At 37.7% G+C, this 288,358-nt stretch overlaps 1 protein-coding gene across 1 annotated transcript; it reads right to left on the bottom strand.

Annotated features, from left to right (window-relative positions):
• Positions 1 to 151,466: 151,466 nt before the first annotated feature.
• Positions 151,467 to 277,721, bottom strand: LOC131074961 (chloroplast stem-loop binding protein of 41 kDa a, chloroplastic). The gene is made up of 6 exons (XM_058011716.2): positions 277,288 to 277,721; positions 260,145 to 260,266; positions 200,075 to 200,177; positions 176,922 to 177,063; positions 151,993 to 152,270; positions 151,467 to 151,836 (listed from the first exon to the last, which is right to left on the bottom strand). The coding sequence occupies exons 1-6, from the start codon at positions 277,585 to 277,587 to the stop codon at positions 151,654 to 151,656; spliced, it is 1,128 nt and encodes a 375-aa protein (XP_057867699.1). The 5' UTR covers positions 277,588 to 277,721; the 3' UTR covers positions 151,467 to 151,653.
• Between the last annotated feature and the right edge of the window lie 10,637 nt (positions 277,722 to 288,358).

Here is a 288,358-nt window from a genome sequence, read left to right as displayed (position 1 = left end):
GTGGGCACCCTTTGGTTCTTTCCTTTTATCCCATAATAGCACTTCATCTCCTTTAAGGAAACCTCTTGGCTAAGCTCTCATGTCAAAGATCTTCTTCACTCTATTCTGATGCTCAGTAATTCTATCCACTAACATTTCTCTTTCTTCTTCCAACTTCATCAAATACATAACCCTCTTCTCTAGAGCATTTTGGAAAAAGGAATCTTCGATTACTGTTTGAAGTTTGGTTGTCGATAATTCCAAGGGTAAAGAAATTTTTGTGCCAATCCCATACACAAGCTCAAAAGGTGCCATTCCGATGGCTCTTTTAGGCATAATTTTGTTTGCCCATAAGGCTTCATATACCTTCTTATGCCAGTTTCGAGCATTTTCATCAACCAACTTCTTCATAATTGCTACCAGGTTCTTGTTGCTTGATTCTGCCAATCCATTACCTTGTGGAAAGTAATCAAAGGAATGTGAGTGAGTAATTTGATGTTCATAGAAAAACATAGTTAGTTCTTCAAAGGAGAAATACGATGCATTATCTGCAACAATCTTCTGAGGGACCCCAAAATGGACCAAAATGCAATCCTTGAGAAAGTTACATACGACCTTTGAATTTTCCTTCTTAGTGGGAACAACCTCCACCCACTTAGTAAAATAATCCGTTGCTATCAAAATGTACATATGAACAGCACTGGAATGAGGATTTATTGGCCCAATGAAATCAATACCCCATTGTTTGAAGGGTTCATCTATTACCACAGGCCTTAAAGGTAGAGCTGCTAAATGTGGTTTCTCGGAGAAGAGGTGGCCTTTTTCACATCCCTTAACATAAACATTTGCATCCCGAAACATACTAGGCCAATAAAAGGAATTTCTTAAAATCTTAAAAGCAGTCACAGAGGATGAGAAATTCCCTCCACAGGCTTCATCATGATAAACTTCCAAAAGATTTTGTTGTTGAGGCTTATCCACACACCTTAAATAAGTACCATCCAAAACTTTTTTGTATAGAACATCTTGCCAAATAACATACTTAGCTGCTTTTAACTTGAGATTCCTTTGCTCCTTAGCTAACAAATGACTTTGGCAGGTGTTGTAAGTCAAATAGTAGGCTACATTAGAAAACCATGTATCTTGCAATCCAATAAAAATAGGGTCAATGGTAACTCTTTTTCTATTTCCATCTTATTTTCTGCTATGAATTTGCATAAGCCTTGTCCTTTAACCGTCTTTGTAGGGTGAATGTCTAGATCATGTTCCTGAATTTTTGTTACCCATGTCGCTCTTTTATTGAGTCCAACTTCTTGTTGAGTTAAAATGATTTTCACTACGGAATCTAGAACAAAAACCACAGAAAGAGAATGCAAAATGTAATACTGAAATTGTTTTACAACTTTAACCATAGCGAAGGCTTGTTTCTCTGAGAGCGAATACTTAAGCTCATGCTTCTTGAGAGGAACACTCATGAATTCTATAGGTGCTTCAATCCCAGATTCATCTACTTGTAATAATATTCTTGACATTATATGTTCTGAGGCATAGCAGTATATAATGAAATCCTTTTTGAAATTCGGGTTGATGAGAGTTGGTGCATTAGCAACTGAACTCTTGATTCTTTCAAAAGCTTCTTTGGCTTCTTTAGTCCATTTGAAAGGATGCCTTTCGCTCAACAAGCTGATGATATGCTTGGTAGTTTCTGCAAATTCAGGTACAAACCATCTTAGGAAATTCACCTGGCCAAAGAAAGACCTTACTCCAGTCTGATTTGAAGGTAAGCTGAGATGTTGAATTACATTTACTCTCTCAGGATCAATCTTGACACCTTCTTTTGAAATGACATGCCCCAACAATTTTACCTCAGTTGCACAGAAAACTAACTTCTTTGGGTTCAAGGAGATTTCATGCTCTTGACAACATTGCAGAACTGCCCTCAGATCTTTGAGATGTTTCTTCCTATCTTTAGAAAACACTGTCAAGTCATCTAGGTAAACAACAATAATTTTGTCACTAAAATCCCTAAAAGAAGAATCCATGGCCCTTTGAAAAGTTGCTCCGACATTTATCAAACCAAATGGCATATGATTATATGCAAATGTTCCCCATGGAGTGATGAATGTTGTCTTGTGATGTTCATTCTCTACAACACTAATTTGATTGTAACCACAAAAACCATCTAACATTGACATCATTTTTTACCTAGATATTGTCTGCAAAATATGATCCATATTGGGTAAAGCATAGTTATCCTTAAGACTTGCCTGATTCAAATTGTGAAAATCTAAACAAATCTAAATTTCCCCATTCTTCTTCCTCACAAGCACAATATTGGCTACCCAAGTAGAGTGATTAATTGGATATATAATTCTGGCTTTAAGCATTTTATCTACCTCTTTAAAAATTGCATCTGCCATCATGGGATTGAAATTTCTCAATTTTTGTCTGAAAGGAGAAACACCAGGCTTCAACAGAATTTGATGTTGAAACTGCCCATTCCTAAACTCCTTCAAATCATCATAGGACCAAGTGAATACACCAATGTATTCCTTTAGTAGCCCACTAAGTATTTGTTTTTCCTTAGAAGAGCAACATTTGCCAATTGTTACCATTTTAGGATTAGATTCATCACCAAGATTAACCTTTTCACAACTTCCTTTCCTGTCATCCTCAGGAGCTTTCTTGCCTATGAACACATCATTTTGGGTGAAAAACCTCTCCAGAGTCACTATCCCTTTCGGAATTTTATTCCCTTTAAGCTAAATGAAATTCTTTTCAGAATCAATACCTGGATCCAGACTAAATTCCTTGCAACTATCTTCGGAACCTTCGAAATATGATTGGGAAAATGAACGAGTGCACTCCAAAAAGTCTTTAATCTGATCATCTATATCAAATACTTGCCAATGATTTATATTATCAGGGACACTATGCCTATAAATCATTTCAATCCTATAAGAATCATCCTTAAAGTCTAGATGTGGTAACAAAAGAGAAGCTGAAACGGCCAACAAATCGGCCCTAGTGTTTTGATCCCTTGGTATAGCTTCAATTGAGAAAGCATAAAAAAAATCTATCTCATCCCAAACCCTGTTTCTATAATGTTTCAATCTATCATTCTTAACTGAATAGACATTTCTTACCTGTCTGACAATCAGCTCCACATCCCCTTTAACCTTGAGCAGTTTAATACCCTTACACTTGGCTTCATTTAATCCTAACAGTAATGCCTCATACTCCATAGTTTTATTAGTATTCTTGAAATCCAACTTGAAAGAAAAATGAAAAATGTTACCATTAGGGGATAGCAAAATTACCCCTGCTCCAGAGCCAAAGTTGGTGCAACTTCCATCAAATTCCATCTGCCACAATCCGCCATGTTCATCAACTGCTTCTTCAAATTCTTTTTTATCAGGTGCAAGGATGAGATAGTTTCCAAATTCACATTCTTGGAACAGAATCAGGGCTTTGGGATTATCAGAGGGAAAGACTATGTATTTATTTTTTGGTTCAGGTTCAAGTTTGATTTTCTATTTTCCAAGTGGAATGATAGCTTCTGACCAGTCCATCTTAATTTCACCTCCAAGTTCTTTATAGAAAGTTCTACTTAAGAGCATCCCATAACTTGCAGGAATGTCAGCAACCAAAATAGTCAATTTTACCCTTTTATCAGGACATGCTGCTAGCACTACCTGAGCATCCTTTACCTGTCCAATAAGAGGGACCTGATTCCCATCCATTGAATAACATCTCCCAAATGTCTTAGTGAGTGTTAAACCTAAAGACCTAGCAATAGATGAAGGCATTATGTTATATGATGCTTCTGAATCTATTCTGCAATTGCTAAGCCACTAACCATTTAAGAGAAGAGATATGTAAAAAGGTTTGGGTTTCTAAACTTCAATGTCAAGCCTATCTTTAGCATTATGAAAAGCATAGGGATTAATCAAATCAGAAGAAGGGCACGGAATAGATGCAGGTTTTTCAGCAGTAAACAAATCACTATCTACCACACATTTATACACTAAGGACTCTGAAGAAGAATCTCCTTTTACATACTTGACCAGTTTGTCTAGTTCCTTCGGATTCAGTTTCAAATATTCAGCAGTAGAAAGTTGAACAGTTGAAGCTTTAAAAAATTCAATTATGTCAAAGGAGGAGAAAGAAGAAGAAGAATTTTTACTTTCAAGATTTCTTTGTAAAATCTTAACTTCAAGAGTCTTTGCATGAGAGGAAAAATCATTACTTGTGGGGTCCTTACCTTTGAAATTAGCTCCAGAAGAGCTCGTAAAAGGAGCAGGTTGGGAGGTTCATTGATTCCTTCTAAGGATTGCACATGCAAGATCTTCAAGAGTTACCAAAATATTACCACCTCTTTCTGAATCTGACTCATATTCAAGGTAGAATAATCTAGAGTCGCCAAGTACTTCTTGAATTTTCTCTGCTTCAGTGAACTCACCTAGTTCATCCTTTGTGTTTTTCATTTGAATATGCCTTATCATATCAGGACAAGAACTCCCATCATGATCTATAGTGAGGTGAAAAGAGCACATAGCACCCTTATCAGGGGGGGGCCTCTATTTGTAATCTTTGCGGGGTAGCGGGAATTGCAAAGATCGCCCATAATTATACTAGTTTTGTTTTTTTCTGCTTATATCTTGGTAGGGCTGTGGGTAGGAAACTCTAGGTTTTGGTATCTGCCTCTTCAAAGAAATCATATCATTGACTATCCTTTGAACAACTGGATCAGTTGAAGAGGTGGAAGCTTGAGGTTGACCTTGAGGAATTTGCACATCCTTTCTCCATTTCCTAGCTATTATTAGATCATCTTCGTGTTCAATAGCCTAATTTTGTGCAGTATCAAGATCCGTTGGCCTATTTCTTCTAAGATGGAAACCAACATCGAGAGGCATAGAGTTTATAAAGAAGCATTGTTGATTATCAGCAGTTGGTCTTTTAACCTGGGGAATTTTATGGATAATCTTATTATACCTGGCTACATAATCCCTCATTGGCTCATGAATCTCATTTTTCATTTGTGTGATCTGAGCCAATAGTGAGTGCTCATCATCAGCGCTCTTGAACCATTTCTCAAAAGAAGTTTTCATTGTTTGCTAATCAGTTATAGATCCCACTTGCCGATGACTGAACCAATCTACTGCTCCCCCAGTAAGAGTTTGAGCAAAAAGCCTAATAGCCACATCCTCATGTTGTACTGCCAGTATCCTAGTAGCTACATTAAAAGAATTGAAGTGTTCTTCAACCAAGACTTTTCCATCCCCATTAAACTTAGGTAAAACATGCCTCGCCCCTTTTGGAAGTGGATTATGGGCTCCGAGGGCAAGAGGTCCAACTGCAGCACCCCATGGTTGGGCCATAATGAAAATAGGGTAAATAGTTACAAGGGGAGGGGCTTGAACTCCAGTAAGCATTGGTGCTTGCCAATGGCTAGAAGACGAAGGTATAGAAGTGGTTCTGGTAGGGGAGGAAGGCCTACTTTTAGCATTCCTCTTGGGAGTGAAATTTGTGGCAAATGATAACCCTTGCAATTCTTCAAAATAATTATCAATTACTCCCTCTCTCCTTTGTGATCTGGTATAAGGACGAGAATCCAGCGTTGTTGACTCCAGGGTTTCTAAGGTCTTTAAACAATTCTTTTGACCTCAGCAATATTCTTGAGTTATGGAAATTTGTCTCAGACAAAGCAAACCTGTTCATACTGTTGATTATGAGTTCAATTCTAACATACTCGTAGCACGCTGATCTATTGAATGTTTGATGTCTCCCTAGCAGAGTTGCCAAAAATCTATTAGTGAACGGATTTTTGCCTTCATTCAAATTAATTAATTCCAAACTGTGTCGCCTTCTTTAAAAGACAAAAGTTCAACTAAACAGTTGGGTAAGTGTAGCATATACTACTTCCCTCTGAATTTTTGATAGGTACAGCTCCCTCCATTACTTATTCAGGGAATAATCTAATTAAATTTAGTTGGTATGCTTTTAACCTAAAAGCACGTAAGGCTACCTACTTCATTCTTAGATGAGAGGCTAATGATTTACACATATTTCAGAGAAAATTTATTCTTCAACATGAGAAATGGAAGTGATCGAAACAAAGTTCGAAACACCAGTTTAACAGTTCATAAAAAATAGATAAGTGAAATAAAATCTCTTTTCAAGCACATATCTTTTAAAATCTCATAGGAAGGAGTCCCAAAATAATAATAACATTCTGCATTAGAAAGGCGATCACTGTCATTTGATTAGATCAATATATGCAAAGATATATCACTACACAGATTCAAAACTCAAAGGTTTTCCTTCTCCCAAAAAACAATATGATCTTTTATATATATATATATCTTATGTGACAAAGACACAACAATACATGCATAAATCCTTTTCAATTCCATATTTTTAAAGTCTGATGACTTCCTTCAACAAACCAAAACTTCTGAACCTAGAAAAACTAAGTAAAAGCTAACAAAATTCTAACCAAAATCTAACCCCTTTTCAGTCTATCTTAATCTAATTTATAGTCTTTAGAATAGAGGAGGTCTCCCTGAAAACTTGACCTCCTCTGAATCAATTACAAAAAACCAACAGAGTATATTTGGGACAGATGTCCCGAAGTCATTTGCACAATCATGAAAAATACACAAAATTAAAAGAAAGCATTAATAACACATTATGTTCCTCTTCCAACGTCATCTTCTCCTTCGCATTCCTAGGCGTCATGGGCATTTGCAAGTTCCTGGATTATAGATTGGTTCGAATTCTTCATAGCATTGATTTTTGCCTTTGCAGCTTCTTTATTCCATCTGTGCTTCACCATTTTCCCGACATGCTTTGATAACTGATCGTTACCGATAAACGTCATGGACTCGATCTGGACAACTTGTGTTATATCTTCAGGGGTGAAATTGCCCTTAGCTTTAATTTTCTCCATGTATAGCCTGAAAGCCTTTATCGCATCCTGCGTGTTCAGCCCACAAATCCCCAGCTGCCAATCATGGTCCAGATTAACCACTTTGTTGTCATTAACTAAACTACATTGGAGGTCCTGAAGTTCATAAATAGAAGTCTTGGCATCGGAAATCACAAACTTGCAGGTGAGTACCCGCCATATTATGGTCTTTTTCAATATGAAGAGTTGGCATTCATCGGTTACCAGCTTGATTGAATGCTCTGTCAGGAATCTGATGGCTTCCTACTCTTCTATTTTGGTGAGCATAGGCAAAACATTTTCCCATTTATGTTCCTCTTTCTCCAATGGCGAATTTTGGTTTTGAATTTCTGCAATGAGACTCTACATCTCATCACACAACTTCTGGGAGCTTGTGATAGACTTTTCTCTGTCTTTAATTACTCCTTCAATCCATCTCTCCACCGCCTCTGCAATGCTTTTAGCTCATTGAACCTGACTCATTAGCTTTTTATTCTCTGGTGAAGTAGGATCAAATCTCTTTGTAGCATGGGATATGGGAAGTGCTCCAAAGCAACCGATGCTATCAATGAATTGAGCAAGATTGTTTATATGCCGCTTTAGCTCTCTCTTCTCCCGCCCATCTTTTTCTGACCTGGTGAGCATTTTCTTAGCCGATACCTAGAAGAAATGATTATCTGAATCCCTACTCATGTTCCCGAGCTCCACCTTGGTGATCTCAAAATCCTCTGCACTGACTTCCTTATCTTCGTCTTTGGGTTTGTAAGAGGCAATCTCGGCAACCCACTTTTCGGTTCCTTCATCATTATCTAGTCGGGCAGTTGTTTTGAACTTCTTTGGCTTGGGGCCCTTCTCTGTGTACTTAACTACCATGTCCTGAATTGGAATGGTCACAGGAATGAAACTCCATTTTTTGCTTACTGAAGTGGTTAGCCACTTAGGAGTTGTACTCGAACTAAATGTTCCTCCGATCACTTTAGAGGGTGGCGTCATGGCTACGGTAACCGCATGGGAATCAATGGTGTTGACAATGTCACTATCAAGATCTTCAACTTCAAATATCTGAGCATCAAGAATTTTATCTTTCACCTCTGTATCTTTGGTTTGGTCCATTCTTTTCTGTGCAGCACTTCATGACCTGGTATGTCGAGGAGCAAAGAAGTCCAGAGGTGGATTAGGCTTGTGCCTAATGTGAGATGGCTTTTTATCCTTACCTGCATGAACAGGCATAGAAGTGTGATTATAAAAATGCTTTGTTGAACGTAGAGTAACCTCACTATTTCTCGCAGAGTTAGACTTGGCGCCTAATTTCACTGCTCTCTTCCTACCAACCCATTATGCGGTTCTCTCCAAAACCCGTTTTGTTTTTAGCTGTACATCATCCTCTTCTTCCACATCCCAGTTGATGCAGGACACATCGGTTTCAGGTTGGACTAATTACCTAGGTTCAAATAGCTCCAGATAATCTTCTTCAAGCCCATTTATGTCAACCTTCACCTATAGTGAAATTACTTGCTCCAACACCATTCTCATGTTTCCCCTCTTGAACACCTTGATCTCATCACTGCAATCTTCCCAGAAGTCCTCTAGATGTGGAATTGAGAGGTAAGGCATCAGACCAAGACTTTGTGAGAAACCTTTATTGTCAAAGCCTTTTGTTTCATGGTACAGTGGAAAATTGAAGTTTTTAAAGTCCGCTACAATGCTCAAAGCATCTAACATTGAACTGCAAGATAAAATAGCCAAGTGAATAGGAAAATGATCTTCCCATTTATCCTTGGGTTGAGCCTTCTTAATCACGGTAGCCAACTGCCTACAAATCTCTGCCAAAACAAAACAATTTGAACAAAAATGATGAAGCTTGAAGGGCTCTTCCTCAAAACCGCCTACTCTTATGTAGCAAAAGTGAGGGAACTGGATAAAGAAACTACCAAATCTCTTCACTAATGCATGTGCATCCTCAGACATCCTCTTGGTTTTCATGTTATTTAATTCATAACACAAATCTCCTAGGAAGGCATTATTAACCCTCCTAAAGTCTTGCAAAGAATTATCCTTTTGTAACATAGGGTAAAAATCATATACAGAGACCTCTCCCTCAGTGAGCTTCCTAGGTATTCCCACTATCTCCTTAACACACGCCAAGAAATATATTAGATATGAGGACATGAAGAAATTCTACTTGAACTATTTGGCCATACTCAGCTACTCCCTCATGGAATCGACAATCAACTCTACCCAATCGAGGTATTTCTTTCCTTCTAATGACAATTGTACATAGCAATAAATCCAGTTGTCAAAATTGTAGGCCTCTATTGAGCCTCTGACTTGGTGCAATAGTAACATGACATCATGAATGTGGGGAGGAATATGGTTCTTGTTGGGATTCTTGGGCAACCTGGAGCCACCCCTTTGGGGAACCTTCAACCAATATTTTACTATATTATTCTAGTGCCTAGTTATATCTGCGTTGAACTCAATAATGTATTGGGTGGGAGAAAAGTTTGAGAACTGGTAATCAGGTAGTCTGAAAATAGAGGAAATAAGTTCGCGGTTAATGGCAAGGAGGGTTTCACCATTATCTATTCTGATGGTTTCAGAAATTGGATCATACCTAGCAATACATTCTCTAACCAGTTCTAGGCAAGGGATAGCTAGGGGGAAGGTTGCCGCTTCTATGAGACCACTACTCAGAATGTCCACGCCAAAGGAACCATCAATTCCCTTGAACACTCTTTCCTTTAAAACTTCAAGATTTTCCCCTTTTAAGTCTGTATCACTGACTATGGGCTCTGTACATGCTAGACTAAAAATGTTCCCCGAAAGGTGCAATGTGGACTTCATAATTCATAAATGACAAGCCTTATTTTCTCAGTAAATCTTATTATGAGAGAGGAAAAGAAGGTAAAAATCACTAGAGAGAACAGGAAACAAACTCACCTTCACAGTTGAGAGCAATCGGATGACTACCAGCAAACAAACCTTCTATCCAAGAAAAGTAACTCCGCAACAATGAGGAACAAATTTTCAGGGAATTAATCCCTTCATACCTTATAGAAAAAGAAATGATACATACTTATTAAGTGCATTAAATCCAATCATCAGTTTAAATGTGCTGAGCTTTTGGATTGAACATCGCACACACGCATTGAATCCATGGCGGTGTTTTTGAAATAACCGCTAGTTCCTGAAATGATTACTTGCCTCGAAAACCTAAACAGTTGACATCACCCGAGATATGGTTCAATCTTCATCATACTTAGCAATAAGTGCACCATCATGTCTTTTATCTCATGGGACCCACCTAATTTGAACACGCATGAACAATCTAAACTGACTTCATCGAAGTTCAAGTAGTTCAAGGCGTACACCGCGCCAAGAAAAATCTCTTCTAAAAGGATTAACTATGTTAAGTGTTGTTGACCCTTTGAACCGTGTTGAACATGTTGAACACCCCCAAACCATTTGAACTAGGTTCAAAGAGTTCACAGCCTGGAGAGAGATGATATAACACATCACCGAACACGGCCATTAAAAGAACCGCTGCAAAACACTTTGAGTGAATGTTAGTATGAAAACCTCCTGGACACCTAAGAACCTATGAAACCTAAATGAACATTATGAACCTGCTTCAAAAAGGTTCAATGAGTTCACGGGGTTCAAACCGATCATTAAAACTTGACGTTTCAGATTAAAAGACAATCTACAAACGGATTAAGGATTGGACCGAGGAATTCCGAGAAAGATGAGGACTTCAAATAAAATTTTATAGAGTGATTTACTCTTGTTATGAAAGATGAATGATGAGATAACATAGTATTAAACATTTTAAACATTTTTTCGGAACCTAATTCCTCAATATGGCAATGAATATATATTCTAGGGTCTTCAGCATATGCAACACCTTTTGGAATTTTTGAAAAAGCACCTAGTGAATCATCTTGTTTTGCTATTTTGGGAATGATCTTAAAAATGGGTCTAGGGCATTTCACAACTTCTACAATAGTAGGGTTTGCAATAAATTCTGGAGAAGAGGAGGAAGCCATTAATAAATACGTTAATTTGTCTGATAATGGTTTGAGTGCTTGGAAGAACTTGCTTCACTTCTTCACCTTGGATGCCTTTTCTCATATTTTCGCGCTCTCTGAAAGTTTGAATGCTCGGTGAATTGAAAAAGAGGGAAAATAATTGATTTATAATGTCTTTTCCTCCAACAACTGCATTAAATGCTTTCCGGTTAAGTCAAACTTAACACATCATCCGGTAGAGAAGAAGTTTGTCTTCTCACCATCAACTGAGGGTAAACTTGCATGATTTTAAACTTGTTGCAATACCCCCAAAGGGTTAGCTCTCAGTTGAATGAAGAGTCTCTTGCCAGTGGAGTAATACTTTGTTCTACCGGTGAAGGAATAGTCTCATCAACATTCTGATCTGTCTTTCTAATCCATTGTCTTGAAAATTATTGCTTTACCTCATCAACCTTCTCTTTGCATTTAAAACTAGGTCCTTTATTGTTTTCCGGTGATGTCTTGCTTCTACAAAATTTTGCAATATGTCTAATCTTGTTACAAGCATAACAAGTCACATTGTTTTTCTGAATAGCCTTTCCATATCCTATGTCAGTTTGTGTTCTGCATTGATTAGATAAGTGCCCAAATCTTCCACAAACATAACATCTTACATTCATTTTGCAGTTTTTTGAATTGTGTCCAATTTTGTTGCATTTGGAATATTGACCAGTGGGTGCATTAATGTTCTGATTGTTTCTAGATCTACACTGATTTTCTCTATGACCATACTTGTTACAGTTAAAGCATTTCCCATTAAATTTGTAAGCATTAGGTTGTCTTACCGGTTTACTATGATCATGATTGTTTGCAGTACTAAAACTTTCTCCAACTTCAAATCCAAGTCCATTAGTATCTCCATTAGGTTTCTGACTTTTCAGCATACCATCAAGTTCTTCTGAACTTTTCTTGAATTTCTCTTTGTGTTGATTTGCAGTAGCCAACTCATCTTCCAAAATTCCCTTTTGTCTCATAAGTTCATTTTTATCATGTTCCATGTGAATCAAATCTATCTTCGACATATCATTTTCATGACTGATTCTTAGATTTTCATTTCCAGCATCATTGAGTCTTCTATTCAAGTCATCCTCATTCTTCTTTCTGTCTTCAATGTCTTTACAAAATCTCATAGTCATGTCTTGCATTTCATTCCTCATAGTCATGTTTTCTTGCCTCATCTTGCTTACAAGCTCATTAAGAGTTTCCTTTTCTTCATCATCACTCTGCATCTTCTCATGAAGTTCTTTTCTCTTATTTCTAGCAATAGTGAGATTCTCCTGAAGTCCTTGAATGAATTCATGTACAGTCCTTAGATCATCTTCAAGTTTGATATTATTCAATTTATCTGCATCATAATCCACAAGAGCTCCTTCTAATTTATTTCTTAAGTTCTCCATCTGTACCGGTGTCAGAATCTTTCTCAAGTTATTAGACTTTTGAAAATAGAGGACCAGTCTCTAATACCAATTGTTAGGATTGATGATAGTCCCGAAGATACTAAGAGGGGGGGAGGTGAATCAGTATCTAACTGGTTAACAAAATATTTAACCTTATTAAGTATTTTGCATTCCAAAACAGTGTACTGGTAAACAAGAATTAATGCAGTAAATAGGAACAGTAAAGATAGCATAGAAAACACACCATAACACAAGATGTTTAATGAAGAAACCCAGTGTGGGAAAAACCTCAGTGGGATTTGTGACCCACAATATTCACTCACTGGCCAATGAATGGATATTACTTACAAGAGGGGCCTGCACATGTAGGAAGGCCAACTACCTAGAGCTCACTGCTCAATCATAAAAAGAAAGTCTCACTGACTTACAAAATGGATTATGAAAATCCAATATAATGTACTGCTACAATTCAGCATATGCTATGCCAGGTTTAGTACCGATTTAAGCTCATACAATAACCATAAACCTTATACAAAATCTACCTTAATATTCGCTCATCACTTCTACCATATTCACACCCTTACAAAATGATTTACAAGATCTCATACATATATGAGTCTACAATATGCCATATCGGCTTTACAAAAGATATTTACAATTAAATACAATAAACAAAAACTTGTTGGCTGGGGTGTTGGTATACATTGTTGTCGCTGTCAGTGAAGTGTCTACCGATGTCGGTGCCTGCCGGTGATTTACCAGATGAATGTCAGGTGGCTTCTTGTAGGTTGCTGGTAGGTTGCCATCAATGACAACACCATCATTTCTCACTAGAGTGTAGAATGCCAACACATACAAGGTTTCTATTGAATGTTTGTGTCAAAATATTAGATCCACTAATTAGAATTGGTTAAAGTGAACAACAAATTGCATCTCATCTAATTAGCGGTTTTAAATAATTCACAACTCTCACATAGCCTAATTAGGGGATCAATTCACAACAACTTCTCATTTCATTTGGCAAAGTGTTTAAAATGAATGATCACATAGTTTAACTAGGGGATCAATTCACAACAAGTTCTCATTTCATTTTGCAAAGTGTTTAGAATGAATCATCACCTTGCCTAATTAGGGTTTCAATTTGGAATTATTTTCCCATTTTAGTTAGCTAAGTGGTTAAAAGGAATCTCATATAGCCTAATTATGGTTTCAATTTGGTTTTAATTTCCCATTTCATTTCACAAATAGGTTAAAATGAACCCTACAATTGATGTTATTGATGTTTTGTTTGGCCTTGTGGTGATCATGGGATGAAGGTTTTATGATAAAACTACTAATGAATTGATGTAGGATTTTTGATGAAGACATTTGATTTCCAAACAATTGTGTGTCTTTTTTCATAGTTAGAACACACTTATTTTCTTAAAGGTTAATCAACAAATGTAGGTTTGCTACATGTTGTGCCCTTGCACTGGGTAGGGTGGACCTACTATTGCACTGAGTATCCTCTCCCCTTTGTTGGGTGTAAGAGAAAAGTATCAACGGTGCCTAATTTTTTCATTTTTAGAAAAGAGTCTGCCTTGGGGGGGAAAGTACTCACCCTAAGGGACAAATCTAAGTGGTACTTTCCTTTGGTCTTCTATATAAATGGCGTAGGATAAAGTCAAAGTTACCTTTATGAATGAAATGTGCACCCTTGTCAAACTAGGTTCAACCATCAACTGAAACATGGGAATGATCTCTAGAGTGTGGGCTCTTATGATTGAGATTAGACCTCCAATTGAAGAGTTGGGACTCTATGCTAATCACCTAATAAAATAAACTATACATCTAGATACTTTCTGGGGAAAAGAGGAGGAAACTAAAAAATGATCTTTCACTTGAAAAGTAACCTATTACTAACTAGGTGATTCACCAAAATGGATTTCCAGTCCTATACCTTGTTGTCTAAAGCTTACAATGACTCAATTTGATCACCTAGTTACACAAACTATGTTTTATAATACTCCATACATCAAAATTTCATAAAAATGATACTTTGCAATGTTGGTTTTGAAGGAAATGTTGAGTTTTTCACTACTAAAACAACTATACAAGATTATTCACAAGTTAGAACCTATATACAAGCACTAAAATCTATGCAAATGTTTGAATTTCGAACATATTTAGAGGCTTTAGAACTAAAACATAGAAAAGTATGCTCTTAAATTAGTTTAAACATATGAGAACAACCACATATAAAGCATAAAAATTATTCAAATTAACACAAATAAGTGACACTCAAGTATAAGAACTAGATGAAGTTGTCTTCTATTTCTTAAAAACTCTATTACAATGTTAAAATAATCATATGAATAACAGATTTTTTGAGTTACAACTGTTCTTTTTGCTTCCAATTAAGTATTGAAGAATGCAACAATGCTTACAAAAATGAAGAAGAACTAGAGAAAGAAGGTTACAGTTGAGTACTTAAATACAAATAATAACATCATATGTGATGAGCTTGCCGTAAATGATTGAAAAAGTCTTCAAATGTTGTTGGGTCAAATATAACTGAAAATGGTCCATTAATACCCTCCATACTACCTCAAACTATGAAATAAATGAAAGAAAGACTTCTCCTTTAATTGGTCTATATGAGTAAGGCTTTAATTTCTACTCCTAGATGCATGGAAGTAACTGAAAAAGTCTTCAAATTGCCTCTATATCTACTCCATTAGCTGGATATCTCACCAAACTCCTCCTAAATACCCTCTTTATGCTTCAATAAATGTCCTTTTTGTCCTCAACCTCCTAGGGTCAAACAGGACTAATTTTAGGTCATAAAGACCCCTCAAACTACTTGAAACGGAGAATTTATGGCTTCAAACAAGCTCTTGAATGCTAATATTGTTGGAATCCAAGAACACTGAGAGGGAGGGGTGAATCAATGTTTTGTCAATATAATCAATTTTAACCTTATTAACAATGCAATTCAGTAACCGATAACCATAAAAGAATATAACAACAAATAGAAATGAAACAACCACAAGAGCATACACCATAACACAAAGATTTATACGTGGAAAACCACAAAGAGGAAAAACCATGGTGGGATTGGGGACCCACAATATCTATCCACTGGCCAAATGAATAAATATTACAAGAGGGAATTGCACATGCGGGAAGGACAACAACCTAGAGCATGTTGGCATTGACAAAATCGATTAATCCAAAGAACCAATATATTTGTTGAGACTTGCCATTGATGTCTAACACTGATTGGTGGAGTGGTACCGGTGGAGTGTTATATCTCAATAGAAAAGGTGATGACTTGTAAACAACATGGAAGCAGCATAAGAGACAAGTGGTCAAGGTTCAATCAGCTCAAGGGAAGACAGACTAAGCTAACTGGTTTGTCACTCAAGAAAGTCGGTGTTGAGGTCAGATCTTCAAGTTGGTCATTATGATGATAATGAAGTCACCAAAGGTGACTTGGGGAAGAAGGCTTGAGGTTGTATGCAAATCATAACCTCATTAGCAAAAAATAGAGTTGATAGAAGCACTACAAACTAGCATCAAAGGATGAACCGGCAATGAAAAGCGTAGTGGTATATCGGTAGATCGATGAAGCAGAAGGAAGATAAGTGTTTGCCTAAAATCTTGGAGTGATGATCAGTTATTCAGTTGCGGTGGCAAAAGGTGAGTTGGTGAGTTTGTGTCTATGCCAAACTAGAGGTTGGTGAAGTCAACTTCAGTCATCATGCAGTTAGGCCATGATTACTTGTAGATTTTAAGGTTTGCATTTAAAAGTCTGGACTCAACTAGAAGTCACTATTTTTGGGGGATGCGGTGACAAATTTGGTTGAGAAGTTAGTGGATTTATTGGAGGGCGAGCCCTAAAAGAGTGGGATATTTTGAATCCTAAATCCTTTGAAATCTATGATTACTTTGATTGAGGAAACACCTAAAGGTGATGACAGAAAGTGTATAAAATATTTTTGAGTTCATTCAAAAATTCTTGATCAGAAAATTTGCAAAGAGCAGATCCCGTGAAAAGAGATCAAAAGTGCAGAGTAGAGTGAGAGGAAGTGCTAAAAGATTTAGCATAGCAAAGAGTGTAGGAAGTAGACTGACAAAGTACAGAGCTGAGGGTCAGAGGACCGACAGAGTGTAGAGTTGAGGGTCAGAGGACCGACAGAGTGAAGAGTCAAGGATCAGAGGACTGACAGAGTGCAGAGCTGAAGGTATAAGAAAAAAATTAGTGTTGTGCAGAGCAGACACAACAGGTGCATATAGAGTATGATTTTCATTGTGATCTGATCAAGCTATCAGTAGCTACTCCAGGATATCATTTTTTTGTTTCTTTCTAACCATTGCAACTCAAATCCCTTAACCAAGTGGATTTTAATAGGTCCCTTTGTAAAATCCCTTAACTGGGTGGCATCTTACTTGATGTTCCTAAGTCCTTTAACGAGGCTACCTTAAACAGGGTAAAGGCAACTATAGGCCTTAAATAAAATCCCTTAACTTGTGGCACCTAACAATGTCTTTGTAATCTACTAACAAGGATGGCTCTTCACCGGACATACTTCAGAAGAGTACAAATTTTGTGAGTTCCTACTCACACAGTGGTTTTCTCCCATTTGGGTTTCCACGAGATAAATCTTGGTGTCACTGTGTATCTTTTCATGCATACATATTCTTCTGCAGTAATTGTTTGTATTGATGAATATTAAGTTAGTGCAAACTTGAGTTAAAAGTTATAATTATGTAAAACTGGTAAAGTGTTGATTCACCCCTCCCCTCTCAACACTGGTTGGGACTAACAATTAGTATTAGAGATTTGGTCATTAGATTCAGAAGACACTTAACATCTCAAGGAAAGATCCAAGATGATGTGAAAGGAGGGTCCTAAGTTCTCTAAGGATAATTACAACTTATGGTGTGGTAGAATGAAGCTCTATCTAATAACCCTAGGAGAACAATACTGGAACCATGTAATCATAGAGTACAATGAACCTACAGGGGTTCTCACTGCGTATCAGATCAAAGAAAGGCAAGACAACACCGCTACTATGGATTTGATTACTAGTACTTTATCTGATAATGAGTATGTTGAGGTTGAAGATTTGAAAACAACCTTTCAGATGTGAAATAAGTTAAAGACTATTTATGGAGGAGATCCTCATGTTCAAAAGGCTAAAGTGGATAGCTTGAGAGGAAAATTTGACGAGATGAGGATGCAAGAAGGAGAAAATATAGAACAATATAGTAAAATAATAAAGGATGTAGTAAATTCCATCAGAAGTGTTGGAGGAAAGCTTGAAGAAGATGATGTGGTTAGTAAAATCTTGAGAACCTTTCTATCACAATATGCCATAAGGGTTTCCGCAATTTAGGAACTCAGATCCCTGGGAACAGTTAATGTTTCGCTTGACTCACTAATCGGTAAGTCGACTACCTTTGAACTGATAAACTATGATAACATTGTACCAAATATTTCATGTTGCATGCACCAACAAGGAGAAGAAAAGAAACCGGAAGTAGTTCTACTACAAAAACCTGTCATTCTCATGAAAGTGACAACTTGTTATCTGAAGAATAGGAACTAGATGAGATTGAAGCTCTATTGGCAAGAAGACTACCAAGAGTAAAAGGAAAGTATAAAGGTAAACTTCCCTTGAAGTGCTTCTCCTGTAATAAAATAGGTCATATTGCATCCAGATGTCCTGACAATGATGGAGATAGGAAGGATAATTTTAGAAGCTACAAGGACAAGAGCAAGAAGGAGTTATATCTTGCAGAAGAAGGAGTTACCGATGAAGAATCAAAAGGATCTGATGGAGATGGAATTGCATTTGTAGTAGTAAAGGAAGATAACACAGAGGAAAGTGACATGGCACTAATCTCTAGTTCAAGCCAGTGTGGAGACTAGGTAATTGACAGTGGTTGCACCCACCACATGACTGGTAAACAAATTCCTCGGCATGGAGGACTGTAATGGAGGAATGGTGAGATTCAGCAATGATGTTCCTTGTTCAGTAAAAGGTAAGGGATCTATAGCCCTAAATGATAAAACAAATTGTGAAGATGTTTATTGGGTAGAAGGGCTAAAATATAGTCTTTTAAGTGTTGCACAACTTAACAATAAGGATTACTGGTTAGAATTCAATGAAGGAATATGCAAAATAAAAGACAAATCAGGAAGTATGATTCTATCGGTAAACAATCTAGAGGTAATTTGTTTCACCTAGACACCACCGTCGGTAGTTGTCTAATGGAAAAGGTAGAAGATAGTTGGTTGTGGCACAAAAGACTGTGTCATGTTAACTTTGATAGCATAACAAAAGTCAATAAAATGAAGTTTGTCAGAGGTATGCCTGATATTATGAAACCCAAAAATGTTGTGTAAAGAATGCCAACTAGGAAAGTTAATCGGGTCTAGTTTTAGCAGTAAATCTTATTCATGTGAGAATGTTCTACACTTAGTTCATACAGATTTGTGTGGTCCTATGAGGACCAAGAGTTTCTATGGAGATTGGTATTTCTTGTTGTTTGTAGATGACTTCTCAAGAACGATGTGGGTTGTATTCTTGAAAGAAAAATCTGAAGCCTTTCACATGTTTAAAGTCTTCAAGGCTTGAGTAGAGAGAGGAACTAGTAAGAATCTGAAATGTCTAAGATCAGATAGAGGAGGAGAGTTCACCTCTCAAGATTTCATGAATTACTGTGAAGAACAGGGGATTATGAGACAGATGTCTACACCTAGAACACCTCAGTAGAATGGGGTTGTTGAAAGAAGGAACAAAACTCTTATTGATTGTGCAAGGACTCTAATGATACAAAAGGATATTCCACATATCTTCTGGAGAGAAGTAGTAAGCATTGTTGTGTACACCTTGAATCGTATACAGGTGAAGAAAGGGACGAATAAAAATCCCTATGAATTATGGTGTGGATACTCACCCAATGTCTGTTATTTCAAAGTATTTGGAAGCAGGTGCTATATCAAGAGAGATGAGTACTCTGGAAAGTTTGATCCCAAGAGTGATGAAGGAACCTTCTTAGGTTACTCCAATAAGATTAAATCATACCGGTATTTCAACAAAAGGACCGGTAAGATTGTGGAAAGTGAAAATGTCAGAGTAGATGAGTTCTCTGAGAAAAATGAATAGGATAGCAAGAGTGAACGAGAGGATTATCAAGGATTCGAGTACACTGTACTGGTCGAACCTGCTGAAGAGAATCTTGTTGTAGTGGAAAATGAAGAAGCATGTGAAGTAGAACCTACACAACCGGTAGAAGAAGATCCAATAAATGAACAGGTACTAGCAAGGTATGTCAGAAATAATCACTCCACTGAAAATATCATTGGTGACAAAGACGTAGGAGTATTGACTAGAAGAAGAGGAAGAGAGAATGCATGTCTGTTCTCCAAAATTGAGCCCAAAATAGCAAAGGAGGCTTTAAGAGATGAAGACTGGATCAAAGCCATGGAGGAGGAACTAGAGAAAATTGAGAAAAATGAAACTTGGACTCTAGTGCCCAAATCAAAAAACAAAAATGTGATAGGCACCAAATGGGTGTTTAGAAACAAAATGGATGAAACCGGTCAAATAGTAAGAAACAAAGCAAGGCTAGTCTACAAAGGCTATGCTCAGGAAGAAGGTTTGGATTATGGAGAAACCTTTACACCAGTGGATAGGATGGAAGGGGTAAGAATTTTGCTTGCCTATGTTGCTTACAAGAAATTCAAAGTTTACCAAATAGATGTCAAATTGGCATTCTTGAATGGTGTTTTAGAGGAAGAAGTATACTATAGAAACCAGAAGGGTTTGCATCAGAAGATGGAAGGGATATGGTATGAAGGCTGATGAAGGCTCTATATGGGTTAAAACAAGCACCAAGATCTTGGTATGAGAGGTTGCACTCATATTTATTAAGCATAGAGTTCAAGAGAACCAGTGATAACAGTAACCTGTATCTAAAGACCGGAGAAGAAAGAAAACATCTGATTATTGAAATCTTTGTAGATGACATCATCTTTGGAGGAGATGATGAGATGAGTAGAGGTTTTGTAGAAAAAATGAAGAAATAATTTGAAATGACCATGATTGGTGAGATAAAATTGTTCATTGGCCTGCAAGTATCTCAGCTAAAGAATGGCATATTCATTAGCCAGACCAAGTACATAAGGGAAATTTTGAATACTTTTGGAATGGAAGATTGCAAACCTGTTGGAACTCCAATGGTTACACCTTGCAAGCTCTCCAAAAATGATGAGGCTCATGAAGTGAATGAGACACTTTACCGATCCATGATCGGTAAGTTGCAGTATGTAGTACACATCAGATCGAATATAGCACAAGTTGTTGGCTTGGTAGCCAGATTTGCTGCAAATCCAAAAGAGACTCATCTGGTGGTAGTCAAGAGAATATTTAGATACTTGAAGGGGACTGATGAGTATGGCCTTTCGTATCCACATAAGGGTGATTTCAACCTAAGTGTCTTCACCAATGCTAACTAGGCAGGAAACATTGATGACAGAAAGAGCACCAATGGAGGTGCATTCTTTCTTGGAGAAAGAATTGTGTCATGGACAAGCAAGAAACATAACTCCATCTCTCAATCCACAACTGAGGCAGAGTATATGGCAGCTGCAATCAACTACAAACTGAGAGTATGGATCAAGCAATTATTGGAAGGTATCCAAGAAAAGGTGATTGAACCGGTAGTGATTCATTGTGACAACACCAATGCTATTGACATATCCAAGAATCTGGTGATGCATTCCAAGACAAAGCATATAACTATCAAATATCACTACCTCAGGTTGTTGGCATTTGCATGAAGATTGCATTAATGATATGTTATATTGTCATTGATGTCAATTGAACTGGTAATAGTATCTATGATATTGCTAATATTGTTGTTGTTATTGATATTGGCTTGTAACCAGTAGGAAGATCTTTGAGGAAGATATGGTAAACCGGTATGTTAGTTTGTGAGTTAAATTGGTAAACTGGTGTATAAGGTTAAAACCTTTCTATGCATTGTAACCAGTAAACCCTACCAGTTGTTTTTGTTAAAAGCTAACCGATCAAGATTTGTTGGTTTAAGATCTAATGATGAGCGGTCATGATAGTGACACGTGTGATCATTGTATGAGGATAAGTTCATATTATTTTGGCGCATTTGTTTGTTTGTTTGATTATCTAGGGAATGAGAAAAATGGATTGCATCTAATGCATAGCGCACGATGAGTTACAAATTCCAATGAAGCGGTGATCATGGAGTGGTTGGAATTTTCTTGAAGAATGTGTATTGATTGCTATGTAAATCCAACAGTCACACTTGAACCGATTTGTTTGTAATCTCTATGAGAGATAGTTTTTGTTGTGTTACCGACCTAATTCATTTGTATTTAGGGTCGATGAAGTTGTTTGTAAAAGTGTTGGCTGAAATCAGTTGAGTGTGTGGTTGCCTAACTAGTGAATGGATCTGGAGTTTGTGTAAAGGAAAATTGAAGCTTAAGAAGGATCTGATCAAGCAAATGTAGTGCTATTTAGACAGATCAAGAAAACCTGTTATTTTCGAACAATTATAGCAGAATTGAAATCCCCTAATTGGGAAAGCTCTAACAAGCTTGGTTACTGTTTAAATCCTCTAACAAGGTGGTCCATTATCTTGGATTCTCAAACCCTCTACCAAGGTTACTCCTAACAGGGTATTTTTCTTTTCATCAAGGCATTTTTGTAAATCCCTTAACCGGATGATTCCAAGTAGAATCAATTCTTAACAGGACTTATTGTAAAAGCTTTAATAGGCTTGGCTCCTAATAGGGCAAACTTCAGAAGATTTTAGATAGCTATCCTTGTGAGTCTCATCTCACCATGTTTTTACCTATTTGGGTTTTCCACATATAAATATTTGTGTCAAGTGGTGAATGTTTTTGTGGTTATGATCTTATTTGTTGATTTGATTAACTACTTAACTATTCTGATAAGGCATGATAATTGGAATCATTGAGAGATGAAGTATGTTGATGTTTACAAGTTGAATTATGTTTACCATTAAGTTGATATAACAGTTAACTGGTTGATGTTGAGTATTCTTATAAGTATTGATCTTGTCAAGTGGAAGTTTACTTTGTGAGTTTGATTTTTGAGTTTCGGAAGTTTGTATCAGTTTTTTCAATTTACTGATTCACCCCCCCCCCCCTCTCAGTAATCTACCGATACTTGTTCTTTCATCATACAATCAATTGGTATCAGAGCATCTCAGGTCCTCTTTAACCTAAAAGTCTAACAGCTTGAGGAAAAGATCTTGTAGATCGTGATGAAGAAGGAAGGTTTGAAGTTCAATAAAGATAACTATAGGATATGGAGCGACAGAATGAAGATTTACATTAAGAATATTGGAAGTCAGTATTAGGATCATGTAGAAACTCAGTATGTTGCACCTACTAGAACCATGACTGATGATCAGAAGAAAGAACAACAAGAAAATCATCAAGCATTGGAGGCTATTATCAGTTCCCTGTCTGATGCTGAATATGTAGATGTTCATGCTCTTGAAACTACATATGAAGTATGGAAAAAACTTGAAGAGATTTATAGTGGTGATGAACATGTTAAGATTGCTAAAGAGGAGAGCCTAAGAGGAAAATTTTATGACATGAGAATGTCTGAAGATGGTAATATCCAGCAGTACAGTCAAAGGATAAAAGAGATAGTTGGTGAAATTAAGAGTGCAGGAGGGAAAGTGGAAGATGCCATAGTAATTAGTAAGGTACTGAGAACCTTGCTACCGGTCTATGGTATCTGAGTTGCAGCTATTTAGGAGTTGAAGTCCATTGACAAAACTAAGGTAACTCTTGACTTTATCATTGGAAAGCTTACTCTTTTGAATTAAATGGCTATGATGGTAGTGTACAAAAATCAGAATCTGCATTCAGAGATTTTGTCTCTAACCCATCTATGAGAAAATTTAGAGATACCGGCCATAGCTATGAATCTAGATCCAGCAGAGATGTTGATGATGAAGACAACTTAGTGGAACTTGAAGCATTGTTGGCAAAATGACTGCCTAGAGGCACTAGGAAATACAGAGGTAAGCTACCTTTAAAATGTTTTGCATGCAACAAGATTGGTCATATAGCAGCTAATTATCCTAATAGTGAAAATGAATACAAGAGAGACAAATTCAAGAAGTATAAGGGAAAAGCCAAGAGAGATTATCTTATAGTGGTTGACAGTGGTATTACTGATGAAGAATCTGATGATGATACTATTGAAGACATTGTGTTTGTAGCAATTAAGGAAGAGATATCAGATCAAAAGGAACTAGTGTCCAGGATGGATAACTTTGATAATTGGATCATTGATAGTGGTTGTTCACATCACATGACCGGTGATCATAGAAAATTTCTTTCCTTGAAGGAATTTGATGGCGGTGTTATCAGATTTGGCAATAAATCACCCTATGTGGTCAAAGGTAAGGGAGTTATTTCTCTTAATGGGAAGAGCAGTGTTGATGATGTTTATTGGGTTGAAGGTCTAAAGCACAATCTTATGAGTGTGGCACAACTTAATGATAGAGGATACCCATTGGAGTTTAGAAATGGTATGTGTAGAATATTTGACAACAAAGGTGACTTGATTGCAACCAGGAAACAAACTAGAGGCAATCTATTTCATCTTAATCCTAAAGTTAGAAATTGTTTAATTGCAAAGATAGATGATAGTTGGCTTTGGCATAGGACATTTTGTCATATAAACTTTGATAACATTGTTAAAGTGAGCAAGTCTAAGACAGTAAGAGGTCTACCTCAGCTAGACAAACTGGTTAATGCTCTTTGCAAAGAATGTCAGTTAGGAAATATGACTTCTTCAACTTTCAAGAGCAAGTCCTTCTCAGCATAGCACTTGTTAGATTTGGTTCATACAGATCTATGTGGACCAATAAGAACAAGAAGCATTCAAGGTGATAGATATTTCATGATCTCCACTAATGATTGTTCAAGGATGATGTGGGTCACATTCTTGAAGGATAAGAATGAATCTTTTGGTAAGTTCAAGGCATTCAGGGCCTTAGCTGAGAAAGAGAGTGGCAAAAAGATAAAATGTTTGAGAACAGATCAAGGCAGTGAATTTACTTTTGTTGAATTCACTAAGTATTGTGATGAGAATAGTATCAAGCGGTAGCTTTCTGCACCAAAGACACCATAGCAAAATGGTATAGAAGAGAGGAACAACTGGTCAGTGGTTTAATCTACTAGGACAATGTTGATACAAGGAGGTGTAACGAAAACATTTTGGAAAGAAGCTGTAAGTACAGTTGTCTACACAATGAACCGATTTCTGATGAAAAGAGGTAAGGACAAGACCCCTTATGAATATTGGTATGGGAGATCATCTGATGTTAGCTATTTTAAGATATTTGGTAGCAAATGTTTTATTAAAAGAGGTGATCACATAAGCAAGTTTGAAGCTAAGAATGATGAAGGCATATTTCTTGGCTATTCCACGAAGAGTAAGGCCTACAAATGCTTCAACAATCGGACACATAGAATTATTGAGAGTGTTGATGTTTGAGTAGATGAATGTCCTGAAGTCTCAGAGGAAACCAGTTCAGAGAAAAAGGATGAAGATCCTTGCATTTTACTTTTGGAACCTGAAACTGTTAAATCAGAAACCGGTAAAGCAAATTTTGATGCACTTGTTCAAGTGAAACAAATAAATTCAGAAGAAGATGATAATGAAGAAGCTGAACCTGAAGAGAATGATCATGTTATTCCTAGATATGTGAGACTGAATCACAATCCTAAGCAAATTATTGGGGATAAGGATGTTGGAGTACTTACTAGAAGAAAAATAAGAGAGAACTCTTGTATGATTTCCACAATTGAACCAAGAAGTGCTAAGGAGGAATTTGGTGATGATCATTGGGTTAAAGCTATGGAGGAGGAATTGGATCAAATTGAGAAGAAGGACACTTGGACCTTGGTACCCTAACTGATAAATAAGAATGTTATAGGTAATAAATGGGTTTTCAAAAACAATTTAAATGAAGATGGTGTTGTAGTTTGCAACAAGGCAAGATTAGTTTGCAAAGTTTATGCACAAGAAGAAGGAGAAGATTATGGCAAAACTTTTGCACCAGTAGCAAGATTGTAAGGTGTCAGAACATTACTTGCATTTGCAGCTCATAAGAAGTTCAAGGTATACTAGATGTATGTTAAGTCTACATTTTTTAATGGGATATTCGAAGAAGAGATTTACATAGAGCAGCCTGATGGCTATGCTTTGATAGATGAGAAAGACATGGTATGCAAATTGCATAAATCTTTGTATGGATTAAAGCAGGCACCCAGAGCATGGTATGAAAGGCTTCATACACATCTGATGAAGATAGGCTTTGCAAGAACCAGTAATGATAGCAATATTTATCTCAAAACTGAAGGAGATGAAATATTGATCAGTAAAGTATTTGTTGATGATATTATTTTTGGAGGTAATGATGTCATGAGCAACAATTTTGTAGATGAAATGAAGAATGAGTTTGAAATGTCTTTAGTAGGGGAAATAAAAAAATTTATAGGCTTGCAGATATAGCAAATGAAGAATGGTATTTTCATTACTCAATCTAAGTATGTGAAGGAGATTTTGAAGACTTTTGGCATCAGTGACTGTGAACCAGTTGGAACTCCAATGGTTATAGGTTGTAAGCTATCCAAGGAAGATGAATCTAAGTCTATTGATGAAAAGGAATATAGGTCAATGATTGGCAAATTACACTATGTTGTTCACAGCAGACTGGATATTGCCCATGCGATTGGTATAGTTGATAGATTTCAAAAGAATCCAAAGGAAGCACACCTGATAGCAACCAAGAGAATTTTTAGGTATCTAAAAGGTACAGTTGACTATGGATTATGGTATCCATAGGGAGGAAATTTTGATTTGAAAGTGTATACAGATGCTGATACGGCAGGAAATGTTGACAACCGGAAAAGTACTACCAGTGGAGCATTCTTTCTAGGAGGAAGGCTAGTTTTGTGGAGTAGTAAGAAGCAGAGTTGTACTTCACAATCTACTATTGAAGCTGAGTATGTTGTAACTTATATGAATTGCACACAAGCTATTTGGATGAGGCACATTTTGGAAGGTTTCAAGATGAAAATCTCAGAACCTATAAATATTTTATGTGATAACACAAGTGCCATAAATATTTCTAAGAATCCTATTTTGCACGCTTGCACCAAACACATTGAATTGAAGTATCACTTTTTCAGGGAAAAAGTTCAAAGTAAAGATGTTATCTTAGAGCATGTTTCTACCAAGGAGCATCTTGCAGATATCTTTACCAAACCTCTGCCTAAGACCACTTTTGAGTGTCTTAGAAGACAACTAGGGGTTGTACCCCTTCATGAAGTTAGTTTAGCATGATGCTAATTGCATCAGTCCCTAAATCACTTGCATAATTTTACATGGATTGATGTAGGGGTGGATGTATTCCACAGGGGGAGCATCTAGTTGCAATATGTTGTTGATACACAGTGTTAATTACATGTTTTACTTTCAATTTGGCATTGTTTTCAAAGGGGGAGAAGAAATATATGATTGAGGAGAAGATTTATGTTATTGGCAAAGGGAAACCAGCAACAGGCTAAAGACAGATAGAGCATGGTGAATACTTGATAATGTAAACCAGGATTCCTATTCACCAATCATAGCAGCAATTAGAGGCATTGATATTTTTATTGACATCAATGCCAAAGGGGGAGATTGTTGGCATTTGCATGAAGATTGCATTAAGGATATGTTATGTTGTCATTGATGTCAATTGAACCGGTAATGGTATTTATGATATTGCTAATATTGTTGTTATTATTGATATTGGCTTGTAACCGGTAGGAAGAGCTTTGAGGAAAATATGGTAAACCAGTATGTTAGTTTGTGAGTTAAACCGGTAAACTGGTGTATAAGGTTAAAACCTTTCTATGCATTGTAACCGGTAAACCCTACCAGTTGTTTTTGTTAAAACCTAACCGATCAAGATTTGTTGGTTTTAGATCTAATGATGAGCGGTAATGATAGTGACACGTGTGATCATTATATGAGGATAAGTTCATATTGTTTTGGAATGTTTGTTTGTTTGTTTGATTATCTAGGGAATGATCAAAGTGGATTGTATCTAATGCATAGCGTGTGATGAGTTACAAAGTCCAATGAAGTGGTGATCATGGAGCAGTTGGAATTTTCTTGAAGAATGTGTATTGATTGCTATGTAAATCCAACGGTCACACTTGAATTGATTTATTTGTAATCTCTATGAGAGAGTTAGTTTTTGTTGTGTTACCAACCTAATTGATTTGTATTTAAGGTTGATGAAGTTGTTTGTAAAAGTGTTGGCAAAGTGTTGGCTGATATCAGTTGAGTGTGTAGTTGCCTAACTGGTGAATGGATCTGCAGTTTGTGTAAAAGCAGATTGAAGCTTAAGAAGGGTCTGATCAAGAAAACCTGTTGTTTTCTAATAATTATAACTGAAGTGAAATCCCCTAACCAGGTAATCTCTAATAAGCTTGGTTACTATTTAAATCCTCTAACAAGGTGGTCCACTAGCTTGGATTCTGAAACCCTCTACCGAGGTTACTCCTAATAGGGTATTTTGCTTTTCATCAAGGCATTTTTGTAAATCCCTTAATCGGGTGATTCCTAATAGAATCAGTTCTTAACATGACTTATTGTAAAATCTTTAACAAGCTTGGCTCCTAACAGTGCAAACTTCAGAAGAGTTCAAATAGCTATCCTTGTGAGTCTCATCTCACTGTGGTTTTTACCTATTTGGGTTTTCCATGTATAAATATTTGTTTCAAGTGGTGAATGTTTTTGTGGTTATGATCTTAGTTGTTGATTTGATTAACTACTTAACTATTTTGATAAGGCATGATAACTTGAAACATTGAGAGATGAAGTATGTTGATGTTTACAAGTTGAACGATGTTTACTGTTAAGTTGATATAACAATTAACTAGTTGATGTTGAGTATTCTTATAAGTATTGATCTTGACAAGTGGAAGTTTACTTTGTGAGTTTGATTTTTGAGTTTGGGAAGTTTGTATCAATTTTTTCAGTTTACTGATTCACCCCCCCCCCCCCCTCTCAGTAATCTACTAGATACTTATTCTTTCATCATACCATCACAGGGAACAAGTTCAAGAAAAGGAATTGATATTGGAGTATATACCAACAAAAGAGTAGGTCGCTAATATCTTCACCAAGCCAATATAGAAGAATAGCTTTGAATACCTCAAGCTAGGGGTGATGCGCCTACCTGCATTAAACTAAGTAAAAGGGGCTCTATATCAATCTGGTATGATTTCTTTATGAAAAACTTCTAGGAATGGATTGATAAGTGTGGACTACTCCAGTTAGGGGGAGCAGTCTTGTAAGTGTACCAAAATACATCTTTGGCATTGTTGCCAAAGGGGGATATATGATTATAGTATTTAAATATTGGTAAGTAGTGTTGAGTTGAAGATGTTGAAATAGAGTATTGCTAGTTTTAGGGGGAGATATTCATTACTCTGAGTAGAAGTATATGCAGGAGCAACTGATAAGACAGATTTCAAAGTGTTGCCATCAATGCCAAAGGGGGAGATATTTGGCATTGACAAAACTAGTTAATCTAGAGAACCGATGTATTTGCTGAGATTTGTCATTGATGTCTAACACTGACCGGTGCAGTGGTACCAGTGGAGTGGTGTATCTCAGTAGAAAATGTGATTACTTGTAAACAACATGGAAGAAACATAAGAGACAAGTGATCAAGGTTCAATCAGCTCAAGGGAAGACAAATTAAGCTAACCAGTCTATCACTCAATAAGGTTGATGTTGAGGTCAGATCTTCAGGTTGGTCATTATGATGATAATGAAGTCACCAAAGGTGACTTAGGCAAGAAGGCTTGAGGTTGTATACAAACTAGAACCTCATTGGAAAACAGAAGAAGAGACTTGATAGAAGCATTGCAAACTGACATCATAGGATAAAACAGCAATAAAAAGTGTAGTGGTATACCGGTGGACCGATGAAGTAGAAGGAAGATAAGTGTTTGGCTAAAATCTCAGAGTGATGATCATTTATTCAGTTGTGGTGGCAAAAGGTGAGTCGGTGAGTTTATGTCTACGCCAAACTAAAGGTTGGTGAAGTCAACTTAATTCATCATGCAGTTAGGCCATGATTACTTGTGGATTTTTTAGGTTCACATTTAAAAGAGTGGACTCAAATAGAAGTCACTATTTTGGGGGGAAGCGATGGCAAATCTGGTCGAGCAGTTAGTGGATTTGTTGCAGGGCGCGCAGAGAAAGAGTGAGAGATTTCTTATTTTAAATCCTCTAAAATCTATAATTGCTTTGATTGAGGAAACACCTAAAGGTGATGACAGAAAGTGTATAAAGTATTTTTGAGTTCATTCAAAAATTCTTGATCATAAAATTTGCAAAGAGCAAATCTTGTGAAAAGCGATCCAAAGTGCAGAGTAGAGTGAGAGGAAGTGATAAAAGATTTAGTAGAGTAGAGAGTGTAGGAAGTAGACCGACAAAGTGCAGAGCCGAGGGTCAGAGGACCAGCAGAGTGCAGAGCCAAGGGTCAGAGGACCAGCAGAGTGAAGAGTTGAGGATCAGAGGACTGATAGAGTGCAAAGCTGAAGGTATAAACGGAAAATAGGTGTTGTGCAGAGAAGTCACAACCAGTGCAGATAGAGTGTGATACAAGTGTGATCTGATCAAGATATTAGTAGCTACTCCAACAGATCATCTTTTTGTTTCTTTCTAACCATTGTAACTGAAATCCCTTAACCTAGTGGACTTTAACAGGTCCCTTTGTAAAATCCCTTAACCGGGTGACATCTTAATTGATGTTCATAAGTCCTTTAACCAAGCTACCTTTAATAGGGTACTGACAATGACAGGCCTTAAATAAAATCCCTTAACTGAGTGGCACCTAACAGTGTCTTGTAATCTCCTAATAGGGATGGCTATTCACCTGGTGTACTCCAGAAAAGTACAAATTTTGTGAGTTCCTACTCACACCGTAGTTTTCTCCCATTTGGGTTTCCACGAGATAAATCTTGGTGTCACTGTGTATCTTTTCATGCATGCATATTCTTCTACAATAATTGTTTGTATTGATGAATATTAAGATAGTGCAGACTTGAGTTAAAAGTTTTAATTGTGTCAAACTAGTGAAGTGTTGATTCACCCCTCCCCTCTCAGCACCGGTTGGGACTAAATAAGCTTACTTCTTATAAAAAAAGGAGCCTCATTGACTAAAAACACCACATATGGAGTTACAAACAAAATTCTAAACTCTGGCAGTGCATCTGCTATGTTGGATGAGTTTCGGTTAAAGCATAGTCTATATCGGTTTACACGGTGTCCTTCCTTACTGGTATCTTGCTTCGCTTCCCAAACCTCTAAACCAATATCCAAGACCAACTATATAATATTACATCCACATTTTTTCAATTAAGATTGCTCGCACAACATCACATCATCATATCCCATTACATTCTTTCTCATTACCAAAATAACCTAACCAGACTGACTTAAATACCCTTCCTAAACACAAATGCCTTATGTCGACTTACAATGATATTAAAATTTATGTACATGTCATCCTAAGAAAAATTAAATTCATTAAACTTCAAGATCGATGCCTTGTACACCAACCGGATCAATCTCCCATGTCGGCCTTATATACCGTTTCCTAGATTGTCGATTTCCCTTTCCTGTCGATGTTGGTTGACAAACAATGTATATCAATGAGTACCGGTTAAGTGACCAACCCAAAATAGTGTGTGTTTTCATCAATGACAACACAACTAATCCGGATGAGTGTCAATTGCCAACAATCTCCCCCTTTAGCATTGATGGCACCAATCATGTCTAAAAAGGATCGCTCAAGTGTTGTTTCGGTTCCTTGCCAAAAAATCCAAAACTAATCTCAAAAATTGTTGGAAGACTACCTCCTCTGAGCTATACATTACTTCTTATGTCCCTAGACATTTTTCACATCAACCTCTCCCCCTTTGATAGCAATGCCAAAGACTGATGCAAAAAAAAAGAGTAAGAAATGAAATTTTGTACAAACCAAAATGTGATTACCAGATCTAGATATACTTGAAAATATTTGGGTAAGAATTCTTTAAAAATCCTAAATATGTATCCCAACCTATCTTCAATGTGCTCAAAATGGATACAAAACCATTGAGAATATATGCATGAAGCTCTTCTTCTAATAGATTTGTTGGAGTAGGTTTATTCATTAACTCTATGATTTCCCTCTTGTGAAGTAATAGGGTGTTTAATCGGGGACTCACCAAACCTCTTAATTCCCTTGCATGTCAGATTAGCCCATCCATTCCCTTCTCTAATCTATAAATCTCAGACTCTGTAATCAAAATCTGACCATCAATGGTATTGGTCAGTGTTTGAGTACCATCAAAACTGCTAGCCAAATATTCAAACCGGACCTTTGCTGCAATCAATTTCACCTCAAGGTTCGTTGTTAGTTTGTTGGTGTTAGTACAAGACCTATATATGCTGCTACATTCATTTAGAGCCACATCAATATTTGATATCTCATTTGTCATCTTATCATTGTCAAATGAAATCATGTTGTCACAAGTCACCTTTCGGGCTGCATTATACCGCTCAATCAATTATTGGTTTGATACCTGTTGAAGATTTTTAAACTCTTTGGAAATATGCTATGTCAAACCTTTTAGTTTTCCGGATGGACTTCCAATCTAATCTACCTTATATTCCAGTGCAAGTTGTTATAAAATCGGAATGGCCTGCACAATAATCTTCTTATCTTCAGTCCCTTCCTTAACTTATGAGCTGCAACATACATCAATTCAAAATTGCTTAGTTGCTCAATATTCTTCTGTCCAAAATCAACTTGATCGGATGAGTCAAGTGCCAACAATGAATGACTATCCAAAATCTTATGTGAAGATTCAACCTCGTGACTTACATCAGTGGCTTCACCACTTGGTGTAGTAACCTTTTCAACTTTAACCTCTTCAATATGTATATTTGGTGTCAGAGGTTCAATATCCTCAACCTACTTATTTTATGTATCCACATCAATAACCTCTATATCTGGAATGTTCTGTTTCGATGTATCTAGCTTATCCTGTACAGTTTCAATGTTATCTACCAATATCTCTATATTAGGTGTATGCTGAAAAAGTGGTGTCAGCCTGCAATAGGAGGAAACATCTCAAACACACACATGAAACATTGCATTAGAGGTTAGAAATAAATCAAAACAAGTTAATAGATCTAAACTCTTAAAATCATTCCATGTTCCTCTATCTCCAAGGATCTTCAAGATTCAAGGTGGCTCTCAGCTTGGAAGAGCACTTGATTCTTTAAGATGGCAACCTAAAGAACGAGATTTAAATGATTCTAAGATCTAAATGGAATGCAACCAAGATCCTAGTGATTATTTAGATATGAAACTAGATGATAATAGGATGCAAGATATTGATATGAAGCTTAAACTAGTATGAAAATGATACTAAGATGAAGCTAACATGATATGAGATTAACATGATATATCTAAGATTATAATGCTATCAAAATAATCTAAAATGTTATTCTATCAAAAAGAGATAATATGATTAATGTTATGAGACTATAAGTTTGATGCACAAAGACTTCATTTTTTTGAAGAAGGAATGGGCTCTATTTATATGGAAAATAGGGCAATGGATGGTAAAGATTGGATAATCTTATCAAGGGTCAGGATTGAAAGTTAATCAATCCATGTTTACAATTCCCACCAATGAAATAGTGACAATTGTCAACAAGAGACTGCTTGAGAGGATATGTAAGAAGCATTAAATGCTTTAGAGGACATGAAGGTTACCTTAGGAGGTAATGTTAAGGTTAGGCTAGAATCATCCATTGGATAAAGCTTTTACCCAAGGGGTACACTCTTGTGCAAGGGTTAAAGGGATAACCAAGGGTAAAGCCATGAGTGTCTAATGAGATCCCTAGGTTAGATGAAGGTTGAGTTAGGCAAAAAGTCTTTAACCATGTAAGAAGGTTGAGTTAACCATTAATGGTTTGGAAGACTTTCAAGGGTAACTTGTTGAAGACATAAAGCCTTTAATGGTTTTCAAAGACTTTGAGGGTTTGAGAAGTGACTTCCCTTTACTTAGGGATGTGACAATATTTAGGAGATGGGTTAGGCTAATTTAGAAGTGATTAGAAGAATCCAGAAGGGGGTTTAGGGAGGCAAGTGGGAGATGTAGGATTTTGCAAGTGGGTGGGAAAATAGAATTTAATTAAAATAAAATTTATTTATTTCAATTGTGGTTGCAACTTGCATTTGTAGGATTTTGAAAGTGGGGGGATTTAATTAAATGGGCTAGAAGGGGGATTTAATTAAATGGGCTTGAAGGAAGATTTAATTAAATGTAAATTTAATTAAATCGATTAGATAGAAGAAGGGTATATTAATTAAATCTTAATTTAATTAATAGGTGATTAGAAGAATAGGGATATTAATTAAATCTTCATTTAAATAATTGGAAGAATTAAGGATAATTAAATGAATAAAATTCACTTAATTAATTGTGCAACTTTTAGGTGTCTACATTTTGCCCCTCTTTGAGTTAACATGTGACCACATGTTGATTCAAAGAAATTTTTTTGGATATGATGCTTGTGTTGAAATGTTGATATGATGCCCCAGATTTGATGAACGATATTGATGATGCCCTAGATATGAAGAATTGATTTGATATAAAAATTTGATATGAAACTGATATCGATATGAAACTGATATGAAATTGATGTCAAGATTTGATATGATAATGCCCCCTCTGGAGATCGTTCATGCACAAAAGGCATGAATGATCTCTTGAAAGAAGAAGAATGTTGTTTGAAAGATATAAGAGTGGATAGTGATGGCATGCATTGGTTTGATAAGATTAATTAGATTGATTGGATTGAGATCAAGTCTGGTTTCAGGTATGACGCCTCCTGTATAAGACATGGATGATCGAGCGTCTAGTTTCAGGAATGATACCGCTTGTATAAGACATGGATGATCGAGCATCTAGTTTCAGGAATGATACCGCTTGTATAAGACATGGATGATCGAGTGTATGGTTTCAGGAATGATATATCCTATATAAGAGCTGATCAAAACATCTAGTTTCAGGAACGATATATCCTGTATAAAAGCTGATCAAAACATCTGGTTTCAAGAACGATATATCATGTATAAGAGCTGATCAAAACATCTGGTTTCAGAAAAGATACATCATGTATAAGACATGAGAGAAGATAGTATGGAAGAATGATAGAAGATAGTTTGGAAGAATGATGAAGATAGTTTGGAAGAATGATGAAGATATGAAAGTGAAGAAAGATTCCATGATGATGCGATAGATATGCATGTGAGGGATGCAATGATGAATGACATGCATTATGTTTCGATATGAGATTATATGAGGGTGATGTGATGCTTCAATAAATTCTCTTGATCTTGATTATGACACGAATGTATGATTCATGATGAGATGAACAAAAATGTGATGATACATTGCTTTGATTTATGAGATGTGAGATGTATCTTGAAAATGAGATGTATGATAATGATAATGATGTGTAACTAAATGAAAGATAAATGATGTGCAACCTAATGCAAGAATAAGATGATAATGATGCACCCACTTTTTGACCAACTTTGACACTTAGATGAACATTTTGTAAAAAACCTTCACTTTCCGACACCTATAACTTTTAAATCGTTAAGAATTTGAAGATGATGTAAACTAGTGATTTGTAACATCCTTTTTGTAGATTCTAAATATATTTTTTTCAAATTTTTTTGAATAAAATTTTATTGATTTTTCCATCTCCCTCAAAAGTAGTTTTTTACAGGAAACAACATTTTTTAAGAGTGATGTGCATCCCGAAACATATAAATTTTTTTCTATAAATGATAAAAACTTATCTCTTTTAAATTTTGGTTTGTAACATCAATACCTAGGGCATGTAGTTGGTTTGATAGTGATATGCTGAATATTTTTTATTTTATTAAGTTTTGAAGTCCGACTAATTATAATTTAGATATAGGTGTACGTTTGAACACATAACTTGCTCTATATATATCGAAATTAAGTTTTATTTTTTTTGTTAGAAAGAAGACATCAATACCTAGGGCATATATATTTTTCAGAATTTTTTTGAATTAGTTTGGTATTTTTCCCAATTCATTGAACAAAGAAGTTCATGTTTGGTGAAAAACCTACATTCATAAAAAATAAAATAAAAATATATTAATAAACTTAAATATATTAAAAACTATACTATTTGGAAAGCTTATAATAAGGACTAAATCCTTAAGAAAACAAAACTTCTAAATGAATTCGTTTGACCCCTCAAAAGCTAATGTAAAATTGGTTTTTTATCAGCATTTGATAGATGCAAAGGAGACTCCATTGCAAGTATGATTTAGAAGTAGAGAGGTTCTATCCAAGAAATTTTGATCTAAGAGCCTTTGATCTAACTCTCTTAAATTAATTACTTCAAATGGGACCTCTTAAAGCTTAAATAATTATATTTTCCAAAAAATGTATGATTTCAGCAAAAATTAGGATGTACCAAAAAGTGGGAACCAGCTTTGTGAGTTCACATGCAGCTAATACAAAGCTTAATATGCATTCTCGTTCTTAATGTTGCCATCTATTGTGATCAAAGTGCCAGTGCTTCCTTTGTTTTCATCATCGAGCCTTGATTTTTTGAAAGTTGATACAAGCATCATGGTATAATTGAACCATAATGACCTGGGTATAACTTACATAGATTTTGATATTGCAAGATGACACAAGTGTCAAGGTATAATTGAACCAAGATGACTTGAGTGTTGCTTGCGTATAAATAGACAAGAGTTAACCTTTTCCCCACACAAATCCGAAATGTCTTCAGCGATATGTTACATGATCACATCGTAAGACAAATTTGCATAATAGAAGGCCTCACTCCCAAACAATAGACAAAGAAAACATCACATTCCTTCCTTGCTTCTCTAGTCATTGAGACATCCTTGAGTTACTTAGGAGATATGATAAGCAAAAATTAACAACCATAAGTAAGCATGCATTGTATTTGGAATGTATTCTTGTCAATTAAAACATCTTGCAAATAGATCTTTGTTTAGTTGAAATCAGTTCAAGTCCGTGATGTCTAGCCTTCTTGCATTGGCATTTGTCATTTGTTGGTTGTTCTGATCCTTGTTGTCTTGCTACGTGTTTGATCTGATGTTGAAAATCTTGAAGGCGAAATGCCCCCAGTGAGGTCAGGATTTTTCCCCTTGTTTTTTTATACTACTTTGATATGGATATGTACACTAATCACCAAGCTAGGTGGGATATGATTTGGATAACTGATTCAGATAAACCAAGGATAGTTTCTACACTAAGTATGTCCAAGATTGATAAGAATTTGTGAATTTAAGGTGATGTCTGAGATGGGTGGATATGATATGTACAATATGACTTGTGAAACATGTGCTGCCATCAATTGATAAAGATAAGGCTAACTAGAACAAAATCTAGCAGTCATACTGATCTATGTCATTGTTTTGATTGGTTTGATGATTGATAAGAATATCTAATTTCAAAGAGTGAGTACCCCGTACAAGACCGATCTATCTAGTTTCGAGTGTACATATCCTTGCATAAGACATGTTGATGTTGATTTTGATAGATGGATTGATTATCAAGACTCGATGATTAATAGGAATGTCTAGTTTCAAAGAGTGAGTACCCCGTATAAGACTGATCTGTCTGGTTTCGAGTGTACCTATCCCTGTATAAGATATGTTTGATGTTGATGTTGATTTCGAGTAATGAATTTATTAACAAGACATGTGATCAGTTTGATGGTAGACTTTGAGAGTTTTTTCTTTTGTTGAATTGATTTGATGGATGGTCCATGTGTTCATGCTTTGATTTTGTCGATTTTTTTATTTTTAGTTTTTGGATATTTTGATTTTTTTGAGTTTTTGGATATTTTGAATTTTTTGAGTTTTTTTTTTTGGATTAGAAGAAAGATGTATTTAGTTGCCCTAATGTATAGCAAGACAAGGAATGTTATGAATGGATGACTGAACCATTGAGGTGGAAATGGATTTTTTGTCCATAGTTTTGATCAAGATCAAGGATGGAAAAGGGGATTGGATAGAGATAGGATATGGATAGGAGAAACAAGATCATAGATAATGATAAATGATGGAAGAAATGAATAGATAGGATAAGGGATATGGATAAGAGGATATGGATTAGAGGATATGGATAAGGTGAAGCAAGATTATAGATAGCACTAGATGATAGAAGCAATGAACAAATAGGATAAGGGATATGGATTAGAGGATATGGATGAGGTGAAGCAAGATTGTAGATAGCACTGGATGATAGAAGTAATGAATCGATAGGAGAAGGGATATGGATGAGAGGATATGGATGAGGTGAAGCAAGATTGTAGATAACATTAGATGATAGAAGCACTGAATAGATAAAATAAGGGATATGGATGAGAGGATATGAATGAGGTGAAGTAAGATCATAGATAGTGATGATAGAAGCAATGAATAGATAGGATAAGGGATATGGATTAGAGGATATGGATGAGGTGAAGCAATATCGTAGATAATGATGATAGAAGAAATGAATAGATAGGATAAGGGATATGGATTAGAGGATATGAATGAGGTGAAGCAAGATCGTAGATAGTGATGATAGAAGCAATGAATAGATAGGATAGATGGTATGGATAAAGAAAAGAAAGATCATAGATAGCACTGGATGATAGAAGCAATGAATAGATAGGATAGATGGTATGGATTAGAGGATATTGATAAAGTGAAGCAATATCGTAGATAGCACTAGATGATAGAAGCAATGAACAGAAGGGATAAGGGATATGGATTAGAGGATATGGATAAAGTGAAGCAAGATTATAGATAGCACTGGATGATAGAAGCAATGAACAGATAGGATAAGGGATGTGGATTAGAGGATATGGATAAGGTGAAGCAAGATTATAGATAGCATTGGAGGATAGAAGCAATGAACAGATAGGATAAGGGATATGGATTAGAGGATATTGATAATATGGTAGAAAGAATAGAGTGGATTAACTTTACCCCCAAGCATAGAGCTTTCTATTTGAAAAGAGGTGATATGTAATATTGTCACAACATTTAGCACCATCTGAATAAGTGTTCTTGAACTTTTCAAAGATAGAGACCCAACCCTCACTTGGAACCTCTGGAAAATTCAATTGAATATTTCTAGCAACTAGGAAGTAGACTCAAAAGGGAAGAAGAATCCCAAACTAGATCAAGGTACTTAGTCTTTGATTACCCATCTGTGTGCAAGTGGGTTCATTCTAGCTCATATGATCATTGTAATCTTCAGAATCCAACATGGCTAGCTACATGAGTTACCTTGACTTCAAAAGCATCCTGGATAGAGCCTCACTACCAGCGAGCATCCATAACCCTGATGAGGTTATCATTGTAATCTCACAAATATTGCTCCATTGCTAGCTAGGCATCCATATCCCCGATCAAGTTACTTGCATGTTCCCATAGCCAAACATTTTGATATTGCATTTCATTGCATTTTGCTTTTCTTGATATTCATTTTCTTGCTCATGCTTTTGATATTTCTTTTTGCTCTTTATTTTTCTTGCATTGGCTTGTAAGTGATGAAACTTACATGGGTCTGATAATTACAATGGCGCTGAAGAAATATTTTAGATTTTTCACTAGCCATGTCTTCAATTTAAGAGATCACAATGATTTAGAGCAATCGACTAAGTGTATGAGATATAGTAATCAAAAGATGTCGGTGCCAAGATACGATAAGTGGTTCTTTTCTGGATTGAGTGTGTATCCCAACCATAAGAAAATGTCAAAGAGGAACAACCTTAGATTCGGAAGCATTTCATGAATAGATATCTAAGAAAAAGGACTGAACATTAGATTCAAGCATGGGCAAGTATGTGACAAAATGACACAAACACCTATCTCACAGATGAAGGATTTATGCAAAGGATTGCATGAAAGGGATGGAAGGATAGAAAAGAGGTGTTGGATAAAAGATATAATGTTTGAGGATTTGTGCGAGGATAGATGGAAATGTATTCAAGATGAGTGTTGGTACACAAATTGAGAAGTGATGAAGAGATAGAGGAAAATTGAATTTTTGGGACATAAGGACCCAAAATAGATAGAGGAAATGATGGAAGAATAGTTTTGGAAAGATGCTTAGATAGAGGATTGAAAGAAGTTCAAAGATGTGTGCCTTTGTTGATCTTTCTTATGGATCATTTGAGGTGATGGATTAGTGATGGAGGGAGGTAAGGACCCAAGATGGATGGAAGGGATGAAGACTTTGATTGTGGAATGAAAGGACCTAAGACAGATTTGGAGGATGAAGAGATTGAACTTTGGAATGAAAGGACCTAAGATAGATTTGGAGGATGAAGAGATTGACTTTAGAATGAAATTACCTAAGATATATTTGGAGGATGAAGAGATTCCTTGATCTTGATCTTCACTTGGAGTAGGATCATTTGTGCTTTTTTCTTGATTTTCAATTAGTTCAGTGAAGGAGATGGAAGGGATATCATGATTTTGCTTAGAAGATGGATGTTGAATGGGACTCTTCTCTTGAGATGAAAGGGGATCATCATGGATGGAATACCAAAATATTAGGGGATAATCATAAGATTATTGACAGGTGGGATCTTGATCAAAGATGGGATCAGATTGGGAAGCCATGATATCTTGATCTTGATTTACGCTAGGAGCCATTTCCTTTTTCTTGGTTTGATAATGAATGGTCATATGAATGATCAAAGTTGATGTTTTTGATAGGTTGATGTAGAGAAATTTACTCCTTTTGATAAGGGCCCTAAGACTAGGTTGTCTCTTCTCTAACTTAGTTTTGTGATGAAGACTTGTTTTTCTCAAAATATGATGAGTGGTCACACACAAATGATCAATGGTTTCCTTCGATGTTTGGATTAAGATACTTCACTTGAAAAAATCAAGCTTACTTTATCAAGCAGAGGCTTAGATTTTCCCCCATGACAAAGTGTGTCAAATAATATAGATAAAGTCTCTCAATATGGAAACTTGATTTGACAACTTAAGGTTTAAACTCGGTATGTTGTTTGTTTGATAGAATCTCTTTAGATGGCGTGCCTTTTGATCAATGTGATGGTACTACCTGATTTTGGTTGGATGAAGTCTTACCTCTAGCTAGTTTAAGATTGACAAATTCATTCCAAGGATGCTTGCTTGATTTGGAATTGTTTTCTCTGTTGATTGGATTCGAATTCTAACTGTTGAGTTTGACAAAATACCTAAAAGGGGACTCAAGACTATTGATGAAAAATTCCTTAAAGACCTGATTTGCTCTTTGTTTTTCTTGGTTTTTACCATGCACTAAAATAGAGACTAGATGTGCTAACGAATGTTCTAGATGCACCAAAGAAGGCTCTTTATGTGCTAAGTTGCCTCTCCTATGCACTGACTCAGATTATTTGAAAATGACTGCTCTGGATGGTTTATGAGCTAATATGTCCCAATTACGCGCTTTTGTTTAGACTGAAAGCGCTATGATATGTCTCGAATGCACTACACTGATTTCTAAATGCGCTAGACTAATGCTAACAAGTGCTACCTAAAATTTCACCAGTATGATACTGGTTCTGCACTATTTTGACTAATGAAAGCAATAAGATTTAGCTCATATGTGCTAGAGAATGTTCCAGATGCGCTAGGAAGTTGTTCCTACGCACTAAACTGCCATGATTGCTCTATTTTTTCTATTTTTGAATTTTAACACTTGTGATTTTGATGGATGATCTTGTTTTGGATACTCAAGCTTACTAAGTCGAATAGATAAACTCTTGATCACTTGGTTTGATATTCCCCTAATCTTGTTGGATGAAAGTCTTTCTTAAGGATAGTTGAAATGTTGAATACCATCTCAAAAGATACTTTGTTGGATTTGGAAATCTTCTCCACTTTATGATTTTTCCTTGTTTGAACTGACTTTTGAGTTTGATTGTTGGATACTTTGCAAGATATTTTAACATTTGTGACAAGAATACATAGCACACATGAAGACAATGGTCATCCTAATGCTAAACATTGAGTGTATGTTCTTTTGAGAATGTGTTCAAATCCCCGATGTTATCACTGGTTTGATTTACAACAAAAGACACATCAGATAGACTCTTTATTCAAAGGTCATTGACAATATCATAGCCCACTAGTCTTGATACTCCATCAGCTCAAACAGCCTTGTCACCCCCTAGGGGGCGCCCATTTTTTTGCCTTTTACCAGAAATTAACTCAAAGTGAATTGCTTCACAATTGAGTAGTTATCCTGGGAGATATATGATGAGTAATCTTGGGGGTGGATTCTTCCCCACCCTTGCACTATGATATTGCCAATGTTTGGCGACTGACTCGGTTCAAAGTTTTTAATGCTAAGGTTCTTAATCAGGCTTCCATTCGGTCTTCAGTGATAAACTCGCTCAGGAGGCTTCCCAACCTTTAGAACAAAGGCTTTACGCATCGTAAAGATACTAGGGGAAGGCTAATTCTTGAGCAAAACCGTTGAAAGGGACTTTCATCACCATCCACTTTTGATTATAGTGGGTTGGAACACTTGGTGATAAAGTCATTTCCCACTTAGGTCATTCCCTTCACACCGACCAAAAATGGCTTTAAGAGTTTTAAGCTCCTTGGGAGGGAAGGTATGCTAAAGGATTTAAATTGCTTGAAGTAAAGAAATATTAAGAGTGGTTTGGTTTTTTGATCACCCAGTTAAGGGGAGAGCATATACCTTCCACTTTCGAGACAAGGAAAACAAGGTTCTTTTTAGCCTTCAAAACAATGATTTGCTAACTTCTACAGTAATTGTTTGTATTGATGAATATTAAGTTAGTGTAGACTTGAGTTAAAAGTTTTAATTATGTCAAACTGGTAAAGTGTTGATTCACCCCTCCCCTCTCAGCACCGGTTGGGACTAACTAAGCTTACTTCTTATCAAAAAATGAGCCTCAATGATTACAAACACCACATATGGAGTTACAAACAAAATTCTAAACTCTGAGAGTGCATATGCTATGTTGGATGAGTTTCGGTTAAAGCATAGTCTATACCCGTTTACACCATGTCCTTCCTTACCGGTATCTTGCTTCGCTTCCCAAACCTCTAAACCAATATCCAAGACTGACTATAGAATATTTCATCCACATTTTTTCAATCAAGATTGCTCACACAACATCACATCACCATATCCCATTACATTCTTTCTCATTACCAAAATAACCTAACTAGACTGACTTAAATACCCTTCCTAAATACAAATGCCTTATGTCGACTTACAATGATATTAAAATTTATGTACATGTCATCCTTGTTGGCAAATGCACACTCCAATGAGAAATTGTAGGTGATTGAAGGTTTTGTCATTGATGGCAACCTTGCAATCATATGACATCAGCAAGACAAAGATACCGGCACTGGCACCGATAGACTCTACATCGGCATACAGAACACCGGTAGTGAAAGGAAGGATACTGGCACCTTGGCCAATTTCAATTTTGTTTAAAATGTATTTTGTAATTAATTTTAAAATCATTGTAATCCGACATGGCGAGTTGTAATATGACTCATATATGTATGAGATCATTGTAGATCATTTGTAATAGAAAATAGGCAAAATTATGCAGATCTAATATGCGAATTATTGGTTAAGGGTTTATGTTGTAGCAGAGCTTAGACTGGTACTGAATCTGGCATAGCAGATGCTAATCTGAAGTAGTACAAGTCATTGGATTAGTATAATCCATTTTTCTAAGTCAATGTGACTTCTTTTGTAATTGAGCAATGAGCTCTAGGCACTTGGCCTTTCTGCATGTGCGGGCCCCTATTGTAAGAGTAATATTCCCTTATTGGTCAGTAAGCGAATATTGTGGGTCACAAATCCCACCGAGGTTTTTCCCACACCCAGTTTCCTCATTAAAATACTATGTTATGGTGTGTTTCTCATGTTGTTGTTATTGTTCTTATTTACTAAATTATTTCTGGTTTACCGCTACTCAGTTTTAATATGCTTTTCATGTTTTAAATCAAGTAATTTGATATACCGGTTAGATATTGATTCACCCCCCCCCCCCTCTCAGTATCTTTGGGAATCCTAACAATTGGTATCAGAGCTTGGTCCTCTATTTTCAAAAGCCTAATAGCTTGAGGAAGATCTTGTCACCGGTAGAGATGGAAAACTTGAGAAAACAATTGGAAACTGCTCTTATAGACTATGATGCAAAAAAAGTGAATAATATCAAACTTGAGGATGATCTAAAGGCTACTCAAGATATTATTCAAGCACTCCAAGAGAATTTTACTATTGCAAGGAACAAGAGGAGAGAACTTTGTGAAAAGATGTAGAGTGAGGAAAATGAAAAGGAAACTCTTAATGATTTGGTAAATAAGCTAAGACAAGAAATCAATACAACAAAGAATGAGATGCAGGATATGACTATGAGATTCTGTAAAGAAATTGAAGACAGAAAGAAGAATGAAGAAGACTTGGTTAGAAGACTAAATGATGCTGGAAATGAAAACACGGGACTCGGTCATAAAAATGATATGTTAAAGACAGATCTTATGCACACACAAAATGACAGAACTAAACTCATGAGACAGAAAGGAATCTTGGAGAATGAACTAACTGCTGCAAATCAACACATGGAGAAATTCAAGAAAAGTTCAGAAGAACTTGGTGACATGCTAAAGAATCATAAACCTAATGGTGATACAAATGGCCTTGGCTTTGAAGCTGGTGAAAGTTGTGGTACTGCAAACAATCATGATCACAGCAAACTGGTAAGACAACCTACTGCTTACAAATTTAATGACAAATGCTTTAACTGTAACAATTATGGTCATAGAGAAAATCAGTGTAGATTTAGAAATCATCAGAATATTCATACACCCACCGATCAATGTTCTAAATACAACAAAGTTGGTCATAATTCAGAGAATTGTAGAATGAATGTAAGATGTTATATTTGTGAAAGATTTGGACACTTATCTAATTAATGCAGAACACATATCGGCATAGGATATGAAAAAGTTATTCAGAAAAACAATGTGACTTATTATGCATGTAATAAAATTGGACATGTTGCTAGTTTCTGTAGAAGTAAGACATCACCGGTAAACAATAAAGGTCTGAGTTTGAAAGGTAAAGAAAAAGTTGAAGAGGTAAAGCAAGAATTCTCAAAATAATGGATCAAAAAGTCGGATCAGAATGTTGATGGGAATACTCCTCCACCAGCAGAATAGAGTAACACTCCACTAGTAGGAGACTCTTCATCTAGCTAAAGAAAAATCCTTTGGGGGTTTAGCAACAAAATGAAAAACATGCTATTATTCCCTTGGTTGATGGTGAGAAGTTGAAATTACTTCTATACCGGTAGATGAGTTAAGTTGTGACTTAACCGGCAAGCATTAAATATGGTAGTTGGAGAAAATAACATTATAAAGTAAATGTTTTGGCTCCTTTTTCATTCACCGAGCATTCAAATCTTTGAGAGCACAAAAAATCCCGAGCAAAGAAGTGAAGCAATCCATCAAAGCATTCATCCCTAAGGCAGATTGAGGTATTTATAGCTATGGAATCTTCATCCACTCCTGAATTTATTGCAAACCCTACTGTTGTTGAAGTTGTTACGCGCCCTAGACCCGTATTCCAGCTAGTTCCTGAAATTGCAAAGAAAGATGATAGCATAGGTGCATTTTCTCAAATTCCTAAGGGAGTAGTATATGCTGAAGACCCTAGGATGTATATACACTATCATATTGAGGAATTAGGTGATGATGAGATTAAAAACAAGTATAAAACCATGATTTGTGATGAATCTGGAAATGTCAAGCCTGAACATAAGATAGTAGAAACCCTAGGTTTTATTGAAATTCTTAGTATCCTAGATTTTCCCAAGGATATCATAAGGATTGTGTTAAGCAGAGTACATGGTGAACTTTTTTGGCTGGACTCAATTCATAAAATCACAAAAGGAGCCATAAAAGTTGTAACAGGGTTACCCTCCACCAGTAGACACTACTAACAGACAACCAGCCACAGAGAGTATGGAAACTTCGGTAGAGGATACTAATCCTGAATCTGAAATTTTGTATATGGTAAATGTAGACACATGGGAAGTTAATGTTGTGGTTGACAGAGAAACCACTAAGGATAAGGATAAAAATGTGACTACTGAGTCACCGGCTACAGAGGTTGAGATGAACATAGAAAAACCTAGACAAGCAGAGCAACCGGCAGGGGATACCACTAAGAAACTAGTAGAAACAACTGGAAAACCATCTGAAGAACTGACAAAAGAGAGCTCAGAGGTACAAACTGAGATTACATCTAAGAAACTGGTAGTTAAAATCTCAGAGAAACCCTCTGAGACACAGATAGAGAAACCAAAATAGGTACAGGTTGAAACACAGGTTCAGATAGAGACAGTGCCACCGGCCCAAACTGAAAAGCAAAAACCTTTGTTTGCAGAAATGCAAACACAAACTGACCTACTAGAGGTCGAATAAAGCAAGGTAATTACCACAATAGGTAGCATGGCTATTATAAATACTATTGGACAAACATCTGGTACATCCATGGCAGAATTCAGACCTACAAATGTAACAGAGGTCCTATTAGATTCAATAAAGAAGATCACAGAATGCAATGCACAAGCCTATAAGGCTAATGATGATATAATTCCAATTCTTAAATTGATTGCACCAAAGTGCATAGTTGATAATAAGGATTCTTTAGGACAACTAGACACATTGTCTAAGTTCATCACCGGTAACTTATTAACTATTGATCAAATAAATGAGGATACATTTAAGGAAAGGATGATAAAAGAAAAAGAGAAATTCTTTGAGGATATTGTAAATAAGAACAAGGAGAAAATGGATACCCTTTTACCGGAACTTGGAGAAATAATTCTTGACTCCAAGAAACTGTACAGGGAAACTTGTAAAACAAATATTTTGATAGAGGATCTTGACAAGGAGATAAGCAAAGCAAAAGATAAGATAAACAATATTGCTGACAATCTGATAGGTGCATCGGACTCATTTTTGGAGTTAGAGAAGAAGATTGCAGAGCAAGAAGAGAAAATCAAGAAGTTAGAAAATGACAAATAGGGAATAAAGGATAAAGAAAAGGACTTGAAATGCAGACTTAGTCCAAGACTAGAATACCTTATTTCTTTGAGAAAAGAAATATTTGAGGCTCTGGTTCCCAGACTAAAAACACCGGAAGAGAAAATGCACATACTCACCGGTACAGTGCAGAGAACTCAAGAGGCAATAAATGATAGCAAAACATTCAGTAACGGTATAAACTTAATTTTGACATATATTTTTCAGATTGTAACCCACCGGTTAAGAGAATCCAGGTAGGACTCCACTGACACTAAATGACAACCTTTGTCATTGATGTCAAAGGGGGAGTAGTGGGATGAGAAAAATGGTCAGAAGAAATGACATCTTCTACTCAGGGGGAGCATACATATTTTGGCACACAGTTTTGGTACGACAATTTTGGCAGACTATTTTTGGATATCACTTTGGACACTTTTGATTTTTCTCATGAGTGTTGCCATCAATGCCAAAGGGGGAGATTGTTGGAAAATGCACACTCCAATGAGAAATTGTAGGTGATTGAAGGTTTTATCATTGATGGCAACCTTGCAATAATATGACACTAGCAAGACAAAGATACCAGCACCGGCACCGACAGACTCTACACCGGCATACAGAACACCGGCAGTGAAAGGAAGGATACCAACACCTTGGCCAACTTCAATTTTGTTTAAAATTTATTTTATAATTCATTGTAAAATCATTGTAAGCCAACATGGTGAGTTGTAATATGACTCATATATGTATGAGATCATTGTAGATCATTTGTAATAGAAAATAAGTGAAATTATGCAGACCTAATATGTGAATTATTGGTTAAGGGTTAATGTTGTAGCAGAGCTTAAACCAGTACTGAATCTAGCATACCAGATGTTGATCTAAAGCAGTACAAGTCATTGGATTAGTATAATCCATTTTTGTAAGTCAGTGTGACTTCTTTTGTAATTGAGCAGTGAGCTCTAGACACTTGGCCTTCTTGCATGTGCAGGCCCCTATTGTAAGAGTAATATTCTCTTATTGGCCAGTAAGCGAATATTGTGCGTCACAAATCCCAGTGAGGTTTTTCCCACATTGGGTTTCCTCATTAAAATACTCTGTTATGGTATGCTTCTCATGTTTTTGTTATTGTTCTCATTTACTGCATTGTTTTTGGTTTATCGGTACTCGGTTTTAATATTCTTTTCATGTTTTAAATCAAGTAATTTGATATACCGGTTAGATACTGATTCACCCCCCCTCTCAGTATCTTTGGGAAGCCTAACAATCCTAAGCTAAAATAAATTCATTAAACTTCAAGATCGATGCCTCATACACCAACCGGATCAATCTCCCATGTCGGCCTTATATACCGGTTCCTAGATTGTCAGTTTCCCTTTCCTGTCGGTGTTGGTTGACAAACAATGTATATCAGTGAGTATCGGTTAAGTGAGCAACCCAAAATGGTGTGTGTTGTCATCAATGACAACACAACTAATCTGGATGAGTGTCAATTGCCAACAATCTCCCCCTTTAGCATTGATGGCAACACTCATGTGAAAAATGGATCACTCAAGTGTTGTTTCGGTTCCCTGCCAAAAAATCCAAAACTGATCTCAAAAATTGTTGGAAGACTGCCTCCCCTGAGCTATACATTACTTATTATGTCCCTAGACATTTTTCACATCAACCTCTTCCCCTTTGATAGCAATGCCAAAGACCGAGGCAAAAAAAAAAGTAAGAAATGAAATTTTGTACAAACCAAAATGTGATTACCGGATCTAGATATACTTGAAAATATCCGGGTAACCATTCTTAAAAAATCCTAAATATGCATCCCAATCTATCTTAAATGTTCTCAAAATGGATACAAATCTATTGAGACTATATGCATGAAGCTCTTCTTCTGATAGATCTGTCGGAGTAGGTTTACTCATTAACTCTATAATTTCCCTCTTGTGAAGTAACAGGGTGTTTAATCAGGGACTCACCAAACCTCTTAATTCCCTTGCACATTGGATTAGCCTATCCATGCCTTTCTCTAATCTATAAATCTCAGACTCTGTAATCAAAATTTGACCATCAATGGTACTGGTCAGTGCTTGAGTACCATCAAAATTGTTAGCCAAATGTTCAAACCGAACCTTTGATGTATTCAATTTCACCTCAAGGTCTGTTGTTAGTTTGTCGGTGTTAGTACAAGACCTATATATACTGCTACACTCATTTAGAGCCACATCAATATTTGATATCTCATATGTCATCTTAGCCTTGTCAGATGAAATCATGTTGTCACAAGTCACCTTTCAGGTTGCATTATACTGCTCAATCAATTCTCGGTTTGATATCTGTTGAAGATTTTTAAACTCTTTGGAAATATGCTATGTCAAACCTTTTAGTTTTTCAGATGGGCTTCCAATCTAATCTACCTTATATTCCTGTGCAAGTTGTTGTAAAATCCAAATGGCCTGCACAATAATTTGCTTATCTTCAGTCCCTTTCTTAACTTCTGAGCAACAACATACATCAATTCAAAACTGCTCAATTGCTCAATATTATTCTATGCAAAATAAACTTGACTGGATGAGTCAAGTGCCAACAATGAATGACTATCCAAAATCTTATGTGAAGATTCAACCTCGTGACTTGCACCAGTGGCTTTGCCACTTGGTGCAGTAACCTTTTCAACCTTAACCTCTTCAATATGTACATTTGGTGTCAGAGGTTCAATATCCTCAACCTACTTATTTTTTGTATCCACATCAATAACCTCTATATCCGGAATGTTCTGTTTCGGTGTATCTAGCTTATCATGTACAGTTTCAATGTTATCTACCAGTGTCTCTATATTAGGTGTATGCTGAAAAAGTGGTGTCAGCCTACAATAGGAGGAAACATCTCAAACACACACATGAAACATTGCATTAGAGGTTAAAAATCAATCAAAACAAGTTAATAGATCTAAACTCTTAAAATCGTTCCATGTTCCTCTATCTCCAAGGATCTTCAAGATTCAAGGTGGCTCTCAGCTTGGAAGAGCACTTGATTCTTTAAGATGACAACCTAAAGAACAAGATTTAAATGATTCTAAGATCTAAATGGAATGCAACCAAGATCCTAGTGATGATTTAGATATGAAACTAGATGATGATAGGATGCAAGATATTGATATGAAGCTTAAACTAGTATGAAAATGATACTAAGATGAAGCTAGCAAGATATGAGATTAACATGATATATCTAAGATTATAATGCTATCAAAATGATCTAAAATCTTATTCTATCAAAGAGAGATAATATGATTAATGTTATGAGACTATAAGTTTGATGCACAAAGACTTCATTGTTTTAAGAAGAAATGGGCTCTATTTATAGGGAAAATAGGGAAATGGACGGAAAAGATTGGATAATCTTATCAAGGGTCAGGATTGAAAGTTAATCAATCCATGTTTACAATTCTCACCAATGAAATGGTGACAATTGTCAACAAGAGACTGCTTGAGAGGAGATGTAGGAAGCATTAAATGCTTTAGAGGACATGAAGGTTACCTTAGGAGGTAAGGTTAATGTTAGGCTAGAGTCATCCAATTGGATAAAGCTTTTACCCAAGGGGTAAACTCTTGTGCAAGGGTTAAAGGGATAACCAAGGGTAAAGCCATGAGTGTCTAATGAGATCCCTAGATTAGATGAAGGTTGAGTTAGGAAAAAAGTCTCGAACCATGTAAGAAGGTTGAGTTAACCATTAATGGTTTGGAAGACTTTCAAGGTTAACTTATTGAAGACATAAACCCTTTAATGGTTTTCAAAGACTTTGAGGGCTTGAGAAGTGACTTCCCTTTGCTTAGGGATGTGACAATATTTAGGAGATGGGTTAGGCTAATTTAGAAGTGATTAGAAGAATCTAGAAGGGGGTTTAGGGAGGCAAGTGGGAGATGTAGGATTTTGCAAGTGGGTGGGGAAAATAGAATTTAATTAAAATAAAATTAATTTATTTCAATTGTGGTTGCAACTTGCATTTGTAGGATTTTGCAAGTGGGGGAATTTAATTAAATGGGATAGAAGGGGGATTTAATTAAATGGGCTAGAAGGGGGATTTAATTAAATGGGCTAGAAGGAAGATTTAATTAAATGGCCTAGATAGAAGAAGGGTATATTAATTAAATCTTAATTTAATTAATAGGTGATTAGAAGAATGGGGATATTAATTAAATCTTAATTTAATTAATTAGAAGAATTAAGAATAATTAAATGAATAAAATTCACTTAATTCATTGTGCAACTTTTAGGTGTCTACATTAGGTACAAGTGGTTCTGTCGGAGGAATGTCCTCTATTATTTTTTGATCCAAAACTGGTGTATCCATTCCCAATATACCTTTCCCCTTATCATCTATCGGGATGTCTGGAGTGTTAGACTTTTGAGGGACTTCCGGTGATATAAAAAAACTTATTTTATCTACAAATAATTTTACCCAAGCCTCATGTGTCTCCTTAACTATCTCATTTACTCTATCTACCATGAGACTCATATGCCAGTGTTTGCTTTGGAAAATTGATTTATTTGCAAACTCTAAACACTGTTGCATCTCTTCATCAATTATAGAACCACAAACAGTTAACAATTCTTGTACCTTTATGTGTCTATCTTCTTCAATCAGAGATAACCTTCTAGTTTTTAATACAAATCTCTCAATATTTGTTTTTCAATCTCTAAAAGTGCTTTCTTATATATTTCTAAGTACAACAAAATTGATTCATATATCTCCATTTTCTCCTTATCATCCATATGTACATAGTAATGTTGTATATTACTCAAAATTCCATCTTTAGTGATTTGATCAATCAACTCAGCAACTGAAAGAGGAAGAATGACTGCAATACTCTTACCGGATTCGCCAACCAAATCTACATCCGATTTCTTCTTCTTGTTGGGAATAGAAGTAGACTCCTTAACTGGTTTCTTCTTCTTTGTGGGCTTCCTCTCCTTCATAATTTTCTTTGGTGTTGTCGGAGGGGTAACCTTCACTTTTTGCTTCTTTACTTCCTCAGCCTTCTTCCTTGATATCTTGATGAAATTTTTGGGAATCTGTGAGGGCACAACATCAATATCAAAACCGGATGTAACAGGGGCAGTATAAGTCTCTAGTTTCTTCCTCTTTACTACACCCTTGTCGGTTGTTATTGTCGGTGAGCCTCCAAACAGACTTCTCCAAGATCTGAAATAGGCTTCTAGACCTCTACCAGGAGCATTGCAAGATCTATCATTAATTTGCTTCCCCCTAAGGCTAATGCCTTAGTTTTTGGATAAGTTTCCTACCAGTGTAGGAATTTTTTTCTCTGACGGTTGAGTAACCGGGTTGATTGTCTCTACTGGTTGATCTTCATATTTCCTAACCCATTTCCTCTCATGCTCCTTCTAGATATCTTCAAACTATTTTTTTCCTTTTTCATCATTTCCTACTGGATTGTTCTTGCTTGTCTAATATTTGGCAATATGTCCTATTTTGTTGCATGCATAGCAAGTGACATTATTTTTATGAATTTCCTTGTTGAGTCCTTGACCATTCTTCTACCTACATTGATTAGCCATATGTCCAAACTTTCCACATGCATGACATCTGATATTTATTCTACAATCTTCTATCCTATGACCATACTTATTACATTTTGAACACTGACCAGGAACAGCATTATTAATCTGATTTTCTCTATTGCTGCATTAACTTTCTCTATGACCAAACTTATTATAAACAAAGCATCTACCATTAAACTTATGTGCATTTGGTTGCCTTACTAGTGATTTCTGATTCTGATTGTCTGGTGGATTCCCTTGATTTTTAGTACCAGAGCTTTCTCCATGCTCAAATCCAAGACCTCTAGTGTCTCCAGTATCTCTTTGATCCTTCAATAATTCATTAAGCCTTGCAAAACTGACCCTGAACTTTTATTTGCATTCATTTGCAGCATCCAGATCACTTCTTAGGATTGACATCATTCTTTCCAACTCTTGCTTATTGTTTTCTGATTGCACCAACTTAGTTCTCAGCACATCATTCTCATGCACCAGCCTAATGCACTCCTCAGATCTGTCTTTCAGAGATCTACCAAGATTTTCTTCATTCTTCTTCTGGTCTTCAATCTCCTTGGAGATCCTCATAGTCATGGCTTGCATTTCATTCTTCATCACACCATTCTCCTGACTTAGCTTTCGACATTTTTCCTTAAGGGCATCCTTCTCTTGGAGATCCTCATAGTCATGGCTTGCATTTCATTCTTCATCACACCATTCTCCTGACCTAGCTTTTGACATTGTTCCTTAAGGGCATCCTTCTCTTCATCATTCGTATTTTACAAAAGTTCCTTCCTTTTAGCTTGAACAGATGATAGCCTCTCCTGCAAGGTAAGAATGAATTCCTTTGCAGAGTTCAATTAATCTTGCAACTTCAAGTTCTTCATCCTTTCAACATCATAGTCCTCAAGTGCTACTTCAATTTGTTTCTGTAGACTCATCTCCATGGATTCTGGATCTTCCTCAAGTTATTAGACTTACTCCAAGGCACCAGGATCTGATACCAATTATTGGAATCCAAGAAGACTAAGAGGGGGCTGAATCAGTGTTTGTCGGTATAATCAATTTTAACCTTATTAACAATGCACTTCAGTAATCAGTAATCATAAAATAATATAACAACAAATAGAAATAAAACAACCACAAGAGCATACACCATAACACCGAGATTTATACGTGGAAAATATCAAAGAGGAAAAACCATGGTGGGATTGGAGACCCAAAATATCTATCCACTGGCCAAATGAATAAATATTACAATAGGGGCCTACACATGCAGGAAAGCCAACAGCCGAGAGCATACTACTCATCACAAAAGGAGCCTCACTAACTACAAACACCACATATGGAGTTACAAACAAAATTCTGAACTCTGAGAGTGCATTTGTTATTTTGGATGAGTTTCAGTTAAAGCACATTCTGTACTGGTTTGCATTGTGTCCTTCCTTACCGATATCTTGCTTCACTTCCCAAACCTCTAAACCAATATCCAAAACCGGCTATAAAATACTACATTCGCATTCTATTGATCAAGATTTCTTGCACAACATCACATCACTATATCCCATTACATTCTTTCTCATTACCAAAATAACCTAACTGGACTGACTTGAATACCCTTCCCAACCATAAATGCCTTATGTTGGCTTACAATGATATTACAATTTATTTACATGTCAGCCTAAGAAAAAATAAATTCGTTAAACTTCAAGATCGATGCCTTGTAGACCTGTCAGATCAATCTCCCATGTCAGCCTCATATAACGGTTCCTAGATTATCGGTTTCCCTTTCCTGGCGGTGTCGGTTGACAAAAAATATATATCAATGAGTACCGGTTAAGTGACCAACCCAAAATGGTGTGTGTTGCCATCATTGACAACACAACTAAGCCGGATGAGTATCAGCTGCCAACAAATATATCTACTGGGTATCTTTTACACATGTCAAAATGACACATAAGAACCCAAAATTTCCCTCTTTTATATCCATTGTCATTTTTTATCTCTCAGACTCGTACCAAGGCCTCTTCATAGTAGCTAAGTCACCTTACATCCTTTGAAATACTTTTGAAACTCCTCCTATGCACATAAACTACTGCATATTCCAACTTAATAACACTTCTAACTTCCAAATGATCTTTTATATCACATTTTGTTGTTTTCTTGGATTGCCTTTAACATATTTTCCCCTAACTACCACTATGTTGTTTTCCATTTTTCATCATGACTGTAAAAAAAATGAAGAATGGTACCTTTCACTAATCTTAATGTTCAAAACTTGTCAAATAAACTTCTATCATTTTTCCATGGAACTTGAGGCCTTCTCTATAAAAGTTGTGACAGTCCTACATGGATGGTCTTTTGAGTTTACCAAAAAACCTGACCCCTATCATTGACCTTTACAACATGTTGTCATGACACTTCTCACTATTAAAAAATAAAATGACTAATCACCTCCTTTTGACTATATGATTCACTTCATTGTGACTTATGATCATTATACATTATTGCTACATAATGACAAAAGGCTAAGCTATCAAGTAAACCTTTTGCAATCATACCATGCTCTATTATTACAGACCTACTTATTTATTCCTCAAAGAAATTATTTGATTTGAAACTTATTGCATAGAACTTGGCAATCATATGATACTACCTTCTTTATATTGGTTGACATTTGTTGCCCACAATATGCACATATGTTCCAGCTCTGTCATAGCAATGTAATCTTGAAGTTGTATTGTTTGCTCTTGTTTTGTTTTAGACCTTTGCCTTTGTCTTAGGATTATGCATGTCTGCTACTCACTATAAAACATGATTGAGTTGTTTTATAATTTCTACTATTGAGGAAATCACTATCTTAGATATGTGACTTAAGGTTTGTTTATTGCTCTTGACAGCCATTAAATTATCAGATTAATTGCTTCTCTATTATGGAAATCTTTGATACAAGCTATCACATGATAAACTCATGTCTTCCTCCAAAAGTTTGTCATTCACTAGACCATCCTTGATTAAAAAACTAGTGCCATTACTGTACTAATTTCTCTAACATCCTCATTGTCATACTTGTATGATTTTCATTCGAATTTTTTTTTGCATCATTGTTAGATTGTATACACCAATTATAAAAACTATCCTTCATCACATGACTGCATCTCATTTCCACTGAACTCTCATATATTTTGGTTTCTCCATTGCTTTGCTAATGGACTTTAAGGATGCCTTAACCATCACTGTTCATTCAGTTTTAGACTGTGTGTGTATAGCTTCATGACTACATATTGTTAGGGGGTACTGTTGACGGGCATTTTGACACACCCACCAACAGTCAGGTAGTTTATGCAAACACTCACCACCTCTCCTGAAAAGTAACGAGTTCGGAAGAACTCACTACCCCAAGGTCTCTGTAGTCAGGTCTCGACGGTGATGGATAACTCAATGGCTGATGTGGTTATACCTGTAAAGGGGGCTGCTGGTTAGAACTAAATCTCATTGGTTTATGAACAATGATACTTCCTTTTTTTTTGTATTTTATGATTTAAAACTCTCTGGGGAAATAAAATGCGAAGCGTAAGGGAAACAAGAAAATAACAATGAAAATCAATACAATGACAACTCAATAAACTATTCAATTAGTTCCCTGCAATTTGAGCAATTATCAAATATTATCCAAGTTAGCAATCAACAACGGACTTCCATAAAACCTACAAAATCACCAATTTCACAAATCTGTGGACATAGAATCACCAACAATATGGCCTATCATAGTAATTCCCATACACCACTGACGTGCGCAATAGGGTTCATATCATAATAGACAAAAATGTTACCACGTTGCTAACTCAAAATAATAGACATTACCAATTATACAGAACAATTTGGTAGAATATAGATGTAAATCAGGCAATTTACAAGCTACTTTTCATATTAATCTCCATGACTGTATAGCAAAAATAACTCAAACTTCTTAACAATCTGCAAAAATCTCTAAAATCTCTAAGTGGGCCACAAATCATCAATTTGGGGACCTTTACAAATGAATTCAACTTCTCAATTTATAGAATTTTTTCACCCAATTATTTAGGAAATAATCCTACCCTAAATTAAGAACTAAAAATTAGGAGTCGCAGCTAACTTGCAACTTTCTGCCTGGACACTCCACTTAACAACTACGAATCGAACGCTGCATGAGCACTACAAAGACCATGCTGGGTGAGCCACGTTTTCCTAGTCATGCAGGATTTTCAAAATTGGAACTTTGAGTAAGAAGAGAAGTTTCAAAATCAAGAAAAAAAAGCTTTGTTGTCTTTAGCAATTGTGTGCCTAGCTTTTTTTTTTATTTCTTGGTAAATGCCTTATAATTTTCAATTATGTATGCAACTGCTTGAACTGGTGGATTAGCTACATGCTTAATTCTAAATTTATACTTCTTCAAAGTCTCCAATGCATGTACTCCTTGTTCCTCTAATTCCTTTACCATATCTGCCACCTCCTGCCACTGAGTAATCAGGTGTGTGTATCTATCCATAAGGGCAGCATCGAACTGGGTAGCAGGTCCTAAGTATTGTGCCTCATATGCATTCCATTGATTCAAAACTTGTTGCTGGTCCATTATTCCAGTATTAGCCATTCCGAGGCCAAAAGGCCCTAGTATATTCATTACAAAATCTTCATATGACAAAATCTCTCTAAGAAGAGGGTCCTGAATATTAGTCATCTCCTTGACATATTGCTGATACATCTCTACCTTCATCTCCAAAATGTATATATAGGACTGTAAATTCTCACAACTATCTCCTCCTAAGAGGTCTTCTTCTAATATTATCTCCTCTCCTAACTGTAATATCTTTTTCAATATCTGGAGCTGTTTATTAAAGGTGTTTTCCTTCCATTCCCAGTGTGTGGAACAAGTTGCCATATCTCCACCTGCCTATACTACTTTACGGTATATTTCCATTGTGTCCTGTAGAAATAACCTAATTTTGGCTGCTTTCATTTGAGTCCAAGACTTGGCGGTCGCAGCTACTCGTCTCACCTCTAATAGTGCCTTTACATCTCCTTCTGGCAAGGATGAGGTTGAAGGCAGGTCATCTATCCTACAGGAGTCCAAAGGTTTGCACATTTCTACCAAGAGATGTTTATACTACCCAAGCTGCGCTTTAAGTTCTACATTTGAACTATGTTCCTTTTCCACGCACCCTCTGACAATGCTTGTGGCCAGCTCCAAGGTATCTAACTCTCCCCACTTGGTCTGCTTACCTAGGTTTACCTGTGATACTTGGTATTTGGGAGAAGCTTGTCCTTTAGCCTGTGATGGAACCGCCACATCTGCAATCACTTTATCAGAACTAGTTTTCAATAGGTGGTGAACCGTCTTCAATTTCTTAATCTTTGGTGGTTCCTCGGTGATTGCTTGTTGTAGAGTAACCTTGGGAAGCTCTTCTTTTCTCTTTTTCTTCTCAAAGGTAAACTCTAACCATTCTGGCATATCTTCAGCTTTATCATCTTGATGTGATACAATCTCAGCAGTTATAACATGTACCTTCGCTTGCTCCTCTACCTACTCCTCTGCTTCAACTCCCATTTGGCCAAGAAACTGGAATGATGAAATTTGGCGAGCTAAGTTAGATTAGAGAGCTTGTTGTTTGTGTAACTCTCCTAGCCTACCACTAACTTCCTCATTGAATGCCATTTCTTCATTCCCTAGGTCCATCTCTATTTGCCCAACTTCTATATCCTTAAGCAAGTCTTCTTGGTCTTGAGTAGTTAGAATCAACCATTCATTAAGGATATCCTCTGCTTCACCTCCTTCTTGCTCACTACCTAGAGGTTGTTGTTGGTCAAGATTCTCTTCCTCTTGGTCAGATTCAGACTCGACATTTCTAATTTTCAATTTTTCAGCATTGGATATAAAAGCTTGCACTCCAGGCTGCCCTGTGGATACATTAACACATGGTGGTGCGGGAGCAGCAGTGCCTGAAGGACTCATTGTACCTATGGAGGGTGCCTGAGAATGTACCTCCTTGGTGACTTCTGGGTTCTCTTCTTGTTTTTGAGTATCTTCTCCTCTAGTGTGGCCTATAGAAGTCCTTGGTGGGAGAACTCTAGCAAGTGAAACAACGCCTAGCCCATCAGTCACCCCTAGGTCTGTAGCCTTCTTTAGTAGTTCAAACTCCTTCATCTTTTCTTGGAGTTTCTTTAGCAATTCGTCAGTGCTTTCCTGAGGCTTGTCCTCCTCACCTGGGTCAGTAGAGGTATTATGTCTTGAAGCTGACCTCATTTTTCAAGCATACTCTTTATGGCCTCTTGACTGTGGCACCCCTGAGGTGGATTCTTTTTGTTTTGTTTTTGATGCACTGGGTCTGACCCTCTAGATAAAACCATTGCTTAGTCCTATTGATGACTACTTGGGAGACCTTCTCCATATCTGTATCTTCACTTGCAGACCATTTCAATGTGGAGAGGGTACTCTTGTCTATTCCTAATTCTTTATAAATTGCATCAAGTAACTCTCCATCATCCCTCAGGTCTTTAGGGAGGTTAGTCTTGATACCAAAGTCTTTAACCTGCGGCATGAACAACCTATTATAATTCTTCTCCCTGACTTCAAATTTGTCCTGCAAGTTGGCCCAAAAGTCTTCCAAGTTTGGCCTATGCCCCTCATATGCCTTGGGCATAGCTTGCTTAAGTTTCTCGTAGGGATCATAAAATTCCCTAATATGATTATATTCTTTCAGGTTCAAATCCTGAAGCTCTTGCTCAGCCAATTTTGCCACTTGTAATTTAGAATAGGCGAAGTAGCCAATGGACACCAAGAAGTCAATACCTATTTTATGTTTAGAAGATAGCAGTGATTGGAGACCAAGAAGTTGTCTTACATACTCAAGCAAGATTACCCTATCATTGCAATAAGGCGGCAGCAGCATTGGATTTCCTATGAATCCACTAACTCTGATGTAAGTGGAACGTGGGTTTTGGATGAACCAACACGCCCACTCCCGAATAATAGCCATGGCTTCTGGGCTTATCCGATATCCTACGTCTCCAGTCAACTTAATTATAGGGAAGATGAAGGCATCATTAACCCTCTTAAAGTGTGTCTTTGCATTTGTTAGAGTGAGCTGGGAATAATATTCCCATATCTTCTTTTGTCCCTCCTTCTCTCCTAGCTGCCCCTCTACCTGTAGGCCTGGAAACTTTCCAGCTCTGGCAGCTACCCAAATGACATAGGATGTGAAAAAGAACTTCTAGGTGTGTTGCACCTCCTTCATCTACTTACAAATGTTGTCGGAAAGAATTTGTGGCCAATCAAAATATTGCTTTCCTATCAATATGGTACTCATAAATTGGACCATCCAAGGGTGGAAATGCTTGCAGTTAGGCTTGTCGAAGGCCCTGCTAAGCATGATAATTAAGTCCCTCTGAGGCTCTTTGAAGTTTGCCCTCAAGATCTCTGTAGCCTTAAGCCCTATTTTCCTCTCCTCTTCCAACCAGTTGGTATTCATGTGTCTTTTGCTAGCTAACACCTTCCCGTTCCATGTTTTCAAGGCCTCTTCTTATGTTAATAAGAATTCCTCTTCCCTAGTTGGGATTTCAAAGATGAACCCTAGCATATCTGGTGACAAGTCGATAATAGTATTTCCATGTGCATCCATACACTTTCTTGTCTCTGGATTGTAGAATGGAGCGATGGTCATTATAAACTTAGGTGCTTGAAGGGACTGCGGAAATACAGTAGCTTCCACAAGACCCGACCTCTTTATTCTTCAGTGGAGAGTATCTAGGTTAGGTTTATCTAATTGGGTTGCAATATCCCCAATCTCTATGTGTCCCACTTTGGTGTCCGTGACCCATCTAATTTGATCATCCAGCTTCGAAACATGGACCTATCCTTGATATTGGTACTTCATGGTGGTTGGAAGTCTGTCAATTTATTTACCTCTCTTGTTGGTAGATGAGTCCATCTAATCACTGTAACCTGCGGGCAAAACACAAATCTTACTCCTTAATATTAAACATATTTCTTGACCCACTTCGGGACTTCGGGGTCCCAGGGTCCCGAGGTAGGCAAAAAGGAAAAGGGCTCAGAACTCTAGGGTTCCAGGGTTCCGGGCTCCAGATTTGGGATGACCCAGAACTCTGGGGATCCGGGGTTCCGGGGTGGGATGGAAGGCAAAACCTAGAACTCTGAAGATCCAGGGTTTCGAGGTGGATGGAACAAGAAACCCGGAACTCCAGGGATCTGGGGTTCCAGGGTGGGATGGAAGGCAAAACCTGGAACTCTGGGGATCTGGGGTTCCGGGGTGGGTGGAAGGCAAAACCCGAAACTCTAGGGATCCGGGGTTCTGGGGTGGATTGCAACATGAAACCCGAAACTCTGGGAATCCAGGGTTCCGGGCTGGAAAGCTAGGGCATGCGCTTAAAACAACAAAAACAAAAAGAACAAAAAGAACAAAAATAGAAAAAGACATCTAATCTAGAAAAACACAAGGAGAGAAAACAAATTCACCAACCTGGTGAATCGAAAAAAATCAAACGGACACCAAGAAAAAGAGCTCGGTAGTCCGAAGGTTTGTGACTTGGAGCTATGGAGGAGAAACTCCGAATGCACAAAATGAACTAAAAAAGTTCAATACCTCCTATATATAGCCTCACAAAACCCTTCCATACGAAAACCATAAACACAACCTCGCGACTCCGGCGTTCCAGGGTTTCAGGGTGGAACAAAGGAAAAACAAAGCCACCTCGGGACTCCAGAACTATGGGGTTCCGAGGTTGAAAGACCCAGGACCTCAGGACTCCAGGACTCCAAAGTTCCAAGGTTGGAACAACACGGAACCTCAGGACTCCGAGATTCTGGAGTTCCGAGGCAAAACCAAAATGAACCTCGGGACTTTGGGACTCTAGAGTTCCGAGGTAAAACCAAAAAGAAACCTCAGGACTCTGGGAATCTGGGGTTCCGATGTAAAAACTAAAAGGGACCTCAGGACTCCAGGATTCGGGAGTTCCGAGGTTGACACCAAAAAGAGAAGAAAGAAACTAAAAAAAAGGGGGTCCATATTTTGACTCAAGGAAACCAAAATGGGGAAATAGATATACTAGGCATAACAAATGGTGACTATCTGGGAAAAATGACTATAAGCAATTTAGAATTTCAGAATCTCTGGTCAACCCGATACGTAAGGCTATTATCACTCAAAAGGATGTATAAGAATTTTAAGATGAATAAGTGATTTGAACAAATAGCCAAGATGAGAAATAAACATGATCAACTCTTAAGTGTGTGCGTATGACTTATTACTCCATCATTTCAATAATGTAGATAGGCAGAGAAAACTAGGCACAAGTTACATAGGTAAAGTCTTTAATCATGTTTCATGCAAGGTTATCCTGGGCATAGCTCTGCTGCCAGCTAGGCATCTATAGCCCCGATAGAGATACCTCTAGCCTCCGTTAAGCAGTGCTCCACTGCCAGCCAGGCGTCCATAGCCCCGGTGGAGGTTACTTGAAACACCCATTTGAGTTGCTTAAGAAGATCATTTATCTTATTAGTATTTGTTTTTCTTCTCTCTTTTTTTTGATAGAGATTTATAGGATAAAGAGAATGACTTCTTTCTTCAATAATCTCTCAAGCAACTTCCAAACATTGAAGTTTGATGACTGGGTTGGAAGCCATGGTGGATAACATGAAACGCCTTTGGCTTTGGATTTTTCACTTGAGACCCAGTTTATCTATTATCTCACAAAACCTTTCTGATGTATCTTAATATGACGTTAGTGCTGAGTTTATCAAGCTAGCCTTTTCCAAATTGAAATTCAAAAACTCGTATCATAATTAAATGATTATATACCACTTTGAATGAGTATAGACAAAGGTTTCGAACTCAACCAAATCATAATGAAAATATAAATAGTAGAGAGTCGAAGTCTCTTAGAATCTGGCAAGATGTTATATAAAGGATACCTACTCCCCTTCAGAATCTTCAAGAACAAAACATATACCCTGACTCAACAAACAAAAGAACAAACAAGCAAGGAAAACAAAAACAAAAGGGAAAACACACAACAAGGCCCAACGAAGCACAACCAAAAAGAAAAACAACTAACTACTATATACAATAGGTCAAGCTTTATTAAGGATTTAATCAAAGTAGTGCTTGAGGAACTGACCATTGACGGGCAATGGTACCAGTTCTCCAGTCAATGAACTCAACCTAAAAGTGTTCTCGCCTAGGATTTCAGCTATTTGGTAAGGACCTAACCACAACCTTTCAAACTTGTGATGATCACCTTTCTTTTCCTTGGCCTTGTCCCATAACAAGACTAGGTCAAAAATCCGAAAAGCTTTCACCTTGGCTCTTTTATCAAACCATCACTTAACAACAGCTTGGTGCTTGGCAAAGTGTTGTAGTGTATTAATTCTTTTTTCATCAAGTCTTAACAAGTTTAAGAGGTGAACCTCTACCTGATCCTCAATATCAGGTTCTTTCATTAATTGGAGGACCGGTATTTGCAAATTAATTTGGAAAACAGGGGTTTGGCCATAAACAAGGTAGTATGGAGAAGTTCCCAGGGTGGCTTTTATTCTGGTTTGATCATCCCATAGGGAATATCTCAATTGATTATGCCAATCCCTAGATTTTTTCTCAAGTAGCTTCTTGACGACATCTAGGATGTTCTTGTTCATGGATTCAGCTACCCCATTACCTTGCGGGTAATAGTTGGATGAAAATTTCAATATCACTTTATATTGGTATGACCATTGCATCAACTATGCGGAATTAAAAGTAGGACCATTATCACATACCAGAGCGAACGGCATACCAAACCTGGTGACGATATGCTCTTCAATGAATTTCAGGACTACATCAGCAGTAGCATTGCGGCAGGCTATGGCTTCCGTCCACCGGGTACAATAATCTATTGTTGTAAGAATAAACTTATGACCTGCAGATGAATTAGGGTTAATAACTCCTACAAAATCCAAGGCCCATTGAGCAAAAGGTCTTACCTCAAACACTGGTTGGAGAGGCATAGCAAGATTTCTTTCTCTGGAGGTTGCAGTTTGACACGTATGGCAATGTCAGACATGTTCATGAGTATCCTTAAATATGCTAGGCCAATAATATCCAACCTTCAAAATTTGATGTGCAGTGGCATCAGCTGACCCATGACCTGTACCATATTTCCCATGAAATTCCTCAATCATATTATGAGCTTCTTGATGATCAAGACACCGAAGGTAAATACCCTCATAATTTTTTCTATAGAGTGTTGAATCCTTGATCTTATAATTAGCACTCTTGAGCCTTAATGCTCGTCTTTGTGTAGTTGTCAATCCCTCAGGACACCTATTATTTAATAATACAAATACCAAATCTATGTACCAAGGGTCCTAAGTAAATGACTTCAATGTATATTGTTGGCACTGGATTTGATGGATGTCAGTCGCCATGGCCTGAGATAATCCTTGGCCTCAGACTAATTTCATTGGATGCATCTCTAAGTCAAATTCTTGTAATATTGCCATCCATTTCCCTCGTCATTCTCCAAGTTCAAACTGCATGAGTAGTGACTTTACTTCTTGGTCAGGAATGATCGCATAGATTTTACTCCTCAGGATGTAATGTCTAAACTTCTTGACCGCTCTTACTAATGCAAAGGCCTATTTTTCAAGAGCAGAATATCTAACCTCAGCACTTTTGAAAGGAGAACTCATAAATGCAATAGGCTTCTCATCTCCTGCTTGCCTCTATGTCAAAACAGCTACTCCTGAGTGTAGCAAAGCAAAAGAATATATGTAAAATGGCAATGTGTAATCTAGGCTAGTTAGTACAGGGGCTTCAGCAATGGATTTCTTGATCTGGGTGAAAGCCTCTTTTGCTTCAATTGTCCACTCAACTTTAGCATCCTTCTTCATCATTTCATTCAAAGGCTTGACTATCTCTGCAAACCCAGTAATGAATTTCCTCACAAAATTGATCTTTTCGAAGAAAGATCTCATCTCTTTTTTACTACCAGGCATTTGTATTTTTAATAATGCTTCTACCCAATCTGGGTCTATAGAGATCCCCCTCTCAAAAATTACATGGCCAAGTAACTTTCCTTCAGCCACTCCAAATACACATTTCTTGGGATTAAGGGAAATCCCATATCTCCTACACCTCTCTAACACATTTATGAGGTGGTCTGGGTGATCTTCCCTGATCTTAGAAAATATCGTTAAATCATCCATATAAATAATAATGCATTTTCCAATCAGTTCTTTGAATGTTGTGTCCATCGCTTGCTGGAAGGTTTCCCCAGCATTAATTAATCCAAATGGCATTCTTTTATACGCATACGTTCCCCACTTCATTGTAAATGTTCACTTCATTGTAAACGATCTTCATCATTTACCAATACCTGGTTATATCCTGAATAACCGTCTAAAAACAACATCATTTGTGAACCATTCACAATTTGTAATACTTCATCCAAAGAAGGGAGTGGGTACTTGTCTTTCTCAGAAGCTTTGTTGAGATTGCGAAAATCCACGCAAATCCATATTTCTCCATTCTTTTTCTGTACCGATACCAAATTAGCAACCCAAGTAGAATGTCGAACTAGAAAAATTATCTTAGCGGAAAGTAACTTTTGCACTTCCTTGAAGATCAAAGGTTCTATCAGTGCATTGACCGGACATTGTTTTTGCCTAAAGGGTTTTATGTTTGGCTTTAGGGGAATCACATGGGTGATAATTGTTGTATCAAATGTCTTTAAATCTTCATACCCCCATGCTATTACATCGATGAATTCTTTCAAGATCTATATCAGCTTTTCTCTTTCGCCTTGAGTGTAAATCTTCCCAATATAAACAATTTTCTCTTGTCCTTCAGGACCAATATTATGAGGCTCGTATTTCCTAGCATCCAAGTCAGTTGTTAATCTCTCTTTTACTCTTGGTTTTGAATCAAAAAGTCTCTCCAAGGTGACCATCCCTTTAGGAATAACATTGGTTGGCAAATCCACAATATCCATGTTACCTTTGTTATTGAAATCATCTGCTTTATCTTCCTCATCAATAATTTGATCTTCAAAATCCCCCGAATTGGCGAGAAAAGCTAAGATATGGGCATCGTCTAGGAAAACTTGGAAATGTTTGATATTATCAGGCACCACAGGTGCAGAGATTAATTCCACCGAAAACTTCTTTAAAGGGGATTGGCTTACTGGTTCTAATGTACTAGCAGCTACAGCTAGCGCATCAGATATTCCATTTACTTTCTTAGGTACCAGTTGAATGTCAAAAGCCTTGAAATCTTCAATCAGATCCCACACTCTATTCTGATATGCCACTAATCTCTTGTCATGGCACGTGTATTGGCTTCGCACTTATTTAACCACCAACTCTAAATCTCCTTGCACCTTTAAACACTTTGCTCCTTTCTTATGAGCAAAATTAATCCTCTAATTAAAGCTTTGTACTCTGTTACATTATTAGTACAAGGGAATTGAAGTCGATAAGAAGCTAAAAGGTTTTCCCTTTTGGGCTGGTTAACTCTACGCCTGCTCCACTACCTTGTTTAGATCTTGATCCATCAAACTTTAAAAACCATATTTCATCTTTTGGTTTCTTCATATTTTTCACCTTTGGGTCAATGCTGAGGTCAGATCTCAGAGAGGATTGTTGCTTCTCAAGCTCAAGACTTTGTGACAATTGATTTTGTTCAATCCCTGGTTGTATAAGCACTTCAATTGTATTCGAAACAACCTCCTGTTCAGGTTGAGGTTGAAATTTGGATTGTGTTTCTTCCTTCTTAAGCTCCAGAGGAACATCTCCCTCTTCCTTTCTAACAACCTTAACCGCAAGAACCTCATGGTTGTATTCTTTAAGTACAGTAATCTTGTCTATGGGCTTGATTGTTTGAGACTCTAATTTGACACCTTGAACTTCCCTCGTATTGTTGGTATGGTCATCCTCTTCGAAGGGAACTGGATTCATCAACTTTGTGATCTCATTCTGACATGGGATACATGAAACTTCTGAGTGTTCCTCATGGTGTATCTGACACCACTTCGGTAGCAGCAACTCTTGTATCTTCATAGTATTTCCTAATAAGCACATTCCTTGTTGTACTGCTGTAATGAACTCTTTCACCCGCCCTCTATATGCGGTCTTGTCAGTTTGAGATGGTTGAAGTGGGGTTGGTGCAGAAAAAATCAGAATCTCATTGACTCTGTAAACCCCTGGGCTTACCTCAGCAAATGCCACTTCATTAAGAGTACCATAATCCGTGACCAATTTCTTCAATTTAGGCTCACTATCAATTCGGATCTAGTTGATCACCCCTTTCCAAGGAAGCCATAAATATGTAAAACAAGTTGAGAAATATCCTCCCAATGTCTTGGACCAATCTCTACTGAGAAGCATCCCATATACTTCTGGAATATCCACCACTTGAATGTCAATATAACGAGATATTTGAGGATCAGTGCCTAACTGGATATATACATCTTTCAATTCTCCAATGACATTAACTTTTGTTTTGTCTAATTGTACTACCTTACTATTTTCACATACTGGTTGAAGTCCAAGTTGTTGGCATATAGAGTAAGGCATCACATTTTCTGAAGCTCCTGAGTCCACAAAACAGTTATGTAAATTCTTGCCACATATCTTCAAACTTAGTAAAAATGGTGGATTTTTTATTGCATCATTACTAACGTTAGCATTAACTTCATTAAAATCCACCATCTTAACCTCATTACTCTGTGATTCTAACATCTCCAACTTCCTAAGGAGAGCCTTCTTCTGTTCGAGGCAATATCTCAATACTTCCATTAAGGACATAGTAGTGGCAGTCCTTTCCATCTCTTTAGTAACATAAAATTATCCTTTTAGAACATAATCTTGCCCTTGAACTTGCTTAGGGTGTGTTCCTTGGAAAGCTTGAGGTGGACGAGGATTGTTGCTCACATTAGCGTCCGGGGGTACAAACCCTCCCGTCGGGGGAGGTGGCTCTGTTAACGGAGCCTTGCCTTGACTTCTAAGATTATAGTTGTTTCCAGTCTGAAAGGCCTGAGCATTGTATATGCATGGTTCACCATCGGCTTCAGCTTGAAACTCTTTACACAGGAAAGTATCAACCAGCATAGCAGTATTAACCTTATCCAGTTCGTCATTAGAACAATCTTTAAGCTGAGAGTCAGCTTGAGCAATTCTTATGATTTTTTCGAACTGTGCACAATTAACCTCAGAATGGGAAGCCATATCATGCAACCTGCACCAATTTGTTAGTAGATTCATATCAGCAAGGTTAACACTTTGTGTGTGGCTTGGGTTATCCCATGCATCTGGGTGATCATGGTTCACCCCACCGTTATTCGGACCCATATTCCATTGCCTATTATAAGGTTTATTATTGTACCTTTGATTTTGGTTCTGGTTACTGTAGTTTCATTGATTATTATAAGATTGAGATTGATTATACCCTCCTGGAGGATTCATCTTTAGCTAGCTCAAGTCTGAAGTAACCTGCGAGATCATTTTCTTCAAGGCCTCTACTTCTGTAGATATATGGGATCTTTGATTCTCAGGTGCCATAGTTGGAAGTTGGTTTGTCGAATGCATATTGTCAAATTGTTGATTTCCGGCTTGCGGCTGACCAGCGTACTGTGTTTGAGTGCGAATGGTATTAGTACCATTTTGCCAAGTCGATGCTTGAGCTGTGAACTGTTGACTTGCTTGTGGTTGGGGTGCATAAATTGGCACGGGGTTCATCATTGGGGCACCGACGGGTAGAGACGAGGGTATACCTGGGAGTTTATTGTAATTTCCTTGATTCACCCCTGTGGGTAGATTATATCCAATCCCTCTTGGGGTTTGATTCAACTCCTGGTTCATGCTAATTGTTAATGTGAAGACTTTCGCTAAGGTATCCCTTTGATCTTGAGGAACACTTTTTAATGAACATAGCAGTCCAAGGGTCAATAGCTCTCAGATATGAGTCGATGGCTATGTTAGGTGCTACCTAGTAAGGGGCTTGCAGCCTCTTGAATGCCCTTTGGAAGTTAGTATTAAAAGTCATTAATGGCTCATTTGGAAATTTCTTAAGAGAAGCAAACTGATGGTATAATGACCCAGGGTCTACATACACTCGAAATTGATCAATGAAGGCCTTCTCCAAAAGATCCCAACCTGTGATGGAGTTTGTAGGTAGGGTTAAGTACCAATTGTATTCATTCTCCCCAAGTGAATATGGGAAGAGTCTACATACTACATCTTGGTGTTCAATATGATTACGAACAACCACATCTTTGAATGCTTCAATATGTTCATCAGCCGTTCATCCACCTAGATAGTAAAATTTGCTACAAAATTTATCAGGGTTTCTAGGTAGGTCATGTATACCCCCTGGTATGGTTCCTAGCGGTGTAGTGTCTTGGTTGAAGTAAGTCATCGAAGGTAATAATGGTGAACGTTGGGTTACGAAAGGTGCAGTGATAGGCTAAGGACTAGGGATCAGTTGGTCTCTTACGTTAGGTATGGATGACTGTATTGGTGAGGATGTTGAGGGTTGTTTCTTAGATTTGTCCTTCTTCCTCCTGGTGGCAGGTGCTAATTCAACTAATTCAGATGGTGAAGAAACATTCCTCAAGACTCGATGGAATCTCTCAGGTGAAAAAGATGATATATGATCCAGCTTAGTAACTCAATTACCTGGAAATACCAAATGTGGTTCACCTACGAGGGGTTTAGTCTATGGCCCTCCTTCTAGCGCTAGTTTCTATTGACGGGCGTTTTGACACACCCACCAACAGTCAGGTAGTTTATGTAAACACTCACCAACTCTCCTGAAAAGTAACGGGTTTGGAAGAACTCACTACCCTAAGGTCTTTGTAGTCGGGTCTCAACGGTGATGGATAACTCAATGGCTGATGTGGTTATACCTGTAAAGGAGCCTACTGGTTAGAACTAAATCTCGCTAGTTTACGAATGATGGTACTTCCTTTTTTTTTGTATTTTATGACTTAAAACTCTCTGGGGAAATAAAATGTGAAGCGTAAGGGAAATAAGAAAATAACAATGAAAATCAATACAATGACAACTCAATAAACTATTCAATTAGTTCCTTGCAATTTAAGCAATTATCAAATATTATCCAAGTTAGCATTCAACAACGGACTTCCATAAAACCTGCAAAATCACCAATTTCACAAATCTGTGGACATAGAATCACCAACAATATGGCCTATCATAGTAATTCCCATACACCACTGATGTGCACAATATCATTCACATCATAATAGACAAAAAGATTACCAGGTTGCTAACTCAAAATAATAGATGTTACCAATTACACAGAACAATTTGGTAGAATATAGACGTAAATCAGGCAATTTACAAGCTTCTTTTCATATTAATCTCCATGAATGTATAGCAAAAATAACTCAAACTTCTTAACAATCTGCAAAAATCTCTAAAATCTCTAAGTGGGCCACAAATCATCAATTTGGGGACCTTTACAAATGAATTCAACATCTCAATTTATAGAAGTTTTTCACCCAATTATTTAGGAAATAATCCTACCCTAAATTAATAACTAAAAATTGGAGTCGCAGCTAACTTGCAAGTTTCTGCTTAGACACTCCACTTAACAACTACGAATCGGATGTTGCATGAGCACTACGAAGACCATGCTGGGTAAGCCATGTTTTCGTAGTCATGCAGGATTTTCAAAATTGGAACTTTGAGTAAGAAGAGAAGTTTCAAAATCAAGAAAAAAAACTTTGCTATCTTTAGCAATTGTGTGCCTAGCTTTTTTTTTTATTTCTTGGTAAATGCCTTATAATTTTCAATTATGCATGCAACTGCTTGAACTGGAAGATTAGCAACATACTTAATTCTAAATTTATACTTCTTCAAAGTCTCCTCTGCATGTACTCCTTGTTCCTCTAATTCCTTTACCGTACCCGCCACCTCCTGACACTGAGTAATCAGGTGTGTGTATCTATCCATAAGGGTAGCATCGAACTAGGAAGCAGGTCCTAAGTTTTGTGCCTCATATGCATCCCAATGATTCAAAACTTGTTGCTGGTCCATTATTCTAGTATCAGCCATTCTGAGGCCAAAAGGCCCTAGTATATTTGTTACAAAATCTTCATATGACAAAATCTCTCTGAGAAGAGGGTCCCGAATATTAGTCATCTCCTTGACATATTGTTGATACATCTCTACCTTCATCTCCAAAAGGTATATATAGCACTGTAAATTCTCACAACTATCTCCTCCTAAGAGGTCTTCTTTTATTATTATCTCCTCTCCTAACCGTAATATCTTTTTCAATATTCGGAGCTGTTTATTAAAGGTGTTTTCCTTCCATTCCCAGTGTGTGGAACAGGTTGCCAAATCTCCACCTGCCTGTACCACTTTAAGGTATATTTCCATCGTGTCCTGTAGAAACAACCTAATTTTGGTTGCGTTCATTTGAGTCCAAGACTTAGCGGCCGTAGCGACTCGTCTCACCTCTAATAGTGCCTTTACATCTCCTTCTGGCAAGGATGAGGTTGAAGGCAGGTCATATGTCCTATAGAAGTCCAAAGATTTGCACATTTCTACCAACAGATGTTTATACTACCCAAGCTACACTTTAAGTTCTACATTTGAACTATGTTCCTTTTCCACACGCCCTCTGACAATGCTTGTGGCTAGCTCCAAGGTATCTAACTCTCCCCACTTGGTCTGCTTACCTAGGTTTACCTGTGATACTTGGTATTTGGGAGAATCTTGTCCTTTGGCTTGCAATGGAACCACCACATCTACAATCACTTCACCGGAACTAGTTTTCAACAGGTGGTGAACCAGCTTCAACTTCTTAATCTTTGGTGGTTCCTCGGTGATTGCTTGTTGTAGAGTAACCTTGGGAAGCTCTTCTTTTCTCTTTTTCTTCTCAAAGGTAAACTCTAACCATTCTGGTATATCTTTAGCTTCGTTATCTTGATGTGATACAATCTCAGCAGTTATACCATGCACCTCCACCTGCTCCTCTACCTGCTCCTCTGCTTCAGCTCCCGTTTGGCCAGGAACCTGGAATGATGAAATTTGGTGGGATAATTTATCTTGGAGAGCTTGTTGTTTGTGTAACTCTCCTAGCCTACCACTAACTTCCTCATTGAATGCCATTTCTTCATTCCCTAGGTCCATCTCTATTTCCCCGGCTTTTATATCCTTAAGCAAGTCTTCTTGGTCTTGAGGAGTTAGAATCAACCTTTCATTCAGGATATCCTCTACTTCACCTCCGTCTTGCTCACTACCTAGAGGCTATTGTTGGTCGAGAATCTCTTCCTCCTAGTCAGATTCAGACTCGACGTTTCTAATTTTCACTTTTTCAGTAGTGGATGTAAAAGCTTGCACTCCAGGCTGCCCTGTGGATACATTAACACATGGTGGTGCGGGAGAAGCGATGCCTGAAGGATTCATTGTACCTATGGAGGGTGGCTGAGCAGGTACCTCCTTGGTGACTTCTAGGTTCTCTTCTTGTTTTTGAGTATCTTCTCCTCTAGTGTGGCCGATAGCAGTCCTTGGTGGGAGAACTCTAGCAAGTGGAACAGCACCTAGCCCATCAGTCACCCCTAGGTCTGCTGCCTTCTTTAGTAGTTCAGACTCCTTCATCTTTTCTTGGAATTTCTTTAGCAAGTCGTCAGTGCTTTCCTGAGGCTTGTCCTCCTCACCTAGATCAGTAGAGGTATTATTTCTTGAAGCTGACCTCATTTTTCAAGCATACTCTTTATGGCCTCTTGACTGCGGCACCCCTGAGGTGGATTCTTTTTGTTTTGTTTTTGATGCACTAGGTCTAACCCTCTAGCTTAACCATTGCTTAGTCCTATTGATGACTACTTGGGAGACCTTCTCCATATTTGTATCTTCACTTGCAGACCATTTCAGTGTGGAGAGGGGACTCTTGTCTATTCCTGATTCTTTATAAATTGGATCAAGTAACTCTCCATCATCCCTCAGGTCTTTAGGGAGGTTAGTCTTGATACCAAAGTCTTTAACCTGCGGCACGGACAACCTGTTATAATTCTTCTCCCTGACTTCAAATTTGTCCTACAAGTTGGCCCAGAAGTCTTCCAAGCTGGGCCTATGCCCTCATATGCCTTAGGCATAGCTCGCTTAAGTTTCCCATAGGGATCATAAAATTCCCTAATATGATTATATTCTTTCAAGTTCAAATCCTGAAGCTCTTGCTCGGCCAATTTCGCTACTTGTATTTTAGAACAGGCAAAGTACCCAATGGACACCGAGAAGTCAATACCTATTTTATGTTTAGAAGATAGCAGTGATTGGAGACCAAGAAGTTGTCTTACATACTCAAGCAGGATTACCCTATCATTGCAATAAGGAGGCAGCAGCATTGGATTTCCTATGAATCCACTAACTCTGATGTAAGTGGAACGTGGATTTTGGATGAACCAACATGCCCACTCCCGGATAATAGCCATGGCTTTTGGGCCTATCCGATATCCTACGTCTCCAATCAACTTAATGATTATAGGGAAGATGAAGGCATCATTAACCCTCTTAAAGTGTGTCTTTGCATTTGTTAGAGTGAGCTGGGAATAATATTCCCATATCTTCTTCTGTCCCTCATTCTCTCCTAGCTGCCCCTCTACCTGTAGGTCTGGAAACTTTCCGGCTTTGGCAGCTACCCAAATGATATAGGACGTGAAAAAGAACTTCTGGGTGTGTTGCACCTCCTTCATCTGCTTACAAATGTTGTTGGAAAGAATTTGTGGCCAATCAAAGTATTGCTTTCCTATCAATATGGTACTCATAAATTGGAACATCCAAGTGTGGAAATGCTTGCAGTCAGGCTTGCTGAAGGCCCTACTAAGCATGATAATTAAGTCCCTCTGAGGCTCTTTGAAGTCTGCCCTCAGGATCTCTATAGCCTTAAGCCCTGTTTTCCTGTCCTCTTCCAACCAGTTGGTATTCATGTGTCTTTTGCTAGCTAACACCTTCTCGTTCCATGTTTTCAAGGCCTCTTCTTCTATTAATAAGAATGCCTCTTCCCTAGTTGGGATTTCAAAGATGAACCCTAGCATATCTGGTGACAAGTCAATAACAGTCTTTCTATGTGCATCCATACACTTTCTTGTCTTTGGATTGTAGAATGGAGCGATGGTCATTATAAACTCAGGTGCTTGAAGGGACTGCGGGAATACAGTAGCTTCCACAAGACCCGACCTCTTTATTCTTCAGTGGAGAGCATCTAGGTTAGGTTTATCTAATTGGGTTGTAATATCCCCAATCTCTATGTGTCCCACTTCGATGTCCGTGACCCATCTAATTTGATCGTCCAGCTTCGAAACATGGACCTATCCTTGATATCGGTACTTCATGGTGGCTGGAAGTCTTTCAATTTCTTTACCTCTCTTGTTGGTGGATGAGTCCATCTAATCACTATAACCTGTAGGCAAAACACAAATCTTAGTCCTTAATATTAAACATAATTCTTGATCCACTTCAGGACTTCAGGGTCCCGGGGTCCAGAGGTAGGCAAAAAGGAAAAGGGCTCGGAACTATGGGGTTCCGGCGTTCTGGGCTCCAGATTTGGGACGACCCAGAACTCTGGGGATCCGGGGTTCTAGGGTGGGATGGAAGGCAAAACCCAAAACTCCGGGGATCCGGGGTTCCAGGGTGGGATGGAAGGAAAATCCCGGAACTCCAAGGATCCGGGGTTCCGAGGTTGGTGGAAGGCAAAACCCAAAACTCTGGGGATCCGGGGTTTCAAGGTGGATTGCAACATGAAACCCGGATCTCCAGGGATCCGGGGTTCTTGGGTGGAAAGCTAGGGCACACGCTTAAAACAATAAAAACAAAAAGAACAAAAACACAAAAAGACATCTAATCCAGAAAAACACAAGGAGAGAAAACAAATTCACCAACCTGGTGAATCGAAAAAAATCAAATGGAGGCCAAGAAAAAGAGCTCGGGAGTCCGGAGGTTCGCGACTTGGAGCTGTGGAAGAGAAACTCTGAATGCACAAAATGAACTAAAAAAGTTCATTATCTCCTATATATAGCCTCCCAAAACCCTTTCGTAGGAAAACCATAAACACGACCTCAGGACTCCGGGGTTCCGAGGTGGAATGAAGGAAAAACAAAGCCACCTCGGGACTCCAGAACTCCAGGGTTTCGAGGTTGAAAGACCCAAGACGTCGGGACTCCAGAGTTCCGAGGTCGGAACAACATGGAACCTCGGGACTCTGGGATTCCAGAGTTTCGAGGCGAAACCAAAACAAACCTCAGGACTCTGGGACTCCCGATTTCCAAGGTAAAGCCAAATAGAAACCTCGAGACTCTGGGAATCCGGGGTTCCGAGGTAAAAACAAAAAGGGACCTCAGGACTCCGAGATTCGGGAGTTCTGAGGTCGACACCAAAAAGAGAAGAAAGAAACTAAAAAAAAGGGGGTCCATATTTTGACTCAAGGAAACCAAAATGGGGAAATAGATATACTAGGCATAATAGGTACCTTTCCCTTGTGATTGGAAGATCACTATCAAACATTTGGAGAATGGTGTGATTTTGGTTTTAAAACCTTTAATACCTTATCCTTCACCTTTTCATATGAAGAGGTACCCTGACATTTTGAACATTGCTTTCTCTATGTATATGATCTTCATTCCAAGTTTCATATACCTTGTTCTATCTTTGATGTTTCTCTCATGTATCCATGATTTCTTAATCTGTATCCATTATGGTAGTCACTTGTACCGGTATTTCCACTGTCTTAACAATCATTGGCTCTTCTGAGCAGCAATTTGTCTTGAAATGGACCCATCAACCTTTTTTATGGTTTTCTTCTTTACTATTACTTGTGTGATTTACTTTTATGATAATGATGGCTCCATTAAAGCTTTAGAGATTTTTAATAAACTGATACAAATCTATAAAACCCCTTAGATCTTAAAGAGTCTCAGCAAACCTCAAACATTTAACAATGCCAAGTATATAAGATGGAATGGTACATTTGGAAGAATACCTAGTAGAAGATACAAAAGAGTGAATATAACTTGAAATATGGACAAGGCCCTTGAAACTTCTTCTCATTACTCTAAAATGTGCCATCAACTTCCGCCATTACCTGGAATCATTTAGCCCATTCTCTACAAGTTTTGAATCCTCTTCATAAATTTTGAAATGCGTCATGGAATTCCTTAAATTTTCTGCAACATCGAGCTCAAAAGAAATGCTATCTATTATTATTGTGCCTAAAATGGAGCCTCCTTACCAACAGAAAAACCCTAAATATTTGCATGCCATGTGAGTGAAATTTGAAGTACGTGACCTATACTTAGAATTTCTATCTCAAACATCTACAACATGCTGAAGGAGGAAATCAAGGAAAATGAGAACTTACCTCACTTGTAGCACCTAAATCTTTTTTCACATGTTATTTTCTATACAATGAAGAATGGATAAAAAACTTAAAACCAAAAAGACACCTTGGTTTAACTCCATGACACCTAAGACCCAAAAAGCTTATTAAGAAAGAAGACTTTTTCTTTTGGATGATGAATGAGGTATGAAATTAGCTAATAGCTACCTCATGATGTACATCTACACAAACAATTCCCTAGTAACCACATTTGTGTGAGGTATATCAACCCTTTCTTATAGGTTTGGGATAGGCTCTTAAGTGGGTCACTATCGCATAGGTATATATCAGGCCTCCAAAGTTCCCCCACTGTGAACCAAAGTGTTTTAGCTACCGCAATCCCATATTTGTTGGTTTAAGGAGTGTGCATCATACCCCAAAGATACCCTTCATGTACCCTGCATTGTGGGAAAAAAAATCCTCAATTCATAAAGTTTTCAAACCTTCAAGGTAAGAGATAAGGTGTGCTAGTGTCGTATTGGGGCTGGAGCAAGCACCACCTAATCTCTATCTTTCTATAGTGTTTGTGGTATTCTATTGTGAGGTCCTCAACAAATATCAACCTTTTTCCAAGCCAAGGTTGTATGTTTTCAAAATTTCAAGACCAGTAAATTTTACAACGGGTTAATCTAGGTCCTTCAGGTGTCACTCTGATTTTTCAAAGTTGAAACAACCATTCTTCTTGGCGTGTCTTATGTGATTGTTAAAACAATTTTCTTGATCAAAAATGCAATTCAACCAAAATAAATCATCAAAAAAATTGGTCTCAAGCTTGTCCCAAAACTTGTCTCAAAAATTGGTCTCAATGTTGGTTTCAAAGTTGTCAAAACTATCTCAATTTGGTCTCAAACTCCATTGTCTCAAAATAATCTCATTTTGGTCCCAAAAACTTGTCTCAAAGTTGGTTTGAAATTTTTCTCAAAACAATCTCAGATTGATCCCAAAATTTGTCTCAAAACTTGATCTTAAAATTGGTTTCAAAGTTGTCAAAACTATCTCAAAATTTAGTCTCACTTTGGTCTCCAAAATTATCTCACATTGGTCTTAAAAATTGGCACACATTGGTCCCAAAATTATCCCAAAATTGATCTCAAAATTTGGTCTCACATTAGTCTCAAAATTTGGTCTGGCATTGATTTCAAAAACTAGTCTTCAAGTTGGTATCAAAATTGTCTCAAAAACACTAGAATTTTAATTAACACGGGAGGTCAAAATATCAAAAACTTTGGAATATCATTTCAACCTTGCAGTTTAAAACCTAGGCCTCATCTTAGGATAAGTCTTGCATAATCAAAATCTTGCATTATTGTCTTGTCTCAACCTAGGTCTTTGCATAGCCCAAAGTCACAATCCTTAATTGCATTTCCTAAGTGTCAAGCTTGTATTTAGATTCTCAAAATTAGGTTTTGGAAACTCAAAAAAAATCAAATCTTAGATCGAATGCTAAGTTATTGTTAAAGAGTTAGACCTTGCCCTAGTTTTTCCTTTATCAACATTATAAAGTCAAACCCTAACTCACAGGTCTAGTGACGAGTGGGACTTTATCCTTTGTCCATTATTTTTTCCTTTTTGATCCCTTTAAGGTCTTAGCTTCATTTCACTCTCTTAGTGTTATGTCCCTAGATTTGTATTTATAAGGTCTTCAAAGTCTCAAAATCCCAAAAACATAGATTACTTTAGGCATCCCATTTTACATCTTCAAAAACAACGAAAATATAGGTCGCACATTTTAGTTTGTTTTGCCCTTCATCTTTTAGAGCCACATTCATCCTCTTACTTGCATTTCATTGCATCCATAAACTTCAAAAATTAAAAATCATCGCATAGTACAATGGTTGAAATGAGATCTCAAGCTTCTAAAAATTAACAAGATTCATCAAATCAACCCATGTTTGTTCCCATGAATGATGCACAATCAGGTTTTTATCCAAGACAATCATAATTCCATCTGATACAACAAGTAAATACCATGCAACCAAGATTTAATCTAAATGTAGGTCCACCTACAAACATACAACAAGAATATGGTATGATTTAATTAGGGCCTCCACCACATTTCAAGCCAATTTTCATGCCAATGAAACTAGGATTTGGTAGTGTTCCACCAACACCACCAACAAATATGCCACCAATTTTTAATCTGAATCAATCAAGTCAAAATTACCTTCAACAGGCATCATAATCAAATGTTCAACTAGTCTTTAATCTAGGTTTTGGTTATGTTCAACCTAGGTCACCCTTAAACTTTCAACAAGAGGCACAATAAACATATAATTTCATATGAAAAAGAAATATTAATTTTAAACTTTCAACAAGAGGCACATTAAATGTACAATTGGACTTAGAATTTGAAAATGAGAGCCATCTCTCTTTGACAAAAATTTCTCAAGAACAAATTAATAAGACAATAAATAATCCTATGGTTGTGAAAACTATGAACCAAATGATCTTTAAGAATCCTCTAAGATTCTTCAAGTGCATTATACAAAAAATGAAATCAAGTCCTAAGTACCAATCTATGTTGAGTGACTTAGACCTACAATTTATTTTAGCACATGAGCAAATTAATTTGCTAGAAAATCATAAACCCATGTCTAGTGATGGCTCATCCTCCCACCAAGAAACTGCTCCTCAAGTAACCTCTATGTCTCCCACCATTCCTTCACCTCCCAAAGTTTCACAAGAGAAATATATACCATCTCCATCAAATAATACATCTAATGATTCAACCTCCCAAGGGCTATCCACAATATATTTCCAAGCTAATAAAATTCATGACGTAGGACATTTCCATGCTACAAAAATTCAAAATCCAATGCCACTATATGCTCCCATTCCAGAGAGTCCCATGATAAGGCCATCCCCTATGTGTCAAAACATTGAATCATTTTCAGAATCCATCATACATATGCAAAATAATATCCATGTCAAGAGGATGATCCAAAGAATGGAGAAATAAGTCCTAAAATAGATCGATATCGAGATCCAAAAGCATTTCCATAACATGCACCATTTGACAAATCCCACTATCCCTATCCATCATATTCAAGATGATCCTTTTCCATCTCAAGAACAAAGTGTCCTTCCAATTCATGTGAACACTCCCATCCTTGAGTAAGATTACATTATCCCTATTATATTTTCTAATGATCTCATTGAAAGTCAAGAACAAACCATCCTTAAAATGGAATACGATGATCATCCCCTTGTCAAGATCAAAATATCCTTTCATCCCAATGTCATAATCATCCATATCCACTTAAATATCTTATAATTCTTCTATATCCACTTAAAGATTACATCATACCTCTAGATCCCCATCAAGATCCATCCATCCCTTCATCTCCATATCTTAATTCTCCATGTCCCCCATGAGATTCCATCTTCCTATATGAACCTATCATTCCTCCATATCCACCTAAATATCCCATCAATCCTCCTAGTCCACTATATGACCCCAACATCTCTATTCAAATTGTTAATGAACCTCTTACATGTCAAATGGGTTCCTCCGCTTTCATTGGGTCTGGTCTACCTTGCAATCCTATCACTTCTTTCATATCAAATTCATCTTAAAATGGACTCGCATCTTCTTCCCGAAGCAACGAGTATCCCATTAGTAAAAATATTTATCAAGGCAAAGGGTTAGGACTATAAGAACAATGCACATTATAAACCCTCCATATTAAAGAAAATCCTAATGGTCATGGTCCCAACAACATATTTCATGCTCAATATTTTGGTAACCCTACAAAATCTAAGTCCAAATATACACCTTTTGCTTCATCAATTCCATACATCTTAGGTCTATATATCCCTCCACCCACTAGCTAACAATCCAAATATCCTATCATAAATCAAGATTAGAAAAGGAACACATATTTGAGAACCCTCCACCCATCCAAAATACCTCCATATCATTCCTATCCACACATGAATCACATTCTTCTTTTACTCAATGTGGATACCAAGCATAAAATCCATAAGTCCAACAATCCACATGCATTTAAGGATCAACATGTCCCATCTAATCGACTTCTAAAAAACAAAGAAAAAAGTGATCCAAAAAGAAAAAGAAAGATCCAAAAGCCCATAAAGGCCCATTGAGAAAAAGAAAGAAAATTCAAAAGCCATATGGGTTCCTAAGTCATATTTTAGAAGCAATGCATTCCAAGGAACTCCAAAAGAAAGAAAATTCCAAAACCTTTTGGATTCCCAAGTGGCTCCTCGAAGCACAACATCCCAAAGAAAAAAAAATTGGCATCCAAAATTGCTATCCCTCCTTCTAAATGTCTTCAACCTTTCAAATCCATTTTGGGGTCTGATGTCCCAAAATTTTCATCCATTCCTCCAATTCAACTCCAAAATGCAAAAAAAAAAAATTTGTCCAATACTACACCACCCCTCAAGGTGTGTGCCAATGTTGATTTTATTGACATTTCCATCTACTCATGCACAAGTCTTCTGATATCCCATCCATTATCCAACACCTATCTTCCATCCTTCCTTCCCTCTTATCCAATAAGTTGCATATATCCTTAACCTAATTTCATCCAATTAATCATCTTATTTCCATTTCACTATCCTACCAATGTTTTTTATCATGCCTTCAATAGTCATGGTCCATTGTAATATGTGTACCAAGGGTACCATAAAAACAACGACATGCTTGAGTCCTTCCTCACTCTTATATCATGCATCCATTTGCATGCAAAAATTTTAAAAAACTTCCAAAAAATAAAAATAAAAGAAATTTTCCTTGATGAAAACCTAGAAAACAGGCATATTGTACGACAAAAATAAAATTAATAAATAGTAAAGAGAAATAGTGAAAACCTGAAAAGAAGACGCCTTGGGCAAGTACCATGATGAAAACTTGGAAAACAGGCATCATGTGTAATCCTTCATCTTCTTGCATTCCACACTTGGAGGCAAGTTTCTTTCATGATGTCCTATCATAGCCTATCATCCTTCATCACTTCTATTCATTTTTATCTATATCCATATCCTATTTTACATCTTTGATCTTGACAAGGCTAGGGATCTTTTTTAGCATCACAGGTCCTATCTATTTCACCTTGTCCACATCCCTTTTGTCCATATTTCTTCCCTTACCACTCCCTTATCCATTTTTTATCTTGCTTGTCATATCTATGACCTATTATTATCTCCCTAATCTAACCTTGACCTTGATATTAAATAAGGATGTAAATTGCAAAACATGTTTTCAAGAAAAACTTCTTGACATGTCCATTCCAATGGACCATGCAGTGTCCCTTCTTGATTCACTTTATTTTTTGCAGTGATAGACTTGTTTATACCTCTTGATGGTGTTTTAGATTATAAATGAATTTATTTATATCTTAGATGCTATTTGGGGATGCCAAACATTTATATACACATTTGATAAATAATTATTTACGTGGATGATGGTTTATTTGGCATTATTATGATGGATGGACTTACATTTGTTGATCTATATGCACTCATTATTCCTGGATGAATTATATTGCTTATGAGGATATGATGGTATCTTGCTAGTGCTAACCCCACTTCATGATTATATTGGATATGTTGATGTTATGATGGTCGTGATTGTATTACTACTATATTTGTGATGGATACAATGTCATACCATTCACTACGAGCATGATATGATGTTGTGACTCTTCACTTTTTTGATTATTTATGATATATGCTATCGTATATGTTGTCATGTGGTTATTGGTGGATGTAGGGTTGTAGGTACTAGACATCAACTCTACCTAGTCTCACAAGTCTGAGTGTGTCTTTATCCCAATGGCAAGTTGATCGGAGCCCGAAGGTGACATGAGTTCCTTCTAAACACTCTAGGATTAAGTTAATGCCCTTGTCAATTAGTGTCTTGGCTTGAGTCATTGGTTTAGCATCATGTGGTATGTTGTTCAACCCTACGTCGGGTTGCCTTGTGAATTGTGATTATTTCTTAAATTAATAATTAATTGGTTCATATATTTTATTAAAGTATTAAATTAAATTAATGGATGCCATTAATATTTAATATTAATGTGACTATTTTTTTTGTTCAATCACAGCCGAAGCGGTATTCACTTTTGACTGGAGCTATGAACCAATGAGACCACATTTTTGAGGGGCCTCATCCTCATGTTTGTTTGGCAATACACCCTTATATCTCCTCGTGTCATCCTATCTATATCTTCATCTCCACACCCAGGAATCGCCTTATCTCTCCATTGCATAAGTGTGGAATTGTCTGGTGTGGGACTACCTTAACTCCTTATCTCTCCAATGGCACTCCTTGTGTTGCTCTGTAGTTTTTACCTTATTCATCCAATCATGTGAGTGATATTGTTAATTTGGAGGTTCTCAACCTCCATGTTGTCCATCTTTGTCCGCCTAAATCCATCCACATTTTTTGTATGTATTGGAGGTTCCTCCTTATCGCTCCAAACACTGTGCTTCATCTTATTTCCTTCCTCTTACACAAGCATATTGGGAGGCATCACTACCTTAGCACGGGCACCAATCACTAGCTAGGAGATAGGGCAATACCATGGGCACAATCACCAATACAATCTCCACCATGATAGCTTAAGGCATGAAACATGCCAGGAAGGGACCGCTGGTAGGGAGCCTGGTATGGCATAATTATGGAACATAGGGGTTCGAAGTAGCATGAGCCTGCTAAGTTTTGAACCCAAGACCTTGCATGAGAAAGGCTCACAACATACGGTTACGTTGCAGGGTCATCCCCATATTAATGTGTGATTATTATTATTTGGGAATTTATTATTCATTAATGTTATTTTATGGATTTATATTTTATTGGTGCTTTTATATGTTTGTTTTTTTTACTTATTTTGATGGTTAAGGTTTATTTAAATATTTATTATCTGAGCTTTTGATTTATTTATTTATTTATTATTGTTTAATTTTTATTGATTTTATATTATTGAGCTTTGTAATTTAGTATTTAATTGAGGATTTATATTATTACCCATTTGATCATTTAATTATTGGGCTATTCTTATTCATTTAATTATCCTTTTATCCCTTTTGGTTATTTAATTATTATTTACCCTACCTACCCTATTTTATGATTGGTGGAGAGTTTTGGGTAATTTAAATAATATTATTTTATATTATTTTCACCTTGATTTTGGCTATGGTAGGTGTGAAATATTATATTTTAATTATTTTTTATTAGCTGGCATATTTCATAGTTTTGAATAAAGTTATATTTATATGGCTTTCTGAGCATTGTTGTGGGTTGGCTTGCTGGAGATTATTTTCATTATTGCAAAAAAAATTATTTTGGCTTGGATTTGAATTATGGAATTGGAGCTTGGATTTGGGATTGCACTTCATCTAATTTCATTGTCCACTTGATGTTATTACCAGGTTGGAGGTTTTATCCTTCTTTGTATTTATTTTCGAAAAGATTGTTTGGAAAAGATTGTCTGTGGGAAATCTTTGGTTGCTGAGGAATTAAATAAATCAATTTTAAATGTAATGTTTGGGACTATTGTATTCTTTGGTTAATTTTTTTGGAAATGCTTGTTGTGATTTTTTGGGAGTTTGGAGTTTCTAGTGTCGCTTTGGTTTTGCATAGTTTCATGAATGCATTGTTTAGTCTATTAGATGTTCTACAGTAATTGTTGTATGTGCAACAAAACCCTATGTATGCACTGCAAAGTGTCGTGAATGCATTGTTTAGTCTGTTAGATGTTCTGTAGTAATTGTTGTATGTACGGTAGAACCTTGTGCATGCGCCATAGAGTATCATGAATGTGTCGTTCATTATGTTAGATGTTCTATAGTAATTGTTATATGTGCGGTAGAACCCTGTGTATGCACCGCAGAGTGTCATGAATGTGTTGTTCATTATGTTAGATGTTCTACAGTAATTATTTTATGTGTTTTAGAACCCTATGTATGTGTCACAGAGTGTTGTGAATGTGTTTTTCATTCTATTAAATGTTCTATAGTAATTGTTGTATGTGCGGAAGAACCCTGCGTATGCATTTCATAGTGTCATGAATGTGTTGTTCAGTCTGTTAGATTTTCTGCAGTAATTGTTGTCTGTGTGACAAAACCTTGTGTATGCACCGCAGAGTGTCGTGAATGTGTTTCTCAGTCAGTTAGATGTTTTGCACTAATTATTGTATGCACAATAGAATCCCATGTATGTGTTGCAAAGTGTCATGAATGCATTGCTTAGCTTGTTAGATATTCTGCAGTAACTGTTGTATGCAGCAGAACCATGTGTATGCATTGTAGAGTGTTGTGAATGCGATGTTGATTTTTTATTGTTGTTTTGGCCTTTCCGAGTCTTTTTCTATTTTTTTTGTTTTTCAAATTTGTGTTTTACTCCAGAGGTTGTTTTTGGAATTCTTTGTTATTTCAGATTTGTATTTATGATCAATGTGGATTATCGATACTCTATGATTGAGCAAGATGTATTTGCCTTGCTTAAGTATTTGTGTTTTCATATGATTCTAGCAAGATGATGTTGCCTTGTTGAGGATGTTGTGTTATTTGTTGGCTAAGAAAGAAGGTTTTTACCCTTCTCATGATTACAGATTTTCTATGAGGCTCCTGGTTACCTTTATTATGATTTGGCTTAATGGCATTTTGGTTATTGGATTATTTGTGAATAGTTTATGTGATTATTGCTATATGGATTTTTTGAGCCTCCTTATTGTTGTTATTGTAATGTTATCACCCTATGGCCTAGGAGCATGACTAGGGAGAGTGGGCTTCCATGAGTGTGCTAAGATCATGAGGAATAGACTACTAGGATTCCTTGTGTTAGGAGTCGGGTCTAGACCTTTGGGATAACTCATTGGAAGTTTGTTGTTAATCAAATGATAATATAATAAAATAATCTTATGTGGGATGGGTAGTATTAATTCATCTTAATAAGATAAGTAATGTGATGATGGTACCCCTCTAATGGCTTGGAGTGCTACTACAAACTCGAAATGAGGTATGGGAAGATCTAGTAACCAAATAAACTGAACTCCCTTGATTTCCTCAAAGGTTGAGATCGTTCCACATGTGTATCACAAATCTTAGGACTGAGTTATATGATATCCTTTATTGTTGTGGTGATAGCATGTGATGACAATGGTTTTGACTTAGCCTTGTGATGTGATTTGGCTTATTGTATTTGTAGTTTCTTTTTCAGTTGTAGTGTTGTATTGTTGAGGTCTCTTTGGTTGTTAGGTGTCAGCCAAGGTCTAGAGTGTGTGTGGGACCTTGTGTCACCTCCTAGCATGGGGAGTAGTTCCTTTTGGTTCCACATGGTTTGGTGGTTTGATACCTTCTTCCATTAGGATGTTCTCTTCATTGGTTGTTCATGCATGGATGTGGATTCTCTATCTCTTCAGTTCATGAATGTTTTTATGGAGCATATTGTTGCATATCTATGAGATTTTCTAGATAAATTTTGTATCATGTATTATGAATTATGTATACTTGTAGATTAGAGACTATGTATCTTTATGTAAGACAATATTGTAATCATTATAATTCGAAAATGTTCTAGTAGGTTTTTGGTTATTATTCTTGTAGATGAATTGTATTGTATTCCATATTTGGATATATGATGTATTTTAGATTTTTATTATTCATGTAATTAAAAGTTGAATTATTGATAGAATAGATGATATTATTGGGATTAGTATTATGAGTGTCTTGTAATTTGAATTCAGGGTTAAACTAGTGATTTATGGAATAAAGTAAGGAAAAGATTATGCTTAAGGATTGATACCATGTACATTGGAATAGTTCCTATTTGGTTTGAATTAAGTGTTAGGAACATTTGGATTTGGTGTATTCAAAATGAATCTAGATTTAGGAGTAATGTATATGCAATTAAGGCAATACAAATGGATATTCTTCTATGATCTTAGATGATGTGGTTGTAGGATAATTGTTGGATGGTCATGATGTGGTTATATTTATGATGTTGTTACTTAAGTTACATAATGGCATTGAGATACCCTAGGGAATGCTAGATGTTGAGTTGTTATTTCTGCTTGTGTGCTTATGTTCTATAAACATGTTACTAGAATTTTATTATTATGCATAATTAGATAATGATAGATTATTGTTATGTGTTTATTTGAGCTTCATATGTGATGCATTAGAGTACTTTAAAAAATTGCCTCTATTTGTATATTAGTTGGTTTATTTCTCTAGGGTATTTTGGCGGGCATTACAACACGCTATCTGGTGCACCATGCTATCACCTTGTCTTATCATGTCCAATCCCTTAGCTGGGAAAAATCATGTTATCCCATTGTCAGATAGTCCTTGGCAACCAAATCAACTTTGATGTCATTATAAACTCCCATTATCTTTCCTCTATTTATTTCCATTCCTTCGGCCCATTCCTTCGGTCCATTCATTCACCCATAACAGTCGTGCCTTGCTAAATAGTGGGGGTAAATAATGCATCTTTCTTGTCGTCCAAAAATCCTAAAAGTTGCAAAAAGTCTTGAAAAAAATCCTAAAAATTAAGAATTTAGTCTTCAAAAAAACCTAAAAATGACATAAAGTCTTGAAAAAACCTTTAAAAAGGTAAAAAGTCCTAAAAAAACCAAAAAACGGTTTGAAAAAAAAAACCTAAAAATTGTGTTGTCCTAAAAAACCCTAAAAAGGGTAAAAAGTTTTGAAAAAACCCTAAAATAGTATAATGTCTTGAAAAAAAACTCTAAAATTTGGAAAATGTCCTAAAAAAATCTCTAAAAATTGTAAAATGTCTTGAAAAAATTCACAAAAAAATTGAATAACCCCAAAAACCCTAAAAAATAGAAAACCAAAAAAATAACACTTGTTTCATTTCATTTCAATAAATTGTCACTTGCAAAGACATACACTTGAGAAAACACAAATAGGAAACACATAAAAGAACTGCACTTAATGAATCATGCACATCAATAACTAAACTATCCAATCTAGTCAGCAATTAAACCGATCAACTTGTCCTATCAAACAACATCAACAATACCAATCCTTTGTCAATTATCGTGTGTGTTATACAGGGTGTGGTATACTCAAAACCAGACAATGTCCATCTTAAATGGGGTACTTCATTTCTGAAACCAAATATCATGATCATCCTATCAAACACAAATTATCAACTTGACAATGAGATTAGAATGGTTATTGACTCGCTTGGTCTAGTAAGTCTTATCTTTCATTGATTTATCTTTGATCATGTTCCTATGCTACTCGAGGATGTCACCAAGTGATGAGAGTGGTCAGGATGGTTCGTGGTCTTTTTTTTTGTTTTCTACTTATGGGATGGTTGTAATGACATTCTGTAACATGTATGACTTGAAATTTTTGTGTTCGCATGTTCACTTTTTGGTCACCACACATACCTCAACCTTTGAAATACACTTGTTTCAAGATGAATTGGAGCATTCCTTATTTGTAATGTGTTTGTTTTTTGAAAAGGGATCACATTATCACTCTAGCTTTATATGTCATCACGTGACACATCCATTTGCTAGATCAAATAAAGCTCTCAAGATAGAGTGAACTTATGAAAGTAAGGTTTTACCATTTACTAAGTCTTCTCCATTAAATTTTCACTTCCTACTAACATTTCTTCCATCGGTCCTTATGGTCCTCTTGGTTCTGTGCTTTGATACGTAAAAAATTATACATCTTGCAACCACAACATGTTAGGGCATAAACATATCATAATCATGAATCTAATATAGTCATATCATATAATGCATACATATGTTAGTATCATAATTCATATAGTATTGTATCACATGACATCATTGCATCGAATCATAATATCATAACATCATGAAATCATAAACATCATATCATATAGAAATAATGCATCCATCTCATAATATAAGAATAACATGAGCATCTCATATAGTCTCCAATAATATCCACATCATATATATCATAAAATATATCAGAGTATAAAAATTAGAGTATTCATATCAAATAGACCTTGCGGGCTTGGTACAAAACAAAAAAGTGTCTACAACAAGAACCAAATGTATCACTATTGCTAAAAGTATCACTAGGTGCTCCCTCGATCCTCCTAGCCCCTATCTTGTCCAAAGGATGAAGCTCCTCTTGTTGCTAAACCTACCTGTCTTGACCCAAATGGTCTCAATGGTCCTATTACTCTTGCATTGCTCTGTGTCCTCCAGGAATGTCCTACTGTGTGACCTACTATGTTCTTGATATGATGGTGCCCTCTACTCTAGTTTGCCACACCCTTGTACAAATCCCTCCAATATATGGCCTCCTTCCCCATCTCTCCTGGTTCCCATTCTACCTCACGCATGATGCCATCTATGAGGCCCTGGATGAACTCCTAGACAACCTCATCTTCTCTTTATGCCCTAGACAATGTTGTGTCTTGAGAGGCTATAAGTGTAGCTCTATCTATTATAAACCAATCCCTCTCTATAACCAAAGATGCTCACTTCGTCTCCTAAGTTGTCCCATTTTTTGTATCTTGAGAGGCTATCAAAGTATCCCTCTCTACTATCAATTGATCCCTCTATGCCAATAGTGATGCTTTCTTTGTTGTTCACTAATCCCTCTCTACTATTATTCTCTCCATATCTACAATCAAAGATGCTTACTTTGTGGCCCAAGCTATCCTGTATGCCCAAAACATTGCTACCTATCTTTGTAGCATTGTAAAGTGCTCTCTCTAAGAATTCACTATACCCCTCATAGTCCTATCATCTAGAATATCCTCAACCTTTTTTCCCACAATTGCATCCTGCATAGGCTCATCCCATGGTACATGCACATCATCTACCTGATCCATCAACATAGGGATGGCACCATGATCTCCTCCATCCTCATCATAATATTGACCATCCAACTCATCCTTATCATCCTTGACTATCTCATCCTCTATCTCCTCCTCATCTCCCTCCTCAGCCTCATTCCATCATCTCCTTTGACCTCGTCATGGTGCCACTCTAAGAATGGGTATCTCTAGATATATCAAAGGTATCAATCTCATGGAAGCTTCAGTAGCTAGGAAATATTATATCATGTGCATTCATATTGTGGGGTTTAACATCCCAAAAATTGAAAATAATATATTGCCTATCTAGTGAAAATAGGGGGTTTTTAATTCAAGCTATGTATTGGGAGGGGGTGACAAAAAATGAGTTGGGGCAATATTTTTTAAAATAGGGGGATTCTTTAGTATGCCATGAATACACATGATATAACCCAGGTTCACTAAGTGAAGCCCTTGTGATCAGTCTATGCATTACGAACCATCTATCATACTCTATTGTGGTGTCTGTATCTATCACATTTGGTTCTACTCCCCACTATCTTGATTGGAGCTAATCAAACTCTATATATGTAACCTGAGGTCTAATGAGTAGTTCCCAATCTCAAACCTCTTTGTTGGAATGCACATAATATCTTGTACCTATGGGGACATTTTGTCGCTCTCCTAACCCGCTTTGGCAACTACACTTTGAAGATCCTCTATCTACCCATGCTTCACCCCATAGACACCAAAAATTGTCATGTCATAATTAAATAAATATTTTATGTATTTAATTATTTTATCCTAATTCTTCTATTAATTAAATAGATTTGTATTTATTTAATTAATTCATTTATCATTTTCTAGCTTTTCCCAATTTAAATAAATATTTTTATTTATTTAAATTATCATTTCCCTAAATTAAATAAATATTTATTTATTTATCGGTCCCACTTATTCTATTAATTAAATAGATCTTTATTTATTTAATTAATTCATTTTCTTTTTTCCATCCATGACACTTGTCATTCATCTCTTCATTTTATATATCCTTAACTACCCCCTTCATATTTTATTATTTTCTCTACCTACCCTTTAATCCTAGCCTACCATTTATCCTTTCATCTTTTAATCCTATTCCTCCATTTTATAAGGTGTCTTCTATATAAGAGGATTCCTTCATCCTTATCAACCCTAATCCAACAAGCTAACCAATACAATCAATCAACTTTCAAGCAATCAAGCAATCAATCATCTACACAACCACAATCTGTTCTTTGTTGAGCTCTTGTGCACACATAAAATCTGAGAGCAGCCATATCAAATAAGATAAATGGATATCAAACCTTACTAAGAATGTAATCTTTATATTTTGTTGATGATTTGCATGTTTTAGGTTCTTCATTGGTGTATGGTGGATTTTTAATTGTAGAATTAGGGTTCTATGTGGTTGGATCTTTGTTGGCTTTACAATAATTTGTCATTTCATTTTTACTGCATACATTTTGGCACACTTGGTGGGACCTTAGTCTATTTTTCTAACATCAGTTTTCATTTTTTAAGCTTTTTTTTTGAGTTACAGATCATATCAGCGATGATTACTGGTTTAAATCACGTATACGAAATCCTTTATCATGTCTGTATTTTGTCTAATTTTCTATATTGCAAGTTTGCCAGAATCGCGTTTGCACATCATATCAACGCGTTTATGTTTATTATTGACACGTATTTGCATCTTTTGGCACATCTATGCTTTAAAATCGGACATTTTTTTACTTTTTTAATCTTATAGGGTATGCGTCATTTCTTATAGCATATGCATTATTTCTTATACCATATGCATCATTTCTTATAGTGTATGTGTCATTTCTTATTGTATATACATGATTTCTTATTGCAAATGCATCATTTCTTATTTTGTATGCATCATTTCTTATAGTGTATGCGTCATTTCTTATAGCATATGCATCATTTCTTATTCATTTGTGTCATTTCTTATTTTGTATGCATCATTTCTTATAGTGTATGTGTCATTTCTTATTGCGTATGTGTCATTTCTTATTGCGTATGTGTCATTTCTTATTGCGTATGTGTCATTCCTTATAGCGTATGTGTTTTGTTCTATCATGTATATATTTTCTTTGCTTTTTGCAAATTGTAGGTTTTTTACAGGTCTCAATTTAGGTCTTTCCCCGTCTACGTCAATAATTTTTGTCCCATGAAAAAAGGGCTAAAAAATTATTGAATCAAATTAAGCAATACACAGAACAGGGCCACAACCAAGCGATAAGAAGCAGAGGACTTGGCATAAGCCTCCAACCAAACAACAACTAAACTGTTAAATCCTCCTTGACCAAACCCTCAACAACATGAATATACTCCAAGGGAAGATGAGCCCATTCTTCAACTCTCCACCCATCCAGGTGATTTGAGGCCCACTTTTCCAAACAATCAGCAACTCTATTCCACTCACGAGGCACATAACAAAAAGAAACTATTTCCAAGGCAGCACTCAAAGAAAGGATTTGTCTACCCACCACAACCAAATGCCACTCAACATCCTCCATATGCTGACAATTTAAATATCAACCATAACTTGGGAATCAAACTCACAAATAATATTACTCCACCCAAGAGAACAAACTCTCTTAAGGGCCATCAGAATAGCAAAGGCCTTCATATAATTATTAGTTTGGAAACCCTTATAGACAGAAAAGAGAAAAACAACATTACTAGAACTATCTCTGCCAATTCCACCAACCCCATCATACCCAAGATTACCTCTAGAAGATCCGTCAGTATTAATCTTAAGATATCCCAAAGGAGGAGGGGTCCACTTACCTTCCCGGCAAGCCCTCCTTTTAACATATTTGCTCCTGACCTGAATTTTCTTACATAAGGCATCATGAAGGCCTATCCCTAAAATATTCAAACTTTGAACCACATGCATGTCACTAGGATCAACATCTCCTGAAAGGTCACACTTCGCCATTAGGGTCTCCCAAATCATATTTAAAACTTTCAGCCACACTTGTTGCACCATTTTTATCCTATCCTGGAAAATCCTATGATTCCTTTCCAACCAAACCTGCCAGATAATAAAACATGGACCAATGTCCCAAGCTACATCCAGAAAGGGAGTCTTGGTAGAAGGTCTACCAAGGCTATTCCAAAGCTCCCCCAAAGTGCTCACATGAACACTAGCGTGTTTCCAAACCCCCCACCGTCAATGCCAAATATCTCTTGCAAAGGAGCACTGGAAGAAAAGGTGAGATTTTTTCTCCTCACTCTCATAGCATAAAACACATATAGAGGGCCCATGAAAGCCCCTCTTCTAAAGATTTTCCCATGTAAGACACCTATTTTGTACCACAAGCCACAAGAAAAATTTACACTTGGGCCAAGCCAGCCTATTCCAAACTTGTTTCCACTAGGGAACATCCACCTTCGCAAAGGACAACGTTCCAACTCTTGATAGCTAGAAGCCACAGAAAACTTGCCCTTTGGATTAGGGCCCCAAGCAAGGGTGACAACACCTCTAAGAGAATTACATCGCCTCCTAGCTAGAATTTCAGTCAGGGCTTCCCTCTCTTCCACAAAACCCCCAAGAGGTCATTCATGAGGTTCCTTCCAATGAGCTACCTCACCACAGCCCACCCTTGAAATGAATTTAAAGTCCTCAACTTTACTCCATCCTGCTGCCATAAAGATGTCACCGAGAGATTGGAGATAAGGAAATTGAGACAAAATAGGAGGATATCCATCCCAGGAGTCCTTCCAAAACAAAGCTTCAGATCCTCTATTACAAATCCAAAGAGACCCTTCTTGACTAGATGAGATCCTATCTTCAAGGTGTCCCAAATCATTGACCCATTTCCTGTTAAGCTATATCGGGGGACATCCTTCCCTTCCACATCACCAAGATATTTAATCCTAAGGATACTATCCCACCCTTGATCTTGATTTACACACCATCTCCAAAATAGCTTAGTGTTAGGATTAATGATAGTTCCAAAGATACTACGAGGGGGGGTGAATCAGTATCTAACCGGTTAACAAAATATTTAAACTTATTAAGAACTTTGCATCCCAAAACAGTGTACTGGTAAATAAGAATTAATGCAATAAACAAGAACAATAAAGACAACATAGAAAACACACCATAACACAAGATGTTTAACAAGGAAACCCGGTGTGGGAAAAACCTTGGTGGGATTTGTGACCCACAATATTCACTCACTGGCCAATGAATAAATATTACTTACAATGAGGGGCCTGCATATGTAGAAAGGCCAACTGCCTAGAGCTCGCTACTCAATAAGAGTCACACTGACTACAAGAGTGGATTATGAAATCCAATACAATATACTACTTCAAATCAGCATCAACTATGCCAGGTTCAGTACCGGTTTAAGCTCATTCTATAACCAAAACCTTCACTGTCAACTATATCTCCTTATAAAAAATATCATCTATATATTCTCTCCATGCATACTACCTTACTTCTACAAAATGATCTATAAGATCTCATACATATATATGAGTGTTTTACAATATGCCATACCGGCTTTTACAAAAGATAATTACAATTAAATACAATAAACAAAAGTTTATTCCCTGTCGGTTGGGGTGCCGGTATGCATTGTTGCCATTGTCGGTGAAGTTCTTGTTGATATATGTAGATGTCTATGCTAGTGTCAGTAATCATCGATGTCTTACCAGATGAATGCCAGAAGGTTGCTAGATGGTTGCCATCAATGACAACACCAACTATTCTCATAAGAGTGTAGAATGCCAACAATCTCCCCCTTTGGCATTGATGGCAACACTCATGAGAAAAATCCAAAAACTGTTCCAAAACTGAAGTCCAAAAAGTTACCAAAAAGATGTGCTCCCCCTAAGCAAGTGATCTCCTCGGAATAATCATTTTTCTCTCCACTACTCCCCCTTTGACATCAATGACAAAGGTTGTCAAAAATTGTCAAACGAGTGCAAAAATTTCACCTCAAAGTTTTTAACCGGTTGGTTACAATCTGAAATATGTCTGCCAAAACCAAATTTAGACTCTGCATGAACCTATTGTTGTCATTTAAGGTTGCCTCAGTTTGTTGGATCGTGTCAGTGAGATGATGCATGTGCTCTTCAGATGATCATTCTCCTTGAAGTAATGCCTTAGAGATTTTATTTCTCAGAGAGATAAGGTTGTCCAATTTGGGACCAAGTTTATACTTAAGTTCTCTGGCATTAGCCTTAATCCTTGCCTTCTCTTTCTCAAATTACTCCAATTTCTCCTCAAAACCTGCTATTTCCTGCTCAATAACTGATATAGGTTTGGATGAACCAATTATGTTATCAGCTATTTCATCTATTTCTTTCTGTAATCAGCTTATCTCCTTTTCTATGTCCTTTGTCAAAAGATGTGGTTTGCATGTTTCTCTGTACAGCTCTTTATATTCCAAAATTGTAGTGTTCAGTGTCAGGAATTGTGTATTCATGTGTTTTGTGCACTTCTTTATTGTATCCTCAAATAATTTATCCTTCTCCTTTTCATTTTTCTCTTTGAAGGTGTCCTCATTCACCTTATCAATCATTATTACATTGTCAATAATGAATTTGGACAATGCGTCCAATTTACCTAAAGAATCCTTTACATGATCTATGTTACATTTTGGTGCAATCAATTTAATAATTGGTATGGTGTCATCAATTGCTTTGTAAGCCAATGCATTACTGTCAGTTATCTTCTTGATTGAGTCTAGGGGTACCTTTGTTACATTAGTAGGTCTGAATTCACTTGATGAAGTGCAGGATGTCTGACCTATTACCTTAATTACCTTTGTACTTCCAACATTTGTAACCATTTTTCTTGTGTTAACCTCTGGTGGATCAGTCTGAGTTTGCATTTCAAACAGTAAAGGTTTGTCTGATTGTTTAGGTATCTAAGTGATTACCGGTTTCACTACCTCAATATGTACCTCTGCCTCTGTAGGTTTCTCTGTGTGCTCAACTGTCAGTGTCTCAATCTCAGTAGGTTTCTCTGTGTCAGCATCTATACCTTCAGTATACTTTCCAGTATCCAATGGTTTCTCTGTTTGTAATGATTTCTCTATTGGGATCTCAACCTCAACAGTCTCTACTGGTTTTTCATCAATGTTGCCATTGTCAGTAATATCATCCTTAACCTCTGTACTATCCTTATCCACAACAATATTCACTTCCTAAGTATCCACATTCATGGTGAATAGTATTTCAGATTTAGGATTAGCGTTATCATGTGTGATACCTTCAGTGTCAATAACTGGTGGATCATCAGTATGTACCGGTGCAGTATCCAAAGGTGGTGGAAAATTATCAGTTATCTTGATGTTCAATATTCCACCAACTTTCCCTTTGTCCTTATCCTTCTGATAAACTTTGAATGTTTTCTTTGGCCTGTTCATTTACTCTTATTTTTCTTTTTTCCACAAAGAAGATATCCCATTTATCAGCAATTTCCTCTGCAATCTCATTTACTCTACCTGCCATCAAACTTACTTGTCGGTGACCACTAGCAAAAATGGATCTGTTAGCCTCACAAATCAAATCATCAATTTCCTCTTTTGAGTTAATTGGATGTATAGCTAGAAGTTTTTCAGCTTTGAGTTTCTTGTCCAATTCCATCACTATTATCCTCTTTGCATCTAATCTTCTATACAGTTCATTAGGAAAGTCATCCACAACTTCAATTAAAACTTTCTTGTATATATCCAGATGTAATATTATACTATTTTCAATGCTTTCCTTGTCTAAATCATTGAATGTGTTATAGAATTTACTCACATTAGCTAAATTACCATCATCAGTTATTTCATTCAACAAATTATCTAATGAAGGTATAACCGGTTTTTGTTTCTTCTTGGGAGTTAGTTTCTTAGTCGGTTGCCTTACTGCCTGTTGTTTCTTCCTTAAAGTCCTTGTTCTTTTGGGTGGAGGAGAGGGTACCGGTGAAGTTTTTCTCTTCCTTTCAACTCTTTTGAATTCAGCTAGTATCTCACTGTCAGAAGATGTGCCAATCGATGAAATGTGTGCCTTTGGTTGCAGTCCTTCCAGCTCACTAGCCATTATACCAGTAATGTTCATAACATTTTCTTTAATTTCCTTTACCTTCTTTGATGCATCCCTAATATATTTTTCTCTTCTCTTCCTTTTCTTCATTGTTTTCACATCACTTTCAATAGTTTTTGCACTCCAAAAACTTCTTCTGTTGGTTCTCTTGGTGCATCTAACAAAACTTTTGCATAAGTCTCAATAATGTTGAGATCTACCTCATAACCCATTTCAGTTACCTAGATAGTTCGAGGAAGTACAACTTCCATCCATGTCTCATCCTTCTTGATTACAAAGCAGATGTCTTTGTCATATTTGTCCACTACACTCTGTGGTAGTCTTTATCTAGTTTTCATTTTAGCTTGAAAAGCTTTAAAGTATTTAGTTACATTGTTGTTCTTTGCAGTTCCCATGCGGTAAAAGCTTCCTGTAATTGTTTTCCTACCGGTATGTCATATCCAGTCTTTCTATCCTATACCGGAGATTTCCTTTGTGAAATACAACATTAAGCATACTAAAAGATTACCAAAGTGAAATGTCCCTTTCTTATCTCCTTTAATCATTTTCAAATTATCAATGAGTTCATCTTTCAGCCATTCACACACATCAATCATTGCATTTTTGTTGACCATCTCATAAGTACTATTAATGCAAAGACTAGAAACTAAATTAAGTTTGTTTGCATGTGTATTCTTGTAACCTAAAACCATACTTATGAATCTCACATTGATGTCTTTGATGTCATTCACTCTTAGTGGTCTACTATCAAATGTTGCTCCAGCTAGGGTCGTTACTTTGTTGTTAGGAAATTTCTTTGTTTTGTCTGGTCTACTGTCAGTTGAGGGTAAACCAGTTACTACCCTAATTGCTTGCACGATAAATTTGCAGACAGAATCCAACCATAGAAATTCTCCATGTGCCCTACTTAGGACAATTCTCGCTACTTCTTCCAGAAATTCAGGGATATTCAATATCTCAACAAAGCCTAAAGTCTCCACAATCTTGTACTCGGGTTTAATAGTGCCATTTTCATCACAAATTATGGTTCTAAACATTTTCAACAATTCCTCATAACCTAATTCTTCAATTTTGCAATGTATATATATCATAGGGTCTTCAGCATAAGCTACACCTTTAGGAATATTCAAAAATGCTCCTATGGAATCATCATGCTTAGCTACTTTGGGAATTATTTTAAACACGGGCCTAGGGCATTTTACGTTTTCCATGATAGTAGGGTTTGCAATAAACTCAGGAGCAGAAGAAGAAGCCATTGAAAAATACCTTTAGCTGCCTGATATTATTTGAAATAAATTGCTTCACACCTTCGCCTTGAATGCCTTAGCTCATATTTTGCGCTCTCTGCTAATTTGAATGCTCGGTGAATCAAAAATGAGAGAAACCCGATGATTTATAATGATTTTTCTCTCAACAACCGCATTGAATGCTCATCGGTTAAGTGAAAACTTAATACATCTACCGGTAAAGAAGAAATCTATCTTCTCACCATCAACCAAGGGTAATCTGCATGATATTCAATTTGCTGCAATACCCCCAAAGGGTTACTTCTTAGTTGGATGAAGAATCTCCTACCGGTGGAGTAATACTCTGTTCTACCAGTATAGAGATAGTCTCATCAACATTATGATCTGTCTTCCTAATCCATTGTTTTGAAAATTCTTGCTTTACCTCATCTACCTTTTCTTTGCCTTTCAAACTGGATCCTTTATTATTTTTCGGTGAAGTCTTGCTTCTACAAAATTTTGCAATATGTCCAATCTTGTTACAAGCATAACAAGTCACATTATTCTTCTCAATAGATTTTCCATATCCTATGCCAGTTTGTGTTCTGCATTCATTAGATAAGTGCCCAAATCTTCCACAAACATAACATTTCACATTCATTCTACAGTTTTTTGAATTATGACCAACTTTGTTGCATTTGGAACATTGATCGGTGGGTGAATTAATGTTCTGATTGTTTCTGAATCTACACTGATTTGCTTTATGACCATACTTGTTACAGTTAAATCATTTCCCATTAGATTTATAAGCACTAGGTTGTCTTACCAGTTTACTGTGATCATGATTGTTTGCAGTACCGAAACTTTCTCCAACTTCAAATCCAAGTCCATTAGTATCTCCATTTGGTTTCTAACTTTTTAGCATATCATCAAGTTCCTCTGAACTTTTCTTGAATTTCTCTTTGTGTTGATTTGTAGTAGCCAACTCATTTTCCACAATTCCTTTTTGTCTCGTAAGCTCAATTTTATCATGTTGCATGTGAATCAGATCCATTTTCAACATATCATTTTCATGACTGAGTCTTAGATTTTCATTTCCAGCATCATTGAGTCTCCTAGTCAAGTCTTCTTCATTCTTCTTCCTGTCTTCAATGTCTTTACATAACCTCATACTCATATCTTGCATTTCATTCTTCATAGTACTGTTTTCTTGTCTCAACTTGTTCACAAGTTCATTAAGAGTTTCCTTTTCATCATTATCATTCTGCATCTTCTCATGAAGTTCTTTTCTTTTATTTCGAGATATAGTAAGATTCTCCTGAAGTCCTTGAATGATTTTTGTGCAGTCCTTAGATCATCTTCAAGTTTGATATTCTTCAATTTCTCTGCATCATAGTCTACAAGAGCTCCTTCCAATTGTTTTCTTAAGTTCTCCATCTGTACCGGTGTCAGAATCTTCCTCAAGTTGTTAGGCTTTTGAAAATAGAGGACCAGGCTCTGATACCAATTGTTAGGGTTAATGACAGTCCCAAAGATGCTGAGAGGGGGGGTGAATCAGTACCTAACCAGTTAGTAGAATATTTAAACTTATTAAGAACTTTGCATCCCAAAACAGTGTATTGGTAAATAAGAATTAATGCAGTAAACAAGAACAATAAAGACAACATAGAAAACACACCATAACACAAGATGTTTAACGAGGAAACCAGGTGTGGGAAAAACCTCAATGGGATTTGTGACCCACAATATTCATTCACTGGCCAATAAATAAATATTAATTACAATGAGGGGCTTGCACATGCAGGAAAGCCAACTACCTAGAGCTCACTACTCAATAAGAGTCACACTGACTACAAGAGTGGATTATGAAATCCAATACAATGTACTACTTCAAATTATCATCAACTATGCCAGGTTCAGTACCGGTTTAAGCTCATTATATAACCAAAACCTTCTTTGTCAACTATATCTCCTTATACAAAATATCATCCATATATTATCTCCATGCATACTACCTTACTTCTACAAAATGACCTATAAGATCTCATACATATATATGAGTGTTTTACAATATGCCATGTCGGCTTTTACAAAAGATAATTACAATTAAATACAATAAACAAAAGTTTATTCACTGTCGGCTGGGGTGTCGGTATGCATTGTTGCCACTGCTGGTGAAGTGCCTGTCAGTGTATGTAGATGTCTATGCCCATGTTGGTAACTATCGGTGGCTTACCAGATGAATGCCAGAAGGTTGCTAGATGGTTGTCATCAATGACAACACCAACTATTCTCATAAGAGTGTAGAATGCCAACACTTAGTAGCAAGAGCGCAATCGTTCAAGATAGTTTTCTGCAAACCAAGGTCACCCTCCTATTTTTATTTACACACATTATCCCACTTAACCAAACTCCACTTGGAGGAAAGAAAATGGTCAGTCCATAAGAATTGTCTAGAGAGGGCTTCAAATTTCTTTCATAAAGCTGACTGGGGCTGACTGCACAAAGCACCTATAAATAGGAAGTGCCTAAACAACTAACTTTAAAAGAGTAACTCTACCAATAGTCGAGAGCCACCTATTAGTCCACTAACACACCTTGGTTCGAAACTTATCCAAAATTTCCTTCCAAAAAACTCCAGGCAATCTACGAACCGAAAGAGGAATTCCAAGGTAAACAAAAGGAAGGGTACCAATTTGAAACCACAAAATCCACGCTATCCTTGCCTGAATGGAAGCAGAAGTATTAAAGAAAAAAATATGATATTTTCCTCATTAATCAGCTATCCAAAGGCCTTCACATGAATATCCAGAGCTCTTCTGAAATTGGTTACTTCATTGATTCTAGCATCCCCCATTAATGCAGTGTCATCCACAAATTGAAGATGAGAATAAGGAGGAATACCAAGACCCCACCTCCAACCCTTAATCAAACCTTTCCTGACTTGAGACTTGATAAACCTTCACAAACCATCAGCAATCAGAATAAATAGATAGGATGAGAGAGGATAACCTTTCCTTAGGCCTCTAGTAGCACCAAACAACTCAGTTGGCTCACCATTAATAAGAACAACAAAGGAAGAAGAGGTGATGCAGCTCATAACCCAACTAAACCATTCCCTTCCAAATCCAAAAGCTAAGAGAACTTTTTGTAGAAAACTCCATCTAACCCTATCGTAGGATTTGGCCATATCAAGCTTTATAAACATAGCCTTCTCCTTAGAAACAGCCATGGAATGCATTGCTTCAATAGCAATAATGACACCATCCAAAATCTGTCTCCCAGACACAAAACCCCTTCGCTCTTCGGAAATTAATCAACTAAGCCAAGGCTTCAACATTTCAGCAATCAATTTAGTGATAATTTTGTAGATCACATTACACAAAGCAATGGGCCTAAAGGAGTTAGGATAATTAGAACCTTCCTTCTTAGGAATGAGAGAAAGAAAATTGGCATTTAGGACCTTAAGCATCTACTTGTTACCATAAGATTCCTGCACAACTACCAAGAGATCTGGCTTGGCAATATCCCAAAAAGTTTGAAAGAACTCAATAGGGAAACCATCAGGCCCAGGATATTTGCCTTTCTTCATATCGAAGACCACTGCTTCAATCTCAAAAATACAAATCGGTTTAATGAGAGCCTCATTCATTTCCAGAGTAACTATGGAAGGAATGCAATCAAGCACCAATCTTTCTCCAGCACAAGAAGGCACCAAATCTTCTTTGAACAGGTTCCCAAATAATCTATTGGCTTCCTAGGAAATCTCCCTATGAGAGGAAACCTAATTCCCTTCCGAAGTAATGAGAGAATTGAGAGTACTACCATACCTTTTGTCCTTTACTAAGTTGTGAAATAATCATGTGTTTCTATCCCCTTCCTGAAGCCAATCAATCTGAGATTTTTGCTTCCAATAAATCTATTCCCAAAGCTCTCATTCCTCTATCTCTTTCAAAGCAATAGCCTCTTCTCTTTATAAAGCATCAGACATCCCCTGGTCTCTAATTTGATGGGTAATGATGTCCACCCTCTGCTGAGCATTCCTTTTGGCAAAGAAAAGATTACCAAAGCTCACCTTGTTCCACTTTTTCAGCCTATACTTATTATGTTGCAACTGCTTGACAAAGGAATACATAGCAATACCAAAATTCGGCTTGTCTTCCCTCCACCATTCAAGCGTATGATCCTGAAGAGAAGCATCCCTCAGCCACAAAAGATAAAAATTAAATGAGGGATTCATAGTCCTCCTAAACTTAGTGGCTGAAAAAAGGATAGGCCACTGATCCGAGCCTCTCTAATCCAAAATCTCTAAACAAGTAGTCCAACTATTCTCCAACCAGTAGCTAGAAACTAGGAACCTATCTAATCTTTCTAATATAGCCTCAGCCCCATGTCTCCTATTATTCTAGGTAAATAAACCATTGGAAGGTTGGACATCCACAACCCTCAAAGTCTCAATGTTACTCCTCAAGAGCCCCGTAGAAGGGTCCAACCTAGAAATACCTCCACGCTTCTCTTCGAAACATAATATAGCATTAAAATCACCTACCAGAATCCAGGGAAACAAAGGCGCAAGAGAGCGGATAACACCTATATGTGACCAAAGAAAGAATTTTCCAACATAATCAATTGGAGCATACACATTAGTGAGAAGGAGAGTCTCACCAGTCTCGTAGCAAGTGGCCACCAAGAAGATAGAGAACTTGTTAGAGATCCACCAAAGTGGGACAAGCTTCTGAGGATCCCATAACAAAGCCAAGCCTCCTGAACTACCCTAAGCCCCAATACATTGACAAAGACACCTTGACCAAATTTTAGTAGCCATGTTGAACATACCATCAACGGAAAGATTTGTTTCCTGAATGAAAACCACATCAGGCGAATAAGACCGAATCAACTCTTGAATAGCCTTTTGTCTATGGATGTTATTGAACCCCCTTACATTCTATGAGAGAACAATCATTTATGAGGTTGAGAGAAAAGAGAATCAATGGTCTTCATAGCACCAGATTCCACTAAAGTCTCATCAGCAAGTTTAACCTTCTCCTGGTCTTTCTTCCTACCCACCTTAAGGGACTTTTCCGAAGTTCCTTTCTTAAAAGTTTTTTGTTGAATACCTAAGACATGGGAATTTTATGTACCTTTGATCCCACTCTTAAGATCCTTTCCAACACAAGTCTCTAAGAAGATATAATTTTAGGTCACTTGTGCTTTCATACCTCCACCGCCTATATACCAACTCTCTGATGGGTCTCAGGGAAGTATCTGTATCCATCTGCACCCCAACTGCTTCCTCAAGTGATTCAACTTGAATATCATTGATCTCTTCCCCACCTATTACCCCTACTTCCGAAAGACCCTAGCTGGTTGGCATATTAGCAATAGCTCCATCAAACTATTATAGGTCCTCAAGGGCATAAAATATATTGAAGACCTCATCCACCTACATGTTCATAAGAGTCCTCTTTAAACCCTGACCTTTATTTTGAGTTTTAACCGGGGAAAACCCCTCTTTTCGTGGGGTTCACCTAGTTTGCTTAACACTTCACCTAGTTGGTGTTGCTCAGTGACACCAACTCACTAGGCCTAGTTTCTCTCTAGACCTACAAGTCCTTCTTAGTCTCTTCTAGGGATTGACTCTTGACCATTCCAAGTTGTTTTCTTCAAGTGTTTTGCCTAGGAACCCGACCAATTCTCAGTGCTTCCCATGTGCTCAATTATGGCTTCTTGGCTTCAACTTGTCAAATTGACCTCCTACTGTCATGAGTTGATGCAGAGGTGTGGAGGTGTCTTCTAACATGTTTTTAATGCATTTAGGGTCCATTTGAGTTTTTCAACCATTAGCTTTCTTACCAATTTCAATATTTTGCCTAGAAAAAGGCTACAAGGAATTAGCCCTACTAGGCCTCCAAAATCCGGTTTTCTAGGGCTTGAGTGAAAACGGTCCAAAAGACCCCCTAGCAAGTTTGTATATTCTTCAATTTTCCACCTAACCTCAAGATATTTTTGTGGTTTTGGCTTCTTGTTTCACCGTACAATATGCTAACCCCAAAATAAGGGTTTTGAAGGATTTCTAGGCCTTCTAGGCGGCAATGACTAGTCAAGTTGGGTTTTGGGCATCAAATGAATTTTTCAAGGATTCTCCTTGCATTGGAAACTTTTTCCCAACTTCATGGACCCATCCAAAATCTTATATGGTGGTTTGGCATTCACCCCTGCACTTAGCACTTCAATTTCACCTTATTTCCTCTAGTCGGGTTGCTCATGGACTCGCCTAGAACAAGGTTATAGTCATATTGAAACTCATCTCCAGAACTTGTCCCTACATATGTACACTTTACAAGTGGTTTCCCCTCATTTACCAATAGGTCGTGATGGTAGCACGTGTGGAATTCATGGGGCAACCATTTTTACATAAACTACTATATACAAGCCAAAATTGGTTGTTTACAAACCAAAGCAAGAAAACTCCAAAGTAAACTATCTACAAAGCTTGAAATGGAACCAACAATATTTTAAAATACTAGAGAAAATCAATCCATTTCTGGTTCAATGGATTCAATCCATTTTCAATTACAAAATGAGTAAAATCAAGCCAAAATGTTGCCAACTAGTCTGAAAATGAGTAGTTTCAGATTGTTGAACTCCAAACATGGTAAAAGATATAAGTACTCTCTCTTTCATGGTAAAATCAAGCCAAAATGTTGCCAACTAGTCTGAAAATGAGTACTTATATCTTTTACCATGTTTGGAGTCATCCTAGGGCATTGTAAAATCCCTAACTCCATCGCTAACCAATTCAGGACAAAAGTTGTCATGACAACTTTTTGCAATTTTGCACTTTTTCACTTTTTGGTCTTCCCAACCTATGAGACCTATTATAAGTCATCACACATGATTTTTAAAACATTTATAAGACTAATTTAACCTTCCCTAATTCCTATACCAATTTTTAAGACTTTTGACCATCAAGAAGGTCAACTACCTGCTCAAACCCACTATTTACACAAAAATGCAAACCAAAGAAGAATGAACTCAACCTAAGCCTACATTGACTCAAAAAACTAACTCTTGGACCCTCCTAGAGTCCTTATTCACTACTAACTTGGCTAGGGTCAGTACAAGCCAAAATTGAGAAAACTAGATAGCCTAAGTCCTAGGTGCTCCTGCACCATTCTCCCAAACAAAAGAAGATCAACCTCTTTGGGAATCAGATTCTAATCAATTCCTAGCTTATTAAACTCTGTCTCAAGAACCCATGTAGCTTCAGCATCATCCATACCCTACCATTTGATTAGGTGCTCCCAATAGGCTTGATCCCTTGTCCTCTTGGGGATCCTTGAACTCAACACCTTCTCGGCCTTTGGATTTGGTTTGGCTGGTAACTGAAGGTTGTTTACATCATCTAATACCTTTGAGTGACTACAATCTAAACCTTGAATTGGTCCCTTGTATGCAACTAAGTCTGCTATGTTGAAAACCAGTGACAATCCTATGTCACTAGGTAGATCCACCTTGTATGCATTTTCTCCATACTTGGCTAGAATGGCACGTGGACCTATCCTCCTCATTTGCAACTTGTTAGGCACTCCTTTTTTTAGCCTTTCTTTGTTTAGGTGTACCATGACAAGATCTCCCACTTGAAATTGGAGGTTCTTCATTCTTTCATCAACTTTTTGTTTGATTTTGCTTGTGTTATCCATCAATGCTTGCTTGACTGATTCATGGACCTCCTTCATGGATTGAGCAAAGTCTTCTGCATATCCACTTCTTGTTGCTGCACTTCCTAAGTCTCTCAACTCCAAAATACCTCTTGGGTGCACACCATAGACCACTTCAAAAGGTCTCTTCCCGATAGTCCTATTCATGGTGTCATAAAATGCATATTCAGCTTGTGAGAGTACTTGTTCCCATGTCTAACCATATTCCTTAGTAAGGCACCTTAATAAGTTTCCCAAGCTTCTATTCACCACTTCCATCTGCCCATCTGTTTGAGGATGGTAGGTTGATCCAAAAGAGAGGTCGGTGTCAATATTTTGCCAAAGTGTCTTCCAAAAATGACTCATGAACATTGAGTCCCTATCTGGAACAATGCTCATGGGTAAACCATGTATCCTCACTACCTCTTTGAAGAACAAATGAGCTATTTGGCATGCATCATGAGTAGTCTTGCAAGGCACAAAGTGAGCCATTTTGCTAAATCTTTCCACAATGACATAAACAATGTCATATCCCTTCTTTGTCCTTGGTAAACCTACTACAAAGTCCATACTAATGCATTCCCAAGGTCTATTTGGTATGGGAATAGGTTGGTATAAACCGGCATTTGTAGAAGTACCTTTGTCCTTTTGGAAAACTATGTAAGTCTCCACATACTTCTTCACATCTTGATTCATCCTTGGCCAATATTAATACCTTTGAACCAACTCTTGAATCTTATTGACTCCAAAATGTCCACTAAGGCTGCCATTATGCTTCTCTTGAATGAGATTTTCTCTCATTGAGCCTCTAGGCACACAAAGCTTCCCACCTTTAAACAATAGTCCATTTTGCAAAGTAAAATCAGAATACTCACTATGGAAGTGATTTTAATACTCCTTACACACCTTTTAGGCATTTGAGAAGTCTTCATCCTCTAGGTACAAGTCTCTAAAACTGTCAACACCTATGCTTCTCAATTGGATTTCTTGGACTATCAAAAGTATCCTACTTAATGCATCAACTACCCGGTTTAACTGCCCTTTCTTATGCTTAATTGTGAATGTATAGGCCTGCATGTACTCCACCCATTTCATATGTTTATGACTGAGTTTGTCTTGTGAGTTTAGGAAACTCAATGCTTGGTTGTCCATGTAGACTACAAATTCCTTAGGAAGGAGATAGTGTCTCCACTTCCTCAAATCCTGCACTAAAGCGTATAACTCAAGATCATAAGAGGAGTATTTCCTCTTGGCATGACTTATCTTCTCACTATGGAAAGCTACTGGTCTTTCTTCTTGGCTTAGGACAGCACCTACTACAACATTGCTTGCATCACATTCCACTATGAAAAGTTTCTCAAAACTAGGCAACACTAGCACCGGTTGAGTAGCTATCTTCTCCTTCAAGGTTTTAAAACCTTTGTTTGCTTCTTCACCCCACTGAAACTTTGCTTTCATTCCACCTCTAATGGTGTCTAACATTGGTGCACATATAGCACTGAATTGCCTAATGAACTTCCTATAGTACTGAACTAGTCCATGGAAGCTTCTCACCTTTGTTGCTGACTTAGGAGTAGGCCAATTTACAATAGCTTCAACCTTGTTGGGATCCATCTTGAGGTTTCCTTGAGACAAAACAAACCCAAGGCAAACCAACTCCTACTTAACAAACTCACACTTATCCAAGTTCATGGTTAGCTTTTCATCATACAATCTTTGTAATACATCTTGCAAGTGATTAATATGATATGCCTTATCCATACTAAAAATGAGAATATCATCTAGGTATACCACCACAAATTTACCTATGAAGTCCTTCATCACCTCATTCATGAGTCTCATGAAGGTTCTCAGAGCATTAGATAAGCCAAATAGCATTACAAGCCACTCAAAAAGACCTTCTGTATTCTTGAATGTAGTTTTCCATTCATCACCCTCCTTAATCCTAATTTGGTGATATCCACTTTTAAGGTCAATCTTGGTAAAGTACTTGGCTTCTCCTAAAAAATCCATGAGGTCTTCTATTCTAGAAATAGGGAACCTATATCTGATGGTGATCCTATTTATAGCTCTAGATTCAGTACACAATCTCCAAGTACCACCTTTCTTTGGGGCTAACACGGTAGGGACAACACAAGGGCTAATGCTTTTCCTAATTAGGCCTTGGTCTAAGAGCTCTTGGATTTGCTTGGCAATCTCAACATTTTGTTGGGGAGTCATTTTATAAGCTTCCTTATTATACAAGGATGCTCTAGGAATGAAATCTATTTGATGGCTTATGGTTCTTTTAGGAGGTAAGGTGCCTGGTTGTCCATCACTTACTATGCCTTTGAATTTCTTCAATAAATCTTGCACCTCTATTGGCAAATCTGGCTGCTCTTTCTCATCTTCCTCTTTGGGCTTAATTACTAGTGCAAACCCTATACCTTCACCTTCCTCAAGTGTCTTCAAGAATTGCTTTTCACTTACCAAAAGAACATTAGGACCTGCTGCCCTCTTTTCACTTTCCTCAAGGATAGACTGAATCTTGAATGTGACTCCATCTTTCTTGAATGAGTATTCATTCTTGGCTCCATCATGGATAGCTTGTCTATCAAATTGACATGGTCTTCCTAATAGAAGATGTTATGCATCCATGGGTAGGACACCACACAACACCTTGTCCTTATACCTCCCAATGGTAAAATCCACCCATGCTTGCTCATTGACTAGGATATGCTGGCCTTTGTTCAACCAAGTGACTCTATAAGGGTTGTTATGAGGTATCCTTTGCAATTTGAGCTTACTCACTACCTCTTCTGACACAATATTGTTTGTAGACCCTGAATCAATGATCACTTTGCACACTTTGCCCATAATCTTGCATTTGATCCGAAATAAGGACCTTCTTTGGCTTGGCTCTTCTCTGACCGGTTCTTTGATCAAAGTTCTCCTTATCATCAAGTTGTCACCTACCTCTGACTCTAAGGCAACCTCTGAAGTCTTGCTGCTTGAATACTCTTCTTGAAAATAGTTCACTATTCTTTTACTACCATGTGATGGTGTTCCCTTCTCTGGACACCTATATGCTGGATGACCAAGTTTGTTGCAATGGTAACACTTCATTGTTGCAAAATATGAGGAACCTCTACCTTGGCCAATAGATCTTCCTCTAAAACCACTGTTGGATCCCTTTCCTCTATTGAATCCTCCTCTATTAGTGTCACTATCTTGTTGCTCAGTGAGTTTAGACTCTCCTTATGTTCTTTGTTCAGAAATTCTTCCTCCAAAGCCTCCCCTATGGCCTCTATTGTCTTTTCCTCTACCCCTACCCCTATTGCTTCTTGAGTCATGTCTTCTTTTCAATTTTTCCTCCACCTTAAGGGAAATTTGATAGGTTTGATGGACTATTTTTGGGCTCATTAGACTGATTTATTCTTGGATGTTCCACTGTAGGCCATTTAGGTACCTAGCAACCTTGAGACTCTCTTCTTCCACCGCATGAGATATGAGGCTAAGTTTGTGAAACTCCTCTGTATAGCTACTGACATCAAGGTCTTTTTGTCTTAAGTTTTGCCTCTTCCTATGAATTTGCACTTCATAGTCATCAGGGAGATAAACTTCTTTGATTTTGACTAACATCCCTTTCCAAGAAGAGATGGGTGCTTTGCCCATTTTCTTCCTCTCATCTTGCACTAATTTCCACCATGTGAGAGTAGCTCCTCTCATCCTTGACTTGACTACCTTGACTCTCTGGGCTTCAGTTATGCCTTCACATTCAAAATGGTTCTCCATGCCTTCTATCCACTCTAGGACCACTTCTGCCTCCATCTTACCTGTGAACAATGGCAATCTTTCCAGTGATTTACCACTCAATGCCTTCAATGCCTTCAGGAAAGGTTCTTTCTCTAGGATAGGATTAGGTTCAGGTATTTTTTCTATCTCTGATACTTCTTTACCCTTCCCTTACGTTCCTTCTACATTTACCAACACTTCATCTGCCTTGGTTTCTACCTCACCAAGTTTACTCTCCAATTCTAGCAACTTCTCCTTTAGGAGTCTATTCTCTTCCTCCTCATCATCCACTTTCTTTTCCAACTCTGCATTGGTCACCATTTTGTTGTCTCCTACATATTCCACTGAGTACATCTACTCACCTATCCCAAATCTTATAGGCTCTAATACCAATTTGGTGGGGTTCACCTAGTTTGCTTAACACTTCACCTAGTTGGTGTTGCTCAGTTCCACCAACTCACCAAGCCTATTTTCTCTCTAGATCTCCAATTCCTTCTCATTCTCTTCTAGGTCTTGACTCTTGACCACTCCAAGGTGTTTTCTTCAAGTTTTTTGGCTAGGAACCCTACCAATTCTTAGTGATTCCCATGTGCTCAATTATGGCTTCTTGGCTTCAACTTGTCAAATTGACCTCCTACTATCATGAGTTGATGCAGAGGTGTGGAGGTGTCTTCTAACATGTTTTTAATGCATTTAGGGTCCATTTGAGGTTTGCAATCATTAGCTTTCTTACCGATTTCAATATTTTGCCTAGAAAAAGGCTACAAGGAATTAGCCCTATAAGGCCTCCAAAATCCGATTTTCTAGGGCTTGAGTGAAAATGGTCCAAAAGACCCCCTAGAAAGTTTGGATTTTCTTCAATTTTCCACCTAACCTAAATATATTTTTGTGGTTTTGGCTTCTTGTTTCACCGTACAACATGCTAACCCCAAAATGAGGGTTTTGAAGGGTTTCTAGGCCTTCTAGGCGGCAGTGACTAGTCAAGTTGGGGTTTGGGTATCAAATGAATTTTTCAAGGCTTCTCCTTGCATTGGAAACTCTATCCAAACTTCATGGACCCATCCAAAATCTTAGATGGTGGTTTGGCATTCACCCCTGCACTTAGCACTTCAATTTCACCTTATTTCCTCTAGCCGGGTTGCTCCTGGACTCGCCTAGAACAAGGTGACAGCCATATTGAAACTCATCTCCAGCACTTGTACCTACATATTTACACTATAAAATTGGTTCCCTTTATGTCCCAATAGGCAGTGATGGTAGCACGTGTGGAATTCATGGGGCAACCATTTTTACATAAACTGATATATACAAGTTGGTTGTTTACAAACCAAAGCAAGAAAACACCAAAGTAAACTATCTACAAAGCTTGAAATGGAACCAAAAATGCTGTAACACACTAGAGAAACTCAATCCATTTTCAATTACAAAATGAGTAAAATCAAGCCAAAATGTTGCCAACCATTCTAAAAATGAGTAGTTTCGGATTGTTGAACTTACAAAACACATTCTCCAACCTTGGTAACCAAGCAAGAGAGGGTACTTATATCTTTTCCCACATGTGGAGTCATCCTAGGGCATTGGACAATCCCTAACTCCATCGCTAACCAATTCAGGACAAAAGTTGTCATGACAACTTTTTGCAATTTTGCACTTTCACTCTTTGGTCTTCCCAATCTATGAGACCTATTATAAGTCATCACACATGACATTTAAAACATTTATAAGACTAATTTAACCCTCCCTAATGCCTATACCAATTTTTGACACTTTTGACCATCAAGAAGGTCAACTACCTACTCAAACCCACTATTTACACAAAAATGCAAACCTAAGAAGAATGAACTCAACCTAGGCCTACATTGACTCAAAACACTAACTCTTGGACCCTCCTAGAGTCCTTATTTACTACTGACTTGGCTAGGGTCAGTACAAGCCAAAATTGAGAAAACTAGATAGCCTAAGTCTTAGGTGCTCCTGCGCCATCTTTATCCTCCCTCATAGGAGCTTTCCCCTTATCTTGTTTAGAGGCAGCATTGGTTTTCTTAGATTTAAAATTCCCTGCCAATTTAGACTTGGGGCACATCTTCTACAAATGTCCATATTCATGACAAATTTGGCAACGAAACAACAGTGTTTCATAATCATGTTGTTGAATCCATGAGCCTGATCCCAATCAGAGTTTCATGGAATCATGCAAAGGATTGTTCAAATCAATTTCTGCAAAGACACGGGCATAGGTAATTACCTTATTTTCCATAGTCTGACTTGAGGGGCCAATTGGCTTTCCCAGTTGAGCTGCAACCAGATTGAAAATGTCCTCTCTCCAAAATTCCAAGGGAAACCAAGGAAGCCTTATCCAAACAAGAACCCTCGAAGGAAGCTCCTCTGTGAGATTAAATCCAACATGCCAAGGTTTGATAAAGAGGCCAATCTGATTATAGAAATAAGGTCCCCCTTCAAACACCTTATTTTTGTCAGTCAATCATGAAAATACTATCAAAAAATAGCCATTAGTAGCTAACATCACATCCATTTCCCCCTCTGGATTCCATGTCCTTCGAGCCCAAGATTCCAAGAAAGGAAAGGACACATTGATCCCCATAAACTTACAAATCAAAGCATGCCTAGATAGATATTCAATGTCCTCCTCAATAGAGCTGGAGGAATCACAACAACCGGCCTACTGTCACTCTTAGCCAAACACCCATTAACCTTCGTTGGTCTGAAACCTCCAGCATGAGAAGATTGTTCCCCCATATCTGAACCAGCTAAACCAAACATCAAATTCTCCCACATGCAGGAGGAAGAAATATTACCTGTCAAAATATCACAAAATGATGTGTCTGAAGCACCCACGGGTCCTTTTTGGGCAGCCATACAAGGCCCCCACACAAAGAAGAAGAACCCACGAAACCCCTAAAAAACCATAACACAAATCGAATAACAAAGTGACACAGAAACCAAGACACGACACCACCACCCCCTACAAAATTCAAAGAAAAGAGAAAGAAGGTAGGGAAGGGCAGCCCCATAGTACTCCTACGCCACCACACCCCGACCCACAAAAATGCCCCCTGAATCACACCACTAAAGCCCCCAACCCAACACATAAAAACCCCACACACCAAAAATAAGGAAAAAGGCCACCGATCAGCGAACCACAAAGATCAAATAGAGAATCAAAAGTCGGCCTCAAACCCCAATCGGCACCCCGAACGTTTCCCCAACACCTCAAAACTCCAACTCCCCACACAAATACTCAACCTATGCATCGATCCAACACACTCTGTATTAATTGCATTTGTGTTTTCTGTATTTATTTTTTTGCATTAGGATTACATTTTAGATTTGATTTTTTTTTTTTTTCCTAACCCCTTGTGGCCTAATGAAGTGGTGCAGTTGTCTATATTTTCTTGTCAAAGGCCCCTTTACACATTTGTTTTGGATTTTCTAAAATTAACCTAACAAGTGTGCTTGCATGTTGGGGCGATCATTGAAACTACTAATCATTTGCTTGCAGGGGTAATTTAGGTGTGTGTCTTCATTTTTCTAGTTTAATTAGGGTCACATCATTTTTCATTTGGGGTTAATTAACTTGTTTGAATTGTCTTGTGCTTTTGGCATGCTTTGTGTTTTTAGATCCCTAAGGTGATAACAAAAGTATCCTCTCCCCTCGCCTTCCATTAGACCTTGGGTGTAAGAGAAATTGTTATTATTTTCTTTTAGGTAGAAGGGTCTGCCTCCCAAGTAGCCCATAAGGCCAAGTGAGAGGGAACAACCCAAGCGGTACTTCTTTAGCCCACTATATAAATTTAAAAGTTAGGCAAAAGTCATGACTGCTTGGTCAAGTTGGGCTACTTGACAGGTTTCCTTAGTATCCACACGTGTGTGAGATGCATAAAAAACATCTTATGAGGACTGGGATAGGCTCTTAAGTGAGTCATCACCACATGGTAGACACCAAGTTTTGTTGAAGTTCGCGCACTAGACACCTTAGATTAGTGACCCGCCCTTATTTTTGTTTGAACATCATGATAGCTTCAGTGCAATGGGATAGTTGGTTTTTACCCCAGGATACTCACCATAAGGATCCCATGAGATGAGACAGTGTAAGAATTTGTTGAAAATAGCCAAGATCAAGAGCACATTGAATAGCACCAAAGAGAGACAAAATATTTGATAAGAATAAATTATATTCTAATCAAGAGAAAAATAAGATCAACTGGATCATTACAAATTGTATACAATTTAGATGAGCCTACTTATAAAGGCAAGACTAAGAGACAAGGGAGCACATAATGATGACATGTGGCTCAATGAGATGCAAGGGTAGGTAGGGGTAGGTAGGAGAAATGGTAAAATATTCCACATGAGGTGGTTCACCCACCAAAGATGGAATTATCACTCCACAATAAAAGGATATGATAAAGTAATAACAATATCACACCATAAAAGGTGGAATTTCTCCTACATACACACTCCCAATGTATGCACATCTCCCTAAGTGTCTCATATGCAAACTACAATGTAAAGTATGTACCTAAGTAAACTTAAGTAAAGTGTAATTATATCCAACATGAATAAAGAATTACACCAACAAATAGGAATCCTCGACTTAGTATAGGCTAATTGTAGCTTTCCGATGAGAGGGTGATTTGGGTCATCCTTCCACTCATGGAGGCCCCTAGTTGTCCTCTCATGCAAAGACACCCCTTAAGGTGTCCCTACACTTGATTCAATGGATATTCTAGATTGTAGGCTGAGGTTATTGCCATGAGAACATTGACCTTAGGCTAAGAAGTGTTTGATCTATCTTCGATTGTGCTAGACACATAGAAATTGGGTTGATTTGGCCTACTAAAAATACACATAACATTTACATTTTGACAAAACACCTTTGAACATTGTGTCTTCTTGTTTGTTGTGTTTTTCTTGCCACAAGACAATCAACATTAAGATCTGGTCACTTTCAACAATTTGCAAAACTGATAGAATTTCACAAATTGCCAGAAACACATCTATGTTTGATATCAGTCCGTATATGATCTGTCTAGCCACATTTGTGCACACCATTACCGCATTTATGACTGATCTTTTCACATCTATGAACTGTTCTAATGCGTATCTGAGCAAAAACTGAAAGAAAATTGTCAACCGGGAAATCATGTCTATGTTTGATAGTGTTGCGTCTATGTCACATTTTCTCATATTTGTATCAAAATTGAGATCTAAATCTCAAATGGGAAATCACATATGTGTTTTATATCACTACGTTTGTGTCACAGTTTAACACATATCTGTATCAAAACTAAGATCTACATATCAACTAGGAAATCGCGTCTGTGTCTGATATCATTGCATATGTGTCACATTTTAACATGAATCTGTATCAAAACTGAGATCTACATATCAACTAGGAAAATGCATCTCTAGGTTGTAAAACTGCATATAAGTGGATTATTGACGTGTTTGTGAAATCATAGTGCATCTGTATTCAAATATCAAAAGAGTTTCTAAGGCTACTTCCCTAGGGCTTCATTTTTAGTCAACTAGTCTTTATCACGGCTTTGTCATACATTTTTTGTCCATTTTCAATCATTCCTTGCAATCTTCCATATACACTTTCCAACTACAACCGAAAGGTTGTTTAGTAATCCACATCCTATCTTGCAAACAAATTACATTATATCACAAGGTGGTTCCTATAGCAGGTCTATCATCTTGGGTACCATCTGGCTATCTTTAGTTAGGGTCAACTTACCTCATCAAAGAGTCTATCATCTCTTTGGAAGCCACACCTTTCTTTAGATTATCACATTTATCTTGGACTTACACTTTTGGACATTGCAAGACAACCCTAGATTCTTTTTCCATTCAACCTTCTTGGTCTTCCATAGTCTTCGCATTTTCTTTCATCCTTCATTTTTAGCCAAGGTTTAGTTCATGGTTGAAACCTGTTCATAAAAGTCTAGAAGAGAATTCGATGAAGCTATAAGATCTCTCAACATGAGTACATATGAGTTTGATGCAGATGAGTTACAACTCACAACCTTTTGAAAATTATATTAATCCACCAGAGAATAACAATGACAATGAAAATGAGTCCATGAATTGCATAGATATTCGAGATACTCTATTGAACCCACAATTTAATGGGATGGTTGAGGAAATTATGAGAAGGGATTGCCAAATACTTCTTAAAGTGTTTGCACAAAGTGGAGCAAGACTATTCCATGACTTTAATGTGTCACAAATTTTGGAAAAGGATCCCAATCAAGTTAATCAAGCTAATGCAAATCCTAGTGGTAATTATGGTGGTAATATGAGAGAACGTCTCATGCCTAAGTCACCCTCATCCTTGTTTCAAAGACCCAACGTAACTAATACTCATGCTTATGCCAATTTTGCTAGAAATCCTTATGAACAACCTTGTGGTCATCCTTTCCCATGGCAAAGGAATACTAATACACATACTCAATGAAAAGGGAACATTCAAGATCATGATACTCAAAGACCCCATGTTCAATTTGGGGGCACCAACCAAGATCCTACTTGTTGGCGTGGCTAAAGTCGGATTACCAACTCCATATGATCAACATAGAATAGAATTTGTTCAGTATCTTATCCTCTGTTGTATAAGGAATCCCTAATGTTGTTTTAGTTGATCAAAGGGGACAACCTCAAGGTTCCAAATGTTAGGTCATGACTACGGGATAACTCAGCGGTTTGATGTGTTTTGTTGGAAACACAAGGTACCTTACGTTTGCAACAAGATGGTTCACATCTAGTGATGTTGTGATTCTTAGATTGCAGAAAATAAAATCAAAAGGGAAGGGTTTACGAGACCTAAGGACAGTGACAATAACAGGTAATGCAGCGGATAGACAGATTTTGATAAACCAGTTCTTGTTTCACCAAAGACACCCTCACAACTCGACAAGAACGATGCAAGCTCCAAAGGATAAATAGATTTTCAAACCATGGGGATTCATCTAGGCACCCAATTCTAGCAGAACCTGAGGCAAATACTCACAGTTGAACTAGACACAATTTTGGGTTCAGACTAACCATACACAGTGACCTACAATCAGCAAGTCCTGAATGGTATGAACCTGAAATGCATCAAATACCCACCCATATTTCACCATCAGAATCATTAAACTCTAATTCTAACCAATTGAAGGAAACCATGCAAATAGAATAAAACCAAAATAACAAACACCAAATTAAAGTTCATATATTGATTTTAGCTGCTATTACAACAATTTCTAAAGCAATTATACTCTATTTTTAATCTACAAACTGCATCCAACTCCTAAAATCTAAATAATTCTAACCTCCAAGAGTCTAAAAATCTAACCAGAATCTAACAATCTACCATCTAATTCTTTACAAGAGAAAGGCTCCTGCCTTTGATAGATTTTACAAATTGAATCAAAGGCCAGGATTGACTGCATCCAAGGGCCTTGATCTGCCTTCTAGAAACTTGGCAAGTTTAACCCATGCCTATTAACTCCTAAGTTGTTCTCCCAACCACTTTTCCAGCTACCGACCACTATTTGACATTAATCTAGTTGATCAGGTAGTTGGGGCATAACTGACCTGTGTCCCCTCATTTTGAATACATTAGATGGGTACCACAAGTAGTTCTTCACATTAAACAATTTAGTTTTGCAACTGATTTTTTAGAATTAATTCCAGTTGTGCATTTCTGAGAATGCATACACTTGTTGCATTTTGAGTTCTCTTTTGTCTTCAGTCTTGTCGATGAACTTCAATTTGTGATTCAGTGGTGGTGTTTCCCCGTGCTTCATTTTACGCTCTTTGGTGTGTTCTTCATTGGCATCTTTAATCATGATCAGGTCCTCAATCTGAGCTTTAGGGTGATGTCAATCTGCAAACAATTAACTTCCATCCTAAATTAATAAAAAAAAAAGATGTTTGCACTCAAAACAACATAAAACCCCTTTGCAAAATTTAAGATTAAAATGAGACCTTTTAAACATATAATCCCAGATTTTTTAAGCGTCCCTTTGTTTTATAATAAAATTCAGCCATTTCAAATGTTTTGAGCAGTTTTATAATAAGTGCCCTTATTTCATTTCTTGCAAAATTAAAAAAAAGTGTTGAATTTTAACTTTAATTTGATTTTAATATAACAAAGGAGAAATTTGTGCATTTGAAGAAAAATGTGAACTTCATTTAAACACCCCCTTCTTTCTATTATTTATCACTTTGGAAAATTCGGGCCTTGAGGAGGAAATGTGCGATTTTGGTCAACTTGGCCCTAGCTCGGCATTTCATTTTCTCTAAAAGGAAATGTGTGAATTTTCATTTTATTGGGTATTTCTCAACTTTGATAACCACATCATCAATTCCTAGCGTTTGAAGGCATTTTGAATGGGTTGAATCTTGGTATTTTGGCAAACTTTGGCCCTTTGAGTCTTTTTGGGCAAACTCAACCCTTTGAAGAAAAAGTGTGAGATTTCCTCCTTTTGCAAAATTGGCCTATGGGAGGAAAAAGCAAGCTCGAAAAGAAATGTTCTTTTCACAAAGCTCATCCCATTCTAAGGGTTGGCAAACTCGGATTATTTGCACAATTTGTAAACTTGTGCTTTATCTTGGTTTGGAAAGGTCGGGCCTTTAGGGAAAATTGCACAACTTTGCTCTTTGAGCTTCAAACGCCTATATCCCTAGTTACAAACTCAGCATCAGGTGGTGGTTTGAGCGATCCTTTATCTCCCATGATTTTCCTTCTTTCAAAGAAACCAAAATCACCGAACTCTATTTCACCCTTGGTTGCCTAAATAAAAATTGTGACTTTTGCTAAAAAAGTGTGAAATCTCCCTTTATAACTTGCAAACTCGGTCATTTTTACAAAAATGTGTGATTTTTGTCTTTGTCTTTCGGCATTTGCAGGGCATTCAGGGTTTTGGTCGATGAAAGTGGGGAAAACCATGATTTTCCCTTAACGTTTTGATGCCTTAATGATTTTGTGTGTGATCATTCTGCAAGGGGACTTTATCAACATTTCTTTGGCATTCGCAAGGAGTATTAATCTTGGAATTGTCTTCAAAATGTCGAACCCTAAAAATATCTAATGGGATGGAAGCTATGGCTTGATGGTTCAACTTCGAGATTATTCTCAGGTTTGCAAGGGAATACAAAAGGCTCAGACTTCCTCTAGAGCCCTCTCTCATTCTTGAGCAAACTGCAACTACGGGGTCCCTTGTCTCAGATGGGGTGTGTGTGCAATGAGCACAACACTTCTTATATTACCCCTTATCCTCATGGTCATGACACATACAATTATCCTAAGCCAAGTGCTCCTCATTAGAACATTATACCAAGTGGCCCATACAATAGCTACAATTGTGTTTCGCCTTCATATGAGCATATCTATTACCAATATCATCCTTACATGCATTATATCCCTCTTCCTCCACTCGGTGGACCTCAAAGAGATAAAACACCACCTAGTAATGACTTTCAACAACAAATTAAGGATTTGCAAAAGCAGATGGTGGACATGCATGCACCAACAAAGGACTCACAATGAAATACATATGTCCTTATCCATTTGATAAAAGCATACCAATTCCTCTATTTCCTCCTCATTTTGTGACACCAAAGTTTGACAATTATAGAGGAAAAGGAGATCCCAAGGCACAAATTAGAGAGTTTTTCATGGCATGCATAGAAGTAGCAAGAGAGGAGTCGTATATGATGAGATTATTTCCACAAAGCTTAGGAGGAAAAGGCATGGAATGGTTTTCACAGCTTCCACCTGGGATCAAATCATGGGGTGAATTAGCAAAAGATTTTATACAACACTTCTCATACAATATTGAAATAGATGTATCAGTGACTACCTTATATAATACCAAGCAAAAAATGGGGAATCATTTGCATCATTATTCCAGTGATGGAGAAGTTTAGCTAGTCATTGCTCTTGTGATATTCCACAAAAAAAATGGTTGAAATGTTCACTCAAAATGTCAACAAGGATATTGGATATGAACTTAAGAAATGTTGTTTATCTACTTTCAAAGTAATTATTGAGAAAGGTTTAGCAATTGAAAAAGTCATCATTGAACAAGGTACCATCAAACTATTTAAGGACAATAAAGATGACTCTAATGGGAAAGATAAGCCTCACTTTTGGAACAAAAATAAGAATATCGTTAATGATGAGTTAGTAGATGCAAATGTGGTAAAACCGAAGATAAATTTCCCTGGTGCAAGATCATCTAATTCCAATAATCAAGCGAATGCTCAAAAGTCATCAAGACCTCCAAGAAAATATACTCCATTGGGAGAATCAATTGAAACCACATTGAAGAAGTTGGTTTCAAACAAGCTTATTACATTGCCAGAAAATCAACCATTTCAACCTAAGGTGAAGCCACCATGGTGGGATGACATTGAGTTTTGTGACTATCACAAGAGAAAGGGGCATAAGACTAGCAATTGTCATAGATTGAAGAACATCATCCACGATCATATTGATAATGGTGCATTAGAAATTGAAGGTCACACTTCCAATGATGAGCATGTGATGTTTAAGAAACCATTCCCAAAGCATGATAATGAAAAAGGCCCTAAGATAGATAACACTACCAGTTATACTATTGCGTCCTATGATTATACCATCAACCATATTTTGGAAATGGAAAATAATGTGTCTACCATAATTATCGAGGAAAAAAACCCCAAAGGTTCTACTCGAAGGGGTTAAGTTATTTTTCAAGGCATTGGACCATCATCTTCATCCTCTAACAAAAAAACCCCCAAATTTCATGTCACAACTCGAAGGGGTAAAGTTGCCTTGCAAGGTGTTCAATCCAAGACAACAACTTCATCATGTACCAAGAATGAGTATGACCTTATAAACCAATTAGGGAAGACACATACCCTTATCTCCATCCTTGAGCTTTTGCGCATTTCACCCTCACGTAAGGCTATTCTTGACAAGATCTTGAGAGAGACATATGTTCCTACTGATCTAAACATGGACCAATTTCAAGCCATGGTGGGATACCTTTCCACTCCTCATTGCCTTATGTTTACAGAAACCAATGATGCATCTCCATGTAAACCACACAATGCACCACTCCACATTGAATCATTTCTCCACCATAAAAGCATATGATGATGAAGAACACTCATCTAAAGGAATAATCACCCTACCTTTAAGTGTTGGGCTAGTTACAAAGGATGCGGTTTGCCAAGTCCTTGATCTTGATCTCACCTACAACATACTTTTGGGACATCCATAGATACATGAAATGAGAGTGGTACCATTGAAATATAACCAATGTATTAAGTTCCCACATAATGGAGTTGAAATAACAGTCAACGGTGATCCAAACTCATACATATAAAGCAACAATATTCGATCAAGACCAAAAACAATAGTCCCAATCAATCAAGAGGCTATTCCATCTAAAGCTTACATTGATCTAGAATCGTTAAAAGCCTCCACTTCTAAGCAAATAGATATCAAAAGGAAATTCAAGATTAAAGACATGGGATGTGGTGAGTATATCTTTCATGTTTATCAACTCCCACTATCTCCTAAGGCATTTGGTCGACAAGATAGGGGCATTGTGTATAACAATGTCATAGATGAAGATATCAAGTATGAGAATGGTGAACACAAGCACAAGTTACAAATTATGGGCTATCAAGGAATAGATCTTGGTATACATGAGTAAGGAATGCTAAAGCTATTACATCCTACAAATAATTTGCAATGTCAAGGAATTGGGTATGAACCACCTAGTGTTATGGCTGCTAAGTCTGAATGCAAATCTCCTATAGTGGTGCAAGCAACTCTTGATATCAATAGTCTTAAGAGTGGTTCTAACAAAGAATATATTGAATATATCACCAACCCTTTTGAGAGCTTGTATATCCTTACTATTTCATCTGCTCATTCCATTTCCACTCCTCTCCTAGACTTAGATCAAGAAGAATCACAAAATCCCTTACTCATTGGGGATCAAAAATCAAGCTTTGAAAAAAAATCTAAAAATAAAAAATAAAGAGAATTCCTTTAGTCCAAATCAAAATCAAAAGCTATTGGACTCTACAAAAATAGAAGTCAAGGATAAAAACCCTATGAAGAAAAAAGAACAAGAGTTGATCTCCCTTGGGGGCATAAAATTCAAAAGTCAAAAGGAATACTTGTTGATCCTAAGTCCCCATCAATTCATCCTACTTTCACTTCTTCCCACACTTATAAGATTTCACCTCACAAGCATTCATTCCATACATCCATCTCCCTTGGTGGTATATCACATCGATGGACCTTTAATGGAACTTCCTTGAGGGGCTTTATTATAAGGGATGCCCAAACTTCTGTAGGTGACACACATATGGGCCAACATAGTCCACATATTAGTAATTCTACCTTAGTTCCTTCATTAGGGAAGACAATAAACGAAGCTATACATCATTAAGTCAATAAATAGGTCTCTTTGCATGATCTTATCAACAACAAAGACTACATAGTCTCCCGCTTGCAAGATTTGGAATTGTTAGATGAGCATCTTCAAATTGCATTCAATCATCTCAAAGCATATTATCAACGTATGAGTCGCAATTAAAAACACAAGGAAAAGCCTTGCACATTTGAGGTGGGTGACTTTTTATTGAGAGAAAACCCTAAAAATAAGCAAGACAGAGAAAAAAGGCAAGTTTGAACCAAATTGGCTTGGGCCTTATGTCATCACAACAATCTATGGATTAGGTGCATATCAGTTATCAGTAGCAGAAGGAGAACCAGTGGATGATCCTATTAATAGCATGCACCTTTACAGATTTTATACATAACTTTTCAGAGTATCCCAATCAAAAATACAAAATATCAAAAAGTATCAAAAAAAATTGTCACTTTGTTGAAAACCTGGCAAACAAGGGCCTTGTGACACAAAAAAAAAATTGAAAAAAATCAAAGTAAAGAGAAATAAATTCAAAGTAAAGAGAAATAAATTCATCCAACGGTTAAAACCACTTCGGTGGCACCCTAGGCAAGTACCATGGTGAAAATCGGGTTATCGACACCATGTGTAGAGACTTTTTCTCCTCCTTCCTCCAGGATTCAGTTTCACAATTTCACTTTGCACACACTCACTGCCTATCATTCCATAATTAAACTTGCCCATTCCCATCATGGCTTGTTATTGATCTACCTAATATTGGTTCGTCATTCCATAATAAACATTTCCACCCTTTCCTTCACCTATAATAAATCAAGTCCTATTTGTAACTAGGGGTAGATCCTAAACCTAGTGATAGGAGTGGAACCTTGGCATCGCATGTTTGGAGGAGCATTTTGTTTCCATTCCTTTCTTATTTTTGTGCACAATTTGTAATAGAAGATAATTTGCATGGCCGATCCACAATAAAGTTTTCTCTTCTCCAAAATAAAGTATCTATTTCATGGAATAGGTTATTCTCAAATGAGACAAAAGCAACGGTGATCTTTCAATAAATCAATCTTTTAACAAACTTTGACTACAACAAGGTTTTTTAGCATTATATGTCCTTTATCGGGATAAAAACATTGTGACCAAATCAAACATGTTAACATATGAGGCAATATACACTTATAATTTAAGGATTTCAATTTATGTTGATGTCAAGTCTTTGATTTTCTTTTGATTTGATCTTTTATGGTGACATGTCTTTTAGCTTTTCTAGGATGTATCTAACTAGAAATTTTATCTCCAAGATGTCTTTGACTAGAAAGGTGAGGATGGGGTATATTTACATATGTGTTGTTTGTTCATTGTCTCTTATTAATACTATGGCTCCTCCAAGCATATGAGGACATTATGGTCTAGTGTGAATTGGGGCATTCCTTGTTTGCAACTATTTGATCTCCATGCAAATGATACAATGACTATCTAGGTCAAACCTATATTTAGATGGTCACAATGCATTTGTCATAATAAACCTCAATGATGATAATAGCACAAGAAGCTCATCCACATTCATATCTTCTACCTTACATCCCCTTTTTCTCTTTGTCCTCCATCATACTTCACTGAGTCCTTGCAGTTTGGAATTACATGACTGAGTATAATGACAGACCAAAAATATCATTTCATGTCAGATTCATCTAAATCATCACATGTTAGTTCACATCATACATATTATATATATGTCATATTTGCATCACTATTGCATATTCTTATATTAGTTTGCATGTGATCATATCCATGTACATATCACATCACATCCTGCACACACCACTTGTTAGCACATCATAAACACATAATTATCATATTGCATCCATCACATATCAATATAAGCATATAATATTACATCATCATCATGCATAACATAAACATATAAAAAACAAAAATCTTTTCATCTCATAAGTATTGCATTACATCATAAAAATCATCAACATCACATGTATCATAGATCATATACGCATATCATATAGAATAAACTACATCATCATCATAGAAAATCTCATCGACATCATAAGCACATATAATCATACATCATAAATGTGTCACATAGAATCAACGCATGAATATAGTCGTTGCCATAATAAGTTATATCTTACATATATATATATCAAAAAATAATGTGTCATATACAATGATGTCCAAAAATCATATGACTATAAAATCACTCGAAGGTGTCTACATTGTTATAAAAAATTAATACAAAAATGGACCAAAGAGAGCTATGATGAACTTCCTCCCTCAGACACAATAGGCCTTGATAGAATCTAAGCTCCTAAAGGTCCAACCTCTGGATCTTGTCTCTGACCTCCTCTTGTTGATCCTATCGGTGGTGCAGGTGGCCCCATCACTCCACCACTAGATGCCCTTTGTTTGTCCTTCCTTGTGATTGTAGACTAAGAAGAACGTTTGTAACTACCTGCCCTCAAGTGAGGTGGAACTTTTGCCTCATAGAAGCTCTACCGTTAGATAATCTCCTCTCCAGCCCTGATGTAGTAGGTGTACCTTGATCCATTGTCTCCCTCTTGTGTCACCCTAGCCACCCTGATGGTCTCCTCAGTGGTTGTCTACCACTCGATGTCTCTATCCCTCTCATCTTGGATCTCCTATAACTGCCTCCATTGCTAGGTAACCTCTCTCTCAAGATCCTCAATATTGTTGGCATGTCCCTGCATGAGCTCTCTCAGCATGATCAGCTCATCCTCCTCCTCATCCCCTCTACTAGTTTCACCCTCTTCCATCTCCTCATCCCTCCTCTCCTATCCTAGGTTATTCTGTATTCATTCTTGTCTTTGTGGAGCAGCCTATACTGTTTATCCTCCTCTACCCCTGATTGGCCTCAGTGGTCTGTCTACTTTGTCCTATCCACCCTCAACCCGACCTCCATCTCCTCCCCGACCTCCATATCCTCATCGACCTCCATCATGCCCTCCTCTCCCTTTCACTCAGACTATCCTCCTAGCTCCCCTTTGCCATCTCCTTCATCTACCCCTTCTATCCCCATCATCATCATCCTCATCAATCCCTAGTGTTGGCTCCCCCAGTGTTGTAAGTCATAGAAAGGGATGTGCTTTGAAATAAGTATCATACTCAGGTGTCACACCCACATCTACTATATCTTGCATAAGATCCCATGTCATAGGTACCATCACTTGTAATGTAGCCATTGCAGTATCATATATGACAAAATCAATCCCCAATATATCTACTCCTAAACTGTTCGAGAAATATCTCCAAAGCCCTATGGAATCTATTATATCCTCCCAAACTGCTAGGATACCTTGTCTGTAGAGCGTCTTTCCAATCAAGTACCTAAATCTGAACCAAAATGGTAATCCAGTGTCATCCTCTGGCCATGCCTCATAGTCCAAGTAAGGTCCCCATATAACTATATCAATGTCATATATGACTCTGCACCAATACTCTAACTTCCCTAGTCATGGTTGAGAAGTGATCATACCATATATATGTACATAACACTATCTGTGACCTCTGAATTTGAAAAGTATTGGTCTTGTCACAACTATATATATGCTCATAAGCCCACACCTGCAGTAATGTAAACACACAACCAAGACCACAACCACTAAGGTAAACAAACTGATGCAGCTCATGATGCAAATGTGTCAGTACACACAGTCCCCATGCAAACTGAGTCCTCTGAGTTAGGAGTATCTCAAGTGCTCTCCCCCACCCAGTAGCCAATTTGTGAGTCACTCTATCTAGACATAGGAATCCATTGATAAACCATCCCACCACTACAGCCAATGTATGCATGTTGGTGTACATGACCTCCTAGCTCACATGTCCTCATCTGATCTTAAGCTCGAGATCTCCAAATTCCCATTACAAAGCATCTGCATCCACCTCACGATTATAGATCACCATCTCACTTGTGATCAATATCCTCAAGATCCTATACACATCCTCCAAAGTGATTGACATCTCATCGATCGGCAAATGAAACCTCCATGTCTCGGAGTACCATCTCTCTACAAGAGAATTCAGAAATCATTTGTTTTCCTAGATCTCAGGCATGAACATAATATGTCTCAAACCCATGGCCTCAATCGTCGTATACTCCTCAACAATCGGGTTCGGTCATAGTTGTTGCATCATAGGGAATCTCTCTCATGACTCCAACTATGCTAGATACTCCTACAATCAACCAAACCAATCACATTAGTCCTAGTAGCACTCATGTCTACCACAATGTTGCTTATACTAATCCTAGCCTAGTAGTACTCATGTCTGTCACATAGTGCTTCTTGATTCTCTACAAAAAGGATTAGAAAATCTATTTGATGGCAACACACACAAGAGCACAAGAAACAAATGTTAGTGTTAGCAACAAAAGATTATCCTAAATAGGCATATCAAGAGAGATATTAAGCATGAAATAGAAAGCATACAAACATAGAATAGATAAACTATACTCCTCCAAATGCTAATCAAGATGCTCAAAGTTGCTCCTCCCTTGTTCCTCTCCTCTCCAAGTTCCACATGAGTGTAGCTCTCAGCTTTTAGCACTAGTGATGGATGCCATATGGAGATTCAAGATGGTTGAATATGATAAAAAAATGCTATGCAAGTGTAGATAGTGATGCTATGAAAAAGCTCTATGCTAATACCAATATAACAACAATACTCTAATGCTTTCTTCTTTGCTTGAGGAGAAGGGTTCTATTTATAGAAGAAATGGGGAAATGAAGGGTTAAGATTGAGCAATCTTAACAAGGGTTAGGATTGAAAGATATTCAATCCATGTGAGACTTTCAACCCAATCCCATGTTGACAAGTGTCACCATGAGGAGGCTTGAGAGGAGAGATAAGGGACATTAAATGCTCGAGGGGACATGATGGTTACCCTGGGGGGTTGGGTTAGGGTTAGGTTAATGGATATTCCTTTTATCCAAGGGATAAATGAATGTGCAAGGGTTAAATGGTTACCTTAGTCAAAGAAATAAATGATTTGAAGAGACCCATGAGTCAAAAGGATGGCTAAGTTAGAGAAAAGTCTCTAACCAAAGGTAAAAGGTGAATTAACCATAAATGGTTATGTAAGAGCCTTTAATGGTTTGGAAGACTTTAGAGGTTAACCATTTGAAGACTTAAAGCCTTAAATGGCTTTCAAAGACTTTGAGGGCTTTGAGAAGTGACTCCAAGTTGCTTAGGAATGTGACAATATTTAGGGGATGAATTAGGCTAATTAGGAAGGGGTTAGAAGAATCTAGAAGGGGGTTAGGATTGCAAGTGGGTTTTGTAGGAGAATGCAAGTGGGAGGAATTTTGGGATTTTCAATTAAAATAAAATCATTTATTTCAATTAAATGTTGTAATTTGCATTTGGATAGATATTTAAATAAATATTAATTTATTTAAATGTGAATGTGAATTTAATTTATTTACATGAGAAAAAAGAAGATAAAGCATTTAAATGCTTGAAGACTTTGAGGGAAACCATTAAAGGCTTAAGAAGACTCTAGAAATAAGCCATTAAGCTTGAAGACTTTAAGGGAAACCATTAAAGGTTTCAAGTGGGTGAGGATAAATAAGATTTTAAATAAATAATTTATCTAAAATAGTTGTGCAACTTGCATTTGTAGTAAAATACAAGTGGGTGGAGGATAAAGGTGATTTAAATAAATGTTAATTTATTTAAATGTGAGAGGTGGGATTTTGGGGGATTTAAATAAATATTAATTTATTTAAATGTGAGAGAAGGTTTAATTAAACAGATATGATTTATTTATTTAATTAATGGTCTGAATTTGGCTAAGTGAATTAAATCAAATAAATTGAATAATTTATTTAATTAATAGGAGAAGAGGATTAAGATGAATTAATTAAATATTAATTTAATTAATTATTGATTGATGGTTAAATAATCAAATAAATACTAAATATTCATTTAATTAAGTGGACAAATTTATGTGACTACACTTCTTATCATATCCTATCCTAGTGGTGCCTATGTTTATCACATGGTACTACTCATTAGGCTCTATCTGAGTTCTTATGTCTATCACATGGCACTCATCCTATCAGTGTAAATGTTTATCACATTGCACTTAATTTCTAATTCTTATCATACCTGAATCACCTGTTTGAGTGTATCCTCTTGACTGTTTATCCAATCGGCAACGTATGTCTATCACACAATTGTTGATTTTAGCCTTTCTAGACGTATATGCGACTAGGCCCTGCCTATACGCATTTTTACTACACAAATGTAGTTTCATCTAGCATAGGAGCGGTTTTAAAAAAGACGCAATGTTGTTCTACAAATACACAACAATCCAACATAGATGCACTTTCATGCATATACACAACGCTACTCTGCATATACGTGCCTGATTAACCTAAACATGCCAATATAACATAAATGTGCATTCACATGACATAAACGTGATTACAAACATAGTCGCACACATAATCTAACTATACGCACACTTGCATCAAAGATGCACTTAACCAAACCTAAACTCATCCAACCACCTAAAGACCACTTCCATGTTTTTCTCCAACCCTACTTCCTAGACTAATAATTGCATCATAAATGCTAAATGATTGAGCAAGTTTGAGGTATACACTAGCTTGCCCATGTCTACAAGCCACTCGAACCGTCAGACCCAATCAAATCAATGCAACCTGATTGCCATGATCTCCTGACCACTAACTACTCTCCTAAGCTCTATGAGTGCTCTACTCTCTGATCTCTCAAGTGTTGTGGATGCAAATGATTATGTTTTCCCCCTTGGATTTTATATATAGGTTCTACAACCCTAAATTCTTGTGCTCACCTCCCTTGTTGTTTTCCTTCTCGTTGATCCCTTTTGAGTCTAGTTTTCACCTGCATAACTTTGTCATCCTATCCTTATCCCTTTTAGCCTTTCTTTTTTTTGAGAGATTGTCTGTACTTTCTCAAAAAAAAATCATCCAATCTCTCAAGGGAGCATACTACTCCCATCCTGGGGCAACTTTGTATTAGTTAATCTTATCTTCTTTGAGCCAACGCGACAAGTTGTATTGTCTCAAAGGGGTAAAATGTAGACACCTAAAATTGTTCTGTCATAATTATATAAATATTTTATTTATTTAATTATTTTATCCTAAGCCTTCTATCAGTTAAATAGATTTTTCATTTATTTAATTCATTCATTCATCCTTTTCTAGCTTTTCCCAATTTAAATAAATATTTTTTATTTATTTAAATTATCCTTTCCCTAAATTAATTATATATTTTATTTATTTAATTGGTCTCACTTCTTCTATTAATTAAATAGATATTTATTTATTTAATTAATTACTTATATGTTTTCTCTCCATGGCACTTGTCATTCATCTCTTCATTTTATCCTTAACTACCCCCTTCATATTTTATTGTTTCATCTACCTACCCTTTAATCCTAACCAACCAGTTTTTCTTTCACCTTTTAATCCTATTCCTCCATTTTCTAAGGTGTTCAATATAAGAGGATTCCTTCATCCTTATCAACCCTAATCCAGAAAGCTAACCAACATGATCAACCAACTTTCTGTTAGGGCCAATATGGAAAGCTAATGTACTGAGAGGGGAGGGGTGAATCAGTACTCCAAAATTTTTCTTTTGTAATAACCTTACTGTTATACATAAACAGAATAGTGCAGTAACATAAAACAAAACTATAATCAACTGATAACATTCATACATGGTTCCAATGGTGAGAGCAGCCAAATCAATGGTGCTGGTCCTATGGACGATAAGGACAAGCCCCCGAACCTCCTAGTTCTGGTTGCTGACTCACAGTCCAGTGGTACTCTGTTTGTCGTGATAGCGGATTCTTCAGGACATCTGAGGGTAGGGTCCAATGGGGGGCCTATGCCACTTGTAGACTCCGTGGATAACGGGAGGGAGGGAAAAAAATGGTCTTCCCTTTTTGGATCTAGACCAACTAGTAAATCCTCCCTTCCTCCTGTTAAGAACATTTCTGACCCTTTTGGTGGTAAGTTTGCTATCTCCATCCTTGACCAGGTTCTAGATCATAATATCAACAGTATGTCAAACTCCTTGGTAGGGAAGTTTATGGGTCCGCGCCCAAATATTGAAGTTGTTAGGGCCTTTGTTAATCAAAAATGGGCACTAAAAGGAAATGTAGAGGTCTCGGCTCTTCCCAAAGGTCTTCTGTCTTTCTCTTTTTCGTGTGAAGAAGATAAGGTTAAGATCTTGTGTGGGAGTCCCTGGATGGTGGGAAAGACAGCCCTGGTTCTAAGAAAATGGCATCCGAAATTAAATGTGAATGATTCTATTCTGGTGCAGGTTCCAGTATGGATAAAACTCCCAGGATTGCCTCTCGAGTATTGGGTAGAAAGCATCTTCTCTGGAATAGCAATTTCTTTTGGTGAGTTTCTCTCTATTGACCCAGTCACTGCTTCAAAAAGAAGATTAATCCATGCAAGGTTCTATGTTGGAGTAGCCCCTGAGGCAGATATGCTGGAACAGATTGATCTAGTTTCAAAACTGGGAACCTGGAAGCAACATATAGAATATGAAACTATTCCTTTTGCTTGTTTCCATTGTAAGAAGGTAGGTCATTGGGCAAAATCTTGTCCGAAAAAGCAAAAGGCGGAGCCTAATCAGTTAAAACCTCAGATTGAAAGCCAGAATATGCCAGAGAAAAGGGTGTGGCAAGTTAAAAACATACAAAATAAGGAATAAAATCCAAATCGCTTTTCTCCTTTGGGGGAACAAAAGGAAGCCTCAAACTCTATCCTCAGTCCCATTGTTCAGGAGGCAGATAGGAATGAAACAACCAAAGCTAGTCCCATAAAAATTACGTAGAAAATGGATTTGAACGATCAGAATGATCCTCCAAAAGAAAAAGATGAAGTGGTGGATGACACATATGAAAATCATGCAGTAGAAGCTAGAGAATATCAACTAGAGGAAGGTGAGATCCCAGATCCACAAGTTGAAAGGATAGACTCTTTTGTAGCCATACCTAGTTTTGAAATACAAGAAGCCCAAAAGTGTGCAATTTTGGGATTGAGTCTTTCGAATTCGGATCAACATTCAAGAACAACAAATATTATTTCAACTGAGTCCAGAACTCCTAAATGGGGTAATGAAGATGAAATTTCCAAAATCCTAACCAATCCGGAAGTGGCTCCTGTGTCAGAAATAGAATGGAAGCAGCCTAAACACAGGAGTAAGAAAGCAGCAACACCCTCGATATCCTTGATTAGGAAATGCAGCAGAATAGCTCAAGTTGATGTGGGATACGTCTCCTCTTCCCCAGGGTGACCATCTAATCACAAAGTTAGAGACATGGAGGCCAGCAAGAACATAGCAGATGGAACTCAGAAAACTCTCAAGGAGCTGGGAATTGGTAAGTAACTATGAATATAATCTCTTGGAATTTAAGGGGTCTAAACAATCCCCATAAACATGACATTATTAGGAATATGATAAGAGATAGCAATCCTGACATTTTTCTCATTCAAGAAACCAAAATGAGTAGAGAAAAAGTTGAATCTTTGAAGTTTTTCAAAAATGGTAAAATTAGTGGGGGAAGTTCTGAGGGTGCTTCTGGAGGCATCGCTACCATCTAGAATCTTAACACTGTTAAAGGCCAGGTCATTATTCAGGAAGGTAATTTTTCTTGTATTAAATTTGAGCATCTTAAAGATGGTTTTTCATGGGTTCTCACAAACATTTATGCTCCTAATACCTTAAAGGCTAGAAACTCTTTTTGGAAAAGGATAAAACAGGCTAGGGAAAGTTTCAAAAATCTAAGTTGGATGGTTATGGGGGATTTCAATACGCCTTTAAAAGAGGAGGAAAAATTTGGAGGCAACCCGCCTCAGTTGGAAAGTAGAATGGCTCTCATGGATTTTATTAATTCTCTAGCTCTTAATGATTTGGAGATACAGGGCTGTAATTTCACATGGACAAATAGAAGAAATGGTAATGACCTTATTCAAGTGCGCCTTGACCGAACTCTTATTTCTGATGATTGGTACAGTTAGTATTTCTGTTCTTTATCTGCACATATTCGGGTTGGTTACGATCACTTTCCAATTACTTTTAATGCTGATTTGATCAATAGAAGAAAAAACTATCCCTTTAGATTTGAAAAAATGTGGACTCTTCACCCTGATATTAAAAAGTATATTCAAAAATGGTGGAGTATCCAAGTTGAGGGAATGGCAATGTTCAAAGTGGTTAAGAAGCTCAAAAGTGTGAAGGACAACATCCGAATATGGAATAAGAACAGCTTTGGGAATATATTTGAGGCTAAGAGTAAAATTCAGGAAAACCTAAAAGAGATACAGGACCAGATCCAGAAGGATGGTTTTAGTACTGTTTCTATTGCTGAGGAGAATGAGATTCTTAAGAATTACCATGATATTATTACTAAAGAGGAAATGTTTTGGAAGTAGAGATCGAGAAGCAAATGGCTCAAGGAAGGAGACAGGAATACAAGATTCTTCCATATGTCAACTATCAAACATAAAGCTGCCAACAGGATGAACAAGTTAGTTGTGGACAGTGGGGAGTTGGTCAAGGAAGATGAAATAAGGAATGAAGCTAAGAGGTATTTCTCGGACCTCCTTTCGAGGGATCAAAGTCTGGATGCTGAAGCTCAGTCCTCTTTTCTTCAGAACATTCCTCATCTCATTGATGCCCAAAATAATGTTTTTCTCTCTTCTATTCCTTCCACCTTAGAAATTAAAAATGTTGTTTTCTCCTTTGATGGAAACAAAGCTCCTGGTCTTGATGGCTTCCCAATGCTCTTTTTTCAAGAGTTCTGGGACATTATCAGGACTGATGTTGCTAATGGGGTTAAGGAATTCTTTGGGGCCAGAAAACTCTTAAAGGAAATAAATGGTACTTTTATTGCTCTTATCCCCAAGATTCAAGGTGTTGATTCTCTGGACAAGTTCAGACCTATTAGCCTCTGCAATTCCTTTTACAAGATCATATCTAAGGTCCTGACCTCTAGACTCTTGTCTATTCTCCCAGCTTTTATTAAACACCAGCAGAATGGGTTTATTCCTGGAAGACAAATTCTTGATTCCATTATTACTGTTCATGAGAATATTCACTCTCTTGTTAAAGCAAAGAAGAAGGGTCTCATCCTTAAGCTAGATCTCTCCAAAGCCTATGATAGGGTGGACTGGTCTCTTCTACAGAAAGTCCTTACTGCTTTTGGGTTTGCCCCAAGAATTGTGGATCTTTTATCCCAACTTACCACTACTGCGTCCTTTGTTGTTCTTGTCAATGGTTCTCCTTCAACCTTTTTCCAAGCTTCGAGAGGTCTTAGGCAAGGAGATCCTCTCTCCCCCATCCTATTCATTATTATGGCAGAATGCTTTGGACGGACCATGGAAAATTTGGTGCAGATAGGATCCTTTAAGGGTCTCCAACCTTCTTCTGCTGACCTTATTTGTTCACACCAGCAGTTTGTTGATGATACAATAATTATGGGGGATTCAAGCATCTCAGAAGCTAAAGTTCTGAAGAATACCTTGTGTAAATATGCTTCTGCAATGGGGCAGCTTATTAACTGGGCCAAAAGTGATGTCTTTTTCATTAACACTCCGGAGAGAATACAACAAAGGATCAGCAGAATTCTGGAGTGTAAGATTGCTGACCTTCCTACTACCTACCTTGGTCTCCCCATGGGGATTGCCCCTCCTGACTCCTATTGGAGTTCGTTGGTTGATAAATTTCACAAAAAACTTGCAGGTTGGAAAGGGGCTCTCTTAAGTCAAGCTAGTAAGTTCCTTCTTCTTAAGGCTACTCTTCAAAGTATCCCCATTTATGCTCTTAGCTTATTCAGAATTCCAGTCAAGTATGTTGAAGCTATTGAGAAAATTCAAAGAAGATTCCTATGGTCTGGGGTGGAGGAAAAGCAAAGAATGTCCTTGGTGGCATGGGATCAGGTCTGCAAGCCAAAAAGCAAAGGTGGTCTGGGGCTTAGGAGGATTCGCACTTTAAATGAAGCTCTCTTGTCAAAACAAGTTTGGAGATGGTTTAACTCTAATTCTGAATGGTGCAAAATTTGGAGAAGTAAGTATTCTCTTCTGTCCTCTTCTCTATCTTCTTTTCTTATTTCGGATCTTAGTATAAATGGATCTCATATCTGGAACCATGTTTCTAAATGTAAAGAGGTGTTTGCTAAAGGTGTGACATGGAAACTTGGAAATGGTAGAAAAGTGAGATTTTGGGAGGATCCCTGGCTTTTTGACAAACCCCTAATGGATTTCTATGAGTGGGCTTCCCATGCCCCCTCTTGTATTGGCTCTTTTGGTACCTTAGTGGCAGATTACTGGGATGGGAACAACTGGCAGAACATTGATAGTATTCATCCCAGTCTCTCCAAGCTCAAAACCCAACTGTTAGCTATCTGGCTAAATAAGGAAGAGGATTCCCTGATCTGGAGATATAACCCCAAAGGTACCTTTACTATATCTTTGATGTATTGTATCCTCTCCCCCTCCCCTCCTATGAATCCTTTCTGGTCTAAAGCTTGGTTAAAAGGGCTAACTCCTAAAATCAATATATTCTTCTGGACTATTCTCCAGAATAAGATCCTTACTGTTGACAACCTTAAATGCAGAGGTTTTGCCCTTCCAAATAGGTGTGTGTTGTGCTTTCAAGAGGAAGAGTCAGTGGACCATCTTGCCCTCCACTGTTCTTTCTCAACCTCTATTTGGGAAAGCTTCCTCAAAAGCTTTAGTCTTGCTTGGGTGTTTCCTAGTAACATCAGAGATTTGTTCTCTTCCTAGCAAATTCATTGGACCAACTCTTTTCTGAGGTGTATGTGGCAGCTCTCTCTGCCTCACATTCTGTGGGGTCTCTGGAAGGAAAGAAACAACTGAATTTTCAGGGATGTGTCGTTAAATCAAGACATTGTTTTTCAGAAAATTCAAAGGGTTATTCAGGAAAATATGGGAACTATGGAGGTCTCTTCTTACTCAAACAACTCTTTGGAGTCAAATATCTTAAGAGCCTAGAATATGAAGATCACTGATGGTCATAATATCAGCCACAATAAAAGGCTTGAAGTTAAATGGCAAACCCCTCTCCATGGTTGTCTTAAAATCAATTTTGATGGAGCAACTAAAGGAAATCTAGGTCCTTCAGGCTATGGAGCTATTCTCAAAGACAACAGAGGCATTTGCAAAGGTATGGTTGCTGTCCCTATTGGCATTCAAACCAATCATAAGGCGGAAGCTATGGCAGCCCTTCAAGGCATTATTCTAGCCAAAAAATGGAACTGTACCCATCTCTGGATCGAAGGGGATTCCAACAATATCATTAAGTGTCTCAATGGGACCTCTCAGCCCTCTTGGTCGATCCACAATATAATTTTTTCTGCCATTGACATCATCAGAACCTTCAAAAAATGCCACATATCTCATATATATCGGGAGGCCAACTATTTTGTTGATTGGGCTGCAAACGTGGCGGTGAAGAATGATACAATAACCACATGGACAGGTGAGAGCGGTCTTCCCGGAGATGTAAGACAAATCATAATAAATGAAAGATATCGAAGTACCCCAAAGAATCTTGATTGACAAGGCAATTATGATATGTACTGAAGTAAGCACTTCAAGTTACTTCAATAATGAGGGAATTACTCATTATAACATCAAAGTTAGCGGAACGTGCATTATAACTTGTCAAATCAATAATGCTACGCACGCTTTCTAGGCTTTTGTTTTAGCTTCAAAAAGCTTTCTGTTTCACCAGCTCTGTAACTTGAACTTGACTGTGACAAATGACACCATGGGCGGAAATAGGAGAAGATATGAGCCAAGAAGTTGCAAGGAGTGGAAACAGAAAGAAGAGGTGTAGGAAATTTTGCAGAAGGGTGGTCTTTCGAGCTTCCTTGAGAGACTCCATGGCCGTGATGGAAAGATAACCAACTTCTTCTGCAAAAATTGGAAGAAGGGCAAGCTTAAAATGGGTGACCAACTGGTGGAAATTGACGAAGAGTTAATAGCTAAAGCTACGGGACTCAAAAGGGAGGGCTGGAATTTCTACAGAGATAAGAAGGTCAGCAGGGAAGCCATTGAAAGGTACCCGGTCACAGAGAAAGAGAAGAAAATTCTCTTTGTTTTAATAAGGTATATAACTCTAGATGGCAGGTTTACGAAAGTATATGGATATCACTTTGTCCTCTTAAATCATTTTAGGCATAACGATAAGGTGAATTTCCCTTATTTCTTGCTCTGTTCTATGAATGCATCCCTAAAAGCATATAAAGAAAATCCTCGGGGTGACACTGCAATGCACCAGAGACTTATGTCCTCATTTATGATCATCTAAAGGCTAGTAAAATCAATCGAATGCAGCTCTCTGTGGATTCAGAAGAAGAAATGTCTGATTCTGATTTCTCGGAGGAGGAGGATTCAGATAATGATTCCTCCACTGAAAATGAGGAAAGCTCTGATGACTCAGAGTATGAGAGGAGCAAGAAGAGGAAATCAAGACCCTCTTCTTCTAAGAGTAAAAAACCCCAAAGCAAACCCTTGATTAGTATTTCTTCGGAAGAAGAGGACTCTGATTTCCTTGAGGAGAAGAAGAACCCTAAGGGAGTGCTGAAGGAAAAAAGTAAAATCCAAGCCCAACCCAGGAAGAAGCAAAAGAAAACAGAGGAGACTGGAAAAGATCTGGAGGACATAGGCAAGGAACCGGAAGAGGACAAGCAAACAAGAACGCTGGAAGCTGAACAAAGCCTAGAGATGGAGACTATGGAGGAGACCCTCAAGGCCGCTGACACTATTTCTGCCCTCCATATTGCTAAAGATGAACAGATAACCCCTGGTAAAGTTACTCCTTCTCCTGGTCCTCACCCCGAGGCCTTGAAGGGTTTTATGAAAACCATTGAATGGCTTATTGACGGGAATAAGAATACTGTGGATGAATACAAAAAACTCTGCAACAGAGTCATGATCCTGGAGACCATTAACATTGGAGAGGGGAACACTATGGCCAATTATATTGAAGATTTGAAGAACACAATTGCCAAAGCGGAAAACATTAGAGATGCCTTTAATCCCCGGTTTGAGAAAATTGAAAAGGAGATACAGGATAGAAAAACCCTGGAGGAAACTAACGAAAAAACACTCTCGGATACAGTTGCCAAAGTGGACAAGATAGAGGAGTGCCTCAAGAACATTGTGAAGCAGAGTCTTAGCATTCTAAAAATCTCAGCCAACAACACCCATACCCTCATCAGCAAGCTTGATGATGAAAAGGAAACCCAGGAAATTGACTTGGATGCAGAAGGAACCGAGGAAGCCCAAGGTCCCAGAACTCACACCTGCGGAAAGAGGAAGGAAAAGAAAGTGAATAAGGACCTGGAGGAGCTAAAAGTAGTTGGGGTGACCTATGACGAGCTGGTGACTAAGGCAGAGGATCTGCTGAAGAAAATTACTATGTAGTGTCTCCTTGGGTTCTTTGTTGTTTTTTATTGTTTAGCTGTTTTTTCTATTCGCTGGTTTTTTGGACCAGTCGCTTTGTATGAGGACTCTATTTTCTCAGCTTTTTATTTTAACTATGTTGTAATGGTTTCAGGTCCTTAAAACCTATTTTTCATTCAATCAGAACATTCATACATGATTCACTCCATAACACATATATTTTGGTCACGCAGAAACTCATGGTTAGAGAGAAAAACTGCAGTGGGGATGGCACCCACAACTTCACTACTGCAATAATAAAGAGTGCTCAGTTAGAGCTACATTTGTCTATTTCTGATAGCTTACCCTATTAGGATTATTAAGATTAGTTAGATCTACCTTGCTAAAGGATTTTACAACACTATATAAGTGTAGCACCTGGTTAAAGGATTTACAATTTATAGACTTGGTTAGAGTCTTTTACCCTGTTAAAGGTTTCTCTTACAACTTCAAAATATTACAATAGAATCAATACAAATATCTGCAACTTTACATCTGAAATGCTGTAGCAGATTCTATGTTCTCAAAATAAGATTACCTTGCCTATAGCATACCTCGGTAACTCATAAAGTAACTCGGTAAACCCTTCTGTTTACTCTGTTCCTCGACTGTTCTTTGATAACCTTCTCGGTGACCTCTGTGTCTCTGTAACAGTCATAATGCCTTGTGATTTCTCATGTATCACATAAGTCTTGCTTCATATGCACATGCACACACATTTCTCACATTCACATCTCTATTTCTAACCCTAAATTCATGCTGTATAAATAGACTTCTTAAGTCGGTGATCTGATTCATTGCTTCGATCTTACAAACATGATTTCTCGAATAAATAACCATGCAAAATATTTCATTGGTTAGATGACCTCAAAATTATACAAAATCTGTATGTGCAATTTCCAATGTGATAACGGTTATGTGTGCCTCGATCTTGTAGCACGTTTTCATATGTGTGTCCACGTTCAATGAATCTGGTAACATGTTTCACTTGGTGTATATCAACTCGGTGTATTATCTTTACTGCTCGGTAGACATGAAATATCACTCGGTAGACAGCTTGGTGTATACTGGGCTTTGTGACTGTTTTCCTTCTGTAGCCGACTAGAGTGTACATACCGACTTCTCTGTGTGTACCAACTACATGATTCGGTAATATTAACCGACTAGAATATAGAATGACTTTGTAGATAAAACTAATGGCAATTTGATAAGTAGTAACACTTTCAAGTGATCAAGCAATCAAGCATCTACACAACCACAATTCGTTATTTGTTGAGCTCTTGTGCACACATAAAATCTGAGAGAAACCATATCAAACAAGATTAATGGAGATCAAACCCTACTAAGCATGTAAATGGTATAATCTTTCTATTTTATTGATAATTTGCATGTTTTAGGTTCTTCATTGGTGTATGGTGGATTCTTAATTGTAGAACTAGGGTTTTATGTGGTTGGATCTTTGTTGGTTTTAGAATAGTTTTATCATTCCATTTTCATTGTATACACACCCAATGAGGTATCTCTCATGTCTATAGTAAGGGAGATGTTCAGCGTCATCTAGCCAATTGGGGCAATCCCTCTAAGATCTCCAATGTGAAGTCTCTGAGACAGTCTATCTCATGCCTCCAACACAATGTATATCATAATGGTCCCTATGATAGTGCCCCAACATTGAAATACACATAAGGTAACCTTGGCCGCACTTGTCTATCTAGAATAGGTCGACACACTGCTATATGCTCAAAAGCCCAGACATTTAATAGTATCAATCTCTAACTAATGGACAAAGCATGTTTGTATGCTACCTAATGAATATGGAAGTATAGCATGCCAAGCATACATGGTCCCCATGCAAATACTATCTCATGCATCACCATGCACTCTACTACTTGGCCCCAATCAATAGGGAATTCATGCCCTCGTCTATACAATGCCACTAAGCCTGCTATCATTGCATTAATAACTGTCACTAATCTTGAATGTTGAGTCGCCATCGTCTCCCATCAAATCTCATAGTCTATAATGTATAGCTCATTCGTGTCAACCTCGAACATCCTACTAAGAGCCTTTGTCCTTGTCGATGACTCATATTTCACTATCTCACTATAAATGGGAATCCTAAGAATATGCCACACATCCTCAAGTGTAATCATCACCTCTCCCGTCAACAGATGAAACAAACATGTCTCTAAATGCCACTGCTCAGATAATGTGGTGACGAATCACCTATTCACCCTTATCTTAGGCATGTATGTAATGTGATGAAGTATATGGTTATTTTGCCTCCTTCAATCGATGGTGCAAGGCCATGCATGTAGGATGACTCTCTCAATTCTGCAATGGTGGGACTTGAACCTATAGACAATGGGGCAAAATTGTGTCAAGACTTTTGCAAACTAAGAGTATCCACTATGTCCTATCAGCCAAATAGGTATGTAGATGCAAAACCCTAATTGACAGCCCTAGTTGAGCACCTCTATCATGCACTTGAGCATCCCTATTAGGTTATTTTCAAACCAAGTCAACTCTATGGTCAACCCCTAGTCAATTGCGCAACTTATCATTTCAACAACATAGTTTAACCTTTCAACTACACAATTTTGAGCCCCAATTGTGCAGTTTTGATCCCCAACTAGGTAAATATGAGCATCAACTGAGCAACTCTATCCCATACCCCTCTAAAATGCCTCAAAAAATGTAGAAAAAGTCTAGAAATGTGTGCTCTAATTATAAACTAACAAGTGATCATTGGGATACATACCTTTTCTCCTATGCCCTCCAATCGTTGGTAGCTCCGCACGCCCTTGCCACGATGATTTCCCCTCAAAATTTGCACCATCCTTTCCTAGTCTTCCTTGCTCCAAAGCTCTATTTTTTTCCAAATGAGAGAGTAAAAATGAGCTCTTTTACTCCTTTTAAGCCCTTTAATATCAATTTAGAGTACCTACATGGACGTGCATGCTCAACTATTTGTGTTGGTCACAATCTTTTTCACCTTTCATGATTTGTATCTTTTGTGTTTTAACTCCAATTTCACTTTTGTTTGCAATTTAGGAATCTTGGTATTGTTGTTAATAAATTGACCTTTTGTTCCAATATTTCGGTCAATTTTTTAAGGGGCCACCCTTGTAACCCCTTACAGTTGGGACATCTTTTAATGCAATTTTTCTTCATTTTTCTTTGAAACAATGCTCTAAATCACATTATCCCAAAGAGGGGCAAAATGTAGACACTAAAAAATGGTCAACACCTACGTCTCTTATTTTTAACATGTCTTCTCATCGTGTGTTTGGTCTTTACTATTCATTGATGTTGTGTCATTCTTCTCTCCTTCAATTTAATCATTTCCTATCCATTTCTTATCATTTTGACCTAAATCAACCCTCTTGATGTCTTGATTAAAAAAAATTGTTGATTACCCAATTTCATGTACATTGATATCATTTTGTCCCAATTTCTTGACCAATGATATCAATCCATCTCAATTACAATCTTGTGGCATCAATTTGATCCTATTTCAATTAAGGTTTTGAGTTAAGTCATATGATCTTGGAGCAGGGTTTTGAGCTAAGTGGAATGAAAATAATGTGTCATTTGCAAGTGGAGAGAAATAGGAAATATGTCATTTCCAAGTGGAGAGAAAAATAGGAAATATGTCATTTCCAAGTCATTTGCAAGTGGAGAGAAATAGGAAATATGTCATTTCCAAGTGGAGAGAAAAATAGGAAATATCAAGTGGGGAGAAAAATAGGAAATATGTCATTTCCAAGTCATCTGAAATATATCATTTCCAAGTGGAGAGAAACATAAGAAATAGGAAATAGTTAAGGTTTTAAGTTATGGCATATGATCTTGGAGAAGGGTTTTGAGTTAAGTGGAATGAAAATGGCAATGTGTCATTTGCAAGTGGAGAGCAAAATAGAAGGTAAGTGGAGTTAAGTGACACAAATTAGGGAAAGTGGAAGAGATAAAGTGAGTTAGAAATAGAGGTGGGAACTAATAAATATTAATTTATTAATTCATTCAAGATTAGAAATTAAACAAATAAATATTCATTTAATTGTGAGAAGGAGAATTAGGATAAATAAATAATAATTTATTTATCAAAAGGGATGTGTTAGCATCAAAGAGGTTTAACTAGTTGAATAATTAATTAACCCTAGAAGGGAAACTAGGTCAAACTGATGTCAAGGGTCAGAGATTAGGTCAAATTGATGCCATGAAGTTGAAAGGGGGCCAAATTGATACCAAAGGACATAAAATTGGGACAAAATAATGTCCTAGGACAGGTTTTGGGAAAATTGATGCCATTAGGACATGTTTTGGGACAAATTGATATCATAGAACCGAATTGGGAACAATTTAATATCACCAGGACCGAAATGGGGGCAAATTGATATCATAGGACAAGAAATTGGGACAAATTGATGCAAGAGCTGAAATGGGATCAAATTGATGTCATAGAAGTGAAATTGGGGTAGATTGGTATCATTGGCCAAGAAATTGTGATAAAATGATATCAACTGACATGAAATTGAGACAAAATAATAAAATTGCTTAATCAGGATATCAAGAAGGTTGATTTAGGTCAAAATGACAAGAAATGGACATAAAATGATTGAATTGAAGGAGAGAATAATAGCACAACATAGACGAATAGTAAATACCAAATGCATGATGAGAAGACATGTTAAAAATAGGAGACACAAGCGTTGACCATTTTTTAGTGTCTACATTTTGCCCCTCTTTGAGACAAAGCGATTCAGAGCATTGTTTCAAAGAGAAAAAAAATGCATTAAAAGATGCCCCAGACATAATGGATTACAAGGGTGCCCCCTCAAAAAATTGGAACAAGAGGTCAATTTATCGATAACAATATCAGGATTCCAAAATTGCAAACAAAAGTGAAATCAAAATTCAAATACATAACATACAAGTCTTGAAAGGTGAAAAAGACTACGACCAACACAAATAGGAGAGCATGCACGTCCATCTAGGCACTCCAGAGGGCTATAAAGGGTTTGAAAGGGGTAAAAGAGCTTAGTTTTACTCTCACATTTGGAATATTTGGAGCTCTGGAGCAAGGAAGACTAAGCAAGGATGGTGTGAATTCTAAGGGAAAATCATTGTGGTGAGCACGTGCAAAGCTACCGACGACCAGAGGGTGCAAGACCAGAGGTATGCACTCCAATGCCCACTCGTTAATTTTCATTTTGTGTACACTTTCCCAGATTAATTATATGCATTTTTTGATGCATTTGACAAGATCTAAGAGAGAGTTGTGCAATTGACTGTGCAATTTGTGCAATTGACTATGTAATTTGCATAGTTGATTGAACTATTGTGCAGTTGGAGGCTACTCTTGCATAATCAGAGACTGTTCATACGTAGTTGACTAGGCTTTTTGTGCAGTTGAAGGCTAGAACTACACAGTTGGAGGGTTAACCTACATGATTCAAGGGTTAACCTACGTAGTTGACTAGGGTTGACTTGATTTTTTACCATTTTTAAGGTTTTCTGAAGACTTTTTACCATTTTTAAGGTTTTTTCAAGACTTTATGCCATTTTTAGATTTTTTCATAACTTTAATGCAATTTTTGGGGTTTTTTAAAGGACTTTTTAACTCTTTTAGAGTTTTTTCAAGACTTTACCATTTTTAGGATTTTTTTCAAGAACTTTTGCAATTTTTAGATTTTTGGACTACAAGAAAGATTCATTTATTTGCCCCCAGTGTCTAGCAAAGTAGGGACATTATGGATGAATGAATGGACCGAAGGAATGAAAATGGATAGAGGAAAGATAATGGGAGTTTATAATGATTTCAAAGCAACTTTGGTTGCCAAGGACTTTCCGACAATGGGATAACATGTTTGTTCTTAGCTAAGGGATTGGACATGACAAGGTGATAGCATGATGCACTAGATGGCATATGGTTCGCTAGAATGGACATGTCAAGAGGTTTCTTTTGAAAACATGTTTTGCATTTTGCATCTTTATTTCATATCAAGATCAAGGGTGGATTAAGGAAATAATAATAGGTCATAGCTATGACAAGCAAGATCAAAAATGGATAATGGATATGAATAGGATAAGGGTGTGATAAGGGAAGCAGTTAGGACAAAAGGGATGTGGACAAGGTGAAACAAATAGGACATGTGATGCTCAAGAAGATCCCTAGCCTTGTCAAGATCAAAGATGGAAAAGAGGATATGGATATAGATAGGATAATGAATACGATGGATGAAGGACGATAGGATATGACAGGATAGCATGAATAAAACCTACAACCAAGTGTGGAATGCAAGAATATGAATGATTACACATGATGCCTATTTACCAAGTTTTCATCAAAGTGAATTTCTTTTTTTTCTCTTCTTTTTCTTTTTTGGATTTTTTTTGCTTTTTTTAAAACTTTTTGCATGATAATGGATGCATGATAGAAGATGGAGTAAGGACTTAAGCATCTCATTATTTTTATGGTACCCTTGATACATATGTTGCAGTGGACCATGACTATTGAAGGCGTGCTCAAAGATGTTGGTAGGATAATGAAATGGAAATGAGAGGGTTAATTGGATGGAATTAGGGCAAGGATTTCTACAACAAATTGGATAAGAGGGAAGGAAGGATGGAAGATAGGTGTCAGATAATGGACAGGATATTGGAAGACTTGTGCATGAGTGGATGGAAATGCCAACAAAATCAACATTGGTACACACCTTGAGGGGTGGTGGAGTATTGGAGAAAAAAAAAAATTGGATTTTGGAATTGAATTGGAGGAATAGATGCATATTTTGGGACATGAGACCCCAAAATGGATTTGAAAGATCGAAAACTTTTAGGAGGGATAGCAATTTTGGACACCAACTTTGTTTTTTCTTTAAGATGATATGCTTCAAGGAGCTGCTTGGGAATCCACATGGTTTTGGACTTTTCTTTCTTTTGGAGTTCCTTGGAATGCATTGCTTCTACAAGTGACTTAGGAACCCACATGGATCTTTCTTCTTCTTTTTGGATCACATTTTGCCTTGTTTTTACATATCGATTAGATGGGACATGTTGATCCTTAAATGCATGTAGATTGCTAGACTTGTGTATTTTATGCTTGGCATCCAAATTATGTGGAAGAAGAATATGATTCATGGGTGGATAGGAATGATATGGAGGTCTTTTGGATGGGAGGAAGGTTGTCAAAGATGTGTCTTGGCATTTGCATGAAGAATTGCATTGATGAACTATTGTGTTGTCATTGATGTCAGTTATAACCGGTAATGATGTTGTTATGATGTTGTTTTGCAACCGGTATGTGAGCTAGTGAAGGAAACCGGTTTTACTTAAGAACCAGTGAGATCAACCAGTAACTCTACATGTTGATGTGTCAAACCCTAACCGATGGAGCTTGGTGAATCGGTTGTATTGGTTTATGATCAAATGATGAACGGTAATGATTATGCCGCATATGCATGTTGTATGTGAAGAGTTTAAAATGGTTATTGGTGTGTAGAGATAACGGTTTTATCTTGGGAATGAGCAAGTACATTGCATAAAGTGGAAACTGTGTGATGAGTTATTGGAATCGGTGAAGCGGTGATCAAGGAGTGATCGAGGTTGTCTTGGACAATGTGTAATGATTGCTATGTAATCCAACGGTCATACTTGAGCCGATTTGTTTGTAATCTCTATGAGATCTTAGGTTTGTGATGTGTTATCGACCTATTGTTTTGATTATAAGGTCGATGAGTTGTTTTGTTGTAGTGTTGGAAATTTTGGTTAAGTGTAAGTGTGATTCGTTGTCGAACCAGAAGGTGTATCTACAGTATGTGTGAAGGCGGATAGAAGCATCAAAAGGATTTGATCAAGCAGAGTAGTGATATTTACCAGATCAGCAAACCCTTGTTGTTCTCTAACCATTACAACAGTCAAATCACTTAATCGGGTAGGCTTTAATAGGCTTAGTGCTATCTAAATCCTCTAACCAGGTGATCCATTAGCTTGGATTTCAAATCCTCTACCGAGGTTACTCCTAACAGGGTATTGCTTCTAATAGGGCATTATAGTCAATCCCTTAACCAGGTTGTCCCTAACATGATCTGTTCCTAACAGGACTTTTTGTAAAGCTTTAACAGGCTTGGCTCCTAACAGGGCGAACTTCAGAAGAGTTCAGAATACTTGTGGGTATTCATCCCCACCGTGGTTTTTCCCATTTGGGTTTCCACGTCAAAATCATTGTGTCAAGTGGTGAATGGTTTTTGTGATTATGTTTGCTATGGTTAATTTGCTTAATTGCTAAATCTACTTAGATATGATGAGATGAGCAGCAGTAATCTGAAATATGTTTTTACTATTGTTAGTAAAGTATTTGAATGTTTTTGTTAAAAGTTTTTTAGAGTTTTAGATTTGTTATATTGGTATACTTGATTGTGCTATTGAAGTTTGTAGTTCATTGTTTGAACCAGTTAGTTATGAGATTGGCTTGGGAGGTTGTTTTGGAGTTTGGTGAAAGTTTAGTCTATTTTCTATCTATTGATTCACTCCCCCCTCCCCGTCTCAGTAGTTGTCTGGATCCTTATTGATTCATCATACCATCAATTGGTATCAGAGCATTTCAGGTCCTCTAGTGTCTAAGCCTAACAACTTGAGGTAAAGATATTGAAGAACATGATGAAGAAAGAAGGTCTGAAGTTTAATAGGGAAAACTATAGAATATGGAGTGATAGGATGAAAATCTATATCAAGTCTAGGAATTCAATACTGGGAACATGTTGTTACTCAATATGTTGCACCTAGTGGGACTATGTCTGATGATCAAAAGAAAAAGCAACAAGAAAATAATCAAGCATTGGAGGCCATTATCAGTTCTTTGTCTGACTCGGAGTATGATGATGTCCATGGTCTGGAGACTGCTTATGATGTGTGGAAGAAACTTGAGGAAATCTATAGCGGTGATGAGCATGTGAAGATTGTTAAAGAAGAGAGTCTGAGAGGTAAATTTGATGACATGTGAATGGTTGAAGGTGAGAATATTCAACAGTATGGTTAGAGGATCAAGGAGATAGTTGGTGAGATCAAGAGTGATGGTGGTAAAGTGGAGGATGCCACAGTGGTTAGTAAGGTGTTGAGAACCCTTCTACCGGTCTACGATATCTGAGTTGCAGCCATTCAGAGCTAAAGTGTATTGATAAAACTAAGGTAACTCTTGACTCCATCATTGATAAACTTATTGCATTTGAATTAAATGGTTATGATGGTAGTGCTCAGAAATCTGAATCTACATTTAGAGCTTTAGTTTATAATCCGCCTATGAGGAAAAGCAGAGATGTTAGTCACAGTTATGAATCTAGATCCAGCAAAGAAGTTGATGATGAAGACAACCTGATTGAGCTTGAAGCATTGTTGGCCAAGCGGTTGCCCAGAGGTACCGGTAAGTATAGAGGTAAATTACCTTTGAAGTGTTTTGCATATAACAAGATTGGACACATTGCAGCTAATTGTCCTAATGGTGACAATGAGCATAAGTGTGAGAAGTACAAGATGTACAAAGCAAAAGGAAAAAGAGATTGTCTCATTGTAGTTGATGGTGGTATCACTGATGAGGAATCTGAGGGAGATGCTAATGAAGACATTGTCTTTGTTGCCATTAAAGAGGAGACATCTAATCAAAAGGCATTAGTTTCTCGCATGGATAGTTCTGATGATTGGATCATAGATAGTGGTTGTTCACACCATATGACCGGTGACCAAAGTAAATTTCTTACTTTGAAGGAATTTGATGGAGGAGTTGTGAGATTTGGAAATGACTCACCCTGCATGGTAAAAGGAAAGGGAACCATTTCTCTTAATGGAAAGAGCAGTGCAGATGATGTCTACTGGGTAGAAGGATTAAAGCACAATCTTTTGAGTGTAGCTCAACTCAATGACAAAGGTTATCCATTGGAATTTATGAATGGAATGTGCAAAATCTATGGGAGAAAAGGTGAACTAATTGCAATCGGCAAGTAGACAAAAGGTGGCCTGTTTCACCTAAATCCTAAAGTCAACAACTGTTTAATTGCTAAAGTATATGATAGTTGGCTTTGGCATCGAAGATTTTGTCATATCAATTTTGATAACATTGTCAAAGTCAATAAGTTCAAGTCGGTAAGAGGTTTGCCTCAGTTGAACAAACTGGTGAATGCTCTATGTAAGGAATGTCAGTTAAGAAAGATGGCATCCTCGACTTTTAAGAGCAAATCTTTCTTAGTAGAACATTTGTTAGATTTGGTTTATATAGATCTCTGTGGACCAATAAGGACTAAAAGTATTCAAGGTGATAGATATTTTATGATCTTCACTGATCATTGCTCAAGAATGATGTGGGTCACATTCTTGAAGGACAAAACATAAGCCTTTAGTAAGTTCAAGGCATTCAGGGCCTTAGCTAAAAAGGAAAGTGGTAAGAAGATAAAGTGTCTGAGGGCTGATCAAGGTGGTGAATTTACTTCAGAGGAATTCACTAGATAATGTGAAGACAATGGAATTAAGAGGCATCTTTTTGCACCAAGGACACCACAGCAAAATGGTATTGCAGAGAGGAACAACCGGCCAGTTGTTGAAGCTGCTAAAATGATGCTAATACAAGGAGATGTAGCAAAAAAAATTTGGAGAGAAGCTGTCAGCATAGCTGTCTACACTATGAACCGGATATTGGTAAAGAGAGGTAAGGATAAAACTCCTTATGAATACCGGTATGGTAGATCACCTAATGTCAGTTATTTTAAGATTTTTGGCAGTAAATGTTTTATCAAGAGAAGTGACTATGTTAGTAAGTTTGAGGCTAAAAGTAATGAAGGCACATTTCTTGGTTACTCCACCAAGAGTAAGGCCTACAAATGTTACAACAATCGAACAAAGAGAATCATTGAGAGTGTTGATGTCTGAGTGGATGAGTATCATAAAGTTTTAGGAGAAACCAGTGAGGAGAAAAAGGAAGATGAACCTTACATTCTGATTTTGGAACCAGAACCGGTGAAGCCAGAAGCTGGTGAAGTGAATGTTGTAGTACCAGTTCAACCGGAACAGGTAGATTCTGCAGAAGAAGATGATGATAGTGAGGATGAAGAACCTGAAGATAATGATCATTTTATTCCAAAGTATGTGAGACTTAATCATAATCCTGACCAGATTATTGGAGATAAAGATGCTGGAGTATTAACCAGAAGAATAATTAGAGAGAACTCTTGTATGATCTCCACTATTGAGCCTAGAACTGCTAAGGAAGCATTTGGAGATGATCATTGGATTAAAGCTATGGAAGAGGAGTTTGACCAGATTCAGAAGAACAATGCATGGACCCTAGTACTCGGACCAGTGAATAAAAATGTGATAGGCACTAAATGGGTATCCATGAATAAACTGAACAAAGATGGAGTAGTAGTCAGAAACAAAGCTAGATTGGTATGCAAAGGTTATGCACAGGAAGAAAGAGAAGACTATGGGGAGACATTTGCATCAGTTGCTAGATTGGAAGGTGTTAGGACTCTACTTGCATTTGCAGCATATAAGGGATTCAAAGTATATCAAATGGATGTGAAGTCGGCATTTCTAAATGGAATAATGGAAGAAGAAGTATACATTGAGCAGCCATATGGTTATGCTTTGACTGATGCAAAGGATATGGTGTGTAAACTGCACAAGGCACTATATGGTTTGAAGCAAGCACCAAGAGCATGGTATGAAAGGCTACATTCACACCTGATGAAGATAGGTTTTCAGAGAACCAATGAAGACAACAATATATATCTCAAATCTGAAGGAGATAAGATACTGGTTAGTGAAGTGTTTGTAGATGATATCATATTTGGAGGCAATGATGACATGAGTGATGACTTTGCAAATGAGATGAAAAGTGAATTTGAAATGTCTCTAGTAGGAGAGATAAAATTCTTCATAGGTTTGCAAATTCAGCAGATGAAGAGTGGTATTTTTATCACACAGTCTAAGTATGTGAAAGAGGTATTGAAGACATTTGGAATGAGTGACGGTAAACCAGTTGGGACACCAATGGTTATAGGTTGTAAACTGTCTAAGGAGGAGGATGTCGCATCTGTTGATGAAAAGGAGTACTAATCAATGATAGGGAAACTGCATTATGTTGTTCACAGCAGACCGGATATTGCTCATGCAGTTGGTTTAGTTGCCAGATTTCAGAAGAATCCAAAGGAGACACACTTGATAGCAACTAAAAGGATATTCAGATATTGAAAGGTACTATTGACTATGGATTATGGTATCCATATGCAGGTAACTTTGATTTGAAGGTTTATATAGATGCAGACTGGGTGGGTAATGTTGATGATAGGAAGAGCACAACCGGTGGTGCATTCTTTATTGGAGGAAGACTTGTATCTTGGAGCAGCAAGAAGCAGAGTTGTATATCACAGTCCATTCCTGAAGCTGAATATGTTGCAACGTATATGAATTGTACCCAAGCAATCTGGATGAAACACATTCTGGAAGGATTCAAGCTAAAGATTACAAAACCTGTAAAGATTTTATGTGACAACACCAGTGCAATAAATATTTCAAAGAACCCAGTGTTGCATGCTAGAACCAAGCATATTGAGCTGAAATATCATTTCTTGAGAGAGAAAGTGCAAAGTAAAGATGTGTTATTGGAGCATGTATCTACTAAGGAGCAGCAAGAAGATATATTTACTAAACCTCTGCTTAAGATTACTTTTGAGTATATTAGAAGTCGAGTAGGGGTTGTACCCCTACATGAGGTCAATTGAGCACATGTGGAATACATCAATCCCGGAGCTAATTGAAGAATCTTGAAGTGGGATTGGTGTAGAGTGGATTTATTCCACAGGGGGAGCATCAAGTTGCAGATTGTTGATGCAGAACAGTGAAGTATGACACTGCATGTTTTACTTTCACTTTGGCAATGTTGTCAAAGGGGGAGAAGAACTATATGATTATGGGGAGAAGAATTGTATGATTGCTAGAGAAAATATCTATAGCCAGTTACCAGTTGAAGATATGGAGACTTCGTTGAAGGAGAGTACATGGTAAAATGTAAACCAGGATTCCTATGCATGTGTATGTGCGTTACTCTCAATCATCACAATCAAGGGTATTGATACTTGTATTGCCATCAATGTCAAAGGGAGAGATTGTTGGCATTTGCATGAAGAATTGCATTGATGAACTATTGTATTGTCATTGATGTCAATTATAATCAGTAATGATGTTGTCATGATGTTGTTTTGCAACCGGTAGGTGAGCTAGTGAAGGAAACCGGTATTACTTAAGAAGCGGTGAGATCAATCGGTAACCTTACCTGTTGATGTGCCAAACCCTAACCGATGGAGCTTGGTGAATCGGTTGTATTGGTTTATGATCAAATGATGAACGGTAATGATTATGCCACATATGCATGTTGTATGTGAAGAGTTTCAAATGGTTATTAGTGCATAGAGATAACAGTTTTATCTTGGGAATGAGCAAGTACATTACATGAAGTGGAAACCGCGTGACAAGTTATTGGAATCGATGAAGCAGTGATCAAGGAGCGGTCGAGGTTGTCTTGGACAATGTGCAATGATTGTTATGTAATCCAACGGTCATACTTGAACTGATTTGTTATGTAATCCAACGATCATATTTAGTGCTATCTAAATCCTCTAACCAGGTGATCCATTAGCTTGGATTTCAAATCCTCTGCAGAGGTTACTCCTAATAGGGTATTGCTTCTAATAGGGCATTATAGTCAATCCCTTAACCGGGTGGTCCCTAACATGATTTGTTCATAATAGGACTTTTTGTAAAGCTTTAACAGGCTTGGCTCCTAACAGGGTGAACTTCAGAAGAGTTCAGAATACTTGTGGGTATTCATCCCCGCCGTGGTTTTTACCATTTGAGTTTCCACGTCAAAATCATTGTGTTGAGTGGTGAATGGTTTTTGTGATTATGTTTGCTATTTTTAATTTGTTTAACTGCTAAATCCACTTAGGTATGATAAGATGACCGGCAGTAATCTGAAATATGCTTTTACTATTATTAGTAAAGTATTTGAATATTTTTGTTAAAAGGTTTTGAGAGTTTCAGATTTGTTATATTGTTATAATGTTATGGCAATCAACTGGTATACTTGATAGTGCTATTGAAGTTTGTAGTTCAATGTTTGAACCAGTTAGTTCTGAGATTGGCTTGGGAGGTTGTTTTGGAGTTTGGTGAAAGTTTAGTCAGTTTTCTATCTACTGATTCACCCCCCCCTACCCCCCCTCCTCCTCTCAGTAGTTGTCCGGATCCTTATTGATTCATCATACCATCAATGTGTGCCTTTGTTGACCTTGATTTATGACAAGATATGTGGATTGTGAGCTAGTGGATGAAGGGATATATGGACCTAAGATGGATGGAAGGGAAGGAGTATATTTTGACTTAGATTTTGTAGGGATACCAATGTCTTAAGTGTGAGATATGTTGCAAGGACCATAGCCATCAAGATTTGCTTTGATATGGAGGGATTCTAATGTGCCTTGTTCATGTAGGCCTAACCCTTTGCCTTGATAAATCTTTTGATTAATGGGATACTTGTTGCTTTGGGAAGAAGACACAAGTCCATTTTGAGGTGAATATAGTATGGAAGAGTGATAGGATCACGAAGTAGACCGGACCCAATGGAAGTGGAGGAACCCATTTGACATGTAAGAGGTCCATTAACAACTTGCACGAAGATGTTGGGATCATATGGTGGACTAGGAGGATTGATGGGATCTTTAGGTGGATATTGAGGAATGATAGGTTCATCTAGGGAGATTCCATGGAATCTCGTGGGGGACATGAAGGATTTAATTGCAGATTCAAGAAATATCAGCAAAGGAAGAAGCAAGAGGATGGAATATGAATCCTACTCAAGCTTCTTCGGCAGTACATTCCACTCAACTAAAATAGAAATAGATATTCTATTAAGGTCTCTGCTTTTGACGTAGATTTTGCGAGATTTGAAAATATTATCAATAAAAGTCATGCTGAAAATTATAATAGTGATAATTACAATGTACCAAAAACTGCATTGGTTGATCAAGTTAGTCTGCAGTCCAAATTTATTGTAGATGTATTGTGTGAATTGAGGTTGTTGTCACTCAACAAGCCATTCAGAATCATACTGTGCATGTTGTGATGGCCATTTATTTGTTTTTCATAATCAACTTGATATGTTTAAGCATCAATTGCGTTCATGATGAAATTGACAACAGAATGCTACTTTTGGAAGTCATACATGATTTCTGATTCTTTTATAAGATCAAAGTTTCTATAAATATACTGACAAGAATTACAACTCAAAGAATTACATTGATTGTTCATATCTGCCCAAACATCAACTCTTAGATAATGAAGCAGCACTTATTGCACAAATATAATTGCATTTCGTGTTGTTCAAATTTTCACACAGTGATTGCTACCCTTGAAGACTCCAAAATCTTGTCATCCAATTCAAACTTCATTTCTTTCTTGTCTCTTCCAATAGCAATATATTCCTCAAAGCGCTCTTTTAAGTCTTCTAAAAGATTTGTGGTGCTTTGCCATCCGAGAATCTCCTTTGCTGCTCTTGGTTCCGCATAAAAATGCTATTTACAGCGAAAGAAGTAAGATATTGTTCAAAAACGTATAATTTTATAATAATAAAATCAATATGCTTTATTTCTTATAATGATTATTAATCTCTAATGATAAGTGCGATAATGTTTTCATGCAATCGAGAAGATAATGAAGAAAGAACTTACCATATTTCGAAAGGGGAATGCTTTTTTGGCATCAATGCCAAGAGACTTGGGATCGTAATGAACAATATCAGCTTTTTTTCCAGCAACTTTAGCACAGAGTTTGACAAGCCCATCAAATGTGATAGCTCGATCACAAACAGCATTGAAAACATTGCCATTGGCAGCAGACGGTTTCTGAACTGCAAGGACAAGCATGCTTGATAGGTCTTTAACATGTGCTATATTCGTCACTTGCATTCCAGAACCTGGAATTGGAACTGGCCTGTCTCGGACGATACCTATGACACCAACATAAATCTTTCAACATTAAAAATAAAAATACAAGTTCAAATTTTTGGTTTTTGCTTGTATAATGTTTAACTGTATTTTAGTGTCAAATAAATATATTTTGAAATACTTCTGTGAACAGATATTATTCAGCAAGTGACTACAACACTAAGATTTTAAAGACAAAAATGAAACCATTCAACACATAAACTTTAATATTCGCTACGATTGAACAATGCATAACCTTTGGCTTGAATTTCATAGGTTCGTAAATCTTTATCAGGATTGTGATTGATCTAATACTACAACGTCATGAGTAAATAAAACAGAAATATAATAAATTCAAGGGTCGCTTGATGCTATATGTGATTTCGTTATAGTAACTTTATAAGATGGATTCTGCCAACACAAAAAGTTGGTGTTAAGGTCAAATTAGAGTAATACGGCATTTCAATAATTCCATAGTTTAAAACAATGCAAGAAACTTCCTGTTGACAATATGGTAGCAAGTTACAGGCTAGTGCCAAACGTTGCAGTGATTTCAGTAGGCTAATGCAGGTGACCTATTATGAGCGTTAGTTTATTATGGTGAATTCTTGTTTTCAGATATCTTGTTTGGAGTAAATGCATTATGAAAGAAATTAAGTCATTCCAATGCACTACATTTCTCTTTTCTTTTCCTACAACAAAGTATTACAGTTCATGGTTGGATTGCTGTGAATAAGAGTGAATTCGTTGATTGACGAAGGAAAGTTGTACGCAGGGTCTTTTCTTGCACGCTTAATTTCCCAAGGTTATGTTAGAACAGCCAAAGGCTCAAATAAAAATGTTTTCAAGGATTCTATTGATTTGTTTGATTTGGCTAACATGATCGGTCGGCTTGGTCTTCTAGTCGAAAAAGTTGTCTTAGCTCATGGGATCTTTTTTCCCAAAATTGTCCCACTGCCTTCTACTACATGACGAACGTTTTAAATTGGGGAACTAGGAGATACGGATGAGATGTAGACCAAAGGGCTATCTGACGTAGTAGCTAGTCATATCTAATGTCGTTTGAAACCACAAGGCCAGGTTGCATAACGTGCAGGATCTACCTAACTCTAAAGGTGGATCTCAATTGCAAAATATTGGATAAATAGAATGAAGAAAAATAGACGTTGTAGTCAATTTCGACTAAGCATCGCATAAAGTAAAGAAAGATAAGTAGGAAACGCAGCTCGTGTTCAAAGTAACTCATTCATTCAAATTCAAATCTAAATACTAAAAAGTAAAGTTCTAAAATAGTGCCGATGTCAAGAAAATCGCTCCACAATCCACAAACAATTTTACAGAAAAGTAAAGAAGAAAAATAAGATCCCTCTCTGCTAAAGTCAACCAAGAAATGAAATAAATAAGACAAGTAGTTAAGCTAATCCTAGATCTGTTCAAACAAGGAATGCACCAAAATCCAAAGCTGCAAGTTAGCCTGATGATAGCTCAAGAATAGCGATGCTTAGATCAAAATAGAATTGAAGCTAAATACAAGAAACGATAGGAATTCAATCCAAAGTGACACTATAGCTTATGCAATGTGAAATGAAGATTATAAGGATTCGAAATTGTCAATGAGATGGTATGAAAAATCAGCACACGTGGATTTGATAGGTTGATTTTGGACTCAGACTTTGACTTAGCATAGAAACCGGACATTGTATTGACAATTTTTTGCATATTCCTCACAGTTACAAAAGATACATAATATGAGCCCAAGGTAGTCTTAAATATATAAACCATTATCCTTATAAATAAGATGCCATTAACCTTGCAATCCTATGTATTATTCATGTGCCTCCAACACTGTTCAAAGTGTCCTTGGATGTCGAGGGTGTAATTGGAAATTGATTTTGTAGATTCCCTGATAATCTTGGCATTAGTTGTTATATCCATTTGTAAAGTAGGTGGAGTTGGCAATGCAAATTACGCAGTTACTTTTAGCAAGTTTCTAAACATGGGCATGAAAATGAGTAGTAGAGCATCTTGAATGTTGTTGGTGGGTCCCATATCTGATGGGTAATGATTTTGGATGCCTACCATGAGATGTAGGCCATTATGGAGTTATGTCAAAGATACCGTCTATTATTGGTATGGAGATTTTTTTTGCTATTCAGGGCTCATTGGGAGTTAAATTTATTAGTCTCAAAGGAGCCACTTCATTTTATTTCTGGGAGTTTGATGGTACAATGTTTTGGGAAACCATTTGTAGTATTCCTCTCCCATTTCTCTATAAAGTGGAAATATGAGATAGTAGTTTAATGAGATTGTTTTACACGTATGTAGGTATTGCCTGTGTATTGCTACAGTGAAGAGAGTGTCAGTGTGTGGATGTATCTCAACTTTGAAGATCAATACATATTTATCCTCTTTCTCACAAAGATTAATAATTTAAAATATTTGTGAACTCTATGTTAAAATAATTATTATTTAGTAATGGTCAAGTATTTTTTATTCATAGGCTTTAATAAAATCATTTTGACTTTAGAAAATTCTTTATGCTTTACGAGTCTACTCTTTTTAATCCCACCATAAAGTGGCTTGTCACCCTTCATTATAAACATATATAAGCTCTCATTTCTTATTTATTAATAAATATCTTGGTAATATTTTTGTGCTCTAGTTTTTGTAATATGGTATCAAAGCTTAGCTAGAGTTTTGGAAACTATGAGAACATGAAGACTTAGAGACTACTACGAACAAGGATCGAGCGAACAGTTGCCAACATAATACAGTAAAGAGCCAAAAAGATTCATACAATAGATTGTATAAAATTGTGTCAATTTTGGAAAATCATGCAAAGGTTGAATATTGAAAAATATGAATGGAAAATTGTGTTTTTGAAACAAAATCATGTAGTTTTTCTAACAAGGATCAAGCGAGGGGTCGCCAACATAGTACAATATAGAGCCAAAAGGATTCATACAACAGATTGTAGTTTTTGAAGTAAAATCATGAAGACTTAGAGACTACTATGAAAAAGGATCGAGCGAGGGGTTGCCAACATAGTACAGTAAAGAGCCAAAAGGATTCATACAACAGATTGTATAAAATTGCGTCAGTTTTGGAAAATTACACAAAGGTTTATTATTGAATATTGAAAAAAATGTATGGAAAATTGTGTAATTTTTAAGTAAAATAATGGACTTTTGTTGAAAAAATCACAATTTTTCCTAATGAAAAATGCAAATAAATTTTCAGAATCACAAGGTGTACTTTTTTAATAAAAAATCACATCCTTGTTTCATATTGAAAATCATGACCAATTTAGTTTATTGCAGAATTTTTGCTTAGAAAAAAACAAAAGATTTTTTATTAAAATCATACTAGCTAGGGCACATGAAGTTCATGCAACTATAAAATGGTTTATATTGTGGATTTTTTCTCCTAGAAATTGAATGAGGTTTTACATTGTTATTCATGTTGATGCATGTAATAGTGTTGTATTTAGAAAGTGTCCTTGGACCGCTTGATCTTTAGCCAAGATGTTGTGTTTGATGAAGAAGTTGGGTCTTTCCAAACTTCTCCAATGTTCAAGATTACCAAAGAATAGCCTATTATGGCTAAGGATTCAGGTGTTTAGCTTCAAGTAGATCCACCTAAATAAGGGGAGGATTCAAAGCATATTGTCCCCCAAACCAATAATAGTCTCAAATTCTAATGATGATAGCTTAAATCAACATTCAAATGACACAGATATAGGTAGCCCAAGTCATGGTGACGACACTATTTTTTTATGAAGAGAATCCTAAGAGCAGGTCAAAGTGGTGGTAAAGCACGATTGGCATTGTTTGAGGAAGTGAAATGATCAAAGGACAATCTTCGAGAGGCAAGAGCAAGAACACAGTTAACTTTTTTCTAATGACCAATATTTAGGGAGTATATGATCCACAAGTATTTGAGGCTAAAAGAAAACGTAAATGGAAAATGTCCATGGCAAATGAACACAAGAATCTTATGCAAAAATAAGATGGGAGCATTCAAATCTTCCACTTGGAACGAAACCCATTGGCTACAAATGGGTGTAGTGTAGAAGGTAAAGTATAAGCTAGATGGTACATTAGACAAGTACAAAGCTCAATTGGTTGCAAAAAGGGTTCTCACAAAGAGAGGGAAGACTATGAGGAGACCTATGCTTGTTCAACAAAGATGAGCACCATCCAATTATTCCTAACCATGATAGCTCAATTTGGCTAGACAATCCATCAAATGGACAGAAAGAGTGCCTTTCAATGGAGATTTGGAGGAATAAGTTTACATGTTGCAACCACAAGGTTTCCAAGTTACAAGGAAGGAGCATCTTGTTTACTAGTTGAAGAAATCTTTATATGGCCTAAAATAGGCACCCAAGGCATGGTACATCAAATTTGATAGGTATTTGGTTGAATAGAGATTTCAACAAAGTCCTTCGGATTCCAATTTGTACTTCAAAAGCACAAGTAATTATCTCATTCTATCGGTTTTATAGATGGATGATATCATTATTACTAGTGGTGAGGCATATGCAATTGGAGAGATCAAATATAATGAGTAAATGTTGACATAATTGATCTAGGTCCCTTACATTACTGCCTAAGTGTAGAAGTTTGGCAAACAAATGGCAGCATTTTTGTTGTACAATCCAAATATACCAAGTGTTTGATCAACAAATTTAAAATGACAAATTGCAAAATCTGATCTGCACCTATGGAGAAAGGGCTAAATCTTTCAGCTAAAACTACTCTAAGATAGTTCATGAGTTATGTAGAAGTTAGAACACAAGATATCACTGAGAGGGGAGTGCATCAATGATTATAAATAATTTCAAATAGTGTGTGCACCCGATAGAATAATGAAAACACTAACAAGCAATCACACACAAGAGAACATCACATAACACTGGATATACAAGGAAAACCCAATGTGGGAAAAACCTCGGTGAGAAATGTTGTCGGAAATAACAGTTTTACAGTGTTTAGGGCACCAACCCAAGGAGCACGAACCCCTAACAAATTATGGGCACCTACCCAAAGGAGCACCAACCCCTAAACTATTATGAGCACCAACTCAAGGAGCACCAACCCCTAAACTATTTTGAGCACCAACTCCTACACTGAGCACCCACTCAGTGAAATACGATGAGATATAAAAACAATACAATGATAAACACTTTGTTACAAATGATTTTTGTGACCCCTGCAAACAATTCACCTTGCCGGTTGAACTATTTTTTGTCACACTACTTCTTCTCTACCGGATCTCAGTTCTCTCTGTATGAATCCTCTTCAACTCAGCTTCTGCTTTGTCGGATCTCCTCTCACACTCTCTCTGCTCTCCTTCACTCTCAGCGGCTACCTTACCGGTTCAATCTATGTCGGTTTGATAGACTGTTATGTTCTGTAACAGTTTACCGGTTACCTTAAACCCTGTCGGTTAAACCCTTCTTGCCGGTTCTTCTTCTAACACTCAGTCACTTCAATATTTTGCTATCAACACTCAGACTGATCAGCTCTCATCTAGCATGATCACACTTTCTCATCACATAGCTTAAGCCTTTGATTTGCACATTTATACACATGCTTTCCCGCCAAAACAAAAACTCAAACTTTACGTGCCTAGGGTTTTCTTCACCGACCACGATTCGTACCAAATCGGATCTCATCTCCTTGAATCGACAACCTGCAACAGTTCAACAAAAAGCTATGTCCTTTTTTATTCTTCCAATGCACGTTTACTCTACTTAGAAAACTGGACCCTGTTCATCGGCCTTGATTTTGTCAATCACAATAAATGGTCTAGTTGTTTCCTTATCCAAATCAACAAGACGATCAAATATCCTACTTCGATCATAACTCTAAAAAATCTCTGCCTTTCGATTTGCTTTGAGCCGCAATCCTCTGCAATCGATTCATGATTTCCGCAGTCTTCATTTAATATCGACCTAATCGGCAACTACCTCATCGATGCACTATTCACCTACCACTGCATGTTCGCCACCTGGAGTCCACGTGACATCTCTGTCAGCATCCAACTCACTTGATTGTGTTGGTTAAAACTCAGTCACCGACCAAACATACTACCAGTATACACTAACCGATTAACCTTCATATCGTGAACTTCTCTTTTCAGTCGGTTAGGACATGTTATCATTTACCGGTGACAGTCCTCAACCATTTTGCCAAAGTGGCAAACACTTCACATCCTTTCATCTTCTTATCTGGGTCCTTCAATTTTTCTCTTTGCTTGCTTACCGGTTGACATCAACATGCCAACAATCTGCAATACTCCTACTTGCATACTGGTAACATCAACTTGCATACCGGTTGACATCAATGACAACACAATGCCAACAATAGCCTACAAGAAGCTAGTGGGGAGCCTAATACATCTTACAGCCACTAGACCTGATTTGAGCTATGTTATGAATTTTATTTCTAAATTCATGTCAACATGAAAGGAAGAACATTGGACTGCAATGAAGCTGGTGTTGAGATATGTGAAAGCAACACTTCACTTTGACATTCTATATAGAAAAAGAAAAGGATCTAGGTTTTGTGGGTTTATAGATTCAAATTGGATAGGTTCTACAAATGACAAAAATTCCACTTCTAGATATGTTTTTAGCCTTGGCATGGGTGCACTCACATGGACCAACAAGAAGCATCATGTAGTAGCTCTTTCTTTGACTAAAGTAGAATATCGAGTAGTATAAGCAACACATGAGGAAATTTCGCTCAAAAGGATGCTTTCAAACATGAAGATGCCTCAAATTGAGCCTTCACCCCTGTTGTATGACAATCAAAGAGTGCTCAAACTTGTCAAGAATCTATTCTTCCACACGTTTACCAAACATGTGGAACTACAATGTCACTTCATCAAACAACATGTCAAAGATGGATCCATTATATTGCAAGATTGGTCCAATCGAGGACAAAACTACAAACATTCTTACCAAATCATTGGGCCTTGATAAATTTCAGAAATTTTAAGATAAGCTTGGTGTAGTTAGTAGATTGACATAAAGTAGAGGGGGCAAGGGGTGGGTGTTAAAGTAATTATTATTTAGTAAAATTCAAATAATTTTTAGTCACTGGCTTTAATAAAGTCATTTTGACTTTAGGATAGACTTCAGAATATTCTTTATGCTTCATTATTTAATTATTTTTAATCCCACATTCATACAATGGCTTGTTGCCCTTCATTGTAAACATATATAATTAAGATCTTTCTTCTTATTGAATTAATGAATATTTTAGTAATATTACCATGCTCTAGTGATACTATAGGACCAACACTAAGTGCTTGAACTCAAAGGCAATGAAGTTTAGAAATAACATTGTACACTTGATTCACAGTTACCATCTTTTCTCTTTGCCCCTTTCTCAGGTCCTCTTTTTCCTCAAAGGTCTTTGAGCTTGCAGCTCTCACACAACTTAGGTGGGTAGCATGCATACAAGAAGCACCTTAGCCAAGAATACAAGAAAGGTGGAATTCTAGGCAGTTGATTCCTTCTACACTAAATTTAGTCTTACAATAATTGCAAACCAATTCCCCTTTCTTAGCACCCATACTAGCATGTTTGCAACAAGAGTCCTTGAGTGGTGCCAACATTATGATGATTCGCAAGTAGGTCACATAAAAATAAACAAAAATATATATTTTTTAATGTTGTAAATTAAAAAAGAGAGAAGATTGGAAAAAAAGATGGAATATAGATCAAGAAAGAAATAAGAACAAATGAAGAGAATAAAATCTTCTCTTTACTATCTTTTTCATCTTGTTCCATGTTGGAAACTTGAGTAAAAAACTAAAATAAATAAAATATTATAGTCGTTGGCAATTTAATTTGTCACTTTTGTGACAACACAATCCAAATGGTGTGTGAGGAATCCTCTCTTCAAATTAGCAAGGGAGGCTCCCTAATTTAATCTAATCCTAAAACCTAAAATATGTAAATTAGATAATAAAATATGCAAACAATACAAAATTACAAATAACTTTTCGGGAGTTTGGCAAGACCTATCTTTTGATATTGGAGGTAGGAGAGCAAGACTGAAAGTACTTTATCTCACCAAGAGGCTTTTATTGCTTTTGTAACTAAACCATACCATAAATTTAAACATTAATAATCTCCAATGGTTAAAACATAAATCACTAGCTACACATCAACATATGGATTGTTCTAAACAAGAAACAATGTGCTTATAGTTATAACAATAATTGATGAACATGATTGAAACCAAGCAACAACTCCAAAGCATGCAAAGCTACTACACAAGGTAGAAAATCGGTGCTACAAAAAGTTAAACAAAAACCTTTTTTACTACTTGAGCTTCTAAACTTGCATGATTACAATACAAAATTCAACTCTAAACTTGAACAAAAATTTTAGAAGCATAATCTTAACACAAACTCTCCTTAAATTCAATGTGCTCACAACACTTATTTATAAGCTCTCTAGAAAAAATAATGATATAAAACTTCTTCAAAACAAGCTTTAACCTAAATTCTGAAAAAGAGGTAACAAACAATAGCTTGCACAAGACTTTTCTTTACTTTAAAATTTTCTTTCCCTAATTTGAGCATTCACTTTCAATAAATGGGTAAGATGTTTTGTTGTCTAAACCTATTCTTCTTATTGATTAAGTCGCCTATGTTGAAGAAATAATCATTGGTTAGTTTTATTCTTTAAATCCTTCAATTTTGGCACATATATTCTCTATACACAACTTAATCACTTTGTCACAATTTTTATCCACCATTGCCAACATGGTCATCATTTTAACTTGGCATTGTCAACGTATAAGTGCAATTTTACACTTTACCCACTAGTCACAATTTTCTACTACTATTGCCACTTTTGGTTGTTTTAACTTTTTTTAAAGTGGCATTGCCAATTTGAAAAGGCAAATTTCACTTACATTTTTAATGCAATTTTACTGATCAAACTTTTTAGCTAGTATGGCCAACCTTGTTGCACCTTGTGAATGCAATAACCATGCAAAATAACTTATCTTTAAAAATTTTAGGTTGGTCATTGATCTTTGCCACTTGAGTTGCTCTTCCTTTTGGTAGACACACATTTTGTCCACCCATGCCAATAAGGTCATGCATTTAAAGTTGCATCATCACTGAATTTGTGTGAAAATATTTTAATTCTCTTTCCCCTTGCTCACGTTGCATTTTTATTCCGATGTTGCCACCTTGGTCGCACTTTCTTCCTATTACAACCACTCAAAATGTGTGAAATAACTTAACACTTGGACTCTTTCCTACCAGTCACATTTTTCCTATCATCATTTATAACAAAACTTTTCTTCGGTTCAATCATTTAAAATAAATAACACAACCCATTAAACTTGATGATTTGAAATATCCCACCCTGATCTGGATATTTGTTTTTTTGAAGTTTTGTTTTCCTGATTTTTTTTGTGTTTTTACAATTTCTGATTTTTTTTATATTTATTGCATATAATGAAGATACATGAAATAATAATGAAAATACTGAAATCACAACTCCTAGACCTTTTCAAAAATAATCACCCACAAATCAGAACTAAATAATTGCTTAAATCTTGAATGATTGCATACCTAGTTTGTATGCTCTATCTGGTACAAAGGATCAGCAAGGCATAGCACTGTTTGAAATTATTTTAACTTCAACAAATAATCAGTGGTAACAGCAAATTTGTATGGCCTGGGATGTAAACTAAAGATCTGCAATTTCGTTGCCCTTGGGTCTGCGGATGATTCTGATCTAAATCTGCTCTGGTTTAAACCTAGAAAACCCTACACTAGGTCCTTGAGATGAATCGGCCAGCCCTAGAATTGGTACGGCCAGCAAAATGAATGCTCAACACCACAAATCTGCAATTCATCCTCTTCCAATCTGCCATACGTATTCCTCTTGTATGAGTGATAAAACATTATCAAACTAAATTCCAATGAAGCACAAGAACAACCCCTGAATGGAGTTATCAGCAGGGTATTCTTGGGTGATCTTTCACACCTGCAAATATCATTCCTCTTGAGGGATTTCAAACTAAAAAATCCATTTCTCTCAACACAACCAGCAAACCCTTCTCAGCTCTTCTTTCATACACATTCAAGAATGAAAATGAGAAAGCATTAAGTATGCTTTTATACCTCCTCAAAACCCACACTCAGGGCGACTTTTTAAATCAATTAAAATTATTTATTTTTGATGTCTTTTCAACTTCATAAAGTTGGTGGTCATAATCACTTTAGTTACTTTATGATACATATATATTTAAGTCACTTTTACCACTTTATATTGTCATATCATAAAGTCACTTTATTTCATTAATATCAGTAAAGTTAAAACATTATTTTTATTTTAATAATAATGATATCTTAATTTGATTCTCCAAACCATGATGAATAGCAAGACCAACCATGGTGATAATTCACCTCCATTACCAAAATAGACATAATGCCAACTGACCACCCTGTAACTTACTATAAATAGTAAGTATGATCCAAATGTCCACGTGACTTACTAAAAATAGTAATTGTATACCAAAGAGTCCTGAATTATCCTAGGAAGGCATACCACAAATAAACTAGGAAAGTAAGTATGATCCAAACGTCCACGTGACTTACTAAAAATAGTAATTTTGTACCAAAGAGTCCTGAATTATCCTAGGAAGGCATACCACAAATAAACTAGGACACTGAACTGAAGAATACTACAATAAGCACCCAAAAGGTCAATTGAAGAGCCATAGAACACTCTCAAAAAGGTCCCCTAATCACCATGTTAGCCTACAGGAACCAAATTCATAGGCTAACCTCTAGAAATCATTGATTCTTTGGAAGGGGACATTACATGATTCCCCTCATGCTACAGTTCACTAGATTCTTTGCCACTCTAGGTTTGGTGACTAAACTCATGTTTACTTGGAGGCTATTTCTATGTTGCCTCTTTTGTGCTTAACCCTTTGCTAATACATCAATTAAACAAGTGATATAAAAATTCCATTTGACACTCATTAATCTTGCATTCAAGACCAAATCTTCTGACTCTTCTCCCCATCCTTCTCTAATGTTTAGTAATTCATGAGCTTGACCATCTTCACTCATTATCTCTCCACTATTGAGCAACCTACAAACATTCTCAACTTTGATAAACTAGACCAACACTTTAAAAACATAGTGATTTGACCTAAAGGATACTTAACTAGCATTGACAACATGACAAAAATGACATAATTATAGTGAATTTTCTGTAGTACTAATTTTGATACTAACAATAGAAAATGGAAAAATGAAAAATAACCAAGAGAAAAAAGACGTGCACCTAAAATTTACTGCTCCAAATTCATTGTTAGATGCTCCAACTGCAGCATGGGCTGCCCCAAAATTATCAAATATACATTTTTGTTATTTTATTTGCTTCTTTTTTGTGTTCCTTCTCCAAAATTATTTGTTTGTTTTTTGCTTTGCGTGATTATTAGTGTGTGCGCTTTATGTGATTATTAATGTGAGTGCTTTATATCTTTTGCTTTGTGGGGTTTTTAAGTGTGTTTTGTGTCTTTTGATTTGTCTCAATGTCACGTGTATTAAGTCAAGATTTTGTCATTTTGGCTTTCTTTCTTCTTCATGTGTTTTTAGCTGAAGCAAGACATGCAAGTCTATTAAAATCCAATGAAAGCTATAAGATTTCCACAATCCGTTCAAATCTTGTATGCAACTTCTAGATTAGATTGTGTGAGCAATTTTTTAACCATCAACATTTCGAATCACACTCCATGATTCATCATTAGGATGCAAGAGAGCTTAAGTAGTTGAAAGATAGTAGGATGTAGACCAAGGCAACAATATAAAGAGGTGTGAGCACAAGGACCTGTTGTGCTTTGCATAGCACACCCAATCTTGACGGGGACCCCTCTGTTTTGGACGGACCGTGAGGGAGAAGGAAGGGCGTTGTGTTTCGATTTCAAGGAGAAATCGAACTTTCCAAATCCATTGAATAAACCCGAAATTTGTAAGCCAAGCAGGGGATAGATAGAATTCGGTGGTTTTTAATCATTTCGCAAGATGAGAGCCCGAATCATAACCAAAATCGCACAGATTTGCTTGCAATCCCAAACTTCTCCTTGCAGAGGGAACAAACGAAGCCCTAGTCATCGCACTCTAGAGTCGAAATGGCAGAAAAACATGATTTTTTTTAGATCCCCGCGTTTTGACAAAATCACGCATTTTCCTTAGAATGCCCAAAAATCATTAAGGGCGAGATGTGAATAAGAGGTCAATTATTTCTTTCCGTATACCCGAGTTTTGAAGGGCAAACAAAGATCTAAGGATTGCTCATTTTTGCTTAAAAATCCGAAGCACAAGGAAAATCGCGCAGGGCAACCAATACGGCTGAATTTCATTAAGTGAAAAAGCAATAGAAAAGTCGCTCGAATTCCCCAAAGGGCCCGAATTTCATATTAAAGGAGGGGCATTTGAAACCAATGAAGAAAGCTCATGCATTTCCATCCCAAAATCCCGAATTTTACTAAGGTAAGGCATTTAAAGCTAAAAACCAAAAGTTGTGCATTCTTAGCAAATTGGCCGAATTTTGTGTTTTGTAAGGTATTTTCACTTGACAGATTAAAAAATCGCCCATTTTAATGAAAATGGCCGAAATTTATCAAAAGAGGGCATTTAAAAAATTGAGTTAAAATCGCATATTTTGAGCAAAATGCCCGAAATTTTAAATGGAAAGCATTTTGATTTAAAACCAAAATCTCTTAATTCAATCAAAACACCCGAAATTGGGAGGGCATTATAACTTAAGCATTTAAAAGGAAAAATTGCACCAAAATGTTAAAACACCAAAAGTTACGAGGGGGGCAAAAGCTAAGTTTGACAAGTTGAAGGAGAGTTCGCTCATTTAGATTAAAATTCACGCATTCCATGTCAAACCACCGAGTCTTGGTGTTTGGTAAAAGGGTGATTAGAATTTAGAATAAAACTCGCACATTTCAAGTCAAGTGATAGAATTAGAGCAAAATCACACAAAGGAGGTTCGCTCATTCTAAGAGCAAGGACCGAATTTTATACTGGAGAAGAGGGGCCTTTTAAGAAAAAATAAATATTTGTTAAATTAATTTATTTAATTTTTCAAAGTAATTAATCCAAGTTGAAATTGATTGTTTGCAAAATTGACGACGTCATTGGAAGGAGTTGGGAGAAAACCTAAGCGCAAAGTGAAGACAGGATCGTGATCGGCACTGAGAAGCGAAAATGCAAAGCACAAGATCAAAACAACAATCCCAAGCGCTGCCAATGCAAGAACGCATTGCAGAGCGCAAGGTTGAAGCGATGAAGCATGGGGAAGTGCGCCACCATCTGAACCAGCAAGATTGAAGACAAAAAATCACACAAAATGCTACAAATATGCATTCTCAAAAACACACAGCTGGAATTAATTCCAGAAAATCAGTTGCAAAATTGCATTGTTTAATGTACATGACTCCCTGTGGGCCCCGTCTAATGAATTTAAAGTGAGGGGACGCAGCTCAATTATTTCCAACTACCGGATTGACCTAAATTAATGCCAAACAGTTGTAGGTAGTTGAGAATATGGTTGGGAGGATAACTGAGGATTAAATAGGCATGGGTTAAGGCTGCCAAAGTTCTAGAAGGCAAATCAGGGCCCTTGGATGTAGTCAATCCTGGCCTTTGGTCCAATTTGTAAAATCTATAAAAAGCAGGGTGCTTCTCACTGTAAAGGGTTAGATTCTAGGTAGATTTTAGACTCTTAAGAGTGTTGAGACATGGACCAGCTAGGACTCGAACCTAGGACCTTCCATACACTGCTAGAGTGCTCTACCACTGAGCTACTGGCCCCTCTTGGACTAGTCCATCGTCGGTCTGGGTGTGGCTTATGTCCAACACCAACACCCCCCCTTAAGCCACACCTCTCGTGTGCTTGGGGCTCCTAGCTTGGACCTGCTCTGATACCATGTTGAGACATGGACCAGCTAGGACTCGAACCTAGGAACTTCCATACGTTGCTGGAGTGCTCTACCACTGAGCTACTAGCCCCTCTTGGACCAGTCCATCGTTGGTCCAAGTGTGGCTTATTTCCAACACCAACAAAGAGGTTAGAATTAGTTAGATCTTTAAGAGTTAGAATAGTTAGATGCAGTTTGTAGATTAGGAGTAGCATAGAACTACTGCAAAAATTGTTGTAATGACAACTAAAGCAAATATATGAACATTGAAATATGGTGTTTGTTGTCTTTGTTTTCTTCTATTTGCATGGTTCCCCTTTAGTTGGTTAGTTAGAGTTCAATGGTTTTAATGGCAAAATGTGGGGGGTATTTGATGCATTTCAGGTTCATACCATTGGGGGCCTGCTGATTGTAGGTCACCGTGCATGGTTAGTCTGAACCTTACCTGTGCTTAGTTCAATCGTATGTATTTGTTTTAGGCTGCACCAAAGTTGGGTGCCTAGATGAGTATCTCCAGTCTGAAAATCCTTCATCCCCTTGGAGATTGCACTATTCTTGTCGAGTTGTGAGGGTGTCTCTGGCAAAACAAGAATCATTTTATGGAAATCTATCTATCCGCAGCACTAGTCATTCCTATCATTGTACTTAGGATCCCTTAACCCTTCCCTTTTGATTTTACTTTGCAGTCCGAGAATCGCAGCGGACCAGCTTGTTGTAAACGTAAGGCCCCTTGTGTTTCCAACAAAACACATCAAACCGTTGAGCTACCCTGCAATCATGAACTGACATTTGGAACCTTGAGGTTGTCCCCTTTGATCAACTAAAACAACATTAGGGATTCCTTACACGAGAGGATAGAACACTCAGCAAGAACATTCTATTATGCGTTGACCAGAGAGAGTTGTTGTTAATCCAACTCTAGCCACGTCAACAAGACTGAGGAGAACACAAGGTCAAAAATAATAAATACAAAAAGCTCACAAAATTGAAGGAACAAACAAGTAAGAATAGGAAAAACAAAGACCAAAAAACTAAAAAGCACCTATGCCCAAAAACAAATGTACAAAAAGAATATGAATATGAATAAATAAAAGAAAAAGAAAGTATGAAAGAAGTAAATGAAAATATATCTAAATATATAAAAATAACACTAAATGCAAATAAAAGGATATATATATATATATATATATATGTATGTATGTATGTATGTATATGTATACATACATACATACATACATATATCTATATACATATGTATACAAACGTTCATACATACATGCATGAATACAAATATATAAATAAAGTCACATACACATAAACAAACACAAAACCAAACACAGACACATACACGCACATGCCTACAAACACACACACAAATAAACACCTCAAAAATTGTTGTAGTTTTGCGGTTATATATTTTTCCAATCTCTTGATTGGTGTAGTTTCTTGTGTTGTGTGTTTTTTAATTTTTGAGGTGTTTATTTGTGTGAGTGTGTGTTTGTAGGTGTGTGCATGTATGTGTTTCTTCATTTGTATGTGTTTGTGTTTGTTTATGTGTATGTGTCTTTAATTATATATTTATATGCATGCATGCATGCATGTATGTACGTTTGTATACATATGTATATAGATATATATATATATATATATATATATATATGTATGTATGTATGTCTGTATACATATGCATATACATACATGCATACAGACATATATATATATGCATGCATGTATGTATGTACGTTTGTATACATATGTATATATATATATATATATATATGTATGTATGTATGTATGTATGTATGTATGTATGTATGTATGACTATGTATACATATGCATATACATACAGACAGACAAACACATATATTTTTATATATTTATATAGATATTTTCATTTACTTCTTTCATACTTTCTTCTTCTTTTATTTATTCATATTCATATTCTTTTTGTGCATTTGTTTTTGGGCATAGGTGCTCTTTAGTTTTTTGGTCTTTGTTTTTTCTATTCTTTACTTGTTTGTTCCTTCAATTTTTTGATCTTTTTGTATTTACTATTTTTGACCTTGTGTTCTCCTCGGTCCTTGTGCTCACACCTATTTTCATTTACTTCTTTCATACTTTCTTCTTCTTTTATTTATTCATATTCATATTCTTTTTGTGCATTTGTTTTTGGGCATAGGTGCTCTTTCGTTTTTTGGTCTTTGTTTTTTCTATTCTTTACTTGTTTGTTCCTTCAATTTTTTTGGTCCTTGTGCTCACACCTCTTTATATTGTTGCCTTGGTCTGCATCCTACTATCTTTCAACTCCTTAAGCTCTCTTTCATCCTGATGATGAATCACGGAGTGTGATTCGAAACATTGATGGTTAAAAAAATTACTCACACAATCTATTCCAGAAGTTGCATACAAAATCCAATAAGTTTGTCAAACTTGCCAAGCACTATAAAATGGGTGAGAAAGCCTCATTTAGGCCTTTCCAAACCAAGCATGGTGAGATTCATTGATTTTTTGGTAAGTTTGGTAAAACTAATGCTGGAGACAAAAAATGCAAACTAGATATTTCCAAAGTACAATAATAAACTAGTATTAACCCAAAAACCAGCAAATGTATCAAGCCTCGGAGAAGTTTAGTGCAAGTGTGTAATGCATAATTATAATCTGAATACAAGAGAGATGTTGAGGCAAGATGTAAGACAAAAAATTGGAAAGAACAAAGTAATAAAAATGAAACTAGGAAAAATCAGCAAGACAAGAAATTCAGAAATTTGTCAATGGATGCTATTGTCAACATTTAATTGACCAAAATCAATAAATGTATGATCCTAATTTAGTAGCCAAAATGTGCAAGAAACAGAACCAAAATATACATCAAAAAAAGGATGAGAAGAGAACAGAAAAAAGAGGAAGTTTCAAAAACTGCAAAACTGCAAAAGTTGTCAATGCTTTCAAAATGCTGCCATAAAAAGTGTAAAGACAGTGAATATTAGCTCAAGAAAAATAAAAAATGGCACCAAAACTAATGCAAATTGGTAATAAGATGTCAAACGGTAAATATAATGAATCAAGATCATCAATGTGATGCTAGGAAATGTGAAAATGTGAACTATACTTTATTAATGTACAAGAATCAACTAGAAATGTGAAACCAGCAAGTCTATGAAATAAAAGGCATAGGAAGCTTATGAGAAGCTCAATGCAAGAGTTTACCCAAAGTTAAGATCCAAATGAAAAAGAGATCTTAAGACAAGATGCAAACATGTCTAAAAATTTGTACAAACCAAACTCAAAAGCTGAAAATTATGCAAAATCGGCAAGATGAGAAATTGTAAAAGACTAAAAGTAATAGAGGACAAACAGCATGAAGCAATAATTAAAACATGCAAGGAACAGATCAATATGTGCGATAGAATCCAAATATAAAGACAAAAATGGAAGGAAACAGCAAACAAAGAAACATGCAACATCCTAAAATTCACAAAAACAGAAAAATTATTAAAGCTGTGAATGCTTTCAAAACCATGACAAATGTTGTCAGTGCCATAAAATTTGTCAAGACAGCGAATGTAAAGCTTAAGGAAGATATAAAAATGGGTGAACAGAACATAAGTCAATAGAATGTCTCAAAATGATATGAAACAAGAATAACAAGTGAAAGAGAAGGGTTATAAACTTGAGAAAAGTAAAGTAGATGGTAAAAGCAACGAGATGCAAGAACGGAACGTGCAGAGTGAGAGTCAGAACAGAAAATGGGTGTGTGAGTATATTGAAAATGAAATATTATCAGTTGACAAGCAAGTGGAGAATCTATTTGGGGTTTGTACAAGTAAGAATGCAATTATGACAAAATAAGATACTTCAGAGACGATGAAGAAGACTTTCAACAGCAAAACCAAATGCAACAAAGCAATGTCAATGTGAAATCGAGCTTAGTAAATCCAAAAGACTGATGAAAACAGAAATCAATCTTGAAAAGTTTTGAACTCAAGAAAGAATATTCTAAGGTATTTCATCAAGCACTTGGGAGGAAACCAAAAAAACCATAAAGAATGTAAACCTGAGGCAAAACTAGAACTACAAATGAAAACAAGACTTAAGGATGTTTAAAGAGAGTGAAATATCAAATAACTGCTATATGTTAGTAAAGTCTGAACCTCCCAGATCTTCCTTCGACTCGATGTCCAAAGCACAAAAACAACCGATTTTACAAACACTAGTTTCAACAAGAAACTCCTAGTGACTTCTTAATACAATCTAATTTAAGACATGATGTCCAGAAGTATGATGCCTATGTATTACCAAAGCTCAAACCTTGCAAATCCATAATGGAAATGAGCAAACTCTAACTACCAGTAAAGTGAAAGCAACTCTAACTACCAGTAAACTAATCTAATATCTACTCTACAAAAAGATCAAAACAAAATTCTGACATGCCATGTACAATATGACAGACTAGGGTGAAGAGTAGAAGGCTCGACTAGGAGTGCCCTAAGAAATGTAAATGTGATTGTGGAGAGGGCTATGTCCCATATCTGTCACACACAGACCACAAGGCCAACGATCCACACTCAAAGCAAGTTTTAGTAGAAAAAAGTAACTAAAATTATCACTCTAATGACATGGATTCATTGGTATAGGCTTGTAGATGACAAGAGAAATTGAGGATAGGCTGCTGCTCACAATTTTCCAATCCCACATAGACTTTTGTATTTATAGTCCAGGGAGTGTACTGAGCTGGTTGAGTATGTGCAGAAAAGTAAAAAAACTTTTATAGGCATCCAAGACCACTTGTTTTGCATTAGTGATCTTTCATTTTCTTTTTGGATGCATAAGGGCAGTGGAAATTCACCAATGTCACTTGTAAGTTGCAACTACAAGCCTGCCAAGGTGATTTCATAACCATCATGGTAGTTTTGTAAGCATCATGGTGTTTTTGTCTATGACACGAGTATTTGCATAATTTTAATTATGCTTTTGCTTATAATATAGGCACTTGCAGAATTGTCGTGGTTATTTATCTTATACCATACATTGTGCAACTGCCATTATAATGCATAAATTGCATCCTTCCAATGTCAAAATAAAAGGAAGAAAGAGGTGATGAAATGAAGACAAACTCAGAAGTTAGCAATAACTAGATGCACTAGGAAAGGCTAAAACAAGGTCAAGAAAGATTACAATGCCAATGAACTATCAAAGAAATTGAATTGGACTAGACCCAACAAACTAAATTAGGGCATGCCTCCAAAATTTCTTATTTTAAAGCTTTCCACATTCCTTTCACTTATTACCAAGCTTCAATGTGACACGAGGAAGACATGTAAGGTATTTTTTTCTTTTAGTTTAATTTTGTTGGGTTAGAGTTAGGTTTTTAACTCTTTGTTGTTCCTTTTTTATTTTATGGTTTAGGGTTGAAGTCAATTTTAACCCTAAATCCTAACATAAAACATAATACTATAAACCAAAGTTCCATGGGGACGTGTCCTTGAGGATCCATTTGACATCCCCCACATTGCAAGGACTTGGATGCTTGGAGTGGAAAACACACTTCTATGGAAAAAATGGTAAAAACCCCCTAAAAACATAGAAGTAGGAGTATTGTCAATGCAAATTCAACATATTGTATTTACTTTTTAAAATATCATTTACATTTAGTTTTCTTAAGTTAATTAATTGCCATCCCCCTATCATCCCTGAAATTGGCAAATTTTTTGATGTCCCCAAACCATGTCCCAATGTCCTCATTTCAACCCATCTTAAAAACTCGAAGAAACACTATCATAACCTTTAACCCTAAAATAACATTTTATCGTAGGATCAACTTTAGGTTTTTTTTTACTACATGGCACCTACAAGTAGTTGTTGTTATGCCAAACCTAAACTATTTTTTCACTTTCGAGTTATCGTTATGTTTTTAAGTCCTGTGAGATTTATTAAACAAAAAATTTTAAGTTGCACTTCTATGCTAAACCTAACTTTAACCCTAATATTTTGTTTAGGGTTAGTGTTGGATTCTTCACCTTTTTGTATTTAGTATTTACAAAACAAAAATTTAGGGATTGCACTTGCTATGCCAAACCTAACTCTAAATTATTATTTCTAGTTTAGCACTAAGGTTGGGTTTAATTCGTTTTATTAAAGTTAATGGCTCTATGCTTTTGCTTTTTAATCTCTTATTAAACCTAAGAAACACGCATCTTTTTATGATTTCAGCTCATAATCTTGGAGGGATTTCTATATGGGCCTATATGAATCCGTGCTCAATTTGCTTCAACTCAAATGCAATTTTTGTTGGAATGAAAATGGAGGAAATAACCATTGCAAATAACATTTAACAAAGTTGTCAGAGCATTATATGAAGGCTTGCAAAAGTCTCCAAAGGAAATAACCCACCAAAGCTTAATTGTCTCTTGAGGTCTTCATAGAAAGCAAGGTAAAAAAAAGAAAGAACTACAATTGAAGCATCCACAAGCTCATTTAGTGACTCCAAAGTTGGAGAGGGATCTTTGAATGAGAAGGTACTTAAACAAAAATTCAAGTCACTACTTCTATCACACCACCTTCCTCTACAAATAAACCTAACAACAATTGGGAAAATGTGAATGTTTTAATTGCACACCATACCACACCCAAATCCCACCTATCAAAGGAAAGCATTGGATGAAGGAATAATATTTATGCACAAGCCAATTTAACAAAAGCTAGTTCTTGTTACTACTTAAGCATCCCATTCAACATTGCACAATCTCCTTATTGAAAAGCAATGATTGGTGCTATTATTATTGTGGGTCTTGGTTTCAAGGCCCCATCACATGGGAGTCTTAAAGTTGATAAGCTTAAAGATACAATGTAGGATGTTACTAAGGTACTTGTTGAGAATCACAAGAAGTGGATGACAGTAACTTGCACTATAATGCTAAAGGGGTGAATTGATAAAACAAATCATACATCAATTTCCTTGTGGCATCTAGGAGTGGCACAACCTTCCTCAACTTTGTAGACGCGACTAGTAAGTGAATGAGCCCACCTAGTTTTTTGCATGGCAAGCAAACTTTCGATGCAAATTACCCCACATTGCCATGAAGCCCATGTGTAGCACATTATCTTGATTTAACCCTAGCAGATATCAGCAAGCTTCCACAAGTTAAGTCTACCATAGAGAGCAGGAGATGCATCACTAAATTCATATATGATCACACTAGGATGTTCAATGTAATGAGATCTTTCATTAAGGGAAAGAAGCTCATTCAACTAGGTGTGACAAGGTTTTTCACTCCCTTGCATTGCAAAATTTGTGTCCAAGAGATGAACTTGAGGCAGATGCTTCTTTCATTGAATTAGGTTGAAAGTAGCTTAGCCAATCACATGTATGGTATCACTAGTACTTGTCTTGTTTTTTATGAGTCTTTTCAAACCCATTCATATGAGATTCTACAAATTTCAAAGGCCTTGGTCAAAGTGCTGCAATTGGTTGATGGAAAAAATCCACCTGTGTTATTTTATAAGGCTATGCATAGAGCAAAGGGAGCCATGTTGTCCAAAATGTAAAATGAGTGCAACTGCAAACACATGCCAATATGGAAGATTATTGATGTTAGATGTGATCACCAAATGCATTGTTACTTCTATGCTACAAGATATTACTTAAATCCATTATTCTTTTATAGTCTATCATTCAAGAACGATGCAAAGATCATAGAAGAGCTATTTAAGTGCAATGCAAACAAAATTTCATAATGTATAGGATCAACAAGAAGCCATTGCAAAGTTGCCAAATCACCAACAAGACGAGGGCTTCTTCACCAACATATATGCAGTTTACTCAAAAAATTAAAACCAAGTATTCAATTTTACATTAATAATTTCCAATCAAACATATAACACTTTGTTTATTGAAAATTTGAAATAAATTATGGGTGTATTAATATGTTTTCCTTTTGCAGCTAATTTAATACCAATGCAATGGTGGGACTACTTTGGTAAAGAAACCAAATTGCTTCAATAGATAGCAATGAGTATTCTAAGCCACTCATGCACTTCTTCAACTAGAATTTGTTCTTGAAGTTGTAGCGTCCTAAAATTGCGACACTTGCAATTTCGACCGCATTTGGGTCTTCACGATGGCGATGCAACACTAAACCTGAATGGAGACCCCGAAACTTGCTCACGACACCAAAAACTGCATTTTTCCAGCACCCTGGTCTGATCCTCCTTGCACCCCGTTGTCCCGGGAGGTGGGACCAGAGCGCCCAGCGCCCTGGTCCTTCAGGACCAGGGCGCCCAGCGCCCTGGTCCCCCAGGACCATGGCGCCCAGCGCCCTAGTCCCTGGCCCTATTTTGGGCCCGGTCTCCTATGGGACTTCGGGCCTTTTTGTTTGCAAATTGGAAAATAACATTTCCTGGTCGGCCTAAGGTCGGGAAAATCAGTCTTTTAACCCTAATTGGCAAGTATAAAAACTACTTTTCCTCTCCCATTTTGGAGGTCGAAAAGAGGACATATATGTACAAGGCGTGAAAACAATATTCAAACATTCAAGCATTCAAGCATTCAAGCATTCCTTCAAGCAATTGATCATTCTAAGTCTCCATTCAAGGCTAAGTGTTGCATTCAAGACAAGGATTCAACCATTGAAGAGGAGATCACTTACAACACATTACATGCTACAACATACAACATACAACAAACAACATCATCTATACCTTCGCATATAAGGATACAAACATCCTTACAACAAGGTATTAGTACTTGTTTTACATTACATTTACAGCATTTCTCATTTCTTGGTTAATTCCAAAACCGGGGTTTGACCTAAGGGCAAACCCCTAATCCCTAACCCCCCAATCGTCTTCGCTTTTCTGTGTGTAGGTTGCAGGTACGCGGCTGAAATTGAAGATCTAGAATCCTTGTGCAGAGACGAACAGATCCCCCTTCGTTTCGCGGATTTTCGAAGGACCGTGTGCACGCCGGGCGCCATCGTCCCGTCAACTTTTGCTCAAATTTGCAGGACAGCGCCGTCTCGACATTTTACTGCTAATTCCAGGTCCGCAGCTTCATCCTATATCCCTATCTCAGTTTATAAACGAATCTTTCTCACTTTCTATGTATTCCTAGTTCAATCTTTCTATCTACATTTCTTTACAAAAGAGGGTATCCTTGCTATCACAACCCTTGAAACTCATTTAGAATCCAATCTTGCATTGCGTGGGATTGGATCTTGTGGGTTTCAACCCCTCTTTTGAATGTAAAGTCTCCCCTAAGTGAAAACCATCAACCCTAGTGACTCTCCCTTCTCTCTCCTCGGAGTTGGGGAGGGGAGAACGACTAGGGTTCGATTTTTCCGCTTTACAGAAGTGTATTTGAAATTTTGAACATATAAACTCTAAGAAATGCAACTTCTTGAGCCAACAATAGATGAATGGTCTGGTCTTCCTCAACCACAACCTTCATCTTTTCCTCAAGAAAAATTCAAGGGTAGAAATTTTAAACACCACTAAAATTTAATAACTTTAACAATAATTAGTAATCTAACATTCTTATTTATGACTTCAAGTATTCCAAGTTCAATCTATCCAAATATCTAGTGTGCACTGATAATTAAAGAACTTGTTTGTTGCTCATCTTATTTAGTGTCAAAGATGATAAACCAATTGATATTAATGATATTGATCCTGAATCAGAAAGGATCGCAGTTGAGTGAAGTTTAAGGATAATCAGCAATCTAACTTTCTTATTTATGAACAAGTAGTAGGAGAGGGCCTTCCAATCAAAAGAAAGCCTAGGGCCCCCTCTTCCTCCTGAGAGCCCACCCCGTTAGCCAACTATGGATATGCAGTGGGATTCCCGGGTGCTGAGGTTGGCCTATCTCTAGAGCCACCCAACTATCTATCCCACATGGAGAGCACGAGAGCAACATTCGACTTGCATGTGTTGAGCATATAGCTAGCATCCGTTCTGAGCCAGGATCATACTCGTCTTTTGAGTATGATTCTTTCCGATATAGTAGTATTTCAAGTTTGATCAATTCAAATTTCTAGCATACACTAATATTTGAGACTTCTGGTGATCAAGACAATAGTTGCATTTAGGGGGATAGGGATTAGAGGCACCATCTTCCACTTCACATTCTATAGTTTAGAATTATTAAAGGGTAAATATCTTTTCAAGTTTTGTTTAGTACTCTTAAGACTTAGGTTATAAGAAGTACATCATTCTTGATTGAGAATTTGATAGTAATTGGCAGCATCGAATCTTTATTTATGTCTGATGCTTGAACTTTGAACTTGTTTCTCTTTCCACGCACTATATTTGACATGAAATTACAATGGCAATTTGTTTCTCCATATTTTTATTAGTATTTTAGTGTTTTTTTATTTGTAAAGTTTTTTCAATTACAAATCCTTCTATTCCATTTACACTTTCAGTTTGTCATATATATGCCATGTGAATGGAATACAACTATGCTACTAGGAATAAAGTAAATTAAAAATACAGCAATCAACAATCAAGGAATATTTACCTATTTTAAGTGCAGTGCAATATAAAATACATTTTCAAAAAGTTCAAAAATGAAATAAAACATTATGGTGGGAAATAGAGAAATTTATACAAGTTTCTATTGCCATCTATCATCATGATATAATGCTTCTTTAGGAGTGCAACAAAGACTATGGAAAGGAAGTTGCTGACTTACGATCAAAAAACCATTCTTCACAATCTTTGTTATTCCCAGAACCAATCATGTATTGTGGTCGGAATATGGCCAAACTATTGAAAGATAAGCTTTTGATATGGTCCTCCACAGCCACATGACTAGCATCTATCTTCACAAGATCCTGCAAAGAGAAAACAATTTCTTCTTTCTATCAAAATTTGATTTTCTTCCAATAATAATTTTAGACATTCCAATCATTTCTAGCTGTCAAGAAATCTTTGCCTAGTTTTAGCAAGCAGAACTTGTTTGCAGACATTTATAAATCCATCATTACATAATACTAAGAAGTATTTGTTTAACTTATTTTCAATTATGATTTTAAACTATGAAACCTCTTCAAAGAGCTATAATGTTTGGAAGAGAAATTTTTACTTGCACAATGGTGCAGGGATTACTTACACATTTAGAGAAGAAATAATTCCTTGAAGATGCCTATAATACCTTACTTGAAACCTGGTGCATAAAAAATCTTCCAATATAAAATCGAGAAAGCAGAAAGCTTCAAATTTGCCTTTGTCACTGACCTCCAGGAACAAGGATAAAGAGAGAAACAAGGCAAACGCAAAACCCCACTTTATGATAATCTCATCCCCAAAATCTGGAGATCTAGGAATCAATAGGTCTAAAGTAAAGCAAAAATAAAGAAGTCCTCAAAATTCCCATGAGACCTAGTTTTCCGAGGCATCCAAAGAAACCTCCTAAAAGCAAGTGGGCATCTAGGAAGCTAAAAAAACCCTTGCTCTAAAGGTTCCTAGAATGAGCACCTTAGATTCTTCTTAATCCATGCATGGAACATCAACAAATTGATCATAGTGTTAGGACCCATCAAATCCTGCCTAGATTTGCAAGTCCATGTTTGAGGCAGCCTCAACATGTGTAGAAAATAGGCTTGCAACGTAATGTATTCTTTCTGACCATTCCAATTTGGAGGTAGTAGCTGCTCATTTCTTATCTCCACTTGGTTAACATATAAAAATTAGAAAATAATTGATTTAATGTTTCTCTGTGAAGTCCAAAACCTTGAATGACTTCTAATTCTAGGAGGTAACAAAGGAAAAGAAGCTAAAGTATGATCTTTGCAAAGCTCACAAGCCATGTGCAATAAGGTTTTGCCTATTGCGAAGTTCATGAATTAGTGAAAAGTGCAACAATGCAAGGTTCTGAACACTACAAAAAGGGTGACAAAGAAAAGAAGCCCACAGGTTTGTAATGTCACAAAGTTCATGAATTCACAAACAATGTGAAATGCCAAAAGGGTTCACAAAGAAGGAAAAAGTGCAACAAGGTGAAGGAAGAGAAGAAAGAGAAGGAAAGGGAATGAAAGAAGAGGTGAAAAGGATGAAGTTATGAATTTTGTGAAGTTCAAGAGTTTTTAAATTGTGTGGAAGTGCAACAAGTAACGAAAAATTCAAAATCTCCAACCTATGTGTGAAGACAAATTCAAATTTAAAATCTGAGTGGGAAATGGCACAAACTAGTTAGTGCATGCAAATCTAAGCCACTCTTTTGGGTGGGATTTATTTCCAACCATTGATCTCAACAAATAGGAACAAATACATTCTTTCTTCATCATTCATATAAGGAGATGGACCTGGCGTATCTAGAAAGACGGTTACCTCTAATAGTTCAAACTCAAACCTATACCTTTTGTCAAGTAAGCAACAAGGGAATAGCCCCTATATTGCTTCACCAATGGAAGTGATGAATTTGAATAGTCAATTATCAAGGTTATCTTCTAACCTTATTTTGACATTCTTTTAGTCCCCCAATAGGTGAGTTGGAGAAGACTAAACTTGACCCTAGTACCACCAATTGCTTGGGAGTTAGAAATTCCACTCCCTCATAGTTGCCCCAAAACCCTTGGAGGAAACAAGTCTCCAACTTGGAGGTGGAACAAAATGAAACATTGTTAAAAAAAAAATGCACAACAATAGGCCATGCATAGAATTAGGCAAAACATTGCCCTAAATAGTAACAATCCTATTAAAACTAATAATGGGAATATAGTGGATGTTGAGGACATTAAAATAAGTTTTTTAGATAAATATCTGAATAATAAAGGCAGTGGCAATGATTTAACTATGGATAGCACAAATAATGTTAACCAAGACCAAAAAATCATGAATAGAGCACATTTTATGGTAAAAGAATTGTCTTTGAAATTGAACAAAAAACCAAAATGTTAGTGTTGATGTGTTTTTTATGCACATAACAATACAGAATAAATTACCAAAGTAATTTACCCTCTCTTGAACAAAATCACCTCAGATGCTAAGAATGAGATCGACTAAAATGATTCCAAGGTTTCTACATGTCAGGTCTTGACGAGTGGGTAAGTTCAGTGGTTGATGTGAATTGTTGTGTTTCACTTTGGGGACTTACACAAATGTTTGGATTATCGTGAATGATGTGGAATAGGTGTGCTGACAACTTAAGATTTATCAATAAGGCTCTGGATTTACTTCTTACTAAAAAAAGGGGAAAAAGAATAGGGTTCAGGAAATCTATTCTAATCCTAGGAATGTAGGAAATGATGAATGGATCTAGTGGAATCAAACCAGGCAAGGTCTCACAATCAGGTATTGACACAAGCTTAGTGCAATCATCTAAGGTATACTTAATGATTTTCAAACTATTACTATCAAACGTAGACACCATCCAAGTTGATGCTTGTCAACGGACGCATAATAGTTGAAGTTATACTTACTCAAATTCCAGTTGACCACACAAGGCACACTTACCAGCAGAAAGAGGCTAGTGGTATGGATTAAGGATTCCACACAAATGAATTCAACAAATCTTTCACTCAATCTAACATACATGAAAATAAATCCTAATCTAAATTCTAATCTAACTTGGAAGAATTGAGAACCATGAATGCAAATACAACACTTGAAGAGCAAAATCACCAACAATTGAACAATGATTAGGATTCAAATAGTTGCAGCATATACCAACAATTCTACAAAAACTCTCTCTTACAAATGAGAGACAAAGGGGCATATATAGAGTCTCTTACAAAAATGGATGGCCCAAATTGATCTAAGATCAACGGCCGAGATCATGCCAACAAAACCCTAGAATTGCCCTAATTAGGGTTACATCAAAAATGGCGCCACCAACATATGGCCCAATGAAAAGATACCTAGTCATCATATAGGGAATCTTCCAAAAGATTCCTCCCTGCATCTCTCTCTCTCCTAGCATACTCCAAGAATCTAACCAATACTGAATCTAACTCCTCCATGGAAATGCTAGGCAAGGTATCCTGCTGTAAATCAATCACATCCAATGAATCCAAGCAAGCATTCAAAGTGTTCTCCCATTCAGGCATGAGCTTCTGCGAATTATGAACATGAATCAACAAAGAGACCAAGTCATCAATCTGACTCTTCTTCAAAGAGTCCAACTGGCAAAAATACATAAATTTCATCTTGTCTCTTAATTCAGCTAAGTGTAAACCACTAGCATCACTAACATCAACACCCAATAATTCCTCAATCGAGGCAAGGATCTTCATCTGAATGTCCTGAATTAATCCTTCCATCTCCATACAACTCGATTGGGCATTCTCATAAGCTAATTTCTTCAAGGCTAATGCACAATACCAGCCATGGAAATCGTATCTGTCTCCATCGTGCACAATGTTCTTGCTGACCAAGGTGGAATTAGGAACCTTCTTCAATGCCAAGAGGCGTGGAATAGTCATTTCTTGGATAGGCCGGAATTCTTCCCAAACTCCTTCCAAATACTGGATTCTGAATACAAGTGATGTTGTCTTATCATATGCTTGGACAAACTGAGTAAGGAAATCATCTGCCTGTTTTCTTGTGCTTTCAATCCACTTTTCCACCTCCGAGTGTGTACCTCTTGCTACCTCGCAGTGTGAATGTATTCCATGGTCAACCGCAATAGGGGAAATAAGGGTGGGATTTCCACGCCTTGTCCCTGCAATATACTCTCTGAGTCTAATATTTTCTTCTTTGTACCTTTCATTCTCCGCAATCGCTGTGTCTAACTTTGCGTTGATTGCTTGGAGGTTGTCACCAATCTCCTGGAATTCCTGCCCTGCGGATGGACAACCAAGGGCCACTGAAGTGATCTGGAAATCCATGGGACTAGCAGTGTCCGCTGTCACCCCGGCTCTAGGAACAGCAATCTGCGCAATCCGCATTCCTATCTCATCTCTAGCTATGTGCGACAAAATCTCCGCTCTCTTGGGCTCCTTCTTCTTAGCACTCCTAGCTAGGCAGTCATCAATATCATCAATAGGTTGTACCTCTATCATTTGTTTACTTTTTGCCATGCTTCTCCTCAGCCATTCAGGAATAGCGGCCATTTCCATACCATCATCAAGACATACTTCTTGATCAAGTCCTTTCAATGCCCGAGATAACATCCTCATTATCATCAGGATTATTCCGGGTCCAATCATATACATCATTTCCCAAACTAACTTCCAAAAGGACAGTAAGGGATCCCAGATGGTCATCATTCTCATCAGGAGGTGTAGATGTCGTTGCGGCATGAAATTCCTGAGTATTCTCTAGTAGTATCACTGTGTTGGAACACTGCTGAGTCTCCTTATTTTGTTTTGTTACTTCAATCAATTCGACTGATGAGACACTAGGAGGGGGTGAAGGAATGATAAGTGGAGGAATGATAGTCTTTTGTTTCTTCCTTACATCCTCAATCTTCTTCCCTCTGGCCTTGACTTCTCCTGGCATGTTCTTCCTTCTCTTGGGAGCTTGACTCTCCTCGTCTGCATAAATCCTGACATCACTGACAGTCCTCTGATCATCCTCGGAAGTAGACTCTTCCGACTTCATCCTTTCATAAGTGAAGGGAACAACCATGTCAGCTAACTTATTCATCTATATATCCACCCATAGGCGGGAGAAATTCAAGACCTCTCTCATCAATACACACAGGTCAATCTCTTCTGACTCTGACCAATTAGGCAATAGGATTGCCTTCTTCATTTCATTCTCATACTGTGGATGTGTATGATCTCTATCATCTAATACCTGATCAGGAACGAGGAAAAGTCCACACTTCCTCATGAAATCTACTAACATTCTGGACCACATTCTCCTCTTCACTGCTTGCTCGTCCATCAAATTAGCCCAATAATCTTCTATGTCAATCTTATGAGCGAACTTCTCTCCCCTGATCCTTCCGACCTTCTTGTCTGGATCAAATCTTTCTCTCTTCTTATAGGTAGCAAATCTATAGAATGCGAGTTGCTCACCTGCAGTGCTGGCAGCTACGGTGGATTGGCAGACCTCTGACATCTTCCCAACTGAAATAGGGAATGTCATCCCTGTCCTATGCTTCTCTCCCTGGATAACATCGAACTCTAGAAGCTGTCTCACCACTTCCAACAATATCATTCTGTCGGTAGGATACCTAGGAAGTCTGTAGGGTTCGGATTGAAACCCATGAATCCTCAGGTACGTGAAAGTGGGGAACTGTATATACCACGATCCATATTTCTCTATTAACTCTATTGCCTCCTTGGACAATCTTCTGTGGATTCCGCCCTGCAGCATCCGCGTGATGTACATAGTGAATGCATCATTCACTCTCTTGTAGTCTTCAATTTTGTGCATACTCAGCTGGGGGTAGCATTCATAACTCTTGAATTGTCCTTGCCCATTCCCGACTTCACCTTTGCACATTAATCCTCTGTATGAAACAAATCGTGCAAGTAGGTACACCAGGTAAGAAGTCATGGCGAAGGACTTGGATCGCTCTACATTCCTCAGCTGGAAATCCAGATTGTCACTTATGATCTTGGACCAATTCACCAGTGTTCCTCTAAGACAATCCTGGATGAAGTAGAACATCCACCCATGAAATATTGCTCCCTGCGGCATTCCCATCACTCTATTGAGTAGGAATATTAAATCACTATATTCCTCCTTAAAGTCTATGCACATAAGTGTCTTGGGAGCCTTGGAATGATGATTCCTAGGTTCAATCATCCACTCCTTATTAATTAAACTCTTGCATACACCCATCTTCTTCGTGTATCTGTCTGCATAATCTTCCTTGGTCACGTCCTTCATGTCTGTTCCGCGTGGAATTCCGAACACCTCAGCAAGGTAGGCGATGACAACACCCTTAGGACTCTTGATCATTCTTGTGAGCCGATCGTAACATCGTGCACACTCCAGGATCAACTCACTGCACTGTATGGATTGTGGAAACCCAGTGGCATGGAAAATGCCACTCTTCATAATATTCGCATATGCTGGAGAAGGAACCTGATCTCTAGATCCGAATAGCCGACGCTGCATTTGGTCAAAGTCCAGGAAATGCATGTTGGTATCAGTGATCTCCTTCCATCTGGATGAAATCTTAAACTTTAGATAAAATCCAACATCTTCAACAGCTCTTTCCTTTCCTTGTATCCTGATTTTGACATCGCACCTGTACGAAGCTGGAAGTTAGTCCTAGGATAAAATAAATACTTGTAATAAAATTCCTGACTTTCTAAAGATTTAGTTGATTTAGAGCATGGAGTCAGGAAAATAATCCATACACTTGGTAAATTTTAGCAATTACGTTCAGAGTGTGACAACACTAAGGCATGGAAGCCTTCCATAAAATTCATTTAATACCTCCTTACGCTTAGAAAATATGCAAGCAAGAATGCAAAGGAGTATACCGGATAAGTGGTGACTAAGGAAAGGTGTGAAAGGTTGTGTTTTCACACAATGAATGTCTGAAGACACCTTCCGCAGTCAACAATGGAGGTCAAAATCCTGAAGATAACCTGAAAAAATCAGACTTTCAAAAACATGTTGTAATCTTCAAAATGTGCATAAAATCAATAAAAATCAGTTTTATTGATGAAAACAATCATTTTCTGGAATGTAAGTATGGCTGGTAAAATTTAGTTTTCTGAGGACAAGTCTGACAATCGAATACTTCAGACTTACCAACACCTTGCAAGGTGGTTTAAATCCCTGAAAATGATGAAAAATTGCTAAGGAAACAGCCCTAAGCAAATTCGCCAAAGTTGGTTAGGTGGCTGGAAATGAAAATTTCTGAGGACAACCGCCCAACAATGGAGTTTCAGACCTGCAACAGCGATAAAATGGTCTAAAAAGTGCACAGAAAACTGCATAAAACACCTCTGAATGCTAAATGTTTAAGTTGGAATTGGCTGGGCAATAAAAACTTAAGTCTAAAAATTAATGGCAGCCATTAATGGAGATCAAAATCTGAAGTAAAACTCAGATCTGAAGCGAATCAGCAGGCTGGAAGTGATGGCAGCCACCAAACATGCATGAAAATCATCAAAACATGGCACCAAAACACCTCCCAGGCAAAATCGAAATTTTCCCAAGTCTAGCGCCAAAAATGGAATTCTGAAAATTTGATGTCAATGGCAGCCTTGATCTGCAACAATGAAGGATGGCAGCAATCTGGAAAAATCGCCCAAGTTGGGGTTGGATACCCCAAACACAAAAAATCGCCTTAGCAAAAAATTGAAATTTTCAAAATTCTGAAAATTGTTGTTAATGGCAGCAATCTGCAACAATGAAGGTCTGAACAGCAGCAAAAATGGTGGAGGAAAAATCGCCCAAGTCTCCAATCGTGAATTTGTCAACTTTCACCAAAAAATGCTAAATTTGGAAAAAATCGCCAAACTTAGCAAAATCGAAAATCTGAAACTGGTCTTTAATGGTAGCCAAGGAGGATAGATCAGCAAGCTGAAAAAAATGGAGGAAAATAAATCCTCAATCCCACACTTCACAAAACGCCTTGCTAAAAAATTCGCCCAACTTGGAGAAAAATCGCTTTCATGGAGACACCTGGCAGAAATAATAATAAAATAATGCTGAAGTTCCTCTCATATACTTGCTTTCATCTCCCTCTTTCACCACACAAGCAATGTGGGATAAAAAACACTTGTATAAATACTTGCTTGGTGAAACCCTAACTTGCTTCTAGAAGATTCAAACATTTAATAATTATTGCAAGTTATTAAATTTGCTTTTAAACTTTAAATAATCATTTAATAATTATTTAAAAGCAATCAAAATGGGGCTTTTATTTAAAATATTCCAATTTAAATCCAAAATAAAGCCTCCAGGGGAAAATCGCTATAGGTTGGGATTTAAAAATCCCTTCAAAAATCGCTTAAGTGTCAAAATTTGCCCCATGGGAGAAATTCGACCCATGCTTGGATAAAAATCCATGCTCAAAATCATCAAAATGCACATAAATCACCCTCCAGGGGAAAATCGATATGAGTTTGGACAAAAATCTAGACAAAAATGCACTCATTTTGCAAAAATCACCCCCAGGGGAAATTCGATGGGTGTCTGGACAAAAATCCACACTCAAAAATCACTTAACTTTGAAAAATACCTCCCTGGTGGAAATTCGACCTTAGTCTGGACAAAAATCCGGACTCAAAACTCTTCACAATGTTCCCAGTGGAAAATCGATCCCTGTCTGGATAAAAATCCGAACAAAAATCCTTACAAAAATGCTCGGGGGAAAATCGATCCCTATTTGGATAATAATCCAGACAAAAATCCTTACTTAGTTGTCACAAAAATCCTGGTGGAAAATCGACCCAGGCATGGAATTATCCTTGCACTCTAGTCCGCACTCCCAGGGGAAATTTGATGGCAGTCTGGATAAATTCTGACACTTAGCCAAGTTTTAACATTTCTAGGGGAAATTCGACCCAAGTGTGGATAAACAGTGGGGGAAATTAGTGGCCAATATGGATTCCAGGGGAAACCCATGTGTAGTATGGATTTTGAGTGGGGGAATGGGTTGGGTAGTCTGGAATGTGAGGGGAAAAAACACCTCTAGCATGGATTTTGACCCTTTAACCCTTGGAATATGAATTTTCCTTGAGATTTTATCATTTTAACCACTCAAAATCACTCAGCGACTTTAAATTTAACTGGACTTAGACTAAATTTCCAAAAATATGAGCGAAATGCTAGGAAAATATTGGAATAAAGTGCAAAACCAACTTAAATATTACCTTAGGAGCAAGCAAACGACTTCAAAAGGTCTGTGAATACCTTGGCACTTTAAAATCATTTGATGCGCATCTTTAAAAACACGTTAATGTTCAATAGGTCTAACACTTAGCAAAACTTAGGATCATTAAAATATCAACTTTTCGCAACTTGATCCTATAACTTCAAAAACCCTAGACGGCACTAGGCATGATCAAAACTTCAAGACTCGGGTGCGGGAAACGCAAAATTGCCCACTAAGCAGCCAAAACCCTAACCTAACAATGCAGGAAGCTGGCAAAAGAGGGGGTCCCCGTTAGCAATGGGGCGATGTGTGAAAAGGTCACAACAGTTAGTAACCTGCAAAGTACTAGTAGCAAGTTAGTTGCAAACACCTCTAAATAAGAGGAAAATTAGAAGTTATACATCAATTCATCACCCAAGCCTCATAGCACACAAATTGAGGATAAGGGACCTAAAGTTAATAATGAGCTACAAGTTGATACTAAGCTTAGTGACAAGAATATCCCAGACCAAGATGGTGTTGTGGGCCAACAAACTACTAATACTTGGAGGTTAATAACAATTTGAATATAGATAATAGAGAGCATTTATCCCTCCACTCTGTGAATATACCCAGCCATGATGACAATATTGTTTATGGGTTGGATATAGGCATGGAGTGAAATTTAGGCCCCAAAACTAAATGCTTCAATTTTGGCGCAAACCAATATGAGACTGATAAGGAGAAACAAGATGCACTAACAGTAGTGAACATAGAGATTCCTGCAAGAGCTAGTGAGCCTTTGACTAAGAAGGAGACCACAGAAGGTCAGCCGATTCCTTGTTTTGTCTCTTCCCCTACTCCTAGGTGGGGTAGAAAGGAAAAGGTCATCCCAACAGGGAGGGGGCAGTTTAAACCTCACCAAACTTAAGAGGAAAAGTTCTCTAAGCCTTTCTCTAAGAGGAAAGAAATAAAAGGCAAGATGCCTAAATGCTTTGATAACTTTAGGACTATAATGGATGACTCTCAATAATTGTTTGTCATGGTTCTTAACTGTACTTCATGGAATGTTAGGGGACTTGAGTCCCTTAATAGAAAATACATTGTCAAGAGGTTTCTTAACCTGGACAAATATAACGATGTAGTCCTCCTGTAGGAAATCAAAGCTACTAGATTTGCACTTGAGACCAACCTTAACTTTATATGGAAAAATTCATCTCATTAAGCATTAAAAAGGGAAAGGAGGGGCAGTTATACTTCTATCCAAAAATTGGGCATAATTTGTAACTGCATCTGCTACCTCCCCATGCAGCAGAGCTATATGGGTTACCATTGAAAAAGGAGAGGCTAAATTTGTCTCATTTTCAATCTATGCTCCCAACGAATTCATGGATAGGATTGATGTAATGTCCCAGTGGTCCATTAGCCTATTCCTGAGACCCGTAGACTAGGTGGAATGAAGAATGAGGGTCCAGCATTGATGAGGCGAGAACTTACTATTTTTAGTAAGTCAGGGGTTGGCCATTTTGGTGATACTGTCCTACTGAGCTCTCCATGCTCTGTCACTGGGCGCGAAGATCTTGCTTTTCGGAGCAGTAGTTCATGACTTACTATTTTTAGTAAGTGGCAGTATGGCATATTTCTATTTCTGGCAGTAGACAGGGTCCTGATCCTGCAGCAGTTCAGTGGTCTTCCTGGCTCAGCTTCATCTTGGTTTTGACAATAATCAATATTGGAGTCATAAGTGACATAATTAAATATTATTTCCTTATCCTAAGGTTTAATATTTAATTAATTTGATTAGTTACTACTAATTTATTGACTTTGGAAATAATGCCTAATATCTCCCAATTGCTAGGCGAATTTTATGTCAAAAAGGGGACGTCAAATTATTAATGGAGATATTATTTTATTCCATCTCAAGTGTTTGCTAAGTGAAAATCGTGGTCCTTGCTTTTTGGCGTGAGGTTTGACTTGTGGAATGGCGCCACCCTTGGGGTCCACGTGAGATGTAATGAAATGCAAATGGGGAAAGATGAATTTGAAGCATTTGCATTTGAATTTGGTGATGTGAGGTTCTAAATAAGAGCCTTGGGCTCCCATTCTTGGCATCTTGAAAATTTGCATTGTTATGCTGCCAGATTGGCATCAGAACTTTGAGGCCTCGAAGTGCGTCTCCCTAGTGCTTCCCGGTTTCGTACTTGAAACATAGTACCTAGTTGTGTGTTGTAGTCTACTATATTCTTAGTGCATATCTTAGTTCTTTTTGGTGTTTGGAACGATTTTGGAACTTGTTGGTTTGCCTGTGGTTGAAGTGCATTTTTTATCATACCTCTCTGCTGGAGTGACTGACTGTTATGGGTATTGGCTCATTCATCCTTCCTAGTGTTGTTCTCAAATCCTGATTCCCCCTTAAACCCCTTATAATAAAATAATAAACTCTGTCTACAAAAGAGAAATCAAGGAGAAGGAAACTTCAGAGCAACATATGACAAGGTTTGATGAACCTTCTACACTTTGAACTTATCCAAAGTTCAGGTGGGTATACCTTATGTGAATTGACTTCACACTTTTAAAAGACAGATCCACAGTAAACCAGTTCGAAAACCAATGAATCTTATCCCCTCAAAACTAACTGAAACAAAGAAATAAAACTTATGCTCATATTCAGTATCGACCTACAAGATATGTAAAAGATAATCACAAATAGGTACCAGTGCCTTATCCAGGCCACAGAGTCATTAAGTTTCAAACAATAATCTCACAATTAAAGATCTCCATTCATCCCATCACTTCGGCTTCTATAAAACCCCACATATGCCTGACATACGTAAGAATTTACCCTTATCACAACTAGATAGCATTCATCAAATTCAAAGTCTCCCACAAGGAATTTACTGATAGAAATGATTCCTGCATATTTAATTCCCCTCCTGAAGAGAAAAGCTAAGAAACGCATCTATTTAAGATTGCCTTACAATCCATATTCAAATGAATAACCCTAGATTACTCAAATTGAAAACAGCAAATATTTGCAAGCACACTTGAAGACAATACAAATTCTAGGCTCAAAGTTGATGGTCTGTGTATTGATATTAATTCAGAAAATATTACAAGACACTCAAATGTTCTCCATAAGACTTAAAGAAAGCTCAAATAAATTTCTGCAGCGTTTTCTTACAATTACTTGCGATCGTTTTTTAGAAGTCCTGGTATCCATTTATAATAGCATGGATGCATACAAGCTTCGGACCTTTCAAAAGAAAGTTTGTTACAAACAACAGCCTTTTCCAAGAAGCGGTTACAAGTCCTTTTCAACATCTACGGCTTCCTCTTCTTGTTGTTCTATTGCAACTTCTTCTAACTGCTCTATATCCAACACCGTGTACTTTCTTGTCCACTCCTGGTATACATCGTCAGCAGGCCACGAGAAGTTAATCACTTTTCCCTTCCTCTTGGCTAATCTTTTCCAAGAGTTCCTCATTTTGTTGATCTCTAAATTTAGAAAACCATAGTGTGATTTGATTTTCTCTATCTCCTCAATTGTTTTGACAAATAGGGAAGTATCATCTATATTAATGATTCCTTTTATTCTTAATGATAGGTTGGCTTCTAATTCATTAAGCCATATTTGTTTGTCCTTCAACTGAGTTGGACTGGCAAAACCCCCTAGGAGTAATTCAAATACTTGATCAGTGTACTCTTTCTTTTACAAGTTGATCTTTCTATCTGCATTATCTACTCCTTCTGCTAACTTTGCTAGATCCTTTGTTATGTCACAAGTGGATTTGATAATGGGATTAGTCCCTGCCTCATCATAAGATACACAAATAAGTTCTAGATCCTGCTTTCTGGGTTTCCACTTGTCAACAATAGGCATTAGAACAACCTTGTCTCCATTTAGCTCATTCCACATGTCCAAAATTTTGCTCATGTTGTTGACCATTAATGGGGACCCTATGGTGTCAGCAAAACTCAAAATTGTAGCCCTCACTCTCTCTTCATATTTCTTTGCAAATAGGGCTTGGGCCTGTTTTAGCTTCTCCGACTCATGGGGAGTGATCTCAACCAATTGGGAACTAGAAGGCGCTGGAGATGGTGGGAATTCAATGATAGGGCTAGTAGGTGGAGGCCGTGCAAGAGAAGAAGCGATCATCAATGTTGAGGACTCACCTTGTGGTATTGTCCTACCAACTGGTTTTTCAACTTGGCAATGATGCTATCTTTACCCATTACCTCCTCCTTAGCATTGTTGTAAGCTTTTAAAACTGTCTCCAATTTAGCTTGGAGCTCTACCCTTTCCCTTGCTTCTTTCTTTGCCACTGCAACACTGAACTTTGCAGTCTCTAGGACTGTGCTAGCAGCCTCCACCACCCCAGTGCTTTGTACTCTTTTCACTATCATACCTCCAAAGTAGCTTGATCCTAGGGTGTCCTTTTTCTTTCTATTTTCATCTCTTTTCAGAGACCACATGACCAGGGCAGCGTTATCCTTGCTAAAGGTGACTCCTTCCATAGGCTTGGTCTCCTTCCTTACTACCTCTAAAACCAAGGCATCTGCTATATCCCATTCAGGGAAAATGAGTACACCAGCCTTTGCTACCATGTCTCTTCCTTGCTCAGGAATGATGGTCTTGAACTCGGTGACCATTTCTTGCTTTATTTCTTCCTCCACCATAGCTGGATCCTTGTGGGGCTGCTTACTTTTCCTATTCTCACATCTAGCATTAAACTGATCAATATTCTGCTTCCACACGAATTGCATGAAAGCTCCTAATGTGACAAAGTTGCTATTAGCCAAGAAATCCTCACTGGCTTGTTTGATATCAGGATCCAACTCCTAGCCTTTGAACTCATTAGTGGTTATGTTCATCTCAGCATTAAGGGGCTCTTCCGGCATTCCCTCTTCTACTTCATCATTGGTGTAGGCTATCTCCCCAAGACTGCCTAATTGTAACAGTTGCTCAGCTGCTGCCTGTTCATCTCCTATATGAATAGGGGATTGAGATGGGGAATACAAGGGCTCATCTGATTGCACTTCCTTTCCCACCCTTTGCTTCTTTGTGGAGTCCTGAATGTCAATGACATCTTGTATTTTCCTCTTCCCTCTTGAAGTAGAAGGCTCCCCTGTTGTTGGCACTAGCACACTGTATTTGGACCTTTTATGTAGCACATAATCACCTGGAGGCATTGCTTTGGCAGATGTAGACCTAGTTAAAACTAATCTTACCTTCTCAGGGTTATTTTTAATCACTGCCTCCCTCTTCTCTTTCAATGTCTGCATTACATCTTCAAAACAAAGAATTAAGAATTTTGCCTTTTCTTCAAAGGGGTGGAAACTGGACAAAGGGTCATAGCTGGTGTCAATTAGGTGCACAAAATCTAGGGCCTTCTTGTAGGCCACCCACTTTTCTTTCCTTAGCTCTTGCTCATTCAAATCGAACTCATTCCTGATGAGGTCTTCAGGGAATTGGAATTGGTGAGGTCTGCCTCTGCATACTGCCCTCTTTCTGAACATGCCGTTGAAGAAATCTTCAAGGTCAACACACCTTGATACTGCAGTTGATAAATGGTAGGGTGGAAGGAAATCTTCAAAGCACTTCCAGCCCCCTTTAGTTATTACAAACTGATGTGCTATAGTTATTGTAGGGAAAATGGTCCCTTTACCTCTACCTGTTAGCTCTGCCTCTTGCACACTTCCAATCTGCCTGAGGACTTCTGCAATTCCTATTTTTAGTGGGACCTGATATGGCAACAAAAATGGAGTGCCTCTGAAACCAAACACTCTGAAAACTGTGGAAACAGGGTATAAGTAAATATCACCCCAATTGTGGACAATTTTGATATCTTTAGCAAACTCCTTTGGCCTAAGGAACTCCAAAAGAGCTTTAGGGACTCTGGGATTCTCTGAGCATAAAAGAGTCCTGATCTTGGATGCAAAGCACTTATCAAACCTCAAGTAGCTAGCATCTTCCCTGTCCCATGACAGCACTGTGCTCCATAACTGAACTGGCATCTTCTCTCCATCCTTTTCTTTTACTAGGTCCATTCAATTTGCAAAGTAATCACCACCCTTGAATAGAAACAGGTGCATGAGGAGGGAGTACCATCCAAAAGGCCTATCCACTTTTCCATTCTTTATCCCTATCAAGCCTTCATGGATGGCATCAGTAATATAGGGGGCATAATCAAATGTCACTGCCAGAGAAGGATTTAAAATTTGAGCAATCATTACCATGTAATGAGTTGGCATGTTTGCTTCAGCATCCTCTCCAAAAATCTGGCAGAGTGACCAGTATAATCCCTTGGCTCTAAGAGTGAACAGATTTAAGGAAAAAGGCTCCATGGTATTAGGTCCTACAACAGTTAATCCGCCTACTTTAACAAAGAACTCTTTAAGAGGCCCATTCCTAAGATGATTCCGCTGTGCACTGTAAACCTGAGCCAATGATTTAAAATTGATGGGCTCCAAGTAATTGGACACTTCACTGAGCCCAAATACATCTCTGAACACCTCATCGTTTATTTCAATGAGGGTTTTTCCATTTATGTCCCTAACACTCTTTGTAATGGGGTCATAGTTGTGTGCAATCTGAGTTAGGAGATCCACATCCATGAACACTCCAGGGACCACCAATTTGCCTACATCCAACTCCCAAATACTGTTCATTGGGGCTGGGGAGTGTCTCATACTGAATCCGACCTTGAATAAACCCAACCCAGACAATCCTATCTGCAGGTCTCTCAGCCAATTGCCTTTGTTGTACAATCCTTCTCCTATTCTCAGGCAAGGAGCTTTTGGCACTAACTCTTTAACCTTAGCTGCCACATTAGTTGACATGGTTAACTGCTCCAGGAAATCGTCACAGATTGCCCTCTCATGGTAATTAACTTTCCCTGAGAACTCCCTTTTAGGTGCCATCTCAATAATACTATGCAAGTAACTTAATTACTAACCAGAGCAATTCTATAACAGAACAAAACCCCAATTCAAACAAACTGTCAAGTAATTGATAAGCAAAAATACAAGAAAACCTGTTCTTGGCTTGAAGAAATCTGCTCTGCACCCGCCTTTTCACAACAGCTCTTCGAAATGATGCCTACATTCAATTGATGTGAGGCCATATACGGTAATCGGGCTCTTAACTGCGACATTGATACCGCATGCTTCGGCCGTCCCTTCAGAATTGAATTCATGGAAGAATTCGAAAATTTCGCTCCAACGGGTCATAACATGTCTGTGTATTTTCTTTTCGCTCTTTCGCCATTTCGCAGAGCATAACACCCTTGCATGTTCATCTAGCGAAGTCACGCCAACCGCTAGATCAAATAAAACTTGCACTGCCTTTACCCTTCTACCTTTCCTCATCCGGCAATGGGCTAGAAATCCTTTCGCTATTTCGCAGACGGTAGCCAACATGCACTTTAACCCAGCGAAGCCGCGCTAGCCGTCGAACTTGATCTGTCTTTATTCTCCGCTTAATCTCACTGCGTTAGTGTCGGGCCCTACCTCCTTTTCGCCACTTCGTGGGCTTTAACCCTCGAACACTTTTCTTTCACAAAGCTGCGCGAGCCATCAGATCAAGCTCAAATCACTCGGTCTTTAACTCTAACTAGGACAGTCAACCTCACTAATTAACCACGCTTCATCTTGACAGCTAACGATTTTTGCCATTTCGCAGAGGTTAAGCCGCAGGCATCTTTGGGGCACAAAACAACGAAAACCATTGGATCGACCTTGAGATGGATACCTTTTAACAACTTTCGAACTTTTTAAGTGGGCCCCTTATTCGGAAGTCACTTACCCTACTTGTTCTCTAGTTAACAAATGCCACATGGCAGTCGGCCATTAGCTCTGGAAGCTTCTTCGAGTTCGGTTCTGAGTCAGCCACGTGTATTACTTCACTATCCCACATAACTGTCGGTTACGCCTAGGTGGGCCCTCAACTACCCTTCAGAACCATGTGGCATTCGACACATCACTATCAAATCCTACGAAATGCACCAGCTATCATGCCACGTCATGCCTTCATGTGATTTCCACCTGTCTTTCGCCACTTTGTGAACATTAATCTCAGTTCAGCTTGCAGCCATGAAACCACGAGAACCGTTGGATCAAAACAGAGTTGATCGACCTTTACCTTCGTGCCTTGCCTGTCCTTTGGGCCCGCCAGCCTTTTCGCCATTTCGCAGCCTTTAATTCACTAGCATCTTACCTTCACGAATCCACGTGAGCCGTCAGATCTCAAGAAACTGCTCGTTGTTTATTCCTTTTATGACAACCTTGCCCGAGCCTACTGCGAACCGCCAACTGGGCGGCTCGTCACTACTCTGTCATCACCAGCTGGACCAATCATCTTCACTACCACCTTTAGCGGGACCCGCCACCTTTTCGCTACTTCCCGATTAATAAACCGTGAATCAATGCGGGCTGTTGATCTCTTTCAAACCTGATCGCCTTTTAGCCTAGGGAGAAGTCCTCACCGCTAGGTTCTGCCAAACCTTTTCGCTATTTCGCGATAGGTAACTTGCATGCTTATTTCGACTGCGAATCAACACGAGCCGTTGGATTCAAAACGAGATGGAGTCTCGTTAAGCTGGCTGCCAGTGCACCCTGTCAGGCCTGCTTATGCCTTTCGCTATTTTGCAGAGGCTAACACACTAGCAACTCCACCCAACGAAACAACAAAAGTCGTAGATTTATCTGAGAGTTGCGCGATACTTACGGGGCCCGACAAACATTAGGAAAAGGCATATGAGATAGGCGTAAAATTTTACAAGTATTTAACAACCGCCTAGGCAAATAACAATGGGGGGACACTCGGACGACTAAGGGACCCATCACTTAAGTGAATAAAGTAACGCAAAATTAGAAGCCAAAGGGTTTTTATCAGACATTAAAGTGATTTAAAACCTAGACCCTAAACCCCTTTGGACTTAAAACAATCTTGAAGCAACTAGGGCATACCAGACTCAAAATTTTCAAAAACCTAGCCAATTATGGACTGAGAACATCCATTTTTAAAACAGTGATAACACCTAGTACTGGCGATATACATTGTAAGTTTGTGGCATCTTTGGTTGAGATTTGAATTTATTAGACAAAATCGAAATTCCTTAGCTAGGCGTGGGGTTTTGAAGTGCATTGGGATGCATGCAAAATTAATAAGGGAGTTATGGTAGCTTGTCTTTGGTTGGTTGTCATTGTAGCTAGTCTAGTGTGGGTTTGGGACTGATTTTGGGTGATTGGAAATGTATTGAGAGAGTTGTGAGCATTTTAGTGATTCCTTAGGCTGCTGGTTTTGCAATTCCAGCCTGCAGATTTGATGTTAGCAGAATTTCATGTTCTTATTTGGATATTCAGCATTACTCTCTTCTCATATCATCTTATTATTGTAAGGTTAAGTAGTAGTACTACTAACCAATTCTGATTTGTAATTCTCACCCCGCTGAAAAGTGGAAGAGGCTGGCTTGCCGCCTATTATCAAGTAAATTGTAATTTCAGTCCTCCCACTACATAAGTGGTCGAGTGATGTCTGAGTGTAATGGTCCTCCCGCTGCATAAGCGGTTGAATTGAGATTGTTATGTAGTTTCAGTCCTCCCGCTGAAATATTACGGTTGAGTGATTCGTACCTTTGTGTGTCTCTCTTGGCTGGTTCACCGCCAAGTTTCTTGCATTCCTGTTGGATAAGCAGAAGGGGCTGGCTTGCTGCCCAAGCATTGTATTGTTTCCAGTTAATTGAGCTAACGATCCCCTCAACACCGTATGCTCTCACCTTCCCACATTGGGCATTTGGTGATCAAAAAGTGGAAGGGTTGCTTTTCCAGCATGTTTCAGTTTATGCTTTCTAACCTTAACGGGTTATCTGTTTGTTGATGACTATTGTTGGCCTAAAAAAAAAAAACTGGGATATTGCAATTGAATTGTGGTAGTGTTTATGCAACCTTCAGGATCTACCTTTGATACTGGGGGGTAGCTTCAATATGATTGGAAATAAGGAAGATAAATGTGGGGGAAAAGACATGGAGTGGAAGGGCAATGAAAGCTAAACTCAACTTATTTTATCCACTCAAAGGGATGACAAAAGACAATACTAGCATATGGTATACATTGTGTAATTCTTAGAAAGGTAAAAGGTGAATTTACTATAGATTGGACAAGTTTTATGCAAATAGAGATTTCTTTTTTTTTATTCAAATATTGATGGTTGCAAATTAAGCGTTTATCTCTATTCATTATTTGACCATTACCCTATTAGAGCAAGGATTTTAATGGGTAGGGATGGTATTGAGAAAAGCAAAAAGGAAGACAGCTTCATACTCAATACTGACCTATTAAAAGATGAGAATTATAACGAAGCTATATTCACTCTTAGGGAAATAAATAAGTGGATGCTCCATGACATGACCGCTATAGAGAAGTGAAAGTATAATGTATATACTTGGAAAGTGATTTTCCAAACCATTGGCAAAAAGAGCCATGGATGGAAGGAAGGATGTAAATTATCTTTAGGAGAGACTTCTAAAAGCATAAACTTGTATACAGAAAGACCCATTAAATGAGGATTTGTGTGAAGAGCTCACCATAGCAAAAAACTCATTGAGGAACTTGCTGGTCAACATAATACAAGGCCTTAGAGTGAGGGATACACTAAATTGGTTGAATAAAGGGGACCAAGGCTCCAAATTCTTTTTTAGATACATAAAGGATAAAGGCATTAAAGAGCAAATAGATAAAATTTGGCATGAGGATAAATTTCTCAACAAACAAGAGGATATCAAAAGACAATTTTTTCTCTTTTATAAGAACCTCTTTACATCTAAAGGCGATAATGTAGCTAGCCACAATGCAAGAGCATACGTCAAACAAATTATTCCAAAGAATATCTCTAAGGAGAACAATGGTGGATTGAGTAAAGAAATATCTAAAGAAGAAATTAGAAAAGCTATTAGTATCCTAAACAATGACAGATTTTCTGGGGTAGATGGATTACCTATGGAATTCTACAAGAAACACATTGACTAGGTAAGTGATAATCCATTTCATGTGTATAAGGAGGCTCTTAATAAAGGCTCCTTAGGTAAAACATTAACAAAGGGATTATTAAGCTACTTTCCAAGGATGGAGATAAGGCAATGATAAAGAATTGGCAGTCTACTTAATGTGTCTTACAAAATTTTGGCCATGGTCTTAGCTATTAGACCAGTAGATATTCTTCCTTAATTTATTAATAGCACCCAAACTGGCTTTATTAAAGGCAGATATATCTTAAAGAATTCACTAACCAGTTAGGAGGCAATGGAATGGGCAAGATACTCTACACAAAATACAGCTATGTTTCTTTTAGATTTTGAGAAGGCATATGACACGATAGAGTGGTCTTTTTTGAGAATGACCCTTGAGGCATTTGGTTTTCCTGTTAGATTTTGTAACATGATGAATACCTTATTAAAAGATGCAATTGCACAAGTGGAAGTCAATGGCTCCCTTTCTGAGCTGTTCACCTTGGAAAGATCAATCAAACAGGGTTGCCCCTTGGCCCTTGCTCTCTTTGCAATATCTTCTGATGCAATTCATTACCTATTAAGAGAATATTGTTTGACCAATAGGATCAGAGGCCTCTCCTTTCTAGACAATAATGATTTGTTGAACATTCAATTTGCTGATGACACTACATTATTTGTGGAACTTGAGGAAAGTAATGTGGATAATCCGATTCATAAACTAGAATACTTCTGCATTGCTCCAAGTTCAAGGATATCCAATGTGAAATCCATCATGCTTGGCTAGGGTGACACCCCCCAGTTTGGTTTAATAAGTATGATTTCCAATGGGGGTGACCCCATAAGAAAGTCAAATACTTGGGAATTCCCATTGCAAAAAGCCCTTATCTAAAAGATATGTGGTTATGGATTAACAAAAGATTGATAAAAAGCTTAATGGTTGGAATAGACAATACCTTTCTTTGGGAGGTAGGATTCAAATTTTCCAAAATATATTATCTTCCTATAGCCTTTACTATTCTTCTGTTTGGTTTTTTAATAGTTATCAGGTTAATGAGATTCAAAAGAAAATCAGGAACTTCTTATGCTCTAATGGGAAGGGGAAGAGAAAGAAGCACTTTGTCAAATGGGATTGATGTTGTCTAGATAAAGCCCAAGGTGGTTTAGGCCTTAAGGATTTAAGGAAGCACGATATTGCTCTTGCAGTTAAATGGATTACTAAGGCATTGGAAGGTGATGAACCATGGAAGGTTCTTGTGAAGAACAATATTCAGCTTCTTGTCCCTAAACAGGCCAAAACTTGGAAACTTCTACTCTTCTTATTAACAAACACCAAGCAGCTCCTGCAAGGTCCTATGTGTCTAACAGTCTTTGGAAAGCATGGGAACTTATTAAGGACAAAGTCATTAAATCTTAATACGTTGGAAATAACAACAAACAAGTTCTTGTTCACCAATCCATCTGGTGGAACTTGGAACATAAGGGTAAGCCCCTTGCATTAGTGCAAAGGTGCTCTACTAAGAGTTGGTCCAAGGGATCAGATGTTTTAGTGACATTATTCATAATAAGAAACTAAAATCATGGGCCTCTTTGAGCTACGAATATGCTTCACCTCCATAAATTAAAGGAGCTACTCAATCATGAGGGAGGCTTGTAAGATGCTACATACCCCCACTATCTGTATTCAAGATGTTGATAATTACAAGGAATTTAAGTGGACTAATGGCACACCTCTTTATAATGTGAAAACCAAGATGATTTATAAATCTTTGTCTAGTACTGACTAGATTACTAAATTTGTTTATAAATGTTGGAATTTAAACTTAGAGGATAAACAATGGCAGAAAATCTTTAAATTTTTATGGTCTAACATTCTTGAGCCCAAAAAGGCTTGCTTCGGGTGGTTATTCATATTGCAAAGATTACCATACAAAATAGATCCTTCTAACATTGAATTATGTAACATATGCAAGAAGCCTGAATCAGTAAACATATTTTTCTTGAATGCTTTTATGCTAACGAAATCTGAAAAATGTTTTGTGATGGTTTAAATACTTGGGGGATATAGGGGTCATTAATTGGAAGGAAATTCTGACTGGTATATGAGAGATTTGGATAAAGAATATAATTTATTTTTGCTGTGTTTTCTTTCGAGATCTTGTGGAATATATGAAATGCAGGGAATGAGGAAAAATATTAAAGGGTTTAAAAGGACACTTACTGAGTCAACAAAAAGACTCATATTCTTCAATGTATATGTGCTAGTAACCTTAACAATGAAGGTCACTAAAATAAAAAATTTAAAGTTGCTCAGGGAGGGCACAATGCAAGTGAAGAAATCAGAATTCAAACATGGACAAATGTGGCCATTCAACAAAACTAAGAACACTCCCTTTTTCAAAACTACCTGAAATTCCAGATGAGATATAATGACCAAGTTTTAGCGGAAACAGTAAAGGAGAACCTAGGTTTGCAAAGAACGGCTAAATTTCATATCAACCAAGGTGAGGACTTTGCCATGGAGGTGGTGAGGTCTAGTGATAAGGCCTCTTAGATCAATCCACCACTGCATTGGAATGGATTGGATGACTACAGCAGTAACAAAATCTGTTAATAATCTATGCAACAGCTTTTTTAGTGATAAATGTTATGTTTGGTATACATCTAGTGTATACAAGTAGACAGTGTTGAGTTTACTTTACTCAATTTTGTATTTTGTAGCTTAAATGTTACAGTCCTGTATATCTGTAGCATGCATATCTGACCCTACGTGGTCTCATACAATCCTGAAAAACTTGTTATGATGCATATTTAGTTAAACTATCTCTAATACAAAAAAAAAATAGACATCTTTTCAACATAGAAATTTCAGCATATAAGTAGAGAAACAATGTCATCTACATAATGCAAAATGGATCTTCATGACATGTTTTAACGAGTATCAGTATCTCATATCTAAGGGATTTCTCTACAATCTGGGAAGGGACAATAATCTATGCAAAATGTCCCAAGCACTTGACTTTAAAGTTCAACATTAAAAATACAAATGGACAGGCAAAAATTTTATTTTGTATTAAGAAACACCTAACACAGTAAGCAGAAGATATTTTAAAAGATTGCAGACTAACCCCCTCAACATGTGGAGGCTCATCAGTGGGCTTGTATATTCCAGCACTACTTATATATAGAAACTGTCCTGCACCAATCCCTTTTGCCCAGTCTGCCACAGGCCTATGTCCAAATGTCAGTTGTAGTAAGAAAAATCAGAACCACAATTACTTTCACTGTGTTCATATCCAAAGTCTATCAGAAATACACTGAAGATGTTTAATATAATTCTCATAAAGTTGAATTTAACTAACAAGAATTGTTTTGGAAGGAGAAATGAATAAGACTAAAACAGACAAGTGACAAGTGATGCAAATGGTTGTCTTTGTCATTACACATCAAAAAAACTCACCATATGTATTACTAATGAGCTGCAGAGATGGAGAACCAATAAGGTGCCCTTCTAGTTTTTTTTTTGAAAGGGAACGATAAATCTTGCAATGACCTAAAACTGTGCATGCCACTACTACACTTGTATCTCTTTTCACTTGTTACTACTTTCTAGCGTCTAAAAAACATAAAAAAATTGATGGGGAAGCACAGTCAACAATTTATGTAGATAGAGAAGAATTTCCTTTTATAGTAGGCCCAGAAATCAAATAGAGTTTTCTTTGACTAGATGAAAAGCTGAATTCCTTTAAAGCAACCATGATAATAATTACCAATTGGAAATTCTAAGTAAAAACAATTCAATTTTAGAAGTGGGTGCATTATTCTACCACGTTTCTCCTATTAACATCATATTCCTTTATTGGATGCTTATTCACATTGATGTTCCACTACTTTACTTAGAAGTTTAAAACTAGTATAATTATAAAGTAAGTTGTAACACATGAAAAATTCATATACACATAAAGTTGTCAGCTATAAGTTGAAGGTGCCAGTTTGGGAGTCTCAGTATAAGTTCTTCTTTTTAAATATTCTAAGAATGAAATTTCCAGTTTGGCATTTAGTGACACACACAAGTGTATTCACAGTAATATACTCAATCTTATTGCTTAAGCATGCACCATATATATAAATGAATTGCAAAGCAACTATATCTTTGTCATGTCAGAAGTAAATATATGAATCACTAAATCTTTTGTATCAAATTAACAATATGTACATCTTTCAGATCTAACCTCGAGAAGGGAAAAAAAATCCACATTACCATATTGTAATGTCCCCAATGGATGCTAATGCTAATATTCCTTTAATCCCCTACAAATATATAATTAAGTGATATGCTCTAATACCGCTTTAATGTCCCTACAAGATATAGCTGCCAATAGTTCTTAAACCTTCTGCAATTATTATCTAAAACCTGCTGCTTTGATATACTTTATAGTTCCATGACCAAATATTCAGTGTAAATATGTAACAGATTTAGTATTCACAGCTAGAGCTTATAAACCATAAGTTTCCTATCACTTTTCTAATTTAACACTGATAAAGTTTTTCACTTAACTGATTTACCCTAATGTAGTACAAACCCAGAATTTTATCTCCAAATCTACATACATTGAAACCCTAATATTATAGGTTGGGTTCACCAACAAAGATAGATTACAGATTTAAATGTCTACTATATCTTGCAAAACCCTAAATTTCTCATGATTTACACGTTAATACTAATAACCCAGCACAAGGATTTAGGATTTATGTGACTTAGTCAAATCTAACATAAACCTATATCACAATATGCAATTTATGCATTATGGATTACCCAAGTTACACATCAGGCTTGTGAAGATGCAAAATAAGTTGCAGAGTATTTCTTGTATAAACATTGCTATGACAATGACAACAACTAGAAATTCAACAATATACACCAATGATGGAAATAATGATTGTAAACTGTAATGTCCCCTACTAGGAGGCTGCCAATTCCTATAACTTAATAATAGTTCTGATCTGATCTGATCGATGATCATCTCGCTGGATACTTTTGACTCCTTTCCTTTATATCTCTCAATGTGAGGGAGAGGTCACTCCTCTTCATTATGGAATCCCTTTGGCAAGAGACACACCCTTTCACCATTAGCACCTTTTGAAAGAGTACAACTCTTCATTACTTCTGCCCTTTGAAAGGGACACGACCTTTCACAATCAGATCTGCACTTCTTATTGTCTTCGGACATGTAGTGCTGCGGTTAAAACACTTTGTTGGTGAAGCGGCCACCAAGGTTCAAATCCCTGCTGGGCCTTTGTCACAAGGCCTTGTGCCTTCGCTGGGTCGTTGTGCTCGCGGATTTGAACAAGTGAAGTGTGGGGATGAGATCCCCCGTTTGTGGCCTCACTGGTTCATAGCTCCAAGTCAAAAGCATTTACCCCTAAAAAAAAAAAAAAGATCTGCACTTCTTATTTAAATCAAATTTGCACTTCCGATTCCCAAATTGTCCCCTCTTTGACTCCATGTAGGCTTACTTTATTATGAAGGAAGTCATGCCCATTGGGAGAGACGTGACTTACTCGTGAGTCACGTCTTCCCAAACTTAAACGGAATTCTTTAATTATATGAGATAAATATATTAATCAATTAATATTATGGGAAGATAAATACATTAATATTATATTGTTTAATTAATCAATTAATATTATATTACTTAATTAATTAAGTATTATTATATTACTTAATTAATTAATTAATATTATATTGTTTAATTAATTCAATTCATATCATAATGCTGATAGAAATAAATGGATGATTAATCAGTATTAAATAAGTGAATTAATTATTTAATTATATTTTAATTTTTATTCTTTTGTAGTTTAATTTTATTATTATTTATTATTAAATTATATTTCAAAGTGGGGACATTACAGTCTACCCCACTCAAGATTGCTTGTCCTCAAGCAATGATCGTGGAATGTTCAAAAATGATTCCCAATATAAAATGGCTTTTGAAACACTCATAGAATAAACATGCTGCTACTTTTTTTGTAAAAACCTAGTTCTTGCCCTAAATCACCATGTTATGTAAAACTACAAATGGAACAAGATGCGTACCGGATTGAGATCCTGCAATAGGTTGGGAAACCATTGGAACTAATAATGTAAATCTCTAAAGAAAGATAATTAAGCAAAAATTTACTTAACCAAGGTCTGGTCCAACTCCGTATAGGAGCTCAATCATAAGAAAGTGAGAGTAAGAGGAATGATGTGTCCAAGAGACCCTCTACCATAGGCCCAAGAGCAGAGTGAAAGCCAGAGCCCTCTTGGCCTCATGGGACCATTGGTCAAACTACCATGAGGTGGGCTACCTAGTGAGGTATCCTATCACCGTTCCCCTTCATCACTTCCATCCTTATCCCCTTGTTAATAATCAATTATGATAGAGTTTGGAAAGATACAATAGGGTGTCCTGAATGTCCTTCCCCTCTAAGTCCAAGAGCGGTGGACTCCGTCTTACACCTCCTTGGCCTCATGGGACCATCGGTCAACTACCATGAGGTGGGCTACCTAGAGGAGGACCTCATCACCATTCTCCCTCTTTGTACTTCCTTATATTATTACCATGGCAGTTCGCTCAACATATGCATCATAGAGTATGCTTCATACAAATGATAATATGAATTACTTATACATTTCATAATTATGTAATTTTAAGATTATTTTTCTCTCATCCTTGTCTCACATCACTTCTTAAATGGTTTGCACAATATCATAGATATCACTTAATGTTAAGAACTTATGATTAGAAGCATGACAGACATCTATGGCCTCAAATACAATGTTCGTAAATAAATATGTATGTAGTAATCATAGACACTCGTGGAGCAAACAAACACATCAGATATGAATCAAACACGGAACATACACTTAAAAACACAAAGCATACACATGGATATCTGTAAACACAGAGCATACATGTGAATACACATATTGTTAGATTCTTTTTCCTTAACTAGGATGATTCATTGATTCATCTTTAGATTCTTTACCCTGCAGGATGGCAGGATCATTGCTCTAATACCACTGTAATGTCCCTATTGATGTGTTTTTTATGCACATAACATTTCAGAATAAAATACCAAGGTATTCTACCCTCTCTTGAACAAAATCACCTCAGATGCTAAGAATGAGATCAACTAAAATGATTCCAAGGTTTCTACATGTCAGGTCTTGACGAGTGGGTAACTCAATGGTCGATGTGAATTGTTGTGTTCACTTGGGGACTTACGCAAATATTTGGATTATCATGAATGATGCGGAATAGATGTGCTGACAACTTGAGATTTATCAATATGGCTTTGGGTTCACTTCTTACTAAAAAAAGCGCAAAAGGAATAGGGTTCAGGAAATCTATTCTAAGCCTAGGAATGTAGGAAATGATGAATGGATCTAGTGGAATCAAACTAGGCAAGGTCTCACAATCAGGTATTGACACAAGCTTAGTGCAATCGTCTAAGGTATACTTAAATATTTTCAGGCTATCACCATCCAACGTTGGCACCATCCAACGTTGGCACCATCCAAGTTGATGCTTGTCAAGGGACGCGTAATAGTTGAAGTTATGCTTACTTAAAATTTCAGTTGATCACACAAGGCGCACTTACCAGCGGCAAGAGGCTAGTGGTATGGATTAAGGATTCCACACAAATGAATTCAACAAATCTTCCACTCAATCTAACATACATGAAAATAAATTCTAAACTAAAATCTAATCTAACTTGGAGGAATTGAGAACCATGAATGCAAATACAACACTTGAAGAGCAAAATCACCAACAATTGAACAATGATTATGATTCAAATAGCTGCAGCATATACCAACAATTCTACAAAAACTCTCCCTTACAAATGAGAGACAAGGAGGCATATATAGAGTCTCTTACAAAATGGATGGCCAAGATTGATACAAGATCAACGGCCGAGATCATGCCAACAAAACCCTAGAATTGCCCTAATTAGGGTTTATATAAAAAATGGTGCTACCAACATATGGCCCAATGAAAAGATACCTAGTCATCAAATAGGGAATCTTCTAGAAGATTCCTCCCTACATCTCTCTCTCTCCTAGCATACTCCAAGAATCTAACCAATACTGAATCTAACTCCATGGAAATGCTAGGCAAGGTATCCTGTTGTAAATCAATCACGTCCAGTGAATCTAAGCAAGCATCCAAAGTGTTCTCCCAATCTGGCATAAGCTTCTGCGAACTATGAACATGTCAACAAAGAGACCAAGTCGTCTATCTGACTCTTCTTCAAAGAGTCCAATTGGCAAAAATACATAAATTTCATCTTGTCTCTTAATTCGGCTAAGTGTAAACCACTAGCATCACTAACATCAACACCCAATAATTCCTCAATTGAGGCAAGGATCTTCATCTAAATGTCCTGAATCAATCCTTCCATCTCCATACAACTCAACTAGGCGCTCTCATAAGTTGATTTCTTCAAGGCTAATGCACAATACCAGCCATGGAAATCGTATCTGTCTCCACGGTACACAATGTTCTCGCTGACCAAGGTGGAATTAGGAATCTTCTTCAAAGCTTGGAAGCGTGGAATAGTCTTCTCTTGAATAGGCCGGAATTCTTCCCAAACTCCCTCCAAATGCTGGATTCTGAATGCGAGCCCTGTTGTCCTATCATATGCATGGACAAATTGAGTAAGGAAATCATCTGCCTGCTTTTTTGTATTCTCAATCCACTTTTCCACCTCGGAGAGTGTATCTCTCGCTGCCTCATAGTGTGAATGCATTCCATGGTCAACTACAATAGGGGAAATAAAGGTGGGATTTTCACGCCTTATCCCTGTAATATACTCTCTAAGTCTGATATTCTCTTCTCTATACTTTTCTTTCTCTGCAATCTCTCTATCTAACCTTGCATCGATTGCCTTGAGGTTTTCACCAACCTCCTGAAATTCTTGCTTTCTGGATGTACAACCAAGGGCAACTGAAGTGATCTGGAAATCCATAGGAGTAGCAATGTCTGCTGTCACGCCTACAATAGGAACAGCAATCTGCATTCCTGTCTCATCTCTAGCTATTTGCAACAAAATCTCCGCTCTCTTGGGCTCCTTCTCCTTAGCACTCCTAGCTAGGTAGTCATCAATGTCGTCAATAGGCTGTACCTCTATCATTTGTTTAATTTTCTCCATACTTCTAATCAGCCATACAGGAATAGCCGCTATCTCCATACCATCATCGAGACATATTTCTCGATCAAGTCCTCTCAATGCCGAGATAACATCATCATCATCATCAGGATTACTCCTGGTCCAATCATATATCTCATTTCACAAACTAACTTCCAAAAGGACAATAGAGGATCCCGGCTGATCATCATTCTCATTCGGAGGTGCAGATGTCGTTGTGGCATGGAACTCGTGAATATTCTCTAGTAGTATCACTATGTTGGAACATTGTTGGGTTTCCTTGTTCTGCTCTGTTACTTAAATCACTTCGATTGATGAGACGCTAAGAGGTGGTGAAGGAATGATAAGTGGAGGAATTATAGTCTTTTGTTTCTTCTTCACCTCCTCAATCTTCTTCCCTCTGGCCTTGACTTCTCCTGGCGTGTTCTTCCTTCTCTTGGGAGCTTGACTCTCTTCGTCTGCATGAATCCTGACATTACTGATAGTCCTCTACTCATCCTCGGAAATAGACTCTTTCGGCTTCATTCTTTCATAAGTGAAGGGAACACCCATATCAACTAACTTATTCATCTGTATACTTACCCATGCACGGGAGAAACTCAAGACCTCTCTCATCAATACATTCAGGTCAATCTCTTCTGACTCTGACCAATTTGGCAATAGGATTGCCTTCTTCATTTCACTCTCATACTATGGATGTGTATGACGTCATCTAATACTTGATCAGGAATGAGGAAAAGTCCACACTTCCTCATGAAATCCACTGACATTCTAAACCACATTCTTCTCTTCACTGCTTGCTCGTCCATCAGGTTAGCCCAATAATCTTCTATCTCAACTTTGTGGATGAACTTCTCTCCCCTGATCCTTCCAACTTTCTTGTTTGGATCGAATCTTTCTCTTTTCTTGTATGTAGAAAATCGAAAGAATGCAAGCTCCTCACTCACAGTACTGGCGGCTATGGCAGACTGACAAACCTCTGACGTCTTCCCAACTGAAATAGGGAAAGTCATGCCTGTCATGTGCTTCTCTCTCTGAATGACATCGAACTCTAGAAGCTGTCTCACCACTTCCAACAAGATCATTATGTCGGTCGGATACCTAGGAAGTTTGTAGGGTTCATCTTGAAAACCATGAATCCTAAGGTACGTGAAAGTGGGAAACTGAATATACCATGATCCATATTTCTCTATTAACTCTGTTGCCTCCTTGGACAATCTTCTGTGGATTCCTCCTTGCAGCATCCGTGTGATGTACATAGTGAATGCATCATTCACTCTCTTATAGTCTTCAACTCTATACATGCTCAGCTGGGGGTAGCATTTATGACTCCTGAATTGTCCTTGCCCATTCCTGATTTCACCCTTGCCTATCAATCGTCTATATGAAACAAACCGTGCAAGCAGGTATACCAGGTAAGAAGTCATGGCAAATGACTTGGACCGCTCTACATTCCTCAGCTGAAAATCCAGATTGTCACTTATAATCTTAGACCAATTTATTAATGCTCCTCTAGAACATCCATCCATCGAATATCGCTCCCTGCGGCATCCCATCACTCTGTTGAGTAGGAATATCAAATCACTATACTCCTCCTTGAAGTCTATGCACATGAGTGTCTTGGGAGCTTTGGAATGATGAGACCTAGACTCAATCATCCACTCTTTGTTTATCAAATTCTTGCATACACCCATCTTCTTCGTGTATCTTCCTGTATATTCATCCTTGGTCACATCCTTCATGTCTGTTTTGCGCGGAATTCCGAACACCTCTGCAATAGCATCCTCAGCAAGGTAGGCAATGACAACGCCCTTCGGAGTTTTGATCATTCACGTGAGCAGATCATAACACCGTGCACACTCCAGGATAAGCTCACTGCACTGTATGGATTGTGGAAATCCAGCGGCATGGAAAATACCACTCTTCATAATGTTCGCATAGGCTGGGGAAGGAACTTGAACTCCGACTCCGAACATCCACTGCTGCATCTGGTCGAAGTCTAGGAAATGCATGTTTGTATCAATGATCTTCCATCTCGATGAAATCTTAAGTTCTAAATAGAATCCAGTCTCCAGCATCTTCAATAGTTCTTTCCTTTCCTTATATCCAGACTTCGACATCATACCTGTACGAAGCTTGAAGTTAGACTTAGGAAAATAAATAATGCTCTTAATAAAATTCCTGACTTTCTAAAGATTTAGCTAATTAGAGCATAAAGTCAGGAGAATAATCCATACACTTGGTAAACTTTAACAATTAAATTCAAAGTGTGACAACGCTAGGGAATGGAAACCCTATATAAAATTCACTAATACCTCCTTATGCTTAGAAAATATGCAAGCTAAAATGCAAAGGAGTAGACCAGATCGACGATGACTAAGGAAAGGTGTGAAAGGTTGTGTTTTCACACAAAGGTGTCTGAAGACACCTTCCGCAGTCCACAATGGAGGTCAACAATTCTGAAGACAACCTGAAAATCAGACTTTTAAAACATGTTGTAGTCTTCAAAAATGTGCACAAACTCGATAAAAAACAGTTGTAATGATGAAAACAATCATATTCAAGAATGTAAGTCTGAAAATTGATTACTTCAGACTTACCAGCACCTTGCAAAGTAGTTAAAAATCCCAGAAAATGATAGAAAATAGCTAAGGAATCAGCTCCAAGCAAAATCGCCAAAGTGGTTAGGTGGCTCAAAATGAAAAATTTTGAGGACAACCGCCTAACAATGGAGTTTTCAGACCTGCAACAGTGATAAGATGGTCTGAAAATGCACTAAAAACTCCACAAAACACCTCCAAAGGCAAATCGCCTAAGTTGGAATTGGCTGGGCAATGAAAATTGAAGTCTGAAAATTAATGGGCAGCCATTAATGGAGGTCAAATCTAAAGACAAACATGCTGGGAATGATGGCAGCCACTAAGCATGAAGAAAATCACCAACATGTGGCACCAAACCTCTCCAAAACCAAAATCGAAATTTCTCCAACTATAGCGCCATTTTTAAAATTCTGAAAATGTCATCAATGGCAGTTCGGATCTGCAACAATGGAGGTCGGAACAGCAAGCAAAAAATGGAGGAGAAAATCGCTAACTTTCCAAACACAAAAATCACCACCTTTCACCAAAAATCGCCAAGTTTGGAAAAAACGCCAAACTTGGAAAATCGCTAAATCTGGAAATGGTCTTTAAATGGCAGTAAGGGAATGGAACAGCATGCTGGAAAAAAATGGAGGAGCAAAGAATCCTCAACCCAACACTTCACTTCAACACTTTGCCAAAATTCGCCAATAAGGGAGAAAAATCGCCTTTCATGGAGACACCTAACAAATTTAATAATAAAATAATGTTGGAAAACTCCTCCCATATACTTGCTTTTACCTCACACTTTCACCACGCAAGCAATGTGGTATAAAACACTTGCTTAAATACTTGTTTGGTAAAAAACTAACTTGCTTCCAGAAGGTTTAAATATTAAATGATTATTGCAAGTTATTTAATTTTGCTTTTAAAAATTTTAAATAATCATTAATCGTCATTTAAAAGCAATTAAATGGGGCTTACTTATTAAAATATTGCAATTTAAGTCTAAATTAAGCCTCCAGGGGAAAATCGACTTTAGTTGGGATTAAAAAATCCCTTTAAAAATCATTAAAATGTCAAAAATTTCCCTACAAGGGAAAATCGATCCTAGCTTGGACAAAAATCCATGCTCAAATTTCATCAAAATGCACATAAAACACTCCAGGGGAAAATCGATGGCAGTCTGGACAAGGAATCTACACTCCAAATTCACCTTACTTGCAAAAATTACTCCCTGGTGGAAATTCGACCTCAATCTGGATGAAAATCCGGACTTAATACTCATTAAAATGCTCTCAGTGGAAAATCGACTTGGGTCTGGACTGAGAGTCTGCACAAAAATCCACGCTAACTTGTCACAAAACATCTTGGTGGAAAATCGACCCAGGCATGGAATCATCCTCAACGTTGTCCGCACTATAATCCGCACTCTAGTCCGCACTCTTGGTGGAAAATCGATGGCAGTCTGGAAAAATCCTGACACTTAGCCAAATTTTAGCACTTCCAGGGGAAAATCGATCCAAGTATGGATAAACAGTGGTGGAAAATAATAGCCAGTATGTATTTTAGGGGAAACCCATGTGTAGTGTGAATTTTGAGTGGGGGAAAAGGGTGGGTAGTCTGGAATATGAGGGGAAAACCACCTCTAGCATGGATTTTGACCTTTTAACCCTTGGAATATGGATTTCCCTTAGGAATTTGCCATTTTAACCACTCAAAATCACTTAGAAACTTCAAAATTAATCTGGACTTAGGCAAATTTTCCAGAATATTGAGCGAAACGCTAGGAAAAATATCGGGATAAAGTGCGAAATCAATTTAAATAAAACCTTAGGATCGAGAAAACAACTCCAAAAGGTCGGGGAATACCCTGGCACTTAGACAAAATTTAGGATCATTAAAATATCAACGTTTGCAACTTGATCCTATAACCTCAAAAACCCTAGACGACACTAGGCATGATCAAAACTCTGAGACTCGAGCACAGGAAATGCAAAATTGCCCACTAAGCAGCCAAAACCCTAACCTAACAACGCAGAAAGCCAGAAAAGAGGGGGTTCCCGTTAGCAATGGGGCGATGTGTGAAAAGGTCACAACAGTCCCCTACTAGGAGGCTGCCAATTCCTATAAATTAATAATAGTTCTGATCTGATCTGATCGATGATCATCTCGCTGGATGCTTTTGACTCTTTTCCTTTATATCTCTCAATGTGAGGGAGAGGTCACACCTCTTCATTATGGAAGCCCTTCGGCAAGAGACACACCCTTTCACCATTAGCACCTTTTGAAAGAGTGCAACTCTTTATTACTTCTGCCCTTTGAAAGGGACACAACCTTTCACAATCAGATCTGCACTTGTTATTTAAATCAGATTTGCACTTCTGATTCCTAAATTGTCCCCTCTTTGACTCCACGTAGGCTTACTTTATTATGAAAGAAGTCATGCCCATTGGGAGAGACGTGACTTACTCTTGAGTCACGTCTTCCCAAACTTAAACAAAATTCTTTAATTAATATGAGATAAATATATTAATCAATTAATATTATGGAAAGATAAACACATTAATATTATATTGTTAAATTAATCACTTAATATTAACTTAAAATTTAAATTAAATTAAGACATGTTAGGATGGCGCGAACTGCCGAAAATTTGAAGTGACGGCATCCTTTGAGGGCACAGCAAGGAGCAGGCGATGTGGATGATGGCACTGGATTTGGAGCGAGGCAGGGCGGCGTTGGCATCTGGCTGCGGAAGCAGAGGCTGCCATTCCTACGGAGACAATACGGGAACTAGCGGCCAAGGAGAAATGGAGATCGGCGAATACCGATAGACCCCGAGACCCCCTTGCGCCACAAGAAAGATTACAAACAGGGGTATATCTGCCCCAATGGGTCTTCGAAAGGGGCAGATGGGTCGACAAATGTCATCCTCTATTCCAAAATCAACATCTGAAAGGGCCATCCCGGAGAAGGGAGCAAAGCGCGAGGCAGCAGAGGCAACCGGAAAAATTAGGGCCCTAATGGTCAAGACAGAGGCCATTCAGGTAGCGGAATCGAAGATATCAGGGCAACAATCCGACCGATAGTGTGGCTGAGCATCTCCGAAAACAGGGGTTTAAGAAAGGTAGGAGTGGGTGGTTCACACAAACAGATATTCCAATAGCGGATCAAGTGGATAATTGGAGATCTAAGAGTGTAGGTATCCCTACCCGAACTAGTGAAGCATGGGGAAAAAAGAGAGATCCTAAAGACATTGGTGAATGCTCCCGAAAGCAAAAGGAAGTGCAAAACCAGGTGAGTGATTCCTCCATTTTGACTATCCCTTTGAACGATTGTAGAATTAACGAAATTAGGTAAGATCTCCGAAACAGATGTTTCTACGCCAAATGGGGTGGGGGACATTGGAGTAGGGGCAACTTTGCCACCTGGTATAGAGATCAATGGGGGGAAAGGATTAAGGTCATGTCACTTCCCAATGATTATTTTTTGGTTGAATGCCCGGATGGCAATAAGAGGTGGAATACCCTTAACAGCGGCCCTTATATGCTGGATGGCATTGGTATCCATTTAGTAGACTGGCAACCGAACTTCAACCCCAGGACTTACAAGTTGCCTGAATGTCCGATTTGGGTGAGGTTATACAATCTTCCATCAGAATACTGGCATTCTGAAGCCCTGATGAGTATTGGCAACTGCCTCGGATCCTTTATGTCACCAGATGAAATTCTGAAAGACAGAATTTGGGGAAGTTTTGCAAGGATCTGTGTTAACGTCGATCAAATATCATGCATGTCGGATAAGATCAGGATCACGGGCAACGAAGAGGGGTGGACACAAAAAGTTGACAAAGAAAACCAAATGTTTATCTGTCCCAAATGCTTCTCGAGGGAGCATATTGGAGTGGGTTGTGTTGTGATAGTGTTGTCCGTTGCACACGCTCCCTGTCGCCGACAGGGTACCCCTTCCTGTTTTTGGGCCTTTCGTCTTTGTCCTGCTGAGTTTCGCGCAGAGTGTCTCGCGTCTTTTCGAGCGAGTCTGCGACTGGTCCGTAAAGTGATGATGTCAAGGAAATGAGCCGATGAATCCATCCAGCTAGTCTAGCCCTCGGGCACGAATGCCGAGAGTTTGTTCGAAATTTTGAAAATCGCCTTGGATAGGCATAAGGTGATGGAAATTGGCGAGGCCTGCCAAGCAAGAGCAATATGTCTAAAGGTTGCACGAGGACCAAAGTCGTCGTTTTTTCGCACGAAGAGCTATGAAGTAGATTGCGTAAGGTTTGTCTCCGTGATGTTTGTGGGATTGGAGTAAAGGATGATTTTCGCCTGCTGATGAAGGATCGAATTTCCTGACCAAAATGCCAAGGCTGCGAAACTTGCCCGAATGCCTTGAAATTCTGAACCCTCCAAAATCCAAGTTTGTAGACCTGGCGAAAACTAGTTTGGAGTCTGAAATTTTGCTTAAGTTCCCAAAATCACCTTATGGACCGAATTTCGGACCCAGAGGCCAAAGCTTAAAATTTCACAAGGTTTAAAAGATTGCTAAAATCGCCCAGGGGGCCGAATTTCGGACCCTGGGGCGAAAATTTTGAAATTCAAAATCTATTACTTGGTCCGAAATTCACTTGAAATGCTCAAATTCGGACCTTGGAGCAAAAACTGGAGAATGTAAAATGCTTTTAAATGTTGCAAAAGGTGGCCCCAGGTCCGAAAAACACTTAAGCGTTCATTTTTGGACCCTGGGGCGAAAACTGGAGAATGTGAAATAAGGCGAAAATTGCAAAAAGCTCCTCCAAGTCCAAAATTCATTCTAGACGCCCATTTTCGGACCCTAGCTCCGAAATTTCAAAATAATGACAAATCGCAAAAGGTGCTAAGAGCTCTGAAGTTTGCAAAAGGATGGTAAAGGTCCGAAATTTGCCTTAAGTCCTCATTTTCGGACCCTGGGGCGAAATATGAAAAGTATGAAAAGCGTCGAAAGTTGCAAAAAGCTCCTCCAGGTCCGAAGTTCGCTTTATAACCCCAAATTCGGACCCTTGCTCCGAAATTTCAAAGAGCATCGATTTTGCATAATACGTCTTTGGGTCCAAAATTCACATTAAATCCTCAAAATCGAACCCTGGAGCCGAAAGTGAAAGGCAATGAAGTTAGCGAAAACATCCGATAGCCCCGAGATTTGCAAAATCATTCCCTAAGTCCGAAATTTTGATAAATACAAAACACTGAGAACTCCGAAGTTTGTCTCAAAATTGCAAAATACACTTCAAAACGCCCAAAGCTCCAGCAGGTTAAAATCGCGAACTCTCCAAATCACAGAAGGTGTTAAAGCTCCGAAGTTCGAAGGGGCGAAAGCATGCGAATATAGGCGTTTAGGTCCAAAGTTTTGAAAATTCGCGAAGCATGCTAAGTGCTCCAAAAGTCTCCTGTTCGAAAACCCCAAGACCTCCAAAATTCGCCAAAGGGTTGGAAATCTCCAAGCTCGAAAGGGACGTTGAAGCTCTGAAGTTCACGCGGGCTAGGTAAAGGCAAAATTTAAATTTCAAAGGGTCTCCAAAACATAAGAAGATAAACGCCATTCTAATCTGATAAACCCCCCCTCCACACCGCTGCACTTCATATAAAGGAGACAACGTCCGATTTTGTAAGGCAAAGGAGGCTCATTTTGCGCAATCCAAGGTAATTCAAGGTAAAACGTTGTATAAACTATTCCAAGGCATTCAAATTCAGATTGCCAATTACCCAGGGTAAAAACCATTTAAAATGATAAATTCTCCTTCGTCCAATAACCGCGAAAAATTTAAATCAAAGAGATAACCGTTGGAATTCAAAACTTTGCAGAATCGTCCATTCGTCTTCACGCGGCAAAGTCGGGCAATCTCTCGCCATCCACTCTCATCAGGTAAGTACGCTTTGTCTCACATGATCATCTGAAATACTTATAAATCGAACAGACAAATGTGTGAAATTTGATCAAAATTTTTGAATTTTTAAAATCTGCATCTCTTTCGCTTGTAAAACGTTGTTCAAAGTAGTCAAAATTTAGAATTCACTCCTAAGGTTTAACCAGAAATTGCATTTTCAAACTTAGGAGAACTTTTCATGCTTTGTCTCTGTTGAAAATTAATTCAAAATCCAGAAAGCGTTAAGTATAAATTCGCAATCAAAAATCTTCATGAATGTTGTGGTTAAAATTGATTAAGCCCTTTTAGCTAGAAATGTTGCTCCATGTCCAATCTAAATTTTAAATTAATCCTGGCATGCTGGAGTATTTTCTATCTAACCCGCCTTACTTCTTTTGTATCACCTCGTAATCCGCGTTCGGCTGTGCAAGATAAATGCCTAAATCGGCGGTAGAATCATTAAAAACGCCCGCTGCAGCCGAGACATCGCAAGCATCCAAATCAGATATCCCGCGCAAGGTAGAAAGGATGAAGTATCAATATCAGAGGGGAGGATTGAGGGAGTCAAAAGTGCAGAGCGTCTGGGACAATGTCGGTGATACCGACCTTGGCCATATTGACATTCAAGACTTCAGGAATCGGGTCTTCTCACCTAACGCATATGGCAAGCCTAGACAAATGGTGGAAAGTGGCATCGCCCAAGCGGCAGGATTTCCTCCAGCAATACAAAACTATGAGCTAGTGGTAGAGGTTGCCCGGCATTATGAGCCAAATTCCAGGTTGGTGTTCCTCGAGAACATGACCATCGCCAACTTCACTCCCGAGGCCATTGGCGATGCATTTGATATCCCCTTTCCAAACAATCCCACAGCTACAACCATAGATGAAGCACAAGGGGCATATGATATGAATTCGGCCCGATGCAAAGCACTAATCAACGAAGAATGGTACAAAGAGAAGAGGCTTTCAAGTGCCGGAATTGGGAAGAAGACCCCACGAAGTGATTTTCATAATGAGCATGGGGATATGATCACATTACTCAGCCGAGTCATGGAACTTCCTAAGTCCAACTACTTTGAAGAGTGGATGTTCTATTTTACAGAGCAAATCTTCGCTGGGAAGTCTAAGTTTGACTGGGCCCAGATCATAAGCGATAACATCCACACTCAGCTGATTGAGCTCGAAACGAAGAAGTACTTCACCATGACCTCTTATTTGGTCTATATGTTCGCCAAGAACCAGCCACTGCCAGGATTGATAATGAAAGGTGAAATCGGGAATGGACCTGGTCAGGTGAAGGTCTATGATTGTTACCCGCAACTGCACTACCAAGATATAGCTCAGAGGGAAAAGAGCAGCCCAGCTTATGCAGTTGGCCAGTATGAGCGCGTCAATGACGCCTTCACAATGCGCCTAGTCAGGCTAATGCAAGGAGGATTACACATAAGGCTCTCAGAGCAAGCTACTACTCTAGTACAGAGGTATGGAGCCTGGTTCATTCAGTTCCAAGGGTTCTCCTACATCCGAATAGTTGGCTTTGATGGTGCCCCTCTCCGACTTCCACGGTACCCAACCGACAAAGTAATTCTTATGGAGGTTGCAAGGCAGTCACACCCGGCCAACATCTTACTTCGAGAAAGCAAGCAGGTTGGATTCACATTCCCTATGATCATAGGCAACCATGATGTCCACTTGAAGACCCCTACCCTAGCAGAGGAGTCCCTTGTAGAGTTGGCCTCTTATGGCCTACAGGACCATTTTCCAAGAAAACATTTCGATCATGATAATCTGGCGAAGAGAGCCTATGGGAGGTGGTACAGAGCAAAGGAATCAATTGAAGACTATTGGAAGAATTGCTCTGATGACTACGAGGTCAGGAGGCGGGAATATTCTAGACTAAGTGTGCAGCAAATGCGACTCTTTGAATACCGTCGGGTCCCAGATCAGCTCATAGATTCAGGGAATTGCCTCCAGGTCCAGGAATTTAAAGCAGTAAGGCATCTCTTGCCAAGCGTCGATTGGTCCCAGGACCCAATCACTGATTTTGAGGCAATCATGGCAGCGCCAGCAAGGTACACAGATCAATGGTTACATCAGCAGATTGAAAGGCTAATCCATGAGGGAGCCCAGTTCACTTACCACTTAATGGGCAGCCTCGATTCTCAGTCTTCAGAAGATGAAGGAACGTCTAGTGCACCCGGGAAGAAACTGAGAAACCAGAGAAAAGAAAGAAGGCTAAGGCTTGCAGAGGAACTTGGACGTCCAAAAGAACAAGGAGGGAAAAGATTCCTATAAAGAGACCAGAGGTCACTTCATCTTCAAAAGACCCCAGTTCATCTAACGATGTAGTAGAATTGGATTGTATACCTGCTCCGCCTTCCCAGAGCGACATCGATGCATTTGAAGCCAATGATCCCCCTGCACCCGATGTGCTAGACACTGAACTAAGAGCCCTCGAATTGACCGAACTGGGCAACCAAATAGAGGAAGGAGAGATTCCATCCACCTAGGGGATCAAAGTGCATGAACCTACTCAACAGAGCCGTCACGAGTTGCTGCTCCACAATACAGCCAAAGATGACTCCACCGTCGAAGGAGAGCAAAGGATAGATGAGACTCATGAGCTCGAAAGAGCTGAAGAACGACCATCACATGTAGATGTCAGGCACTTGTTCAGCGAAATAGGGGAGAATTCAGCTGCAAGCAAAGAGCTTCACACCTCTTTCACTCCTCCGGTAGCAAAGCAACTGCGAATCTGTGGTGAGTCGACTGAGAACGTCAGAGAACAGAATGCAGACTTAACCTTATTATCAGCCCAGACAGTGCCTCAAGAATGGTTGATTGCCAGAGCCCGACGTAAGGCCACCACCAAATCACTTATTGATCTAGAGGATATCTTCTTGCACATGGACCAAGCAAAAGCTAAGGGGAAGAAAAAGCCCAAGGCATATTCCAGAGTGACCAAAGACGAGAAAAGGAACCGAACTCTCCACATTGCCACCCCGCTTGTAGACAAGCCAGCAGATCAGATTACACTGGCAGATTATAGCATCACAACTGTCCCCATCGGACGAGCCACTAAAGAGAAAGAAAAAGAAGATTTTAAGGATTCCGTGCAGAAGATACTCAGGCAGCTCGAAGAGATAACAGCTGAAAAGGACATGTATCGGGCTCGTGCTAAGCAAGCCGAGGGATACATCGATCAACTCCTAAGGCCACTACACAATGCCTCCGAATCCCATATTCCCCCGACGGCATTGGCGCAAAGGACCACAACAGAATTTGAAGGAGTACGGGACACCGCAAAGGCCGTCAGGTAATGGATACAAGACATCAAGAAAAGGGGAGAGCGAATCCTTAAGGAAGTAAAAGAAATGGCCCTCCATCGAGAGCTCACTCTAGTCAAGTTATTAGAGGTAAAGAGGGAATCCCTTCACATGCACGAAGTGGCAGCCACTACCCTTCCCCTCATGAGAGCTCTTTTTTGGACACACGCACAAATTCCTACATTGTCCGCCATCCTAGATCCTCATAGCATCAGTGTTCTTAAGGAATGGTACTGGACTATCACCATGAAGAACGACACCAAATAAATTATTGACAAGGAGAGTGACGGATGTGAAGTGATTCTGGGAAACATGCAAGAACTAGGTAAGACCATCCTCCGATCAATGGTTTCAGGATGGATAAACGACTTGTCCGATAATGCAATCCAGCCGGACTGGGAAGAAAGATTGGGAACGGATGGGATTACCTATTCCACTAAGGACTTGAGTTTTGCTGGTCAGTTCCATTCAAACATATTATGCTTTGAGTGTAATCGCTCCAGCTGGAAAGACGGTTTAAAGCACGTGGACCAATATCTCTAAGGGAATCAAATACAAAATTCGCCATCCTCCCATGCCTCCATTCAGTTTGCTCTTCCAGTTATGTATCAGGTTCCAAGAATATGTTCGCAAGGAACGGGCAGCAGGTCGTGATTTATGGCGGGAATACTTGCATGGCGAAGATGAATTTCTAGAAAAGGAGTGTGAGACTGAAATAGAGAAAGTAATTTCTCAAAAGTGCTTTTTTCTCTCTAAATCTTAAAAGTGCACTTTTGCACCAAAAGGTGACATTTGACTTTTGGTCAACAAATGTAAAACTTTATTGATGCACCTTTTGGATTATTTCAAATTGCTGTAATTATCCCCTTTTTGGGTAGTTATTGCCCATTTTGGGGTGGTTGTTGATATTTGCATCCCATTTATGGGTATGGGCAGCCATGCTTTATGGATGAATCTGGGCCACTTGTTTAGATTAAATCTAGGCCATTCATCCTTTTTGTAGTCTATTTAAGGGACTGGTTTTCCCTCATTTTTGTAAGAAGTTCTTGGATTGTTGCAAAAGCTTTGGCAAAATTTACAGGAATTAATGCAAAGAATTAAGACTGTTTTCAAGTTTCCTTGTGAGTGCATGGTCTCCTTCTTCACTTAATTTAGAAATCTTTCAGTTATGTTTATTTCTTTTGCATAGCATTTACAAGCAAGCATCTGATAGAATCCTTGCAGTCCACACCATTATGGAACGGTTGGTTGCCTTTCTTTCTGCATGGTTAATCTGGACCTTTCATGCTTAGTTCGGTTATCAAACACATACTATGAATGTAAAAGTTCTAATACTGTACTTGATAACATGAAAATCTTGTTTCTCCTTTGAAGATTGCACTGGATTTATGCAAACATTGTGCTTGAGTAGCCGGTGATGTTTAATCTAGTTACTTGGAGGTGTCTGTCTGCTTGACTGAATTTGCCATCTTAGTTAGAATTTACATTTCATCTCTCTCTCTCTCTCTCTCTCTCTCTCTCTCTCTCTCTCCTTTTTCCCCTTTTTTTTATCCAGAAAATCTGCAGTCCCACCAAAACAGTATCAAATTAACCGAAATCATTTGATAAAAAGATTATAAAAGTTCCAAGGAACTTATCTATAAATTACCCATTCAACGTAAGTCCCCCTTGTGTTTCCAGCAAAAACACATCAAACCACTGAGTAGTCCCGTAGTCAAGAACTGACAAAAGAAACCTTGAGGTTGTCCCCTTTGATCAAATATAAAAAGCAGCATTAGGGACTTCCTTATCTCAAGAGAGGATAGGATACTCAGCTGGTTATTCTATTCTGCGTTGGCCGTATGGAGTTTGCAGCAATGCAATTTCAGACACGTCAACAGATAGCAAGAATATCCAGGGCATACTCATGCACGCAAATGCTCGAGCAGCCACAGGTGGACAGCAAGGTCAATGATCAGAGTAAGGTCCCCTCCCCTACTTCTAAACCATCTGAGAGGATAAAAGTTGCTATGGACATTGATGTGCCCCAAAGTAATTTGTTGGCTGAAGGAATCTTGGGAGCCTCTAAGATCCTTGTCATTCCTTCGCAGGGATCTCATCTGGGGTGTATGCATCAGAGCGACTTAGGCCAGGCCAATGCTGACACACCAGTGGGATGCAATGTGACTGAACTGCAGTCACTTCTCCAGGAGGCAAAATCCCTCCAAGCTGATATAGAATGATAGATGCAATCCCTTTCAACTCCACATGGAGAGGAACTACACAAACTTCCTGTTGTGACCATTTCACACATCGCCCCATCGCAAATGGGGACCCCCTCTTTTGCTTGTTTTTCGCTCGTTTTCGCTTTCGTTTTTAGGGTTTTGTTAGTTAGTTGGTCGTCTGGATTTAGGGCCAAGCCTTAGGGTTTTAAATTTTGCCTTTTCAAGCCAAAATCCAGTCAATTTTGAGAGCTTCTGAGTTTCTCTTCTAGAGTACAAATTTTTGAATGCAATGAATTCGCCAAAATGGTCTAATTTTTCAATTGGAATGTTCATGCAGAGCTTAAACTTGTCTAAGTGTTGACCGTCAATATGAATTTTTGTCTGACTGAATATTTTGACCAAATTTTGACTTTTTTGAATTTTGATCCTAGGCATTGGAATTGATTTGTTTTCGCCTCGTGAAGTGTTAAAATGTGAAAAATCTTGTTATTTTGGCCTGTAGGAGCAAAATCGCTCCTGTCCCTCAGTGAAGGACGGGAGCTCAATTTCAAATATCTTATTGTCCTTGCAGAGTCCAGACAAGTTTTACGTTTGAAGTGATAGAGAACGACAAGATCTTTCATTTGAATATAAATTGAAGATTTTCATGAGCACAGAAATGCCTCCAGGAGGAAAATCGCTCCTGTCCCTCAGTGAAGGACCGGAGCTACAATTCAAATTTCACCTTGTCCGTGCAAGATTTTGATGACTTAGCAATTGGAGGACGTCCGAAGGAAGATACTTTGCCAAATGAATATAATTTGAGATGCAAAAAATGAAGGAAAATGACCTATATTGACTAAATCGCTCCTGTCCCTCTCCAAGGGACCAGGGCGAAGTACCTTGTAGCTCTCGTCCCTCTCCAAGGGACCAGAGCGATTTCCTCCATTTTGCAAAATCCAGACAAGGGTCAAGGCAAGTTTACGTTCAAAAACGAAGGAGAACATGAGATGAATGCATTGAATATAAATTGAAGATTTTTGGGACGTCCATACCAATGCTAAATGCCTAGTTCGCTCCTGTCCCTCAGGAAGGGACCAGAGCGATTTTTGATATAATTGCTCTTCTTGCAAAGTTACAAATAATGTCAAGGCATGAACGAATGGAGGGAAGAAGGACGACCCCGTTGAATATAAACTTAGCACATGGCAAAGTAAGATGAAGGCCACAAGGGAAGGATCGCTCCTGTCCCTCTCCAAGGGACCAGGGCGATACAATGGTGAAGATACGTCCCTCTCAAGTTCAAGGTCGTCCCTCCAAGGTTCAAGACCGATCCAAGCCAGGACGAAGGGTGGCGAGGACATTTCAAGGCATTTCCATCAAGCGCAACGTTGCAAAGGTCATCACATGGAAGGATTTGCACTCTATGACCTAGATCGCTCCTGTCCTTTGGCAAGGGACCAAAGCGATATCTACATAATGGCGTAGATTTCAAAAGGCAAACAAGTTTCAAGTTACCAAGAAGGTAGAAAGGACGTCATTTCACGCAATGAAGTTGATTGCAAGTTGGTACAAACCAGAACAAGCACATAATGATGAACTTCGCTCCTGTCCCTCAGGAAGGGACCAGAGCGATATTAGATGTGTTGATCAATACATGCAAAATTCGCGTAAGGACAGTATATTGCAATATTCTGGAGGGTCCATGGTATGACAACAAGGTGATAAACAAGAGTTTTGAACGTCCAAACATCGCCAAATGGTGTAAAGGCCCCACATCGCTCCTGTCCTTTGGACAAGGACCAAGGCGATCCTATCAAAAGCACTCATATTCCTCCAAAATCGAAGCAGGGTGAGGTTAAGCAAGATAAAGGACGGCGTTTGGAAAACTTCACAATGAAGGATCGAAGGTCAAAAATGCATATTGAACGTGAAAAAATCAACATCGCTCCTGTCCTTTGGACAAGGACCAAGGCGATACTATTAGAACACTCCCGTTCTTTCAAAGATCAAGGCGAAACAAGATTAGGAAGTGCGAAGGACAACGTTTGAAGGACATTGCAAAAGAGATCGAAGTTTCAAATCGCCAAGACCAAGGAAAACATGTGGATCGCTCCTGTCCCTCTCCAAGGGACAAGGGCGATGATCCTTATAACATCGAAGGTACCTTGCAAAAGCAAGTGGAAATAAGCGCAAAGGACACAAGCAATGATATTTCGAAGGTCAAAGAGGCAAGGTGAATGCAAAAACATGGAGATCGCTCCTGTCCCTCTCCAAGGGACCAGGGCGATAATGGTCATGGGACGCACTTGCTCGCACAAGAGAGGCATTCAAATTCGAAGGACCACCAGATGATCGATTTGGGACGTGAAAATGAAGGAGTTGAACGTTAAAAATGCAAGAATCTAGACCAAAAACATGGAGATCGCTCCTGTCCCTCTCCAAGGGACCAGAGCGATGAGGTACGTCCCTTTCATTTTCATATTTTTGGCGCCAAATTAAACAATTCAAATTTCCTTAAATGCTAAATCGATTTAAAAATTGAAAATCTTATTTAAATTGGCATTTAATATGGCGTTAATCTTTATTAATTATTTTGCCTTTATTAAAATCGAAATTTGCAAATAAAAAACGCAAGGCATTAATAATTAATTAATTAATATAAAAAAAATCGATTGGAGCGCTCATTTATGGAGGTCGGCCTTGTTATGTCATTGCAAATCATTTAAAAATCGTTTGAAATTGTTATATCTCATCAAGTCGGCCAAAGAGATAAATCGATGAGAGCGCTATATATAGGGGGGTGAAAACTATTATTTTCACATCATTATTTTACCTCTCTACATGCGAATTAAGGAAGACGAAGGGAAGTGTTAAGTGTGTTCAAAGATAGTGCGAATATTATCCAAGGTGGTGCGAGTTTCATTCATCCAAGGGTGGCGCGCTTAGCTATCAAAGGTGGTGCGATTCCAAACCAAAGGTGGTGCGAGTTTGAAGGTTCATTTGAAACCACGTCCAAGGCGAACTTGAAGACCACGCCGAAGTACGAATTTGAAGATCCATCCAAGACCACGCCTAAGGCGAACTTGCTAAAGACTTGGTGATTTATTAATGCGAAATTGAAGATCACATTCTCTCCAGAGGTGGCGAAGTCAATTTTGAGGGGATCATATTGAAGATTATCTTTATACCTCAATTTTGCCTAGGCGAATTTTGTTTTTTGCATTTTAGAGTTAAGCTCTCAAGTAAGGTATGGCAAGATCTCTTGTTTTAATTTCGAATTTTGATTGTCATTGCCTTAATTTTGGAATTTTGTTTTTCCTTAGCTCAGTCTTTTTTAGGAAATGATGAATAAAGGACTTATCATTAAGTGTCCTAAAAATTGCTCTCTAATTTATGTTATGTATTGCAAAATCATGTTACTAATTTTGAAATGTTGTGTAGGCATCAAATGGAGGTCTCTTCAAGGAAAATCAAGCCGGATCAAGGACGGTCTTCGCCAAGACGGTCTTCGCCAGGACGATCAAGCCAAGACAAGGGCGACCTCTTCCAATCTAGCGTTCCAAGGCGAGGTACATCATCCTGCACATCAAGGACAAAAGGAGTTAGAACAAGAGTTAATTAAAGATAGCCTCTCAACGACATCAAATTGAATATCTAGCAAGCTTCAAGTGTCAGATGAGGTGGCATCCCAGTCATCACTCCTCCAGTCAGTAAAGCCCACCTCAGCATGTCCAGATTCAATGTACTTAACTCATGGAAGGTGGCACAAACTTCGATGTACCTACCCCGGCTATCCATTGGTCGATTTTTCTAGAAGGGACATGTGTCCAAGCAATACAATTTTATCATTGGTCAAGCATTAAATGTTATGTAATGGTTGTAACAAACCCTAATTAGGGTTTTCATTGTAAAATCTTGGCCATTGATCTTGAATTGATCTAAGCCATCAAATTGTATTGTGGGCACTATATAAGCCCAGGCATTTCATTTTGTAAAAAAAGGAATTTTAGATGATTAGAGAGAGTTGTAAATAGTTGGAAGAGTTAGAATATAGTTGATAGAATAGCAATTAGAGTAGAATAGGAGGACAAGGCAAGAAATTGTTGCCATTGATTGTAAACAAACTCCATTTTCATTGAAGTAATGGTGAAATATGTCGTTTTTCTTGCAATTTGCATGGTTTCTTGTTGAGTCTTCAATCTTAGATGGTAGATAATTAGATGAATGGAGGAAATGTGCTTGATTGATGGTGAAATTCGTATATCCATACTACTAGCAGTTTGTTGATTGCAGACTTGCCTTGCGTAGTCAACTGGAATCGTTCAGCCTAAGCCCAATTTCAATTTGTCGTCTCTTCATTGATATGCATCAACTTGGATGGTATCTATGCTTGCGGTGATGATTTGAACATCATAAAGCTTCCCATAGAAGATCGCACTAGTCTTGTGTAGATGTTCCATTGATGTCAAAACAAGATCTAGTTAGAGTTTCATCAAAAATCAATCATTGCTCCTACATTCTTAGTATTAGGATTAGATCCTCTCTTCGCCCTTATCCTTTTTCCATTTTTTTTAATCTAAGTTAGTAAGAGCCTGTGTCCAGCAAAGCAGATCGGAAGTTCAATGTAAGTCCCCTTGTGATTCCAGCAAATCACATCATACCACTGGAGCTTGTCCACACGTAGAGACCCTACATCAAAGAACCTTGGAGTCTACCTAACTGATCCTTTACGCGAATCTTCAGCAGTTAGAGACTATTTTCTCAAGAGAGGATAAGATGCCTTTAGGTATTTTATTCTATGTATGATGGTGTACAAAATACACGTCAACAGAATTGGCGCTAGAAGGAGGGCTCTCTTCCGTTTTAAAGTTCGAAGTCCGAAGATTTTGAAAAGAGAAAAAATTGCAAACATGATCATGAAGTACGATGGTGTTGCCGAATGAAGGACTGAATCAAGTGGTGCAACCCAATTTGCAAGTAGGCAATACCCAAGAAGACATCATTTCCCAATTGAATCAAGTAGCTTGGAACGCAAGGAGAAGCCAAGTCGAATATAACAGAGTCAGAATCATCTTAGAGCAAGAGGAAGATATAGCCGAAGAACATCAAAGGATCATAGCTAGGAATCTTCGCAATCAAAGGAACGTACAATAATCCTTGCAAGACTTCACGCTGGATCGCATTGGTTCATTCTCGCCCGAGAAACATCAAAGGTTGTTGAGGTCCACACCAGGCATCAAAGATCTAAGTGAACTTCAGTTTACTTCCAAAGCAAAGCGAGCTAAGAGAGAGGACATTCCCAAAGAGTTCGAACTGAGATTGGAAGGATCTCCTGAGTCATCACAAGTTCTCCAAGAACAAGTCCAAGCGGCGATCCAATCTAGTATCCAAGCAATTTCACAAACAAAGAGCCAAGCTAGTTCATCAAGTTCAGTTTCAAGGAATACAATGGCTCATCGTGCTCCACCACCACCTCCTCCTCCTCATGTACTTAATGGTGCGACATGGCTAGTCAACAATCCATCACCATTGGAATTTGCAGTTTATCATGATATGCCGAAGAATCCAGAACACTTTTGTTCCAAGTTTAATGTTAGTGATTTCCATCGCACAGCAGAAGATCACATCAAGATGTTCGAGGACCTTCTTCGTAACAGACAAATTGAATATGGAGATGTGGCATGTAGGCTTTTTCCCTACTCATTGGGAGAAGAGGCATACTTTTGGTTTATTCATTTGCCTACAGGGTCCATCAGGACTTGGGACGCGATGAAAGATGCATTCATTGCTAAATTTGGCATCCCAACTACACCAGCAGAGTTATACAGACAGTTTGTTGAGGTTCGAAGAAGAGAACATGAACCTATTACTTCCTTCAACGACAGATTTCACCGAGCATACACAATGCTACGTCCTCCTTATCTTATTGCAGATCCAAGGGAAATTTACTATGGAGCCTTAGATCATCTCACAGCCATGTTCGTAAGGACACATCCAACTCCGAATGATCTAAATGCGGCCTATACTAGAGCCATTGAAGTGAGTAAGCACATGGGACAAAACATCACTGGGCCACTACTACATATGGGATCCGTCGCAGCACCTAACCAGATGCAAGCAGTTGGCACGGCTTTAGCCAACCAAACTCCAGTCATGAACCCAATCCCGCAAGCGACCTATCCAAGCGTACAGCCGGCAAATCAGTTGGTCCTTCAACCAGGAGCTCCAATTTCTCAAGCTCCACCCGCTCAACCTGTGTACCTGCAAAATGCCACAAATTTGTCAAGGACACAAGAAGAGAAAGATGAAATGAAAGAACTGATTGAGCAAGTCAAGAAGTTATCAACTGAGGTCACCCATTTGAGGAACCAAAATAATCAGCTTCAAAGCATGCAAAGGATCAATCACAACCAAAATTTTCAAGGGAATAATAATCAAGGATTTAGAAACAACTATCAAGGAAATCAAGGTTTCCAAAGAAGACCATGGAACACGGCTCCAAACAATGGAAATGTGGTGACGCCTTTGGACAATCCACCAAATGCGCAAAGTCAAGAGAACCCCTCTTCGAGCAAAGTGTTTTTAGCCGAAGCAGCCTTGTCTAGTTGGTGCAGACTCCACAACACGAACCAACATTCCGAGTTGCAATGTCCTGAGTTTAAAATTGCGGCCGATATTTTCCAACAAGAGATGCGTACTACCAATCCACCTGAAAATCCGCCCACCACAGGGTACGAAATTGTTCCAACCACGCAGTATGGTCAAACCATGATCGTTGAAACCTGCAGATATTCACAAGAAGAAATTAGTCAAGTGCAAAATGAGAGATTTCCTCCAGAATCGGCCAATGGACCAATGGTGCCACCAGGATCTCAGTTTCCGCCAGCATCTGCAAATGGACCTGTAGAGGATTCAGAATACTATTTCCCACCATTGAACGATAGTGTCCTAGTAGAAGGAATCAAGGAAGTGTTCCACCAATCGTCAGGAGGTGCAAACCAAAGAGTTTATCACAGGAATCAGAGAAATCCCGAACCATTAACGACATCGATTCCTCCAAACAATTTTTCAACTCCACCGGATCCCCAAGCTAGCAACGTCCCTGAATATCCACAAAACACTCAAGAATACATACAAAGAAATATTTCACCTCCTGCGGGAAATGAAATGAAAAGATTGGCCGCCTTGGTGTTAGATGAACTTAAGAAAGTCAAGGTGAGTTTACCACTCTATGAGTTGCTCAAAGTGTCTGAAATTAAAGAGGCGGTGATCAATAGTTTGAATGAACCTAGTGCAACAAGGTCAAATGTTCAGGCCACTATCAATGTGACCCAAGAGGAAGCCGATTCTCAAGAACAACCTGAGCAAAACGAGTGCATGGTTCAAACTATAACCTTCCCAGCTAAAAAGGAAGATATGTTGGAAGGAAAAGTATTACTCAAAAGAGGCGAAACCAAGAAAGCTCAGCCTACAGTCAAAGAGAACCTCACTACTAACTTGGTTCTTCCCGAAAAGGAAGTCGCAATCAAGAAAGATGTGGTTAAAAAAGGAAAATCTGTAAACCAAGCCAGTCACTCAAAAGAGGAGAACCCAGCAAAGGAAGATCACTCAAAGATCAATCAAATTAAACATCAAGAACCAAGTGAAGAAAATTCAGTGCCTTCTCAAGGAAAGGACGAACCGGCCCCGTTCCTGCTATCAGTCAGAATATTTGGAAAATTATTACACAATTGCCTTTATGATTCCGGAGCCTCAAGCAATGTCATGCCCTTAACCGTTTGTCAAAGGCTTGGAATAACTCCCGCACCTACCAAGAGAAAAGTTACTCAGCTTGACAAGACAGAAGTTCCAGTCATGGGGGAATTGAACAACATTCACATGCAATTGGCCGCAGACCCAAGAGTCCAGAATTTTATAGATATATCAGTAGTGGATATTCCAGATTCATATGGAATGCTCCTGAGTCGAGATTGGTCCCGAAAATTGAATGGATATGTATCGACCGATTTCGCACACATGTGGCTACCATGGAGAGGAGTCCCGAACCAGATTAAAATTGATAGCACCCCAAGGTTGAGATTGATGATAACTGAATATGGAGAAGACAATGAAGTCCTATTTTTAGAGTCCGACCTAGGAACATATAAACCCAAAGTAGAGGAGATCTTAATGATACAAGATATACAAGATGAAAATACCCATCAAGAGGTCATAGAGTCAACTGAGATCGTCATTGAAAGCGATCAAGGATCCGACCAAGAGGACGAAGGGATGTTTGAAAACTTCAGAAGGTTTGTACAAAGAAACATCCAGCAAAGTGTACAACTTGGCAATATAGCATCCGTCCGAGATCTACTTCTTCCGAATTGGTGTAGAATCCACAATGCCGTCCACTCAGAATTATCTTGTGCTTTATGCCAGACCGCATTGGAACAAGTATACAAAAGGGTCCCACAGACACCGATTATAGAAGAAATTCAGGATTCAGAGAATGAAAGCTTTACAGACACCGAAAGTTCTGTGAAAGATGAAGTTTCGTCCAATACAACAAATGAAAGTTATGAAAGTCCAGAAACAGACAATCAAGAAAATCAAATATGGACACTAAGGTTCGACGGATCTAAGTCCAAACAAGGATCCGGAGCTGGATATGAATTAATTAGTCCAAAAGGAGAAACATACCTTGCCGCTCACAGATTGCAGTTCCCTTGCACCAACAACGTAGCAGAGTATGAATCTTTGGTTCATGGATTACTGTTAGCCATCCAAAAGGGGGCAAAGATACTGCAAGTATACGGAGACTCAGAAATCGCAATAAGGCAAATCAGGAAGCAATATGTTTGCCATGACAAAAGGCTAACTAAGTATAGAAATCGAGTCTGGGATCTAATTGAAAGTTTTGATGCTTTCAATATCAATTCAATTTATAGACATCAGAATCAAGTGGCCAATTCACTTGCACAGGCCGCGAGCTCATTGATTCCATTAGCAATGGAAGGATTAAAGAAGTTTACCATCGAGTTAATATCAGTCCCTTCAGTCCCAGATAACATCACCAATTTCCAGGTTTTCGAAGACGACAAGCACATTCTAGACTTCCTAACTAGCACAGACGTCTTCTTAACACAGATCATAGATGAAGAAGAAGTAGGTGAAGCTGAGTTCGATGCCGAAGGAGTCCTGAACTTAAAGACAAACACTATTCCAAAAGGAATGGTTGAATTAGAAAGGATTTTTGATCCTGACAAGTTGAAAGAAAAGAAGAATCACAGTGTAGAAGGCAATATGTGCGACGCGATCAATCTAGGTGACGAGACACAAGTTAAGAATGTTTTCATTGGAAAGTCCTGCACAGCAATTGAAAAAGATGGAATCCTAAACAACATGAGGGACTTCCCAGATGTCTTTGCATGGAGCTATGAAGATCTCAAGACCTACGACACTGCGATTATCACTCACACAATCCCGTTGAAGCCAGGAAGCAAGCCATTCAGGCAAAGACAGAGACCCGTCAACCCTTTGTTAGAACCGCTGATATACCAAGAAGTGAAGAAGTTACTCACAGCTAAAATCATCTTCCCAGTAAGACACTCGACGTGGGTCGCCAACCTGGTACTTGTTAGAAAGAAAAATGGAGAGATCAGATTGTGTGTGGATTTCAGAAATCTTAATAGAGCGTCAGAGAAAGATAACTATCCGCTCCCATCATTAGATGAAGTACTGCAGATCGTCAATGGATCGCAGATGATGTCCTTCCTAGACGGATATTCAGGATACAATCAAGTCCTAGTCGAACCTGAAGATCGAATAAAGACTGCTTTCACCACCAAATGGGGAACATTTGCCTATAAGAGAATGCCTTTTGGACTCATAAACGCCGGAGCCACATTCCAGAGAGCTATGGATATCGCTTTCAGAGATTTAATTGGTAAAAGCATTATTATATATATGGATGACATCACAGTTTTTTCCAGACAGAGAGAAGATCATGTGGAAGATTTGAGAAAGGTCTTCCAAAGATGTAGAAGATACGGTGTCTCCCTTAATCCAAAGAAATGCATATTTGGAGTCACAGAAGGAAAGCTTTTAGGACATGTCATTTCAGAGAAAGGAATATCTATTGATCCTGAGAGGGTGAAGGCCATATCTACTATCAATTTGCCAGCAAGTAAGAAAGAGCTCAAGTCATTTTTCGGCAAGATCAACTTTGTCCGAAAATTCATTACCGGATTTGCCGAGATTGTCAGGCCATTGAATGAAATGTTAAAGAAAGATGCAAAGGTCGAATGGACTCCACAAGCCAGAAGGGCATTTGAAGAAATAAAGACCGCAATTATGGAGGCGCCAGTCTTGATTAGTCCTGATTATCTCAAACCATTTTATTTATATTCCTTCGCCTCCGAATACACTTGTGCCGCCATTCTCACCCAAAGAAGTGAAGAGAGGGATGAAAATCCCATTGCTTTCATGAGCACCCCGTTGAAAGACGCAGAATTAAGATATCCAAATGTTGAAAAGCAAGCATACGCATTAGTAAAGGCAGTTAAGAAATTCAGACATTACCTCCTGAGAGCCAAGATTTATGCAATAGTGCCTGATGCGGCAGTCAAGACTCTTCTCATGCAAAATGAATTAGGAGAGAGAAGAGGAAAGTGGGTCGCCATTATCCAAGAATTTGATATTGAGATACAGCCCATGAAACTTGTCCGAGGACAAGCTTTGGCGCAGACACTAGCAATAGATGGGCCGGGACTAGTCCAACAAATTTATGAATTAGAAGATGTCACACCTGATGAATGGTACAAAGACATTGTGACATATTTGCTTAATTACAGATGTCCTGCTCACATGACACCTACACAAAAGAGAGCATTAAGGTTAAAGTGTCAACATTACGTGCTTCAAGGATCGGTCCTATACCGAAAAAATTATGAAGGGGTATACCTGAGATGTGTTGGCAAAGACGAAGCAAAGCAGATAATTGAACATTTCCATTCCAAGTTTGGAACCGGACATGGAGCCAACCTCGCCACAGCTCACCAGATCCTAAGAGCAGGATATTACTGGCCTACGCTTTTTAAAGATACATTCAATCACATTAAGACTTGCCACACATGTCAAGTCGCAGCTATTAGAGAGAGAAATCCTGCCATGCCACTGAATCCCGTGATTGAAGCCAGACCATTTGCGAAATGGGGAATGGACTTTATTGGTGTCATCAATCCCGCATCCTCAGCACAACACAAGTACATCATTACAGCTACAGATTATTGTACCAGATGGTCAGAGGCACAGGCGCTCAAGGTTTGTTCTACTGAAGTTGTAATCAAGTTTCTAGAAGAGAACATAATCACAAGGTTTGGATGTCCCTATGCGTTGGTTTGCGACAATGGATCGGCATTCACATCATTGAGATTCTCAAATTGGGCTTTTGAGTACGGAATAACCCTCAAGTTTTCATCAAATTATTATCCTCAGGGTAATGGATTAGCAGAATCTACAAACAAAAATTTGCTCAGTGTTATCAAGAAATTAATAGAGAGAAGCCCCAGAGAATGGCACACCCAGTTGAGATTTGCTTTATGGGCAGACAGAATCAGAACAAAGAACGCATTAGGCATTTCGCCTTATTTTCTAGTCTATGGCCAAGACCCAGTCTTCCCCATGCAACTCAGGATTCCAACCTTGAGATTCATTCAGGAGTACATGGAAGACACTGATGCAGTGCAGGCCAGGTTGACACAGTTGATGAACCTAGAAGAGAAAAGAGATCAAGCACTGGATAACTTTGCTAAACACCAAGGAGTGGTGAAGAGATGGTTTGATCGACAAGCAAGAGTCAAGGCGTTCCGAATTTCGGATCTCGTCCTGTATTGGGACAAAGCTCATGAGAAAAGAGGAGAACATGATAAGTTTGATAAGCTTTGGAAAGGTCCTTATCAAATTTCAGAGATATTGGGAGAAAACGCATTTAGATTGCAGACTTTAACTGGAGAAGACATCCCGTTGCCTGTCAATGGGAGATATCTCAAACATTATTTTCAATCCTAAAATGCCAAGGCCTTCCCTTGTACATAGTTAGTTTAGTTCGCTTTCGTTGTTTTTTTTTTGTTTTGTTTTGTTCTCGTTTTGTTGTAGTTTAGGTGCTTTTGCTTTTAGGTTAGTTTTTTTTTTTTTGTCCTGAGGGGTATCCATTTGACATTGGGTGATTTTGTTATATTACGCTCTGACTTCCTGCTGGATTGTTGGATGCATTTGGAAAATCATGAGGTCTTTTGGAATTACTAAGGGAGTTTCTTTTAATAAAGCTTTGAGTCAGGACGTATTTGCATTGAAGTAGGTTAGCTTATTGAACTCACGTATTTTGTCCTCCAGTTATTATATTTTCACATACTTATAATCTCCGAGTCATTATGGTTTACAGGCGAAGCTGTGATCAGTGAAAAATCTAAAGTCTAGCTTCAGCGCCACCGCAATCCTCAAACCCTAGTGAGTTTCATTACTCACGAGCCAAAGAATTGACAAAACTGAAAAGCAGTATCAAAAGAAAAGATGAAAAAATGAGAAAAATTAAAAGAAAAGAAATGAGCTAAGAGGAAATATCAAATTGGCTAAAGGGAATTTACGAATAATTCCATCGGGGCTATAAACGCCTGACTGGCAATGGAGCAATATTCGTGAGCTTGTGGCGATAACCTCGTCGGGACTATGGACGTCTGACTGGCAGCGAGGCTCTATCCAGGATGCTTTTGGAGTTTAGACGAACTACGTAGCTTATCACAGGGGAACCTGAAGATCATGATTGTCTTGTTGAGGGGAATTAACGCATTTGCACACACATGGGTAACTGTGGACTTGATACTTTGTCTCAATATGATGGTCTCTTCTTGTAAGTGTTTCTTAACTCCTGGTTTTGTTGAGGGAGGTTTTCTGAGTCTTCTTTTAGAAGGATTGATTCCCAAATGTTTCGCAACATTTCTCAGTGGTGTCGCCAGATGTTGTGACCATTTCACACATCGCCCCATCGCAAATGGGGACCCCCTCTTTTGCTTGTTTTTCGCTCGTTTTCGCTTTCGTTTTTAGGGTTTTGTTAGTTAGTTGGTCGTCTGGATTTAGGGCCAAGCCTTAGGGTTTTAAATTTTGCCTTTTCAAGCCAAAATCCAGTCAATTTTGAGAGCTTCTGAGTTTCTCTTCTAGAGTACAAATTTTTGAATGCAATGAATTCGCCAAAATGGTCTAATTTTTCAATTGGAATGTTCATGCAGAGCTTAAACTTGTCTAAGTGTTGACCGTCAATATGAATTTTTGTCTGACTGAATATTTTGACCAAATTTTGACTTTTTTGAATTTTGATCCTAGGCATTGGAATTGATTTGTTTTCGCCTCGTGAAGTGTTAAAATGTGAAAAATCTTGTTATTTTGGCCTGTAGGAGCAAAATCGCTCCTGTCCCTCAGTGAAGGACGGGAGCTCAATTTCAAATATCTTATTGTCCTTGCAGAGTCCAGACAAGTTTTACGTTTGAAGTGATAGAGAACGACAAGATCTTTCATTTGAATATAAATTGAAGATTTTCATGAGCACAGAAATGCCTCCAGGAGGAAAATCGCTCCTGTCCCTCAGTGAAGGACCGGAGCTACAATTCAAATTTCACCTTGTCCGTGCAAGATTTTGATGACTTAGCAATTGGAGGACGTCCGAAGGAAGATACTTTGCCAAATGAATATAATTTGAGATGCAAAAAATGAAGGAAAATGACCTATATTGACTAAATCGCTCCTGTCCCTCTCCAAGGGACCAGGGCGAAGTACCTTGTAGCTCTCGTCCCTCTCCAAGGGACCAGAGCGATTTCCTCCATTTTGCAAAATCCAGACAAGGGTCAAGGCAAGTTTACGTTCAAAAACGAAGGAGAACATGAGATGAATGCATTGAATATAAATTGAAGATTTTTGGGACGTCCATACCAATGCTAAATGCCTAGTTCGCTCCTGTCCCTCAGGAAGGGACCAGAGCGATTTTTGATATAATTGCTCTTCTTGCAAAGTTACAAATAATGTCAAGGCATGAACGAATGGAGGGAAGAAGGACGACCCCGTTGAATATAAACTTAGCACATGGCAAAGTAAGATGAAGGCCACAAGGGAAGGATCGCTCCTGTCCCTCTCCAAGGGACCAGGGCGATACAATGGTGAAGATACGTCCCTCTCAAGTTCAAGGTCGTCCCTCCAAGGTTCAAGACCGATCCAAGCCAGGACGAAGGGTGGCGAGGACATTTCAAGGCATTTCCATCAAGCGCAACGTTGCAAAGGTCATCACATGGAAGGATTTGCACTCTATGACCTAGATCGCTCCTGTCCTTTGGCAAGGGACCAAAGCGATATCTACATAATGGCGTAGATTTCAAAAGGCAAACAAGTTTCAAGTTACCAAGAAGGTAGAAAGGACGTCATTTCACGCAATGAAGTTGATTGCAAGTTGGTACAAACCAGAACAAGCACATAATGATGAACTTCGCTCCTGTCCCTCAGGAAGGGACCAGAGCGATATTAGATGTGTTGATCAATACATGCAAAATTCGCGTAAGGACAGTATATTGCAATATTCTGGAGGGTCCATGGTATGACAACAAGGTGATAAACAAGAGTTTTGAACGTCCAAACATCGCCAAATGGTGTAAAGGCCCCACATCGCTCCTGTCCTTTGGACAAGGACCAAGGCGATCCTATCAAAAGCACTCATATTCCTCCAAAATCGAAGCAGGGTGAGGTTAAGCAAGATAAAGGACGGCGTTTGGAAAACTTCACAATGAAGGATCGAAGGTCAAAAATGCATATTGAACGTGAAAAAATCAACATCGCTCCTGTCCTTTGGACAAGGACCAAGGCGATACTATTAGAACACTCCCGTTCTTTCAAAGATCAAGGCGAAACAAGATTAGGAAGTGCGAAGGACAACGTTTGAAGGACATTGCAAAAGAGATCGAAGTTTCAAATCGCCAAGACCAAGGAAAACATGTGGATCGCTCCTGTCCCTCTCCAAGGGACAAGGGCGATGATCCTTATAACATCGAAGGTACCTTGCAAAAGCAAGTGGAAATAAGCGCAAAGGACACAAGCAATGATATTTCGAAGGTCAAAGAGGCAAGGTGAATGCAAAAACATGGAGATCGCTCCTGTCCCTCTCCAAGGGACCAGGGCGATAATGGTCATGGGACGCACTTGCTCGCACAAGAGAGGCATTCAAATTCGAAGGACCACCAGATGATCGATTTGGGACGTGAAAATGAAGGAGTTGAACGTTAAAAATGCAAGAATCTAGACCAAAAACATGGAGATCGCTCCTGTCCCTCTCCAAGGGACCAGAGCGATGAGGTACGTCCCTTTCATTTTCATATTTTTGGCGCCAAATTAAACAATTCAAATTTCCTTAAATGCTAAATCGATTTAAAAATTGAAAATCTTATTTAAATTGGCATTTAATATGGCGTTAATCTTTATTAATTATTTTGCCTTTATTAAAATCGAAATTTGCAAATAAAAAACGCAAGGCATTAATAATTAATTAATTAATATAAAAAAAATCGATTGGAGCGCTCATTTATGGAGGTCGGCCTTGTTATGTCATTGCAAATCATTTAAAAATCGTTTGAAATTGTTATATCTCATCAAGTCGGCCAAAGAGATAAATCGATGAGAGCGCTATATATAGGGGGGTGAAAACTATTATTTTCACATCATTATTTTACCTCTCTACATGCGAATTAAGGAAGACGAAGGGAAGTGTTAAGTGTGTTCAAAGATAGTGCGAATATTATCCAAGGTGGTGCGAGTTTCATTCATCCAAGGGTGGCGCGCTTAGCTATCAAAGGTGGTGCGATTCCAAACCAAAGGTGGTGCGAGTTTGAAGGTTCATTTGAAACCACGTCCAAGGCGAACTTGAAGACCACGCCGAAGTACGAATTTGAAGATCCATCCAAGACCACGCCTAAGGCGAACTTGCTAAAGACTTGGTGATTTATTAATGCGAAATTGAAGATCACATTCTCTCCAGAGGTGGCGAAGTCAATTTTGAGGGGATCATATTGAAGATTATCTTTATACCTCAATTTTGCCTAGGCGAATTTTGTTTTTTGCATTTTAGAGTTAAGCTCTCAAGTAAGGTATGGCAAGATCTCTTGTTTTAATTTCGAATTTTGATTGTCATTGCCTTAATTTTGGAATTTTGTTTTTCCTTAGCTCAGTCTTTTTTAGGAAATGATGAATAAAGGACTTATCATTAAGTGTCCTAAAAATTGCTCTCTAATTTATGTTATGTATTGCAAAATCATGTTACTAATTTTGAAATGTTGTGTAGGCATCAAATGGAGGTCTCTTCAAGGAAAATCAAGCCGGATCAAGGACGGTCTTCGCCAAGACGGTCTTCGCCAGGACGATCAAGCCAAGACAAGGGCGACCTCTTCCAATCTAGCGTTCCAAGGCGAGGTACATCATCCTGCACATCAAGGACAAAAGGAGTTAGAACAAGAGTTAATTAAAGATAGCCTCTCAACGACATCAAATTGAATATCTAGCAAGCTTCAAGTGTCAGATGAGGTGGCATCCCAGTCATCACTCCTCCAGTCAGTAAAGCCCACCTCAGCATGTCCAGATTCAATGTACTTAACTCATGGAAGGTGGCACAAACTTCGATGTACCTACCCCGGCTATCCATTGGTCGATTTTTCTAGAAGGGACATGTGTCCAAGCAATACAATTTTATCATTGGTCAAGCATTAAATGTTATGTAATGGTTGTAACAAACCCTAATTAGGGTTTTCATTGTAAAATCTTGGCCATTGATCTTGAATTGATCTAAGCCATCAAATTGTATTGTGGGCACTATATAAGCCCAGGCATTTCATTTTGTAAAAAAAGGAATTTTAGATGATTAGAGAGAGTTGTAAATAGTTGGAAGAGTTAGAATATAGTTGATAGAATAGCAATTAGAGTAGAATAGGAGGACAAGGCAAGAAATTGTTGCCATTGATTGTAAACAAACTCCATTTTCATTGAAGTAATGGTGAAATATGTCGTTTTTCTTGCAATTTGCATGGTTTCTTGTTGAGTCTTCAATCTTAGATGGTAGATAATTAGATGAATGGAGGAAATGTGCTTGATTGATGGTGAAATTCGTATATCCATACTACTAGCAGTTTGTTGATTGCAGACTTGCCTTGCGTAGTCAACTGGAATCGTTCAGCCTAAGCCCAATTTCAATTTGTCGTCTCTTCATTGATATGCATCAACTTGGATGGTATCTATGCTTGCGGTGATGATTTGAACATCATAAAGCTTCCCATAGAAGATCGCACTAGTCTTGTGTAGATGTTCCATTGATGTCAAAACAAGATCTAGTTAGAGTTTCATCAAAAATCAATCATTGCTCCTACATTCTTAGTATTAGGATTAGATCCTCTCTTCGCCCTTATCCTTTTTCCATTTTTTTTAATCTAAGTTAGTAAGAGCCTGTGTCCAGCAAAGCAGATCGGAAGTTCAATGTAAGTCCCCTTGTGATTCCAGCAAATCACATCATACCACTGGAGCTTGTCCACACGTAGAGACCCTACATCAAAGAACCTTGGAGTCTACCTAACTGATCCTTTACGCGAATCTTCAGCAGTTAGAGACTATTTTCTCAAGAGAGGATAAGATGCCTTTAGGTATTTTATTCTGTGTATGATGGTGTACAAAATACACGTCAACACTTCCCAATGGGGATAGGGAAGAGGAGACCACCATGGCTAGATCTCAATCTGGATGTCAGTTTTGGTAGAAGGTAAGAAGCATGCATACTGAGCTAATTGTAGGTGACAGGAAGGATGCCCCAGACGCTCAAGCTATGGAGTTTCAGCAGATTGAGATTGGAGATGAGGAGTCCGACTCGGAATGGGAAGAGGAAGTTGATGGAGATGTTGATGAATTGGGGGATTGCAGCAAGAAAGGTTTTGAAGCTTTTGTTTCCAAAATCAATAAGCCTAACGTCAAGCCTGTGGGCAAGAGAGGCCGCAAATCAAACAAAACAATGTTGAAGATAGCAGCAATGGCTGTCAGGCAAACCAAACTCTTAACAGGGAAGGGTGCTCCCCTTCCCCAGGAGCAATGAGGATCATGACCTGGAATGTTAGGGGCTCAAATGCCCCTGACAAATGGCGCTTGATCAAGCATCAAATTGATGAGGCAAAAGGAGACATTTGGGTGCTACAAGAAACAAAGTGGAACAGATCAGAGATTGATATGTGGATGCGAGTGTGGAGACAATCGACTGGAAAATTTGTGGAAGCTGATGGGGCCTCGGGAGGTATTGGCATCATTTGGAATCCGCTGGTGGTCAAAGGAGAAGTAGTGGATGAGGGGAAACATTGGTAACAATGCAAAATAACTCTGCTAAGGAACAATGAATCCTTTTTTATCTACAACATCTATGGGCCCACTACCGCCCCAGAAAAACGAGAGTTGTGGAATCTCATATCAAGCAAACTTGATGGATGTAATAGGGCAAAAAGCATCATTGTTGGGGACTTCAATGCGATCCTCAATGATCATGAGAAGGCGGGTGGTATTCAGAGACCCAACATTATACAGAGAGACTTCCAAAATTTTATTGATCGCAATTTACTTATGGATGTCGTCCCTAAGAATGGTGTCTTCACCTGGACAAATAGAAGAGCGGGCTTCTCCAATATTGCAAAAAGATTGGATAGATTTTTGCTTTGTGGGGACTGGACATCACAGAATCATCTGATTGAAGCCTTTATCTGTCCTATCTCAAGCTCTGACCACTACCCTATTCAATTGGATATTATCTCCTTATGTCACCCTGGTGGCAGCATACCCTTCAAATTCGAAAAGATGTGGTGCAGGGACCCCAACCTACATGATCGTGTCTCAGTATGGTGGAATGAGATTGATGTTGGGCATAACTCACACTTGTATAAATTCAGTAAAAAGTTAAAAGTACATTAAAATGAGGATCAAAGAATGGAATCAGGATCACTTTAAGAATATATTTGTAGAAAAAAGAAGGGTAATGGAGGAACTTGAAAGAATCAATGATGTTGTCATTAGCAACGGCATGAGCAAGGATGAGTATCTATAAGAAAAATTGCTTAAGGACAAGCTCAATGAGATTTTGAAAAGAGAAGAAATTCACTAGAGGCAAAAATCAAGAGAGTTATGGCTCAGAGAAGGTGACAGAAACACAAAATATTTTCATACAACAGCAATTACTAATAGAAACAGGAACAGGATTTCGCAAATCAAAAAAGCAGATGGTAGCATGGCTCAGAATCTGGAGGAAGTCAATCTTGAAGAATTAAGTTTTTTTTAATCCATCCTAAATAGGGGTAATCAAGCGGATAGAGCGGCTAGAGATAGGATTTTAGCCTCCATCCCAATGATAGTATCTGAAGACCAAAATAAAGAATTATATAGCAGCATTGATGAGGAGGAAGTGAAGAAAGCAACATTTCAGCTTAACCCGGATAAGGCACCTGGTCCTAATGGCTTCCCTACAGTTTTTTCCAGTCTTTCTGGGGCATCTTAGGGAAGGATCTTCATCGGGCTGTGGAAGAATCAAGAAAAAAGATGACCATGATGGGAGCCATCAATCACACCAACCTTGCTCTCATCCCTAAAATGAGTTGCCCTCAGGAGATGGGGGACTTCAGGCCTATTGCACTATGCAATACCGTATACAATGGTAGTAACTAAGATCATTGCAAATAGGTTGAAGCGGATTCTCAACCTCATTATATCTGATGAGCAGAGTGGCTTCGCTCTAGGTAGGTCGATTGTGGAAGGCATCATCACGGCTCATGAAACATTACATTCTGCTAGGAAGTCCAAGGATGCTTGCATGATTTTGAAATTGGACATTCTGAAAGCATGTGATTTGGTGGATAGAGAATTCCTCTTCGAGGTCTTGGACAAGTTTGGCTTTGGGGACAGTTGGATACAATGGGTTAAAAGTTGCTTAACTACCCCTAAGTTCTTTGTGCTAGTTAATGGGTCTGCTCATGGTTTTTTCTCCTCCACCCGAGGGATTAGGCAAGGAGATCCTCTCTCCCCTTTCCTTTTCATCATAATGGCAGAGGCCTTGGGAAGATCTATTTGCGGCTTGTATCAAGAGGGGCATTGGGCGGGGGTGAATCTTGCAAATGGAGTAGAGCATACTACTCATCTCCAGTTTGCAGATGACACAATCCTATTTGGTGCTTCGAGCAGGGGTGAGGCTAGAGTCATCAAATTATGCTTGGATGAGTATTGCAATGCATCTGGACAGAGCATCAACTAGAACAAGTCAAAAGTCTGTTTGTTAATACACTGCCAAAGCTACAAAGATCTCTGTCAAGAATTCTAAACTTGAGGGTTGCAAACTTCCCTGAAAGATTTTTGGGTACCCCTCTTTTCACAGGACTAAACAAGATTAGTTATTGGGAAGCGTTGATTGCAAAGTGTAAGGCTAAATTGGATAATTGGAAAGGCAAGTGGCTCTCCTCGGTTGGAAGACTCACAATGATCAAATCAGTAATAGCTATGATCCCTGTCTTCTCGATGGCATGTTTAAAAATCCCTACAACTGTGGAAGACGACCTCGTCCAAATCATGAGAAAGTTTATGTGGAATGGGGTTGGTGATCAGGATAAGTTTCCCTTGATAACATGGCAGAAAATTAGTCAAACTAAGGAATCCGGGGATGTTGGGATTCATCAACTATCCTTAATAAACCTGGCCATGGGTGCCAAGATAGTATGGGCCATGTGTTGTGGGAGTGAGCAAAAGTCGGTCAGAATCCTCAAGAGCAAGTACCTAGACTCAATTGAGCCAAAAATAATTCTAACAACTCTCAATCCTCCCAAAGGCTCGGCTATTTGGAACTATATTCTTGAATGCAGAGACATCATTGGGGATCATGTTTCCTGGGAAATTGGAAATGATCAGAAAGCATCCTTTTGGAATGACTCATGGGGAGGAGGAGACATATTGAGCTCATTCCCTGATCTGAATGAAAATCAAGGAGTCAATTCGACTATGGGGAAATAAGGTCTGGGACTTTGCAAAAATAGTGTTGCAGGATGGTATAATGAAATGGCACTAGAAGGCCCTTGACAATTTGGACATGGATCAGCGACAAAAAGACATCTTGGAAAATATCTTGAAGAGTCGCTCGATCATTCCATCAGGGAAGGATGACATCATTCGCTGGTGTGGCTCGAGGGATGGAAACTACAAGGTTAGCCTGGGCTACAAAATCAAAGAAGCTGCTAGAGCTAATCATGAATAGCCATCAAATTTATTATGGAACAAGCATTGCTTGCTGAAGGCTGGGGTTTTCGCTTGGTTGGCTATCCAAAAGAGAATACTCACTTGTGACAGGCTCATGAAATTCGGAGTGCAAGGTCCCAGTAGATGTGTTCTGTGTGGGAGAAATTTGGAATCTGTTGACCACCTATTGTTGTTATGTGAATATTCATGTAAGTGTTGGTGGCATTTCATGCAAAAATTAAACCTTTATTGCCCATTCCCAGCAGGGATTGACGATTGGTTTAAAATATGGCCACAAAAACCCTCGATGGCTGTATTTGGGGATATATGGGTTAACTCTCCCATCCCTTCTGATTTGGGAATTATGGAAGGAGTGCAACAGGCGCATTTTTCAGGACAAGCTGATGGATTCGAGGGCCCTATGTTAGAAGATAGAAACCTCTTTGATTGCTCTAATCAATGAAGCCGCAAAAGGGAAGACATTAAAGAGAAATGTATACTTAAACTCACCTCCCCAAGTCTTTATGTTCCACCTCTATTTGGAAATAGTTTCTCCAACCCCCCGCTTCGATCCAAACCCCTGGTTCAATGGGATACACCTGATCCTGGTTGGGTCAAGATTAATTTCGACGGGGTTTCTTTGGGCAACCCAGGGCCTGTTGGTGTCTGTTTTATCATTTACCAAACATTAGAATAAGATACCCAAATGTATTCTATTCTCTCCTGAAAAATCACTACTGATTCCAAGGTCTATATGTGCGAACAAGCGACTTTAGTGAAATAGCTACTTGGGTAGTGTATGATGAAAATCTCAAGGGGGACTTATGTTTATGAATGTCTTTCGAGCTTCTGGACTTAGATAGATTTATTGATTTCAGGCTCTCTCTTTTTTGGATTTTCGAGATTTAGACTTTCAAAAAGGGAAAAAGGGGAATAGGGTTAAGAAAGCTGATCTAAACCTATGAATTATGGAGACGGTATCAACTAGGTATTCTCAAGAAACCAAACTTTGCTTCGCCACACTAAGGACAACTACACAAAGCCGGTGCAATCTTCAATGGGTTGTACTTATGATCAAAGTTTTGGCACGCACAAGGGATAGGCTCAGACTAACTTTGCACAGTGAAATGGAAATCATCCATTCACCAAAAGTATGAGCGGAGATACACCGTTAATTAATACTTATCAGATCCTTCATTCAACTTTAACAACATGAAAGCAAATCTAAATTAACTTTTAACAAATGTGTTGAGGAAGTTGAAACCGTGCTAATCACTCAAACAACAGAGATTACAAAGCCTTAAGAGAAAGCGCACATGCAATATATTATTTGAAAATGACCTTCACGCAACAATATATCAAAAACCTCACACTCTCCAAATGAGAGGAGGTAGCCTTATATAGTTTCTCAAAAAATAAAGAACAGTCAAGATCAAACAGTGATCAAGGACCCAAATTGACAGTTATAAACCCTAATTAGGGTTTCTTAGAACTCTATCAGTTTGAATGAATGAGAACAATACAAGTGGCATAGCTGCTATTGTCACTGAGGTATGCGTCTAGTTTCCTTTTCAGATAAATCAAGTTCATTGAATTTGGGCATGTTGACTTGGAGCAATCTGATTGGTCGAAAGATGATGAGGCGCCACCGCAGCGTGAGTCACTCCTAATCTTGTTGAGGCGGTGCAGGAGCAGGTATAGGAGCTGGATCAACTCCTTGGGGCGGCAATGGATGTTGCTCTCTTCCTTCAATCTGTGCTTCAATGCGATCAGCAATCGCTTCCTCCTCTTCAAGGATAAAGCACATTCGACACGAGTCAGGATAATTTCTTTTTACACTCCAAGCTAAGCTGTATAATTATGTGATAACGTGTTCTTGTTCGTCGCTGAAATCCAAGTCTAGCTGAAGTACTAGACGAGGTTCTCTGTCTAGTTCAGGAGGAATGATTGGCAGGCCCATGAAGCTCGGAAGGAAAATTGTTGAATTTCTTAGAATAATTTCTTGTTGATGACTCTATGCTTGCTTCTTCGTGGCCCCAATTTATGTTGCGCGAGAGGAGGGTGAAAGCTCTAGATAACCCCTTGCAAATATGAAATGATAGGATCAAGTTGTTCAAACATTCGTTGTGATCATGTCCTCCTTCTCGATACCCTGAAATTTGGAGAAGAATTTCTCCATGCCTTCATCATCATTGAGGAAATTGGAATTTTCTTTGTGAAAAATTTCCCTACTTAGCCAAATTTTGGCTATCTTCACGCTCAAATGAACCTTGCCCGTGAACTTGTCCTCAATCCTCTGTTTGACTTGAAACTCCAGTTGTGGTCTCTATGATGATCCCACTTCTACTACCATCTGCGACCTTCGATGGGGAGAGAAGAAAAGACAAGAAGACAGAAAGATCTTTAGGAAAACTCAAAAAATTTGAATGATCTGCCTCCTATTAGCTGGTTATACTCCACAAATCTATTGGCGTTTATGAAGAGAAGAGCTGGAAATGATGATTAAAACGTTCAACCCGTGAAAATCTTCTTTGAACCTGCAAGATAACTCTGAAATCTGCTCTTAACTTGCTCAGAAAGTTCGAACTTTTGTGTGGGAATGAAGAAGTGAAGAAGGTATTTGTAATGAAGTTTGAATTTGCAATTAGAAACACGCAGATCTTTTCCAATTCATGTTTCTAATTCATCCTCAGTCCATCGTATCCACAAAGAAAGTTTCTATTTTAGGCTTTCATTATTAAAAACACCCTTGGGTGTCCTCTATAGCCATTTAAACTACAAAATCAACTTGAACATTGTATTTGTTATCCTTCCCAATCAATTCTCACATGAATATACAAATTAAAATAAATAAAATGTATGGATATTTATACTTTTTTAGACTTTAGTTGGCTTGTCATCTCTTCAAGTTCGAAAATCTTCTTCTTGGTTCACAAAGTGCAAGTTTCTAAATTGATTCTTAGTCCATAAATTCGAACTTGATCTTGAGATATCTTCTTTCAAAACTTTCTAATTCCATCCATAGTTCGAATTTCCTAAAGATTTGGATGACATCACCAAGGAATATTCTCCTTTCCTCAATACTTAGCAAGTATTTTTGGCTTCACCTTTGAATTAGGCGGACTTCATGAAGTTTATGTCTCATTGTGTTGCAAATCAAAGTCGGACTTTTATAACTTTCCTTACGTTTATGTGCACTTCATGTCTTAACTTTATTACATTTCCCTCAAGGCAGACTTTTTCAAGTATCAGCAAGGGCGGAGTTTAAGTGTTGCTTTGAAACCATCTTCTAGGCGGAGTTTGGAGAGATAGGCATCTTCCTTCATCACCTTGGGCAGAGTTTGGAGAGATCATCAAGGCGGACTTTGAAGACTACCTCCAAGGCAGACTTTTAAGAGATCACCAAGTAGGGCGGACTTTCTACCTTATGCTCCAAGGCGGACTTTGGAGAGACCAAGAAGGCGGACTTTTTTGATGTTGAGCACCTTTTACTTCATCCATAGGGCGGACTTTTTGAAGACCACAACTTAGGCAGACTTTTTAGGCATCTCCATCATCATGCTTGGGCGGACCTTTTGAAGACTTGGAACTCAACCATGAAGAGGGCGGACTTTTGGCTTCCTAGGTGTTGTGACCTTTTTTACACATCGCCCCATTGCTACTGGAGACCCTCTGATTTTCCTGCTTTCTAGGGTTTTGTTAGCGTCCTGTGACCTTTTTGCTGCAGTTTCACCAAGCCTTGTCCAGTTTAGAGCATTTCAGGCCCTGACGATTGAAAGTTAGTTTTTGCAAGTTATGTGATTCCGAAGTGTGAACACCACCAGAGTGCTTAGAAAGGCCAAAGGATGAAGATCGCAATCAATTTGGACGAATTTGGACAACTTTCTATTTTTAGAAAGTTTGCTTTTTTGCTTTTTCCTATTTTTTAGGAAGTTTCGTTTTTGGCATTTTTAGCCCGATCCCCGGTATGGCTATTTTTAGAAAGTTTTTCCTATTTTTTAGGGATGTCTGCTTTTTTGCTTTTTCGGGATGCAAACCTAGGGTTTACACTTGCACCACTGACCAGCTTCGACCGGAACTCGAAAATTCCAAGTTTTGACCTAAAAAAGCTAAATCCCTAGATTTTAGGCTTTTTGCTTTTTCGGGATGCAAACCTAGGGTTTACACTTGCACCACTGACCAGCTTCGATCGGAACTCAAAAATTCCAAGTTTTGACCTAAAAAAGCTAAATCCCTAGATTTTAGGCTTTTTGCTGCTTCAGAGGATCCACCTAGGCATGGATTTCAAATTTCAAGTTAATCCGATTAAATTAGAATAAACTGTGAAATTTTGAAATTTCTCTGAAAATTATTCTAAGTCTGGCTAACAAGGGTTTTTGAAGTATTTTTGCAGGTTCAAACCCCACCACGATGCAAGAGAGGCCATGAAGGAGCCTTGCCTGAAGTCCGCCATGCCTTAGGAGGCTGTGTGGGTGCTCACCCTGAAGTCCGCCATGTTTGGGGAGGTCACATGGGAGCACACTCTAAAGTCCGCCAAGGGTAAAAGGGCCATGAAGGTCCTCACTCCAAAGTCTGCCAAGTTCTAAGAGGTCAATGTGAAGAGCCTTCCAAAGTCCGCCCAAGCAAGAGGAGAGATGCCTAAAGTCCGCCCAAGTGATGGAGGAGCTATCCTTAAAGTCCGCCACACCTCAGGGGGCCATGAAGGAGCTCTCATCAAAGTCCGCCATGAGTTTGAAGGAGGCCATGTTGGAGCAAAGGCCAAAGTCCGCCCAAGGTGGAGCACTCACCAAAGTCTGCCAGGGGCTAAAGGGGTCATGTGGGAGCTAAGCCTAAAGTCCGCCCCAATACCTTAGCCAAATAACATCAATAATGGAGGCCATGAAGGTGCCTTAGCCAAAGTCCGCCATGCATTTGGAGGCCATGTGGGAGCACTCTCCAAAGTCCACCCAAGGTTGGGAGGCTAAGGAGGAGGAGTGATCAAAGTCCGCCCAAGCATGTGGGAGCACTCTCTAAAGTCCGCCCAATGAGGAGAAGCGCTAGAAGTCCGCCCAAGATGGAGAAGACACCAAAGTCCGCCATAGTCATGTGGAAATCTTGCTAGAAGTCCGCCCAAGATGCTAAGTCAAGCAAGAGGAGCCTTGCCTAAAGTCCACCACACCCTAGAGAGGCCATCTAGGAGATACCACCAGAGTCCGACATACCTTGGAGAGGTATCCAAAGTCCGCCAAAATTTGAAGAAGATGGAGATAAAATTCAAAAATCCACCTACACATTGAAAAGTCAAACAAAGATGCCAATGATGTCACAAAATCCACAAAGATTTCAAAATTAAATCTAAAATGAGGAAAATATCTAAGGATTATTAAAAATCCTCAAAATAAATCCAAAATGGAAAGTTTTTTTTTCCCTGGAAAAAGAGAATATTGAAGGAATATTGGAAAATTATTGAGATATTAATTCAAAATGGAAAGTTTTTTGTTTTTTTTGAAAGGGAATATTGGAGAATCAAAAAATATCTTCAAACTTAAATCAAAATGGAATGTTTTTTTAAGATATTGTTTTAAAACTGGGAAACATGAAGTTAAAAGTAGAAGTATGGGTTGGATGATTTTAAGGGTTTCTACTTGAAGATTTAACCTTGTCTACAAATACTTCATTATCAACTTCGTTATTACACCAAGAAGTTCAAAGTTACTAAGGAGAGCTTAGTAAAGTATGTCAGTTTGAAGATCATCTGGAGAAAATTCTAGATATTGCTGGAAGTTGGATAATATTTTTTGGCAAATGGTTTACAGATTTCTGGAGAAAGGCAACTAGTACAAGGAAGAATCATCCAAACTTTTCTGAATTTTCTGAATTTTTCGGAGAAAAATTCTAGCCTTACTTCTATCCAAGTTAGAGGTGAAATTAAAATTGTGAATTTTCTGAATATTTTCCAGAATTTAATAAATGATTTTTTCAAAAATTTTGGAGGAAGAAAATCATTTTTTTGGCTAAGTATGAAATTTTTTTGAAAGTTTTGACACTTGGTGGTAACCCCAACCAACCTTAAGACTGAGGATTTTAAGGTAAAAATTCGATTTTTATGGCTAAGTATGAGAATAAAAAAGGGGAAAATTTTCCAACACTTAGCCATTTCGTAGCCCTGTTATTTTCAAAACTTTGCAAATCCTTTTCTAACTTTAAAATTTCGATTGTTTGCCTACAGGCCTTATACATTATGAAATTCCAGGTAGACAAAGATGCTCCTCCAGAGAAAGTGGAAGAACATCAGCGACACCAACCTCGGACACATCAATCTGAGGGAGTTTAAGAAGCGAATGTTTGGTCTGGACAACCTTGTGCCTACCACCATTGCACGAAAAATGATGAAGAGTGGTATCGTGCACGCTGCCGGCTTCCTCCCCACCATGTAGTGCAATGAACTAGTAGTCGAATGTGCCAAACACTACAACCCCATCAGTAAGGATATTGTTGCACCTGATGGAAGAGTGTTGGCGAATGTCAGCGATGAGGCCATCAGAGAGGCCTTCAGGATCCTTGAGTACCACAATGCAGTATACATGACAAAGGACGAAGCTGACAGTCTGTACCACGACCACCTAGAGGAATATGATGCCATAGTTAACCATTCCTGGCTAGACAAGCCGAGGAAGGGCGCCTCCAAACTCCAGAGAAAGAGCCTAGTGCGAGCATACTTCAAGGAGGACATTGGGGACATGATTGTCCTGCTCAATAGAATAATAGGAAATCCTCAGGGAGCTCCATTCGAACCCTGGATGTATTATTTCATTAATGAAATAATCAATGGAGTAAAAATGATAGACTGGGCCCGGATGATCAGCGACAACCTAGACAGCCAGCTAAGGAACCTAGAGGCGAATAGGACTTTCTTCATGAGTTCTTACTTGTTTTATTCTTTGGCTAGGACCTACAATTCTTTGGCCAGGACCTACAGGTACAGAGGTCTCACTTGTAGAGGAGAAGTTGGGAACAAGGAGAACCAATTTCCAGTATATGATTGCTATCCCCAGCTCCACATGGAGGAGAAGTTCCATTTCAAAAGGGTGAATGATACCTTCCTGATGCACATTACCCGGACACTTCAAGGTGGCCTGCACCAGAGGCTCTCTCAAGAGTCTATGGACTTCATCGGTCGGTTCAGGTGTTGGTACATCCAATATCCAAAGTTCACTTACCTCCTAATTCAGGGATTCTCCGGGCCTCCATACAAGCTTCCGGCTTACCCTACCAACCGAGTGGTGTTGCTCGAGGTTGTGAGACAATTGGAGGAGTATATAGTGATTCAAAGGGATAAGCAGAAGAAGGCAGGAACGTCCTCACTCATAATTGGTAATGGGCTGGAAACATGTCCATCATCATAGGCTGCAGCCACCACTGAGAAAGAACTGGCCTGGTATCCCTTCTATCAATACAAGGCAAGAAAGGATTTCGATCCATTCTATAGGATAAAGAAGATCGAAGGGACAACATTTGAGCACAGACTGGATCTAGAAGACTACTGGGCTAATGCAGCCGATAGTTTCGAGATCCGGAAGAGGTTCTGGTCAAGAATTCCTTTGAGTATGGTGAGAGCAACGGAAGTATTCAGAGTTGCTGATCAGGTAGAAGAAAGCCTAGAACTTCAGCAGCCGGGCTTTGAAAAGATGAAGAATGAACCCTTAGTCTTAATAGATTGGACAGAGGGAGAGAAATCAGATCTAGCAGACCTCATGAGGTCGGTGGTTGAGTACTCAAGGTGGTGGGCGTCTGAAAAGACAAAACAGTTGAAGGCCAAAGGTATGACTTTGACATATGAATTAATCGGAGTAGATGATACTCCGTCTGTCGACCTTTGTAACTCCGCCTATGATGCTCGAAATCCAGAAAGTGTTGGGTCTCGAAAGAGGAAGGAGTTGGGTGGAAGCTCCACAAAGGTCACAGGGAAAAGGGTTGTAGGTGAGAGAAGAGAATCCAGCAAAAGTCACTCCATCCTAAGTGCTGCTTCCATTGCGCCTGATCAGAGTGCAATTGGGGAGCAAGAGATGAACATCTGTGTGATTGATGATGAAGTAAGAGTGCTTTCCCAGCCAATTGAGGAAGTGGTGGAAAAGGTCTTCCAAAGTCCAGACAGGGGGCAAATTGAAGCACCTAAAATCTTCTTGGATGGCATACCAGCGAACCCAGGAGAGGCAGATGATGAGTTTGATCGGAACACTGTAGAACAATCAACCATTCCGGATTGGCTGAGAGCAAGGATAAAGGCCAAGGTTCCCAAGGAGGCCCACTCAACCGAGGAGGTCACCACAGCATTCCTGGAGAAGGTGAATGAACCCGCTATAGCTAAACCGCCCAAACCAGCCAGGAAGTTTTCCCTGATTCAGAGAGACAATGTCGGATTCAGGACAGTCCAGATAGCGGTGCCCAAAGAAGGGAAGACTAGGGACAATGTCACCACAGATGATTACAAGGTTACCACCATAGAGATGGGTAAGCCTACCCAGGACCAAGAGATCCAATACTTTGATGACTCCTGCAACGTTCTAAAGACGAGGCTGGCTCATGAAAAGGAAAAGAGGAAGAAAGTGGAAGAAGAGAACCAACAGTGGAAGAAGTATGTTCTCCATCTTACCAGCCCGCTCAACCATGAAGTCCCGGCTACTCCACCACAGCCTCTTCAGCAGGGATCAATGAAGGACTATGATGATATGAAGGGTTTGTACACTCAAGGAAAGGAATGGATTTCAGACGCTTCGGTGCGTGCTGACACCCTAGTAGAAAACTTAGTATCGGCACATGAGGCAACTTCTTTGTTGATTGATCGTATCCAGGATCTAGCATCCAATTGGGAAGAAGTGGATGAAATTCAAAATGAAATACTCCCTCACCTGAAGGTTATCCAAGGCATGTCAAAGAGGAGCTTAGTGAATGCAGGCATCATGCAGACAGGAGACAGGTACGACTTCGGCACGTGGTACTATGCTCTGGTCACTCGGATTGAGGTTCTGAAGAAATCCGAGACCAAGTGTTTTGAGACAGAGGCAAGTGTTAGAGAGATCCTGGGCAAGGTATTTTGTGTGGCATCAGAGATCTGGAAGAAGGAAAGCCTAAGGGAGAAGCATTTACAAGCAGAGAACCTAAGAGCCAAGATTCAGACGAGCTTCTTCTGAGATTCAGGGATGATTGACAAAGGCGATCTTTCGAAGATTGCAAACTTCCTCTCCATCGATGACAACTTCCTTACCCAAGCAGTGGAGTGGGAAGGCATCCTTGCCACATGCACCGACGATGTGGACCTCATCAACTTCCAGATTGGCGGTTTGCCAAGTGTCACCATGGAGGAGGTCAAGCTCATTGTGTCCAGATACGTTGAATCTCTGAAAGAGGAAAGTGGCCACTCACCTCAGTAAAATTAGCAGCTGCGCCACTTGTCACTATTTCATTTGTTTGAACTGTTAGTATTTTGGGAAACCCTAATTAGGGTTTAGGACTTTCAATTTTGGCCCTTGATCACTGTTTGATCTCAGCCATTCATTTATTTTTGAGAAACTATATAAGGTTGCCTCCTCTCATTTGAAAAGGGTGAGGTTTTTTGATGTATTGTTGCTTAAGGTCATTTCCAGATAATATATTGCATGTGCGCTGCTTTGTAATATTTATTATTTGAATGATTTGCATGGTTTCAATTGCCTCAACACTTACTTAAAATTAACTTAGATTTGCTTTCATTGTTGTTAATTCGAGTGAAGGATTTGATAAGTGTCAATTGATGGTGTATCTCCGCTCATACTTTTGGTGTATGGATGATTTCCATCTCACCGTGCAAAGTTAGTCTGAGCCCATCCCCTGTGCATCCCAACATCTCGATCATAAGCACAACCCATCGAAGATTGCACCGGCCTTGTGTAGTTGTCCCTAGTGTGGCGAAGCAAGGTTTGGTTTCTCGAGAGCACCCAGTTGATACCGTCTCCAGAATTAGTAGGATTAGATTAGCCTTCCTGAACTCTATCTCTTTTCTCCTTTCTTTTGAAGGTCTAAATCCCAGAAAATTCCCAAAAAAAAGAAGAGCCTAAATTACTAAATCCATCTAAGTCCAGCAGTTCAAAAATACTTGTCAAACGTAAGTCCCCCTTGAAAATTTCAGCATACACTACCCAAGAAGCTATTCCACTAAAGTCGCTTGTTCGCACATATAGACCTTGGAATCAGTAGTGATTTTTCAGGAGAGGATAGAATACCTTCGGGTATCCTATCCTAATGTTTGGTAGATGATAAAACAAACACCAACACTAGGCAGCTTGGAGGGCGGAGTTTTGGAGGTAGTTCAAGAAGGCAGACTTTTGGAGTTCAACTTATTCTTTTCTCAAGTGGGAGGGCGAACTTTTCATGACCACTTGCCATTCACCAAATCCTTGGGCGGACTTTTAGCTCTCTCCATAGGGCAGACTTTTCATCCCTCTCCACAAGGCGAAGTTTGGAGAGTTCACAACTTGGGCGGACTTTTTCCATCTCAAGCACCACATACCAAGGCGGACTTTTGATCTCTCCTGTCATAACATTCGCCATTACACATTGATTAGCCAAACTTAGAGATTTTTGAAAAGAAACTTTAAAATTTTGCCAATTTCTTCAATTTTAACCAGATTAACTTGAAAATTTGAAATCCATACTCAGGCAAACCATCTGAAGCATCATGACCCCTAAAATGTAGGAACTTAGCTTTTTAGGTCAGAACTTGAAAATTTTCGATCATGATCGAAGTAGGTCAGTGGTACCAGTGCAAACCCTAGGTCCCCACTCCGAAAAAGCAAAAAGTAGGCATCCCTAAAAAATAGGGGAAACTTTCTAAAAATAGCCATACTGGGGATCGGGCTAAAAATGCCAAAAACAAAACTTCCTAAAAAATAGGAAAAAGCAAACTTTCTAAAAATAGAAAGTTGTTCAAATTCGTTCAAATCAATTGCATTCTTCATCCTTTGGCCTTTCTGGGCACTTTGACGATGTCTGGACTCTGTTATCACTTGGCTTGCAAGAACTGACTTTCAATCCCTGGGACTTAAACCATTCAAAACTTTGACAGAACTGAAGCAGAAGGCCACAGACACTAACAAAAACCCTAGAAAGCAAGAAAAAGGGAGGGTCCCCATTCGCAATGGGGCGATGTGTGTAAAAGGTCACAACAAGCCCTAGTGGCATTGGATGTGTGATTCGTGATGAATTTGGTAATTCCCTAATGGAATTTTTAGAACACATTGGTCATTCTACAAACAATTTAGCAGATTTTCGTGTTGCATTACGTGGCCTACAGGTTGGAGTCCATAGTGGGGCCCGAAAAATCCATTTGGAAGGCAACTCCCTAAATGTGGTAAAAGCGATTAGGATTAATGAAACTCCATGTTGGATCCTCAACCAATGGCTCCGACCAATCAAATCTTTGTTGAATGATCTGGAGGACTTTCGTATAAGCCATATCTTCCGGGAAGGGAATGTGATAGCAGACGGTCTAGCTAAAGCAGCGGCGCAGTCTGTCACTACACTATTGTATGGTACCATGCTAACATCATACCTCAACGGCGCCTACTATTCCCACATGACACATCACCCTCGCCTTTCTCGATCAATGAGATCATTGATTTCCTTACTCTATAGGCAAGATTGGATTTGATAATCCACATCATGTGGGACGGCATATGAGTTGGTTAACACGAGGTTTCATTAAACATCAGTAAGTGCTAGGACATCTTACGTCCCCTTAGCGATCATGAGAGTGTAAGCTTGGTCTATTTATAGCACCCCGTTCTCATTTTTTGCATACTGCCTGATTTGAGCTATAGCGGTGTGATTGGGCATAGGGTGCTAAGGTTTCTAGGGATGGATATGCCTGTAATGCTGGAGTCCACCAAGTGACAAATGGCCTTCTTGGGGGAAATTTTTGACAAACATCTGCTAACAGTCATGGCCACGAAGCACCCGCTAATACTGCATGTTGTCAAAAGAATTTTGGGTGGAGATTTTATCAAAGCTTATCACAGGTACCAGGTAAACTCTGATATCCCGGCCATGTTCGTCGCCATGCTGGTTTATATGGGGGTGAGCAAGCAATGGGTCAAGAAAATGACTCAAATGATCTTCAAGCACTGTTTTCTTGGTGAGATTGATGTTGCCCTGGATAATATCGATGCCAATTTGCGTACCCCACTGCCACAAAATTACAACATGTCGTTGGGAGCGAGAGTTGTTGAGGTTAATAAATTTGTGGTGGTTCAAGCTCTTGATCAGGGGAGCCTATTTGCAGAATGGGATGGGAAGGACAGGAAATTTCATTCCTGCTTAAAGCAATTGGCGTTCTCTCGAGGCCTAGCAAGGCTTGGATGAGGCAGTTTGTTCTGGTGGAAGGCTTGAGCGAAAGGCAGGACATTGGAGTTCTAGACAATGGAGAGGTTGAACCTAACAATGCGTGGGGCTTTGGCCGTGGTGAAGAATGAATTCCGAACGATGATAGTCTCTCGCAGGAAATGGCTAACTCGGAGGTCCACGCAGACTGTGGGATGGACTACCCTGTGGTGTTGAAAGCGGTTCTTTGTCAGAAAGCTAAAGAAAGTGAGCAAAATCTACAGGAGGAGGACAGCAAACCTGAGGCAATGCGCTGGAGGAGACGGATGTTGGTTCTATCTGAGCCTTTGGGGCTATCTCTCCTTTTGTTTCAATTTTTTGAATTTTGGCATCATCAACAAGCATTTGCCTGAATTTTGTTAATGTAGTAAAATTATGCAGGGTGGTAGTCGGGTATACTGGTAGCAATTAGCCTCTATAGTAGGTTTTTTTTATTCTCGGATGTAGCTAATGGGCATCAGGCCTTTGGGGTTGTAGGCTGTAGGTAGCAAGACATATTTCCAAAATTATACATGTAAAAATCTTTTATATTAATATAATGGGTGCTGCCCCTCTGTAGCTATTTATCTATCAAAAAAAAAAATTAATCAATTAATATTATATTACTTAATCAATTAATTAATATTATATTGTTTAATTATAAATTTAATTAATATTATATTGTTTAATTATAAATTTAATTAATATTATATTGTTTAATTAATTCAATTCATATTATAATGCTGATAGAAATAAATCGATGATTAATCAGTATTAAATAAGTGAATTAATTATTTAATTATATTTTAATTTTATTCTTTTGTAGTTTAATTTTATTATTATTTATTATTAAATTATATTTCAAAGTGGGGACATTACATAAACTGCAACTACAAATTGCAAACACAATACTAGAACCCACGACAAGTACAATGTCATGCAAACTCGCTATTTTTGAGATCCACTACCATGAAAAGCTCAAATATGGCCTCTAGGTGTGATTGCTCCTTTAGCCAAGAAGGTTATCATCCTTGGGCATATGAGATCTTCAGGGTTTTCTTCCTTTGACCTCTAATAGATCAGTGGGTTTTCATTAGCGAATCCATCATTCTCTTGTCCTCCATTATCTTTTGGAATTTCTTCTCTACTTAAAAATGTAGACATCAAAGGTCTAGTTGGTCATCCAATAATCATTCGTGTTGTTAATGGGTCAGTTATTCCTAGAGTTACTTGTTTTCTCATTTTTTTAATCAGTTCTAGGCATATTCATACTTTGCAACATTTATGTCAATAAATTGGCCAATTGTTGTTGTCCTCTAGCAAGATCATTAAGTATATGTTATGTTATATTCACTTCATTCCTCCTTTCAATATCTACCATGATTTCCTCTAATTGTAAATCTTCAAAAGGAAGTCTTTCTTCTAGATTTTTTGGAAAATTGTACTGCTCTCTTCTAAGATTCCTCTAATAATACATGTTATCTCTTTTACCAGGCTGCATATGAATTATATTTCTGCATCAATCTTGTTGAATTCCCAACAAACTAGCAAGAAAACCAGATCTAATACCAATATCAAATCCTTACCAAAATATTTTAACAAACTTGCAAAAAAAATTATTTCCTACTTCCAAACAACTCATCAAAGGCAAAACATTGAACCACTCAATATTTCTAACTTTAGTAGTTAGGGAAATCCACAACTATCTTTTATTATCATGGGCTTATTCACAAACATTTGTAGGACCTGAACAATAAATAAACATTTCAACAAATAGTTGTCATGCATAAACCTTTTGTTGACAATTTCACAAACAATTAGGCAACAAAACCCCTGCCGGTATTTAATGTCAAAATATAAAAGTAGTAGTAACTAATATGTTATACACTAAAAAACCATACAATAAACAGCTAATATTACAACACCATACACTTGTCAAATGCTAATATTCACAATAGAAAATCACCAAACTCACAAGTAGTGCCTTCCAAGGTAATTATACAACTGAAAAGAATATATTCCACCTTCAAACAACAGCACGTACTATAGTAGGTACAATAACAGTACTATAGAGATATTATAGTGGGTATTGTAGAAGCCTTCAAAAATATTAAAATCTTCAATATTTTCACTCAATACGGATGTGTCCCTTAGGCAATCTTTACAAGGATGTCTCTTTATTAAGCCAACAATAGTAGAATAAAGGAATGGGGCCCCAATGCATACAAAGTGGTAACCATTGCTTCCATGACAATTTGGGGACAACTGTTGATTTTATGGTAGTGCTCGTTAACCACAGGCAAACATCAGATCTGTTGCCTTCCCAACCATAGACGATAAGCTTTTATCGTCACCCCCGAGCACACTACGTCCTTCATGTTATTGAATCCATTGCTATTGATGCACTCATGACCTTGCATATATATGAATCAATACTTCCTAATAGATCTCAAGTCGGCCATATACTTTTGGCGCAGAAGATAGGGTCAAACCTATATATTACAAGTTACATATGGGTCTCCCCTAGTTGCAAGTTACATTTAACTTAATCACAAGTTACACACAATTGGTTCACCCAAAGAGGGCCTGCCCCAGATTAGACTCATACAACTGAGATATCCAAATGCCAAGGCCGACAGGCCACTTGGCATTTTGTGCACTAGGTCGGCCCTAGAAGGGATCCGACCTAGCTACACAACAACACTCCCTCTTAGCTAGGGAGGATTCCTTCTGAATAAGCAAGTCACATAGGTGACTACCACCATGGCTACTCCCATGAATAATACATTCACCATAGCTACTCCCAAAGGGTGAACAAGCACATCATGGAATTTCTTCCATGATACCCACCATGCCTACTTGCATGAATAATACGTTCACCATAGCTACTCCCAGAGGGTGAACAAGCACATCATGGAATTTCTTCCATGATACCCACCATGGCTACTTGCAGAGGGTGGATCCACCATGCCTACTCACAGAGGGTGGAAGAGGGCTTTCACCTCAAACTTCTCCCAAAGAAGAGTGCATTACCACCATGCCTACTCGCAGAGGGTGGCTCCACCATGCCTACTCGTAGAGGGTGGAGCGAGGGCTCTAACCTCAAACTTCTCCCAGAGAAGAATGCATATCCACCATACCTACTCACAGAGGGTGGAATGAGGGCTCTAACCTCAGACTTCTCCCAGAGAAGAATGCATCTCCACCATGCCTACTCGCAGAGGGTGGAATGAGGACTTTCACCTCGAACTTCTACCAGAGAAGAATGCATTAACAAGGGATTGCACCTCAAACTTCTCCCTCACAGAGAAGAACTCATTAACCAAATCTTCATGATGACGTGGCTCCCTCTGAAGCTAGAATGTCAGGCTTCCTCTGAAGTTGATATGTTAGGCTCCCTTTGAAGCTGAAATGTCAAGCTCCCTCTGAAGCCGAAATGTCAAGCTCCCTCTCAACCTTCTGATCTCTTTGTCCAAGGTTACTTCTGATGATATGTCAGACTTCCTCTGAATGTTGATTCTTCCTCTACGAAGAAATGCAAGCAATCCTCCTTCCTTGAATCCAATCTCTTATGCTTCTTGGTCCGCCCTGAAAGCATTTCAAAGAGATTATCTAATGCAAAATGAAGCATACATGATTCACTATCAAAGTTATAGCATGAATTAATATAAAAATTCATGTGCATTAATCAAGCATGGAATACTTATCTCTTATTTAATGGATCTCAAAACCTTAGTCTATTTTCACTATAGTAGGGACACAATTGGAGTGATCAGGCCGAGCTTTCAGCTCAAGACGACAATCGCATCACTATCAACAACAAAGTCATCTCCATCATCTTGGGCATCCACAATCCATCCCCTAGTACTGACACCTGACTGGGGTTGAAATAGTAACAAGCTGTCGATGATAATCTCAGGCCTCCTGACTGTGAATGTCTTTGGAAGTGGTAGAAACTCTAAAGAAAGTTCACATATATCTCATCCCCATACACAAGATAGCAATGCTCAAACTCCAAGAGAAGACTCAGCAAGTCCACAAATGCAATTTGCAGCTCCCAAGGAATGGCAACAACTAATGAAGTCTCACGGCTGGGAATGGAAGCCATGATAGCAGTAGTTGTAGCAGCAAGTTCTTCAATGAAAACCACACACAGCAAGGGTTTATATGCCTAGCATAAACTATATGGCTTCCCTAAACAAGTACCGGCTTCCCTAAACAAGTATCGGCTCTAACAGTTGGGTGACTTGCCCCAAAGATCCTCACGTCAAACAATTGCAGACCACAAAAGACTAAGCGACTCTCTTAATAATGGTGACGTCGAGAATATACACAGCTCGTGATCGCAGTCAACCAATTGTTGTTCGCTTAGACTCACCAGCTTCCCTGTCCTAAGAAAATTCGCCCCTTCCAACGCCCTCGTCATGCTAAACGCCCAGCACGACCCACAGGAGCCCTAATTCTTAACCTCCGTGATGGCTCCCTTTTCGCTCCAATTGAAGTTATCAGGCAGATCTTCGGTGGGCAGAATGGGGGCGTCATGAGCACCAAATTTCAAAAACGGCGGCGAACAAAGCCCCAAATACTGACAGCAGAATTTGGTCTCCGTCAAATCTGAAAACTTCGTGATGCCATGGACGGCGCTTAGATCCAACTTCTGGTGCTCCAGAGCCCTTCGGAGATTGTCCTTGAACACCCCAAATCGATGGGCGTGCTCCTCTGGCCCTGAGTAATTCTTCTCAAATCTTGTCGGAAATTCCTGATTTGTTTAGACGCCTGACCGACGCTACTGTGAAGGGCGAAGGTCAGCGAGTGTAATCGCTACATTATCCTCTAAAGTCGCCTTCAATCTAGAAGAGATCTTAAATCTGCAATGGTTTCTGATTGAATTTCCCTTGAAAGCACAGGATCTACCTTCAAGCGGTTAGGATCGAAAGAAGGAACCCGCTCTGATACCATGTTGATTTTATGGTAGTTCTCGTTAACCACAGCCAAACATTAGATCTATTGCCTTCCCAACCATAGACGATAAGCTCCTATCGTCATCCCCAAGCACACTACATGTCCTTCATGTTATTTAATTCATTGCTATTGATGCAATCATGACCTTGCACATATATGAATCAATACTTCCTAATAGATCTCAAGTCGGCCATATACTTTTGGCGCAAAGGATAGGATCAAACCTATATGTTACAAGTTACATATGAGTCTCCCTTAGTTGCAAGTTACATTTAACTTAATCAAAAGTTACACATAAGTGGTTCACCCAAATAGGGCTTGCCCCAAATTAGACTCATACAATTGAGATATCCAAATGCCAAGGCCGACAGGCCACTTGGCATTTTGTGCACTAGGTCGGCCCTAGAAGGGATCTGACCTAGCTACACAACAACAACAGCCACCAACACAACCTCATTACATCACTGACTAATCCAATCAAACATTAAAAACCTATATGATATGATTAAATCATTACATATCTTTGAGGGTGTCTACAATAGGGATGTTTAAACTAGGAGGTGTTTGCAATTGTGATGCCTACAAAGAGGAGTGTCAGCCCCACTAACTCATAACTTAACATAATCGGGTTCACATTTATTTCAAGGTCCAACCACACATTATTTATCAATTCAAACCTTCATGACCATACCTAGCCATTAAATTGAAACCCATATCCAGGATGGCACTCAACAGTTAACATTTTTACTCTATTTGTAGATAATTTGAAAGGCTGTTTTGAATTTTTTTATTTTATCAATGGCCTTTAGCAAGAAAATATAGTGCAATGCTCCTCAAAGATATATATATACACACGTTTAGAAAACTTCCATCAACAGCTTAGAACAAATGAGGAAACACCAAACTAGATAGAAACTAGAATGATCACAAACTAGCTGCATGGTTGTGGTAATTGTTTAGCTGAGGAAGTACTTAGGCATATCAAACTCTTGTAGACAATAAACGTCAGGGCATACTTTTGTTTTGATAGTTACATGGAGTAAAATTGCATGAATAGTTTGTTTTTGGTTGGCAAAGATGCAGCTATAAAAATGAAGTTGATTTAGTTTAATTCGGGCAAGAAAATGCTTAAACAAGAATCAAATTGTCATTTTTTCCAATCTATAATGTTCAATTTGTCAATTTTCCATGCCAGTTTCATGTTTTCTAGTAACAATTCTGCCAAGTTTTTTGTGGAAATAATGCATTAGAAAAAGAAATCACATAATGGATCATCTTTACATTATAATACATGCATAGTAGCCAAAATAAGATGAAAATGCAAAAAAATGGGCACACTTTGCTAAAGAAATGGTTAAAAAATAAGAGCATACTTTACAAAGCTTAAGTCTTTGCCATTGTTATCCAACACGGCATCAAAAATACTTGAGCTGATTGTTTTTCCAATCTCATCTGGATTCCCCCAAATTGTTTGCACTCCAATATCCCTTAACTCCTGAAAACATAGGCTCCAGAAGACCATTCAATTCAAAAAGTTGTCATATGTATGAAATTATCAAGTTAATGATATCAGATGAGTGATATTGAGATTGTTAATATACTCTGTCTCCTCAGAAGGAAAGACAAAATGATAAAAATTACAAGACCTTAGGTATGCCAGGTGATCATTCTGAAAATATGCTTACTAGACAGAAAAGGAAAAAAGAATGCTAGAAGTTAACAAGAAGAATTGAAATATAAGCAATTAATATAAATCTTCAAACTCAAAAGTTAAAACAGCCAAAAGTTAGATTGATATTATCACAGGCAAACTATGAGTTTCTTGGGAAATTAGAATATATCAAAACAGATGTTAATCATAAATAAATCCAATAATTAGTAATTTGTAGCTCATTTGTAAATATTATTATGTCTTCCATGTTGACTAGTATGTATTATGTCTTCCTTGTTGACTAGTACAAGCCCACTAGGCTTCACATCCTAATGTCTGACAATTCTGCTTCCACTAAAATCTAAAATTCATACAAGTACAATCATAAGGCCTTGCACGAACTATATGAGCTAGTCATATCTTTTTCTATTATACAAATTCTTTCACAATGTATATAGCTGAATGTAAAGCCTTCACAGATGGAGAGATTTGTGCCGTTATTGCAATCTGAAATTTGGCCTGAGTTTGTGACCTACAGGTCTGTGCAAATTAATCTCATGCTATCAACTAACTGGAGATGCATGAAAATTATGTGAACCGATATTCCACAAGATTCCATATGCATATAGAATCAATATTTGTATCACATCATGGTGATAACTCTTCTTTTCCTTGCCCTTTTGCCATTATTCTAGATACCAAGGATCAAAATTGTAAAGCCATGTCTGATATTCTACAAAAAGTAAGGAAGTTCCTTGACATTCTGAGATTTTTCAAATTCCTTTTTTATGCTTGGGTCACAAGAATGAGAATTCATATCATTTTTGCATCTAATATCAAAAAGTTTTCATATCGTTAATTTGGTCATGTCCACAAGGTGCTGAATCAATATTTATAAAGGAGAACAGGGTTCCATTTCGTGAAATATTAGACCCATTGTTTACAAAAGGCATACGGGGTGCAAATCTCAGATGAATTTTGGCAGAAGTGTTGCCACTCAGACCTTGGCATCTAAGCCAAAGAAAGAATAATTAATCATGCAGCAAGAAAAAAGGTTAAATTAATTGTAGAGATCAGAGATAAAGAAAACACTCAATATGTGTTATTTTATACTCATTGCTGGGATGCCAGGTCTTCTTGCCTGTCTTTGTGATATAAATGATTTCAGGAGCAAACTCAAACAAATTCTCTGCTTGTTTCAGTTTGTAGTTATTTACAATTTGAAATAATTTTTTAGAGTTTTTAATTCTAATGTGCATGAAAATAGAAAGCACAGATATAACTGTTTTTAGAATAAATGTGATTGTCAATATGAGTTTGGCATGCATCCAAGTACATGTATATTTAGGACTGGATAAAAATGTAGTTCCTGGGAAAAGGATTTAAATGTATTCTCAAGGAAAAGGAGGAGTGGGGGAGGAAATTACATAGGGAAAAAAATGTTGTGGATATAAACTTAAAGTAATACTTCTTCAAGTTCTCCAAACATTAATTAAGAAACAAGTCTATCTTGATCACAAGTTGGGCTGACATCTTGAAATGGGAATTTTCATTGAAACTATTAAGATATTTTTCTTATCCAACAAGAAAGGTTAGAAGCATAGCAACCAAACCAAATTATTTCAACAAATCTCTTCCTTAAGCCATTCCAATTAGTAATAGCAACAACTCATTTTGAATTTTTAACCAAATCATACTTATTGAAGAGATTGTAAGGATCATCTTTGCCTAATTTATTTCTTTAGAGATATAAACACCTCCCTAATATCTCATATAATCTTTGACATTTGAAGGAGTCCCTCCAATTTACCAAAAAGGATTTCTTCATGTAGGTTTGATGAGTTTTATTACAGTGAATATCACTTTTTCAAGTAAATGCCACACATAGGCCTTGTTAATGGGCCAAAGTGGGTTAAATTCACCTAAAGCAGATGACAAAAAGATAGATTGGATTGAACCAAAGGAGGGGTGGGTAAAAATCAATTTTGATGACACTTCAAAGGGAAACCCGGGGCCATCAGGAGCAGGCTGTGTTGCTAGGGATTTGCAGGGAGCTAAACTAGTATGGAGCATGCAAAGGCTTGAAGATGGCACGAATAATGAAGCGGAAGCAAAAGCGACTCTTCTGGCAGTAGAGTTGGCTAAGAAATTATCGGTCTCCAAGCTACACTTGGAAGGAGATTTGCAAATCCTTATGAATGCATTAATCAAAGGAGGGAGATAGAGAATTGGAAGTTAGATAAGATAGTGAAGATCATTAGAAACCTTATTTTAACATTCCAAAATTTCTAAATTTCTCATGTTAAACGCGAGGGGAATGTGGAGGTGGACAAACTCTCCAAAATGGTGGCAAAGTATGCAAGAGAATAATCATGAGATATGGGAGGATCTTCGAGGTAGTCGGGTGGATGAGGTGGCGGTATGGGGGGGTTGGTACCTTGCAAGCAAGGTCAGATAATAAATGCCCGACAATTAATGGTTAACCTGGCCAAGAAGGTGGTGGAGTGTGTTGCAAGGTATAGATTGCATTGAGGATGGCCATTTCATTTCATTGTGTCTTGGTTAATGTAAGTAGAGGGTTGACAATGAAGATGCAAGCCAATTTCTCCCTGCAGACTTTGAAGCCGATGGTGGTATTCTGGGGGAAGATTACTGACGAGCTCAAGCACATCTTCAAGTTTGAATATGAATCCTTCCTCCACAAAGTGAGTGTCTTGTTGGGTGACGAATTATTGAAGGCGGAATATAGGTACCGCACATTTGTAGACATTGCATTTTTGTTCTTGGCGTGGTGCCTCAAACTAGGTTCCAAGGAAGATGCGCACTAGCTTATGAACCAGTGTGTAAGGGAGGAGTGTTGTTGGGGTATGGGCTCTCTCATTGCCATAGAAAGATCGGGGGAGGGGTTTGTGGCTACAGGCAGAGAATGGCTCCACGTTGGACAATTCATCCCTCCCTTGCATTCATTTTTCATTTGGAGTGAAAATGGGGACAAAGTTTTGTCGTGCGGCCGCACAAATTGGGTTGAGCTTTAATAAGGATTATCTCAGAGAAAGGGAGGCGAGAACGAAGAGAGGAGAAGAGACACTGCAACCAAAGCAGAGAAGCTAGAAGAAAAATGAAGCAAAGAGAAAGAGGGGAAGGCCCATGGGATCAAGGACCAAAAAAGCGCATGGAGTAGTCCCTAAGAACACTAAGGCTACCAGGCAGGGCGAGGCGGAATGGTGAGAAAGAAGTTTGTTGCCAAAATGCTCATGTGTTGCAGAATCCAAAGAAGGATGGATGGATAGGGTTTTTAAACTTTTTTGTTTTTGAGAAAGATAAGATGTATATCTGTAAGTAGTAGGTTGGGACACACAAAATAATTGTATAAATGTATGTAGAAGCTATGGTGGATAGGATAGATGCTAACTGTGAATTTTTATGGACTCAAAGTAGGAGGACTGGATTCATGATAAATCTTATTGTAAATTTCAATAATATTAAGAAATTACCTATACTTTACTAATCAAAAAATAAAAAAGTATATACCACACGTAGACACTAAAATCTTACATACACTCATCTGTAAACCACCACCCCCATCTTAACACCAAACAACATAATAACTCATTGAAATGGGTTATCTTACCTTAATTAATCCACTTGATCAAAATCAAATTAATTATATAATCTTTATTATTTAATTGATTTAAATTGATCGTTTTTTCACAATATTAAATATTAAAATAAATCCAAACAAATTTGTTAATTATAAATAATTTAATAAAAATAAAGAATCACACACCATAAATCAACTAATCAATCAACATTGTTAACTGATTAATCAATTTTGTTTAATTAAATCAATTATTTGATTGATTTAAATTGATCGTTTTTTCACAATATTAAATATTAAAATAAATCAAAATAAATTTGTTAATTATAAAAAATTTAATAAAAATAAAGAATCACACACCATAAATCAACTAATCAATCAACATTGTTAACTGATTAATCAATTTAGTTAATTAAATCAATTAATTTAGTTAACAATCCAATCAAATCAGCTAGCTCATCAATCAACATGGCTAGCTCATTATTCAAACTAATTAAACAATTCAATTAAAAAAATAACGGATCAATTAAATATGATAACTAGCTAATTACCTCCATTAAAATGGATAAGAGCTGCCACCTCTCCACGCCCATTTCACAATCAATGGAGGTAAATTCATTATCCAAGATCAGATGCTAGTCATTCAACTACCTCAACAAAAAACTATAAATTGGGATCAAATCCATCATTCCTTCATCCTGATTTGGTGAATGTAGAAGTTATCCAAGTGTACAACAAACATTCAATCCTTGGTTGGAGCATATCCATTTGTTGTCAAGAGGTATTGCATTTTGGTTTGAATCATGTCTTCAATCCATTGTGTTTATGCAAATTGTATTCTCACTCTATCGGAACTGAGTTTGTGATTCAATTTGAAGTTTGTATTTCATTTTGCTGAAATCTAATCTTTAGTATTCAATTCACGCTTACACCAAGCATGGTGCACTTTATCCAAACGTTGTGAAATTCCCTATCAATGTCTTAAATAATTTGTTCTTGTGAGTCCCTTAAAAATAGTCAAATGACAAATTTAGCACTTTGAGGTCGGTGTGAGAGTCTGTGACAACATGAAATTGTTAAAGAAGCTAATCACAATTACTATGAAAAGCACTTCACCATGGCTCAAAAACTAATGATTTATCTAACAAAATATTGTGAATGACTAGAATTTCTCTGTAACGTCCCCAACTAGGAATTTTGTCAATTTAATTTTTTTTGTAATTTTTATGAAACAAAACACAAACTGGAACCGAAAAATCAAAATGAAGCCAATCACTGGAAACTTATTGTCAAACCTTCTATGGCTGGGAAGCAACTTCAGCTTCACCCCAAACTCGCAAAATTCATTTATACATAATAGATAACCAAAATGAAAGTGTTGGGGTCTGACATTAACACCCTTTTATATGCAATTACACTTAGATTTGGGTAGCCAATGCTCACAAACTTCAAATTCAAGTGCTCATATAACTAAAAATAAATGAATTGACCATCAAATGGCAACAAACATTAAGAATGAAATCCTAGTGTATGAAAATTGGATGGATATGAATTAAACACCAATTTATCACCTTCAAAATGCCTTTATTAGATTTGCAAAATTTTGAAGCGACTTAAAACTGATATTTCAAACTCGCAATAATTGAATGTAATCAGAAATGGTGAATGTGCAGCTACAGAAGCACTATATGGTGAATATTGGGCAAGCTTGTTGACTAGACATGACTATAAAGGCTTTCTAGGAGCCCTGTATGGTGAATATTAGGCAAGTTTTCTGGTTGGATCTAACTGTAAAAGAATTGTAACAGCAATAATGGCAAGGCAAATGACCTAAGGAGGTCACGTAGTAGCTAGGAACAATCAATTAGAAGCTGCAGAGAAGCCCCAGGCCTTCCAAAATGATGATAACAAGTAATAACATGTCTGCAAACAGCAAAAGATGTCCATACCACTTGCCCAAAGTGCTTTTGTAACCTCCTCCAATGCTGGTATGCCCAAATGTAGCTTGGAAACTGCTAAAAACAGAAATAGTCAGGGCAGATCTGCCCTCCCAAGCAATGGCATTGCCAAGGAAAGTGACTAGAAACGTTGTGACAATAAATTATGACAAACCCTCTCTGAAAACCTTGCAGAGTGATGGTGTTGCACTAAATCTATGAAAAATGAAACATATGATGATGAATTCACCTCTTCGATGCTAGTATACTCAAATTGATGACTCTATATGCTAGTCACTGCGCTAATGATGAAAAATTATTTGCCAATAATATTAATAACAATATTATTTAGGTTGTCCCTTAAATTAAAAATTACCAAGACCAACTTAACTAATATTAAAACTTTCTTCTCTTGCTTTACCAACTAGCCTATGAGAGAAATGGGGATAGGCTAGAGGACTTCTCCATGGCTCTATTATTGAAAGGGTGACATGACATTTTCTAACAGAACTTTGTAGTTTGTAGTAGATGAATTCTTGATAAGAATTTCTTCTAGAAAAGTTGGAGCCTATAGGATTGGCAATACAACAACAAGGTTAGAAAGATGCTCTGTTCCAGAAGGAAAATAATACAAAAGGCATGGCAAAAGGAAAGAAAAATTGTCTATACCAAATACCCTTCTAGTTTCAAGAATAAGAATAAGAAAAAGAAAACTTATAAAACTAGTCCTATGAATGTAGAATAATCATTCTACAACCTCTATAAACTTTGATGTAGGAAAAAAGTTTGTCTTGATCACAAGTAAGCTTAAAATGTTGGCATTCATGCTGTAATTGGAAATGCCAACAAAACATTCATATTCAATAACAATGGTGTTAGATGCATAGAAAACAGTCTGAAATCTTTCAATAAATTTCTTCCTTAATTGATTGGCAATAACTCATATTGAATTTCTATCCAAATTGCACGTGGAGAAATTTTTAAACATCATCTTTATCTTGTGTAACATTTTAGTAATAGAAACATTACCCATCCTCATGAAAACTTCTTGTTCAAACTGGCCCTTCCCTTCAATTTAGTTTTTCAAATGTAGGATTATCAAATCTTATTACAAACAACAAAACCTTTTCAATGGAATGCAAAATATGGTGCAGATTTTCTAAGGTATTCAAAATTTCCTTTTTAAAATCTAAAATGACTTGTCCTCGTAAACCTATGAAAAATGATAAGATTGTTAGTCACAGGTTGTGTTACAGGTTGTCATTGATGTCAATGTACTAGTCTTCAGATCATACATGGTTGCATCAACAATATGTCCTCTAATCATACAGTTGGGATCAGATTCTGAAATGAAATCTGTACTTCTATATACTGTTTATTCACGAGAAAAATATGAATTAGATACACATACCATCTGCAAAAAGAATTTAAGTATGATTCAGTTCATATGGTTGCAGAGAAGAATTGAAATAGTTAAACGCAGATCTTGATTACCTTGCATATTTGAAGTTACATAACATAAAACTTCAGATTGATATCTGTGTTATATATGTATTCTCACGGCATAAGACTTTTCAGATTGATATCTGTATGTATCCTCACGTATTTTTCAGATCATGGGCTATAAAATCTTCCTCACACTATCACGACACCAAGGCATTCGAATCAAATAGAAATAATAATGATTGTGATTGGTATTTATAAACTTTGACATACAGATTATCGTTGGTTTAAAACAATATTTTACTACTCGGATTCTCCACGGACTCGGCAAACCAAAAAATTGGACTCGGACTCGGACTCGGACTCGTGAAAGTCTCAAGAAAGGACTCAGCAAGGACTTGGCAGAAAAAAACCATAGTTTTACCCAAAAAAACATAAAAAAAATTAATGCATTTAGAGAACATAAGAGCCATAATTGAAACATTAAACATGTCATATGATCTTCAAACACTCAATATTTGAAATTTCATCATTCATACTCATAGTTTCAAACTTTAAAATGTACAACAGCAGCATAAGTCTATAAATGTTTACAAAATTATATATAATGGTATGTCCAAATGTGAAAAACAACAATGAAGAAACTAAAGAGAAGACTACATCTTCCTCTTCCCAGCTCTAGTGAAAACCAAGGGAGAGATGAAACTAGAGGGTCTAGTTCTAGGAGTCCGATGTGGCTTCTCCAGCTCGCCAAAATTAGGTTGAGGGTAGCACCACTTGCTGGGGTCTGAGGGTGAGAGAGAGGGGGTAGAGAGATAGGTCTAGATCTTGGTGGAGAGAGGAGAGAGTGAGATAGAGAGTGGTAGAGAGAGGGGATAGAGGAAGAGTGTAGGGAGATAGATAGGTCTAAAATTCGGAGCAGATAAAGTGAGTAAGAGAGAGAGAGTGAGAGAATGCTAATAGGAGCCTATTGATTACTGAAATTTGACTGTCTGAAAATTTAAAAGATCTTCTAAAACCTAGAAGTTGCATTATAACCCGAGAGATCTAAAACCGATCTCAAACATCCTGTCAATATATACATGAAATATAACTTGAAGTATAAGAAAAATGTTATATTTCATGTATATATTCTGATGAAGAGAATGAGACTGACTTGAAAAAAAAAAAGATAATTTTTTGACGTGTTCTTATCTCTTTTGTTGGGCATGTTTTTGTGCATCATGAGTCTTTAAGTCGGACTCGCGAGTCCTTGGCATAGACTCGCAAATCTTGTGCCAAGACTCGTCTGGACACGGCTCGGCGAGTCGACTCGGCCCACCAAAAAACTCATGAGTCTTGGCGAGTCCCACGAGTCTTTTAACTATGGTCCATGAGGCTAAACATTGAAAGCCTATGGGACAATCAGCCTTATCATCATTGACTTTTGCATTTAAATTCTTTTTCTCTACAAGCTGATGATGACTCCCCCAATTTCTCAACAGCCCCCTCATTGATAAGACTATACCATGAACCAGCTGTCAAAACATTATCATAATTGCTCCTAATGTCTCTATAAGCATCAAACTCCAAAATGAAGTGTCTTTCAGATTCAACTGCCCCAGAAGTGCAAAAGATACATACCCTTTCTTTCCAAGTTTCTTTTGGCCTTTTACACCATCTTGTTTCACATCGAAGTTGATGAGAGTTGGTTCTCAGCCAAATCTGTTCTCAAAATATCAAGTCAAAGCATATGGCAAATGAGCTCAAAACTATATTATATAGGATTCCAAAAGCCCACGCCTAGCTTAAGAGGTTCACTTTTTAATTTAATTTTAAACACCTTATATCTCTCCAATGTTGGTGCCCAGCCCCATAAATTCAATTAAATATTAACTAAAAGCACTTTTAATTTTAACTTGGGCGCCCATATAGTGAAATATTAATAGATTAAATAACAATAAAGTTAAATATTTAATTTAACTTTATAACTTATCATTATTTAAATTAAATGCATTGAACCACATAAAAAAATTTAACTTGGGCGCCCATATAGTGAAATATTAATAGATTAAATAACAATAAAGTTAAATATTTAATTTAACTTTATAACTTATCATTATTTATATTAAATGCATTGAACCACAAAAAAATGGGAATATCATCATCACTTGCTCCAATTGGCATCCCAAAAATAGAAACACTGCCAACTAGCCAAGTCAGTGTCCACCCTGACACTTACTGTAAACAGTATGGACAAATTACCGAAATCACTCCCAAAAAGGACGTTATACAAAGCTCAACTGCCTGAGCTCAATACAACACCTATCACCGCCAAATAAGTTGGATCATACTGTTTCCATGTCATTAGCCTACAGGAACCCACTGAATAGACTAATGATTACCATACTAAAGTGCTTAGAAAGAGGACATTACAAACATCCCCTGGGACTGCGCTATTTTTCTTAAATTGGTGAGATGTTCAAAAACACCAGGAGACAACTAGCTGTCTCCAATATAATCAAAGGACATCTGAAACATTATGGGCTGTCTTGGGGATGGCCAGATGTCTTTGGCCATGTCTCATTTGTTAGAAAGAACTCAGAAACTTTAGAAAGAGGACAGAAACATCCAAGAAGAAAGGAAAAAAAGGGATCCAGGCATGAAGTGCAACCATAGTAGATCCAGTTACAGTGTATTTATCTATCTTACTACTATACCTATTTGATCACCTTATGCCCTTTGGGCCTTTTGTTTTATATGTATACAATGAAAGCCAAAAACATTGTGTGTATTTATATATCTTCTACTTTCTACCCGTTGCCCTTATTCTTGGACGAGAATGACAATCTTCTACTTTCTACTCCTTGCCCTTATTCTAGAACGAGAAACAATGTTGGACCTAGTGCTAGTGTAGTTATTCTCGACTCTGAGGACCATTTTATCAAAAGAGGTTGGTTTCTTTCTTGGGTTAATCAAACAATGAGGCAAAGTGGGAGGCAATTATTTATGGGCTCTATATGACCTTAATTCTAAATTGTCACAAAACTCTAGGTTGAAGTCAATTCGTTGATAGTGGTTAAAGGCCTCTGTAGTGGTCCTTTGGGTTACATGTATACAATGAAAACCAAGAAAATTTTGTGCACACTATCAAGGCAAGCAGAAGATGGAGTGTGAGGGCAGCAGGAGTAATGGGGAGCGATCATGATGAGGATGTTGATGACAAGTTAGATACAGCATGGCCCAACAGCGCTCTTCAGCCCCGTTTCCATAGACATGGGCAGCGGATTTTGACTGCAGCAAAGCAGGAGCGGTGATTTCAAAGCAGAACAAAGCGCAATATAGCTGGTTTTGTGCGGCCCACAAAAGCTGGAGACAGTAGTAAGATTTTTGTGGATGAAGAAAATTCATCCATTTCTTTTCATAGTTGCAGCACTTTCTGTAAGTCCCAGATCCGGAATGGTAATGTTGCTCTTTCCCCTGTTTTGGTAAAGTCGCCTCAAGTTTCCAAAGTAGATCAAAGTTTTCAGCGAAGTATTAGTAAAGGGGGGAATGAGATGGCAGCAGTTGTCCATATCGATTCATTGGATGCGGAGGTTGAACATGCGCTTCACTCTGAACATTCAAGGGTTAAGGATCCTATCGAACCTGAGCTTATTTTTTGGGGAACATTTGGCATAAAATGGCTGAATGTTCTGCAGATTCGATCCTTCTAGAGAACAGTATCAATCAGGATGCAAAGTATTATTGCTGCTGTTTTTGGATTAGTTTGGATTAGATTTTGACATTGCTCTTTCTGGATTAAATTGTATGAATTTTTCATCAATATTTCAGATGAAAATCAAAATCACATTCTGTGATCAGATTGCAAACTATTTGGAATGTAGATCCCTCCAGAGTTCTGAGAAGAAGACTGCCAATTACTACTTTTATTCGGTGTGTAAGACTTCTTCGAGCAAACTTAAGTGCTTCTCTCCTTTTTTGATGTTCAGAGGTTGTCTCAAGCTATGTTTCAGTCTGAGGATCAAATTTCGTTTGGCTTAATGGAACTTGTTCTTTGGCATGACTGGTGTTACCTGTGCCCTTGGAGGCCCATTTTCATTCCCAACGTTGAAACTATAGCCAAAATTTCTATTTGGATTTGTTTATACGGTTTCCCTTTGGTTCTAAGAAATTCGAACTTGATCAGGAGGATATAGCTGAAAAGATTGGTGAGTTTGTGAAGCTGAATCCAAGCAAGTTGGTGTTTAAAGCATAGTTCACTTACGCTCGACATGGATTCAGCAGACCAAAAATTTCAGACTCAGCCAAAATCGGCAACTTGTAATATACTTAATCTCTTAAAAATATAAATTTTATGGAAATACAATTACAAACTATATCAATAAGCCTGGTGGAGGTTTAGGGACAGCGCCTGCAGTGGGCAACCTTACGGGGTCTGGGGACCAGGTCCCCGCCCCCAAGCCCAAATGACACAACAACCATTCAAGCTACCCAGCCAAATTGGCCATAAATTCTGAAATCTACAGTTTAGGGAATCGGAGCCAATCCTCAATTTCGACCACATCTTTGCCAAACTCCATTGTCTTAATATGATCGGGTAACTCAAAATAACCCCTACTTTCGGAATCCAATTTTAACTAAAGACAGAACGATATTCGTGTAGGAAGAAAAAGATAGATTGGCGTGAGACAGGTGGTTCGACCTAGTTCTAATCCCCTCCAAACCAACGCCCTGAAGATGCAATTCAGAAGAAAAAGATGTCTTGAGAGGGATGACGGTTGAAAACCCAGAATTGCAGTCGCTTGGCCTTGGTGAAAGATCAACTTTGCCCTTTGCCCTCTGCCCTAACCATCCGGAATTTTACTCACTTCTAAATCCTGAAACCTCTTAGATGAATTGAATGTATGCTTCTGGATTCGATTGTTTGTGTGAGATTTTTTGCAACAACAAATCCACCATCAGGTTAGGAAAAAGCACCAAAGAGAGAACGATTCCCCTGAAACAGTGGCAATGGTGGCAGTTTTATTACGGCCAGGACAGACCCGTAGATCCTGGAATACCTTCTCCACCATGAAGATCATTCGAGCAAGTCCCACCATTATCGAAATCTTTGTTTCGAGACACCCTGAGGGCAAAGGATCACTCAGAAGCGCGGGAGATCTTCGGGTGTTGGCATACAAATAAATAATTTAATCACAATTATTTAATATAATAGGATAACCGAAAATTATGTAAATAAAAGAATTTATATATAAATTAATAATTTATTTATTTATAATTATATAATTAATATATTATATTGATTGATTGATTATAGTACAACGTTTTTATCAATGGGATTGTGGGATCTACGAGCGACCATAATCTAATTAAGTAATCTTCACTTTTGAATGGTTTTATTGAGTTAAATTTTGGCGTAGGAGGTTGTAGCTAGTGCTAAGTGCTAGTGTCATTCTTGCATATGAGAACCATTTAATCAAAAGAGGTTGGTTTATTTTTGGGTTAAACAAACAATGAGGCAAAATGGGACTCAATCGTTTATGGGGTCTATTTGATCTTAATTTTAAATTGTCAAAAACTCTTAAGTTGAAAATTCATTAGTGATGTTTAAAGGTCTCTTTAGTGGTTCTTGTTCAAATTGGTGATTCTAAAGTATGATGGATGAAGCACTCTTTATGTTTCAATTTTTCCTATATTAATTATCTTTATTATTTTTTATTTTTGAGGTTGTAATAATGTGACAAACTTTTTGGTGAATCAAGGTGTTGATCAAAATTTCTTTGAAGTGATAATTAGTGTTTGTTGGGAGATGAATTTTAGGAAGAAAAAACAATAATTGGGTCTAAAGCTTGGTTTTGAGCTAGTACTTTTGTATTTATTTCTTGTGTCATAGTATTGACGATACTCTTGTACATCTTGACATGTGTGATTCTCTTCTAGTTATGTGGTTTTCAATTTTTTGTTATGTATTTGTTGGTGCTTATTGGTTTTTTTATGGTTTTTGGCTCAGCATGACTTTTGATGGTGTTTATTGGTGGTATCAACAAACACATGGTTTTTTTCTATTATGTACAAGAATAGGCTAACTTATGGCAAGGAAGCAAAACTAAGTTTAAGGGATAAGATCCTTATCATCATGGGAAGTTGTCACACAATTAGTTGCACAAGATAGCACTAACTTAATTTTTCTAGATTTAGTCTTAGAGCATTTTGGGGTCAAAGGACATGGAGGATAGCAAGTTCTTGGGGTCATTTGAATCCATTATAGAGGATTCTATTGAAAAAGTAGAATTAGTTATTACATAGACCAAAGTGCACAAAGCATGTGGTGCTAGGTTTGGTGAGCTCTAATCAAGGGTTGGGTTTGAATGTTTTGAACATCTTAGGTGAAGTAAAAACTTGAGTAAATCTCAACTGGTGGCATAAAAATGGCTTCCCAAGCCAACAAACTCCATTTTCTTCATAATTTATTTTGAACATAGAATGATCAAACATTTGTCGATAACTCACAACAATGATGTGTTGAAGGTGACTAGTACCTATACTTTGCCTTCCATGGATAAACTTCATTTGGTTTGGGCACAATAGTGACAAGTAATCATTTATGGTGTTCAATTTTTAACTTTGGCTACTTGTGGTCAAAATACTTTTGCTAACCCCAAGTCAATGGTGGTCAATGTTAGTTGTGAGTTGGGTGGTGATGCTAGTGAGGAGGATGACAATGTGGTGGCACATGCACAAGTGTTAAAGACTCTGGAGTGGTACAAGGGCAATAAGTTTAATAGTTTATTGGGTTTTGACTTTTCAATGTCTTTTTGTGGGCTTTCTCTGTTGTAATATTTAACTAGCTTACCTATCTTTAGAAAAAATTGTGTCAAAGATGTTGAGATATATCATTCTTGAGGCAACTTACTTACTAAATTTATAATTTAAGTGGAATAGACACTTCAAAAATGATATCTTTTAACATCTTTTACATTATTTTTTCTAAAAAAATATGCTAATTTTATTTTATTCTTTATTTCTATCACAAGAGTTGTTTGAGTTTACTTAAGTGGTATTTTATTTTATATTCTTAAAATATGATAATATTTAATAGCAATTGAAGTTATTATTTTGTATGTTCATCATATTTAGCTTTTAAATTGGGGGGCACTCTAGAACCCTAGAACCATAAAAAAAAATTGAATATTATGATATAGGTTATACTAATTATTATTTAATTTAATACATGTAATGGTAAACTTAGTAACTCATCACATTTTCTATTTGAATGTGTGTATGTCTTAGTGGAACATTCTTAATATAATAACATATTTATAAGTGGCATATTCTTGTATTGCACTTGACTTATGGCTCAATTCTTATTTACATGTATATCACCTTATTTGCACCATTTTATATGCATTCACCATTTATTCATTGTTACTACACTTTCATTTACACTTACCTCATGTTCCCATGCGGCTGCTTAAGTCAATTTTCTACTCAATTTTAAGCAATGGGAGTGTTCCGATCCAAATTCAAAATTGTTGGGAAAGGATAATTTAGAATCTTTTGCTATTTTAGTGGAGCAGCTATTATTTAGGAATTGAAAATAACGGCATGTTCCCATGCGGCTACTTAGCTTATTTTTGCTAGCAACCGCTGCTCAACTTTTTTAGGAAATATCTGTGGAGCTGGTGGCCCCATAAGTATTTATTTTTCTGCTTATTTTTTAAGGGAAATCTTAAAATTGGTATTAATAAATTAATAATATTAGTAATAATTTGTGCATAATAAAAAATAGAAATAAATTGTTAAAAAAAAAAGAGGGAAACAAATTTGTGGAGCCACGTGGCATTTTTAGCAATATGCAGTTGTTGCTTATTTCCAGCGCCCCCTATTTTCCCATAGCTTATTTTTTATTCCTAAATAATAGTTGCTCCACTTAAATAGCAAAAGATTCTAAATTATCCTTTTCCAACAATTTTAAATTTGCATGGGAATACTCCAACTACTTAAAATTAAGTAGAAAATGGAGTTAAGCAGCCGCATGGGAACATGAGGTAAGATGTGGGAAAATAGGGGGGGCTGGAAATAAGCAAGAACTGCATATTGCCAAAAATGCCACGTGGCTCCACAAATTTGTTTCCCTCTTTTTTTTTATCATTTTATTTCTATTTTTTCTTGTGCACAAATTATTACTAATATTATTAATATCAATTTTAAGATGTCGGTTAAAAATAAGCAGAAAAATAAATACTCATGGGGCTGCCAGCTCCACAAATATTTCCTAAAAAAGTTGAGTAGCGGCTGCTAGCCAAAATAAGCTAAGCAGTCGCATGAGAACATTCCCTTACTTCCATGTGTTTTCTCCTTGCCTAAAGTTACCACCTTGTCTTTGAGGTACATTTCCAAATGGCCTTAGACTGCATTGGTTCATCCCTATTGCACACAATAATGAACCTAAAGTTGAAGCATTCCAAATCAAAATCAAAATATCCCACCCCTTTCTACAAGTCGATATAGACTAATTTATACATGTTTATGCAACATGTTGTTATGTCATGCTATTTAAAGACATTCTTTGGTGATTTTAAACATCATTAGGAAAACACATGCAATTACAAGGAGAAAATCATTAGAGCACACTTCAATTCACAAAGGATGAAGAATCAAATCCACATCATATGCATAGAGGTCATATACATGTTGGTAAATGTTATCTTTAATATTCTACATCGTTGCTAATATGACCCACTAAAAGGATTGACCTGGGAGAACATAATCACTTATTGAATCAACAATCTCTTGATGATATCCTTGGACACCACCTCGACACATCTAGTTACCAAGAAAACAAAAGGGAACAAGTTCACAAGCACATATTTTGGCAAATCAATCTCGCATGTCATAGTCCAATTTTGAATATCAAATTGAGTTTGCAATGCTTGGGACCAACTTTTCACACTTAAGATAAAACCAAGAGAAATTTTACAATTGCACAAACTTTGACACATCTATCAAAACCAAAGACGTTAATTTGTGGAAAGTAATAAATCAATTCAACGCCACATCTACATCATCTTCTCACCAATTATTCTAGAGCTAAATATTATTAAGTCTTCTATTTAATTCTTCCATATTTATATTGATTTAATTTCAACTACTTAATCTAGATTAGTCACATACTTCACACTTCCTTCAAGAATAGACCAAACAATCAAGCTATTAGAAAACACGAATGATAGTTGCAGGTTTGACTCCTTAAACTTAACCCCCTCATTCAAGGTGGTTATAATAAGATATATTAGGACTTCGTTTCATATATTTCACCATTTATTGATTCCTTAATTTAAAAAATCGCATACTCTAACGATTATATTTGTTTACTTAAATCGAAAATTTTCCCTTTTTCCTTGTAATATAATGGGGGTTGCTCGTCGCAGGCAAGCTACGGCGTAGAAAATGCAAAGTGCCCTTATGACAGTCAAAAGGGAAAAGCTAATTGAAGGCTTGGAGCTCATTGGTGGCAACCCCTGTATTTTCCTATCGCTGTTTGTTATTAATCAATTGGTTTACAGAAATGGATGGTATTGCAGACAACCTGAATGGGGCTAATCCTCAATTTTTGCTAACATTTTCAGGTGAACAGAGGAAAAACCATTGACAATCTATTTTATCAGATTCCAAATTGTATTAAAATTGGCAGATATCAAAATTTTGATCATAGGCCATTGGAGGATCAGAGCCCCCATGCTAATCATTTTGCAAAACTGAAATTAACCAATTGGTAAAATTACCAATGCCGTGAATGCAAAATTCATGAAATAAGTCATCATGCACCTGCAATTCTGTAATTGTGAAAAGTCAATTAACATGAAATGATGAAGCGGCAGGGAGAAAAGGAAGAACATCTCAACTGAAAAACGAGAGAATGGCGTTTTGGTCATCTTGGGGGAGGCCTCTTCGCCAGCAGTAAAGATGGTAACTTGATGCCCCGATTTCTTGAGATCTCTGGCCAACCAGAAGCCTATAATGGCGTGCCCTCCGCTATTTGTGTTAACAATCAACACATTTTTTTCCGCGTCAGCTCTAACTTTAAATGCGGACACAGCATATCTCCTCCTTGTTGAGGTCTGCAGTGAGGGATGCCATCGCCTATACAGCTGAGGCTGAGGCTGCCCTGCCACTGTCACTGTCACTGCCCCTGCTACTGCCATGGCTTCCACCGCTTCCAAAATCAGATACGAGAAGCTCACTTTGCTTCACTCCTCGTTATTTTCGCCTCATCGTTATCTACTCCAACCAAATTCAATGCTCGCCACACGATTTGGAACTGCACTTCTCTCTGGAGGGCTCTCTCTCTAGTATTTGTTTTGTTTTTATTTATTTATTTTAGACTGATTTTATATTATTCATAAAGACATTTGTGCAGTTATCTATATGGGATCAGCTATTTGATATGGGAGCACAAATCTTTAGACTGAAACCTCTTCGACTAAGAACAGTTATTTGATACTAGAGCACAAGTCTTTAGACTAAAACCTCTTTAGCTAAGAGCAACTGTCCGATATGGGAGCACAAATCTTTAGGCTGAAACCTCTTTGAGGGATATTCATTCCACCAAATTCGTCTAGGGCACGATCTCAACCTCGTCCCTTATGATGTATTCATTAGAGGCACGGTCTTCGCCTCACCCTTATGATGTCGGAGCCTTCCATACAACAAGACTTAATGCCTAGTGGGGTCAGTAAGAACCACTCAACTTCACCAACAAACCAAATATACTAATATTGAATATTGATTACAAATATCTTGCTCATATGAGCATCAACATTAGACCAATACAAGATCCTTATGAGCAAAAACATTAGAAATCACCTATGGAAGACCAAGAGTCACTACTTAGAAATTCACTTTTATTTAGAAACCACTTCCAATGGAAGAGCAATAGTCACAACTTAGAATTCCACTTTAGATGTCCCTATGAGGAATTGAATTTGGGTCTCCACAATGAGAACCCAAAGGTTTAACCAATTAAGCTCAACCCCTTGAACTGATATTTGTTTTTAAAATATCAAACCTAAATTAATAAACAAAACAATAAACTCGGAGTTGTAACCCATCTCTTATTTTGAACATAAAAAGATTTTATTTTTTAATAAATAATATTTGATATATTTTTCTTCCTTGTAAGATTGTAGATGTTTTAGATATAATATGAAGTATACTTCAATTGTTGATACAATGGAATGTCTTCTAATTTGTATTTGATACATGATATGAGTTTGCATTTATTATATCAATGTTTATTTTGTATTTGAAATTTCAAATAAAAGATAGATGGTATTGTGACCACTTTAATACATTACTATTTAGAAGATTTAATGTTTGTTTTGTTGATATATGACCAAATATGGTCAATAAGTGATCCTAATAAGGGGCTCTTCTTGTTGAGTAGGAAATTTATATTATTGTTGTTGAAAAATGTTTTAATGTGTTTCAGTTAAATTGTCTTTTGTAGCATCTAACCAAATAATCACTTAACAATGTATGAAAATTTAATGAATAAACATAATGGTTACAAGGATTCAAAGAGTCAAACACATAGACCAATTTTACTAAAATACATAATTGATTCTAAAATTATCAAAAATAGTGTAAAATCCATTTACTATACTCTGGTATGAATTGTAAAACTCAATTTGTTTACATTATAGATGCATGTTTACATATTTTGAAACCATATGACAACATATGAAACAACTTTAGTTTTAACGGTCAAGCTCTTTTGTAGCACACACATAGCTATAGTATTGTATTGATAAGTATAAGAAATAAGTGCTAGCATGAGTAGCGTAGTTGGCTAAGGGATTTAGGTTCTTCTCATATAGGTTATGAGGTTGATTCTTATTGGGTGGACTTACCTAATGGGTGTGGCTTGGGGGTGGTTGCAACCATCCCCAAGGGACTAGTCTTGCCTCATCTCACCCCATTAGTACCCTAACATGGTAACAAAAAGTAAGCCCGAGGCAAGGCCTGGTAGGAATCATTGGGATGAAACATGGGGATACACTTGGTGCAAAAAAATATATATAAGAAATAAGTAAGAGTCATCTACTCTTCTCAATCATTTGGTCACAAGATAAATAGTGAAAGAGAGAAAGTATTACCAAGATGATATCCACCCTACCATGAAGCATTAGCTTCCCCATGCTACTCAACTAGAGAAGCCCGCCACATCACAAAATATCTAGTAGGTTGTAACCAACCTGCATGATAGAATACAACTTGTATGACCAAGAAATTCAAACACTGTGATTTAATGATAAGCTCAACCACAAAAAGCCTAAGAAGCACAATGAAATTTGAATCTCAACAATGGAGAATTGAAAAACGAAAGTAAGCTTAATTCAAAACAATTATACCTCAACGAAAAAAACATTTCATTTGGCCTCCATTGATCTTCTCATTTTCTAAACTCTATAGTATTGTTGCTCTCAAAATCTATAGCATTGTTATCGTAGAGTGGGCACAAGAAAGCTTGAAGACTGTGGTTGTTCACAAATTGTGATGAAGGTTTCCTTTATAGATTTAATGATATCGATTAACAATGGTGACCTAAGGAGAAGAATTGATGATCAATGCTTGAGATTTGTTGAGAGGGATTGATTGAGAATTAATTGAATGCATAATAGAAATTGATTGATCAATTAAGTGACATGATTAGCTGGTTAAGTGAATCGATGGATCTGTTAAAGGAATTGATTGATTAGTGAAGTGGGATGATTGATTAGCAAAACTCGAAGTGAGTGTCAGTAAGAGGCGGACTGGACTTATTTAGCATTTAAATAATTAAATTATTTAAACCAGTGTGCATAAGCACACGATTATACTGAATCAATATAATATAATAATACGATTACACATTATCAATAACAAGAAGAACACAAATCTTTTACTTTTTTCAACTTAATAGTCACAATAACATCAATTGCACATTATCAATAACGAGAAGAACACATGATTAACATAGAAACCCTTATTAGAGAAAACCACAACAAAATAGATTTGCTTATATAAACTTTTCTTACAAACTTCTTAGCACCATCCTAAAATAATGATTTCTTTTTTTTTGAAAAAAACTAGAAAAGACACTAATTAAATAAATTAAAGAATTTATTTAATTATAGAAGACTTAGCTAATTAATTGAATAATTATAATAGTTATTTATTTATGAGAAAGTGAAAGAAATTGACTTAATTAAATAATTAAAATTATATGATTAATTTACATGATAGAAGAAAATTAGAATAATCAAATAATGAAATTTATTTAATTATTTGTGCAATAGAAAATTAATTAAATAATAAAAATTACTTTATTAATGGTAGAAAACATTGAAATAATTAAATTTTTAAAAATTATATAATTATTAATGAAGGGAGGGAAATTTGGATTTTTAAATTTGAATTAGAAGAATGCAATTAGTTTATTTAATTAATTAAGAAAAAAAATTAGTAAGTTCATTCGCAAGTGTTAGGACAATTTTAGGTGTCTACATTTTACCTCTCTTTGAGACAATGCAATATGAGCATTGTTTCAAAGAATAATTGTGAAACAATTAGGTTCTACCATGCTCCAATGAGACCTTGCAAGAGTGAGCTAATATGGTGTCCCCTTGGGAAAATGGGCAAAAAGTTTTGGTGTTGAGCCCAATTTGTCAACAATATTTTTATGAGTTTGTACACAATGTTCAATTTGAAAAATGGGTTTTGTAGGTGCATTTTATGAGCTCCAAAAATGAAATTTCATTGGGGTCAGTACAAAAGGTGTAGTGGAGAATCCCACCTAGGTCAAATTTGGCCTATAAATACCCCCCTAGAAGCCCTAAAATCTTCATTTGTGATTTGTTGATTTGAAAATTTAGAGGAGAGGAGGAAGCCCTAGGAGTGGAGCAGGAAAGCTATGGTGGGAATTCTAGAGTGTGATCATCGAGCTTATTGCATACAGACCTACAAACAACTTGCAAATGTAAGTCCCCCAATATGTACCACTTCGCACTTTTCAATTTTGTCCTTTTTTGGTAAATTTAGGGTCTCAAAATGAGGGCAACTCAATCACATGTATAGCGCTACAACTATTGGATCTTTTGTTGCAATCGATATAAAGCAACACATTTGCTTGTTTGTTTTTGCACCGCATTTATTCTAATTTGATGCATTAATGTTTTTATGTAACACATTTAATGTTTTAATGCATCTAACAAAATTGGTAACACAATTGTTTGTTTTAATGCATGTGTATTAGGCACCACAACTATTTAATTTGAATTTATTTATAAAATGTTGTGTCACATATGTTTAGTTTAGCATCGTAATTGTCTAGTAATTTAGAAAAATGACCTTGTTCATAAAATGAATTGTTTAATTAAGTTAGTTAGGTTTAGGGGTGCATTATCATTAATTGTGTTTGGAGCTTTTGTAGGTCGAGTTGCATCCTTTGTATACTTGATAGTTTTAGCCAAGCTACTAACGATTGCGACGTCATTTGATGCTCCAGGAGTGAGACACATTGTGCATGTTAGGTTTATACCACCTCACTATTATGCCCAAGATTAGGACGAACAAAGGTCTGATTACAACATTTGCAGAGCAATGGTACTTTGAGACCTATTCTTCCACCTACCAACAAGAGAGGCTTTAGTCACACTTGATGATGTTTGGCACATCCTTTTTATCCCTATTTTTGGATAGAGGATCAAATATGAGCCTCTTGCAGGATTTGTTGCTTTAGTGAGGTGCTTTGAGATCGATGATCTAGGCATAAAGGATTGTGAGATCCATTGGTACTCACTAGTTTTGATCATATGAGTGTTTGATCATTGTAGTGTGTTTAGTTATAGCAAGCATTCTCATGCCTGATAGATATGGTTTCTCAATTGGTTGGAGTGAGACATTAGAGGGCATGATGACTTAGGCTACTATGTATGCTTGGGGATCTTCTGTCCTTGCTATGTTGTATTATCAGCTATATTATTTTGCATATCATGAGGGATGTTCCCTTGTCTTTGAGGTTTCTTTGCTTCAGATTTGGGCCTAGGAGCATATTGCAGTGTGTCGATCGATTATAGATAAGCCTTTGGGAGATGACTTGTCATGTGTATATAGATATGGAGGAGCAATCACATAGCCCCATCTTGGTCATGTTATATATTAGAGGCATGTTTTGGACACTCTTGTGGACTTCACCTCAAAACCCTATTAACAAATGAGACCTTAGGATGATGAAAGAGACCATCTCCCCTATTGTAGCAAACATGATACTTGATTGGTCGTATAGTACAAGGTCAATATATTATAGATAGGCAACTTTCAGAGCATGTATTGAGATAGTTTGGAGAGGTTCAAGATGAGCCTCGTGGAGAAGCATAGTTTGTTTGATCATCTAGGGAGGTTGGACATTGGGGTCCTATCATTACCCCACAGGTTGCATATCAGGAGTTCATTGAGTTAAAGCCTATACAATGCGTAGATGGTTTGAATATATGTCGATACAATACCTACCTATGATTCTTGGTGGACCACACATCAATTAATATCATTAACATATTTGGCCATACCAATTCCTAAGACACCATAGGGTTGAGGAGAGGGAGACTGAGGAGCTGAGGACAAGGCCAAGGTCATGATGGAGATAGGAATGATGGGGATGATTGTGGAGGTGGCAATGTTAATAGGGTGGTGGGGCTCTTAGAGGTGGGGGAGATGGTAGTGGCCAAGGAGTCCCATCGGTTATCCCTATACAAGTACATGAGGTTCAAATCCCATAGGTATAGGTAACTCAAATTTAGATTGCACATGTAATCAAGGTGGAAATGAGGGTCCTAGGGACAAGGAGATGGGTGACTATCAAGATCTATAGGATGTTTCTAAGCTAATGTGGCCACAAATAGGGGAGATCGATTAGATATTCAAGCACATATTGCACCGTTGCAAGCACAACTAGCAATAGCATAGGCACATATTTTTCAATTTACTGTTGAGAGGGACACTACACTTATGAGGGCTCATAGGATATACCAAGCTTATATTAGATTGATTGATTCTATGGATATGTCAACATTTGATTTTGTGTGACAACTACTAGATGTGGGTCATGAGATCCAGTATTGGAGGAACATCACAAGGATCTTGTGTCACTTGACTAGAGGGCACTTAGCTATACATCTGGTAACATGACATACTCTTGGAGGACTACTAGTAACAATGGTGTTGAGGGACCATTAAGGCCACCTTGGCCACCTAGTAGGGTAGGTTCACAAAATGGTGAGACATGATATTTTGGTGTGTGTACTGAGAGATAGACTCACTCAAAGGAAATAGGCAATACTGATTGATTTGTATTATTGTATCAAACACTTTTTTTTTTTACTAAGCCCATGAGCTCCATTTTTTACAGCTATTTCAATTATAACACGATTAATTATATATAGGGCATACATGATTTTTGCAGCTACTACATGTGATGTCTATATTATTTGATATGCATGGTTTATGATGCTTATATTATTCTGCATGCATGTTCTTATGATGTTTACCACTTAGATTGTGATGTTTATCACATCCATATGGTTCCTATGTGAGCATTTTGTATGCATTATGCAATGGTCATATTGATGCATTTTGTTTATATGGATGTTTTATGATATGGATCGAATCATGCTTTTACATGACTATATGTTCCTATATGGATGACCTCGTTAGTTCTAATATATTGCAAGGTAGAAACTAAGTAAAAATGTGGTGCGATCCTCTAAGAAATTTGTCTTATTGAAACAGTCATCGATGAGGAGGGACCTCAAAGAGATCAATCCGGACCTACCAGCAATAGTGAACACAACGGAAACACAAAGATATGATGGAGGCAATGAAGACAGATTGATTAATTGCATGAAATTTGATTACATCCAACCGGTTACAACCGAGTTACAACATACCGGCTCTTAGGCCTGGTAGAATAGGTCACAACCGGGACCTTGAATCGAACGATCTATCTTCTATTTACAGTCTAGCTATCTGTTTCTCTGATTGATTGCATTTTAAAGCACAATTACAAATATATATATCGATCCAAAGGATCCAGTCGACCCAAAAGGGATCTAAACCCGAAGAACACGACCTAACATGAAAATAACAAAAGTCGGCCACACGTCAAGGAATATCGAAATCAATGTCCAAGGCTCTGCAAGCTTTGGAATGGGTTCCAATGGATCGCTAGAATAGGTCTCGGGCAACCAGTAACAAAGGAACAACTGGCAACAAGAAATTGTAATGGAAACAAGTAGTGATATCTTGTTGGAAAGTGATCCAAATGCAATGCAGTCTGAAAGCAAGAAAGATTATCAAGTCTTCAAGTAGAATACAACTCCACATGATCTGGTGAGCCAAAACCGAGACACGCAGGAAGGAAAACTGAAACTGCAAACAGAAAACAAAATAGAAAGGAAAATGCTTTTTTTGGTTGATGCAAGATTGTTGTGAACCAGGGATTCTCCTGCATCATACATCTGGGGTTATTGAAAAAGTGAGCCTCTCACTTTGCTTGGGTTAGAGGAAAACCAAGGCGGTCTACCTCTGCCTGACAAATCCAAGATGAATCTTCAACTGGTTTGTCCTTCCACTTCACAAGATATTCCTTATACTGACTGCTCTGGGTACTACGCCCAATCCTACTGTCCAAAATCTCTTCAATCTGATCCGGTTCCTTCCGGGGCAACTGTTTCTCCAAGTCTGCAAAATTGTCCTCACTGAATTATGTTTCATGATACTCATGACGATCTGCAATATTGAATATAGGTGAAATACTTAGACTATCTGGTAGCTCCGCTTCATATGCATTTCTAGAACTGAACTTCCTCAAAATCTTACGGTCAAAACTTCATATGTAACTTATTATAAGTTCCAACCGTGAATCTCTCTTTTCTCAAATATACCATCACTTCATCGCTAACTTCAAATTCCTTATGTCTACTTTTCTCATCTGCCTTCTCCTTATATTTGTTGTTCATGTCTTCCAAATGTTGTTTAACTTGAATATGCAATGTTGCCATGTGATATGCAACATCTTCAGCTTCTGAACTCTTCTAGTCTTCGCTGCTAATGTCTCTCAATTATGCTATACCTCTAGGGTGCACTCCGGTAACAGTCTCAAAAGGTTTTTTTGCTCGTACTTCTATTCACTGAATTGTTGTAGGCAAATTCTGCTTGTGCAAGGATTAAATCCCAACTTCCGATTTTATCTCCCACCAAACATCTCAACAAATTTCCCAAACTCCGGTTAACCACTTTTATTTATCCATCAATCTATGGATGAAAAGTAGAACTGAACTTCAAATCTGTCTTCATCTTCTTCCAAAGTGTTCTCCAAAAATAGCCAACAAACTTAGTGTCTTTGTCTAAGACCATGCTCTTAGGTAATCCATGCAATCTCACCACTTCCTTGAAAAATAGGTCTTCTACATGCAATGCATCTGATGTCTTCTTACAAGGTATGAAATGAGCCATCTTCAAAAATATATCCACTACCACAAATATAAAATCATTCCCTCTTGGTGGCTTAGGCAATCCAAGTACAAAATCCATGCTTATATCCTCCCAAGGTCTTACCAGTACCGTCAAAGGTTTATACAATCCCACATTCTGACTACTACCTTTTGCAACTTGACAAACTCTACAACTCTGCACATATCTCTTAACATCCTTATGAATATGGGGCCAAACGTACTTCTCACTCACCAATGCAACTGTTTTGTCAATGCCAAAATGTCCAGCTAGTCCTCCACTATGTTTCGATTTTATGAGGTTCTCTCTCATGGAACTCTTAGGTATGCACAACTGAACTCCCCTAAATAACATCCCATCCTAAATGAATTAATCCAACCATTTGCTTATATCTACCATAACCGGTTCTCTACATGCTTTCCAAGGTTCTGAAAAATTTGGGTCTTCATCATACAAGGTCTTCAAATCTTCAAAACCTAATACTGTCACTCTCATATTTGTTAGCAAATTCCTTCTCCTAGTCAATGCATCAACAACTTTGTTATATTTTCCACTTCTATTCTTCAACACAAAGGTGTAACTCTGCAAGAATTCGACCCATCTCATATGTCTTTGATTCAACTTACTCTGATTGTTCAAATACTACAAAGCTTGATGATCTGTATACAACACAAACTCCTTAGGCAAAAAGTAATGTCTCCATTTCTTCAAATCTTGAACTATGGCATAAAATTCCTAATCATACACTGAATATCTCTTCCAAGCATCATTCAATTTCTCACTGAAATAGGCTACTGCTCTCCCTTCTTGACTCGAGACCGCTTCTATTGTTGTTCCACTTGCATCACAATCCACTTTAAATACTTTATTAAAATCCGGTAAAGCTAACATAGGCTGCTCAGTCACTTTCTACTTCAAGAGTTCAAAAATTTTGTTTGCTCTGGTGGTCCACTTGAATTCCTTCTGATCTCCTCTTATGGTCTCAATTATAGGATTACAAACTGAACTAAATTTTTTGATAAACTTCTGGTAAAAACTAGCCAACCCATGAAATGATCTTACCTCCCCAATGCTTTCTGATGTAGGCCACTCAATAATGGCTATCACTTTCTCAGGGTCCATCTTCAAACCATCCTCAAATATCACAAAGCCCAAATAGACTAACTCATCCTTCATGAAAGTACACTTCATGATATTGATCAACAACTTTTCTTCTCTCAACCTCTGCAAAACTTGTTTTAACTGCAACAAATGCTCCTCTTTTGTCTTGCTGAAAATCAAAATGTCATCCAAATACACAATAACAAACTTACCCAAGAATTTCTTCAATACCTCATTTATCAGCCTCATGAAAGTACTCGATGCACTAGTCAATACAAAAGGCATCACCAACTATTCATATAGTCCTTCATTTGTCTTAAATGTTATCTTCCACTCATCACCTTCTCTGAGCCTGATCTGATGATATCCACTCTTCAAATCTATCTTTGTAAAGTATTTTGCTCCACTCAAATAGTCCATTATGTCATCCATCCTAGGCAAAGGAAATTGGTATTTCACTATGATCTTGTTTATTGCTCTTGAATCAATACACATCCTCCATTCTCCATTCTTCTTAGGTGCTAATATTGTCGGTACTGCACAAGGGCTCAGGCTCTCCCTAATCAAACCTTTCTTCAACAGCTCCTGCACTTGTCTATTCAGTTCTTCATTCTTTGTCAATGTCAATCGGTGTGCAACTTTGTTAGGCAAACTAACTCCCAAAACCAAGTCTATGCAATGACTAATACTTCTTACAAGTGGAAATCCATTAGGTACATTATCTGAAATGATGTCCTCATATTCTGTCAACGGATCTCTTATCTCTTTCGGGTGTTCTCCTTCCAGTTTTGGTCTCTCAGTCTTCTTAGGAATTAAAGCAAAACACACATTCTCATGTCTCAGTCCATCCATGAATTTCCTTCCATCTACTAAACAGATTTTGGCATTCGTACATACTTCATTCTTCAAAGGTTCCTCCAAAGTTAACAGGGTTTGCTTCATCTCATTGGCCACAATAGTGTATGTATTCTTCCTCCCATTATGTATTTCCTATCTATCAAACTACCAAGGTCTACCCAACAAAAGATGATAAATATTCATAGGCATAATATCACACAAAAATTCATCATGATAATTCCCAATTTTCAATTTCACCAAACATTGTTCACTTACTAACAACTTATGTTCATCATGAATCCATGCTATCTGGTAAGGCTTAGGGTGTTTCAACCTCTCTAATTTCAACTTATTCACCATCCTTTCTGAAACAAGATTATCTGAACTACCGCTATCAATAACAACTTTACAAAACTTACCAAATACCTTACATTTGGTCTTGAACAGATTCTTTCTCTACAAGGGCTCTTCATCTCCTCCGCTATGACA

Source organism: Cryptomeria japonica, chromosome 11 (assembly GCF_030272615.1).
Source record: "Cryptomeria japonica chromosome 11, Sugi_1.0, whole genome shotgun sequence".
Lineage (NCBI taxonomy): Eukaryota > Viridiplantae > Streptophyta > Pinopsida > Cupressales > Cupressaceae > Cryptomeria > Cryptomeria japonica.
This window is presented reverse-complemented; position numbering and strand designations above follow the sequence as displayed.

Coding starts and splice junctions, on each gene's coding strand:
- LOC131074961 (XM_058011716.2), bottom strand. CDS start 277,587: ATGGCAGTAGCAGGGGCAGTGACAGTGACAGTGGCAGGGCAGCCTCAG. Junction 177,064..200,074: donor AGCCTCCACATGTTGAGGGG/GTTAGTCTGCAA, acceptor TTCTCTTTGCAG/GATCTTGTGAAGATAGATGC. Junction 151,837..151,992: donor CATTCCCCTTTCGAAATATG/GTAAGTTCTTTC, acceptor CGCTGTAAATAG/CATTTTTATGCGGAACCAAG.